Raw genomic sequence first — 236,262 nt, 5'->3', positions numbered from 1 at the left:
ATAGGGTAGACTAACACTTGTGTAAATGACTGCTGGATTGTCACCATCTTGTAGTGCCGGGACTGGGGTAGTAGCTGAATGGTGTCATAGGTCCTGCACTGCAGGCATGCTCCTGGAGCTGGGGCTAGAAAAGGATGCTCTTCCTTCAAGATACAGACTGAGCAACAAATGATGCCCAGGAGATATGAGCCTGGAAGATGAAAAAAGGGCCTACATGTCTGCAAGAGACCAGGAGTTGCAGTAGAGCCCTTGGGGCTGACACAGTCTAGCTAGGAGGAGTGGCAGAGGCAGGCAGAGACCTTTCAATCCACATCCCACCTGTAGGGTTGCTCCAGCTGTGGACCTGAACTCAGCTGGAGACAGCAGAAAAAAGATATTGCGATCCCGCCTGTGGTTGACTGTACCTGCAAATTCACCTCTTCTGTCTCCTAGGGGGCTTGCCCACCATCTTTACTGCTGGTGCCTGAAAAATCTCAGTGTGGGTGAATTCGCTCCGCACACACCAACTCCTTATTTACTGGGAAAACAGCCTTGGAATCCAAAAAGGATGAAAACTCATTATATAGCCTGGCTGTGAAAGAGGGTGATGGCAACGTCACAGGCTGAGAAAGAACAGGACATACATACCTTGGTAATACTTTTAGGGCTCTGAACAGTGCCATACAAACCAAACCAAACCAAAAAAATTTAAAAAAATCCAGCAGTGGAAATTCCCCTTACTTGGCTACAACTAAACAGCCCTGACCCAGGAACAAACCTCCTCCACTCACTTCTCTCCCTCTCCCTCCCTCTTGGAAGTGGGGATCCTGCAGCAGAGGGAGGAAATAAGAAAGAGGAGGAGAAGGGGACTTTGGGGACTTGGGTCAGGTGGGCTGTGTGGGGACGTAGGATGGGGAAGGGAGACAGGGCCCTCTTGGGTGAGTAGGGACATTGGGATGGAGCTCTAGGTGGTGGGGAACTCAGGGGCAAGGCAAGACCCTGCTTCCTCCACCTGCTGCCAATGTGGCTAGCCTCCTCCTCTCAAAGCCCTGGTTGCCAAGCTGCCCTAAGACCTCTGCCTGGTTTTAGTATCTGTGCCTTCGCTACCACCCTCCACCCCCGCTTCCCCTAATCCCTTCCCTCCTGTTCTCACATACCTCATTTTCTCCTTCCCTCTATAATCTGCACCAAGATCCTCTCTCTCTCAGGGTGCCTCCTGCTCTGAGACCTGCTAACACTCCCACGAAGGCTCCAGTCCACCCCCTGTTCCTGGGACACTCTCTCTTCGGCCAAGTACTCTTCCTTGTTAACCCCAACATGCAGCCGAGGGGCAATTATTCCTAGTTCTCTGCTTCCCCTTCACACTGACCTGCTCCTCCACTGCCCACACCATTGCCCCCGTGACCTGCCTGAACTGCTGCCAGAGCTGCTTGTCCCAAGCACTTTTGTCCCCCAAAAGGTCCCTGCCTCTTCCAAAATTCTCTGCCTGCCCAAGCATTCTGTCCACTCCTGTGTTTCTTCTCTCTTCACTTTAATGGTTGCCAAATCTGTCTTTCCCTAGTTGACCAAACCCTCCCATCTGCTGTATATGCCTCTTTCCCATCTGTGCAAGACTCCTGCTTACTCTTCCTCTTTTCTTCTGTTCTGCTTTTGTCTTCTCTTACTTAATTTATTACTTTGTATTTCTCCATGTTCCTGTTAGGCAAAGAAATTTTTCACACATAGTGTACATTTCTGCAGTTGGTGTCCTTTTCATTGCCATCTCTCCCTCTGAATTGTAATGGTCCCCTTTTTTTGTTTGCTTTGTTTGTGTACCCAGGTATCCCACATTGAACTATAAGTTCAGTCCTAATTACACCTTCTTTGCTATCACCTTTTCTATCACTCCCACTACTCAATGCTCATCTTTTCCTGTAAACGATCAGAAATTACTGTCTCTATAGGCATGATTTGTGGTATCACTTTCCTTTCCCCACTCTTCTTTTTGGAAAAAATGCAGAATGACTGTAACAGGCCCTTCCTGTTTTCTTTGAAGATCATCATCTCCCTGTCTTGGACTCTGACTTACATGACCATTTCCCATAAAACTGAGTTCAGTTTTCCCATTTCAACTACCCATGCCCAGGCCTCCTGGATGGGTCATTCAACAGCCTCAGTCACTGTGCTTGTTTAGACTCTGGCAACACCCAGTCCCGTCCTGTTAAGACATTAACCCAGATGGCAAATCCTTACCTATGGCACTACTAAAAAAAGATAACAATCCAAGGAATTTCAGGGTGCAACACATGCAACAGGAGAGTAGAGTGGATGCAGATGGCTCATCAGGATATGCACTGCTGTTAGCAAGGTAGCACACATAAAAGGTGGGATACTAGATAAGAAAAAATGGGTACTAGTTTTATATAGCTGATTACCAAAGGAGAAGTTGCCAGGGCAGTCATGCCATAAATGTGAAGTAAGGCTATCAAGTCAACAAGCCCAGGACCAATGGAGAAAAAGTGAACAAGGTGGGCTGTGTATTTGGGAGGTGATGATGTTTCTAAAGAGGAAGTACCTAGGAGAGAAAAAAGGGGGGAAAAGGAATATAAAGTGAAGCAAATCATGTGACCAGGGTTGTTTGGGGGATCCCTGTGTAGCAGCCCTTTGCCTGATCAACACAGCATACAAGTGGACAGTAAATCTATTTTTCCTCTGACCATTTGGAGCGATCTGTCCATAAAGCGGGCAGAGCCAGCCCTTCTTCCTCTACCCATCATTGTTCTTGGGACTGTCCAGTAGGGACAGGAAAAAAGAAAAATAAAAGCCTCACAGCAGTGCCTAACAAGCATTTAGGGGAGGCAGAAATCCTGAGGAACCAAGTGATTCTGTGGAAAACTGATACAAAAATAGGACAGGGCTGACTTCAAGCCAGCGAAAATATGAAGGAACTGGAAGGAGCCTCCAAGGAGTGTTCCCCTAGCATGGCCCCTTCCCAAGACATCGTGGGAGTCAGTAGGTACTGTTCGATGCTGCTCTGCCAATGGACAGGAAATGACAAGGGAGCAAAGTGGGCCCTACAATCTCCCAGTTGCCTTCCTGGCAAGTTTCTTCCTCTGGCTATTTGGGCTGGACTGAAGGAGCTTTGGGAGGAAGGTCCTCTAATCTGGTCGAGCTTCAGATAGGGAGGTTATAAATAAAAACTGAAGGCTGTAACCCAATGCGCTCAGTGTGCACATGAACCAGGCTCTCCTGCCTCTAAATGGACATATGTCAAGGGTCTCTTCTACAGTTTATATCATCAGATGGCCATGAAATTAGATCTAAATAGAAACAGGCCCACCAAGAGTCCTCTACTTCTGATGATAGGAAGTCTTGCCACCTTGTACCTGCATGGGGTAGGTAAGTAAGGAAATTAAGCGTGTGAAATGTGAATACAAACAGATGTTTCTGGGCTGTGGTTTCAAATCAGATCGATGTTGTTCAGCTGCATATGAGAGGGGATGAGGAAGCTGGCAAAGCAGAGGGTTGAAAAACAGTTTCTGTGTGGCAAGCTTCCTTAAGATACGAGTGTACAGTAGAAGTCAGTGAGATCTTCACCTCTTGGAGCAAACATTAGAGAACGCAATAAGTGGCTAGTCTGTGCTGGGTGGGCAATCTGATGCTTCCTCAGTTCTGCTGACTGTAGAAATGTGCTCTCTGTGCTTGGTGACATCCATAGGAAACATTTTCTAGTGCCAGAAAGGAACCTTTGCTATGTGTAAGCAAAGGTGGGGTGTGAGTAGCTGGCAGATGGCCAGGAGGCTTCCTCCCATCTCCTCACCACAGCCGCTGTGTGGGTCTTAGTTGCCCAGATGGCCTGGAGGCAACTGGGAAATTTCCTGCAAATTTTTGCAGCTTCAGCCTGCCAAAAAGAAGGTCCTGAAGAGCATAGTACAGGAGGCAGCTAACAGGCAATCTGGTAACTAGCACCTCAGAGAGCAAGTGATTTTTCCGCAAAGAAAAGCACTTAAAAGGAGTGAGAAGTAGACCCCTTAAAAGGAGGAGGACTGTAAGCACACGAGATGGCCCCAAATGGATTCTGACTTTGTTAGGGTGCTATTATAAAAGATAAATAGCATACTTAAAATCTATAGATGAAGGAGATATAGTTTGTATGATGAACAGGGGTAGGGATCCTCTGAAGCATTGATAAATCATAAAGGTTTGATGTGTGTGGCTTATTTGGCCCTTTGTGGTTATCTGCCAGTACTGTGCAAATAGGACTGAAAGACTACGCTGCTTCTAGTGGGTGCAGAAGAGATCAGTTTCCTGGGCTTTCACAGAGCCTCTGCAATGGGCACATGGAAAACTGAAAGGAGCCCTCATCCAGAGAGAAATTAGGACACAGGACAAATGAGTGTCCGTTGTCACTCAGTTGCAAGCTCTCCTGGAAGCCTGGACACATGCCTTCTTTCCTGACTCATGTATATTAGTGTACGCTCAACTAACATGCTCCAGTTTGGAGACAGAGCAACCACTTGTGAATCTGCCTTCCTTATTTCTCTGACTTTTTGCCTCCAAAACAGGAAAAAAATACAAAACTGCAGAGCTGTAGTTTGGAATTGTAAGGCTTGTTACTGGGGACTGTTGACAATATACAGAGCCTAAGGTTTATTCCAAGGTTTTTTTTTCCTTTTTGAGGTAAACAATGACCTAGATTTTTCTTTTGTAGCTGCAGGACAATAACAGACTTTTAAAACAGGTACTACTGAGAACCATGTGAGACTCCATGGATCCATCTCATGATCTGTACTGTCTCTGTGCAAGGTAAGCATACCTGTAGACTCACATGTGATAGCTGGCTAATTTTAATCTTATCCTATAGGTTAGTTTTCTACCAAGCTCAAATAACTCCATCAAGGTGTTTGTATCAACCCACAGTTAAATCCAAGACATGCAATAGATGAATAAGTAATTTTTAAAGAATGCTTGGATTTCTTTTGTTAATGTGGTTTGTTTCAGTTTAAGGGTAGCAGCCCTGGAATGTGGCTTACCTTTGGCATTGAAAGAGGCTTCTTTCCTGAGAAAAGTCTAAAACTTGTGACTTCTTGCGTTGTACAGTTTGCCACACTGTGGGCTTATTCCCACAATCTCTCTTGTATTGATAAGCAATGTAGTTGATACTGTCTCGATGGCCAGGCCCAGTGACATTTGGAAGTAGACTGATATGTATCAGCTTTTGCTTGTTGACCTGGTTTTCCTTTCATGTGCAGTTCACAGCTTAAAGGCGGTGGTGAGGAGAAGGGTGCCTTCAGGGTACTACAGGTAACCGACCCCTGGTGCTGGCTCCTCACACACAGACAAAGCATTCTGATCTTCCCTTTATCTGTTCCAACTTCCTGCTCCCTGCAGGGAGCGGAAAGGTGGTTTGGCATGCATTGACCATTTTTTTTGAGGGATGGGAAACAAAGATGAGAAGACACGTGGTTGCAGTCTCTCTACTTTCTCAGCTTGCAAACTTGGAGAAGCCTTGTAAAGGTAGGAAGCACAGATTCACACTAGGATCAGTCATGCAGGAAATAACATGTAGGGCAGGGATATGGAAGAGATGGTGGTATATAAAGACTTGTCTGGAGAGGTCAGAGGAGGACTTAGAAACTGGCACAGTCAGACAAGCTTTTGCTCAGAGACAGGACAGAATGGCAATTAGACGCTGGGGTTGCTAGGATCACCTCCTGTCCAGCTTCTTTCTTCTGGAGATGGTGATCGGCCAGACTGGCCAGGGCCGGCAGGAGGTTGTTGAAGAGATCTAGTGATGTGGTGAGGCTGTGGATGGGCTGGTGTCTATGTGTGGGAAGCTGTGGATATCAAAAGCAGAGATCTGGGCAGCCCGTAAGTAACTGCAGTGTAGACTTATCCCACTTATATGTCCCAGTAAACTGGGAATAACATCAACCTCTTCTCTGAGCAGGAAGACATCCCAGGCTTGGAGGTTGGTCTGAATCAGATTTCTGGCTCCCCTTGCACCTTCATGGTATAGATCTAAGCATTAGCTCTCGGTGGCTGGGGCTGAATACATTACAAGCTGCCATCTTCCCGGACAGTGTTGTATGAAAGCTCCAGTCTTCCCCACTACAAGAGAAAGGGTTTTCCTTCTGAGGTATCTGAAGGTGATGGTCTCACTTCCAGACTGAAGTGAGTAAATGAGTGTGGGAAAGGGAAGGAAGGCAAATGCAGATACGTAGGCTAGATGTCCATTTATATGCTTGTACTATATGAATCTGTACGGCCCAGTATGCAGACTCATCCTTATGCTAAGCAGTGCTGCTTACTCACCTGTGTATGAAGTTCCTTTGCTACCACTGTCTCCCTAATAAATTGGAAAAAACGTGAACTCAGAAGGTGCACTTTTTCTGCAGGGCCACTGAGTGTCACCATCGCTCCGTGGCTTGCTCTGCAAGATGCCGTTTCTCCAGCAAAACTCCTTTGCTAAAATGGGTTGGAATGGAAAAAAATGTCGTTGGAATGGAAAAAAATATCATTGGAATGAAAATGGGCTTCATTTTGCTGAGAAGCCCAGAGCTTCACCTAAAACGTGAGCAAGCGATGCTGCCTGTGAAATGAATTCTGGCTTATATTTAGGCATAGTGCTTGACATGTTTCCAGCCAGACTCTGTAAGCCAGTCTCACAAGTTGTAGCATGAGCCTCAGTGACAACAATTATGGGATGGAACAAGTGCTTCACCAGGACACACTAAAAAGGCCGGGATTTCACCCTTTGGTGAGCAGAATGAGAAGAATCTGGTGAGCAGATGAGGGATTGAGATTTACAAAAATAATGAAGGTGGTGGATAAAGTGAATGGAAAACTGTTCTTCAGCAAATCTTTCCATGGCAGATTGGGGGCATGTGATAAAACTAGTTGGTAAACAATTTAAAACAAACAAACAAAAAAAGTACGCTGTAAGAACCTACTGCTACAGGAGTTATAGGGGACAATAATATCAGCAGGTTCAAAAAGCTCATAGACAAACTAATGGAAAACCAGCCTACACCAAAAGGAGTAAGTTGTGATGTATCTTCTACCATCCCTACTACCATGCTTGGATGTGGGAGTAGAACAAGGGGAATGGACTGTAGATACCGGCCAGGTGCAGCTGCTCTCCCTGAAAAGTATTAAGGGCAGCTGAATCTGGTGGACTGAAACAGAGGTTTCCTTCCTTCCTGGAGACAAGCGGGAGCTTCTTAACTTCATTTTCACACCCCACCAGTAGCAGGGCGGTGTGCAAGCTCACAACAGACACGCATGCACAGGTTAACGCTGACTGGAGACAGTGCTTCAAAAACACCTGTATAAACACAGACGGCATGAGCAGCTTGATCCTGTTCCTAAGGGCTAGTGCTCAGAGAAATGCGCCTCCGCAGGGATCTTGGGTTTCTGGCCCCCCAAACCTTTCGTCCCACCTGCTGGCTAGACTGACCTAAATTACTGGATCACACACACATGCACACAACAGAGCGCACAATCACACAGGAAATACTTCAAATAATTTATTACGAATATAGTACAGACTGTGGTGATCAGGGGCAAAACTTGTCCAGACAAACATACTGCTGATCGCATTTGACCAGCCTAGTTTATTCCTCTCTTCTCTCCATTTCCCCACGCTTGTTTGTCTCTGGTTCACCTTGATCCCTCCATTTCCCTGCCTGTGCTGCTTACCCCAAACTTACCAGCGCAGTCTTGTAAATCCTCAAGTTCTCTTTATCGATTCCAACATCCCTCCCCGCCCCCGAAGCACCCCCCCAGTAAGTCCTAAAGCCTCTTTATTGCAGTAGTTCCCCTTCGTTTGCATAGATTCCAGAGAGTTTCCTCCCTTGAATCGACTTCAGTGGGTTTTGCAACAGGGACAAATGGCTTAGTCCTTGTTCCAGTCGTTGAGGGTTTTAGGGGTGGTTGATTCACAGGGATTACGTTGGCTGGGTTCCCTGCCTTGTCATTGTTCCCCTGATCACTATCTGACCTTTTATTTTGAATAGCCTTAAATATCTCCTAGAGCTTTTTTTTTTTTTTTTTTTTTAAGAGAATCAGCCAGTTTTCCATCTGAATTAAAAAAGAACCCCCAGCATTTAGAGCAGGTGTGTTTGGTAACAGCCCAAACGCCCTCCTGTACAGTGTGTTTGCTGCTTTTCAGGCAGCAGTAAATGCTGTTCTGCGATTCTAAGTCACTGGGACTGGATCTCTTGTGAACTGATAGCCCAGCACATTCATTATGTGCTGGACATCATTATGAATGACTATCAATTCACATGCTGGAGCCTGTCCAAAGAAGGCCAACAAAGCTGGTGAAGGGTCTAGAGAACGGGTCATACCAGGAGTGGCTGAGGGAGCTGGGGGTTGTTTAGCCCGGAGAAGAGGAGGCTGAGGGGAGACCTTATCACTCCCTACAACTACCTGAAAGGAGGTTGTAGCCAGGTGGGGGTTGGTCTCTTCTCCCAAGTAGCAAGCGATAGGACAAGAGGAAATGGCCTCAAGCTGCACCAGGGGAGGTTTAGATTGGGTATTAGGAAAAACTTCTTCACCGAAAGGGTAGTCAGGCCCTGGAACAGGCTGCCCAGGGAAGTGGTTGTGTCCCCATCCCTGGAGGTATTTCAAAGATAGATAGATGTGGTGCTTAGGGACATGGTTTAGTGGTGGACTTGCAGTGCTAGGTTAATGGTTGGACTTGATGATCTTAAAGGTCTTTTCCAACCTAAACCATTCTATGATTCTATTACTGAGCCAGATGCAATGTTCTTGCAACACGAAGTTCAAACACGTCATTTGCAGGAGCATTTATGATGCTCATAGCCTCAGCGGTGCTTGAGCTTCTGCACCTTGTACATGTAGATGGAGCATGCTCTTTCTTGCAGCTTCATTTCTGGCAAAAGACAAACACAGCATACACTGTAAGTCCCAGTAAACTTATAGCCATATCAGACCATTTAAGTCATTGCTCTCAACTGCTTTTCTGCCTGTTAGCTGAAGGCACTGATATCAGACTTATTAAACAGAACACAAAAGAAAAATTAGAAGAAAAAGAAGAAAATCAGGGCTGAAAATTACATAAGTGCAGGGAGTGGGAATAGCAGCAACACCACCACATTGCTGCTGCCAGAGACTGTTCATGATTTAGTAAGGACAAGGCGGTGATGGTGTCATCTAGGCACCTCTGTATCTTCTTCTAGCCGAGACAGAACTCTGTCTCAGGACTTTCAGGGCCTAAATGGATACTAATTAAAGGTTGGACTTGATGATCTTAAAGGTCTTTTCCAACCTAAACGATTCTATGATTCGTTTCTGCTTGTCTTTTGCTTCTTCCCACCTGCCCTCGGTGCACAAGCCGTCATCCTTAAAGGAAACTCACCAGCTCTCATCGAGATGAGCCACTGGTCTGACCCGACAGGGCATTTGTCGTTTCCTTAGAAACAGTCACGATGACTACAACACTATTGTTAAAAATGGGTAAGTTTAACCTGATTGACCACTCTTTCCCTAAGCCAGGCAACAGACAGAAGAACCGAGGCTCTTTGAGAGTAACGAAGGGAAGCGAGGCCCACGTGCCTGCACAGCGCAGCTTCTCTTCTAAAACTTGCCAGCGAGCTCTGGCACTGTGGTTTCTTTGCCCTGTTTCTGTAGGTTTCCCCTGTGCACCTCTACACGTGCTCTGCATGCCCTGGACAGAAGACCGCCCCAGCACCGTTATTACTGCTGTGGCCTGTTTGTTCATCAAAGCTTGTTCCAGGTACCAAGACAAACATTTTACATTCTGCATAAAACTACTAATGTTTAACAAGGTTAACCAGTCTCCGGAAGGACCGACGGCAAAGGCTGTCCCAGCACAGAGGACATCTGTTCCGAATGGCCGGGAGTACAGCCAGGCTGGGACGCTTATCAAGACCTCGATGCCTCGGTCCCCTTCCCCTGCAGGCCCGGCAGGAGGCCCCGACCGCGGTACGGAGCCCCCCTCCCCGGTAGGGCCAGGCGGCTCAGCGGGGCGGGGCGGGCCCCAGGCGAGGCCCCGGCCCCGGCCCCGGCCCCGGCCCCGGCCCCGGCCCCGGCCTGAACCCGCGCCCCGCCAGGCCCCGGCTGCCGTCACCAGGGCAACGGCAAGCGGCACCCGGGGAAGGGCGTCACGTGCCCGGAAGCGCCTCGAGGGAGGAAGTGACGGAGCGGCGGGGAGCCCCAGAGGCCAAGATTTAAAAAAAAAAAAAAAAGAAAAAAAGAAAAAAAAAGGAAAAAAAGCGGGGGGGGAACCGGCCGGGGCGCGGCGCGCGCGTGTGGGCCGCGCCGCCGCCGCCCCGCCCCGCCCCGCCTCGCCCCGCGCGGCCGCGCCAGGTGCCCCCGGGGCTGCCCTGCCTTGCCCTGCCCTGCCAGGCCGCGGCCGGGCCGGGCCCGCCGGCAGCCGCCGCGAGGTAACGCCCCCGGCCCCGCCCTCCCCCAACAACGGGGCCCCCGGGCACCGCCCCGCCCCGCCCCGCCCCGCCCGGCCGGGGCCCGGCCTGGCTGCCCGCGCGCGGGGGGCGTGTCAGGCGGCGGCGGCGGCCCGGGGGCTCCGGTAGCGCCGGCAGCGCGGGTCCCTCGGGCGGGCGCGGGGGCTCCCGGCGGGGCGGGGGGCGGCGCCGCCGCCGCGGGAGCGGAGCGGAGCAGAGCGGTGCCGCGGCGGCTGCAGGTGAGGCCGGGCCCGGGGCGCGGGCGGCCGCGGCGGGGAGAGTTCCCCGGGGCCGGGGCGGGCTGGAAGTTGACAGCGGCGGCGGAGCAGCCATTGTCTGCCCGGCCCGGCCCCGGGAGCAGCGGCCGGGAACGACTGCCCCCGTCGCAGCCCCGCTCCCGCCTCCCCGGGCAGCCGCCGCCGCCGCCGCTCCCCCCGCCGGTGGCCGGGCGTGAAACACGCGCCTTTCTTTGGCTGCCCGCGGCGGGCATCCTGCGGCGGTCCCCGCCTCCCGCCGCGGCGGGGCTGCGTGCACGGCACAGCCGTGCGGCAGGGCGGGCAGGGCGCCCGCACGCTCCCCGTCGGCTGAACTTCGCTGCCGGAGTTGCCGGCGGGCCCGGGGGGGGGCTGCCCCGCCTGGCGGGGGTTCCCCGGGGGCCCGGCCCGGCGGGCGAGGCGGGCGGCGGGGCGGGGAGCAGGTGCTGCGAGGGTCCTGCGGTGCGGGAGAGCCGCGCCTGCGGCCGCTGCCCCAGCATCCCGGGGCAGAGCGAAGGTGTCCCGGCGGCTTCACGCCTCTGCTCGCCTGGCTGGGAGGCTGCGTTGGGGAAGAGCTACAGTCTCGGAGCGGGGAGTGCGCTGGGGTCCTGGCTGCTAGTTCGCCTCCCCAAAAGCTGTGGGCAAGCCTGTGCAAATCTTACTTGCTCGCTAACTTAGCTTCTCACGGATGAAGCGACAAAACCAGTTGTAAGGTTGGAAAATGTTGTACGGGCAGCAGCCACGTGCTGGGGGAATGGATGGGGTGAGCCGGTGAAACTTTCCTACCTCCTACCTGATGTGCTCATTGACTAGGGTAGGTGTTTGGCCTGCCCCTTCTGCTCTTGCACTTGAGAAAGGTCAGGAACTTGTAGGTGGGCCACCTGTGGTGTCCCTGGAGTGTGCTGAGATCAGCAGTGTGGGTCGGGCTCTGGACGGGCCCAAGTTCTCATGCTTGTACTGCTCCGTGAGCTAGTTTTCTCTCTTCTTCCCTTCCTTTCTGCTGTGCTGTCATTCCTGCCATGGCGTTAATAGGCCTTTGTATCCTTCCATGCCTGCCTTTTAGGGGTGCAGTTCTAGCTGTTGTTCAAAGATTAATTTCCGGTAATTAATTTTCCACATTGTTACTCTGTTCCACCCCCCCCTTTTTTTTTTTTCCTTGGGAACTACCGATCATGTTTGCAAGGGGAGCTGGTTAACTCAATCTTTTGGAAAACCCATGGTTTAATCATTTTTAGTGGGTTATCCATCTCATGGAGCAGCTAGCTGAGTCAAGTGATCTGATAGCCCAGTGATCACTAGATTTTTGTAAGAGGAGGGTGTTGGAAGATGTGCTTGGAGGAGGGGAATGGGTGTAGCTGTGCTATTTTGTGTGGGAATAGCCTGTGTTTGGATCCGATTACGCTAATGTGGACCTGCAACTTTAGATGAACTTGGGAAATATTGTGCCTTTTCACTTTTGTGTTTGGAAAGGGTTTTGCTGGATAACCCTGTTTGCTGTGAGTGACCTAAAATTCTTACCACCTTTCTGCAAAGGGAGAGTATGCTTCCCTATCCGTGCCCCCAAAAGGCCTTATGCCTACACAGAGACCAAAATTTTTTGATGCCTCCCATCCGAGAGGTGTTTCAGTAGGATTCTGTTTGTGCTAGGACCTGATTTTAAGATCCAGATCAATGCAAAACTCTCAAAAGTGCTGGAAATCTTAAGAATCAGTGGTGCTGTTTACTGAGGAAATGCAGACTGGTGGAGCAGATTACCAAGTCAGAAGCCAGGTTTCTCCTTCTGGTGCAGCTGTTGAGGGTAAGGGTACATGCTACAGCTAAGCTGAACCTTAGTTACCTTCTTTTCTCTCTCACTGGCACTTGTGGCATCACAAGTGAGCTAATTCAACTTGCTGTTCTGGCAGAAAATGATGTTTAGGGTAGCTTTTCTGCAAAGTTAACAAGTTGATCTAGTAGGCGCCAGAAGCGAGGTAAATGCTGGGAGGAACCTGCACGGGGAGGTTAAGGATGGGCAAGGGAACAGAAATTGTCTCCTAATGGTAGCTGAGCTACTAGATAACTTGGTGTAATGTGTGTAGCTTTACTCCGACTTGCATTTTAATCCCATTCAAAGTACTTCATTTATCTACCACAGTTTCTTTTTTTTCAGAAAGTCTCTATTCGCTCACTTCTCAATTTATTTATTTTCAGGCTTCATTTACTTTTTGTGGTGCTGCCTCCTGGGAAAGATCTTTAAGGCAATTGTCTTCTCCAGAGCTTTTATATTCTGGATAGGCTTATTGACCAACTGTTTCTAGCTGTAATAGAATTGTGCCTGAAGACGCTAGTGTCCAGTTAGGAGGGGGTGTGTCTCAGTTGAGGAGAAGATGACTGCAGGGCAGAATTACCTATGGCCACTGCTGAAGCAGTGCGGGAAGCCAGTGTTGCATTAGCAGGGAGATGCCTGGGCAGGACTTGAGGGCAGAGGTAAAGATGCGGGGGTAAGACAGGACTGGAGCAGCAGCTATCTGCTTGTCAATGATAGAATTTTCCAGATTTTGAGGAGCAGGTTTGGAGCAGCAGTTCGCTGATGTAGTCAGCCATCCTCTGCAGGATGTTGCCCTACTTTAAAGTCATCTGCTGCCCTTAACACCATTCCAGAATTTAAAAAGTTGTCTGGTCACGGCTATTGTTGCACCTTCTTTTCTGCTGCGCTGGTCTATTTGTTTACTCACCTGGACAAAGTTATGTTTGGTGAAGGCTGTGAAGCTTAAAATCTCTGGATTCAAAAAGGTCTAGATACAGGGACTGTGTGGGTGCTGTGGGATCCTGGAAGCCTAGGGGTCTCATTTAGCGGTCTCTCAGATACCTTGCAGGGGAGCCAGCTGGTGTTTTGGAAACAAACAGGCTGTCAGTGATACTGAGACTATCAGAAGGTTTTTTTTAATCTTACATGGAATGATATCCTTCTAAAAAGTCAGGTTTTTTTCAGCAGAATTCTGACTCTAACCCCTTCTACTGTTACTCCCTGTGTAGGCCATGTTTCTTGCTGCAGGAAACTCCCTGATCATCCCAATGTGTTACTCTTCTGCTAAGTACTCTCTTCAGTCTCGCTTCTCTTCTTCTTGGCTGATGAAAGCCTTCTCCAGTCCTTTCTCAGTCTTGCGGTTCACTGCAACTCATCTTTCTGCTGCTGGAAGATCTCTCTGGCTCTGTATGACCTCTTTAGCAGCTTTCCCCTCCCAAGTGTTGCCAGTGAACCCTTCATCTACTCTGCTTCTGGCTCTGTTCCTCCTGAAAGCAACTGACTACCACAGATACCAGCTTCCAGCCTAATATTCAAGTTACAATCTGGCAGGAACAAGAAGGAGCTGGAAAGTCCATGTGATCAGAGAAAGAAAGAAAGAAACAGTCGAGGGCTGGAGGCTAAACGGGGAGAAGGAGGGACCGAGTTGGTATATCTGCAGTAGGGCAGCGGAGTTGTGGGGTAATTACACCTCTTGCAGGACTGGAGGAAGAGAGGATCAGAAGTTGCCAAAGTGCAGTGGGAGACTGGAAGGACAGTGCGATTCGCCTCAGTTCACTAGCCTCTCTTGAAGGAGAGGTGATCAGGTCTGTAACCAAAGGATTGCCTGAATGAGCTGCAGCTGCTCCTTCACTCTGCTGCCTTTTTAAGAGTTCAGGATGCTGTAGCTCCTAACTGTAGTATGGCAATAAAAATATGAGAATATGTGCATAACATTTCTGACTGTGGTAATGAAAGACTTAAACCGCGAGTATAATTCCTGGGTTATTTCAGAACCCCGGCATCCCTGGTCCCCTGTGATGTAGCAAAGCTGTGCAAGGAGCCTGGTACTGGGATACTCCAGTAAAAAAGCTGTGTAATGCAGTGAAATACGGTTTGGTTCTTTCTCAAGCCTGACTTAGTTTCCAATTCTCTCGATGTAGATCTGGAGTCGGTCTCAGCCTGAGCTCCTGGGATCCTGTCACCATGGAGACTGAAAGTGAGCAGAACTCCAGCTCCACCAGCGGGAGCTCCAGTTCTGGAGGAAGCACCCGTCCTCAGATATCGCAGATGTCTCTCTATGAGCGACAGGCAGTACAGGTGAGACATGGTTATGTTCTGGGGTGGCATGTGCATCCGTGGAAGGTGGTGGTGAGCCCTTCTGTGTTCCTCCGAGTTGTGTGTCAAGGTGGGAGCATGCTTGAAGCAGACTGTTGGTGTTTTCAGATTTAGAAATTCTTGTGCTAGGCCCGATGTTTAGTTCCTGTAGCCTGATACTATGCTTCATGTTTTATCGGTTACTCCTCCAGTGTCCAGCCTCTTAGATTTAATCTGTACTGTGATCCAATACATTGATTTTTAGCCTGCTGTTCTAGAGCAAGTCATTCAGTTTATCATCCCAGTTCCTCCATATAGCGTATATCCTCCATGCACATACTATACTGTAACACTTGTCTGCCTGCTTGAGCACGCACATCCCCAAATTCCTGGAGTTTATTGAAGTCTTGCAAGTGTGCTTCCCGCTGTCCTGGAATACACCTGTGATTCAGTCTGTTACCAAATTTGTAGCTGTACTATGTATTTTGATGTGCTAATCTAGTGACTTTGCTTTTTTCGTGGGGTCTAGGGCTGGTCTTATGGCTGTTATTTATTTCTTCATTGCTCTCTCTAATCACATTTCAAGGGCACGCTATTTTTGACAATTGGGTTTTCCTCTTTCTCTAGGCCCTGCAGGCACTCCAGAGACAGCCCAATGCAGCCCAGTACTTTCATCAATTTATGCTCCAGCAGCAGCTTAACAGTGCCCAGCTCCACAGCCTGGCTGCTGTCCAGCAGGTGAGTTCGCAATGGGCAGAAGGAGAGGAATTGGGTCGTTCTCTGGGGAAGATGCAGAAATTCTCTCTTTGTACAGTGACTTGTGCACCGAGGTCATCCTGATCCATGATGAAACAATGAGTCCCTAAACACATTGTTTAAAGCTAATACAAACAGCTAGTAAACTGGAAGCCTGATGCAAAGATTCATTTGGTTTTCAGGTACAGAGCAGGGGAAGGTAAAATTTGGCATCCCCATAAGGGAATTTGCACTTCAGAGGCCTATGACTAGCCCCTGCACCTTCTTTAAATAAAAGATGGGTGGTTAAATCAGCAGTGGATGCAGTAGTGTTTAAAAAATGAATTAAAGTGAACCATGGATTGTTACTTCTCTGAGAATAAACATGATCTTGTGTGCATGAAATTTCAGGTGGTATCCTCTGAATTTTCTGTCGTGAAACTTACTAGCCGATGTTTTCTTTACCAGTTACTAGTAAGAGGGATCTGGGGTAGATCTTGTCCAGCCAGGAGAGTGTTTCTTTAGTTGAAATAGGTTTATACAAATTGAGATATTTGATGATGCATAACTGTTGAGTGATTTTTTTTTTTTTTCTTTAGCAACTTTGCTTACCTACCAGACTTTATCATCAGTTGAAGATGGATTGTGTGTGATGTGAATACAGTTCTGTCTGTGTAACAATATCTCCATCAGTAGCTCTGCTCCTTGGCTGTTAGTCCAAAATCTCTACCTGCAGTTTTATAGCATAGAGGGAATAGAATACTCTCACCAGTTTCGCACAAATCTTAGTTATAAAACTAAGCTCTAACTGAACTAAAGCTCTAAACTAAACTCGTACAGTAGAATTCCCATGGGATCATGGAGGGGAGGGAGGCGGGAAATCTAACAATATTTGCATTCCTCCATGAACCATATGTGCTGTAATCTGAAATTGGTTACTTGGAGTGCTATCATTGCATTGTTACTAAACTGTCTAACTAGCCCAGCAAATTGCTAATATTGCAGGGAACATCTGCGTATTAACAGTGGATTGTAACATCAGGATGAGGGTTGCAGTGTGTAGACTGGCAAGGTGGGGCAACAGTAGGGTATGTACCCATGGGTGGAAGGACTGGAGGTCATGCAGCGTAAGGGTCTGTTGTCTGCTGCCTTGGGTAGTGTATAGGACTGAAAGGGTTGGGGAAGAGGAGACATCTTGCTGAGTTGCTGCACCTGATTTGTAGGGCACGGCAGATATTTGTAGTGGTTAGATTGTGCTCCTGTTCTCAGGAATGGGAGAAGATGATGATGGGACTAGGTGTCCTGACAAAGCCAAATATTTGGGCTGGATTGAAAAGTTTGTTCCAGGTACTCATTTCCCTGTCAATCTCTCTTGCAGGCTACAATTGCAGCCAGTAGACAGGCCAGCTCCCCCAACACCAGCACCCCGCAACAGACCACCACCACCCAGGCCTCTGTAAGTAACTGCTCCCTCACACACATAGCAAAGCCTCCCTCCCACCCCCTGCCTTGTTCTTTCTCTTTGTCTTTTAGGAAGGCAGTCAGCCAGGCAAACACAGCTTCTAAGAATGCTGGGAATCCCAAGATGCAGACAACTTTGAGGATTTGGGGTGCTATCATTATTGGTGGGGGTTGAGGAGACTAGAGAAGGAGTGGGAGAGGCCTCTTAGCTGGAAAGGTAGACACTGATCTCTCTTTGTTGAGGCTTTGCGGATATGTTGTCACGGATTAGAAAAGGATCAGGACTTCTAAGGAGAAGGAGTCATGAGCAGCTTGAAAGGGAATGCTCTTTTTTTCTTGGGCAGAGAAGTAGTTTGTTGAATGAGAGGAAGTCTGGTTTTGTAGTGAGTATTGAGGAACTGGGATTTGTTCAGAGAGTAGATGGATTGGTAGGGTAGAGATTATTTTGTGGGTGTTTTTCCTTTGCTTGAGAGGCTGGAGAAAATGATGTATTTCTTTTGGATCTCTTATTGCAGTTTCATGCTAACAGTGATACTCAGGCTCAGTATACAAATGAGGTTAGCAGCCAGGGCTTTGGCTACTTTAGATTGCATAGCGTCTAAGACAAGCCCTCTAAGACAGGAACTGTTTTCTTCTTGGTTCCCTGTGGGATACAGGAAGAAAACTGTAAAACGTCTGTTCTGGCTGTACCCCAGTAAGTGAATTTGTACTTATTTCTTTGCTTCCGTCTCTTCATATATGATTTGGGGCTTTTCTCTGTTTTAAGATCAACCTAGCCACCACATCAGCTGCTCAGCTGATCAGTCGGTCACAGAGCGTGAGTTCCCCCAGCGCCACAACCCTGACGCAGTCTGTGCTCCTTGGGAATACCACCTCACCACCTCTCAACCAGTCACAAGCCCAGATGTATCTCCGGGTAAGAGATGTGTACGCAAAATGTGTCCTGACCATGAACCCCACTTCCTAGCCACTTCAGTGTTTCGCTGCTTGGGATTACCAACACTTCTGGACTAATTCTAGCTTTAAGGATGATGCACTATATTTTAAATTCAGATGGGGAAGCTCTTGTCCCTGAAACCACAAGTTTGACTCTGGGCTCAGCTTTTGAGGGTAATGAGCTTTGTAATGTGTGGCTCAGGTGAGATCATTAAGAACTATGTTTGTCTCTGCTCTGCATAGATGTTAAAGATCCCATGGCACTTCTCACTAGAGTATAAATGTGAAATATATGCCCTAGACTTTGAACATAGCTCACAGAAATAAAGCTACTCTTCTGGTTCAATGCTGGAACAGATATATGGTAAATTACTCTCTTCTACCACTGCTGAGCTCAGGGACATAAGTCAGAATTCAAGTAAGCGTAGAAACATAAATCAACATGAACAAATATGTCATCCTTTTAATCGCTTTGAAGTGCTGCTAAATAGAAAACATTAGGCTTGGCTATATAGTCAGTCTGGGGTTTGGCTACCTACCTGACAAATATTTTCTGTGTCTCAGTTGACTTTAGATGCAGATTGTAATCCCCTTCTTGTCAAGCAACCCTGGTCTTGGATGTATGTCTTTTATCACTGTTTCTCAGGCAGTTCCAGATATACATCTGAAAATTCAATGATACCCCAGTCTTTTAGCCAGCCTTGGACAGGCTGTGGGAGTTGGCCTAGGCCCATGTTTGATAGAAGAGTGCTTGTTTCCATAAGGAAACTGTTCCCAGTTTCCTGCTCCTGAGGGTTATGTTCAGTGTTACAGTGCAGGGAGGGTTGGGGGTTTTGCAATGTGTGACATTGCAGCCCAGTGTTGCTTTGTAATCTGTTTGCTTGTGGTTCGCTGTCTGTCTTCTCTCTTCCCCTCCGTTCCTTTCATTCCACATCACCTGACCCTCCCTCAACAGCCACAGCTGGGGAACCTGTTGCAGGTAAACCGGACCTTGGGCCGCAATGTGCCTCTTGCCTCCCAACTCATCCTGATGCCCAACGGGGCTGTGGCCGCTGTTCAGCAGGAGGTACCGCCCACTCAGTCTCCTGGGGTCCATGCAGACACGGACCAGGTCAGTGACACCCCCTCCCAGAGTCCTCCCTTTCCCCTGCTCTCCGTCACCCCACACTCTGGTCTTTGTCTCCAGCCATCCCTGTGTAGTAGATTAGCTCTGTTTTATCCCCAACCTGTGTCCCTGTGCAGGCAGGAGATTCTGCTCTCTTGCTGCCATTTTTTTTGCTTTTTACCTCCAGAGATGGGATTCATTTCTGCTTCAGATTTCTGGGGTGAGCCACAGGCTGGACCAATTTTGGACAGTTTTTCAATTGTCCTTGTGTGAAAAGAATTGTTGAGTTCTATGTCCAGTTTTCAGTCACTCTGCAATGAAGAGTCTTTGCCAGCAGTAGTATTCCTTCACCCAGTTGGTTTGTTGTTCTAAAGATGCCAAAGACTAAAGAGGCCACAAGGTCTTAGCTCCTGCATTCATCTCTAAGTAATTCTCCAGGTCAGGGAGCTGCCATGGCTTCCCATTTTCCTTGTCCTATCCCAGTCATTCTTGGGATTTCCAGTTACTTCATATTTTTCTTGTCTGGAGCATTTTCTTTGAAGGAAGGTCAGCCATGATCAAACTTGAAGGTAACACTGCATTTGGAGGATGAGTAAATACAGAGGATGGCAGCACCAAAATGCAGAGGAACTGGAGAAACTGGAAGAGCTGCAGGCTACAAGTAGATCTGTGGGCCTGCTGAGTGGAAAGCCCTGCACAGGGAGAGGAGGCAGGTGGCACAGAAATTGAAAAGGAATGACTGGTCTTTAAAGGGGTATCTCAGCGGTTTTAGAGCCATGATAAACTGGGTCCTACCAATGCAAAGGCACGGCAGGCAGGTCTGAAGGCTGTCCCATGCCTCAGAGAATGGCGGTGTCCTCACATGCTGTTCAGAAAGTGCCACGAGATCTTTAACTTCCATCAGAGATGGGGCAGGAGGGAGTTGAGGATACTGTGTTTCCTGGGGAGGGCCACGCCTGAGCTTTGCCCTGCAGCGTTAGCCAGCTCCCCACATGAGACATGAAGCATCGATTTAGCCTGCATTCCAGTAGAAGGTGTTGCTGATGCGTTCTCTGCCAAACTTCCAGCAAGTAACATACGTAAAGCAAACAGATTCTGTTTCGTGTATGTGTTTCTAGGTGCAGAACTTGGCTGTGAGGAGCCAGCAGGCCTCGGCCACTAATGCCCAGCTCCAAGGCTCTGCTCAGAAGGCAGCTCTGCCAGGAAGCTCCCAGGCTTCAGGCTTACCGCAGGCCACCAGCACGGGCCAGACCTTGGCAGTGGCTCAGGCCTCCTCTGGCAGCGCAGGCCAGTCCCTCAACTTGAGCCAGGGAGCAGCAGGCAGCAATGGTGTCTCCGGGGCTGTGGTGGCAAGTGGTGGGAGCCAGACTTCAACGGGATTGAGCCAGACCTCCTCAGCAGGTGCCGCTGGCAGCTGCCAAAGGAAAGGCACGGGGGTGGTTCAGCCATTACCAGTAGCAGCTGCCCAGGCTGTGACTGTCAGCCAGGGAAGCCAGACAGAGACAGAGAATGCAGCCACAAAGAAGGGCGAAACGGACAGCGGTGGGCAGCAAACGGTGGGCATGAACCTGACCAGGACTGCTACACCAGCACCCAGCCAGACGTTGATAAGCTCAGGTAAGTGCAGACCTGTTCCTTCTCTTTGAGCCCACTGGGCTTTCACGAGAGTGCCATTTGAAAGCCCAGTGGTGAGAGGTTTTCCAACATGCCTCGCAGCTTCTGGGCTCCCGGAGGCTTGTCTCGCGGAGTTATCCCTCTCTATTAGCAAGAGAAGTTGATTTAGTCCCTCATGTCCTCTGCCAGTAAGCTGTCAGTCATTTTGGAGCTTAATGACTCGAACCAGTGCCTGCCTGCCTTTTTTTGTTATTGTTGTTCCCAACTGTACTGTGGCTAACTTTTGTGCTCTCTTTTCCCACTGTTTGTATAGCCACGTATACACAGATCCAGCCACACTCACTGATCCAGCAGCAGCAGCAGATCCACCTGCAGAAGCAGGTGGTGATCCAGCAGCAGATCGCCATTCATCACCAGCAGCAGTTCCAGCACCGCCAGTCCCAGCTCCTCCACACAGCCACCCATCTTCAGCTGGCCCAACAGCAGCAGCAGCAGCAAGCACCATCTCTGACCCAACAGCAGCAGCAAGCTCAACCTCCACAGCAGCAGGCTCCACCTCAAAACCAGCAGCAGGCTCAGACCCTTGTGGTACAACCTATGCTGCAGTCCCAGCCACAGCCTGTGCAGCTCCAGCAGGACAGTCCTTGCCAGCCAGCCACCAAGTCGCCTGTTCCAATTCAGTCAAAATCTCTGGTCACCCCCATCAAGCCACCTCAGCTTGGGCCTGCCAAAATGTCAGCAACACAGCAGCCTCCACCACACATCCCAGTGCAGGTGGTGGGCACTCGGCAGCAGGGCTCAGGCCAAGCCCAAGCACTTGGTTTGGCTCAGATTGCTGCAGCAGTGCCGACATCCCGGGGAATGCCAGCCGTGGTCCAGACTGTTTCCCAAGCCCATGCTGCTTCCCCGTCATCGTCTTCAGCTCCAGCATCCTCACAGGAAGCTCCTCCTCTCACCACAGGGGTCAATTTGGCACAAGTTCAAGGCACAGCCCACATGGTGAAGAGCCCAGCCTCCTCTCCAGTTGTGGCTCAGATGCCAGCAGCATTCTACATGCAGTCTGTCCAGTTGCCAGTAAGTGATACCATTGAGAAGGAGAATAGCATATGGATTCTCTTTGTTCATTCCTAGGACACCAATCGCAGTCCAGGCCCAGGTCAGTGGGATGGGATGGGTAAGGGGTTTGGGTAAAGGGATGTGGAGACTTTTTCCTCTCAAAAACACTAATTCCAATCCAAACCTTGGGGTTACTGACTACAAGCATTTCTCTTCCACACTATCATTCAAAGGCTTGCTTGAAGTAAATAGATGAGACTTAGACCCTGCCCCAAACGGGCTAGGTGTCCACATCCCATACTAAATATCACATTTAACAATGTGGTGGGTTGACCTTGGCTGGCTGCCAGGTGACCACCAAGCTGCTCTATCACTCCTTTACAACAGGACAGGTGGAGAAAAATACAATGAAAAGCTCGTGGGTCGAGATGAGGACAGGAAGATCACTTACCAATTACCGTCATGGGCAAAACAAGCTCAATTTAGGGAAATTAATTTAATTTATTGCCAATTAATCAGAGTAGGATAATGAGAAATAAGAACAAATCTAAAAAACACCTCCCCCCCCCCTTCTTCAGGGGCTCGGCTTCGCTCCTGATTCTTCTACCTCCTCCCGCTGAGTGCTGTAGAAGGATGGGGAAAGGGGATTGTGGTCAGTCCATAACGTTTTGTCTCTGCCACTCCTTCCTTCTCATGCTTTTCCCTTGCTGCAGCGTGGGACCCCTCCCATGGGATACAGCCTTCATTAACTTCTCCAGCGTGGGTTCTTCCTGCAGGCTGCAGTTCTTCACAATCTGCTCCAGCATGGGTCTCTTCCATGCGATGCAGTGCTTCAGGAACAGACTGCTCCAGCGTGGGTCCCCCGTGGGGTCACAAGTCCTGCCAGCAAGCCTGCTCCAGCATGAGTTTCTCTCTCTATGGGGCCACAGGTCCTGCCAGGAGCCTGCACCAGTGTGGGCTTCCCACAGGGTCGCAGCCTCCTTCGGGCGTCCCTCTTCTCTGGTGTGGGGTCGTCCACGGGCTGCAGTTGGATATCTGCTCTACCGTTAACCTCCATGGGCCACAGGGGGACAGCCTGCCTCACCATGGTCTTCACCACAGGCTGCAGGGGAATCTCTGCTCTGGTGCTTGGAGCACCTCCTCCTCCTCCTTCTTCACTGACTTTGGTGTTTGCAGGGCTGTTTCTGTCACATATTCTCACTCCTCTCTTCCGGCTGCTGTTGCATAATATTTTTTTACCCTTTCTTAAATGTTATCCCAGAGGTGCTACCAGCATCGCTGATGGGCTCAGTTTTGGCCAGTGGTGGGTCCATCTTGGAGCCAGCTGGAACTGGCTCTACTGGGCATGGGGGCAGCTTCTGGTGTCTTCTCACCCCTGCAGCGCCTGTTCCCGTCCCCACCCGCCCCCCCCCCCCCCCCCCCCCAAAAAAAAAAAAAAACTTGCCACATAAACTGAATACAAACAATAACTGGCCTCTTTGTTGTCTCTCTCAGGAGACAGATGAGAGCTGAGTGGGCCATGAAAACTGAACTCCCCTCTCCTCACTAGGTGTGGATACCTCCAGGTCAGAGAGCCCTTGGTGTGCGGTACCAGCCACTGACTCTAGGCCTCAGAGAATCCCCTAGCAACAGGCTATGCAGAGGAAAACAAAGATGCCTCATGTTCCACAGGCCTTGTCCATGCTGTTCTGAATTGTCCAGTTAGGGCCTGCCTAACTCCCTGGGACAACAGCACTTTGCCAGCTCAGATATCCTTAGCCAGTTGCTGAGACTGTTTCTAAACTCTGGCTGCTTCTTCAGGGAGGTGTCACAGGATTTGTCTGCTTGCTAGAGTGGGGGGACAATTCTGCTCTCATCCAACATGTTTCCCCTACTGTGTTGACTCTCCTTCATTGAAGCTGATCTGATCTAGCCAAAAGCCTGTTTGGAAACTGCTGGGTGACTGCCATTCCATTTCTTTCTTCCTGGAATAATCTCTTGAGGTTCACACAGTGTCTTGGTATTACATCAATGGCCCAATTCATGTTTATATGTGGAGTTTTGCTCCCTGCTAGGCAAATGCTCCTAAGTAGAGTTATGTACTGTGAGGAAGCTAGAGGCATTTCCAGGAGAAGGAACCAGGCTGCAGATAAAGTATGATGGAGCAGGATGCATCTTCCTTTTGCCTTCAGTCTGTCTTGTTCTTTGCTTTGGGGCTCCTCTCTCTGCTTATGTGTTCCTCTTTATTCATGCAGGGCAAGTCTCAGACCTTAGCGGTTAAGCGCAAGGCAGAGTCAGAGGAGGAGAAGGAGGAGTCGCCCAGTGTCACTGCACTCCTGCCTGCCAGGTCCTCTCCTGTGACAGACAGCCCCAAAAACATGGAAGAGAAGAGTGGCCTTGGAGGTGAGGTACAAAGGAGAGCTCTGCTTGTGCGTGCTAATGATCTGATCTTGTATTCCGTTTGAAGTAGATGGAGCAAAGGTAACTGACTCTTGTGCTGTTAACTTTCCAGATAAATCTGATCCTGCTGCCATTGCAACCCCAAATACCACCTCCAGTGAAGGACCATCGGTCACCCCCACCTCTGCTCCCACCCCAAACCTGGCAATGGTGTCACGTCAGATGGGAGACTCCAAACCCCCACAAGCCATCGTCAAGCCCCAGATTCTCACACACATCATTGAGGGCTTTGTCATCCAGGAAGGAGCAGAGCCCTTTCCAGTAAGAATTCTCTGCTGTGGGGGAAGGTGTAGCGCTCTCTTGGGAGGGTGGTGGGCTTCCATCTTTAGACAGGAGTTTCTTTCCCCATGTTCCAAGTCAGCATTTTTAGCCTGAGACACAGACGGTGACGAGGAAGGGAAAGGAGGGAGGTGTCATGCATGAAGCAAGGCATTAAGTGGTGGCATTAAAGAGAATGGGTTGGAAGGAGTAAAACAAGTGTGATGGGAACTGTTTTCTCCAGTAGTCCCCAGAGCAATAATTTATGCAGGAATTGTAAGAAGGTTCTTCTCTCTGATTTTTAGTGCCCTGCATTTTGAACAAGCAGCAAGTGAAATTAAAGCAAATAAGGGGAAATGCAGTTACATGGAATTGCAGGATATTTGAGGCAGATAGTACTTGGTGATCTTTGAATGAACCACCAAGCCTGTCAGGAAGGAGTAATAACTTCGTTCAGCATCTCTCCTTCCCTAGTAGGCAGAGGGATTCTTCTGAGCTGTAAAAAGGTATGAGTGGCATATACCTTGCAGAGGGTGGTGGCCACAGAGAATCCTTTACTGACAGGCCCAACTCTTTCTCTTCCTGTCCAGGTGGGTTGTTCTCAGCTGCTGAAAGAATCTGAGAAACCACTGCAGGGAGAGGCTCCTTCTGGCCAGAGTGAAAACCTATCCAGCAATTCTCCAGGAGGGGACAGTGCTTCTATGGGTGAGTTTCAGCAGCCTAGCTAGTGTTACTGAAAGTTTCTGCTCTCTGATACTGTATTACTAACTTTATACGTTATGGCCTTGTATCCCTTCCTCCCTTCTTGCTACCTCCTTAGAGACTCGAGCCTTTTCTTGAGTGCCAGAATACAATACTTTTTTTTGTTGTTAATATGATCTAACACAGCCTGTGTCAGTAGTAAGCAGGAGAATCTGAACTGTACCTGTCTCTAATGACTCTGAAGGCTGTGTGGACACAGCAGAGAGTGCAGTGATGGAGGTTTCCCCCACAGCCTTGTAGGATATGAGGGATATGCTATTTTTTGCGTATTCAGTGAAATGGTACTGACAAGAAGAAATAAACTGCTCTGTTCAATATCCCAGGGTCCTAATTAGTGGAGCTTCTGCCTCTCTTTCCCCAGCTTCTTCCCCAAGCTAACTACTTAGTAGATTCAGTAGAGAATAGTGCTTGCAATCTGTTTGCTCAGAAGAAGGGCAGTGGAATGGGGGATCATGGTGTGTGATCTGCTTCAGTTCAGATCATCAACTGGTGTGTATCTCTGTATCTCACTAGAGCTTGATAAGAAGGCAAACTTGCTGAAGTGTGAATACTGTGGGAAGTATGCCCCAGCAACCCAGTTCCGTGGCTCCAAGAGATTTTGTTCCATGACCTGTGCTAAAAGGTAATAGCAAGACATAATCTTCCTTTTCTCTGGCTGTACCTTCTCTGGAACTGGGCATGTGCCCCTTCTCCAGGTAGCGTACAACGCTTCAGTACATCTGATCCTCCCTGCATGGGATGCACTGGTCATAGAGATCCTTTAGGACTCTAAATGATTTGTGAATGCTTCTAGGTCTGGAGAGGTAGATGGGGTGCTGAGTGTAAACAGGATTTCTGACTTGCTCAGCAAATGAAATGAGAAGGGGGAAGTTCTTGGGCTCCAAAGAACCTATTTGACTCAAATGTACATTTCACTGACAAAACGAATGCATATCGGTAGCTGTCTGCTGCATTGGTACTAGACAAAGACATGCGGGAGCACTGGGGAAAAAACCTGGGGAGAAGTTAGACTAGTCATTGCTGCCTCCTATTGATAGCAGAGTGCTTGTTATAGGTCTTTTGTCACTTGGGGGAATGACTTAATTGACCCTTCAGGTGTTAGATCAAGATTCTGGTGTCCAAATATTGCTTGTGTCAGAAGTCTGGACTGGTTCCTTCCACGGGGAAGTCTTAGAAGGAGAAGGAACAGAACTTGATGGTAAAGAGGAGTTTTATCTCCATCTAGAGCAAGGAGAAGCAGTAGGTTTAGATAGTTGCTGTTTCCTAACTGCTGCTCTGCTTTTACTCATTTGAGGTACAATGTCAGCTGCAGCCATCAGTTTCGGCTGCAGAGAAAGAAGATGAAGGAATTCCAGGAAGCTAACTACGCTCGTGTGCGCCGACGGGGACCACGGCGCAGCAGCTCTGAAATTGCTCGAACAAAGATCCAGGGCAAGCGCCACAGGGTAAGGACATAGTCCTGTCTGCCTCTGTCAAGGCAGATCTCTGTGTAAAAGTTGTCACTGCTGGATGTACCACTTTCTTTCTCACAGTGGATGTAGTCATACAGGATGGGCCAAGTGCACATTGACACAATTGTTACGCAAGGCACAGTGAGCTGTTCTAATTGCTCGTCGACTGCAAAAAGCGCATTCACATTTGTACTTGTTCTGTTCACTCCTGCGTGTGTCTCAGACGTGTCAGTGAGCGAGATCAGCTGACAGCCTTGGTAGAAAACAATCCACTTTCCTGTTTGATTAGCATTCTTCCACGTGAATGATTTGAATCAGATTACAGAAGAATCAAATGAGCTTTCAGAGCTGATGTGAGGAAGAGGAATGGACTGGGGGAGGATGGGGAGAAGGGAGAGGAAGGGAGGCGAGAGTAAAGCCTCCCCTTTCTGGCATCAGGGAGCTCTTGTGTCAGCTGCCCCTGGACCAACAGCCTGAGACAGTTGTCCCAGACTGTTGGGGCAACTTCTGCTGTTCTCAGTGTCTTGTTTTGCACCTAGTTATTGTGAATTTCTTACAGAACACCTTTTTTCTTTCTTTCCTATGGGCTTGTAGGGCCAGGAAGACTCAAGTCGAGGCTCTGATAACTCCAGCTATGACGAAGCTTTGTCCCCTACCTCTCCAGGACCCCTGTCAGTAAGGGCCAGTCATGGAGAGAGGGACCTGGCAAACTCTAGTATGGCCCCACCTACCCCAGATCTACACGGCATCAACCCAGTCTTCCTGTCCACCAATCCCAGTCGTTGGAGTGTGGAGGAAGTGTACGAGTTCATTGCATCGCTGCAAGGTGAAGTTAAGATCCTCTCCTGTAGTCCTGTGATCCAGTAGGCTAGGGAATTTTCTTGGCTCTCCTGGAAAGAAAGCGGTGTCTGTGGTGCCTAGTGCTTTTATTGTACTTTTGTACCTGTTTCTGATTTGGAGTAGGTCATACAGATGGATGAGTTGTACTCCTCAGGCAGCCTATGGAGTGGAGTGGGGAGAGGGGTTAGTTAGATTCCTAGCTTGCTTTCTGTACCTGCCAGGGGTCCAAAGAGTGGGAACAAGGGAGTGCCCAGGGCACATCTGTTTCTCAGTGCTGTTTTTTTGGTTTCACAGGGTGCCAGGAGATTGCTGAGGAGTTTCGGTCACAGGAAATTGATGGCCAGGCCCTGTTGCTTTTGAAGGAGGAACACCTCATGAGTGCCATGAACATCAAGCTGGGACCAGCTCTCAAGATCTGTGCCAAGATCAATGTCCTGAAGGAGACCTAACAGCTCTGAAGCCAGAGGTCTCACTTTTGCTCTGACCCCAGGGCAGCTGCCAGCTTTGGAGCATCCTGCTGGGACAGGGAAGAATGGGACAGTCCCCTGTGGTCTTGCATTCAAGAAGAATGAGAAGGAATTTAACTGATTGAAACTGCCACGCACAAGCCCGTGTCTTGGTCTCTTAATGGTGCTACAAGGGGGAGGAAAACTCCCACCTGGGGCCTTGAAACATCTTTCCTTCCTCCTGATTTTGAATATGCCTCTCCCATATACTACATAAAGACAGGAAGGGGACCTCGTTCTGTCTCAGCAGGCTTCTGAAAGGGAACCACCCTCACCCCTTTTTGCTACAGCAGGTCTGCTAAGTTTTGAATCTCGCTGTGCCAGAATTTGAGGCATAGGAAGAGCCGGCCCCGCACGGACATTGGGAGCGGCTGTGCTTGGGGCATTTAGGAAGGGGAACTAGTAAATTCCAAGTGACAGAGGTGGACAAACAAGAATTTGAGCAAAACGGGCTGCTGTTGTTCCACTCTTAAAAAAAATACCTAGGCTGTTCATGAACTGGGTTTATTAGCCATTCCAGCATGCATACCAAACTTGAAGGCCTGTGGCAATAGGAGCTGCCTTAGCTTTACTCTCTCCTGTAGAGATGCAGAGTGAAGACAAAGTGTTGCGGCAGCTATTTGCTCCTCTCTGAACCAGAGAAGGATTTACCCTGAGTACTTATGGCAAAGTGACGGGAAAATCGAAGGGAAGGGGGATTGTTTTGCATTAGGGAATCCTGCAGCACTAGGTTTGTCTCCCCATTGTGCTAGGGCATAATTTACAGATCCAAAGCAGCCTCCAGAAGTGCCAAGGCTCTTCATAAAATGGGCTGGGGTTTTGGTTTTTTTTTTTGTTCTCTTATCAGTTTGTGTTATTTTTGTGTCTGTCTTCATTATCCTCAGGAGAGCTTATGGGACAAAGTTTAAGCTGGCAGGATTGTATTGCCTGCCTCAGGCTCTTTGTTTTTGGTTTTGGATTGGTTTTTTTTTTTTTTTTTGGTGTTGTAAAACAAATATTTCTCTTCCTCAGTTAAAAAAAAAAAACCAAAAACACACCCTCCAACAACTGAATAGTAATCCTTTAATGCTACTTTTCCTTTCTAAGGGGTAGAATTATGTTACAGGCTGAGTCCTTCCCTTTCAGCCCCTCCAGGTTTGTTGTTTTTTTTTTTTAAGGACCAAATGTGGTATTCAGAAGTTTTGTAACCAGATTGCCAAAGGTGAAAACCTGAGCAGAGTTCTCTCCCAGAAGCACCTCTGCTTCAAACAGGCAAAAAAACCTAAAGAAATTACACAAGGCATGAAGAGGTAAGTGCCCCCTAGAGCCAAATGCCTGAGAGCAAGATGATTTTATAAACCATATGTCTCAGCTTTTCTATTTTCAGAAGTTTCACATGAATATTTGAGTGAAACAAACATGACTCTTCTGTGTGGAAAGCACCTACTGTTGCAGGAAAGCTGTAGGGGCAAGGGAGGAGGCCTAATAGTATAGGTAGGAAAACATTAGAGGTCTTTGGAATGGGCTCTTTATTGGCCCGTGTTAGAAAAAGAGGAGGGAAAGTGCTTAGAAGATGGAAGAAATGTGGCGGCAGCTTCCTAGTCTTTACTGTTGAATCTCACTTTAATGACATCCTTGTTCCTGCGAGAGAAGGCCTCCGAGATTTGAATCAAAATAGGCCCAAAGGACGCTGCCCATGCTTGCACCCTGATAACACTGTTTGGTCTGATATAATTTGGGGGCAAGGAAGGGCGGAGGTTAGAATCTCTAACCACAATCAGCAGAGGAAGGCTGCCCTTAAACCATTTTATCCTTAGCAGTCTGGGTGTGATAAAACTCCTGCTTAGCCAGACCCTTGGCAGCGTAGGCAGGCAGCTAGCCTGCCTATGTTACTAGCTACTTCTGAGGACCAGATTTTATTTCAGTCAAACAGAAAGGCTTCACTTCTCCATTTCATGTTCAATGTTCTTAATAAAAAATGCTTGTTCAGGCTTTGCAGGTCTGGCTGCTTTTTAACCGCCACCCCCCACCTGAACAATAACCTAGTGTTTGAGAAGTACAACCTTCATCAAAAAGGTACTTTTGATTTTTATTGCTGCAGAGAAATACAGAGCATGGGAAACTTTTCCCATCTGTAACTAACTGAAACTTTAAAAGCTCAGGTATTAAAGATGTGTATACCCCTCCCTCTTATGCCCTAAGGGCACTGGAGTGATACAAGGTGGCAGCAAAAGACATGTAGTAATAAGAAGAGATCCATGCCTGGCAAAAGAAGTTCAGGCACAAGGCACCACACACCAAGGACCCTTCACCCTTGGATCAGTAAGATGCTCTGGCACCAAAGAAAGCAAGCTCCTGTTACATCAGCACAACGCTTCACCAGGTTTTTTGGTCATTTTATTTTTGAAAGTTGTGTTTTGTACAAAAAAAATTACCATAAACACCACCATGAAAAACAGTAACAGACTTAGTGACTTCCTATTTTTCCCATGTTACGAGAAAGATTGAGACCGTAACAAAAGTCAAAGAAAGCAGGAATTGTTTGCTCACTCTAAACCCAGCAAGAAAGCAGGGCCACCCCTTTTCCCTCAGTGTCACTGTTCAGGCTGCTTTGGTAGTATTAAAAATACAGGAACCATGTTTGTACTCTGCCATTAGCAGTAGCAGCTTGCTTATTCACAATCTCTGCCCTCATGACTGAGGACAGTTCTCTGCCAGTCTAGAAGAGGGCAGAATGGGATTGCTTAGAGTCTAGCCCCTCGCCTAAAAAGCAATTGGGAGTCAAGGTGCCAAGTTCCTGAAGGTTCCAATTAATCTTACAACTCAGCTGTACCTGCTTTTCACCAGGGCCCCAGGAGAAGGTCTCCCTCACTCCCAGCCAGTAGCAGTATGCAAGTACCATCTGCACAGGGCAAGTATCTTGAGACTGGTCTGCACCATGCTTAAGGGGACAGTGATTTATGAAAGCTGACCTTGTAAGCGTGGGACTCCTTTATGCAGTTTTTAATGTGTTAGCATTCTTGTCCTTGGCTCCTATGGTTCCTTTTTTATTTAAAAAAAAATAAAAAAAAATCTGGTAGCTTCACAGGAAAACCCTCTGCTAAACAAGGAACTTTCAGAGAGCATGAAATCACACTGCTGACAGCAACTGAGCTGTGTGGGCAGTCACCTCGCGAAGCTTGTAACAGAACTCAAGTCACAGCTACCTGTCTCATTTTGCCTTGATGTCAGTTTCAGTTAATGTTCCCTTTACTTAGCAGCACATCATTTCCTTTTGCTTCTCAATGACTGAGAAGACTGAAACAATATTTTGACTGAACTGGAAAGTCATGAGACTGTATTTAACTCCTATGGTTTTTTAGCATTGCCCCTCTCCAGGCTGAGAGGATGGCATGCATCCCTTTACATCTGTTGAAGGAAACCGGTGTGTACTCTTCAACATATTGGCATTAGGAAAAGACTGCAGAGGTGCTAATGCCTCTTCCACCCCCACGGAGTCTGGCGTAGAGCACTCTGTGCAGGATATGCTGGCAGAAACAGTGCGTAACAGTGCAGAAGCTAGAAAAGCTGAAAATGCATTCAAAGAAAAATAATTCCAGTGTCTTATAGATCCTGTAAACCCTGGGGGGGGAGGGGAAAAAAAGAAGAGAGAGAGACACAGAAGATCCCTCCTACAGTCTCAGCTGTTTTAACCCACTGCCTCACTTTCCTTCCCCGTTCTGCACCCATCCATGGCCCTTTTTTCCTCTCAGTGATTCAGCTCCCATTCCCACTTTGGTGCTGAATGCTCATATTGCTTTCTTGCTGTCTTCTACTCAACTCTCAGCACTTTCCCCCCCTCCCCCTGCAAGCTCTGCTGCATTTTTGGAAACCTAAACCAGCATTATATTCCTAAGAAGACATGCCTTCAGGGACCAGTGCTGTTCACACCCAGAGGCATCCATGGGAACTGACACACCAGAGACAGCAAAAGCAAATAGTGTAAAGGAAATCAGAAGTGAGAGAAGGAGAACTGGCTGGGAGGCACCTGGCTAATCAAGCGCTGGGGAGATGGGGAGAAAAGAACTCAAGTGTTGAAAGCCTATCACATGGGCAGCAAATGGTCATCCCGTTCTTCCGACTCCTCACCCAGCTGGTCATCACCCACACCGCGGTATGCAGCTGGCGCATTTCGAGGCTTAGATCGGCAGACAAGGTCACAGCCATCCTACAAGCACAGGATATTGCACCGGAATCAGACTGTACGCAATGCAAAGCAAAGCAGCTTCTGTGATTTCTCTTCTGCTAAGGGATTATGCCTATCCCTGTGCTATCTGGGACAGGTCCCCAAAACTCGTCTTGACAAGACAAGCACACATACAAACATTCTACTCGGTCTTGAAAGCTCTGGGCATGCTAATTAACAGTATGCAGCAATATCACGCTGAGACGAGCATGGAGGAGGATAAATGGCACTGCCTACAGTGACCAAGGAAGGGTTTCAGGGAGTTGGACATGAACATTTCACAGTGCCCAGCTTAACATCTCTACCTGGAATGTGTTAACCACGAATAAGCACGTGTTCTAGTTTGTTATGTAGCAATCACAGGACATCGGCAGGGAATCAGACTCAGCAAAGATTTAAAAATAGAGTACTCATGAAATAGATATCCTCTTCTTCTGCCTCAGGGTACACTACCCTGGTGGTAGGTCTACCCAAAAGACGTAGTCCACAAAGACAAGGCAGATGCTATTTTCTCCTGTCCCAACACATGGGCCAGGCTGGGAATATCCAGGGATTTTCACTCACCGCCACCAAATTGCCCAGATCTTGCCAAAAGGCAAAGTGAGGGAACTGCTCCATGCCCTTTGCTCCCACTACAAGGCGCTGGTAGAGGAACCCACCAATGATGTAGACTGCAATCAGTGAAGCAAACCTGGAGGGCAGAATTAAAAATCAGAGCTGAGGAAATCCTATAGACAACCTCTTCCGAGCCAGCTACCTGCCTCAGATCGGTATTGAAGCAAGTAGCTGAGCACCACTGAAGAACAGAGGTATGAACAGAGACGAGAGCAGAAACGGTCCCCAAAATATTGATCTGCTAGTATAAATCTTTCAGCAGCATTACATGAAGTAGTGCCTCTAAGCACAAACACAGAAAATGAGTCAAGGTTCCTGGTCTGAATTTCCAGCTCTGGCAAAGAGCTGTTGTACAATTTTAGGCAGTCACATCTTCCATGTTTCAGTGCACTTCTCTGTAAACTATGAAGGAGGATGTCTACAAGGAATAGAGCAGCTCTGCAGCATCATGCCTTGAGCAAGAGCTTTTGTCCAAAAAGCTCGAGGCATAGTAACATCTCATGGTGGCTGTGGATAGGTGTACCACAATTACCTAGTCTAGTATAGGATTTGCTATGTTTCTAAATGGCACTGGAGATCACGGCCCAAACAGGAACAGCTCTTCCAATGACTCACGTGATCAGTAGAATGGAGCCAACGCTGAGGTGGGAATCCTCAGCTGGACAAGCCACACTGCTGTCCATCTCAAAGAGGTAGAAACAATCCTGCTCCTTTTCCCGCTCTTCTGAAATAATGCTGAATGAACTCTGCAATTTGGGAAAAGTGAAGCCGTGTGAAAATATGCCCAGGCATGCTGAACTTTACCAGAAGACAGTTTTATCACTGTTGGTGCAGTTAGGCAACAGACACTGGAGGACAGAAGAAAACCTTGCTGCCTCCTCAAAGCTGTTCTGCTTATAAACGACCATTTGTCTGGCAGCCTCCTGCTCCTCTCTCCCCTCACGTGTCACTCACCGCTGTAACTCCCCGCTTGCAAGAAATCATTATCACAGCTCTTCTCTTCTCACCACTGCAGTGCCTGCCATATGAATCACCACCTTTATAAATCAGCATGATCCAGTCACCTGCCAAGAGAGAAACAACATAGGCCGCAAATCCAGATCAGAAAGGCGAAGGCAGATACTAACTAAGAAAAGTATTGAGTGGAATCTTACTTCCATTGAAGACCTGGGTTTCATTGATTCTTCCTATCACTGTGGTCTTTCCATTTTGTCTGTCTGTTTGCACCAGGCCACCAAAATCTTGTGAGGTGCTGTTGACCTCCCTGCACACCCTGAAATGGTAGATGTAGTTTTCTGTGTTGCCTTTCTCCACAGTCACGTTAAACCTGCAGCAGGGAGAGGACAGAATAGACAGCCCATAAGATTACACAGAACATGGCTCAGAGCAGCAGACACTCGAGACCTCGAAGCCAGTCACAGCCCATACTAACGGGGGAGCCCATTCTGCAGTCTGCCCCCAAATCTTCCCCTCCCCTTGGGCTGTGGGTGGGCGCTGTGCAGCCCAAGGCCCGCAGCGTGTTTTACTGTACCTCAATGGGCTCAGGGGTTCTAGTTTCTTCAGCAGGGCTCTTTCCATTTGCGACTCGCTGCTCTCATCACCGATCACATCACAGCTCCTCTCTTTCGACGGTTCAGTCCTCACGCCCACAGCAAGGGCCATAAAGACTACCAGCACAGCAGAGGTACGGCAAGGTGATGACATCCTGGACACACACCACAAAGGAAACAGAGGATTAACTGTTTCAGCCCCCTGCAAACTAACCTCAGGGTCACAGAGTCAATGACTGGCCACTTCCTCAGTCCTGACTACAAAAAAGAAGTAAAAAAATCTAGAAACATCTCACAGTTCCCAAAAGACATGAAATCTAAGTCTCATGCATAGTCAAAGACAATTCACTGGGTTGATTTGGGATTCTTTCCTGAATTTTGCCTCAGGACTGCAAAAAGTTTTGCTGCTGCGCACATTAATTAGCATTGATTCAGCCAGAGCAGAGCCCAGCAGGCTGAATGCTGGAGTAAGTTTCAGGCATAAGCCATTGTTCGTTAGTGCATCACACTGAGAAGCCAGTCAGCAGAAAATGATTTACCAGGCCTCTAATCAACCCTCTTTGCAACTCTCATGTGAAGAGCTTGCAGGGAAGAGCCACTGTGATTAGTCAGGCTCTGTTTGTTCAAGTGCCTTAATCTTAATAATTATAATTACGTTATCTTTCTAGTACTACTTTAGCTGAGAATCTGGAAGCGTTTAATAATACTAAACTACAACTTCACAGTTTTCTTCTGTTTACACGGAAGAAGAAGGGAAGGAGGAAACTGAGACATCCTATGTAAGATCCAACCACAGAGGCAGTAATGAAAATAATAAAATCTAGAAGATTTGGCTTTCAGGTTCATGCTAAAATCACACATGAAACATTCAGTGACTGCACCAGCCAACCACAATGGTGCAACAGATTCCCCTCTGCTTCTCCTGTCGCAGATTTCAGGAAAGCTTCAGATGCTGGTGGAAGGCAACCAACAGACTCACGATTAAATCAGTACCTGGCTGCAGCTAGACAGAGAGTCTGCTAGAGGAACAGCCTGTTTTGCTGAACCTAATGATTACCCCTGACCCCTGCAGAGTCCACTGTGACAGCTTACAGCTAGGAAACCAGCTCTCTGACCGCCATGGCGGTCAGATGCAAATATGATGAGGCTAGATACAATGATATCATAGAATCATCGAATCGTTTAGGTTGTAAAAGACCTTTAAGATCACCAAGTCCAACTGTTAACCTAGCACTGCCAAGTCCACCACTAAACCATGTGCCTAAGCACCACATCTACATGTCTTCTGTTCCAGTGCTTGACAACCTTTTCAGTGAAGAAATTTTTCCTAATATCCAACCTAAACCTGCCCTGGTGCAACTTGAGGCCATTTCCTCTTGTCCTGTCGCTTGTTACTTGGGAGAAGAGACTGACCCCAGCTCACTACAGCCTCCTTTCAGGTAGTTGTAGGGAGCAATAAGGTCTCCCCTCAGCCCCCTTTTCTCCAGGCTAAACAACCCCAGTTCCCTCAGCCGCTCCTCATAAGACTTGTGCTCCAGACCCTTCACCAACTTCGTTGCCCTCCTCTGGACACGCTCCAGCACCTCGATGGCCTTCTTGTAGTGAGGGGCCCAAAACTGAACACAGTACTCGAGGTGCGGCCTCACCAATGCCGAGTACAGGGGCACTATCACCTCCCTGGTCCTGCTGGCCACACTATTCCTGATACAAGCCAGGATGCCATTGGCCCTCTTGGCCACCTGAGCACACTGCTGGCTCATGTTCAGGCAGCTGCCAACCAGCACCCCCAGGTCCTTTTCCGCCAGGCAGCTCTCCAGCCACTCCTCCCCCAGCCTGTAGCATTGCATGGGGTTGTTGTGACCCAAGTGCAGGACCCGGCACTGAGCCTTGTTGAACCACATACAGTTGGCCCCGGCCCAGCCGAGGAAATGAGGAAGCCCGTGACGCCAGAGCTCGTGATTCGTCTCTCACAAGACCAAAAGCAGAACCTGTGCTTCACACCAGCCACGTCTTCTCCGGGAAGCTCACCGGCCAACGCTTCACTCACACACAGGCTGAAGTAAAAAGTGATGAGGCGACGCTGTTATTTTCCCCTCGGCCGGTCACCGCTCTGGCGGGCAGCCCCGGAGGCAGGCTGCCGCTGCTGACCACTGCCCAGCGCCGAGACCGAGCCGCCCGCCCGGGGCGGGGCGCGGTTTCACCCCCGCGGCGGCCCCAGGGGCCTCGGTGCCACCCCGCTCCCTCCATCCCCGCCGCCGCAGCGCCGCGGCCCTCACCCTGCCGGCCGGAGCCCGCCCCGCCGCCGCACCCACCTGCGACCGCACGGCCCGGCCTCCCCCCGCCGCGCACGGGCACGGGCACGACCGCCGCTACGGAAGAGCGATCCGCCGCTCACGGGCATCCCATGCTGCGCGCTCGGCGGTGACGGGGCGGCCCGGGGAGCGCAGGCGCGGACGGCACCGGCCTGCACCGGCCTCCTCCGCGATCCCGGCCGGCTCCCCTCGCCCGCCCCGTGAACCGGAAGCAGGAAGGGAGCGGCGGAACTGGCGCTCTCCGCCAATGGGAGCGCGGGAGCCGCCAGGATCACCCCGCCCACTAGTGACCTCTCAGCGAATGAGGAGCGGCGGTGCAAAAGGGCGGCTTCTAAAGCCCGCCCCAGCCTATAACGGGGGCGGCTCCGGAGCCCGCCTCCTTCCTGTTCGCCGCCCAATGGGCGGTGAACAGAGGTGTGAAGATCCCGCCTCCCCTCGCTTCTCGTCCAATGAACGATGAGGAGCCCCGTCGCGCCCGCCGGCTGATGTCTCCCACCCGAGAGCCACTGAGAAGCACGGCTCGAGGCGGGAGCCGCTCGCCCAATGGCGGAGAAGCTCGCCCCTCGCCCCGCCCCTCCGGCCGCGGCCTCAGGCCGGGGTCTGTCCCCGGGGCCGGCGCTCGGCGCGGATTCGTCCGAAAATAACCCGGCCCCAGCGCTTTGTGGCTTTTCCACCTTGCGGCCGAACTCGCACCTCTGGCCCTCACGCGGGTTGGGATCACCTGTAGGGGAAAGGCTTCCCAGCCTCACCGAGCCGCTGCCGGCCTTTCCCCTGGCTGCCTCTGTGGAAGGCAGCGGTCGGCCATCGCTGCCCTTGGCCTTAGCCGTCCCCCCACGTGCCTCCGGAGTGACTTCGTGTTACACAAGCAAGGCAGACCGCTGTTCATAAAACTGCCTTGTGGCCTTGATCCTTCTGATTTTGTCCCTGCCTGACATGCTGTTTTGTTATACTTTGGAATAACGGTGTCTCCTCCAGCTCCCGCAAGTTTTGCCACTGCGGAGGAATTCCACGTCCAGCTGATCATGCACAAGGTTGGTGGACTTGAGCATCTCGAGTATGATTAATAAAGCTATAAATGATTTAAAGGACATTTCTTAAGTCACGGTCCCACTGTGATGGCAAAAGCCACTTTCCAGGGCTCTGTTATTGGAAGGGACGGATGTTCTTTGCCAGAGCTCTGAGGCTTTTACATCTTTTAGTTAAGAAACAAATGCTGGATTTAGCTCTCATAATCCACCTGCTTCTGTCCCGGGAGGGAGCTCTTCAGAGCAACACACATTCTCACAATTACTGCGTCAGTGTAATCGCAGCCTCTTGCATTGGCAACAATTAGAATACCTATGCGCTTTGTGATTAATCACCTCTTCCACTAATGGCTGTTCTTAAGCCATCCTCATCAGGTTAGGAAATGGAAGTTGTTGCACTTCCACTGCTCTCCATTCTGTTGTAAATTTGGCTGTTTTGCGCAGCTGGAGATAGAGCTTGCGACTTCACATTTCTTCTTCTGAATGTAACCTCGGGTTTCCTGTTTGATGGGTGTTGAGCCCTGTCGCTCAACAGCCTGATCGAAACGTCTTGTCGTACGCACTCTTTGGTTTGGCATGGAGGGAAGCAGATCAGAAACTTTGGTGGCTGAAGTGAGTGAGGAAGTCGTTTATACTTCTGTCAAATTCTCTCAGACTCCTCCGCCGAGGGCCAAAGCTGGATGGGAAATGAGAGGTAAGGAAGCTGGATGAAGTACGTCAACAAAAGATTTTATTTCAAGCAAAAGCAAGTTCTAACAAAAACACTCTGAGCTGGCCATTGACTTTGTGTACCAGCTCATGGTGCTGTTGCTTTTGTTCTAAAATTACCATATTTTATTGTGATAAAAGCTGATGGGTCAGGCACCCAGCATTGTTCCCCTCCCTCTCTCTGTCAGACCCCTTTTGGTGTTTACTCCTGGGCGTTCAACGCAGGCATCCTTTTCTCTGAAAGAGGTTTGCAGTTTTAAAGTTGTCTGCTTGTCAGCAATAAGAGATTGTCAGCAATAGTTCTTTGAAGGGCAGGCAAGATGTGAGTACAGATAAATTAGAGGCGTATGCTAATCAGAGATCAGAGACAGAGGAGGCATATGAGATCATCCAGTCTCTCTCCCGTGGGGCTCTGCAGGATTCTTTTGTGATATATTTTTTTCCTGTGTTTTCTCTGTCGTAGTTTTACAGACTTGCCAGTGAGCAAATTTTCAGCTTTTGCCTTGAGACAGTTCTGCAGGGCATTTTACTACCAGGAAGATTTTTCTTAGTGCTTTCCTTAAATTTTCTCTTCCCTTATTTCTGCTCCATTCCCCCTGTTCAGGCCTTGCAAATGTCACACCGAGCAATTTCTCTGGCTGCTTAATTGAGAAATACCACCATAGAAGAGTGAGATTTTGCATTGATGATCATTCTTTGTAAGCGTTTCCTGCCCATGAGCTGATTGCTTTTCCTCTAAATGCCTGTGTGCTTTAGATGAGTTGTGTTGCATTGGCTGCAACACTAATGGTTCACCTTAGCTTTTTTCAGAGCTGTTACAGCAAAGGCGGGCTCTTGCTCTGGGATACAAGATTTCTGTACCCTGATCTGAATAACTGCACACATCTGTGGTTGTTACTGCTGCCTGGTCACTTACTGCACTATGGAAACAAAGCCAACACAGAAACCCCCAAGTTCCTATCTGGTAATCACACTCGATCTGCTTGGAAGGCAGTCTTGCTTTTGCATGTGTTTTCATCAGAAATGATGTTTTCTGTTGCATCAGATAACACAGGGACATCCCTTCATTCCCTGCCATTTGTGTTCACTCCTGCCCTGTTGGTGGTGATTACTCAATGCCCTCTTGAGATGTTTGCATCTTTTTTTTAATATTCCTTCTCTCCAAATTCCTTTATGTACCCTCATCTTTTTCAGCTGAAGTCTGAGGGCCTAAAATAAGGAAGCTGATCTTTGAACACACTTTCTGTGCATATTATTTGATTATTTCCCAGCTCTCTTCTGCGTGCGAGGAGTCCCTAAGGAGCACAGTTTAAGTACCTTTCCTTAGAAGATCTTTATTTTCAACTCTGTCTCCGCCTCCATCACTTTTGAGAGATGTGCTCTCAGGTATTTCATCTCTGTTTTCAAATGCACACTCTTGCTAGCAAGTCATCCCTGTGATGCAATATCACAGGTATATCACAGGTGTATACATCAGTCCGCTGGTCAAACCAACGGGTTTTGGCTCTCATGGACTCCTCGAAAATGAAGAGTTGCCCTGGCTGTCTTCTGTTTGGCTTCCAGAGAGCCTTAGATATGCCACACTACCAAAATGTCAGTCCAGCAGTCACTTAAGACAGTGTTAGCCTGTGTGGCATGCTTGTAGTAACAGCGACAACCAGGTCTGTGCCAAGGTCTGTGCCATAGCCGAGGACAGGATCCTCATTTCTTAAATCCTCCCCCCTGGCCCTAGGTAGTCATGCTGCTCCCATACTGACGTGGGCAGGAGCTGATGGGAACTATCTGGGACAGCTCAATGACATTCTTCAGATTGTCCTAGAAGGCTTGAATTATAAAATGCTAACCGCTTTCGGTTTTTGAACTGAATCTGAACTCCCAAACCTAGAAATATTGGGTCATGTTGCTTGCAGATGAATGCAGCGTATCACAGTCATTTCTCCAGAGCACTGACAGACCTAACTGGGTGTTTTGTATACTAGAAAGTTATAACACTGGATATTTACATTAAATGTCCACGGGTCCACTTCTCCCTTCCCTTGGGGAAACTCCTCCACAGTTCCTCAGACAACTACATGGAAATATTTCTGGATGCTCCATTAAGATTTCCTTCCTCAGTTTCAAACTCATCCCAGGCACTTCTCCTTTCCTCTTCTACAAGAGCTTCACATGTGCTCCAGGAGCTGAGGATCAAGCACAAACTCCTGAACTTGTTTTAAAAAGGAAGAACTGCAGGGACTCCCTTTTGCAAGGAGTAAAAATCCCGATTTATGAAATTTTTTATTTCACTTCCCTGGGTTGATCACTACCGTTCAAGTGAGGCTCAAATTCACCTTGAACACTTCAATATGACTTGCCCTCTTCACTCTCCTTTTTCCTCCCAAAATTATCTAATGGCATACTTTTTCATTTTTAAGAACTGAGGTGAACTCTCAGTTCCTTTTTTCTGCAGTTGGTTTGAAACAACAGAGAAGGTGAACTGCTCTATTCATTGCCAGGAGGCACCAGCTCGGATGCCCGGTTCTCACACTTAAGGATTAACTGTCATCCCAGTCGCCTTGTCCTGGAAGTAGTTTTCCCTAAAATCCAGAACAGTGATGTGGAGGACACAGGAGATAGTTTCTTTGAGAGGCAAGAGAGGAAGGAAAACAGAAGTGCAAATCCTCAGAAATGTGGTCTCAGAACAAAGTTATGTTTCAACAGATATTTATCCTCTTTTACTTAGTTTTCAGTTGTAATCTGTAGAGAAGCAGCTCCACCCTACCCCTTAACCTCGGGCTGACTCCATTCTCTTGAGGCTTAATCTGATGGCAAAACCCATGTCACCAGAGATACACAGGTGACCTCACAAGAGGAACAGAGAGCAGGAAGAGAGAACACCTACCCAGTTCAAGTCCTTCAGTTCTCCCATTGTCCTCTTGCGGGAAGCTGAGGAGTAGGTTGTAACTGAAAAGTCTTCCTGTGTTTTGTAACTGAGAAGAGATGGGTTTTTGTTCTTTAATAATGATTAAAAAAGTAAATAAATGTTGGTATTTTTTAACTACAAGTGGGGCATCTAGAAGATCCTGCAAGCTTCAGGAAACACGATAAAACCTTTGCCTTAGGAAATATCTTTCTGCCAGAAGAATGATGCTTACAACAAAGCTCCCTCATGCTCTTCCCTCGTTACCTTAGAAACTTCTTTTAGACAAAACCGCAGGTCTAAATATACTGCTATAAACCAGAATCTCATCTTAAAACCACTGAGCCTGCAAACCTCTCTAAGATCAAAATAAATTAATTTTTCTAATTTATTGATCTGGTCTACTTTCTGTATTTGGATAAAGCTTCCAATGCTTAAAGGATGCATTCTTGTTTTTAAGTGAAGTCCCTTCCCCTTCTGGTTTACAGCTGGCTTTCTTTGTCCTTCCCGCAATATTCTTGATATGTTGTGTGCATTTGTTTTCAGCCTCCACCAAGAGATCCTAAAAATAAGCTTCCCCTGCTGCTTACAAATATTTTATTCTTTTAGCCATCCCTTTTAATTTCTCTCTGACAAAATTCCTCATTTTCCTGTAGTTTCCCGTTTTGAAATTATTATACCACGGTGCCTTTTGTTGTTGATGTTGTTGCTGGTGGGTTTTGGCTCTGTTGAATCTCAGTGTGTTTGTGTTCACTGCAGCAGAGAAGATTCTGGACGGAGCCGTGGTGAGTCGGGTGGCCTGAGCACGGCGCAGGGCAGTCACGAGCTGCTTCACTTTCTGTGTTTCCTGGTTCGTTGCTCTGCAAGGTGCCTGTTGGTGGTGTCTAAGCGTTCAGTCTCAGCATCATGCCCTAACATGGCATTTGCTTAATTTAATGCGAGTAATTGATGCCTGTCATTGTCACCGTGCTTCCTTCATGGTTGCTCTGGTTCTTTTTGCTGGTTCGTGAGTGCTGTCACCATCCCTGTCTGGCATATAATTCCAACCCGATGCATTTAGTTGTATTTGCCTGGTCTGCTGGGTTGCTGTTCTGTTACCTCTCGATGCAGTTATTTAACCTAATTCGATGGTAATTTTACTTGAGCAGAGAACAGCCCCCTCTGCCTTCCTTGTGTATTTTGTATCCTATTGCTACGACACCCTACTCACATTCCTTCTTCTACCAAGTTTTCGATGTACTTGCTGTGGTAGTGTCTTTGGTTAAAGCTAGCCTTCCCCTCCCTCCATCTTACTCCTTAGACTCCTAGCCTTTTTAGGGAGGGCAGATATGTTTCTTTGGGTTTGTGACATGACCGAGAGAGAATCCCCTCAGATTTCACGAGCTCCACCAGGGACTTTGCTGCTGGATTTCGGTAGAAGACTCTGGAGCACCACAAGAGCAGAATGTGTACATAAGCTTAAGGGAGAAGCACAGGGAAATCCTGGGCTCCTCAACATCGGTAACCATTAGCTGCACATGTAGTGCTTCTTAGAAAGTCCTATTGTCTGTGCAGCTGTCATGAGATTAATAAAACAAACAAACCAACCCCCCCTGGAGCTCATCCGTGGCAGTAAGTGTCATCCTCTCCATAACCTGGGGGAGAGGAGATTTTAGTGCTGAGATTTCAAACAGCTTATGGAAAGTAAATGCCTCTCAGCTCCAGGAGATGACAACGGGAAAGCAAGGTGTAGCCTGGAGGCTAACAGGCCTGTGCATGAGCAGATCTCTATCTACATGGCAGTCCTGCCCCACGCTTTGAAAGGAAGCTGTGCTGGGCTACAGTGGAGGCTGCCCCAGAGAGTTACCCTCTGCCACTGGCAGCAAGTGAACAGTGCATGGTGGTGGTGAAAGTGTGGAGGGGCATCCCAAGGTCTTCAAGGCTGGCCCTCCCATCCTGCCACCCCACCATTGGAGAGGCAGATGAGAGCATAGGACTGACTTGGGAGTGTCCCAGGAAGATGAAATGTGACCGTGCGTCTAAGTCTGTGTCCTGGTTTCAGCTGGGACAGTTAATTTTCTTCCTAGTAGCTGGTATAGTGCTGCGGTTTGGATTTACTATGAGAATAATGTTGATAGCACACGGATGTTTTAGTTGTTGCTAAGTAGTGCTTACACTGGTCAAGGACTTTTCAGCTTCCCATGCTCAGCCAGGTGCACAAGAAGCTGGGAGGGGGCACAACCAGGACAGCTGACCCAGACTGGCCAAAGGGCTATTCCATACCATATGGCATCATGCCCAGTATATAAACTGGGGGGAGTGGGCCAGGGGACAGTGATTGCTGCTCAGGAACGGGCTGGGTGTCAGCTGGTGAGTGGTGAGCAGTTGCATCACTTGTTTTTCCTGGGTTTTGTTCCTCTCGTTGTTGTTGTTTTCCTTTTCACCACAATTTTTTATTATTATTATTATTATTATTATTATTATTATTATTATTATTATTATTATTATTATTATTATTATTATTATTATTATTATTATTATATTTTATTTCAATTATTCAACTGTTCTTATTTCAACCCACAAGTTTTCTTACTTTTGCACTTCCGATTCTCTCCCCCATCTCAGCGCAGGGCGGGGAGGGTGAGCGAGCAGCTGTGTGGTGCTTGATTGCCAGCTGGGGTTAAACCACGACAACAGGGTGCTGAGGTTAAACCTGTTGCTGTTGCTGAGAGAGCCTTGGGTTTCATTTTGCCTTTAACTGGACCATGGTGGCTGTAGCAGCGCAGCTCTGTGTTTCCACCCAGAGCTTCAGTGCTGAGGCAGGAGCGGGTTTGCTGGGAGGCTCCAGCCAGTGCGAGGTGGCACATGGTGCCTGGGGGGCTCTGGCTGACCTGGGACAGATGCTTCTTCTCTTGGGGTCAGCCACTGCAGGGGCTGGACCAGCCGGCTCTGTGGCGCCGCAGGGGCAGAGCTGTGGCTGACTTGGAAACAGATACACCTCCTGGGAAGCTCAGGCAGGGACTGATGGCTCTGGGCTGGGCTGAAATGGGGCCCTGGGCTGAAGGGCAGAAGTGTGGGGAGGCCCTGGGGAGGCTGGGCAGGGACAGTGATGGCAGCAATGTGCAGAGTGTAGACAGACAGGGATGCTCTAAATAGTTCAGTTCCTCATGGAAATGCCCAGGACACAAGCAAACCATGTAAAACCACCATCAGTTTTCACGTGGCTCCTGTTCACTATGGTTTCTTTTCTCTTTTACAGCTCCGTGTCTGTGGCCAGCAGTTTTGCTGGGCTTGACTATAGGCTTTGGGATACTGAGCATCTCCCTAGCAACTGCTTTGATTTGGAAGATGAGTAAGTGCACAAAGGGGTGCTGAGGATGAGCAACCAACAGCAAAGGACCGGAGACTTGTCTAAGCACAGGAGCTCAGACCCTGAACTCCATTATATGGGGTTAAACCAGAAGCTGTTCTAGGTTTCTACCACCCTTAAGTACTCAGTGCCTATCCAGAATATTTTGAAGAATATATTCCTTGTGCAGACCCCAGGCAACCCATTTCAGATCCTGTGGCAAAGAGCAGTGAAACATATTGAAAGGTTTTTGTAGACTTGTTTGCTGTAATTATAGTGGTAAACTGTAGAGCAAATATGCGAAGTCTATAACACTTTTGCATGCATGCAGAAGGTGCTATACCATGTGGAAAAGCCTACTTATAAAGTAGTTTTGGAAAAACTGCTTAAAATCTGTTCACCTGATGTGTGACATTATCACACCGTACCCACAGAATGATGTAATTTTTTCCCTTGCTTTTTGCACACCCAGAGTGTTGACTGCTTTCAGATGACCAGTTTTGGTTCTCAGGTATCTGAGTAGTTCAGAGGAAACCCAGGGCAGGGGGGGGAGTTGTCCCAGCATCAGAGTGCATGTGACTCTTGTACGAAGATTTGGAAATTGCACAGAGGATCCGAAGTTCAGTGTTCATGCATTGTTATTTTTAGATGCTTACCCTGACTTGTGTTTTCTGCATTACAACTGTCCAGAAGAGTTGCTTTTCAGCAGGTCCTTGCTGACAAGTGTCTTTCTGTTGGTTAATGGTAGAAAACAGCTGGTATTTTGATTCCTTTACAGGTGACTCCCACCCACTCTGCCCTGAGCAGTGGATAGCCTACAGAGGGAGCTGCTACTCTTTCTCCAAGCAGAAGAAGGACTGGCATTCCAGCCAGGAATCCTGCAGGGCACAGGGAGCTCATCTCCTGGTGATGAGCGACACCAGCGAAATGGTAATGGTTTTCTTATTCTTTGAGGATCTTCCATTTCCTTGCAGATACCTCAGTGATTGACATCTAAGGAGTGCTGTCACTCTAGCAGTATTTTGACTTTGAAGGAGAGGAAGGATTTATGACTGCGACGTTATAGTGCACTTCCAATTTCAGCATGCACCTTACCAGTTCCCAGCAGGCAAAGAAGCAAAGGGGAGAAGGGAGAGGTGAGGGTCACTGTCAGCTACTCAGAATCATCCTAGGAAGGATGTTAGGAGACAGTCTTCTCCACTGCCCCTCTCCACCTCCCCTCCTAGCCCCAACAAGGCTGATATGAATGATTACAGGAAAAGACTGTGGCACTGTGCAGTCTCTGTACTCATTGCCTACAAACCAATACATCCTCACTCTTCAGAAATGCTTCCTTTGCAAAAGCAGTGCCTCTCCTCCCTGCAACCACTCCAGCTCCTCCTGCTCAGTGACCCTTGCCACTCCCTGTGTTCATGCATGGATATTTCTTTCTCAGTCTGTTTTCAATGCTTACTTCCTCTCTCTGCCCAAAACCCTCAGTTGTGCTGGTGCAATCAGAAGCCATCTGTCCCACTGCTCATTTTTCTAGTATGTGCTCACTGGGGGCAGGGGCATGTATGACCACTAAAGAAATGGGTAGAGCTGATCACTAAGGAGGTGAGGCATGTCTGCACAAGTAGAGCAGAAGTACTTGATCTGGTTTTGTACAAGCCAGTGCTTATTAGCTCAGGTCCAATGAACGTGGACAGCTTCCAGTCCCTGGACAGAAGTTGCATTGTATGATGTTCTGTGAGGGCTTACAAAGCCAGGTCTCTGCTTGACTGGGAGTATGTACCAGGCTCTCACACTTTCTTAGGCAAATCCTGATTCCTTGAGAAATACTTGTCTTCCCCAGATTACCAATTTCTCTGAGTGAAGAAAGCCTTCCTGGTCTGGCTGCTTTCTTACTACTGTCTCTGCTACTAGAGTGTTATCCATTATCCTTGCTCAAGTCTGAGCAGTAAGCAAGCCCCACATAAGCAAGACTCTCCTAGCTATCCATGCCCTATGCTGCAAAGGCCGTGACTGTTCACCCTCCCTTTGCCAGGGAAGCACAGTCACCTCCAAACCACCAGCAACACTCAAGCATTACTCAAGCTACTCCTATTCCGACCACTTTACCAAGCCAGCTTTGTTAATGCTTCTGTGTGAAGATGTCTGCTCTGAAGCTTTTTTTTATAGCAGCAGGAGATAAGGATGGGGCCCAGCCATACCACTGAAAGGTTGCTGTTGTTGGATTTCATTGGAAATGTGGACAAGACAAACTTCTCTCTCTCTTGTCTTTGTCTTTTTTTTTGGGGGGGGGCAGGCATATTTTACTTCAGGGCTGAGTTTCTGTTGCAGGCTTCACCTTTTAACAGTAAACAGTAGTTAAAGGTTAGGCAAAAGGAAATGAACATTGAAAACACGTAGGAGGAAAGTTTGTACAAAATTTAATGAGCTTTGGTCCTGGGCTCTTTACACAGATCTGTTGGTGCCTGCACCTCCTGCCCTGACCTGATTTTACCTTTAATTGTTAATACTTTGTATTAGCTTGCTAGCTAGCTGTATGGTACAGCATTAATATTAATACTAGTAGCATACGTTCCGACATAAAGCTCTGTGTAGGAAACTCCAGGAGACTGGGCTGCAGTTAGTTCACATACATTGCCCTGAGAAATGTCCTTTGAAGAATCTGCCCAGGATCCTTGAAAGCATGCTTACTTCCTTGTGAGTGTACACATAGCTGTTTTTCCAGGCATGATCTGCAGGGCTGATCTTTCTGATTAGAAAGTGTGGAGAAGCAGTATTGTTAGCCACTTAAGGAACAGTCAGGCGAGGGGATGTGTCTTGCACTCTGTTCTCTTTACTTATCCTTACCCCCATTTTCAGGCTGGCTGCCATTAGTCACTTTGTAATTCATCACCATTTCTAGGACCTGTTCAAGACTATTCAAACAGGATGTTTCTGGATTGGACTGAGGAACAGCACAGACTCTGGCTGGATCTGGGAAGATGGCTCTATACTCAATGGCACCAAGTGAGTTTCATTCTGTTTTAAAAACAACAGTACTAATTCAGATTGCCTGGTGTTCCACAACACCCAGAGTTCCTGCACCAGATCTCAGGAGCTTTCTTGGGCAGATTTTCTTCTTACTGTCACCTGTATGGCACTGAACTCAAAAGGGTCTACTTTTTACTGCCCTACACCTTGTAAAGGCATGTACCTGTGAAAAGTAGGGCTAATGTTAGTATCTCTCTACTTCCCTCCAGCTGCTCAGACCAAGGATTATTTACCTGCAGTGCCCACACAGTTGCTCAGTCAGAAAAGCATATGCTCCATCTTGGCTTTACTGGGTTTAGCCACCTTGCACCCATTCTGCCAAGTGCTGGTGTCACTGGGTGTGAGGACCCAGCCCTTTGCTGCTTCGCTGGTGGCAACCCAAGTTAGAACCTTAATTTTGCTCAGTATTTATTTGGAAAAAACTCAGCATTCTGCATAGGGAAAACATTATGATTTGGCCAGTGACTTTGCCTGGCCCTTTCCTTTTTATGGCAGTTAACACAATGAGTTAGTCTCTAACACTTCTCCAGCAAGGAAACTTGCCCAAGATCTTGCTGTTGGTAGGTCAGTACTCTAAGCACTTGACTTAGTTCCCTTCTTAAATCCAGCTTTCTGTTCTTACAAACTCTTTGGAGGCAATCATCTTTCCATGAAAGTCTTAGCACGCTGTTCTCACGCTGGTGGATATCACTGCAGGGGATTGTGTCTATGTTTGGTTCTGATTTGGATTCCACAATGGCAAAATTACTTAGATGTGTAATCTCCTGGTAGATAGGTATTTTGGTGTACGTTTTGTTTTCTAACAGCTGCCCTTTGGAGGCTGGGTTCTTTCACTTCCTCTGGGCTCCACCCTTCAAAATCAGATGTTTTTTCTTTCTTGCCTCCAGGAGACAATCTCTCAGCATTTTCTCTCAGTTTCACTTTTGTTCCGTGTCTCTTGCAGGGTCCTCTCTAACAGCCCTGTACAACACTGTGTTGTCCTGATGCATGGACAATTTCAGGCCTCCAGCTGTGAATTTACCGCTCCATGGATCTGTGAGAAATCTCTTAGATAAATCCCATGTGCATTTTCATCTCATAACCACCTCGTCAGCGGTACAAGTGGATCATTGTCCTGCAAACCAAAGCTCTATACAAGAACAACAACTGGCCTTTTCTACACCCTCACAAAGGTGTTTTGCAAGGACAGGTTTGTTGCCCATAAGGGTGAGTTATCCTCAGCAGCAGATCCATTTTCAGCCTGCCTCTGTTGGGTTACTGCTGTTTGTGACCAGATGAGACCTGGGACACATTCACTGCCCTAGTCTTTCCTTACTTGTCCTATAAGGGCAAACAAAAGTTTTGTCACAACAGATGCTGGGTCTTCAGATCTCTGAGGGTGAGCTGGTCATTTTCCTCCATTCCTGAGCATCAGATTTTGTTTCCATTCTCTGCATCTCCATTGTCTGGTGCCAGCAGGACCAGGAAAACGAAGTCTGCTGTTCACTGCCAGAAACATATAAACAGACTCCTCCCAGTGGCAGCCTCTCCTTTTGCATCCCAGTGCTGTGAGTGGAAGAGGGTGAAATGAGACTACAACTTCTGTAAATCCAGCAGTGAAAATAAACCTCCAGTACTGCAGTGGACCAAAAGTGTGTACCCATGTCATTACTTCTCTCTGTTGGAAGGAACAGCTGCACGCCATGTTTCATAGGTCAGCTTCAACCAAACTAGTCAAGAGGCTGGACTTGCGGAGTCAAAAGAATACAGTTAATTGTGTGTTATTATAGAATCAATCAGGAATGCGTTTCCCTCTCCACCTCTGCAGTTTCATACTGCAGAGAGAGGAAGCAGTGGACAAACCCTTACTACAAGCTTTCAGTTCAAATAGAGCAGAGAGAGGCTAAGAGTGGGAACGGCATAAAGCCACAGTGAACATTAAGGGTGGGACAGTAAGTTGCATTTCCACACACCTGGAAAACTCTTTTTTCCACCGAGTGATTTTGTTCCAACAAAGGAAGAGAAATTTTATTAATTTCCAGTTTATTCTATTTATCGTAATATATTTGTATCGTATTCCAATTTACTATTATCAGCAGGTTAGTGGTAGATGTTCTGAGGTGTGTGTTTGTTCTGGGAGAGACAGGCTGGAGAAATGGGCTGACAGGAGCCTTGTGAAGGAGAAGGTCAAAGTCCTGCACCTGGGGAGGAACAACCCCATGCACCAGTACATGCTGGGGGTCACCCAGCTGGAAAGAAGCTTTGCAGAAAAGCACCCAAGGGTCATGGTGAACACCAAGTTGAACGTGAGCCAGCAATGTGCCCTTGCTGCAAAAGAGGTGAATGGGATCCTGGGCTGCATTAGACAGACCATTGCCAGCAGGTCGAGGGAGGTGATCCTTCCCCTCTGCTCAGCACTGGTGAGGCCACGCCTGGAGTGCTGTGTCCAGTGCTGGGCTCCCCAGTACAAAAGAGATATGGAGATACTGGGGAGTCCAATGAAGGGCCACAAAGGTGATGAAAGGACTGGAGCATTTCACATACGAGGAAAGGCTGAGACAGCTGGGATGGTTTATCCTAGAGAAGAGGAGGCTGAGGGGAGATCTTATTAATGTATCCATAATGTATATGTATATATGAAAGTAAAGAACTAGGCAGCATGGTGCATGGCAGGGAAGGGCTAGGGAGAAACTAATTGATCCAAACACCGGAGTTTTCATCTGAAAATGCTAGATCAGGGGTTCATGAGGAGGATTACAAATAAGTTGGAAGTGATTGTTACTGGGATTGATACTGCTGTGCCACATGTACATAAGCGCTACAAACACCTGTGAAATCACAGAGAAAACAGAAACAAGATCTTGTTTCCAAAAAGAAAATTGCTGTTTCCCCCAGCAATTTTCTTTTCAAATAATTGAAATTGTCCTTGCATCACCTGGTTTAAAGAATGCAGTCTTGACCAATCCAGTTGCAACGAAACAGCAAATTCCTCACTCTGCCATTTACAGAATGCCTTCAACTGCATATCCCTGGTATGTGAGGCTTGACATTCATTGAGGATATAGCACATGAAGGAATCGGGGCAGATGAAGACAAAAATACAGACCTTAGCGTACCCAGCTAAGTAGATGTCTGCTGAGCCTCACATAGAGTTCACCGAGCTGAGGGGCTTAAGGTGGGAACGTTGCCAGCAAGGGTAGGTCTGCTTTTCAATAACCATGTGTTGTGGTTTACCTCCAGCAGGCAGCTAAGCACCACATCGTGCCAGTAACAGTCAGACCTGGGGAAACTGCAAGAAAACCACAGTATTTTAAGCAGCGTACCAGGGCCTAAAAACCTTGAGTTTTCATCTCAGGTTGTCTGGGTTACTTTGGGTGAGTCATTTTGTCTGTGGCAGAGTCCATTCAATATTAAAAGAAGATGCTCTCCCTGACTCCCAGAAAGTTGCCAGGCCCTATGAAATAATGCTGGAGATTTTGCCTGCTTTGTCAAAATGGTGGTAGCATCTACAGAAGGAAACCCAGCATTTGCTTTACCAGAGAACCGTAGTGAAGAAACAGCTTCTCGTGTTACCATGATGCATGTAGGTGAGGTGAGCACGTCTCTGAGCTTGCCTCGTTTACCTTGTGAATAGTGCAACAGCTTTGCTTCCCCTAGGATTTTACAATGCAGTGCATGCTCGACTATTTTACTGATGAGCTCTTCAAACATGGCCTCTCAATCTCATCCCAAAGAGATGCTCAGGAAATGTAAAATAAATAAATACATTAGGTTGCCTCAAAAGTTGACTGATTTTTGAAGGGAAAGGATTTTCAGCTGCGGATTTTACCTTTAATGATGCACGTGGCTCCTCTGTGGGTTCAAGTTTTCACAATACTAAAGGGATCTGAAGCAAGTATATTAATTTCCATGAAAAGCAGTTGAACAAATATCTTTGGCAGAGCTTTTAATCTTCTGTCTAGAGCATGTTGATATAGTTGATTGATATATACTAGTTTTCTTGGAAGTAAGTTCTTCTTGGATGAACTCTGTAAGCAGCGATGAATGAATGCGGGAGGAGCACAGCTAGCAGATCGAGGTAAGTTACAATCCTCATTCTCCATGGCATTTCTGAGGCTGCACTTGGACTGTGTCTGGTCTGCTGACCCCTGGTTCAAGAGGAACACAGAGAAACTGGAGACGGTCCAATGGAGGACTACCAAACTGGTCAGAGAGTATGGAGCATATGACCCACAGGGAGTGAGAGGGGGAGCTGTGCTTGTTTAGTCTGACCTGGAGGAGGTTGGAGTGATTAAATAGGTGCCTACAAATACTTGAAAGACAGTTACAAGGATGTTGGAACATGACCTTTCTTGGTAGGGGCAGAAGATATAACATGGGGCAATGGCGGCAACCGCAGCTTGGGGAGTTCAGATTGGACATGGGGAAAGACTTCTTCACCAGAGATTAGTGCAACACTGGAACAGATCACTGGAGAAATGGTAGGTTCCTCATCCTTGGAAGTTGTCAAGATTTGACTTGACAAAGTCACAGCTGACCTGATCTAGCGTTGGCAGCAGTCCTGATTTAAGTGAAAGGATGGACTAGGTAACTTCTAGAGCTCCCTTCCAACCAGCACTTCTGTGATGCTATCAATGAATGCAGCAGGCTTCTTGGTTCAGATACAAGATACTTAATGCTCTTTTTGCACAACTGGGGCACCTCTCCCTTTGAGCTATGCCAGTGACAGAACTTCAGATTCACTGAGAGAAATCCAGGAAAGATATCCCTAAAACACACTCTCCTCATGGATAGGCCAACACCTTGCAGGAGTTTTCTTGAGAAGCTTAGAGGTAACCACTTAAAATCTAGTCAAAAAACTCTAGAAAGCCTGTTGGCCGCCTCAGTTGTACTCACAGCAGGTGGAAATCGCAGGAGAGAGAGGGAAAACTCATTGCCAGTGCCTTGTTTGTGCCACCACCTACAAGCCAAATCACATGGGCCATGTAGAGACCCTTGAAATTAGGCTGCTGGGGCCCAAGTTGCTATTGGGAATGGGATGGAGGCCAAGCAGCTCGGGGACAGATTTTAAAAGTCAGTTTGATATCTGTGCGTGTTCATTGGTACCTACTGAGATTCTCAAGCCTTTAAAATCTTGCCCCCTTTCAACTGACTGAAAACATTTCTCTTCAGTTTTTGGCTACACAGCACATTTTTGACCAAGGTCCTAATGATCGGGAGCTGGCTTGTCAGCGGTGTAAGCTGTTTGGCTGTTTGCCAAAAGAGTAGCCCTAGCTTCCTCTGCTGTGTGCAGTTCTGCACCTCTTTCCTGTAAGGTTTGTGTTCAATCAGTCCGGCTCCCGACCTGTTCGAACCAATATGCAAAGTGTCATCTTCAAACAGGCTTTGACCACCCCAGGTGCAAGTCCTCTTCTCTGCGGGTGAGGCAGATCTTCCTGGGTTACGTGTCTTTTGGGCAGGTAGAGCAACCTTTAGGCATCAGATGGAGAAGGCAGGGCACAAGCCTGTGCTGTGTTTCTTTTGTGCAGTCCCCAAGGAAACTGGACGTGCACTACTATCCTCTCATTTCCCATTCAGGTCACTGCAGGGCAGAATGAGGTCTGTAATGAAGGTTTATTGTCTCATTGCACTTGGATTTCTTAACTCCAAAGCTCCTGAGCTCACTAAACTTCTGATGATGATAGTAAGAGAGGGGAAGGACAGACAGAATCATTTTATCCTGCACCCTTTTTAACCTGAAAATTATGCTTTACATCCTCTAACACAGATTTCCATTCTTTGGAGTTTGGGTTAGGACTGTAAGCAAGACAGATGTTCTACTGCCACTTGCAAGGGTAATAATTACCAGAGCTATTGATCCTCCTGCTGCAGACCAAGATAACGACAGAACAGACAATGGTCAAAAAGAAATTCCCCCCTCTGATACAACATCACCCATCGTGGATTTTCACATAATGAAACCAAGAAGGACTCCATTGAACAGCAATAATTTGATCTAGATGTGCCAATAACTTGACCTGGAACAAGAACCAGCACAGGCAAACAAGACCCAGGCCACGTCTGTTCTGCTGTGTGAGTGCAGCTGCTGCCCGGGGGAACTGGTTAATGTGTTACATGCTGTTAACGGGTTGAACTTTTGGCAGCTTCCTGTCATGTCACTGTCCCTGTTTCTGTCAGGGTGAAGGTCAGATTATCTTAGATGGCTTGATTGTCCAGGCACTCTCTGGTCCCTTTTCCTGGCATTAGCCCTGGTGGGACCAGGAATGGAGAGCACAAGAGAGCAGGGTGGGTGGAGGGGGAAGGTTTTCAGTGTTTGCATTCCCGTTTGCATTCAGCGTTTTTAGATGCTGCCCATAAGTGGGGGTTAGGTACACCCACGCTTGTTTCCCAAACCCTAGCTCAATCTTCTGCTCCCAGTTTGAAGGAAATCAAACGGCTTCTGCTCCTCCAGCAGCCTCTGTGACCAGTGCTGTGGCCAGGTCCATACAGGGAGCCCTGCCAGAAACGAAGGCCGCCACCTTCTCCTCTGCTGTTAGCCCTTCTTTTCTTTAGCTACCACCTTTCCTCCGTTGCCTGCTGCCCTGCCCCAAAAGAGAGACAGCTCTGGCCTGCCGGGCACCCTCCCCTCCCTCTCCCTGCCAGCGCCTGGCCTCCTGCCCGGACTCAGAGCTGCTGGTTCCAGCTCCTCCTTACTGCCTCTCCCCGTTTCTGGGTGGGCCCTGGCCCCCAGCCCTTATCTCCTCCAGCCCCTGGGCTGTTTGTAGAGGAGAGTATAAAGGGTTGACTCGGAGAGCGGAGAGGCAGTACAAGCAGCACTGGACCAGGCTAGCTGGCTGCTTGACTCATCACGTCCTGCTCTGCACCATGGGGAAGGACAGGCTGCTCATCAAACCAAACATCTTCCTCCTTCTCCTCTTCTTCCTTCCTGGAGACACCTCACCTGCCACAGAGCCGTAAGCTACGCAGGGGGGTCTCTGGGCAGGTGGGAGACCTGGGTTGTCTTCCTATGTCTCTTGCTTTGTCTCTTATCTTCTGCCTACTTTCTTTTACACAGGAATAAAGACACCAGGGCTGGGTGAAGTGTCTTCTACAAATAGCAACTCTAGTGCTTCAGGGGGACCCAAAACAGTCTGTGAAACTGAGATGTCAGTAAAACTTAAGGGGGGGGGGGGGGGGGAAAGGAAAAAAAAAGATGGAAAGGCCTATGAGAATACCTTTTGCTGCTTCAGAGAATTGACAGCATTTCAACAAAATTTGCTGCACAAAATTGGTTCTTTACCAATTTGCCTTTTAAAGCGAACTTTTTATAACTGTTTACACACTCAGTTTTTCTTAAGAGAGAGACTTTTTGAAAAGACAATGAAAGGTTTCATTCTGGGTTGACTACCCTACTCCCAGGTTGAAAGGCCCAGGAGATTCGAGTGGTTTTTTGACTGATAATGAGGAAAACACGAACAAATAACAGATGTGGCATGACCAGAAATGGCTTTATTTTTTAATTCACATTTTTCAGCTCAGCCAATGGAATGAAAATTCCCTTCTCATCCAGGCTTATGTGGCACTGTAAGGCTGTGACTGTTAAGGTCTGTGAGGGTATATTATGCTGCATCCCTCCTTCACCCCCTTTTGCCCTGTTTGTATGTGAAGGGAGTGTGTGTTGTGTGCATGTGTGTATGGGTATGGCAGGAGCAGCACATGAGGGGTCCTGACATCCCGGAGGCTTTCATCTTTGGCTTTTTGGCAATGTCTTTTCCTCCTCAGCAAAGCAAGGCTGTGCTGCAGTGCTTTCATCAAATGCGGGGTAAGCAGATAGCAGGGTTGGGATCTGAGGGGCCAGGGCTTTCTCCTTGCAGACCAACTGATGGACATAAACGTGTCAGAGCCTCCCCTGCCACTAAAGGCAATGCCCTACCTTACTGCTGAGGTTTCAAGGGCTCTCTTCCCAGCTGCCACTGTTCTGGGAATGCCTGGTCAGAGGCCAGTCCTTGCCCACCCAAAAGGGAGCACTGTTGCTATTAGGCGGATCAGGTTTGATTCCCAGATGCAGTGCTGGGCACCGGGACACCACCGGCATGTTGCTCCACTGGGAGGGAGGCTGCGTAGTGCCGGGCAGGGAACCCCTGCTCAGGCTGAGCCAGAGGGGCTTGCTTCCCTGAAAAACTGAAATTTGCTCCAGTGTTTTTTTGCTTAAGATCTGGCACCACGCTGTGGCAGTTTTGGGTCTCTGCGAGGAATGAGAGTAGTGCTACAGACGGTTTGCAGCATGTAGTCAATGGTGTTTATTCATTAGGTACCAGTACTTGTGTGGCTCCTGAATCCTACTAACAGTGTCTAGCAAAGGTGACAATCGATTTTTCCCCACTGGCATTATTCGGGGTCCCAGGAGGAAGTGCTGCTGTTGTGCCAGAACCTGGAAAAACATATCCCTTCCAGACGTTTGGATTGAGGATTTCCTGTGGTATTTTACTTTTGAGACCGGCCTCTCTGCTTTCCCCTGCTGTTACAGACATGCTGAAAATCTTGTTACACTCCTAGAAAACACATCTTTCTCTCTGTACAGTGAGGGCTGTAGTCATCAGATTGGTTTATTTGCTCCTGTTACCTGTTCCTGCTCCTCTGACCTGTCCTTCTTCCCTGTTCCTAGGCAGTATATGGTGCTACTGCCCTTTCTCATACACACCGATTCTCCTGAGAAGGTCTGTGTTCAGCTGACCCACCTGAATGAGTCTGTGACGCTGAGTGCCACACTCGAGTACCAAGGGGAAAACAGGAGCTTGATTGATGATGTGGTGTCGGAGAAGGACGTGTTCACCTGCATCCCTTTCTCTGTGAGTATCTCATCCTTGTGGGCTGATCCCAACAGGGATAAACTCTAAGGGCACTGAGTAGTAATGAACAGAGTAACACTGTGTAGGTATTCACTTCCCTCTTGGCCAAAGGTATGTTCATGTCCATCCTCAACACCCTCTCACTGCTGAGATCTCCTTCGCATGCTACCTGAATGAGAAATGCTGAATCCTGGAAAGCCAGCCCCTCTCTAGGACAGGAGGAGGAGAGTCCAGGAGAAAGAAGAGGTTTTAGTATTGACGCTCCTGATGGCTCTTTGGTGAACAGCTTCTTTGAATGGCTCTCCACATCATCCTTCAACAGCCACAGATTGTCACTTAAGTGCCTTCAAATTGGGGTAGAGCTTTTAGACCTCAGATACTTTTTGCCTTCTGGATATAGTACACTGAATTAATGTGAGAACACAGAGCTGTGATTGCCTCTGTCTGAAAAAGAGAATGAAGCAGGAAATTCATAGCTTAATGTAACTGGTAGCCCCAAGGAAGGTTGGTCATCTGGCTCAGAGCACAGATTACGTCTTTGGCCTGAAGGCTGAAGAACTGGCCTTCAGGATACTGAACATGTTGGCATCTGTGTCTGGGTTTGTCAGATATAGGCTGAAGATGAAATGTTTTCATTTGGAGAGAGATGTATAGAGATTTGGCATGTCTGGTTTGGAAAGGGAAATGTTCTGCAAGAACTAGGGACATTATCTGAAAGGGAAGGGAGATTATTCCACAGAAAGGTTTTGGTCAGGGCAGTAAGAATTTCTTAAAATTGGGTGGTAGAGCTGGGAGTCCCTTTGCTGCACAATACTTGCACAATCACTGCACAGCAGTAGGAACGAGTAGGAATATGGGAAAAGTAAAGATCAGTGTCTTGTTCCTGATTATAGTTGCCCTCATCTCTGTGTTGGGTCCATCAGGATTCTATTAGATCTCTTATTTCATGAAGGCCAGTTCAGTTCAGGAAGCCTTTAAAGGTAACATACTTACCTTCTTACTCTCCAGCTTCCAAAATCAAATAGCCAGTTGCCAGTCACATTTATCACTGTGACAGTGAAGGGGGAGACACTGCATTTCAGGAGCCGCAAGTCGGTGCTGGTCAAGAATTCTGAGAGCTTGGTCTTCGTCCAGACAGACAAACCCGTCTATAAGCCTGGACAGACAGGTACTGGGGAAGGGGTGGAGACTTGCGTTTGGAGCAAAAATATGTACTAAAACTGTTGGACTGTGCTAGCCAGTTGTCGACTGCTTTCAGTGGGGGCCAGAAGAGCAATCTCAGGGCTGAGGCTTATATTTTTAATGCTCCATATGGGAACAATTTGGGGAACCTTAAGATACATGCACGTATCTGGGGCATCTGTACACACTCCCTCTGTCACTGAGGGCTCTGTTGTTGTGGTTCATGCATTTAGGGTCTGCATTAAAATCAGAGAAAGACTGGATATTTGTCCTATAGAGAACAGGGCCAAAATTCAGACGAAAAGTCATGAAATAGCTTTCAAAGTGGCAGCTGATTTTGCTCAATGAAGAAAGAGAGAACTATATAAGCCATTTATTTCTTCTGGGCCATTGATCTCCTAAATTTGGCCTGGACAGGAACTAACGTCCTAAAACAGACACTGAATTCTCTGTCCATCCAGAGCCAACACAAACTTGCAGCCAAGTGAAGTAATTTGCTTGCATTCATCCTTCCTAAGAAGTCAGTCTAGTTATAACAAAATTAGAAGACCCATGTAAATTCCAATGTGAAAATGTATTCTTGCAAAGTAGACAAAGGCAACTTAAATTTAATTTTGGTCCCGATTAATGAGATTCTGATGCCCATGTTCAGTAAGATGTTCACACTGCTGTGGATTTCCTCTTAACATCCTCTTATTCATGTAATTTGTTACATGGGTAACTTTCTCGCATGACAGCTTTCTAGTGAATGGAATTTCTTTAGAAGAGAACAACTCTGTTCTCTGTTGTACCATTTGTTTTTGCAACTGATGTTTTCTGGTTGGTGGCTGCACTGTGGAACCTCACTCTCTGCCTTTCTCCATCAGTCCTGTTCAGAATCGTTTCTCTGGATAAAGACTTCCGTCCCTTGGACGAGGTGGTAAGTGATACTTACTTTTCACTAGTTATTTGGCCTTAAGTCATCTATATGGGGAAAGGGAGGAAAGAAGTGTCTTTTGGGGAGAGCTCTCAGTACACTGAGATAGTTGTGCAATTCCTGCATTACCTCAGATCTTGTTAACAGGATCTGTTCTTCAAATTTCTGCATAAGGCTGCTTTCTGCATTCTTGGAAAGGTTTGACAAACTGCAAATGAACAGTGCTGGTATAAACACCTCAGCAGTGAGCAAATCTTCATTATTACAGTGTACGCCTGCTCTTATTAGTACTGCAGATCATAGAAAGGTAGTCATTTCAGCTGACTTTTCTGCCTGAGACAAAGGATTGCCCCCCCTCTAGATGTATCTCAAAATGCTCTGTTGCTCCATACCGGGGACTTTCTTCCTTGTCCCATTGGGTGATCGGCTTGTCCCCTGAAGTGTGGTCATAGCCCTGGTCATTTGACCATGTTACTTGTGCTCTGTCTAAATGCTCATTCTAAATATGCTGTTTCCTTTCTTCTCTTTCTAGTTTCCGCTGGTCTATATCGAGGTATGTACAAACATTCAATTCATGTTCACACCTATCACACCTCAACCTGGGCAGCATAACTACCCATTGCCTCAAGATGATTCTTGTCTATTTTATTTATTAAGCAGCTCCATAACATTGATTTGAATATACAGAGCTTTAACTCATATGGTGGAAACCATGTACTCTGGGCCCAGGTTACAACTCCTTCTATTGTGCAGCCCTGGGCTCCCCACACAACTCTGCTAGTGCCCCTTGCTCCTACCTTGCAGCCTCCTGAAACACTGGGGCTGGGCCTCCCCTCACTGCTTTTCCTAGTGCTTTTTAGTTCTCGTTGCAGACTCCCACTGTTCTCACAATCTCCCCGTGGTCTCATTATCTGTAGGACCCAAAGAAAAACCGTCTGTACCAGTGGACAAAGGCAGAGTTAAAGGGGGGGTTAATCCAGCTGTTCTTCAACCTCACCTCTGAACCTATGCAAGGGACCTACACAGTGGTGGCACAGAAGGCCTCTGGCAAGACAATTCAGCATCCTTTCTCTGTGGAGGAGTATGGTAACTGTCGCTGCAGTTTCAAGTTCCTAACAGCTAGTCCCATGGGACGTGAAAGCTTAATTGAACCGGGTGGTAGATCTGACTAGGAGGTCCAGCATGGCTGCAAAAATGTCTCTGTGTCCTCTCCCTCCCAAGCATCATCCCTTTCTCAGGAGTGAAGACTGAAGGACTTGAGCAACCTGTCTCCACTCCTCCCTAAGCCCCAGGCCACGCAGTGCAGCCTTTCTGGCTGCCCACCTCAGCAAGGCTCCCATCAGGAGCAGCAAGTGTGCTTGGATCAGTCTGTGCTGGCAACTACAAGTCTCATCTCCTTTCAGAGGAGATTTAAGGCTGCAGCCTCATCTCCAGCTGGCTACACACCAGTCAAGAGTCATGCTATGAGTCTGGGTCTCCCCTGCCTGAGGCCCAAAGTCCTGACCTTTTGGTGTAGGCTGGGGCTCTCTGTAAATTCAGATCTTGCCTGTCCTCCCCCACAAGCTAAGCCTATAGCTCGCAGTATACCTTAGTGCCTTAACCTCCCTCTGGTACGCTCGCCCCTATGCCAGTTCCATCTGCTTGGCTAGAAAATGGTATCCCAATACACACCCATGCATGGTCACAACCAGCATAGCTTCCCACCCCAGCAAGCCAGCTGCAATCCTTGTTACATGGTCTGACATGGTCTGGCTCATGCAGCAGAGATGAGTTCTGGAAGATGAGTCTGGAAGTCCTTTGACCTCTTTCAATTGCAAGACTGTTCCTGTGCCCTGAATCCCTCCTAGTTCTGCCCAGATGGTCACTGTCCACTTCCCCTCCTGCAGCTGGGTTTGGATGTGGTGTCACCCTGTGCTAAGTCATCAGGGAAGCTATGGGGTCTTCCTCTTTTGCAAACTGGAAAGACCTAGATGCTTTGGAAATGCAGAGACCAGGCTGCAGTCCCAGCTCTGTATGTTTGTGGGAGACCTCTATTGACTTAGCTCTCTATTTTACTGTAATCTACTGCTGTGGGACCGATAACCCATGTGTTACCTAAGAAGCTGCTGTATTTTAATACTTGGTGTAGTAATCCTGTCTTCTTACCTGGCACAGTGGTTGGCTGAGTGCCTGTGGTTTTCACTGACTTCAGTGAGATGTGCAGGTGACAGAAGCCTCTAAAATCTGACCATTTAGATGCAAAAGGCTTTCGGGACATTTGTAAGAATAGCCTTTGAGCAGCCTTCATGTCTCATTCTTATGTTACTCCCCACCACATCGACTGTTTTCCTTTGGTTCTGCTGCAGTGCTGCCAAAATTCGAAGTAACAGTGAAAATGCCTAAGGTGATCACCATTCTTGATGAGAAGCTGAAGGTGACAGTTTGTGGTCTGTGAGTGTCATTCTTTCAAGTCCTTCTTGATTTCAGGTTTTTCTTCAGCTGCTGCTGAAAGTCCAGTTGGGAGACTGAGATATGATACTTCATTACATTTCTCAATCCTTTTGGGGTCCCAGGACCAAACAGAGTACATTTACCATTAGACAAAAGGCAACAATTATTGCTTAGGGCACTTTGTATGTTCATGTTAATGAACGTATTGTTCTTCTGTTTTTTGGGAGGGTTTTTTTTACATATTTTTTGAGTCATAGAGGATTTAAGACCAGCTGCAGTGCTAGGGAAGAGGTCTTCAGTTTAGTTTACCTGGGAATGATGTTTTAACTGTGGCTTCTGCTTGTCATTGCTGAGAGGAAACTGTAAGTGATGCAGCTGTCCTCTTTCCTTTGGGCTACCTCATTCGATTCTGCATGGCATGTTCCATGCATCCTGCAGGGAGAGCCACAACTTGGGCTGAAGAACAAGCCAAAAGACCCCGAGCACAGGCATAGACAAACCAGGTCCATCAGTATTGGGCGGTGGGGTAGATACGTGCAACATGTTCTCCAAGGGGAGGGGTACTCTCAACTAAATCAGCATTAGGGTAAATGATTTCTGCAGACTTGTGTGTTATTCCCAGGGATGCAATCAGGACTATAAGATTCAGTGCTCCTGCCCCTGTTGCCAAGCTTCATCCTAAAACATTACCAAATTTCTTTCTGCTTTTTATTTCCTGTGTGACTCTGCTGTATCCTGGAGGCAGCTCTAGGGAAGAGTCCTGGCTCCACTGGGGGTGAGCTAGTCATTTTTCTCCATCCCTCTTACATTCCTAATGGCTCTGTTTTTCTTTCAATCCTCCCTGCTGGTAGATACACATTTGGGAAGCCTGTTCCTGGCCTCGTGAGCTTCCGTGTCTGCCGGAAGTTTGAACATGTATCCACCGCCTGCTATGGTGAAGAGGCTAAGGCAGTGTGTGACGAGTTCTCTGGACAGGTGAGTCATGATTACTCTTGTGGGTAGAGTGATAGGAGAAAGTGTGATTTATTGAGCATGCCTTGTAGGCACAGGCTTGCTCTGATGGAGTATGTACAAGCATGCCTGTGAAGAGGGGAGAGACTCCACGTATTTTAAGGAAGCCTGAAGAAGGAGAGAAGATTAAGTGCAAGATGAAATGTGAAAGGTGAAAATAAGGGGGAAGGTCTGTGCACTAAGATGTGTGTAAACGCACTGAGGAACCTGACCCATAAGTCTATGGGTCCTGATAAGATGCATCCCAGAGTCCTGAGGGAATTGGCTGATGTAGTTGCCAAGCCGCTCGCCATGATATTTGAAAAGTCATGGCAGTCAGGCAAAGTCCCTGGGGACTGGAAAAAGGGAAATATTGCACCCATTTTTAAAAAGACTAAAAAGGAGGACCCTGGGAACTACCGACTTGTCAGCCTCACCTCTGTGCTTGGGAAGATCATGGAGCAGATCCTCCTAGAAGCTATGCTAAGGCACATGGAGGACAGGGAGGTGATTTGAGACAGCCAGCATGGCTTCACCAAGGGCAAGTCCTGCCTGACCAACCTAGTGGCCTTCTATGATGGAGTGACTGCATCAGTGGATGAGGGAAGAGCTACGGATGTCATCTATTTAGACTTCTGTAAGGCCTTTGACATGGTCCCCCACAATATCCTTCTCTCTAAGTTGGAAAGATATGGATTTGATGGGCGGACTGTTTGGTGGATAGCAAACTGGCTGGATGGTGGCATCCAGAGGGTAGTGGTCAATGGCTCGATGTCCAGATGGAGATCAGTGATGAGCGGTCTTCCTCAGGGGTCCGTACTGGGGCCAGTGCTGTTTAATATCTTCATCAATGACATAGACAGCAGGATCGAGTGCACCCTCAGCAAGTTTGCAGCTGACACCAAGCTGAGTGGTGGAGTCGACACACCTGAGGGATGGGATGCCATCCAGAGGGACCTGGACAAGCTTGAGAAGTGGGCCTGTGTGAATGTCATGAGGTTCAACAAGGCCAAGTGCAAGGTCCTGCACATGGGTCAGGGCAATCCCCAGTATCAGTATAGGCTGGGGGATGAAGGGATTGAGAGCCTCCCTGCCGAGAAGGACTTGGGGGTACTGATAGACGAGAAGCTGGACATGAGCCAGCAATGTGCTCTTGCAGCCCAGAAAGGCAGCCATATCCTGGGCTGCCTCAAAAGAAATGTGGCCAGCAGGCTGAGGGAGGTGATTCTGCCCCTCTACTCTGCTCTGGTGAGACCCCACCTGGAGTACTGCGTCCAGCTCTGGGGTCCTCAGCCCAGGAAGGACATGGACCTGTTGGAGAGGGTCCAGAGAAGGGCCACAAAAATGATCAGAGGGATGGGACACCTCTGCTATGAGGAAAGGCTGAGAGAGTTGGGGTTGTTCAGCCTGGAGAAGAGAAGGCTGCGGGGAGACCTTATTGCAGCCTTTCAGTACTTAAAGGGGACCTATAAGAAAGATGAGGACAGACTTTTTAGCAGGGCCGGTAGCGATAGGACAAGGGGTAATGGTTTTAAACTAAAAGAGGGTAGATTCAGACTAGATATAAGGAAGACATTTTTTACAATGAGGGTAGTGAAACACTGGAACAGGTTGCCCAGAGAGCTGGTAGATGCCCCATCCTTGGAAACATTCAAGGTCAGGCTGGATGGGGCTCTGAGCAACCTGATCGAGTTGTAGATGTCCCTGCCAATTGCAGGGGGGATGGACTAGATGACCTTTAAAGGTCCCTTCCATCCCAAAGCATTCTATGATTCTATGAAAGGAATATGGATTTAGCAGCAGTGGTTAAGACAGACAGAAAAAAAATATCAATTTTTTCACTCTTCAGACTGGCAAGTCTACATGGACAGGGCAGGTGCAACAGTGCTAGCTTAATTGACAGAAGCTGGGGTAATAGCAATTGTGGAACTATGCCAGGACAAGAAAGCAAGAAGAAGACATGCTTATGGTCCTTGGGGTCTGCTACAGTATGATCCCCACAACTGCCTCTGGCACTGCTGTTACCCATGCTAAAAGAAAGTATGAACACTGCAGGGCTACCCTCTGTTCCAGGCATCTCTTCCCTTGTCTGTGGAGACCTGCCTTGTACATGAAGATGCTGAAGAGAGGTGGCAAGCTTTGGAAATACTTTTCCAGATGTCATCTTCTTTCTACATATACACAGGCTTTGGTTTATGTGTCACTCATACGGCTTGTGCATTTTAAGTCAGCAGGTATATTCTAATGTGCCTGATGCCTGGCAAACAATTCCTGTGTGGCATACACTTGAATAATTCCCTATGCTTCTGTATCAAGTGTTTGGAATTTCAAACTTCACACATACATACACAAAAGTCTTCTAGGTTGCAAACTCGTTGCTCTGATGTTGCTGCAAGCACTTCAAAATGCTCCTTGCCAAGTTATTTACGTGCTTTTCCAGTTTTGATAAAAACAACAGAAGGAATGATCAGTGAGGTTATGGGCTTCTCTTCCAGTTCAGAACAACGCACAGCGATGGATTCATTAAGTTGGATAAACATTATATAAATGAGACTACAATGGTCTTGTTTGTTTTCCTCCAACAGACAGACAACTATGGCTGCATTTCTGAAACGGTAAAGACCAAGTTATTCCAGCTCAAGAGAAGTGGATATCAGAATAAGCTCCACGTGGAAGCTAAAATTAAAGAGGAGGAGACAGGTATGAATCATCTGGATCAAAGAGCCATGTAATAAGCCCAGGAGAGACCAGCAGAGGGGCCTGCCAAGTAGGAATGAGGGAGAAAAGCAGACTCTTGCTTTTCTGAAATCCTAAAATTTTCCTGCCTGGAGGCCAGGTGCATCAATAAAATTGCTTGTCCAGCCAAAGGAGGGTTGTCCTGGAGTAAAAGTAATTCTGGTCAGGCAGAGGCAAATGAATTCTTTGTGCTTCTTCCTACAGGAGTGGAGTTGACTGGATCAAGCTTCTCTGAGATCACACCCACCATTAGCAAAATCAGTTTTGAGCATTCAGACTCCTACTACAAACCTGGACTCCCCTTCTTTGGGCAGGTAGGGAAACCACGAGAACGGAATGCCATGAGTGCCAAGTGATCGTGCTACTGAAGCTCCTGGACAGAAAAATGTCTTGCTCTGCAAAGATGCTGGACCTCAGTGCTGCTAATCCCTGTGGGTCTCCTCTCCTCTGCAGGCTCTCAAACGAGGGAACAGCAGCTGAGAGCACAGCCCCCATTCTGCTTACCCCTCTGTCCTTGCAATTCTGCTTCTCCAGTCAAGTAAAATTCTGTTTTTCCAGTCTCCTGTTTAATAGGAGGCCTAAGGGGGGTGAGTGCATGTCACGTCCACTCCTCTGACCCAGAGGTGGAGATAAGAAAGGGCCAAAGAAACAAGATTCAAAAAGTTTGCAGCTCTCCCTGAAAGAGGTAGATGATGCACATGTAAAGTGCAGTAGCAGCTTCCTTGTCTGACATGAGCCCAACATCCTTAGCTTGGTAGTCTACCAGTCTGTTCAGGTGACAGGCATTCCTCTCCTTCTATAATGTGCTGGTTTTGCTCCTCCAGGTGAAACTAGTGGATGGGGCTGGTGCTCCAATCGCCAATGAAACTGTGAGGATTTCTTTAGAAGGAGGCCAGGAAACCAACTACACAACAAATGAAGAGGGCAAGGCACGGTTTGCCCTGAACACTTCCACGGTGTACTTCAATTCTGTTGGAATTAGGGTGAGTCCTGCAGGCAGAGGAGGTGATGAAGTGACCCATGGGGCTGGAAGAGAAGTACGTCTGAAGTTTCTACTATATACGCAAAAGCAGTTAGCTTCTTGTTCCTGGTTGTTTGTGCCAATCTTGACATCAGTGTGGTGGAAACAGCCGTACAACAAACCAGGTTGCCATGTCACAATTGCACTTAGATTGTAAGTATTTGATTTCTGCTTGGCAATAGCAATATAGGGTTAGAAGGAACATCAAGAGATCATAATAGCCCATTCTGCTCCAAGGCATCACCAGCCCTACCTAGACAAATCTGTTTCAAGGATGTGTCTGACTCCCATGGTGGGGTGCTGCTAGTGCTTCGCTGTCTTTTCAATTAAATGATTTCCCAAGTATCTCATCTAAATATCCTTTGTGGTCAGTTAAGGGAATCTGCAGCTCTCAGGGTTTAATTTAGCATTCCGAGTTTCTAAGCTGTCCTCCTAATTTTTTTTTAATTTTTTTTCTTTTTCCTGACATAAAGAGAAAAAGGGTATGAACCATTCACAGAAATTCTCTCCCTGGTGTGTAATTTGTTTATCTGGGAAAAATAAGTGCTGCTGAGCATCCTTTTGTTAGTGGAAAATGCAATATGTGTGTAATATGCACATTTTGTAATATCTCATCCTGGAATAGGGCACATTTGTCTAGAATTATATTTGCTCTTCTTCCTACAATTCTCTTGTCAGAGATTAAAACCATTAAAAATTATCCAGAAGCTACAACTAGGTGCTTGAAGTTTTTGGAATTTTACAGGGTAAAGTAAAGGCAAGAATTCCCAAGTATAGTGAGAAAGATAAGGAAATAAGGCACATGAAATGCTGAAGTAGCACCCATCTAAATGTAAAATATCTTCCACTTGCTCTCATTTTTAAGAAGACCCGGACTCTCTCAGCTCCTAAACTTCTAAACAATTTAGGTTTTGAATTCTCAGGTGGAGACTTTTCCTCCTTTTCCATAGCATCCTTAGCTTGAGCTTGACACTAGTAATCTCTGAACTGAACAGCACTATCCCTTCTCCGGCACCAATAATGAGAAGAAAAATGAAAACCAGGTTCTCTTCTCTTTAAGCTAACAGGATATTAGAGAGGGCAAGATATTAGGGTAAAGAGCCCTTGAGGTGATTCTGATAGTAAACAAACAACTGATATGATTCAGCTTGTTTGAGACAAACTCCAGCTTCTCTGGGAGTGAGACCATTCCCAACGATTTGCTAAGGATACCACCACCCTGTCTTGCATCTTCCAAACTCAGGGGGTTTTTTAATAGACTACCTTGTTGTTTAAATACAAAAAATACCAAACTTTTAATACTAGGTCATGAATTTGGCTCCAGTTCAGCCACCTGTGTTTGAGGATCTATGTGTGTATTTTCTCCTTTTTCAGGCAATTCATAAAGCACAGCCCTACTGCTATGAGCGCTCCTGGGTTTTTCCACGTTATGACAAAGGCCATCTCCAACTAAAGCGCTTTTACTCTCCTAGTAATAGCTTCCTCAAAATTGAGCCCAAGTCTGAGACACTTAGCTGTGGCTCCTCCACAGAGGTCCGCGTGCACTATATCCTTACTCCAAAGGCCATAGGAGAACAGAAGAAAATCGTCTTTTACTACCTGGTAAGTTTGCACCTGCCATACAGTGAGGTTGTCAACTGGTAGTTGTAGCGGGGCTGGAGATGGAAATTGTGGTTTGTAGCAGCAGGCTTTAAACATTTTCCCATCATCCTTCATATGTTCTTTTCCCACAAAAAGGAGGGTCTGTCTTAGGAGCAGAATAGTAAGGATATCCTAGTGCCCCCTGGGTGAGCACTGGGATTCTGCTACAGGGAGGCACAGAGCAGCTGAGCAGGGTTGCAAGCAGCAGACATACCGCTCAGTTGCTCTCCTCTCAGGTTCCCCCTCTTTAAGGCTTGGCTCATGCATAACCTCAACCACAGCAAGGTTTCTCCTTCCATTCAGGTAATGGCCAAGGGAATCATTAAGCAAGCGGGCACCCACATTCTGGATTTGGACCAGGAAAGCGGTGAGTTTCTGTCCCCTGCCAAATTGTCACTGTCTTGGGAGGCTAGGCAACTGTGGCAGACATACATTATGTGCTTCCATATAAATGCAGGGATCCACATCTCCATGTCCTCTGAGCTATGGGAAAAGTTTGAGCTTTCTTTTCTCTACCTTTATTTAGGCTTTGCACAGATTTGCTCTAATTCCCTGTGCCAGCTGTCTTTCTTCTGATACTGCATTTCTGGGGCTCCAGTGCTCCTAGGGGACACAGACTGATGGTCTGTTTTTAGAAGCTGAACCAAAATTCCCCATGATTATGCACTAGAAAACAGGACTTGAAACAGGCCTTTTCAGTCAGACAGCGAGACTTATGCATCTCTGTGAGCACCAATTCATCCCACTTGGAGGCCTGGAGTTTCATCATGGCTCAGATGAAGTTCAGCATGAAGTCAAACCTAGAATTTTGGCTGCTCCAAGAGCAGGTTTCCTGTACCTTAACTTTTTGCTCATGTTTTGTTTGCTAGCCAATGGAGTCTTCTTGCTACAGCTGCCTATACAAGCTGATGTTGCTCCAGTGGCCGAAGTGCTTGTCTACACCACTGCCCCCAGCAGGGAGGTGATTGCTGATTCAACCAAGTTCAATGTAGAAAAGTGTTTCAGCAATAAGGTAAGTGTCCACTTCTTGCAGGAGCAGCCATCAGACTGCAGCGTGGCCAAGCTCATTTATTTAGATTTAGCCTGGCTAAGCTCATTTATTTAGGTTTACTAACACTGGACAAGACACCTATCAATTGTTCTAGCTAGCTTCACTGCTTACTGGTTTGTGCTAGCTTGGAGGAGATCAGCTGTTGGAAAAAAAGGTGCTAGCAGGGACTACACTGATAAGACCCTTCTTAGCAACTAGTCGCAGCCACTGATTTCACAGATAGTCCTGGGTAAGAAAAAGGGAGGACGCAAGTCTTATGTCATACTGCAACCCATGTATTTCACTCCATTTCCTACAAACTCATTCCAGCTTGTGTGATCACAGAGCAAAAATAAAACACATGTGGCCCCAGTCCAGTGGGCGAAGATAATACTTGTCAGATCTTTCAACTCCTGTACGTCTTATCCTGTCATTTTAATTTCTGTTGTATGTAAATGGAGATAAACCTTGCCTGAACCTCCTGAGCAATGCACAGCAGTGCTTCAGTAGCAACAGTGAGACTGAAAGAGTTCAGAAAAATAAAGCATTCTTTCTGTGAGCATGTGGACCATTGCTCTCTTATAGCCCCACATATTTCTTATGCAGAAGAGCAAATTGATGTATAAGCAGCCCTAAGAAAAGAACAACCTCAAAAATTCCTGTCAGGACTTCACAATAGTAGACAGGACACTGATAAAGGCAGTCCCTTGTCCTGCTAAAACCCAAGCTAAATGAGTTCTTGAGACTGGTGTCACTGCGAGCTTGGTCATCTGAATTTTGTTCATATATTAAAGGTCATACTATGCACTGCATTAAAGTCTGGGTGCAAGCCAAGTGTGAAGTGATTTACATGCTTAGATACTGCTTTCCTCTCTGAAAGCATCCTGAATTCAAAGCTGTTGTCAGACCGGATAGGACAGACTTTGGGCTATTTCTATGTTCGACAGATTTTCTAGTAGCAAGCTTGCTACAGCCCTTGTTCTGCCATTTCCTAAAGAATATTGTTTTTGCAGTCTCAAGATTATGAGTCCACCCTGGGAGAGGTGGGGGGGGGTCAGCAGAAGGCATGCTGAGGTCTGGTTGGGACATGAGGGAGACTGGCAGCTGATGACGCTTTCATCAGGCAACATGTTTACTCTGAGGATGCTTTGATCATTGCATGTTGGGGGAGGGTTTGTACTGATGAGGAGAGGGAAGATTTATGCAAGTCAGCCATCTTATTACAAAATCATGTGAGATGGTGATGACAGCAACTTCTGCTGGCTAGAACTTCCAGGGCAGATGTTGGTAGGGGCTTGTTAGAGTTGTGAGTTAGGTTTTGGGGAAGGCACATAAATCTGGCAGGCCTCAGCCAACAGACTAGTTTTTCAGAATCATTACTAGCCAGTAGATATTGCAATATTGCTCCGGGGCATCACTGCTTCTCGTGTTACCAAATAATCTGCTAAGCAAGGTCTTTGCAAGCCTGTTTTCTCTCCACATACAATATCTGGGTGCAGTACAGAGGCTGGACCTGGTTCAAGACCACACCCAGCTGCCCGAACAGATTTAGCCACTATGTGGGATTATCTCATCACATTCACAGTGGCCATAAAACCCAAAACTGCCTTAAAAGTTTTATGAGCAATTGTGATGCTGGAACTTGCCCAGAACCGTTACTGCTGATTCCTCTGGCACTGCAGGAAGCAAACCCAGCTCTGCAGTAGCACAGAGGGAGTGTGTGTGTTTGTGCATGTGTATGTGGGCTTTGTAAGGTTGGAACTGATGCACTCAACTGAAGGGAAATGCACTCAACTCTGCCTGCAAGGGTAGAGCATCTGTGACGTAGCTTTTCCTGTGGCTACAGGTGGACTTGAGCTTCTCTCCTTCTGAAGCCCTGCCTTCTTCTGATGCTCACTTGCTGTTCAGAGCCTCCCCGAACTCCCTCTGCGCTGTCCGTGCTGTGGACAAGAGCGTTCTCCTCATGAAGCCCGAAGCTGACCTGTCACCCAGCTCTGTAAGTGCTTAGCCTGTGGAGCAACTCGGAGCCTGGTCAGAGCAAGTGCAGCCCAGTGCTGGGGTGGAAACAGTGAACAGTCCCTCCTGTCAGTGCTGACACAGGAAAGCTGCTGTGTGCTGTTTCTCATCTTCCTTCAGTGGGCAAAAAGATGAGAACTGGGCAGCAGCTGTTTCTTAGGGGTTTTGTGTGACTGTAGGGATGGCAATTAGGAAGCTCTTTTAAGGTGACTGGTTCTCATGGCCAGAGCCAAACACTGTTTTGAGTTTGATGATGATTTTTCAGTTATTCTCTCCAGCCATGGATTAATTTTCTTGGAGTAGTGTCTGGAAGCGTCAGAGAGTTTATTCCCCTCATGACAAGCAGCAAACAACAATCCTTGAGTAAGGACAAAGGACTGCAGATGGTCTGCCCAGTGTCATTTTTTTATATATCTGAGAGCCATAATAACCAGAGTAACATGCTGTCCATAACAAAAGAGGCACTACCTCCAAATTTGGATCTCTTTTTTGTCTCCCAAATTCCCATTGCTCCTGCCACAGGGAGGACCATGGCAATGTGAATGTGTGTGCAGGTGATGTGACTGTTATGGTGCTTGCATCCAGCTCCCTCAGTTGTGTTTTGTGACAGTGAACACTGAAAATGCCAAACACCCTGGCTCTTTCTGCCTAGGTGTATAGCTTGCTGCCAGTGAAGGAATTGCATGACTATCACTATGGTGCAGAAATGACTTTGGAGGAGCCCCTGGAGAATTGCATCCCCGTGAAGAAGATAGTTGTGGATGGGATCACCTATTCTCCAGTAGTGGAGACGAACGAAGAGGATGCTTACAGCATCCTAAAGGTATAGCCCTCTTGCATAGTTAGGGAGTGGAGTGAGAGAAGGACTGAGAATGTTTAAGCCTTCTGTGGCATGATGCAACATAACAAGGGAAGAGTTTGTGAATCTGAATGACCTGACACTAATTTTTATCCAGAGTTCAGTAAGAGTCAAAACTTCACCCATCTTGCCAGCTTTTCTCCCAACTTGGTGGAAAAGGGATCAGTCGCAAAGTTTTCTTCTTAGAGGAAAAGCTTTGAGGTTGACTTGAAATGAGGTTCTAACAGGAGGTAAATAATCCTGTGCCATTACAGTTACCCCAAATAAAGTCCTCGAGCTGCATCATAGCCACAGACATTTCCTTCCAAAGAGAAAACTCTATATCTACTCCCTGGCTCATCCTGACCCCTAGGCTGGAATTGGACTGGAACCAGTGCCCTAGAGACAGAGGGAATCTATACTTTGCCCTCTCTGAGCCACCCAGGCACCCAGACCCAGGGTTGGGGGGTTCACCTCAAGGTCCAATCCACAGACAGTAACAGCTTCTCCTTTTGAGGCAGTAAAATACCAATGTCAGGTCTGCTGTGTAAACTTCAACAGGACTCAGTAACAAAAAAACCATGTTGGATTTCTCTCCCCCATAGGAAATGGGATTAAAGGTTTTCACAAATACCAAGGTGAGAAAACCTTGGTATTGCAACACTGAGATTTACGTGCCTCCAGCAGCCCACCTTGCATCAAGTTCAGCCATGCCTGGAGCATCTGTGCATGCAATGAGGACAAGTGGTAAAGGAACTGGGTCTTGTTATTACCGCTGTTCTGAACAGAGATCCTGTCTGTATTTTGCGGTGAATACTCAAACAAGAGCTGGGGTTGTGGATTGAACCCTTGGAAGTAGTACTGATGTAGTGGGTTCACAGATGTCAGCTTCTGCATGAGCGTGGGGCATATCTCTCTTGCTGGGTTGTGAAGGTCTACAGACAAGCTTTGATAACTCCACATTAGAAGTCAACAGAACCACGTAGTTTTCAAAGACTCTGGCAGAGCAGAGGATATTATTCTGCTGCTAAATTCTCTGTTCACTAAGCTTTTGCACTAGACTTCTTTTCCTAGATATCACTTAAGGGTTTTCCAATACCATCTTCAGTCTGCCCTCATTGACTCACTTGGTTTTATGCATGGTCAAAACCAGATGAAGTGGATGAGAAAATTTTCAGTGACCAGTTGGTAGACTTTGGAGGCTTAGAATGGTAAGATGTGAGTGGCACAAGTCCAGTCTGAAATGAACCCACCCTATTTCTAGGGGCTATCTCAACTCTTACACTGCAGCTGTTTGGGAGACAGAAGTGGCCATGTCATCATCCTTAGTCTGATATTAAGGGAAATACCTGGAAAATCTAGGTTATTCTAGCTGGATAACTAATTCAGAGAGTTTTCCCTTGGTACGAGAACCTGTGCTTTTGTACATATCCAGTTTTAAGATAATTTCAACTTCTGACACAGGTTGCTAAGATGCATGATAGATGCTTTTTAATTTTTTTAAACTGAAATAGGCAGCAGTAAGAAGACTCAAATACCGTGATAGACAATACAAGCAAGCCACTGTCACTTTTGCTAGGAGCTATGTGATACAGCTCTGATAGCATCTTTCATTCCTGCCCTGAGACCTTCTCAGACTTTGGAGGTGCCTGTTGCACAGATAGTATGGACACTTGCTAGCTACAGATTTTTATCTAAATGTAGAAATTAATTTAGCCAAAGTAAAAATGACAAAACTAGAATTTAGTTCAGAACTTTTCTTCTGTATCTGTTTGGGTGGATTTCTCTTTTCTTTTGTCAAAGCCAAGCAAACCAATTGTCCCATCCTGCCCCCCCACCCCGCTTCTTTGTTTCCCAGCTGTTCAAAACCAAGTCAAACAAATGCTTATTTTTTACCAAATTTCATCCCAAACTCAGAATATTTTCTTGGGAATAATTTTTACATGTGAAAATTTTGTTTTAGTCAAAAAGTCTATTTTTTCTATTTTTATTCTCCCAAATTCCAGCTGCATGTTTTAGTTTGACCATCTCCAGCCTAGTTCTTTAGGGGGCTGTAGATTTGGCAAGGAGGTGGTTTTCTGAGTCATAATGACCCTACAAAAACCACTGCAACAGAGGGATGTTCCATTGCTAGCTGACCTGATAGGATAGAGAAGGATGTCATGTTAATACTGGGCCTGAAAGGGAAAAGGCTGCTTGCGCAGAAGGCCATAAATAGCTCTCATCCTTGTTTTAACCTTGTAATGTGTTGCCCCATAAACTTAGAGGTTTGATGGAGATGAGCGGGAAACACTGGAAGGCTAGCTCTTGCTAATAATTCCTGACCCTGAAACTTCACTGCTGTTGGTACCAGTGCTCACTACAGCCACAGCAAACATCTGCTGCCAGCAAGGCTTCTGATTGTCACGTAGATTGCTGCTTTCTCAGACCAAAACATGATGCTGATGTAGGTCTTGCTTGTTTGGAATTATCATCAGTTGATATCTTTTCCATCTGATCACATTCAGGCTTTGAGGAAAATAGACTTTATGCCATGTTAAGCACTCCTGAAGAGCTGACAGAGACAGTCCGAAAGTATTTCCCAGAAACTTGGATTTGGAGTTTAGTATCTATAAGGTGAGCGCACCTTGGGTTAGTTCCTTCCTTTTTAATAAAACTGGTTTTATAAGGTTAAAACATGAATCCCCACATGTTTGCCAAGCCTTTTCAATGCCAAAAAGTCCTTCATTGTTTGCAGAGATCACTTGGCAATCCTCTGAGATGGAACTATCTTCAGCTGTGGTTAGGTTTGTCAAAGGAGTGGTTGTGGGTCTGGAAGAAGATGTGAGGTGGCCCTACAGTAACAAACATACTGTGCCCCATCATTCACACAGGCAGTACTGCTCAGTAGGCTGAAAGGGGTACAGATGGTCACCAAAATGCCATAAAAAATCACCCCTCTGTCCTTGCTCTCTGTGCTTCACCAGCTCTGAGGGAAATGCTGATCTAGACGTGACCATCCCTGACACCATCACCGAGTGGAAAGCCAATGCGTTCTGTACTTCGGCAGACACGGGCTTTGGCCTGTCCCCAACAGTGTCCCTCAGAGCCTTCCAGCCCTTCTTTGTAGAGCTCACACTGCCCTACTCTGTGGTGCGTGGTGAGTCCTTCACACTGAAAGCCACTGTTTTCAACTACCTGACGGCCTGCATCAGGGTAAGGAAGGTTTAAATCCTTCTCTCTACTTGTTTACCTTCATGTGCACCTCTTACCTTCACCTAGCTTTCTTATCTCTGAGTAGCCCTAGACTCTTCACCCCTGAAATTCTTGTTATGTCTCCTATATACTCCAAATGCAGAACCCACAACTCCAGCTCCCTACTCCTTTGCTACTGAAGAAATAGCTGTTGCTATGGCTTCCTAGCTCCCTGTCTCTCATGATAACCCTTCCTTGATTACACCTCTCTCTACAACTGGCAGGTCAGTGTGACTCTGGCTCAGTCTGCTCATTTCCTGGCTACTCTGGTGGAAAAGGAGGAAGAATCTCATTGTCTCTGCGAGAACGGGAGGAAAACCGTGGCTTGGCTGGTGACTCCCAAATCTCTAGGTAAACATCTCAGGGTGCAAACTGCAGGGAGGGTTTCTCTGTGCTGTTCTCCCCATTCAGTATTGGGTGTTAGAACAACACAGTTTCCTGGGAAGCACTGCAGCTGAGTGTTTGTCTCATCTGGGGTTATTTGGAAGGCAAAGGCTGGCGGACTCAGGGTGTCCAAGGCTCTGTCTGGCACCACATGCAGTACCATCAAGCCTTACTGCCCTTGGACAACAACTTCTGAAGCCAGAGACATCGCTGGCCAGCAGGGATGCTCTGTCAGCTCCATCCCTCCCAGAGATCAGATGACTGCCCCATGGGATCTTCATACTTTGTTTTCACTGTTACATGCTGTGGTAGCAGCTGTGGTGTGCATGCTGGGTAGCAGTGTGCTGAACAGCAGTGGGGCTGGTGAGTCCCTCCACTGTGGTGTCCTATGTTCTGGAAAAGAGTCACCAAAATAGAGTCACCTTTCAATGGCAGTGCAGCTCATCTGCTCCAGGATGGATTCTGGTATAGATAGCTATGTTCCTGTGGGAAAGAAGCAGGGCCCAGGTGTCATGGGAAATCCCCACCCACAGGCCTGTAGGTTGAAACTCCTGGAAGTGGCAGTGACTCTCATTACCTGACACTGCCCAGTGGGGCTGGCTGACCCCTGTTTCCTCCAGGGCAAGTGGAGTTCTCCGTGAGCACTGAGGCCCTGCAGAACCAGCAGCCCTGCGGGAATGCCATCGTGGAGACCCCTGAGAAAGGGCGGAAGGACACGGTCATCAGACAGCTGCTGGTGGAGGTATGTGGGCTGTGGGAAGGGGAGGACTGAGCTTTCCCACAGGCTAGAGCATACGCTGTGGTGCAATTTGACAGGATGCTAGATAACCCTTCCTTGATTACACCTCTCTCTACAACTGGCAGGTCAGTGTGACTCTGGCTCAGTCTGCTCATTTCCTGGCTACTCTGGTGGAAAAGGAGGAATCTTTCCCATGAAAGGTTGGACCAGATGATCTTTTGAGGTCCCTTCTAACCTGGGCTGGTCTATGATTCTATGATTCTATGACATCACTACGCAGCATAGCAATATGATGGTCTTACATCATCTTTATACTTTGGCAGGGCTGCATAAAGACTGCAGCTTAATAATGATGTGCAATGTGTCTCCCAGTACTCTGAACTTTCCCTGTCCCCTACTGTAGCAGGATTCCTACTCCAATCCATCCTTCCCTTTATCTCCTACCTGTCACCTCCTATTTCAATACATCCTCTTTACAGCCTCTCTCCTCCTTTTGAGACACCCCCAGTAAGTTTTACAGTCAGCACATGCTGCCTCTCTGCTAGTTGAGTGGCCAAGCAAACTGCCTCTTAAGCTGAGTGTTATGCAGTTCTGGTTTGCTACCATAGTCTGGCACCAGGATGAAGGTGGGGGATTCAGAAGGACCTACAGGAATTCAATGCCTGTAGAGAAGTCCCCTCAAAACTCCAGATATTGTAAAAGTCTATGAAAACGTGTTAAAATTTTACAGCTTATCCATTTCCTGTGGCAAGAAAATTCGCTGATGCAATGTGGTACAGAAGGAAATATTATGTAGCAATATTGCATACCCTTTATAGGAAAATGCTAGTTTATTACACTGAGTGTGGTAATCTGGCAGGTAGATTCTATGTTCTTAGCTATTCTCTGTATCATAAAACCCCCTAATGTTTGCCTACTGTGTTGTATGGTATCAGTAGTGTCACCAGATATTACAGTGTACAATATCTTCCCTTTCTATTATCAACAGACACAATTTTTTTTCCCTAAAGCATCTGCAGCGTTATGATAAATAGCACTGCAGACATCTCTTCAGGACAGCCCTCTAGAGCAACTGTGAGCTTTTGCTAACGAAAGCACTTGCTGTAATGCTGCAGTCCTCTTGTTACAAGGATGTTAAGTGTCTCTCTCTGTGTATAATAGTTGTGATAGTCCTGCAGTGTGTCCCTTTCCTTTTCCTGTCCTTCCTCCACGTACAACAACAATCACTTAGGATCATGTTTCTTTTACTTGCTTAAATTATTATTTCAGAGTTCTGTATTTCAGGGAGTGTTTGTGACTGTCTCTCCTCCAATTTACTCACTTTTCACATATCTCTCTGTCCTTGTTGAGGACTCCTCTGTCTGTATCATAGAATCATAGAATGTCCTGAGTTGGAAGGGACCCTCCTTGGATCATCGAGTCCAACTCCTGTCCCTGCATAGGACAACCCCAAAATTCACATCATATGTCTGAGGGTGTTGTCCAAATGCTTCTTGAATATTGTCAGGCTTGGTGCCGTGACTACCTCCCTGGGGAGCTTGTTCCAGTGCTCCACCACCCTCTGGGTGAAGAACCTTTTCCTAATGTCCAACCTAAACCTCCCCTGGCACATATTCCTGCCATTCCCTTGGGTGCTATCATTGATCGCCAGGGAGAAGAGATCAGCACCTGCCCCTCCTCCTTCCCTTGTGAGGAAGCTGTAGCCCGCAATGAGGTCTCCCCTCAGTCTCCTTTTCTCCAGGCTGAACAGACCAAGTGACTTCAGCCGCTCCTCGTACGGCTTCCCCTCTAAACCCTTCACCATCTTTGTGGCTCTCCTCTGGACACTCTCTAGTAGCTTCGTGTCCTTTTTGTACTGTGGTGCCCAAAACTGCACACAGTGCTCAAGATGAGGCCGCACCAATGCAGAGTAGAGCGGGACAATCACCTCCCTCAACCGGCTGGCAATACAGTGCTTGATGCACCCCAGGACACAGTTGGCCCTTCCTGTCTCACTAACTTCTCACCTCTCTTGTTTTCCTTCAATCCCACCCAAGCCTGAAGGAGTTGAGAAGGAAACAGCCCAGAACTCTGTGCTCTGTGTAAAAGGTAAAGCCCTCTCTCCCCACCATCTCCATTTGTTCCTGTGTGGTTTGATGGGTGGGATGTGCCTGGAGGACGAAGATAGTGCTGCCTCTATCATATTCCAGATAGGCTGATATTTTTAGGCAATCAAAACATACCCCAGCAGTTGGGAGCCTGAGACGTAGGACAGAAGAAAGCCCTAGAGAATGGACCATCCTGCCTAAGCATCAGGGTATGACCTAGGACAGATTTAGCATGACTGTTTGCATCCCTGTTCTCTTGTGTGCTGGCATTGGAGTTACAAGCACTGTCTCCTGTTTTCTAGCATGCCCAGGAAAAAGCTGTAGAGACGCGCTCTACAGTGCCTAACAGTGGCTGGGGGTGGTTTCATGCAGAGATTGCCTTATAGCCAGGGAAAAACGACGTGACTGAAGTCAGGGCATTCCTAATAGGAAGTGTTCCTGTTGTTTCACTGAGGCCCGCTCCCCTTCTGTTAGCCATTTATTGGGACTGCACTGAAGCTGTTTGGGTCTTGTTTCTCTCTCAGGAGTGCCTGTGAAAGAGAAGTTTTCCCTGTTGCTACCCTCAAATGTGGTACAAGACTCAGGCAGAGCATATTTCTCAGTGCTGGGTGAGTGAGAAGCCTGGGAGAAGAACCATGTGCTGTTTCTGCCCCTCTGTGTTGGCCTCCTACCTCACAGCTTTTTCTCCTGGTTTCCAGCACACCTCACTCCTGTCTTTCATCCCTTCTGTCTCAAGCACTTTCCCTTCCAGTTGTGCTCTTCCTTTTCACCTTTCTGCATGTCCTTTTGTTCAGGGTTCTCTGCCAGTGCCTTAATCTTTCTCTCATTTCCCTCTTTTCCTTTTCTCTGCTGTTCTGTGTTTCATTCCAGGATCTTTATCAATCCAGACTTTCTTTTGCTCTTCTCTCTCATCTCCTGCTTCTCTCGTTCAGTAGCTCCCTCTGATTCTGATAGCCAGCCCTGAGTGTTGTTAGTATCCCTCTGATATCTCCTGCTCCCCAGGTGACATCATGGGCACTGCCATGCAGAACCTGCAACAGCTCCTCCAGATGCCGTTCGGCTGTGGGGAGCAGAACATGGTCCTGTTTGCCCCCAACATCTACGTCCTGGACTATCTGAACAAGACAGGGCAGTTGAGTGAGGAGGTCAAATCCAAGGCCATCGGATACTTAGTGAGCGGTGAGCTGGGACATGGCTTTTGCTTCTGCACTGGCTTTTTTCCAGATCCTGCCTGGGGTGGTTCTGTCAAATGTTGGCTAGATGTGGAAAGAGAGCTTCTCTCATGCACAGGTGGTCTCTGCTGTATGCCTGATAAGTCCCTTCACTGCTTTTTCCTTTATTATTTTCTGTTGTGTAAGCATTAGGGTACCTGATCATTGCACCCACTTTTCTCTGCTCCCTAACTGGGCTTCAATGCAGTGCAGAGTTGTCAGGTGACCTGCTACAGTGACTTGTCCATTGTCATTAATATGTCCTGCCTTCCTTCTGAAGAAAGGCAGGTGTCACTTCTCCTCATGCAGTACAAGCAGTGCATGGAGGTGGGGATGTACCAGTACTTCTTATTGACTAGGATAGGACTGACCTACTCCTCTCTCCTTTGCCTTTGCTGATGCAGATGTTTTTCTGTTCCCCCATCCCTCAGCAGACTTTCTCTGGCATCTGATCTTGCTTAAACTCTCCGTTGCAGGTTATCAGAGGCAGCTGAACTACAAGCACCCAGATGGCTCTTACAGTACCTTTGGACCACGTTATGGCCAACCGGGGAACACCTGGTGAGATTTCAATGTCACCTATGCCTCCCCTATATGCTCCTCTTTCTCACCTACACATTTAAATATATGCTGCATGACAGTAAATAGGAAATGCTGTTGTAGACCAGAAGGCTTTCCAGAGTTGGTGTGGTCCCTGTGCTGCCTCCTACTTAATGAAATAGGCTGCATCAGCCAGTTACGTAGCTGAAGCACCTCCTCCCACCAGCAGCTCTGAGGACCATGACAGGCAAGAAGGAAATGGAGATAAATTGGGGAAGAAGGGAGCAGGGATTTCACATCATCTGCTGAGAAGGCTGCTGGGAAAGGTGTTTCCACATAAGTGGAAAGGATGGTAATCCAAGAGCAGTGCTGTATGGTTTTTTTTCAAGAGTGTTTGTGTCTTACTAAGCAAAGACAGCATGGCGGAGCTTGTGTGTTGCCAGTGTGACTTACTGCAAAGTTTTGAGTTGCTCCAGCATATCATTGCCATGCATTTTCAACTTTAGGTAGGGGTAAGAATGGATGATTTCATCACCTTTGGTTTGCTTTGAGTTTCTGAAACAATACTTGGCTCTTGACAGCATGTTGGCTTCTCACCACATGCCTGCTCCTTCTCCATAACTGCTTGTAACAGCTCTAGCAAAAACTCTTTTAACATGTTCTTTACTTTAAAACTCTGGGGAGTTCTGAGAAACCCATGAGGCATGGATTTCTAGTGCAAGAGTCCTGCCAGCAGACCATGAGCTAGCAGGGATTTAATTATTCTTCCCTTTCATTTTGAGTATTACTGTTATGCAGATGTTGAGCTAATTGGCATGCAATTTCCTACTTTTTCCAAAAAGATTTTTTTAAGATACAGATCAACAATCACTGTCCTTCAAACTGCAGCCTCAAAACAAAGGGATCACAGGGTTTTATGAGCCAAAAGAGGGACAAGAAATCAAGGTGGAAAGCATTTTTTTGACAGATTTTCTAAGGTGAAGGTATAATATACATGTGGTCTGACTAATTGGCTCACAGTTCCCCAGGCCTTCTTGCCTTTCTGCAGACGCATGATGTATACATGGGCCTTGTCACCCGAGATGGACAACAGGCCTGCTCAGGCCCTTTGACTGCTCTTTCCCCTTTCAGGCTTACAGCCTTTGTCCTCAAGTCCTTTGCCCAGGCTCGGCCTTACATCTTCATAGATGAGAAGCACCTCCAGGATGCTTTGGTCTGGCTGTCCTACAAACAGAAGGAGAACGGCTGTTTCCGCAGTTCTGGGACACTCCTGAACAATGCTATGAAGGTAACATGTCTGCCTGGTTGTTTTTTTGTGAGGCTAGAACTTGACCATAGGTCAGACAGGTCCAGTTTAGCTTCTTGAACATACCGGCAGATGGGAAATTCCCATGTCAATGGCAAGAACTAGGGATCCAGAGGCCATTCCCTATGATCGCCACAAAAGGAAGGAGAATGAAGGCTAAACTGTGCTTTATAAGTGGTATTGATTCCTCTACATCAGCTGCAAGGGGGAGGAGGCAAGCTAATGCAGGGCAAAGTATTCCCACTAGAGTGGGAGAAAAGACTGAAGATAGGAAGCTAGGTGGGGTCAGCATCTACCTTTGTGTTTCCCTGCAGGGTGGAGTGGACAACGAGGTCTCGCTGACGGCCTACATCACTATCGCATTGCTGGAGATTCCTCTGCCTGTAACTGTATGTGGCTGCACCCCAACTTGAGTCAGTTACATTGTGTCAGTCTATGATGACACAGTACTGCCCAGAATTTGCTCCAGATTGGAAAAAGGATGTGGTTGTTGAGCCCTGTGATATAAGAACTATGTGCTGTCAGTTTTGGCATTTCTGGAACACATTGTACCCTACTTGTTCCTAGATCTCATTCTGGCAGACCCCTCCTCAAAGTTCAGTGGAATGATGTGTCATTAGAAAGGCAAAAACCTCATTTCTCCCCAGCCTTCTAATCACTGGTTATCTCTCCCCAGCACTCAGTGGTGCGTAACGCTCTATTCTGCCTGGAGACAGCAGCAGAGAAAGAAAACCACGTGTACACCAAGGCACTGATGGCGTACGCCTTCGCCCTGGCAGGGAAGGAGGACAAGCGGAAGGCATTGCTTGGCTCCCTTGGAAAGGAAGCCGTGAGAAAGGGTGAGCGCTCCTGGTGGGACATCTCTTTCTTCCAGCCCACTGGCCTTGCATCTTCCCTTGATAAAGTGGCTTGTATTGGTGGGGCAATGGCTGCAGGAAATGGCTTCTGTGGGTGGGGAAAGGTGGAGGGAGAGGAAAAACTGGTGCAAAGGGGTTGCGTTGTTGAGAACTCCCTCTCACTGCCCAGTCCTACTTCTCCGCTCCCAGGGAGTTCATCAGGAAGCACCGGGCACCATCCCCATCCGTGCTGAACTAAAGGGTAGCTCTGCTAGCGTCTCTCCTCAGGCCGCTCCTCTTGCCACACCAGGCACTGCTTAGCAAAGACTTAGCAATGTTTATGGCCGCTCCTTCCTTCCAGTGCACGTGCTCAACATTCAAGAAAGCTGACCTTGCACAGCACAAGGGACAATAAATCAGAGAAGAGCTGCGTGTGCTGAGAGAGAAAACGAGCATACAGGTCATTTCGGAGGCCATAGCATAAGCTCTGAGTCTTCCAGGAAATCACGTAACGACTTGGAAGCATTCTGGTCAAGTCAGGCCGGACAGTGGGCTTGCCCACGCATTGGGGAGCAGGGCTGTGAAGGAAATATCCCCAGCACCTTTTGCCTTTTCCACCTGCAGGTGACTCTCAAGCCCTGCTCACAGTCGTTGGGGCATTTTGCCTCACAGAGCTTGTCACTGCCCAACCCTGGCATCTCTACCCAACAAGGCAAGTAGTGCCAGCCTGGTGCTCGGCTGGTGCTCGAGCCCAGTAATGCCTCCATGCATCTGGAGTCTAGGACAAAGTGGTATCCAGGCCCAAGGACTGAGCCTCGGCAGCCCCAGAGGAGATGCAGCAACAAAGAGTTGTCTGACCCTTCCCATTTCACCCTGCATGACAGATGCGTCCTGGAGGCTCTGTCCTCCCAACTGGACCAGCAGCAGATCAAGAACTGCCTTTCAGTGACTACTAATAATTGCTTGTTGTCTTGTCTCCACGCTCCCTGCCTCCTGTGAAGATGGGTCCGTTCATTGGCAGCGGCCTGGGAAAGAGCCAGAGGTTGATCTCCCGTACTATCGCTACCGAGCTCCCTCTGCTGAAGTGGAGATGACGGCCTACGTGCTCCTTGCTCACCTCACCACGCAGCCGGCACCTTCCCAGGAGGAGCTGTCATTTGCGTCTCTTATTGCAAAGTGGATCAGCGGTCAGCAGAATCCCAACGGAGGCTTCTCCTCCACCCAGGTGAGCTGCTTCCCTCCCGTGACCTCACCCATCCACGTCAGAAGATGGGAAGTGTCAGAGACCCCGGTGGGAGCACAGTAGGGTTCACCAGGGCAGGGGCTGTACCCCTGCAGTATATCCCTGCAGTACCTACCACGGTTGCCAAGTGCCCAAGAGGCTGGAGGCTAGTATGTCAGGTAGTGCCTCTGGGAATGACTGATATTGTGGTTAATGACCTGGTTTTCTTCACACAGTGGGGCAGAACGGTAGGGACACAAGGGACGTGTGTCTGTGCCACTGGAGAGGGCTCCCACTGCAATTTGTTTGTGCGTATGAAGTTGCTGCTTCACCCTGTGGCAAGCGAGTGCAGGCTGCGCGGAGCTCCGTGCCAGGGAGCTCAGGGAACATGCAACTGCTGTGCAGAGGACACAGGAAGGGAATGGAAACGTGCAAAAGCTGCTCTTTCCCTCTCCCCTTTGCACTTAAAACTGGAGAAAGTGGAGAATGGAGGGGAGGATGCCTGGCGACAGCAAAGGGCAGGCTGGGGGCGGGGGCAGGCTGTGCAAAGGCCGACTGTATTCCCCTGGGTGCCGGCACCCATCTCTTTCAGGACACAGTGGTGGCTCTCCAAGCCCTGTCCCTGTACGGAGCTGCCACCTATGCCAAGAGCGGAGCAGCTTCTAAAGTGAGCCTGCGATCTGGAGGGGACTTCCAGCAAGACTTCCAAGTGGATCCCACAAACCGGCTGCTGCTCCAGCGCGTGCCCCTGCCCCAGGTGCCAGGGGAGTACAGCACAGAGGTGTCTGGCGAAGGATGCGTCTACCTGCAGGTGAGGGTGATGGGGCCAGGACGCATCCTGGGAGGAGAGCCCCTGGCCAGGTGGGAGCCAGGGAGAGGGCAGAAGGGACAGGGGAGAGGGGAGGAGTGGGAGGGAAGGCTCTGGGAGCGGGAAGAGGAGAAGCAGAGTAGAGGTGTGTGGAGGAGAAAGAGTGGGAGGGAAGGAGGGAAGGATCCGCAACGTGGACGAGCTGAGAGAATGGGAGTGGTGGGGAGGCAGGACGGGGACAGGATGGTCTCTCTCACGTGCTCAGCACACACGCACCCGTGCTCACACAGAACTGCTGGCTCTCCCCTAGACAAGCCTGAGGTACAACGTGCAGCCCACGCAGGAGGATGCACCCTTCATGCTCCATGTCTACACGATCCCAGAGACATGTGAGGACTCCAAGGCTCACAAGGTCTTTGACGTAGGCGTAAATGTCAGGTGAGCCTGCGTTTGGGTCTGAGCCTTCCTGAGAAGCCACGGGAGCTGGAGGAGGTCTGGCGGTCCAGGGTGAGCCAGTCTGGAAGCCCTGGAGGGGCAGGGCATGCCTGGAAAAGTGGGTAGGAAGCAGCTGCGCTGGGACGAGAGGCTGTGGAGGAAGGACATGTCCTGCAGTGGTGAAGCCGTGTGGGCAGCCCAGGGCTGGGCTAGCGAGAAGCTGCATAGGTGACTGGGAGGCCCTGGCATAGCTGGAGAAGAAAGTGCTGGACTGCCAGTACGTGGTGGGGTGCCAAGTGTTATGGAAAAAGGTGGAAGTGCCCCCAGCTTTGACTTGAGGTGCGCTGAATCCTTGTTGTTTGGTTCCTTAGTTACACTGGGGAGCGCAATGGCTCCAACATGGTGATTGTTGATGTGAAGATGCTGTCAGGATTCATCCCCGTGAAGTCCTCCGTGAGGAAGGTAGGAGCCTGTTCTTCAAACAAGCTACATCCAGCTTCTTATCTTTAAGACACCTTCCAAGCTTCTGTAGCAAGTGAAGGAATGTATTTTCATTGAGTTGTTTCATCACTGTGCTTGGACAACTGCTTAGTCTCCACTGGAGCCAGGTTGTATTTCATCAGCCGGGCTGGCAAAGGGAAGGCCTGGGGACCATGGTATCATGCACACCAAGGAGGCAGTTCCATGCTGCAGACTTGGTTCCCCGAGTACCCCAGTGTTTCATCCACCGTACCTCCCATCCATAGGGCTGTGTAAGGGGCACAGGGAGACCACCCTCAACGCAGTAACATCTTGGTCTTCTTTCTTCAGCTGGAAAGCCGCCCTGTTATTGAGCGAACAGAGTTGAGTACCAACCATGTGCTGGTGTATCTGGAAAAGGTGAGCATCCGTCTGCGGTGATGATGGGTCAGAAACGCAGGCATTAGGACATATGGCCACATAGGGCAAAAGATCTGGGACTCAAAACCACCACGGCTCTGAGAAGAACAGGACTGAATCCCATACTGACTTTTGCCGACCTTTCAGACTTACTCGGACTTCCCTCCCAGCCCCCAGCAGGGTTTCCCTGCGCCCCACTCCCAGATCGGGCCCCGGCCTCCCCACCAGCCAGAGCCTCCCCCAGCGTCGGGAAAGGCCCCAGGGTTTCCCCTTGCCCCTCGGCCAGGCCCGCAGCCCCGCACCCACCAGGGCCCGGGCACGGGTGGCGGGGGAGAGCGAGGGAGCCTGCGGGCAGCGCCGAGGCACGGCGGAGCCCGGGGCAGCACCGGGCCGCCCCTCAGCCTCCACCGCTTCCCTTCCCCAGCTGAGCAGCCAGACCCTCAGCTTCTCCTTCACGGTGGAGCGGGACGTCCCGGTGCAGGGCCTGAAGCCCGCTCAGGTCAAGGTCTACGACTACTACGAGACAGGTGAGTGCGGGGCTGGGGGGCCGGGGGAGCGAGGGCGGGCGGCGGGAGGCGGCACGGCCGCGGGAGCTGCGGGGAGCCGCGGCTGCCCCTGGCCTGGGCCGCCGCCCGCCCCCGCGCCGCCTGAGCTCCCTGAGCGCAGCGGGGCCGGGGGCGCCGGAGGGAGGCCGCCACCCTGCCCTCCTCCCCCCGCGCCTGCCCGGGCAGGCCGCAGGGGACAACGCGGGGAGCTCTGGGCAGAGGGGAGGGCGCGGCGCTCCCCGCACGGCTGCCCCTCACGCCGCAGCTGCTCTGCAGCCGCCCTCCCCTGAGCGAGACGGCGGAGGAGGCCACCGCCCCGGCCGGCCCTGCCTCCCCGGGGAAGCCCCGGCTTCCCGGCAGCTCTGACGCTCCCTCGGCCTCTGCTGCCCCGGCTGCGGCGCCGGGCTGGCAGCGCCGCAGCCATCCCCCGCCCCAGGGGCGGGCAGAGGGTGCCCGAGCAGCCCCCGGGCACGCGGGGGTGGGGACGGGCTGGGGCCGCCGGTGCCCGGCGGCTCCGCCTCGCCGCTGCGGCCTCTGGACGGGGCCGGGACGGCGGCTGCCTGCCACCCAACTGGGATCTCTGGGGGAGAGGCGGCGATGGCGGCAGCGGGCTGCTGTGCGGCCTGGCAGAAGTGTCTCTCTGGCACCCGTCCCTCTGCCAGGAGGGCTGGGGGCTCTGACAGCCCGCTCGCTCCCTTCCCTTCTCTTTTCCAGATGAGTTTGCCACACAGGAGTACAGCGCTCCCTGCACCGCAGGTAGGGTGCACAGGAACAACTGAGATGTTCCAGCATGGGCTATTGCAGGTTGTCCTGAATGAGAGTCTTTGCAGACCTGGGTTTCCCCAGCCCGGGCACACTCTCAGCATTTATCTTCATTGTGCCTATTGCAGTCTCTAGGCTTTCCTCAGTACAGAGAGGAAAAGCAATGCTGCCACCCCGTGTCCTGTGTAAAACCAGATACAGCTTTCATTTTGGTTCCCTGAGTATGGCAATGCCAGTGTTACTGCCTTCATTCACACAGATGCGTTTGTCTTTTCCTTTGTGTGTGTGTCACATTGTACAAATAAGATTGAAATCTCCCTTGGGACTGACCACAACACTCAGCCTTTGCGTCTCTGCCCTTTTCAGGGCCTCATTTGCCATGCTGCAGACACGGAAGGGTACTGAGGAATTGTCTCCCAAATGTCTTGGTGAAATTTTGACATTATTCACGTGTCTTTGGTGGGGACATTTCAGACTCTGCCCTGGGTTATTTTTTCCCTTCCTCTGGGAAATCCAGATGCTGAGAGAGAATGTGTACTGGGGTAATTCATGTATCTCCAGGATATCTCTTCATCCTCTCCCCTCTCTGTAGCATGGATAACTTGAACGTGTCCAGCCATTCCCATTCTGTTATCTGTCTGCAACTGGGCGTTTTTAGGTGCAGCAGTTTCCCAGATTTTAACAGGGCTTGAACTCACATAGCCACCAGAACACAGAGAAGGTGTCCAGGGCTCTGGACACCGCTTCACCAGGATACTTATCTCACTCTCCTTTTCCCACCTCCAGCCAAGGCTGAACAGGGAAATGCTTGAAGAGCACATCTTGTCTGAGCCTTACTGGATCAACTCGTGTATCTCTGCCCCTAGAAGATCTTCTCGTTGAGGGGGCCTATTGAAATGGTAGAGGACACTTCAACACCAAAAAGGAAGTAACACTATAAATAAATTGTCTTGATACTCATCAGATGCCTCTGGCCTTATTTTTTGTTACTGCATCTTGTCTCTCCTCCCATATATAGCTCAGACTGTGTAATGGCCCAAGATTTAAATCCAGAGCCATCCACGGCAAGGCGGTGTTTGGCAGCTCCTCAGGAATACCACGAGGCAAATGGCTTTTGGCAGTGGGGAGGTTCGCCTCCATACGTGCCAGTTCTCCAGAAGGAGAAGAAATCCTATGTGATCCATTATGTACTGGAAGCTTGGCTCCCTGCCTCTAAGTGTGTGTTTTCTGCAAGATAATCCTTGGACATAAACCTGTGATCACATATCACCTTTGATCCTACCGTGAAATCACTGCTATGAGGGGGGAGGACGGTGTGAACCTGTCCATTCACAGGCAGGCCAGACAGAAGTGAAGGGAAAACCTGTGGACTTTCCCATTCTGGCAGTGAAGACGTTGTCTGCTTGTTTCCTAACGGTTGAAGTGAAATTAGAGAGGGATTGGGAACTTAACAGTGTTATTAGTAGGAATTTAAACCAAGAACCACCTTATGAGCCAAACCCTTGCGTTTTTCATGAGAACTTTATCCTCTTCCCCTCAGTGGAGGCCTGTAGGTCTGTTTGGGGTTTTTTGAGTAATTCTAATACAGGGTTTTTTTCTCCCTCACAACTAGGCTTACAGTGCTCCAGCAGAATTCAGAGGGAAGGCCCTGGATTCCCATCTGATAGCCTGGGTTAAACTTTTTGCATGTCGATTTTCCAAATGATCACATTCTCTCTAGTCCAGGTCTCTCCCAGGGATGCAGAGGCAATCAGCCTTAGTTCAGTAGCCCATATGACCCTCTGTGTATTGTATTTACGTGGTTCTGTGTGCAGAGGTGCCTTTCACCCTGCCAACATAAGCTTAAGCAAACACACCTTTCAGAGTCCCTCACGCAGCTTCTTTCATTTATACAGACCCAGGTTGTCAAAAATGTAAGTCATCGATGCAGCAAAGAACTTCTACTTGTTTCAGTGATGCTGAAGCTCTGCGTTGTCATCATCCACATGGGTGTCTCAAGACCCTCTTTCCCCTTCCTGAGCTAGAATTCCTCACTGTGTGAGGAAAGCAGTTTGCTCTGGCCTCTTTTATAGCTGTCCCCCTGCTACGGGGTCATGACTGACCGTACTGGAGAGACCCAGTCCCAGCTGAGACCATTAGTTAAGGGCAAGTAGGTTCAAAAGGACCAGGTCTGCAAACTTGTGCATACAGACACAGGTCTGCAAATACAGACCCTCCTTTACAGCTGGCTGTAGATGGATGGCAACAGCTCCTTAATTTTAATTTTCTTTTTGGTGAGTACTCTGCCGTGATTATGGTTTTGAATCTTTTCTGCTTCAAATGAAACAAAGTGACCATCATGATAATTTAATTTAGAAGTCTGTAAAATCTCTGGAGTATGTTCCATTCACAAAAATTTGGATAATGGCTTTCTATCATGGAAAGAGTTAACACTATGTTTTGCTGCCACTCGGTTTTAAATTAGACAACACGTAACTGCTGCCCATGGGCAGCCACATCACTTGTCATTTGTGGCCCATATCTGTAAAGCAGTTTAACATCTCTCTGCTTGACTAGGCTGTGAATCGCCAAAGTTACATACTTGCAGGTCCTCCATGGCATAGCACGTAGGAAACTTTAGCAAGGCTACCTTAAGGAAGTACAGGAATGTCTGAACATAGAATTTCTGTCCCCATGGAGCAAGGACTGCATGCTTCAAAGGCAAATCACAATGGTCTAAAATCAAAACAATTTCACACAGCAACCAACAACTATGTTGCTTTGGGATAGTAATTGCCTCATGGTAGGAAATTAGATGGTTTTACTGTTTCTAAATCAAAACAAAATGCAATTAGTATTCATGCTTGATTAGAAATTTTGCTCAGCTTTCACTGAAGCCAGTTAATTCCATAGACTTGTCTGAATATGAGGTGTCAAAAAGGTCTTGAGTGAGTAAACACCAAACACCACAGGAGACAAAGTGACATAATATTAGTATCTAGCAAAATAGATGAAGAACTTTATTTGTTCTCAATAACACTGTTTGGATAGGGACACTAAAAAAAATGGGATGGAACAACTAGCTGTGCGTACTTTGGATACACAATAAGCCATGATACCTAACAGTAAATTTCATGAGAATAAACAGTCACATAAGATCTTTCTGCCATTCAAAAGTTAAAACCAGAAATTAATGGCACGAAACCAAGAAAAGGGGAGCGTTCTGGGAGATATTTAAGAGGATTATGGACAGATTCACCAAAGCAACTCTATGATTTAAATAAATGTGCCATTTAAACTAGACTTAGGTAAGTAGGTTACTGGCAAATGCCATTAGCTTCTCCTTGGGAATCTCCCAGAAGCAGCAGGCACAAGATATGGAAGTTTCCACAAGAAGGCCCAAGCTTCAACTGGAGAACAGGCCACTGTAAGTTAGCAGCTGAAGGCATAATGCATGCACACATCCCTGCTGCCCCCCCATGCACACTCTAATCTTACAGAAGGGCAGACTGTGTATCTCCTCCAACTCTTCTACACAGAAGAAACAGTCCTGGAAGGGGTGTCTACGGGGCACATCGCAGAGGCTGAATTTCATGTAACATTAGCTGATTATCCAAGCTGCCTACCGGTGGGAGACACGGATAGGCACCTGCAGAGACCAGTTCAATCAAGCTTATGGTTTCTAAGCCAGGGGAGAGAAATTGTTCTCAGAAAGTACCTGTCCTTCTCTGTTGATCTCAGGTGACAAGTTCAGAGTACATAAAACTGAGAGGGCTACATTAGAAAGGCTGACCCCAACTTAAATCATTCCGTCCTCACTTGTCAGCCTTATTGCCCTGCACAGAGGCATGGCTGGATGGGATGCTCTTCAACTTAAGAAGCCAGGGAGATTAAAGCTGTGACTGGAGGCTGAGCAGGAAGAAACAGAATTGGGAATACACTGTTCCAAAATTATTGGTGAGTACAGCTAATTTATTTGTAACGTTCATTTCCCATTCCTTGCAGACACTATTCATCTGTCACTCCATCCTCTCCATAGATGGTGGTGGTGGTAGTGAGGCGGGTGGGTTCCAGCAACTGGGAGTATTCTTCATGCATTGCCCTGGTCTACTTCCTCTGCAAGGATGAAAGAAGATGGGAGGGTACAGGAGTTAGAGAGGTATGCCAGTTCCCCCTCTCAGGCTGAGAGACAGAGAGAGCAAGATGTGGGTTTGGGAAGCCAGGTTGTGTGTGAAGCACAGTACAGGAGAGTGAATTGCTGTTTGACCAGGGTTAAGGGTCATCCATAGCACTCAGCACTCATGCCACCTTCAAAGCAATGTGAGGTTGAGAGAAGGCTGAGACTCTTTCTGACCCACTGGGAGAGATAAGCAGAATGGAATTTGTCACAACTGGGATGGACACAGGAGCACAGTGCAAACAGGCAGCAAGGATGTTCACTGCAGCAATGAGACATGCTCTTAAACTGTATTTATTTCTCTGCAGAGAGTGGAAGGAATGTGCTGCACCAGTGGACAGCACTGTTCAGAGCAGGGAAGGCAGACTTCTGCTTTGCAACTGAGATCTGCCTTTTACTCAGTGCAGAGCACCTTTGAACACCTAGACCAGAAGATGGACCTCTTAACTAGCAATTTCCCATCATCTTTTCCAAGGAGGATAAAATTGCTGTCTTTTAGTGCACATGAGGAAGAGCAGCCTAAAATCTAAAGCCTCCCCCCTAGTCTCACACTGGACAGCCAGACCACACCAACATAACCTTTGGAAATGTTTTACTGTCCACTCCGTGTCTGTCTTAGGACTTATGCACCTTTTTTCCATGAAGGGAGGCTGTAGGCCCAGAATCAGCATAACACAGATGCACCTACGGACGCAGCCCAGGTTAGCAAGCAGTATGGAGTAAAAGCGTGGGAGCTTGGGCTCTCTTCCAAGACACCAGATATGAACACAAAAGGAGATATAAATTTCATCATTTACCACCAGCAAGAGACATAGTTTTTGCCTTCCCCAAGCCCAAATCACTTTTTCTCTGGTCTCAGATGCCACAGTCAGGCTCTGTGAAAAACCACTTCCCAGGGTCTCAGTGCTTTCCAGAAGCCTCCATATTCCAAATACCTGAAACTGGGCAACTGATGGGAAGCCAGACCTGCCAGTCTTCACACTGGAAGACTCCATATAGGACAGGGGAAGTATTGCTGCTGAGGGCCTTTCACAGAAGCTCCTATATTACCTGTGCTCCTAAGCCAAACACCTGTGCCCTTGCGCTGCAGAGAATCCCCCAAAGATCATAGCCTCTCTGTCCTGCTGGCTCAGACTCCAAACCAAGACTGAGGGCTGGCTGTCAAGGATCATGAGGAATACCTGCCTCCTGAGAGACCCCCCCTCCTGCTTGAGGAGCAGGGTGGCTGAGCAGGAAGCAGCTACCAAAGGCAAACTTGCCACCTCTCGGGATCCAAGGAGAATGGCATTGCTTAAAGGCATGCTGCAATGTGCCAGCACCACTGTGGGCTTTACCACATGCAGTTGCTAAGTAGGCTAGAGTGCCATATTGGAGAACTATGACCCCCCCCAGACGAGTGATGTGGCTGTGTGTGCAGGTGGGGGTCTACCACCAGGGCAGTTTTCTGTCACCATACAAGAGAGGCAAGCCCAAGTTCCTATAAGAGCAAAACACTTACCTCTTCAATAACAAGGGTTGGGAGGGATTCCTCTGTAATGCAGACTTCCTATTGCAGGTATGGCTCCATGCTCAGAGTAGGAAGCATGACATTACAGCTTTAGTGAAAAGGTATGCCGGGTTTGGGCAGGAGGTTCTGGAGCATAACATGAAATCACGGTAGGTCAGACCATGACATGCTGCTTTACGGGATATCTTTTGGTGGCCTTGATTTGCTCTATTGCTCTAGACAGAGTGCTTCTGGGTAAGTGTGTGCCGGGTGGTTTGAAAGAGCCAAGTCCCCTCAGCATGATACCACAGCTACCCTAGCTGGAGCTCTCAGGAAGGACCAGAAGATACTTCAAATCTGAGACAACAAGAATGATGTAAGAAACTTGACCTCAAAGAAGAAGTCCAAGGGGCAGTAGAAGAACAATAGGGACACAACCTTCATTAAAGCCAGAAGACCCTGACTATGGAAACCACTCTGAGAATTCAGCGATGGTGTATTTTGAAGGAGTCAACAATGTTGTGCCTCCCATGCTCTCAGTTTTGCATAAAAACCCTGTGCCTGTGAGTTGGGCCAATCTCATCCAAATTATCCATTGAGCAGAAAGAGACAAGCACTAGCTGGAAGACCAAATATACAATGAAGAAAATGTAGAGAACTGTGAAGAAGGGAAGGGCTCTCGGTACCCTACCTGCGGTGCAGGGAGCGCTGTACTCCTGTGTGGCAAACTCATCTGGAAAAGAGAAGGGAAGGGAGCGAGCGGGCTGTCAGAGCCCCCAGCCCTCCTGGCAGAGGGACGGGTGCCAGAGAGACACTTCTGCCAGGCCGCACAGCAGCCCGCTGCCGCCATCGCCGCCTCTCCCCCAGAGATCCCAGTTGGGTGGCAGGCAGCCGCCGTCCCGGCCCCGTCCAGAGGCCGCAGCGGCGAGGCGGAGCCGCCGGGCACCGGCGGCCCCAGCCCGTCCCCACCCCCGCGTGCCCGGGGGCTGCTCGGGCACCCTCTGCCCGCCCCTGGGGCGGGGGATGGCTGCGGCGCTGCCAGCCCGGCGCCGCAGCCGGGGCAGCAGAGGCCGAGGGAGCGTCAGAGCTGCCGGGAAGCCGGGGCTTCCCCGGGGAGGCAGGGCCGGCCGGGGCGGTGGCCTCCTCCGCCGTCTCGCTCAGGGGAGGGCGGCTGCAGAGCAGCTGCGGCGTGAGGGGCAGCCGTGCGGGGAGCGCCGCGCCCTCCCCTCTGCCCAGAGCTCCCCGCGTTGTCCCCTGCGGCCTGCCCGGGCAGGCGCGGGGGAGGAGGGCAGGGTGGCGGCCTCCCTCCGGCGCCCCCGGCCCCGCTGCGCTCAGGGAGCTCAGGCGGCGCGGGGGCGGGCGGCGGCCCAGGCCAGGGGCAGCCGCGGCTCCCCGCAGCTCCCGCGGCCGTGCCGCCTCCCGCCGCCCGCCCTCGCTCCCCCGGCCCCCCAGCCCCGCACTCACCTGTCTCGTAGTAGTCGTAGACCTTGACCTGAGCGGGCTTCAGGCCCTGCACCGGGACGTCCCGCTCCACCGTGAAGGAGAAGCTGAGGGTCTGGCTGCTCAGCTGGGGAAGGGAAGCGGTGGAGGCTGAGGGGCGGCCCGGTGCTGCCCCGGGCTCCGCCGTGCCTCGGCGCTGCCCGCAGGCTCCCTCGCTCTCCCCCGCCACCCGTGCCCGGGCCCTGGTGGGTGCGGGGCTGCGGGCCTGGCCGAGGGGCAAGGGGAAACCCTGGGGCCTTTCCCGACGCTGGGGGAGGCTCTGGCTGGTGGGGAGGCCGGGGCCCGATCTGGGAGTGGGGCGCAGGGAAACCCTGCTGGGGGCTGGGAGGGAAGTCCGAGTAAGTCTGAAAGGTCGGCAAAAGTCAGTATGGGATTCAGTCCTGTTCTTCTCAGAGCCGTGGTGGTTTTGAGTCCCAGATCTTTTGCCCTATGTGGCCATATGTCCTAATGCCTGCGTTTCTGACCCATCATCACCGCAGACGGATGCTCACCTTTTCCAGATACACCAGCACATGGTTGGTACTCAACTCTGTTCGCTCAATAACAGGGCGGCTTTCCAGCTGAAGAAAGAAGACCAAGATGTTACTGCGTTGAGGGTGGTCTCCCTGTGCCCCTTACACAGCCCTATGGATGGGAGGTACGGTGGATGAAACACTGGGGTACTCGGGGAACCAAGTCTGCAGCATGGAACTGCCTCCTTGGTGTGCATGATACCATGGTCCCCAGGCCTTCCCTTTGCCAGCCCGGCTGATGAAATACAACCTGGCTCCAGTGGAGACTAAGCAGTTGTCCAAGCACAGTGATGAAACAACTCAATGAAAATACATTCCTTCACTTGCTACAGAAGCTTGGAAGGTGTCTTAAAGATAAGAAGCTGGATGTAGCTTGTTTGAAGAACAGGCTCCTACCTTCCTCACGGAGGACTTCACGGGGATGAATCCTGACAGCATCTTCACATCAACAATCACCATGTTGGAGCCATTGCGCTCCCCAGTGTAACTAAGGAACCAAACAACAAGGATTCAGCGCACCTCAAGTCAAAGCTGGGGGCACTTCCACCTTTTTCCATAACACTTGGCACCCCACCACGTACTGGCAGTCCAGCACTTTCTTCTCCAGCTATGCCAGGGCCTCCCAGTCACCTATGCAGCTTCTCGCTAGCCCAGCCCTGGGCTGCCCACACGGCTCCACCACTGCAGGGCATGTCCTTCCTCCACAGCCTCTCATCCCAGCGCAGCTGCTTCCTACCCACTTTTCCAGGCATGCCCTGCCCCTCCAGGGCTTCCAGACTGGCTCACCCTGGACCGCCAGACCTCCTCCAGCTCCCGTGGCTTCTCAGGAAGGCTCAGACCCAAACGCAGGCTCACCTGACATTTACGCCTACGTCAAAGACCTTGTGAGCCTTGGAGTCCTCACATGTCTCTGGGATCGTGTAGACATGGAGCATGAAGGGTGCATCCTCCTGCGTGGGCTGCACGTTGTACCTCAGGCTTGTCTAGGGGAGAGCCAGCAGTTCTGTGTGAGCACGGGTGCGTGTGTGCTGAGCACGTGAGAGAGACCATCCTGTCCCCGTCCTGCCTCCCCACCACTCCCATTCTCTCAGCTCGTCCACGTTGCGGATCCTTCCCTCCTTCCCTCCCACTCTTTCTCCTCCACACACCTCTACTCTGCTTCTCCTCTTCCCGCTCCCAGAGCCTTCCCTCCCACTCCTCCCCTCTCCCCTGTCCCTTCTGCCCTCTCCCTGGCTCCCACCTGGCCAGGGGCTCTCCTCCCAGGATGCGTCCTGGCCCCATCACCCTCACCTGCAGGTAGACGCATCCTTCGCCAGACACCTCTGTGCTGTACTCCCCTGGCACCTGGGGCAGGGGCACGCGCTGGAGCAGCAGCCGGTTTGTGGGATCCACTTGGAAGTCTTGCTGGAAGTCCCCTCCAGATCGCAGGCTCACTTTAGAAGCTGCTCCGCTCTTGGCATAGGTGGCAGCTCCGTACAGGGACAGGGCTTGGAGAGCCACCACTGTGTCCTGAAAGAGATGGGTGCCGGCACCCAGGGGAATACAGTCGGCCTTTGCACAGCCTGCCCCCGCCCCCAGCCTGCCCTTTGCTGTCGCCAGGCATCCTCCCCTCCATTCTCCACTTTCTCCAGTTTTAAGTGCAAAGGGGAGAGGGAAAGAGCAGCTTTTGCACGTTTCCATTCCCTTCCTGTGTCCTCTGCACAGCAGTTGCATGTTCCCTGAGCTCCCTGGCACGGAGCTCCGCGCAGCCTGCACTCGCTTGCCACAGGGTGAAGCAGCAACTTCATACGCACAAACAAATTGCAGTGGGAGCCCTCTCCAGTGGCACAGACACACGTCCCTTGTGTCCCTACCGTTCTGCCCCACTGTGTGAAGAAAACCAGGTCATTAACCACAATATCAGTCATTCCCAGAGGCACTACCTGACATACTAGCCTCCAGCCTCTTGGGCACTTGGCAACCGTGGTAGGTACTGCAGGGATATACTGCAGGGGTACAGCCCCTGCCCTGGTGAACCCTACTGTGCTCCCACCGGGGTCTCTGACACTTCCCATCTTCTGACGTGGATGGGTGAGGTCACGGGAGGGAAGCAGCTCACCTGGGTGGAGGAGAAGCCTCCGTTGGGGTTCTGCTGACCGCTGATCCACTTTGCAATAAGAGACGCAAATGACAGCTCCTCCTGGGAAGGTGCCGGCTGCGTGGTGAGGTGAGCAAGGAGCACGTAGGCCGTCATCTCCACTTCAGCAGAGGGAGCTCGGTAGCGATAGTACGGGAGATCAACCTCTGGCTCTTTCCCAGGCCGCTGCCAATGAACGGACCCATCTTCACAGGAGGCAGGGAGCGTGGAGACAAGACAACAAGCAATTATTAGTAGTCACTGAAAGGCAGTTCTTGATCTGCTGCTGGTCCAGTTGGGAGGACAGAGCCTCCAGGACGCATCTGTCATGCAGGGTGAAATGGGAAGGGTCAGACAACTCTTTGTTGCTGCATCTCCTCTGGGGCTGCCGAGGCTCAGTCCTTGGGCCTGGATACCACTTTGTCCTAGACTCCAGATGCATGGAGGCATTACTGGGCTCGAGCACCAGCCGAGCACCAGGCTGGCACTACTTGCCTTGTTGGGTAGAGATGCCAGGGTTGGGCAGTGACAAGCTCTGTGAGGCAAAATGCCCCAACGACTGTGAGCAGGGCTTGAGAGTCACCTGCAGGTGGAAAAGGCAAAAGGTGCTGGGGATATTTCCTTCACAGCCCTGCTCCCCAATGCGTGGGCAAGCCCACTGTCCGGCCTGACTTGACCAGAATGCTTCCAAGTCGTTACATGATTTCCTGGAAGACTCAGAGCTTATGCTATGGCCTCCGAAATGACCTGTATGCTCGTTTTCTCTCTCAGCACACGCAGCTCTTCTCTGATTTATTGTCCCTTGTGCTGTGCAAGGTCAGCTTTCTTGAATGTTGAGCACGTGCACTGGAAGGAAGGAGCGGCCATAAACATTGCTAAGTCTTTGCTAAGCAGTGCCTGGTGTGGCAAGAGGAGCGGCCTGAGGAGAGACGCTAGCAGAGCTACCCTTTAGTTCAGCACGGATGGGGATGGTGCCCGGTGCTTCCTGATGAACTCCCTGGGAGCGGAGAAGTAGGACTGGGCAGTGAGAGGGAGTTCTCAACAACGCAACCCCTTTGCACCAGTTTTTCCTCTCCCTCCACCTTTCCCCACCCACAGAAGCCATTTCCTGCAGCCATTGCCCCACCAATACAAGCCACTTTATCAAGGGAAGATGCAAGGCCAGTGGGCTGGAAGAAAGAGACGTCCCACCAGGAGCGCTCACCCTTTCTCACGGCTTCCTTTCCAAGGGAGCCAAGCAATGCCTTCCGCTTGTCCTCCTTCCCTGCCAGGGCGAAGGCGTACGCCATCAGTGCCTTGGTGTACACGTGGTTTTCTTTCTCTGCTGCTGTCTCCAGGCAGAATAGAGCGTTACGCACCACTGAGTGCTGGAAGGAGAGAGAGACTGAGAGACTGGAGCAGCCCGAGCTCACACTGAGGTCCATCTTAGAACAACAGGAATTGACATTCCCACTCCCCTCTCTGACAAAGATTGTACCACTGTGTATCCCTTCCCCTCCAGGTCCAATACCCCCTTGAACGAAAGGGCAGGCAAAGGCTGTTCCTCATCTTGCACCTGCTTTTCTTTAATACATCTTGTTGCAATGTTTTTTCCCAGTTTGATTTAAAGACTGTGAAATAGGGCTCCAACCCTTCTGCCTTGAGAAGAATTACTAGCCTGATTGTGTCCTTTCCTTTTTATTGTTTAGCTCCCCTTTTCCAGGGCCTTCTGAAAAATTTCATTTTGCTGGATCTTGATAACATAGCTTCTAGTTTGGAGGCAAATTCTATCTCTGCATGAGAAAGAATATTTTTTTTTCTGTTTTCTGGAGTATTTTTTGTGACATGTTTACTTCCACAATGCATGTCTTTTTTAAGGTCAAATCTCAAGTGTGGTTTAAGAGCACAATTGCTAGAGCAAAGCAAAATGTAGCTACTTTACATAGTGTTAAGTAACAGACACTGCGACCCCATGACCTTTCAGCAAGATGCATGACTATTCCTCATTTGTGATGGAAAAACTGGTATAAAATTGAAACAATAACACTGCAGGGCGGCATGCCATGATGTGAAGCCTAACAGCACATTTACAGCTTAATCAATGGTCTAGAAGGACAAGACTTATTTTTCAGTGGCTTTGTACTTTGCCTTCACTGGGTGTGTACTGGAAGATGAAGTCTTTTGTGGTCACTTTTGGAGACCCAATTCAGCTGCTTTTGAGAAAGCAGAGAATAAAAATAAAATTGGTTGGGTCCATGCCTCACCTAAGGTTTCCTATGCTTACTACTGTTTGTAAGGTAAGTGTTGGGGAGGAGTTCAGTCTAATGAGAGGACGTGGCAGTAGATACACATGCTGAGGACAGTACTAATAAGTTTTTACTGAGGGGTCTAATATGGCTTATTTTACTTACGGAAATACTCTGTATCTTGCCAATAGCATTAAATACCTAAGCAGTGTGCTATGCTCAGGAGTTCATGCAGCTTAACTTGAAATGCACCCATATCCCAACGAGATTCTGACAAACTCCTTCACATTCAGTGGCACTTTTACGCTCAGACAGGGAGATGAAAAACATCCTTGTTATCCAACAGAGTTCTGCCTGAGAACTTGCCTTCTAAACACAGCACATACCAAAGAAAGAATACTCTTCTGGTGAAGTTAATGTTGTCCATGTCACCCTACTGACAAAATAATTCCTTTTGCTGGTTCTCACTATACAGGAAAAAACTTTCAACACAAAATAGTCCCTACTACGTTCGGAGCAGAGGGATTATAGCAGCCTGGCAACCATCCTGGCTCAGCAGTCCTTCTGCTGCAATTCACACCCCAATTTTACCTGCACCAGAGGTTTGTCTCACAGTAAGGGGATCACAGACTCAGGGATCAGAATGACCAAACCCACATTGCTTCTACATAGGCCTCAGGCTTTTCACAGTTTATGGTATTCCCTATAGGTATACCTTATTCCCCAAGCATTAAGGATGGGGATTTCCCATAAAACAATCTAGAAGAGGCAGAGAAAATTAGAATGAATCCCTGAGGGTGCCCTTTTTTTACAAACCTGTGCTGTTGTGTCAACACAATAGGCCCAGACAAATGGTTCAGCAGGAATGTACTATTCCAACAAACAAAAGGAGATTTTTGTGGGTGTAGAAACCCTATTTGGCTCATTTCAGAGATTTAAATATTATTTAACTCACTGTTAATCCAAGATGTACTCTTTTAAAGGAGCAAAAGCTTGATCCTCCACAAAAGAACTCAGAAAAAGATTAAGTGAAATGTGTATATGGGAGACAGGATTGGACAGGGGAGAAAAATGGAGGAAAAGTGTTATTCCAGTCTAGGCTTGAACAGAAAGAATATTCAGACAGGATTTCTTCTTTCAAAAGGTAAAGGGACCTGATAATCTGGGGGGCCACTAGTAGGGCAGGTTAGTACCATCTGTGGCTCAGGTTGGGGTGCAGACACATACGGTTACAGGCAGAGGAATCTCCAGCAATGCAATAGTGATGTAGGCTGTCAGCGTGATTTCGTCATCCACTCCACCCTGCAGGGAACCACAAAAGTAGATGTTGATCCCACACAGCACCACTGGCTTCTCCCTGTGCTACATATCTACATCCTGCAGGGACAAATTCTTCCTAGCCTCCTTCTCATGGTAAGTCCTTCAGAAGCTGTGGTTGGCTTCTTCCTGCTTCTGTGATAGCTCACATATTTAACTCCCCCTCCTCCTCAACCCCCAAGGACTGAAATAGCCTGTTCATCCCAGAGTGACTTCTGGACAAGTCCCAGCCTTACAGAGCCCATGTGGAGCCAACCAGGCAGACACATTACCTTCATGGCATTGTTCAGGAGTGTCCCAGAACTGCGGAAACAGCCGTTCTCCTTCTGCTTTTGAGTGAGCCAGACCAAAGCATCCTGGATGTGCTTCTCATCTATGAAGATGTAAGGCCGAGCCTGGGCAAAGGACTTGAGGACAAAGGCTGTGAGCCTGAAAGTGACAGAGGGAACTGAGACATCCTGAGCAGGCCCTGTATCCATCATAGGTCATAGGGCCCCTGTGGGCATCACTGTTTTGGAGGAACACAATAGAGGCTACAGGACTTGATCACAGGAGGCTGGTTAGAAACTGTGACTAGCTTAGCGACTCGGTGAGATAGGGACCAATGGTAAATGGAGCCTGCCAGTCATAGCCCTGAGGGGTGTGGGTAGGTGAGCAATGGCACTCTGGGGATTCATCAGCATCTTCTGCTAACAAGAACCAGCTAGGGCATCCTGCAGGTCACCCTCACTTGAGCTGAAGAACGGTGTCAGGGGAGGTAAGTAGCTATCAGTGCAGCATTGCAAACCTAAAAGGAATCTCCCTGAGCATCCTTCCCTGCTCCGTTATCCCACATGATTATCCTAAGATGCCATGATTATCATTTCATCTCCACCTCCATGTCAACCTCCACAATGACCAAGCATAAGAGAACACTGAGGAAAGGGAGGGCATGAAAAGCAGAAACGAAAAGCCAGTCGTACTGAAGTCTTACCAGGTATTCCCAACTTGCCCATAACGGGGCCCAAAGGTGCTATAAGAACCATCCCAGTGTTTGTAGTTCAATTGCCTCTGATACCCTGAAACAGAGAGTGGAAGAATATTTTAGTTGTCACAGTACTTTTTGAGGAGCCATGCAAAGGAAATGTAGCAGACATGGGACACAGTGCCCCCCTTCTTAGGGCAGAAGTGTGAGCTACGCTGCTCAGTGTTACAACGGTAGTTCAGGCAAACCCACAGCTCTGAGTACCTCCATCCTTGTGCTCTTCCTCTCTCCTAAAACACCTGGAAACTGGCTATCTGCGGTCATTGCCACTCTCTGCCCTAGACTTGATGAGGAGAGGTAAATGTATCCCAGACTTGAGAGAAATGGGAAAATGGTTCCCAGAGGAGAACTGAATATAAAGGTGAGCCCCACACAGGATAGGGGTGCAGAAAAGAGGATAATTTTAATTGGAGGAAGTGCAGTTTTTCTGCGAAATAACTGAGTAAAAACGGTCCCCTGTTAGTCAGCAGATACCCACCATGTCCATATGTACCAGTGTTATGTCTGCCAACATGTCCTAGCTAGTGTGTTAAAAATCTGGCCTAGTCGAAGGTGAGTGACACTTTCTAAATCTTAATCCTAAGGATGGTCCAAGATCTACATAAGCAGCTGCCACGATTAATGGTTGCAGCCTGATTTATGTATTTCATATATCCCTTTTCTTATGGAGAGAACTCTGAGTTATTGCCAGTCCTGGACTTTTTCTATGTTCCGGTTTGGATGCTGTCCTCTCTCACCCTGCACCTCCACCTGAGTGCAGGATTCTTTCTCTTATAGATATTGTATTATATACACCTGACCTACCACATGTTCCCTTAATGCACCAGGACAACCTCCCCCAGATCATACACGCCAGTGGCCAATAGTGTCCTTATCCAGTTGCCAAGGGAAGGAATGAAGAGAGAAGCAAAAGCTGTGTCCCAGCTCACCGCTCACTAAGTATCCGATGGCCTTGGATTTGACCTCCTCACTCAGCTGCCCTGTCTTGTTCAGATAGTCCAGGACGTAGATGTTGGGGGCAAACAGGACCATGTTCTGCTCCCCACAGCCGAATGGCATCTGGAGGAGCTGGTGCAAGTTCTGCATGGCAGTGCCCATGATGTCGCCTGAGGAACAGGACAATTTCCAGTGTAAATTAGCACAGGTCAGGACTTGCCAGTAGACTGAGCACAGCCTAAAGAAACATGGCAGTGTTTCAAAATAGCATGTGATGCTTTAAGAATGCTTCACTTACCTAGCACTGAGAAATACGCTCTGGCTGAGCCATCCACCACAGTCTCTGGGAGAACCAGGGAGAATGGCACTGACATTGACTTTTCTGGGATAAAAACCAGATCAATTTGGTTACAATTCCAGATATATCTACACGCATGGGTAGCAGCTAAGAGGGTGAGACACCATCCGCTGCACAGGGATTTGCTGCCTTCAACAAATCCATTCATCTGTAATTTTGTTGTGGAAGCTTCCCATCCTGCAAATTTTCTGTTGGGCCTGCAATACCCTCATGCACAGACTGTCACGGACTTCTGCATGGCACTATCAGCTGGCCTTGACTGACAAATACACTTCCAGCCTATTTTTCTAGCCTCTTCTGCTTTGGTGGGCAGACTTGGCTTACTGCGGAGTCCGGTTTGTGATTTTACACCCATTGCATGAAAGATGTTAGAGATAACCCTATTAAATCCCAGATATTCTCTCCCTACAGGGACCTGGCCAGCCTCAGTTCCTAAAAGATATGCTTCAGCCTCTGTGATTGCAGGGACTATTACAGACTCAGCTCTTCTCCTTTAGGAAGAATTAGTTTCACTACCAGCTGGAGATACATCTAGTTTGTTCAATTTTATCAGATCCCTACACCTTTCTTCTCAGAGCAGAGCATTCACAAGTCTTGTCTTCTCCCTTTGTCTTCAGTCTCTACCTTGGCAAAGAAAGTCTTAGAAAGAAAAAGGCTCTTACCAGATGCACAGAGCACAGAGTTGTAGGTAGTTTCCACCTCAGTCCCTTCCGGCTTGGGGAAAAAAGCAAGGAAAAAAAGCAAAAAATGAGAAACAACAACAACAAGAAAAAAGAAAAGGAAGAAATATCAAGAGGGAAACTAAAAGGGACTCTAAGAAAATTAAATACTTATAAATTCTCCTGTGGTAATAACTTCATTATACTGAAACGTCTTTAGAAATTGCTTACCAAGCTTTTTCTTCCATGGGCTAAACTGAGGATAAATGAAGACTATAACATACTGCCTAATTACAAACATGAAATTTAATACATGTTCTTTCCTTTCTTATTACTGAGAGAGGACCTGCAGCTTCACAGGTTACGATGCAGATAGCATGCAAGATGATGTTACCAACAGTGCTAAGAGAGCCACAGGGCTCTGTCTTCCAAGGTGCTGCCCACCGAGTGCCTGGGACACCGGTAGGATATGTATGCAAGAGCTTTGACAGGTGGCAACTAGAGCACTCCAATGCACCCACAAGTGACATGTTACAACACCCCAAATTTAAATACATGCCACAGTCAACTGGTGATTGTATCTCTCTGTTTCAAAAACTTCTAGCCTAAGACTAGGGGAAAAAAAAGAAAGAAGAAAAAGCTTTTAGAATAAACTATGACAAATCTAAATGCTTCTGTTTCAAAAGGCACCTTCTTGTTTGTTTCAGTATGTCATTCTGAAATGCAACTAAATGAGAAAGCCATTGTTTTGTTTGATTTTGAACAATTCAACAGGAAATTAAAACATAGAAACTGTAACTATTTGAAAGATTTTCCTTTCCCGATGAGAAATTCCTGGGTGAAAAAACATCCTGTTTCCCAACTAGCTCTCAGCAAGGCTTGTTTTCCCGAGGGGCAAGAGGACACCGCAGGGGCTCTGGCACACTCCCTTCTCGCTCCCCGGAATGCACTGCCTGCTGCAGGGGTTATTGGTATCCATGTGTTTGGGACAATGCAGCTCCACCCCAAGCAAGTTACACTGTATCCACCCCTGCTAATTAATTGTTCAGCCTTGGATGCTAATCTCTGATTCTATCCAGTCAGGGCTTGCTGTAGATTAATTACCTCATTACAATAACAGGATAAGACCAGTAATCTCTCAGACATCCTGACAGAAGTATTTTTAATGCTTATTCAGTTATTTTCACTCCCCCACCATCTGGGAGAAAAGACTTTACAGTTCTGATCTTCCAGTATCTTCAAAAAACAAAATAAACACTCTTTTTCCTGAAGGCATATATGAAATTAGGAAGTTTGCCTGAAATGTTAAACAGTTATTTGTGCCCTGATACACGAAATGCACTATGCAACCAAATTAATTTGTAAATAAGTGAAATTAAAAAAAAAAAAAAAAAGACTAACAGATAGGATTGTCATTCCAGCATTACATTCAGGTTAGCAAAATATTTTCTGAAGTTACATATTGCAAGAATCCTAGCTCTGCCTTACTGAAAATTTGAATGTCTGCAATGTAAGGGGGACTTGCAATGTTATATATTACTCCTGACTTAATTTTGTTAAGTATGATTATTCCTTCTGTCATGCATAGGATCGACAATATTATGACATTATATAGATTTCACTATACAACAAGCTAGTACTCTTTGTTTGCTATTAATATCACAGGGAGTCTTATCCTGTGGATTAATTTTATGACTGGCTATTTATCATGGGAAAAGCTGTGGTTTTATCATTGCAAAACACTGCTTAAGAAAAAAAATGTACAAAAGAATGCAAAAATAAAAAGTTAGTTCATACTGTTTTGAACATTCTTAAAGTGTAATAAAAAACATTCAAAACAATGATGGTAGTTTTGTTTGGAAATATTTGTAGATTGTGGTGACTGTTCCATATTCCAAAGTACTGCCCATGTGCTGGAGGAGACACATAAGGTTTCTGGCAAGTCTTCCATTTACAACCTATCCCTGTGATTTATTACAGGTAAAACCAAGGAGTTCTCGTTTATCTCCCAGATGATGTGTCTGGGACAAACCTGTCATTATTGCCTGCCTTATTATTTCTGTCCCACTACGTAATGTAATACCCTGCTTTTACTATGAGATGGCAACATTATGAGTTATGGTCTCTATTGGCCTATGTGAGATTTATCAATGCTTCTTTTATAAAAGCATGCAGAGTAAGAGTCACCCAAGCCATTATTGCTGCGATCATGGCTAAAACAGAAAACCTTTATCATACAGCAACTGTTGCTGTGGAGCATGAAATTATTATTACTTTTCTGTGCCACTGAACTCAGCAGCCACATACCTCCACCAGCAGCTGTCTGATGACCGTGTCCTTCTGCCCTTTCTCAGGGGTCTCCACGATGGCGTTCCCGCAGGGCTGCTGGTTCTGCAGGGCCTCAGTGCTCACGGAGAACTCCACTTGCCCTGGAGGAAACAGGGGTCAGCCAGCCCCACTGGGCAGTGTCAGGGAAATGTGGGTTCGTGTTTGTGCTGGGCACTCTCTGGTGCATTACAAAGAAGCTTTTCCAAGAGGAGAACTAAACTCAAGGCAGTGTTTTATCTTGATCCAGCTGCAACCTTCCAGGCTACCTCCTTCGTGATGGCCACCCGAGCAGGTGTTAGTCCATCAGCAAGAAAAGTAGTGGAGGGGCAGGTCTTGTAAATCAAACAGTCTTGTTCTGGGAGGCTTCAGAGAAAGCAAGCTTTGATTAAAATATTTCAGACCCACCTACATTAAGCTAAGACATTCTCAGCTCCACAACAGGAATGTCTGAGTGCTTTGTATGCATTAAGGGAATCTGTGATTTCTATTCAAATGTTAAGACAACAATGGCCCATAACACTTAAATTGTTTGTTTAGGACCTGGAAACTGCATCCCAGTGTAGTCTTTCAACCTCAGGGTTGGACTTCTCACTTCTGGCATAGACAAGATCCTTCCAGACAGCTTTGGAGTCATCTAGCTCCTCACACCAAAGATCTGATGTCATCCACAGATATCTGATCCCGGTATTTTCTTGTTGTCCAGCCTCTTACCTAGAGATCTTGGTGTTACTGTCCAAGCCACAGTTTTCCTTTCATTCATGCAGACGCAGTAGGATTCTTCCTGCTCCTCTACTGGTGTAGCGAGGAAATGAGTAGATTCAGCCAGAGACACGCTGACCTGCCGGTTGTACAGAGAGGTGTCATGAAGGTTGGAATTGCAGAGCAGCTGGGGTTACTGGAGACTGTGCAGTACATGGAAATGGGTAGTGGAGCTGGTTATACTGTGGGACTGAGAACCTTATGCATATTGCAGAGCAAGAACTGGGTAATAATTAAAGACCCCCCTCATGATTAGTTAGGTGAAGAAGTAAAACACTAGCAGTGGGAAAGCTAGTAAGGGAAGAAGGGAGAGTGGAATAAGGAACCTGAAATAGCAAAAATAGCAAACAAAAAAATAGCAAACAAAACAGGAAAGACGAAGATAAGTGAGAGTCCTGGATCAGTGCCCCTCCTTGTTTCAGTTTCATTCCTTTTAGAATAAAAATCTGTATTTATAAAAAACTGAGCAAAGGTGATTGATTGAGATTTTGTTCCCAAATTCTCTCTTGTCTTTTTTGTTGGTGAAAGAGTGCAGATAAGAATAGTGAAGCTATATAGCTCTGCTCAGTGTCTTAGGAGCAGATGCAATAAATCACAGGAAGTCTGTATATTCCAGCAAACCTGGCGTGATACTTTGTGAGACGAGACTAAAGGCTGAACACAGGTATCCACCCTGGTGAACCTGGAGTTTCCATGTGGGTATGCAATGATGCTGTGGTCTATGGATAACCCAAGTTTCATATTTCTATAGGACAATGACATAAATCTGTGATGACAAGGCCGGGGCCCTCTGCAGCAGAGCTTTGGGTTCTGAATCAAACACAGCTTTCAAAACTTTGTCAGAAAAACATATTCCCCCTTTATTAAATACACCAAGAATTCCTACATGCGTACACCTATATGAAATTATAGTCAGAGATCAGTCATCTGGCTTGGGAAACCATGTTATAAGTGGCCCATTGTAGCCTTCCCTAAGCTGTCAGACTGAGCAAGGTTGTGAATGCCTCTTACCCTGATGCAGGCGTTCAGGTAGTTGAAAACAGTGGCCTTCAGCGTGAAGGACTCACCACGCACCACAGAGTAGGGCAGGGTGAGCTCTACAAAGAAGGGCTGGAAGGCTCTGAGGGACACTGTCGGGGACAGGCCAAAGCCCGTGTCTGCCGAAGTGCAGAACGCATTGGCCTTCCACTCGGTGATGGTGTCAGGGATGGTCACGTCTAGATCAGCATTTCCCTCAGAGCTGGTGAAGCACAGAGAACAAGATTTCAGTTATATTCCAGTGATCATCTATGTTTTTCTTAGCCTACTGAACAACACCTGCTGACAGCAAACTGCTGACTGGCTGGGATATGGGCACTGGCTTTTGCATGTTCTTCTGAAGCATCCTATGCTTAGTGACCTTGAAAAATCCCTCTGTCTACTAGAAATACCCCTCTCACTGAAATACTGATATTTCCATTGAGGCTTAAATATCTTCCGAGGTTTTGCCCCAGTGACCACACTCTACGTTCCCATAAACACTTACTTCACTGAAACTATGTCCCAGATCCATGTCTCAGGGAAGTACTTCCGGACGGTCTCCACAGGATTGCCAGCAACCGTATGTTCCGTTATTTCATAATCCAGATCTTCAAGCAGATTCAATGCAGTGACTAGCAAATTTGTTCAAGGACAGGAAGAAAGGAAAAGATGTGTCAAATGCCATTCTAAATCAGGAGGACACTTTCTTTCCAGGTAGTGGTTATTCTTAGCTAAAATTTTAAAATTGAAAGAACAGTTTTTTTGAGGCTGCAGAGAAGTGATGTGACCTACCCAGCCTCTTATATATAGAGCTGGGAACAGAACCAAATTTCTCAGCCCCCAGTGGTAAAATATCTACCCAGAGAATTGTACCACCTTCTCTTATCTTGGCCCACTTTTGCCCTAGTTGTTCCTCTAGTTATTGCTAGAATGTGACTACCTAGCAGTAAAGACTCCTTTTTTTAGGTTTCCGTAGCTGGACTCAGATCTGATGGAAAAAAGCCACTGCTTTGTGCCGGCACAGTCGATCCAATGTAAGCAGAGTGTCCTAGTGCCTACAGGATCCCTCCTGTAGGGGCTGGCATGGGAATCATTGAGCACACAGAGTTCTAGCCAGGCACATCTGTCTAGCTGGGGTTAAGCAGGCAGAGGTGTATCATTTTCGTATTTCTGGACTGAGGCCAGAAGGGAGTAATCCTGAATTAGGTCAGTATTATCTGGCAGGCGAATCTGGTATGCCTGGTGTAATTAATATTCAAAGAAGTAGAGGGAAGGAAAGAAGCAGGGTGGTAAATTTTAGGTGGTTTTGTGGGAGGTAAAATGAAGCCCGTATTCTTACTAGAACTACTGTAACTCCTTTCCATCATGTGTACTGGGTAATGCTGGCAGATTTCAGGCTTATGGATCTTGCTGCTAGTGAAGACTTTTAAGCCCAATTCCTAGTAAACAAAGAGAAAGAAGAGAAAAAATATGCAAACACAGTTTTGAAAATAGACTCTTTTTAGTATGTCAAGAATATGACAGGTACTGATGTCTGATATCGATCAGAATAACAAAGGCTTGTATATAAGTGCCAGATAGACTGGTTTAACCCAGATGTTGAGGCTTTATCAAGTTATACTCATCCTAAGGCTAAATCTTGGCATGATCAGATGGAAAGCTGAGGCCACAGGTCTACCCTGGGGACATCTACCTGGGTGAAAATGACATGTGTGAAAAGCATTAGATTGAGGGTACCCAATAAGTCTTGTGCAGGACTCTCTAGATAGGTATAGGTGTGTTTGTGGGTTATCAAAGTAACTGGCACTTTTTAAGACCTCTCTACACCAGATAGAGAGAGAACATGCATGACTGAGGAAGAGTTTCTAATATTATGGTACCAGGGGTCACTTATCAGGATGGTTTCCTTACTTGAGCCCATTCACAGGTATCTCTACTAGCAATAAGGAGACCCTTCAAAGTTTGAATGGTTCAGAGAAGCACTCGGGCACTAATGATGGGCTCCGTAGATGCAGGGCCTGGGTCTGATTATTGTCTTGCATACAAAAGTTAGCAAGCTCAAAGCAAAGTTCACCAAAAAACCCTTCATGACAGGGGAGAAGAGGAGAGGAGACTGTCTTCCAAGAAGGAATAGCAAATAAAAACAAAAGGCTGGAGCTTACTTTGAGAATGTCATAGGCATCACCTTCACCATCAGGAGAAACGGGTATGTAGACAAATCCATTTACTAATATGTTGTCCAGTGACACACAAGGGTTTACATTGTCTTCTTCCAGGTAGTAGTCCCTGAAGTTATAACCCCGGATTTCCTTCAGTGGGAGAAGATCATACACCTGGGGAAATGCAAACAACCAGGGAAAAGTGTGGCAGGTCAGCACTTACAGACGCTACTTAACACTCCTTTGATAAAAGCCAGCTTCTAAAAAACAAGTGTAGTGAATGCAGCTATAAAAATACATGGCCTCATGTCCATAGTGGTGTTAATTGTAGTTGAAGGATTGGTTCATTCTTGTACTGGCTCATTACTAGAAATAACCAAGACTTACAGAGCTGGGAGAGAGTTCATCTTCAGGCTTCATGAGGAGAACGCTCTTGTCCACAGCACGGAGGGCACACAGGGACCTTGGTGAGGTATGGAGTTGCAGGCGTGTGTTGGAGGCAGGAAGACCTTCCTTGGGTACAAAACTCAGTCTGACCTGCAACCCCAAAAAGGAAGTTAAAGCAGCCACTTTTCCAGATGCTGTTACATGCTATTATATTGAAGCATCTAGCCTTGTGAACTGAGCTCTGCTAGTGCCTTGCAGCTCTTCTAATATATATTCAGCTTTGACCAATGTAATTAATAAAGACCAGTGATTCTCTTTCTTATTGTGTCTTGCTCCACTTTTTATAGTTATGGTTTTGTAACTTATTCTGGAGTTTCAGTCACTAATCCTCAGTCAATATCTGGTCAGACCATTTCATTAACCCATTGTGAATTCTGCCTCTGTTCTGGAACTGATAACTGAACTGAACTGGCCTTAAGACAAACATGGGTTGCATAAACCCTGGCTTATACTCACTTTATTGGGGAGGCAATTTTCAACCTGGAAATCTGCTGAACTGGCCATGACTTCCCCACTGGGTGAAGTGGTATACACAAGCATCCGTGCCAGGGGAGCAATTGCCGCCTCAACAGGGAAGGTCAACTGAAATGTCCCATAAGCTAACAGAGAGAAAAAAGGCTAAGCAACATACAAGAAGTACCAGTATATGCATTTGCCTTCTCCAGATAAAATAGTCAAGTTCACTCATGCTGAACATCTTTTGCTAGCAGGGGCAGGAATACTGATACATGACTAAGTCTATGGCTGTTGCTGAAGACACCTGCATTCAAACAGTGATCATGTAATAGGCAAATAAGATGAGTTTGGTGAGCCTCAACATGCCTTCTAGATTCTCCTCAGTTAACATTTCTTGATGTTCCCAACCCCTTTCTTCCTCAAACTCCAAGATCTTCTGCAGTCTACTAAAACAGACAAGGGAAAAAACATAGAAATAAGGGACTGTTGTAATGGGTGGCAGCAGTCAAGGTTGCAGAGTGGTTGAAAGAATAACTTTGCAAAGTTACTGCTAAGCAAGCATTTAGCTGGAACACCAAGCTATAGCTCCAACCACAGTGGAAAATGCCCTTCTATGTTGAAAGACTCTTCCTAACTGGCCTGAGCTTCATGTCACAATCTGGACAAAGGTGATAGAACATCTCTTGTTTTGAACCAGGGTGTTAGTTCAGTCACTACTACTAGTGAGGATGCAGAACTTTCTATGAACATGCAGCCCGCAAGATCTTTTATTTCCATATGCTGTTTATACCCACTGCAGTGCAACTCCTTCTCATAGACTTCCAAAATGTCTCCCTGGTCTTATTGTTGAAAGACTTTTAAAGATGTACCATAGCCAGCCTCAGTTACTGAAATGTGTAATCCTTGGACATTTATATGAATAAAATCAAATGTATTGCTTAGAATATAGGTATGTCTGTGTTTGCATGCTTATAAGGGAGAAATAATACCCAAAAAATGAAGGGAAGTGAGAGAGAGAAAGAAAAGGAGACACCTTCTTCTTCTTGCTCACTGTACATGTGAGTCTTACAACACTGGTAAGCATCCAAATTTGAATACGGTAGAGCGGGTAGCAGAAAGTGTTGGTTTGAGGAAAAAAATGGCCAAAACATTATGCATATTTTTTGTTGAATTTTCTAAAATTTTCTGGTCAAAAAAATAGCACCTGACAGAACGTGGAGAAAACAAAACTAACCCAAGCCACTTTGTTTTAAAAGATTTAATTTTGAAAATGCATTTCAATTCAAAAATTAAATATTTGAACTGAAATAATTTCTCTACATGCCCCCACCCCCAAATTATCAGAGGTGCTAAAAATGCATAGTTCTGCTCACCATCTCCAGGATTCACAGTCAGATCATGGGTGTCTGCTAATATAATGCCTCCCTTGGCCATCACCTGTGTGACAGAGAAACTTTCTTGTAATTGTTGCTACCGGTGTTGAAGGAGAATGAACATTCACTGGGTTAACTGTAGAATGTGAGTATGAATAGCACTGCCAACTGTGAGCAAAACCAAGATACTAAGCAAGTGCCAGACTGGAATTTACTGTGTCTTTGGAGACAGAAATTTTCACTCCTAGGAGGGCCAATGTTTCCTCACTGGTTAGACCTGGCTTCCCTTTGTACATATTATATATATATAGATCAGGTTCAAATGCACTTTGCCTCTGAGTGCACATGGGTTGAGGGGTCATGTGCACATTTCTAACAATTTGGAACACACTGATGATCGAAAGTTCTCCTCACTCCACTCTCAGTTGTATTGTGAGACAGTCTGGAGAAAAATTTAATCAGGATTAGTTTCGTAACTCACACAGAGTTGGAACAGAAGAGCACAGGCTGTAAAAAAGGAGAGCTTGAATAAGGTACCTGAAGTCAGGCAGCATGCAATAGCCTGAATGCTAGCTGTAATTTCCTCATTTCTAGAAAAAGTTTCCTTTTTGACAACCGAAAGCACCTACTATGCAATTACTTTCCATGTAGGATATCTATTCCATAGCACCATATTTTAATTTCAAGATGTGGAATCCACACCTATAAAAATGTAAGTTCCCTCACTGTTTGGTTACCTGCTGTATGTATATACTTAAGACCAGCTTTTCCAGGCTACTGGGATAAACAGGAATCTTGTGCTTCAATTTATTGTTAGCAGTCTTGAAAATAATCACATGGACATCTCAACCACAGGTTTCTATTCTCTTTTTTGTAATCTCAGTCTAAGTCCCCCCGATGTTCTGTACAATCCATCAGAACAGGAGTGTTTGTTCCACTGATTTCTTCTAGCTTTCCAAGGCTACTCTCATCTCTTCTGCTAGTGTCATGAAATGGCAAAACCCGAATAACAAATTTAGGAGGAAAGAAGTTCTATTTCAATATTCATCTGATTCTTCCTGTTCTCCCAAGTGAAACTGATAGATCATTGTTCAGTCACAGTTGAATTAGTGTCTCCTCTCTGCCCCCCAGAATGAATCAATTCACAGTTCTCGATGCCAGCATGTTATAGTCTGTTCCAGTTACTGTGGTATCCCAAGCTTCCCATCATTGCCTGATACGCAACCTAAGCTCTAAGCTTATTGGGCTTTTCTGGTGCTGTAGTTAGAGGTGTTGCTTTAGTTTCAGGGGTCAAAGGACAAAACTGAGTAGGAGACTGCTTTCTTCCTCATCTTTCATCTGCTTGTTGAAGGATGCTGGTTTCTGAGCTGTGACCATATATGAACCAGAATTTGGAATGGGGGAAACTGGCAGTGGAGTACTATGAAATGAGAGTTTTGGATGGCTGCACCCAAGACAATGCTCTCTCCATCAACATTTTGCCTCTCTTCTGTTCTTAATAAAACATGTACACCCTATGTCTGCACACAGAAGACAACATGGGAAACATTACAGAAATGTGTTTAAATCCCACTGCCACAGGCCACGCTTTCAGTTTCAGACTCTCTCTATCATTACTGACTAAGGACTGACCATATAGCAGTGCTGTGGTTGCTCATCATGGAAGGTAGCTATATGTGCCACAGTGCTCTCTCTGGCCATAGGTCAAAGTAACCACAAATAATTCTTACCAAATAGTAAATGACAATTTTCTTCTGCTCTCCTATGGCCTCTGGTGTGAAGATATAGTGCACCTGGATCTCTGTGGGGGAGCCACAACTCAATGTCTCAGGCTTTGGTTCAATTTTGAGGAAACTCTTACTGGGAGAGTAAAACCGACTTATTCTACGCATGGCATTCTCATATGATGGTGTGATCCAGTCGCTGTCATAACAGTTCAGTTCAGGTTTATGATCAGCCTGATAAAGAAGAATAAAAAGTTCACAGCTGACCAAAACCAGGTAACAAGTCACATGAAAGTCCACAGAAAAACTCTGGGTATGTTCTATATTTCCCACTCTTAGAAGAAGGTAGAGAACAGGAGACACAGAGAAGAGAGATGACCTGCCAAGAAACTTGCTTTATCTTCCGATTGGCAGAAAGACTGATAACCCATGGATAGATATTTCCCCTGCTGATCAGAAAGACAGAAGCTTACCCCAGTCCCTCTGCCCTGTCTCTGCCACTCACTTGGATTTCCAGGGAGGCTTGTGTGAAGGTGGTAGTGTCTATGGAAAACCAGGATTGTCCCTGCTCATCTGTAGTGTAATTCCCTTTGTATCTGTCGCCATCCACAGAAATCATGATGGTTTCATTGGCGATTGGAGCATCAGTGCCATCTACCAGCTTCACCTAACAGAGCAAAACAAAACTTCAGGTTTTAGACTAGAAACAGAAAACAATTCCCAAGCCTTAAAGCCTCTTCCCCCTTTTCCTCCTTGCAAGGCAGAATGTTTCTTACTGAGAAGAACAAAAGACGTGAATGTGGAAATCTGTGGGGTGAGTCTTGAGTTGTCTGAGGAAGCACCTGAGAAAATTCTCAGCAAAACAATCTGATTGGGCCAGAGAAATTATCTGTTAGAACTCCAAGTTCCTCAGCAGGTTTTAATTCCCCTGGCCAGCTTCATATGGGATCTCCACCACATACCATCTGCCTCTTGGTTCAGAAACTCTAAGTTCAGGCTTGTGCCTCGCCCCAGTCCTTGACTAAAGCTACATTGAAGGTAGAACTACACCCGGCTCTTTCTCCTGCTGTTCCCATCTGGTTAACTGGACTTCCTTGGTTGAGCTGAGTCCTGACTCATCACTTTACATTGTCTGGTGATCACTGGACTGTTGGTGGAACCTGTTACTCTCACCATCCCTGCTCTGCTCAGTCTGGTTGGGTACTGTGGGACTGTGCCCTTGTTGATGAGGTCACTACGCCTACCTGTGTTGTGGTCACCCTTTGCACCTGGATAACGTTCCCTTGTGGAATAGCCCACACTTGCTTCTCCCTGGTGTTATGTGGTCTCATGTGTCAGAGCAACAGGCCTTCTGTTCTTTACTGGGCTGACTGCCAGAAGGTTCAGGGCCACGTGTCTGTTAGAGTGCCCCAACTGACAGTAATTTGTCTGCCTGTGCAAAGCCAGAGGAAGGTGGACCGTGTCATCTGCACACTGATATTCCATCTGATGGGATTGTGCACTTGTGAGTTTGCTATGCCATTCATTGTCCAGGGTCTCAGAAGTTCCCTACCCTCCCAAAGAGTGGGATCCCTGGTCTGTACTGAGAGTCCAGCAGGTCAAAGCTGATTTTGCTCATGATGGATGTGATTCCACAGGAGCCTGTTCCAGTCATCTCTATTCCTGAGAAAGAGCACAGTAAAGAGAGATTATTAATGAATGGTAGCATTTCTAGACATGTCACTTCACTTTCCTCATCTTTGCCAGGCCCTCCTATTATGGCCTGCCATCACTTTGCCCTCTCCATGTGATACATACCTGTGCCATCTTCTGTGATCTTGCCTCGTACCTCAATGCTCATCTCATATCCCCTGCGCTGGAGCTGAAATATCTTCGTCCTTACTACACTAGAAACACACCCACGAGCGTCTGCCTAAGCAGGGAATTGGAGAGAAAATTGGAATGCTGTGAACAAATTTGGTGCCTTGTGGGACAGGAATAGACACCCCAAACCCAACATGCTTCTGTCACAAAATCCCAGCCTATGTTCTAGGGTTGTCTGCAAGACCAGAACTTGTTTACAGGCTGTTTCCTAGTGTTTCATCCACACATTTTCTGTGTTCTGTGAGGTACTTGACACTCAGTTCTCCAAGGCACTCACTGATTTCCTTGTTAACTCCCTCCTACGTTAGTTTTGTTTTCCTTCCTGTTTCTTCTGTTGTCTTCACTCTTTTCCTTGTTGCCCTTTCTCCTTTCTCCTGTGTTTGACCCGTATGCAATACTGCCTTCTTGTTTTCTCCTCAACTTCTTTGCTCTTTGCTCCCTGCCAGTCCCCCCACCAGTTACAAAATTATTTCACAGATTCTTTTCTCAGTTTGGGGATCAATAGCAGGGACCTCACAGATGCTAACTGGAGATTCGTCACAAGTTTCAATGCGGTCAGGATTTCACCTGCGGGGTTTTCTTCATCAGTTCTGTTTCCAGTTTAATGACCTACCTCTTAAGAATGCCTTCATCTTCGAAGATCTGTTTTTTCCTGGACAGACTGCTATCTCTGATGTCCTACTATCTCTGATGTCCTACTATCTCCGATGTCCTACTATCTCCCAACAGTCACAGATTTGGCCTCCTTTAGACAACGTATTGTCCATTACCCATAAGAAAGACATTTTAATATTGGGACTCACCTGCCTAGTGAATTCTTCACACACAGCTTCTGCTTCTTTTCCATAACAATTTGAAGCAGAATGGGAAAATTTCCGGCACACTTGGACATTCACCAAACCAGGAACAGGTTTCCCATAGGTGTACCTATAATCACGAAATGTTAAACAATATATTAGATGAAGAGAAAATCAGTGAGAGAATCACACTCAGACACATCTCCTAAAAGACCTCTGTGGATGACTTCCTAATATTTCTTCTTAAAGGCTGACTAATCTGATATTTTAATGATTCTAGTGATCATGTTTCCATCATTTCATGGTGAGATTCTTCCATCATCCATTAGAATCCGTTCTAGGTGGGAGGCCTCTGCAGGAATGCAGTAAAAGATTGTCTGCAGAAAATTATTTCAGCAGGGCGTATCCTTGTATCACAAACTCCTGAGGGTTCAGTGAAGAAGTAGAAATGGAACCAGGGGCTCAGGAGGACCAATTTATGAGTTAAAAATGAGAATGCTGGGTTTGCAACACCTGTTTAAGTGATGTCTGATCTGACATCTCTGAGTATTTGAGGGTTCAAGACTGGCAGAGAAGCTCTAACTGAAGAAATGTAAAGACAGAAGAGAAAATGTACAATAAACTGGGAGGAGAGAGCTGCAGATTGGTTTCACATAATCTTTTAAGGAACATAGCAAAGACCCTTCACTTTGACTGTTCAGGCCAAGTAGCAGGCTCAGGTTTGATAGGGTGGAACAAGCCTGCACTAGATGTCTGGGAAAAGTATGAAAAGCCTTCCCCAGCTCTTCTTTCAGTTCTCAGTGGAAAGGAGGAGTGAAGGATGAGCAAGAGAGATTTACTCCAGCTCTGTGACTCACAGACCGCAGACAGACACTGGAAGCTCCATGTCCTTAATGGTGATCATCTTGGGCAGCTTCACCAGGACCTCGTACTTGGGCAGCACTAGATGGGAGAGAGAAAGTCTGATATGAGAAGAGTGATGGAGAGCTGTGTACTACACAGCAACCCAAACATAGAGCCAGGATCATCATAACAGGAACGTTCACCTCTCTATGGTCTGCAGTACAGCTCTGCTACCCCTTCCCTAGGTTTTCTCAGCCTTCACCACTGTTTTGGGTTTAAAGGGAATTTAAGGAGGGTTGTAGCCCTTGTCCTCCCTCATTTGCAGCACATGCTCATGTGATCCCATTGACACCACACAGGTGTGTAGATCCCCTACATATGCCCGTTCAGAAGGACACACTGGCCCTGCGTGTTGTGTTCCATATTTCATAATACATAATTTGCAGCTAAGACTTGGAGTATCACATTCACCACCTGTGTTATTTACCATGTTGAAACGGATCAAATCACTGATTGTTTCTTACTGGTCTGGAGATCCCAAGCTGCTGTTAGGCTCACTAATATGTAGCGTGTGAAAATGTCCTGCATGTCTAGACAGTTCTAGGGAATCTAGACACGGACTCTCAGGTCTATATTTTTAATTGGATGAGACAGCAATAATGCCTCATATAAAGGGTGGCAAGCAAAAGGCATATTTTTCTTCTGAGTATTAAGTTACGTCCCTCTTCCCATATTGCATCCTGCAGCCCTCAAGCCCAGGACTGGACTGAAGCATGTAATGGCCTCCTTCCAGGTGGTGCACCTGAGTTTTTTTCACGGTGCAAGGAAATAAGAGCAGGGAGGGTGCACACCCAGACCCAGGAACTGGAAAGCAACACTGGATTATGCAGTTTAGACATAAATTTTCCCCTAGGATGGGAGGCGAAGCTCAGTGTTTCAACCCCAGGGCACATTTCCTCAAAAGGTTGTAAGAGAATTAGCAACAGGGGAGATTCATGGGAATAAGACTAAAGAACAAATAAAAGAAAAATTACTTTAGTGTGAGGCTAAGAAAGGGACACACATCTTTGATTTTGGGGGGCGTTCAGAATGATCTTTGTGGGAGGAGGCACAGCCCAGCTGTCACCATGGCAGGCCAAAGCCTATAACCTGCTTTGTGTTCAGATTATTTGCCATGTTCATACTAGCCACCATGCCTGACTTTGAACCAAATAAGACAGCTCCCATGGACTCCAGTGTCAATCTTCTTTGGGTCTGCACCTTGCATGTTCCAGAAATAGCAGGTTCTGAGCAACTCACTGGGTCATTTGGGCTTCATGTACAACTGGGGGGAGCCCGGGAGTGCAGAGCACAGGCCAAGCAGCCTCCTCAAATGCACACAGCCTAGCCAGAGTCTGCATCTACAAACACCTGAGAAGCTTTATTACAGAGCTGGGGGTTAGAGTGCTCCCTGGGGCAGCACATTTGTCCTTACTCAGTCTCTACTACCAGACTGTTTGCATCTGCTTGTAGCATTTGTGGAGTGTTCTTCTACAAACTGAAGCTTTCTACCAAACATATTTTCTAAGCTCTTGCAGAAACAAGGAAGAAGAGGAAAAAGAGAGAGGACTACAAGTGGAGAAATGGAACTGATGCAGATGATGAGAGAGCAAAACAGGGTTACCAAAATATTGTCATCTCTTACTCTGTATCTAGTGCTACTTGCAACAAGCTGGTGGACCAAAAAGCGACTAAAACAAAGTCAGCTAAAACTGGTGCCACAGGAAACCTGTCAGACTCTGTACTCCCAAGAGCCCTACGAGCAAATACAAGCTCAGGCAGGTTGCAGAGATGCCATAAAGTGAGCAACCACCTCTGATACTCAGCACCTTCTTGGTCAGCCCCTCCGAACCCCATTGCCTATGTATGCAGTCCCTCCATTCTCCATGCCATTCCCAAGAAATCCCAAATCGAGAGGTCACAGTAAAAGGCATTGCTGTCAGCCCCACTTGCAGCCCATACCTCCTCTCCTTACCATATTCCTCCACGCTGAAGGGGTGCTCCACATGGGATGAGAAGCTCTTCTGCACAACTATTTTGTAGGAGCCTTGCATGGGGTCTGAGGTGAGGGGGAAGGAGAGTTGCGTAAAGCCGGTCTCTAGTTCAACCTCTTGCCATTGGTACACACGATTCCTCTGGGGATCCTGTAGGTGAGGATAACTCAAGGTCACAAGACAGTACAGGATGCTCCCAGGGACAGAGCAGTGGAGTTCCCAGTATATATACATCCTGGCTGGGAAATGCCTAGATGTAATTATTCAATAACTGTGAGGATCTGTGAGCCCTTACCTGTCAAATCTGCATAACTAGAATGCAAGAAAACTTTTTAACCATGGAGGACCTGTGTTGTCTCCCCCTCAGCTCTACCTGCATGTTTACGAAGTATGGGGCCAGGAAGCTGGGAAAGACAGACTGGCAAGGTAACAGGACAAAGAGATGGATAGCAGGAGTAAGTGGAGCACAGGGAGAAAGAAGGGAAGTTGCAGTCTCCTTCACTTGCTATACAGCCTGCTAAAAGTTTTTTTTCCATGCCTGTCTGAGTACCAGTGCATAATCTGCTGAGGAATGAGACACCTGATCTATCTATGGGACTGAGAAATACACATGTGTAAGAGTCCAAAGCTTGTGGTGGGGTGGGGGAGTGGGGACAGGAACAGAGGAAAGTATATCCCACATATGTGCATCCAGCTGAGAGCTCTCCCTTCTTGCCTCTTGCTCCTAATGCTGGAGCTGAAATCTCATCACTACTACTACAGCTGAGTGTGGCTTATTATGAACTGTCAATAGGCTGTGCTCCAAATTCATCAGCTCAGCCCCAAAGTTCTTGTAGAAGTCATTGAACCAACACAGTGGTGCTGCATAGTTTGATGCACCCTTTCCAGGCTCCTCAGCAGGGTAGTTAATGTTTACAGTCTTTCATTTTCTGCCTGCTCTTTGCATTGTACCTTGGCTGTCACCAGAAGTCTATTTACTCTAGATAGGTATGTGACTCAAGGTATGTGTCTGTGTGCATTTACTTCACTGGGATTTTATCTTAGGGCTTAGGGAAAAGGGGATGTGAATGACATCCTTCACTTGGAGGTCATCGGTCAGGGGGCAGAAGAGGGGGCCTTCTTCCCAAGAAGCACCCTGGAAGGAAGGCACAGTCAGTAAAACACATCCCATGGCTCTGACCAAATCCTCTTCATCATCACGTTTCAAACCCTGCTGAAAAGCTCACCACTTATTGTGAGGGACACCACTGGGCTTCATTGGAAAAGGAATTCAAGGAAATGTTTACAGCTGGACTTGTGATCTTGTTGCCATTTCTGTGATGTATTTATAGGGAAGGCCTGAAAGTCAGTTTGGTTTTCCTCAGAAAGTTTTTTTTTAAATGACAGAAACAATAGGTCAGGGTAATAGTTCAGAAACAATAGGCTCATACTAACTTCTGCCTTTGTGGCTGACTACAATCAATTAGTGACATTAAGGGTGTGTGGACTGATGAACATTTATTTCCTTAGCACTGCTGACTTTAAGCTGTCACCTTTCTTCACTCCTGCCACCTTTCCGTTGGGCCAGTCCAAATTTTGTGCAAGCATGTGGTAAACTGCACTGGCAGATCTGATCTGGCCAAAAAAATAGCCTATTTTCTGCCAGATGAGTTTCCCACTCTACAAGACTGCCTCATAGACATCTGTGAAAGCCAAACAAAGGGCAGTGCTGGACTGAGAAGGAGCATTGAGGAAGAGAGAGGTGATGGTGGGGATGAAGGGCGAGGCCTGCAAAAGCTGGCTTAAAGAGCATGGACAAACACCATGCCTCACAGGCTGGAGCTGAAAACAGAGGATGGCCTTCCTAGTGATTTAAAATTGAAGCCTTTTATGGTACTGACACAAAAAAAAGATTATGAAACTATTCAGCTTGTTAGGGAATGGCATACGGGATTTCTGGAGGCAGTGGACAGGATTTATTTCTTCTTGCTCCTTTCATGAAATTGCTGTACTCAGTCAAGTATCATATCATTGAAAGGGAAGGGACCTGTTCTACAACCCAACAGAAGGTAGTTCTGAGATGCTCTCATCCACCTGTTATCCCACACCACACACTCTCTTACTCTTCTTTCTCCAAATATTCACAGACTGTCAGTGGCTCACCAGCTCTGCAGTTGGTTGCTGAGGGGAAGAGAGAGTGACAGCACTCTGACAGGAGGGTAGAAAAGAGGAGCATAGCCTGTTTCTGGCCCACCTTATGCCTTCCCTGTTTTGACAACACTCCCAGCTCTAGAGAGAGACAGTGCAGAGTGGAGATAGCAACCCCAAGCAGCAAGGAGCAATGACAGGACTGACTACATAGGACCCATAATCATGCAAACCAACTTAAGATTTGTGCACACTAATTTCAGCACTGGTTGTGCTGCTATCGTTACTTCAGGATCCATTGCTGGGTCCTTCCCATCAGATGTCCCAGATAATAATTGTAAATTTTGGTTTCTCAGCTGAAAAAGTGAGTACTTGAATCATTGACAGAAACATCCTTCCTATTAACTTTTGTCTGTCACTGAAGTTCAACCGTTAAAAAAAAACAGACAAAAAGGGCATGCTTGGGAAGATAGGGGACATCTACTTACACAGTTTTGTTTCTTTAGGCTTGCTGGTTTGTTTAACACAGTTCTGTGGTTTCAACCACACTTGGCAGACAGAAAATCTTAGTTCTGCTTGGGAAGAGGAATAAGGCATTCTGATATGACCTCTAGGCAAGTGTAATTCTGTTCACAGCATGGCTTGCACTGATTAACTGTTTTGTTCCTACAGCACATTCCCCATTCAAAGAACCATTGTTGGAACTTATTTTGATGCCCAACTAGTCAGCCTTCCTTTACACAAGGGAAAAAGGTCATGCGCCTTTGTTTTTTCCCTTGCACCTCAGCCTGAAAACACCACTGTTGGACACTACTACCTCTGTGCCTGCACATTCTGCTGAAATAATAGACATGTAGTTATCCACTCACCTGAACATATACAAATGGAAACTGTGGGGAAAGAACAAACGAAAATCAGCGTTAGAAATATTAGTCACATATGGATGGAAGCAATTTCCAGATTTGGACTGAAGGGCAGAAGAACAACCTTCTGAGAAGTCCTTTGGGTTCTTCCTTTTCTATACTTGCTCTATTGCATTAGTTCTTGATGGTTAAGGGAATCTCTTCTATAATATTTTAGAGCCCCAACTTTTTGTCTTACCACAGTATGAAAATGTGATGAAGTAAGAGTTTTCAAAGAACTTGTCTGCATGAGGAACTGATTGGACTTACACCCCTGACCAGTTCCTTAAAACCAAGTCCTTCTCTTGCTGCTCTCTCTGCCTCTAAGCATGTGGTTACCCATGTGGTTGCCAGAAACATCTGCACATCTATCACTTCCAATGGAAACTTGTTCCACCCATTTTTTCAGTAATGAGATCCCTGCCTGCATGCTTAGCCATATACATTCCTTTGCAAATCTGGTTTTAAACACCTATATCCCTTTGAAAAAGGGGTTACGTTTCTCAGTCAATAGAGACAAGTGGACTGTGTCCCAGGACAGGATATGGAATGGGTTAAGGATGTTGTGAGTAAGAAAGGATCATATGCTTTAAAGGCTGTCTTCAGTGGTTCTGGATAATGACAGCAATGGTGTTAATTGGGAATTAAGCCTCCTGGTTAACAACAAAGAATTATGGCTCTACCTTCTCATTCAGTGGGTAGAAGTCTTTGTCCAGAGAGATGATCCGAAACAGAACTGAAAGGTGTAACAGAAAATAAGGAAATTCCACTGTTAAATTTGTAGCCATTACCAGGAAATGTCAGTGTTTCAATAATTTATAACTCAGATTCATTCCATGGATCAACAGGCTCTGAACTGAGATCTCTAAGTTATGGAAGCAATTACTTCAGGCTCTTTGTCTTGCAGATGGTGAGAGGCAGATAAATTTAGAAGGATAATCAGGTCTTGGCTGAACTGAATTGTCCCTTGGGAGTGCCTGTCCTGCTTTGTTGATTCAGGTGGAGCCAAGGGAGACTATACTTTGAAGTCATCCAGATTTGTGCCTCTAGTTGAGCAGAATGAATCTGAGTCTCTGCCTACATCTGGCTGAGATGCTGTGCCTGCAGGATGGAGAATAGGAATGATGAAGGTACTACATGCCCTAGATCTCAGCTGATAGAAATAAGATTTACTGAGTGCTGTAACTTCCCCATGAAGAAGTCTGAAAACTTTAATAAAAGTATGGGACCTCTGGGGAATGAAGCCCATAAGATTTTCTGCTATCAGAGTCAACACTAACCCAATTCCCCGTACCTGTCTGTCCGGGCTTGTAGATGGGTTTGTCTGTCTGGACGAAGACCAAGCTCTCAGAATTCTTGACCAGCACTGACTTGCGGCTCCTGAACTGCAGTGTCGCCCCCTTCACCATCACAGTGAGAAATGCCACTGATGTGCTATTGGATTTTGGAAGCTAAGGAAAATGAAGAGGATAACTGCTTTACTGATTCACCCCATTACACTAAGCCTTTGAAGGATGGAGTATTAGCTAGGTCTGAAAGTTCCCTAAAGGGACACCAAAGACTTAGTGCTGGAAGCAAGAGAAAAACATGATTTTCTGATATGAACTCAGAGGGCTTGTCTCCTCTGTCTCAAGAAAATCTTCTTTTTCCTTCAGGAATTGTTGCAACGATAGATATTCTCCATTCCCTTGAATTTTCTCCATGCTGCTTCTTTCTCTCCTTCCAATACTGGAAGCCTTTCCCCTTCCTTCATTTATACACTTTCCTTAGAGAAATACTGAATCTGATCTTGTTCCATCCTATGATTTATCAAAATGGAAATCAACACAGATTCATTATTCAGGGGGTGGGACCAGTTGCTTACATTACTCACCAACCAGCCTTCTGCATGAAATAATCACGAATAAGCTCCAGAAGGAGACAAATGACCTCATGGACCTCACTGTCTTTAACCATTCCCGAGTCTCTACAGTTCTCGTTCCATTTTGCTATTTTTCCTCTGAGGCTTATATAGATCAAACAAACATGGGATATGTTCTGTCAGTTCTAGGATGAAGGATCCCAAAAGATTTCTCTAAGCCCTGCATGCACAGAAATATCATGTGGGACATGGAATTCGATAACAGTGGAAAATTATTCCTCATAAGGCTACCACACTCAATTTTCCACATCAAATTCATTTTTTGTTTGGCTTAGCTTAGAAGTCTCTGATTGCAACATGTCTTATTTCTCATTTCTGGACTGTTTAGATCTACTATGCCACATCAGTAAACACGAGGGATCAGCCCACAAGGATGAGATACTCACAGAGAAAGGGATGCAGGTGAACACGTCCTTCTCCGACACCACATCATCAATCAAGCTCCTGTTTTCCCCTTGATACTCGAGTGTGGCACTCAGCGTCACAGACTCATTCAGGTGGGTCAGCTGAACACAGACCTTCTCAGGAGAATCGGTGTGTATGAGAAAGGGGAGTAGCACCATATACTGCCTAGGAAGAGAGGGAAGCAAGAATCAGAAGGATCAGAAATGTGAAACAGTTCTAAGGAAACAGTATTAAGTGGAAGGAAATTAAGAAATCAGCATGCCTAATCCGTTACTACCCCTGTGAACTGCAGTGCATATACACATGAGCATTCATTTTATTTTGGGTTTATACATATTAAACTGCCTAACTAATTAGCTGAAAAGCAGGAAAATGCTTGCAGTGGAAGGAACAATTTCTATACTAACAGAGAGTCCTTTACAAAGGATGTTTTGTTTGGCTTCACAGCAGGGAATAAGGACGGTGTGAAAGGTTCCAGGCTGTTAACTGATTTTTGTATATCCCACAATCTCCTATTGAGACTCAAAGGCATTTGCTAAAAAGGTTGAGCATTCAGCAGTTTTAGGGTTGAAAAAACCACCCACTTGTCTGGCTGCTCCTGTCTTTGCCTATCCAGGTTTCCAAATCCTTCTCATGCTGAGCAAAAATGTGAGTGCTTGCAGTTTGGAACCTTATTAAGATGAGCACACAAAGGATTTCAGAGAGTAGTGGTTTATTGCAACACAAGTGTACTTGCATCTTCAAAGAGCTTTTGACAAAGGTCCCTCACAAAAGACCCTTAAAATAAGCTGCCATCCAATAAAAGGGATCATTTTACTAATTTTTTACTAATAAATCAGATTATTAATTCTGACCTGGAAAGGGTAGGAACTAGTGAAAATCTCTGGAGTTTGTCTTGGGACCCCTGTTGTTCAATACACTTCCAAATGATCTGGGAAGTACAATTTTCTGATAATTGTCCAGGGTAAGAAAACACCTAAAAGTGACTTACATATTTGTGGAAAACTTTTGTCATATGGTGGGACTGTATAGCAAAAATGGCAAATGAACTGTTCATAAAAAGAAAATATTCAATAGTGGAAGAAAAAATTACCCCAAAGGTATATACGTTATCGTGTATATGCTGTATCACTAAGTGAGCTATTACTCCTCAGACATGAGCATTGTTGATCACTATTGGAAAATTCTCATTCAGTGATAAGTAACAAATGGACTGTAGAAAGTGTTCAGAAAGGAACAGAGGACAAATAAAAACACATCGTTTTGCCATTGTATAATTGCAAGGTACTTCCACATCTCACATATGGCGTGCCAGTTTGCTCTCATTTAAAAAACAGATTTAGTAGAAAAGATTCAGTGAAAGATGGCAGAGATGATCTGAAGTCTGGAATGATTTCCATAGGAGGACATAGATTAGGACTCTTCAGCCTGGAAAAAGGCATGACAGAAAGCTATAAAGTCATGATGTGCACGAAAGAAAGTACAGTTTGTTCGTCACCTGTGATGATGTATGTACTAAACAAGACCAGGTGAAAATATTAAACAGCTGGCTTAGAAAAAGTAGAAGGAAGCAGAGACTTTGTCACTAATGTACAAAATTAAATGGAGGAACTTAATACTATCAGATGCTGTAAAGCCCAAATGTTCAATTCTGGTAGGGACAGCTTGTGGCTCTTGAGCCTTCTGGTGCTCTCAAGCAATCCAAGAAGGGCGCATACACCCAGGCTACATCAGGCGATAGACAGCAGCCAACTGTCCTTCCCTGGGTGAGGAACAAAAGGAGCCAGCAGGTGCCACTGAGTTGGATAATTAGGGCCTTACCTGCATGTCCAGACAAGTGCAGGCCCTTAAAAGAAGCTGTCACTCCCCATGGGCCAGTAACTCTCCCAAGCATATGGTATCTGCCCTATGGCACCAGCTACATAAAATTTGGTGTGAGGCTCATAAGAGCAAGCAGATCAGCTGCTCCTGACATGAAGGTTATAAAAAGTGTCCTGGGTAAATTCATTGCCCAGAAATGGCTAGAAAACATAGCAGCACAGGTGTAATCTCTGCCACAATAAGACCTTGAACTTCTAATAGAAGCTCCATAAGGCTATAGCAGATGGCAAACTCATTTCCACAGTACCTGCCTTGCTCCTCTACTCTGTCGCTCAGCACCTACGAGTGGCCACCAGCACAGACAGAATACAGAGCTAATGTAGTCCCCTGGTCTAATGCTGGACCATTTTTATGGACCTGGTATTCCTTTTTCCCTGTGCACATTCAAGCTATCCAGATGCAGCAGCAGGAGGTTCTGGTGGCAATTCAGTCTGCAGGGTATATTAACCACTGTATGCATAAGAGGAAAGCTGTGGTCAGGACTGCTCATACCACTTTTCCATGGGCCCTCCACTGGGGAAGGCTAATGTGCACCTTGCCAGATGGTGCCAGCCCTGGAGAGAGAGATAGCTGGGCCCATCCAGGGCTACATTATGGCCTGGGCTCTGAGCTTTTGGGAGGTCCTAAAGCTACTGTGGAGGCAGTGGGACCCAGGCAGTACCTCCATGTCCCTCACCACCAGGCAACGGGATAAAATATGGCAAGGAGCCAGATGGCAACTCTGGTCAGTGCACACTGCTGCAGAAGCAGTGAAAGGAGGGAACTCCAGCCACCCAGGGAGTGACTTACAGCTTGTGACTATCTACTTGCTCCAGCACTCCCCTTCCTCCACAGCCTTTGCACCACAGATTCACCCTGTGCCTGCTTCCCCTAATCTCATCGCCCCTGCCCCCTGTCACTGGCATTGACAATCTGACTGTAATGTCCAGTCTACTGAAGGGACAGCGTGACCTAGTTCATGGGGAATTTGGCCTCATTCCTCTTCCTGTTCACTGTTCTGCTGAAATCTTGGCCAACACGCAGAACTTCCCCCTACACCGGCTTCCCTGCCTTTGAAACAAGGGTATGAAATACGCTGTTTATAAACCTCCCTTTAGCTGTTTTGGGATGTGTTGGTGAAAAGAGCTAGATCAATTAAAGTACTATGAGGGCTTTAAATAACTTGGGTCACAAAGTCCATATGTAGACGTTCCAGGGCAAAAACATCTGGGCTGCCAAAAGAGACCTCAGCAGCCTCCCTGCATGCAACGAACTGTTCTGAAAACAGAGGCAGTGACTCCGGCAGAAGCAGGCAACAAGGAGGGTTAGGAGATCCTAGAGAAAGTGGCTGAAGCAAAAATGATGAATTTGTCTATATATAGAAGGTAATATTCTAGCTTAAGATGGACTAAAGCCTGTGTATTGACTCTCAGCTACTTCCTGGAACAAACACCCAACCAAAGAAGGCAGTGAATTTCATCAACTCCATCGGTCCAGATCCACACCTTCATGACCTTGCATTTCTGACTGTATGCAGTATATTCCCAAGCATGTACACTGCATTGTAAAGTAGCTGGCATGCAGAACTACGTATCAGAATAGGAGAACGATACCTCCCATTGAATTCTTCCAGAACAGATCCAGAGCAAGAAAAAAAATCTTGCTGTCAGTATCTTGCTGTCAGTATCTTACAGTATCATAACATTGTTGGCTGCAAGGGATCTCTGGATGTCTCAAGCCCAACTTCTCTCCTGGAGCAGGACTGTTGCAAAGAACTCCATAGATGGAGTTTCCACCATCTCTCTGGGTCACCTGTTCCAGTGCTGCACTAACTTGGTGAATAAGTTTTTTTCTAATATATAGTCTGAACCTTAATTGTGTCTCCTGTGCAGCGAGCCACATTTGAAAGAGAAATAGCAGCAAGTGCTGCTGCTCAAAGAAGCTGCTCCCTGCTTGTGCTGGGCATAGGAAGCCAGCCTTGGTCGGAAGCTTCATTTTGTCTTCAGTTCAAGGGCGGCTTCTCTTCTGTGTTATACACAGCATCTGATCTACCCTTCAGCACTTAGAACAGAACCACTACCCTCACACCTACCCAGCAATTCACTGCTCAGACTCCCCTGCCTCCCTGCTCCTCAACTGTTCACTGGGCTCCTATCTTCATTCTGTGGATCCCAACTACACCCCTCTCTCCCCCACCTCTCTTCCCTTCTCTTCCTCCTTCTCCCCTCCCAAAATGGGGCTCAGGTCAGGGATAAAGAGCAGCATGTTGCTCACAGGAGGAAAGGCCTGAGCAGTACAGATTCATTCCCTTTCCCCCTGATCTTGGGCAGGGATGAATTAAGATTACGTAATTACTTAATTACATCAGATTACTGTAGGGGGACCAGAGAGCTCAGCCTGACCCCAAAGCAGACTTGGCTGGCTGACCTGCCCCAGAACCACCCAAACAGGGCAGATGAATGGAAGGTTGATGGTACAGTGTGAGTCAAAGGTCCTTTAGTCTGAGCCAGCCACCAGTTCACCTCTGACCACACAGTAAGCAGCAGCTGTAGCACTGCACCTTCTGCTACAGCTGCTAGCACTACTGTGGTGCTTGTGGGCGTGAAATCTCTGTAGCAAGCATTACGAGAGACTCGCGGTGGTAAGAACTGCACTTCTGCCTGCACAGCAAGGGGCACAGCATGTGACAACAGCCAGGGTCTGAAGAGGGAGACTGCTCCCGTCCAGACTAGAGGATCCGGAGCAATCCTCTCTGTTAGGTGAGGCTGGGGTGGGGATGCCAGCCTCCAGTCTGCCCATGCCATCCCAGGCTGCCCCTCTCTTCAGGGCCCTCAGCAGAGTGGGCACTGCAGCCATGCTGCTGGTCTGCAGAGCCCTGGGGTGGATGCCCCAGGGGAGGGTGCCAGCGCCAGGCTCCACGCTGGAGGAAGAGAATCTAGGTCACAGATCCTCTTTGGGAACAAGTACATCTGACGCTGCCAAGGGAAACAAACTGGCTTGAAAGAAACAGGAGAAAAGGGAGCAAACCGGCTTGAAAGCAACAGGAGAATGGGGAAAAATAACACAGTGATTGAAACAAGGATATTACAGGAAAGGTAAGTACATGGATTCTGGCATCAAGCCGACAAAACCCCAGGCACCTGAAGGCAGAGCTATTGGGGGGGTCCCAGGGCTGGACAACCCGGGGGTCGCAGGGTGGGAGTGGGGAGTACTGGTAGAGCTGTGCAGGAAGCTCAGGACTTGGCTAGTAGTGGGATGCAGGGCAGGAGTGGAAGAAACTGGCACAGCTGTTTGACAGAAAGGAAGAAAACTGAAGGAAAAAAGGAACACTAAGATCTCCCTCCCCCCCTCCATATGTGCAGCTTACGGTTCTGTGGTGGGAGAGGTATTTCCAGGAAGGAAAAAGAGGAGAAGGAGAAAGATGTTTGGTTTGCTGGGCAGCCTGTCCTTCCCCATGGTGCAGAGCAGGTCGTGGTGAGTCAAGCAGACACCCAGTCTGGTCCAGTGCTGCTGTTTTCCTGCACCTTGTGATTCCCCTCCACTCTCTGCTGGGTCAGCCTCTTTATAACTGCTCTCTGTAAACAGCCCAGGGGCTGGAGGAGATAAGGGCTGGGGGCCAGGGACCATCCGGAAACGGGGAGAGGCAGTAAGGAGGAGCTGGAACAGAGGGACAGCATTTGGCCAGAGACTTTCCAAGTGGGGGAAGGGTATTTATCGGATACTGCTTATATTAGAAATCTTTGAATGATTCATACCCTGCTTTCTTTAACCCATCAGAAATCCACAGTGTCGGGGAAATGAACTATGTTCAAGACAGGGTAATATTCCCTGTGGGCAGCATCCAATCACAGCACTCTGATATGGGTGCTGTGATCTTTTGAAGCCAAAAGCCGGGTTTATAGTTACTTTAAGAAAAAAAGAAAACCCACAGACAGAAACATTGCTCATATTATTATGTTAACAGAATACTGCAGTAGTTTGCTGACACAGTTGGTGACAGAGCTACTATGGGTTAGACTATTAATGTGAGGAATATAACCCAAAATGAGGTGGGGTATGGGTCTAGATATGGAAATAAGTTCTGTTTCCACTGTGAACATGCACAAATATTACACAGTACCATTGGGAGACATCCTTGCCTACCCAGCATGGTGATCATCTTAGTCATTCAGTGTTACCTGGAGCACAGATGTTCCAGGTGTTCCAGGTGGCTCCTCCTTCCCTTTGCCAGATTCAGATCTGTGCTGCTGTGAGTCATGTTTGTAACAAAAGTCACTCAGAAATAGTGCTGCTCATTTCACTTGGTCTTCTGCAAACCTCTGGTTGTAGCAGCTTATCCAAAAGTTGAATGTAGTAAGAAAAAAAGTTTACTAAATTCCAGCAGGTCTTTCAACAGAAATATTCAGTCCAAACTACAAGCACTCCCTGAGAAGCCTAACTAGGTGGGGTGTTTGCACCAGTCCACGGAAAACTGCAAAATCACAGCTGTAGCGCTGTCAGCATGCCCTGCAGTCCCTGTGCAGTGAAATGATTTGGTAACACTCTTTATAGAGATTCATGATCCCTATGAAGATTTTTGTTGTGTATGAATAACCCAGCAGAGAAAATACTTAAGCACAAACCACCTTGAATGTGTTTATGTGAAGCCACATTAATAGCAAAGGTTCTCTGTTCTGTGCAAGGGAGTGTATTAGATCACAACAGCACAGGCAGCCCTATTTGCTCTTTGCCTGAAGATTAAGCTTTGAAAAAGAGTGAATGTTAGGACTGAATGTTAGTTATACAGTGTATCTTGACTCTGATGTAGTAGCCAGAAAACTGCAGGGAAGAGCAGTGCAAAGGACCAGGAGAAATGTCTGGGGATGAAAGGAAATTTAAGAATGGTGTTCAAAAATCAGGCACAGTTTCTTGTGGAATAAAGTTTAACACCTTTTATAAAGCACAAAAGTTAGGAAAACAGTCAGGAGGCAGCCAGTGTCTGTTGGGGGAAGTGTTATATAAATGTCATATGGAGAAGGAATGAACACATGCTCACGCAAACCAAAAGATTTAGCAGATTATCAGTTAGAGATGGAAATACTGATAAAAAAGTGGTTGTGTAACTACCAAGTAATAAAAACCATCTAGATCTTTCTCCAGAAATGCCCCTTATTATCTGTCCTCTCACTCATCTTCGTCTTCTCCAGTAAATAACTCGTGCAAAAATGCAGTTTTCAAAGCAATAGTGTCCTGGGCATTTGCTGGAAAACATGACTCATCCCAAGTTGCCTGTTGTCATTCAGGCTGCTGTAAACTGAAACTAAAAAGAAATCCAAATGGACATATGCGAAGTATGTGTTGAGGACAAGCATGTAAAACTAAAATTCATAGATCTACAGGGCCATCAAAACCAGCGATTCAATGGAGATCCTATTCACTATCATCTTCTTCCTTCTACTAATCAATTTACCATCCACAAGGTATAAAGTACCTGCTTCTCAGTCCCCCAGGAACCACTTACCAGCTCTCTGGCACCCTAATGCCCAGTTTGCTCCACAAGCACTAACCGCCCTTTAGCTCAAGCAGTTGGTGATTCAGCTGATTCCTCTCTCACAAAGCTCAGAACAAGTGGTCTGAATTTGTACTTAGCTTGAAAGCTTTTGGGTGCTTTTTCAGACCTGAAGGAGAGATTGTGTGTCTGAAAGACTGGCTACTTCTTCCAACAAGGCTAGCTGGTCTAATGAAAAAGGCATGCAACATCTTTGCCATACGCGGTGATGGCTTCAGTGAACTGGCAGTCGTGATTTTAACCAGAAGAAAGATATTTCCTCTTACGATAATACTTCATACACCTGGCAGATCAAGAGACAATCTGTACGTATCTAATATCTTCAGTGACTAGTCCCCATATTAAGCTGGTACAAAACCTAAGTGAATCATTGTACCTAACTGTTGATCACAAAGAATTTAAATTAGGCCACATCACAGTAAATGGTTGATATAGCAAAAATGCCTAAATCTAATTTCTTATAATCCTCTAAGCAGAGTGGATTTCTGTATTAAATTATAGCAATTAATTTTGGTTCATCCTGCTTGAAAATGAATGATTACATGTTTACTCTTACTTTTAAAGGTAGCACATCTTTTGGCTGTTCCATAGAAGGCTTTTGAAACTTATTTATTTCCAATGCTAAATTAAAACTATAACATTATTCTATAATTTTATTTTGTTCCAAAGAATGCTTGGGAAAATTAGCTTAATTCTAGATAATTCTCAGAGAAGTTACAGAGATATACTGCTAAGTTACATGTGCTGATGCATTGCATTTCCTTTCCAGGTATTATCGTATTGAAATGGAGCAAGACACCACATCAGTAAGAAATGGATGCCATGGGGAGCACTTCTACTTTACCTCAATGTATCGTTATGACTATTTTTTTATTTTCTGGAGCATTTCATTCTCCACAACATAGAAAGACATATAAAATCATAGAATCATAGAATCATAGAATCATAGAATCATAGAATGGTTTGGGTTGGAAGGGACCTTAAAGATCATCTAGTTCCACCCCGCCTGCCATGGGCAGGGACACCTTCCACTAGACCAGGTTGCTCAAAGCCCCATCCAACCTGGCCTCGAACACTTCCAGAGATGGGGCATCCACAGCTTCTCTGGGCAACCTGTTCCAGTGCCTCACCACCCTCATAGTAAATAACGTCTTCCTTATATCTAATCTAAATCTACCCTCTTTCGGTTTGTAGCCATTACCCCTTGTCCTATCACTATGTGCCCTTGTAAAAGGTCCCTCTCCATCTTTCTTGTAGGCCCCCTTCAGGTACTGGAAGGCTGCTATAAGGTCTCACCGGAGCCTTCTCTTCTCCAGGCTGAACAACCCCAACTATCTCAGCCTGTCCTTATAGAAGTTCTCCAGCCCCCTGATCATCTTCATGGCCTTTCTCTGGACTCGCTCAAACAGGTCTATGTCCTTCTTATGTTGGGGGAAAATGCATATAGACTTTGTGTTTAGCTTTAGCTTTAGCTGTGATGTTATTGCCTGGGCTCCTTCTTTTATCACGTGAGGTACAAGCATCTCATGAAGGTCCTTCTACTGGCCCCGAGGTTGATGGTCAAGGCAGGTGGAATGAAGCTGGAGCCAGACTCTTCTCAGAGGTGCACAGTGGCAGGAGCAGAGGCAATGCATCAAGCTGCATACAGAGAAATACTGATGGAAGGAAAAAATGCTCTCCCTGAGGGTGATGCAACAACAGAACAGGTGCCCAGAGGTACCATGGGATAGCCAGCCCCAGACACCATCCAAACTTCATGGCACAAGGCCATGAGCAAGAGCGCCTGTAGAGAAAAAGACCATACTTACATGGCATAGGCATTTAAAAGATTTTTCCCATTTAGATTTGATGTTCATTTAGCTACAAAAAAGTGAAACCCAAATCACTGCCCCTCTCTGAATGGCTTTGCTAGAAGAAGGCAGCAGAGGGCTGTGCCAATGCCACATGCTGAATGGACCATGCCATACTTGCCCAGTGCAACACCTGCTTGCTGCGGTGGCTGTGTAAGGGGGCTCGCTCCTCCAGCTGTGCTTGGGGAGCGAGCTGGCCTTGCACTGCGGGGACCTTGGACCCACAGCTGGCTGGCTGAGCTGAAGTAGGAGGGAAGGGCTTTATGCTTGGCTCATTACTGACTTGCTGGGTAACACTGGGCAAGTCCAGGCCTCTCTCTGTGCCACACTTAAGCCAGATGTCATTTGGTGCTCAAGACACGGGTCTTTCCCCAGTGCAGAGCAGAGCTGGGATTCAGCTGATACGTGTTTGTCCAGATTTTTGAGATGGAGGATGCTACAGGAAAGCAAGACAAGAAGTCCTAATGGAGTATGAAGCAAGGAAATCAGATATTCTCATGTTTAACCCTTTCCCCTGCACCTCTGCTTTGTTCTGTTGCACCTTGTTAGGCAGGGCAGAGCTGGTCATGTTTGGCCCTTCAGGTCAGGGAAAGGGGTATGAGCCATGGTGCCGTAATGTAGCTGAAGAACATGCTATTTATCAGGACCCTTTTGAACACAGTGTCCTGCTACAGAGCCTGCCCTGGCTGCATTATACCACTGCACTTCCCTCCTGTTTTGGGATACTCTGCACTGGACGCAAGTGCTTGGAAGGGAATGGGACAAGAGCTTGCCTAAACAGGCAGGGGCTGTGAGGAGAGAGCCAGCTGTGCATCCCACGCTCAGCACACAGGACTTCCGAGGTGAGCTTTACCATGGCACAGACCTCGGGTCACTGAATAAGTGTGGACACACCTTGCCTTGACAGGAGGGACAGCAAGGGCAATCAGTGGGGCCTAGAGCTAGTCACTTCCAGTAAAGTGAAGTAGAAAACATGTGGCATGGTTATGCAATTGCGTCCGGTAATAACCCAGCCTTCACCTCCCTGTGGGTACTGAGCCAAAAGGCTGAAAAAAATGTGCAAGGTTAGCAGTTTAGTAGCATGCACGCAGAGCCCTGTCCATACACAGTATGGTGATTTTTATTCCCTCCACCTCTGCCCGCCTTGTTCATATTTACCCTCCCTTCATTCTCAGACAAGATCTTTTAAATCTCCCAGCTGTCACGTTATATACACAGTGTGACAACATGGGGTCCAGGAGCCCTGCTGAAATCATGTTCTTAAGGGAGGTCCTTGTTTGCCCAGCAGGAACACCGGTGTGTCAGGAAGGGGGAGCAGAGGACTCCAGGGCAGGATCAAAAGGCATCAGGAGACCGGTGTGTTGAGTTTGCAAAAGGATCAGAAAGGGGAAGAGTGAGAAGTTTCCTTGAAGGAGGCTTGTAGGTCCTGTATTCAATGTCACACATTGCTTTTAGGATTTTTTTGACCCTCAAAAGGAGACCCTTTAGGAGGTCGAGCAGAAAGAAGCCGTCTCTTGCTGTTGAGCTACAGGACTAGCTGACACAATGTTGTTTGTCCATGTCAAAAATCTTTTAGAAAACTTTTCATTGTAACTCCGAATAAAAAATTAAAATGTACATGACTGATGTTCCTCAGGAAGCTCTTCCCTCATGCTACACATTTCACAGCCAGTGGTACCAGAGATGCACCATGTTTCTATGATGTCACCTGTCTGATGAATCAGGTGGTGAGGGTCATTTGACTGCACATATGGCCCTACCTCCCTAACTGCCCAGCAGGTAGGTGACAAATGAACTCAACAAAGAAATGACCAGAGGGCAAGGCTGAGTTGTTTCCTCAGAGCATTTTGACACATCATCATTTCTTGACTGAAGGTTCCTCTGGCACATATCTGGTCTTCTCTCATCAGTGAATTGGTTGGTCATCACTCACACTTCATATTTGACAGAGGGAGGGTGGTAAGGAGAAGACCTGAACATCAACAAGTGGGTAACAAGATCTGGAAAATGAAAGAAGTCATACAACTGAGGTCTTGCTGTGCCATTGTTTAGCAGCTTGGCAGTATTACCTGTGACACTGCAGGGATCACAGAGGATTTGAGCCAAAAGATGGAGCAACCAAATTCCCTGGACCAAGGACTCCTTTATCTAACGAGAGTGCTGGGTAAGCAATTGAGGGGCCTAAGCAAGAGAATGCTGCTCTATTGGAGCTCATCTTTCCAGGGAGATCCATTTGTTTTCCCTCTAGATTTTGCAACCTGCCGCCCACATTATGGATGAGACTCATCATCTACAGCAGAAAAGCTTATGTTCAGTTTCCAGAACACGTGTGGTCGTTACAAGTCCTCTTCTTAACTAGGCCATGACATCAGCCTTTAGCAGATCCTCCAGTGTGAACTCCACATGAACAGCAAAGCAATTCCCATGACACAAATAAACTCTACAAAGAAGGCTTTAACACAAAGGGAAGTATGCTTAATAGAGCATTTTAGTCAAAGACGTTATACTCTTCGTTATCTCTTTTTTACTCATAAGAACCTGCATTTCAGAATAGCTTTTAAAGTACTTCTAACAGAGCCATGCGCAGAACCATAGGAGATCCAAAAGCTGCAGAGCAGCCATGAGGGCACTGGCAGACTGCCATAGTGAAGTTCTGAATTTCCCATTTCTCATAGTGTTGCTGACTCAGTCCAAGGACCTGCACAACAGTTGCAGTGGATACTTATATCTGTCTCTGTTTTCCGGTAGCTTTTTTAAACTGAGATGTGGAATACCAAGCACAGTAAACCAGCGTCTGTGCCTTTGAGGAGGCAGCAGTATGGTAGCTCGGACCACCTCTTGGGCCAGTGAGCCTGATTTTCTCACATTTGTGGAAACAGTTTGCTTAGCCTGTATGACTTGCCAAAACTAAAGTAGTTCTGACCTTCTGAGATGTAGGACACTCCCTGAGTCTCTGGGACTGAATGATATAATGCCTCAGGATTATTGGATTACAGAGGAAGAAATGACATTCAGTCTAGTGGGTGTCCCTGTCTTGCTTAGTCAAAAATCAATAAACTTGCTTCAGTTTCAGGTGTGTGCCACAAAACATATAGCTGAAAAAAGACACCCAGGTTCCAGAAATCTGGGAGGTGTTGGAATACATTTTAAGGAATATTGCTGTTCCCTGTGGGAGCAGGAGCCAGGGAGTACATGGCCTACATGTAAAAATCTGGAGGAAGAGTATAAGCATGGGATATCTATTAGATCTCACTACAACCAGCAATTAACTGTTTGAGTCACAGGATAAAATCAGGTAATAAACATTACATTTTCAGCATGCAGAGGAAGTGTCTGCAGTGGGAAATATGCTCTTGATGTTTTAATACTTCAGGTTTGGCCTAAAAGGAAAAGAAGGCTCCAAAAGAATGATAAAAATGCAGCTTTTTTTTTTTTTTTTTTTTTTTCCCAGGACCTTGTTTCTTCCCAGAAAACGATGTTTGGCTGAATGGAATAACATTTGGCCAGACCTGAGGGGGATTTTTATGAGTTCCATGTGGGAGGCTGAAGCCGTGGCTTAAGTGGCCTCAGATCCCCCAGAAAGATGCACATCCTGTATCCACATCCACTCAGCCTGCTCTCCTTTTCAACGTTTTTGCTGTAACTATTGATTTCTCTTGCTTTAGTCCAGTCTGATGCTGATGTAAATAGAGTCAGTTGCTACAGTTCGGGGTGTGTCAGGAAAGCAAAATTCACAGCCTTTCTTGCTTCCCTCCTACTGCCAGTGAAGTTTTAATTTTGGAACTTGGCGTTGAAATCTGCACTCTACCCAAAGCAATTTCATTCCCCACAAATTCCTCATCTGTGAAACTTAAGGAAATGGCTTTTCATGACATCAGTATCATGCATATCCTGGATGGCCAGCCCTGTGCAATTCTAAAACTCACATGGCTGATAGATCCTGTGAGTATTTGGCTACCCTGCTGCCTGCGGAGACTCAGACATCTGGTTTGTTGAGGATCCTGCCCTGGATAACTCAGAAGCACAAATCCCACTGACTCAAATTATTTAGTACCTTTTGCAAAAAAAATTGATTTGGGAAGAGGGATATTCTGTGTTGACATGATGATTAATTTTCACTGAAAAAAAATGCAAGTCCACACACAACTTTAGCAAATTTCCTGATGAAATAGATCCTTTCAAAGCACATACTAGTCCACAGCACTTGAACAGTTCTCATCTTTGCTTAAATTCTTGTTCACGCCCTTGCATGGCAGGTCCTTTTTTTACCCCCCAGTCCTACATGACAGATCCATCCGTCTCTCCCTGCTCCTGCATGGCGGATGGTTAGCCCCCAGTACAGCCCAGCGACCCCTGCCCTGAGACACACTAGAAATGAGCCGGTGTGGGGCTGGGTCTCACCGGCTGTGACCTGCGGCAGCCCCGGCCCTGGCCCTGCTCCCACTGCCTCACCCAGACGTGACCATGGGAGCCTGGCGGGGATGGGTGAGGGCTGCCAGTGTGGTTGTTGCTCCTGGGTAAGAGGAGCCACGTCCGTGTTTCTTCCCTGAGCCCTCCCGGTGCTACTCTACTCCCTCGTCTCCAGCCATGCCTGGCTGTCCCTTTGTCCCCTCTGCCAGGGTGCCAGTAGTGCCTGGATCACACTCTTCCCACCCATCCACTGACTCTGGCATGCTGCAGCCCAAGAGCATTTCTGTTTGCAGAAACCACCATGACTCCAAGCGTAATGAAGTGAGGGATGATGAGAGGTGCAGTAAAATGGGGATGCTTGTTGCTTGTGGCTGGGACAGGTCAACATGATCCAGGCTCTTTTGAACAAACTGGTCAGTCTGGTGGACTGGAGGGCCTGGCAGGGGGAGATCCAGGCTGTGGGACTGGACAGTCACCAGCCCCTTTCTTCACCCTCTCCCCTACTAAGCATGATGCAGAGTCACTGCACGATGTCCATACATAAACCCCTACTTCTATGCCACAGGTGCAGAGGCAGCACCCTGTCAGGGCTGGGGAAAGGTGTGGGGCTGTTCAGCAGACATGGGCAAGCGGTCCTGTGCTCTGGAGGTGGGAGGCTGGGAGTGACTGAGCATGCTGCGTATTACAGTAGTTGCCAGCGGTTATCAGCTGTAGCTGGGAGAGGAGGCTGCGTGATGCAGGCAGGACAGATACGTTTCTTCCTCCCCCAGCCAGCAACCATAACATGTGGATTGTCATTAAAGTGTCTGTTCCGTGACACTTTAAAAAAACAATGCCCAATGTAAAAGGAAGGTTTATTGATGGAAAGGTATACGTGATGATACAGATCTGGAGAGAAGTGCCGTGAAAGGAAACAGAGAATCAGACACCAGCTCAAACGATGTCACAGACTCCCCCTGTGATCAGTAAGGTGAAATGGCTTTTTCCAGGACTTAATGACAGAAGAAAACAGGGTGACTGACCACTTGTTCAACATTTCTGATGGTCCTGCGGGGAAAATCCAAAAGGAAATAGCCTCAATGAGAACAAACCAAGAGCTGGAGGATATAAAATACAGTGTCAGGATACTGGGTAGTCAGCCCCTTCTGTGCAAAACAGACAAGAGCTGGCAGCAAGCTGTGCTCGTACCCCTTGGGAACTGCTCAGTAGGTAACAGCCAGCATAACTGCTGTGCTGAGCAGGACACAGGCCTGGACCTTCCTGCAGCAAGACAGCAGCATACCTCTGACTAGCCAACACACCACCCCCATGATTTGTGTCACCTCAAGTGTTCTCCTCAGATAATGTGTTAGCTGGCCAGCAAGGGGTTTCTGTAAGTCCATGTGAAGCACCCTGCCTCTGCCCATGAAGCACAAGCTTCAGAGAGGAGGCTTTCAAGGACAGATGTAGGTAGATTATTCCTGGCTAAGTGTTGATGTTTTTGAGGAAACTCTGAAGGTATTTACTAGTCTCTCCATTATTCTCTGTCTTTCATCCTAGAGGCTGAGCTCTTCCTATGAACAACAAAGTGGTCTCCACTTAAGAGTCCACTGAGCATGTGCCATGGGTCGGGATGTGGCCACTGTCTCTGGCTGCTCCCTGAGAAGCCTGGTGGAGACTGAAGACTCCATTTCTGTAAGAATAGTTATTGCTCTACTCACCCTGCCAATCCCTCTGCTCATGCTGCTTTATACTTCACCTTCTCACTTGCTTGTTTTTTTTTCCTGGCTTTCGCTTACCTTTTCTAATCATTAGTCCATTTCGGCAACAGCTTCTTTGCAAGGTGACACATACTGAGCAACAGCATACTCCTCTGGAAAAGAAGGAAAGAAACGTTCCCGTTAGCCTGGAGACCACTTCCTATGCCTTTCCCTGGCAGTGGATATACCCTACGCACACTTAAGCTGGAGATCCTTGAAAACTCCATTGTTCTGTCACATGCATTTTCGTAACTTTTCAGTCATGCCCACTTGTCACCTTGGGCTTGAGACCAAGTTCACTAAAGTGAAATGAGTCTCTCCCCTGGCACTAGATCGAGATCCTGATTGACAGAGTTCAGTGAAGTGTTGGTTCCAGGAGGGCTGGTTCTGGGCCTCCCTTAACGCATGCAGTGTTTCTGCAATGTCTGTCCCTCCCCCAAACTTATTACTGGTTAAAATCAAAGACCGACCTGTTTCATAGTAATCATAGATCTGCACAGGAGCTGGCTTGGGATGCGTCACTACAAAGTCCTGCTCCACTGAGAAAGTGATTTCTTTCATTTTCTTCTGTGAGATCTGGGAATGGAGGGACAGGGATCACATAAATCTTTTTATTTGTATAACACCATCTGGAGCAGACCAAGGGAGAAGCTGATCTATTGTATATTCCAAATCCCACTGATGCCACACATACAGATGTGGGACATCCATTATCTGCCTGCCAAACTGGGATCTGAAATATGTTTGGTCCAAAGTGAAACTGAAGTGAAGAACTGTAGGTTTTGTATCCTGCTTGTATTACCTGATACTGTAGTTATTAAGTATCCTATTGCCAGAGTGGGAAAAAGTGTCCCAAAGGACTGAGCTTAGTTCCCCAGGATCTTCCAACGGTAAGGACAATAATGTCTGGCATTCCAACCCCTCTCATTTCAGACATGAACATTTTGTGCCACCAAGAAACTGGGAATCAATGTACATCACTGGGATATTGGCTTCTGTTGTTAGTTCTGCAGGGCCTCAAGCAAATGTACTTTTACTATGTAAATTCTGATCCGGAGATCAGATTACAGGTTGGATTTGGGAATAAACTAATGTAAGAGAAGGAATGGATATCTTTCCAGAGGAGATGTTGGATGTCCTGTTGGAAGGACTGAGGTTTACGAGAAGCCTATCAAAGGGACATACACAGAAAGGAACCTCTTTTCTGGTGTTTATATGCTATTGACTGAAAGGAGATAGAATTTTGATTAGTTTCTATGTGCTTTTTTTTTATTAACTTATTTCTAGTCGCTAGTAGGGCAGGCATCAGCTTGAAGCTATTCATGAGGTTGGGATGTTACATGCAGTTCGAGGAGTAAGCAGCTTAGTGATTACAGGGGAAAACTGATGGGGAAGGAAACTTTTTAGAGTGTATCCACTCTGTAGGTGCATCTATAACATGCTGTTTTCATCCTTTTTGCAAATCAGATAGACAGTGATCAGAACTTACATTTTCCAGATAAAGGAGAACATGGTTTTTCTTGTTTTCTACTTGCATCACTGTGTGGCCATCAATGAGCTTTAAAACAAGGAAATGGAGGTAAACTGATATATTCCTAAACCATTAAAAAGAAAGTGCTACCTCAGACCCCACCACTGCATGGCTGTGGGATTCATTCTGTTCTTAGCCAGGTATCAATGGCCAGCAGCTGATTTTTAGAGCCCAAATGTTGCTGAATAGATGGAGGGGAGTGAGCAAAAACTGCCAATTGACTTAGTGGGGGGGGGTATGAACACTTCTCAAGTGCATGAGAGGCACTGCAGTTCATTTGGGAAATAGTGCCTGCCTCCAGTGTTGTATAGGTTTCAGAACTAGTCTGGCAGATTTCCCACCCTTTCCCTGCCTGGGCAGTGCCAGCTCCCAGTTGCAGCTGCCAGCTGGTCAGGCTCTAGCTGGAACCCTTCCTAGCTTTTAATGTGGGAAGGTCTGTGTGCTTGTAGCTCCCGGTAGGGCATTCCCTCCACCCAGTAATGAAGATGGTGCAGCTGTGCAAACGCCATGATCTGTGGGTGAATGATGCTTAACCAGGCCTCCGTTTCCATCATGACCGGTCTTCTCCTCTGTCCCTGGGGCAACTTATTTAATCTTGCTCCTATAGTTTACCTTATCCAGGGAAGACTTAACAGGAACAAAGCCAGAGAGCATCTTCACATCAATAATGACCATGTTGGAGCTGCTGCGCTTCCCTGTGTAACTGAAACAACAGAGACCCCCGTCAACCTGGACCGTGCCTGGGGAAGCAAACCTCAGCTCTCCGCTCCTGGCCTCATACGGCGCAGGAAGACTGCAGTGAATCACATGTGCTTGCTGACTGGCTCAGATGGCAGATACTGGGGAGGACCCTATTGTGAAGGGGTCAACTATGTGCTAACACCATCAGTTACTGGGTGTATCACAAGGTCTTTTGGGATATTGTGTGTTACGGGCCAATATCATCAACACATTCATTAGCTCACGGTTCTTGACTTTAAAAGCCGAACTGAATACACACAGCACTCTTCTCTGTGTGTCTTGTCATCTGTGCAGCTGGTTTGTTGATGGCACATTACCTGCTTATGAGGACAATATCAAATTCTGCTGGTCGATCCAGTGGGCAGGAAGCATTTGATGTCTGTACTGAGAGTGAAAATCCAAAGGCCCCCTCCGGAAGGTGAATGCTGTATCTCAGTGCTGTCTGGAAGAGGAAAACACCCTTTTGTTCAAGCATGCCAAGGGTTTTTCTTGGCATTCCAAAAAACAAGTGTCTGGCTTAGTGAAGTTTCCTAGCAATGTTGCTCTTGGTTTTATGTGGAAGATCCTTACTTACATCAATGACGGACACATCAGACTTTTGCTCTTTAACAATAAAGGTGCTTGTACCCAGAGTCACTTCCCAGAGAGAAACCAGTTGCTGATCAGAAAGGACTCTTTTTTCCCATGCTGTGACTCCACAGGAGTCAGTATGTGGGATGGGGAAAAGAGTGTCTAAACAGTTTAGGGAAATCAAATAATTAAGAAAAATAAAGAGAAGTCCGATGGAGAATCATCAAAAACATGACTGTATTGTATGCAGAATGTGAGACACAATGAAGAGGAGAGCAGACACTTACTTGCATAAGTACGCATCCACTGCCATTCACTGTTAAGCTGTATTTCCCAGGGACCTCAGGAAGGGGAGTCTGTTGTAGCAGGAGCCTGTTCTGGTTGCTGACAATAAATACCTTCTCAAAAGGCTTTTTGGAAGTGATCTTGACTACATTTTGTGTAACGGAATTGTAGGTGGCCTCACCATAAGCAGCAAGGGCTTGAAGAGCAATGACTGTGTCCTGAAGGAAAAGAAAATAATAAAAGATAATTAGCTACACAGCCTGACTGATGCAGAGGAGGTCAAAGTCATGGTTTCAATACGAAGCACAGTCACTTCATCCTGGGTAAAGAAACCCTGAATTTGCATATAATTCCAGGGTTCCCATGTATAAGGAACCATTTCCTTCTGGCATATATGTTTTATGGTAGAAGGAATCTCTCTACTCATATGAAGGTTTCAGAACAAAAAATCCGAGCACTAGAGCACACTTCTAAACTTTTTCATAGTGATGAAGCATGTGTTTTCTAGGGAACTACAGAGAAATTCTTGATCATATAACAGCTGGAACTTGGTGTTTTCTAGGCTCATCCCCGACACAAATATCTGTATTTGTTGCTCATCAAATTACTCTTGTATGGTTTTAACCTTTCTATCGTTAAGAAGAAAAGGGAAAAAAAAGTATTTTGGTCTCTCTAAGAGAAAGGCTTGGTCTCTGTGTGTTTGAGACAGCAAATACAAGAGAGAAATAAGACTAGGTAGTCAATGCCCCACTGGAACCCTGAACCAGTGCCCCAATTCCTAGGACTTGCTGGGGAGTGGAAGGGAGTTTTGGCACCTGGGTGGAAGAGAAACCTCCATAGGGATTCTGCTGCCTGATGATCCACTGCACAATCCCTGAGGCCTTTGTGAGATCCTCTTGATTCCGGTTGGGTTTGTAGAGCAATGCCAACAGCACGTAACTGGTGATCTCAACTTCAGCTGAAGGGGCATGGTCAAGGAAGGAGGGAGATTTTTCTGATGGAGACCTCTCCTCCTGCTCCCAGTGCTGTGAGCCATCTGAATAAACAAAGAGAGGGTGAGGAGCAACCAGAATGGATTACGGGTGTCACTGCTGTATGCTGCCTCAGAGACATACTGTGTCCTGGCCTTTTTCTCACAAGTACTCTCTACAGAGCAACAGATGTGCTGTACATTAACTCTACAGATTATCTGTGGAGGTTGGTTCATGTGCCTATCCTCTCAATATTGTCAAGGTTAGACCATGTACCATCGGTAAGATCTGTTCCCTCTTCCCACTTCCCAAATTCCCCAAATGGCTGAAACTCACCAACTTCCTTTGCAGATTTCTGTAACTCTCTAAGGAATGATTCACATTTTTCTGCCTTGCCAGCTAAGCAGAAAGCATAGGCCATGAGTGCTTGAGTGTGAATGTCACTGATATTCTTCTCAGATGCAGTCTCCAGACAAAAAAAGGCATTTCGGACTACAGGGTACTTTAAGAAAAAAAAAAACAAAAGCAAAACCAAAAACATATGGGTCTAATTCAGGACAGTAGTCTTCACCTGGCCAAACATTAATTTTCTTTAAACCTTTTCTTCATTCTGTCACTATCACAGCAATGAAAATGGGACTTCAGTTTGTATAGTGACTTCAGGAGAGAGGATACAGAATACTTTGAAGAGGGGTTTCAGAGGAAACATCAGACAAATCATGTAGCTTTTCAGTGTATTCTTGAACACGTTGGTGTATAAACAGAAGACTGTTCTGTTTCTTTCACAGCTAATTCCTTCTGCTTACCTCCATGATAATAATTCACTCTGCTCTTCTATAGTCAAGAGTCTGTTATCTTGAACAAATCCAACCTAGTAGTCTCTATCCTCAGTGAGTCTGGTGTAATTTTGATTTAATTCTGTGGAGCTGTAGTAGGTTTACACCAAGTAAAAAATGTTCACAGTTTGACTCTGTGTCCTTGCTAATGCACTAATCAGGAAGGTTCTCAGAAAGGGTATGACAAATTGGAGGCAGAGAAACTCATATATTGAAATCTAACATCTCCGCTGTAGTCTCCTTTGTACTAGCCACTTTTTTAAAAGGACAGATTGGCTTTTCACTCTGATGGACCTTTTTGGTTTTTTCTCCAATATAGCTTTTAGTTCCATTTGTATACTTTATGGATTTACCTGCAATAACTTACTTTCTTGACTGAGTCATGTTTGAACCTAAGCCATAGTGGGTGGGTTACTACCTTTCAAGTTTTTTTATTGGAAACTAAAAGGTATCACTAAATGTCTTGGGTGTCTCAAATAGAAGATCTAATCCCACTGAAGTCTGTACAATTTCTACTTGAACACTGCTGGTTTAAGAGGTAGAGAAGAGAAGGCTCTGGGGAGACCTTATTGCACCCTTTCAGTACTTAAAGGGACCTATAAGAAAGATGGGGACAAATATTTTAGCAGGGCCTGTTGTGATAGGACAAGAAGTAATGGTTTTAAACTAAAAGAGGGTAGATTTAGAGTAGATATAAGGAAGAAATTTTTTACAATGAGGGTGGTGAAACACTGAAACAGGTTGCCCAGAGGGGTGGTAGCTGCCCCAACCCTGGAAACATTCAAGGTCAGGTTGGACGAGGCTCTGAGCAACCTGATCAAGTTGAAGGTGTCCCTGCTCACTGCAGGGAGGGGCTGGACTAGATGACCTTTAAAGATCGCTTCCAACTCAAACTATTCTATGATTCTTTGTTTCTATGGGGAACTTCTCTATCACACCAATTAGTGCAGATACAGAACAGAGTCATATTCCCTGGGAGCTCTCTCTCCCTCTTTCTCTCTCTCCTTACTACCTAGACAATTTGTAGCAGATGCTGGAGCCAGGTCAACAACTGGGGACCAATTTCAGCTGAATACCAGCAGTGGAAGGTCTCCTTACCGAGCCAGAGTGTCCAGCTTCTAGCATGGCAATGGTGATGTAGGCAGAAAGCGACAACTCGTCATCTACTGCTCCCTGAAAAGGACATGGAGAGAGGAATTTTCAGTGAACGGCATGAGTGAGAAGCCTTTGAATATGAATTGCCATATCCCAGCTGGGAAATTGTGGCCAGCTTTGGAGGCAGTCCACAAGGAAGGAGAGCATACACATAGTAGGGATGGCTCTTAATTCAAGAGAAGTCCACTGCTATCACCTCAAAAAACATCACTCCCTCAAGCTTACAGTCCTGTAACCCTATCTCAGGTGCTCATAAGATGTAAAATACAGTGTGGGGAAGCTGACGGAGCTGAAAATAGTCTTTGTAAGGTGTGGAGAGTTAGCCCTTGGCAGAGAACAGGCATTTGGAGTAAAGTACAGGTTTTGACAGTAATGGGCTAGCATGCTCTTAATGATAAGAGTGTAAATTTGATCAAGAAGTAATTCTCTACCACCTTCAAGGCATTGTTGAAGAGTGTCCCAACACTTCGGAAGCAGCCATCTGGCTTCTGTTTGCTTGCCAGCCACATCAAGGTTTGAGCCTGGACGTTGTCATCAATATAGATGAAATGACTAGCTTGTGCAAATGATTTGTACACAAAGGCAGTAAGCCTGCAAGGGAAAAATGAAGAAGTTGTGAGATGAGCCTTGGAAGTAAAAAAAGTCAGCCCTTCCATTCACTCTAGGCATAAGGATGAAGAATTACAGCCAACATGTTGGTGGTTTGCTTTGCCTTCATGTGCTCCTCCAGGAGAGGGTAATTAAAGGAATAGTATCTAGATGGGATGCAGGAAGGGTGTCCAGCACACTCTGGGGCTGATCCTGGCTACAGAGCACTGCAGTGCATTGTGTTTCATGGGAGACAGCAGGAGTGGGAATCAAAAAGTCAGCTGGGTCTTTAGGGATCACCTTGTCTCTGCGCAATCCACCTGGCAGGGAGTGGAGAAACCATTTTTCTAAGTACTTACAGAGTCCCAGTCCTAGTCAGCTCTGTACATCTGATTTTGCTAGTAAAGATGCCTTTTACTTGCATCATGTGAATTCAATGCAAATTAATCTCTGAGCCATTTCTGCTCCCAGTCACTCACCAGGTGTTGCCTTCTCTATCTCTGGTGCCAAAGATGCTGTAGGACCCATCAGGATGTTTGTATGACAGCTGCTTCTGGTAGCCTGCAAAAACATGGAAGAGGAAGCGTTCCCTAATTTAAAAAACAAACCCTGCTCTGTTTACTATCAATCAGATGTATCTATCTGAAACTACAGTGGAAAAGCATGGAAAAACAATATATATCTACAAAGCAGTGGGGGAGCCCTGAGGGAGCTTAGACAGAAGCATGGAACAATTTGCCCTGCAGAAACACCGAGTCACACAACAGGCAGAGCTGTATCAGCTCTATGGTCGAACTAAGCTAACAGGATTAGGATACATGCTGTGCCTGGGTAGAAGAGGGAAAGGGACTGAAAGCCAGAACCTCAAAGGAAACATGACAGTTGAGTCTCAGCAAAATAGGATAAGGAAAGAAAAAGACAAAGCAAAGACAGCAAATGTCTTGATTGGAGCAGTCCCTTGGGTCACTGAGCTGCGCTACAGCAGCAGTGCTGTACTGCTAGGATAGCCATGCTGATGCTTCTGCTTACTGGGCCTCAATGGGAATTTCAGCATAAATTGTAAGGGAAGAGCAAAACTCTCACCGCTCACTAAGTAGCCAATGGCCTTGGCTTTGACCTCCTCACTCAACTGCCCTGTCTTGTTCAGATAGTCCAGGACGTAGATGTTGGGGGCAAACAGGACCATGTTCTGCTCCCCACAGCCGAATGGCATCTGGAGGAGCTGGTGCAAGTTCTGCATGGCAGTGCCCATGATGTCGCCTGGGGAAGAGGAGATGCCAGTGGGATTAGCACAACTCATGACCACCAAAATAAACAGTAATTTCCATTCAGTAGGCAGAATCAGGGAAAGCCTAGCTGGGGTTGCAAGCCTGTCTTGTACCACAGAGATTTCCAACAAGCACAAAGCTCTCGGTGCTGACTGAGTGATTTGTTCTGTTCTGCTTTGCAGTCAACAAAGAAATCCCTTCCCTGCCTCTCCTTACTTAGTTAAAATTGCCCGCACCAGAAACACTACCTATTTTAGTGCCACTTCAAGCAGATACTTCTTATTAGAAATGAAAAGAAGAACTTCTAGGAAACTTCTGTTTCCAGAGGAGGGAAGGGGAACAGTCCAGAGATGTTGCAGTGAACTGTATATTGCAGAATTAACTAATGCTGAAAAGGGACACTGGTTATGCAGATGTATCATAGACCACTTCTAAATTGCTATTTTAGGAAAGAGAGCGCAGACCCAGCAAGGGATTTCTGGAATGAGCTGAAATCACCAACATTACAAAGCAAAGATTTTCTGACTAGTAGTCATGTAACCAAGTCCAGGTCCTTTCCAGGAAAAGACTGAAAAGATTGCACTAGTGTGGAAGGTGAGTGAGTGGAAAAAAGTCTTACTGGCATGAGTCTGGCTGAGGTCATAACTCAGAACTGTGCTACTTCAGAGCAAAACATTGAAATGCAATAAATTTAAACAGAAAAGTGAAGAAGGATGTAACCAATATTTAGAAACTTAATTTCTCTGATGCAGCAAAGAGCATTGCTGGACAAGATGAGAATCAGTGTCTTTGCTTAAAAGTTTCCTGCACAAAGACTGGAAACTCACATCTTCAATCGTGACAAAGCTTTCATTTTATATATTTACATTTTCTTTCTTTTTATGTTTTATTAATATTATATTTACCAACAACAGAAAAGGAAGCTCTGGCTGATCCTTCCACCAAATTTTTAGGTAGATCTAGAGCAACATCTTGAATAACCTCGTCATCTGTGGAGAAAAATATTAAGCGTGTTGTGGTCATTTGTATAGGATCATAGCAGTGAAATGCTCCTGGTAGAAATTGCACAGTGCAAAATTGCACGCCAGAGATAGCAATAGACAAAAACTCACAGCTGTCTCCAAGAACACCAAGAGAGAAAAGGGCACAGCAAAACCAAAATTGTCAAATGGTGCAGTAACTGTCATTGTTCAACAGAAATCCGTTGAACAGAGTAAGGCTGGTGCTCCCAGGCTCTAGTATCTGTGAACCCAGGAGATTTCTTCAGTGAGATACTGGGAAAAGATGGTTGGTGAGAGTCAGGCCTGCTTTTGTGCCTCTTTTAGGCAGAGCTTCCAGGAAACTTTGGAACTGTTTGCAGTTAGGACTGAGATGGTGTGGAACGTTACATTCCCTCTCCCATTCCCACCAGAAGTGGAAAGCTTCAAGCTACAGTTATCCTTGGAATAGAGGACAGCAGTCAAACATGAGCGTATGAAATGCAGAATAGATTTTGCACAAAAAGGTCATCTCCCTTTGATAGCTCCATAGGAGCCTTCCTTCAGCATCTGACCACTTTTGACTGCAGCACAGACACTGCCTAAATGATGTGCACCAGATCACATGAGAAATGTGTTGCAGGGAATTGAACTGTAAGCACTCACACTAGCTGCCATTTGGGCACCTCTGAGGAAAAGGGGAGGGACAGCATCAACGAGCACTGCAGGAAAGAGTGCAAACTCCAACATTCCTTTCAGTTCCTCTCAGGACAGGAGTATATAAGACCCTTACCTTTCGTACAGATTAGGGAGTTTTGGGTCTTTTCCCTTCTGATGCCTTCGGGCTGCATGGCAATGGGAAGAAGAGACACATGCAGTGGATGAGAACAAAGCATGCAGAAGAAATGCAGTGACAGAAGAGCCACCTCCCACCCCATCCTCCTGAATCATAAGACAGCTGGATTGAAGCAACAGTTTACAGGTTCACACTTCATGTGGCTTCTACTAAAAGGCAGTTCCCATCAGATGGAGTCCCTCATTTCCAGATTCTCCTCTGCGTGAGGGAGATGTGCTCTTACCAACACCCACTGATCCTCATGGAAGAGGACATCAGATGGGAGTGGTCTTGGTCTTAGACTGAACAGCCAGACCCTGTCCCAGCCAGATGAAGGTGGAGCCAAACCAGGCGTTCATTAGGGAACCTGAAAAACTTTTACTTGCTTTTGGTACTTCTGCTGTGTTTTTCTTTCCTCGTGGAAGGGGTTACAGGGCAAACAGTAAGAGCTGTCAGCAGTACCTCAACCAACAGTGTTCTGATCTGGGTGTCCCTGTAGTCAATAGTGATGTTCCTAGATGCTTTATCTCCGCAGGCTCCATCATCCTTGGTCTCTGCAGTAATGCTGAATACTATATTACCTTAAATAGTAGTAGAAAAATATAAAAAAAATGGACCCCTATCATGCAGAATGATGGCAAAGGTAAGAAATTTCAACTGATAATGAACATCTACAGATATTAAGTAGTGCAACATAATGAATGGTCAGTCACTCTAGGTGAGACATACAGGAAGAGAACTGATCTCTGAAAATGGGAATGATAAACACGCTGCAGTTATGCAGGAGCTCTTTAGCCCAGACAGCTGGAAATATCAGTGGTAGACCAAGTTCTCCAGGCTAGAAGAAGATTAGGTTTTTCAGGTGAGGTATAAATTGATTAGTATCAATCTCAGGACAGAAAAACAGGTAGATTCAAAGGCACTTACCAATTTCTTTGGGGAAAATATTCCAGATATAGGTCTGTCTTTGTTTGGCACATACACATCCATCATCCTCTGAGGAGATGAGTTTGGCCTGATAATCAAGGGAGTCTGACAGCGAAATATTAATCTGAGAACAGAGAGGGGAGTGTGATGGGATGAAGATTTTGTACCATAGGCAAGTGGTGCTTTCTTGTTAGAGGGGGGTGAGATAGTCCCTGTTTATGTCCAGTGTTAACAGTGTAGAGCAGATTTAAGGCCTGGGATAGTGGTTTTAGATGAATCATCCATCAGATGTAACCTTAACAGTAACCTTAACTTTTGCTTCTCATGACACTCTCCGTTGAGATGTTAAACATCCTATGCATACATCTGATTCCTGATCAGGATATTTAGTTATGTTCAGTTGACCTGGTGCTAATGGCTTTGAACTAACTTGTAAAGGAAACCACTGATCAGTGTTTGTTCTTCTATTGTTGTAGGAATACTTGAAAAACAAGGTTAAGAGATGAAAGCCTCAATAACGGAGATCTTTTTTTCTAGGATGTTTAAAACCCTAGGCCTTATTGTTTTGTTAGGTCAAACTATTAACAGAGTTTGGAAAAAAACATTCCTAAATTGTATCTTGATTTTCCCTTCTTTGGTGGTGATCTTCTTGTGAGACTGGAGAGCTGCTATTCAGCATTCAAATCAAGCAGAAGAAATCTAGACTCTACACCTGCTTCTTTTTTCAGGATTCCTAGATACAACATAAGAAACAAGAGGCCAAACAGAAGATCCCTATTTTTCTTTCTTCAAGTATCCTTTAAACCCTGTGTAAGCTCCCTCCATGCAGAGGTCCAGTGCACCTGTGGTCTAGAGGCATTTTGCCTGGGAAGTACTGAATATTGGGAGTACAGTCCCCCAGTTTCTGGGAGCAATAGAGCCTCTAGCTGGACAGATACTCTGTAGGGCAAGTACTGGACTTTTGTGCTCCCTGTTTTGGTACTTCTGGGAACTGTTGCCCCAGAGAAGAAGGGTTTATCTGCTCTCCACTTCTTGCTCTTCCTGCTTTCGTCTGTTTGGCAAGCACAAGCCCTTCACTTCTTCACAGTTTCACATATATCCCTAAAGAAAAGACCCCACTAAAACCATCGATGGCTTGCATGACTGTGGATGATGAATGATACTCTGCAAAGCACTTGTTTCCTTCCCCTATGGATCTCTAGAGACAGTTGCTTATGCACCCATCCTAGTCACAGTTTAGACAGATCTTCCTCTGCTTTGTAGTGGCTTAGGAGGACAAATCCAGTCAGGATAATCTGTCATCAGATAGAATGAGCAGTACATCAGTCCAGAGCAGGGACAGATCCAGTCACCTATACCAATCATTTTGTTGCTTTTTTTTTTTTTTTTCCAGACTACAAAGGCTGCAGCTTCTTTGGAGATAGGGTAAGTGTGGGCAGAAGTACACACCTTAATGCAGTGGTCAAGGTAGTTGAAGACATTGCCTCTAAGCAGGAAATCTTCTCCTCGGATGATAGAGTATGGCAAGGTCAAGTCCACAAAGAAAGGCTGGAAGACTGTCAGGGTGGCAGGCACAGACATACCAAATCCAACCAACTCTTCCACACAGAAGGCACTGGCCTTCCATTCAGTGATGGTGTCAGGGATGGTGTATGAGATGCTGGCTTTTCCAGTAGAGCTGATGGGAATGGATAGAGGATGAGTTTAGAAAGGGTAAGTTTCATATATATCTTGCTTCTCAGTAGAGGCAACAGGTTTTGAAAATCAGCACTACCCGTATTCTGTCTGCAGTATACCACATCCAAGTCCCCCCAGAACTTATCACCTAAATCTTCTAAGTAAAGTCCATTTGAAAGTTCTTCTGCCCATCATTTCCCTGAGTTTGGAAAGAAAACTCAGAATTCTCGTTTTACAGACCCATATTTTAAATAGAGGTGTCCTTCTTCTTAAGAAGGGAATACCACTCATGGTACACACGTTGTGAGAATAGATTTCTTTGGGGACAGGGTAATTTTATCATGGAAAAGAGAAGGGCAGGTGGTCAGGTGATGATTGAAAAAGCTAGGACTTCCAGGCCAAAAGGTAAGAAGAACTGGCAAGGAATTGCCACCTTGCAGGACATCAGGGGACATATTGAGTAACTCTTAAAAGCAAGGTAAAGAGAGGGAAGAAGCAGTACTCACTTAATTAGCACTATATCCCAAATCCAAGTTTCAGGGAAGAATTCCCGAATAGTCTCAAGAATGAGTCTCTTCCCACGTTCCTCTCTAGCAACTTCAGCTGGTAAGAGATAATGGGAATTTAGTCAAACCTGGTGCATATAATGAAGACTCCCAGAAAGGACAGGTTTTAATATGCATGGGCCAGTATGAACAATGATTAGTGTTTGCTCATTGAGTGGCTGAGGGAGCTGGGGTTGTTTAGTCTGGAGGAGAGGAGGCTGAGGGGAGACCTTATCGCTCTCTGCAACTACCTGAAAGGAGGTTGTAGTGAGGTGGGGGTCAGTTTCTTCTCCCTAGTAACAAGCGATAGGACAAGAGAAAACAGCCTCAAGCTGCGCCAGGGGAAGTTTAGATTGTATATTAGGAAAAACTTCTTCACTGAAAGAATAGGCAGGCACTGGAACAGGCTTCCCAGGGAAGTGGTTGCGTCCCCATCCCTGGAGGTATTTAAAAGATGTGTAGACGTGGTGCTTGAGGACATGGTTTAGTGGTGGACTTGGCAGTGCGAGGTTAACGGTTGGACTCAATGATCTTAAAGGTCTTTTCCAACCTTAACGATTCTATGATTCATTTCTTTCTAACTGAGGCTATAGGTAATGCCGCACAAATATTAATTTATGTCACTAATATATCTCTGAGTTAGGTATAACCTAATACCACAGAGAAAGAAAACATTACTTGAAGTGCTTTGGTCTCCAGATATGAGCATGAGACCTAGGGCTAGAACTCAAGTCACTTGGCTCTTAGATCTGTTTGCTGTCCACACTGTCGCACTGTCTTTTCAAACAAGCTCTGGTTAGAAGGGAATCAGTGTCAACAGTGTTAATTTTGTGTGACACTCTACTGATTGACAACACTTCCCAGCATGAAACTGGACATGAATCAGAAGTGTAGGCCTAAAAGGCTTTTTTGGGCATTGGCCATTATCCTAACCCATCTCATTCTGTGCCAGACCAATATCCAATATCGATACCAATGTGATTCATGAGTATTGTCCATGTCACATGAATACCACTTCATTTAAGGAGAAAAATAAAATCTCTCTCCTGTCCCCTATATTACCTGATGATTTGACATGGTGTGTAGAAGCCATGAATCCTGCATTCAAGAAATATGGTGGAGGTCTTACAGTCTCACTAGTACACACAACTGGTTGCCGAACCTTTGAGTTAGTAAAAAATTTCATGCCCATATCCTGTAAAAAACACATTTTGGTGTTAGTGATAACCACACTGTAGTTGAGGTCTATTCCATTCCTCCCTCTTTCCCATTACTGCCTTTCCACCACAGAGATGCCCAGAGACATATATGCAGAGAATTGTGGGAGCTTTGTGCATGCTGGAAAATCACAGCATGCACCAGAGTCAATTGAGAATAGATGTCCATGAGGAGGGTTTATTGTTTATGAGTTTTACTAACAAACAGCATCATCAGAAATATCTAAAGCTACATAAGTGGAAACTCACTTCAACAGATTGAAGTAACATACAGGACATTTACCCTAAGGAACTGATACACATCTGGGCCTAATCCAGACATTACAGGTGTGTAATACAAGCCTTTGTGAAAGATGTTGTCAGATGAGACACAGGGGTCTTGGGGGTCATCTTCTAGATTGAGCCCATCGAAGATGTAGCCTTGCAATTCTTGCAGGGGATGCAGGCTGTATATCTGTGAGGGGGAAGGAAACACGAAACCTGTGTGTGTGTAAAGATCAATTCTGACTACACTGTCATGTGCTGCAAATTGCCAGAGCTGAGATGTTTGCCTGTTTGTTTGAAATAATTCTCTGTTTCCTGGATTGAAAACTGGCTGAACGGCTGGATCCAGAGGGTGGTGATCAGTGGCACAAAGTCTAGTTGGAGGCCAGTAACTAGTGGTGTACCCCAGGGGTCAATATCGGTCCAATCCTGTTCAACATCTTCATTAATGATCTGGATGATGGGGAAGAGTGTACCCTCAGCAAGTGTGCTGATGACACAAAACTGGGAGGAATGGCTGACAGGCCAGAGGGTCATGCTGCCAGAGACCAGTCACTGGTTAAACCAAATCCCACATGAAAGAGGATTTCCAACTGTTAAGAAACAAAAGTTGTGTATTGTTGTATATTATAGATGGTTTATGACCAGCACATGTAAAAAGTGGTAGAAGTCTAACACAGTCTAACAGTCTCAAGTGGAGAGACACTGTAACGGAGGTGGAGGAGGAGGAAGCAGTGCTGCAGTGGAAGGAGACAATGCGTTTGCTTGGGCAGCTTACCGTTTCTGCAGACAGCTCTGTCTCGGACTTCAGGAGCAGCACGCTCTGATCCACTGCCCACACAGCACAGAAGGAGTTGGCAGCAGCTTCAATGACTAAACTGACATTGGAAGCTGAGGGCATCTGCTTTTCAGAGAATTGCAACTGGACCTGAAATTTATCAAACAGATGTTGGTATGGCTAATCCCTACTGCTCAGGGCTGCTCTGGATGTGTGTGTGAATGGAGGGCAAGAAGGAGAGTAGAAGACTCTTCTGCTAAAACACAGATAGTCTGCCTGGAGAAGGATGTCTGGTCTCCCCTACCTCTGTTGTCCAGGCCTCTGCTATAATGGGGGCTTAGGCAGTAAGCACATTTAGACTCCTGTGATAGCTTAAATGAAGCCTACCTCAAGTGATTTCAAATAAAGTGTGATTCTGTTGCTGCTATTATCAAATCAAATCTTTCTATAACACAGACTGCATGTAATAAGCACTACAGTAAGCAAATCATATTTTTGCATGGCTCACCTTAGGAAATATAGAACAGATTCTGTTTTGAATGTATGCAAAGCAAAATCTATTTCACACTTGTGTTAGAGAAGAGGGAAAAAGTAGGAGGTGAAGACTACATCAGGTAAATGGATATGTTTTACTTAACCTTATTTGTTTTGTCTTCTCCTAATGTTCACAGTTTTTAGCTGAAACTTTGAAAAATCAGAAGAACTGAAGATTAGAAAAATCTTAAAGGTGAAATCTGATTTCAAAATCACAAATCAAAATGTTTCAGTGGAAAAAACATGGAAGGAAAACTTAAACCCCAGATTGTTATTTTTGCTTTCTCTTCTATATGTATTTAGTTCTGGTATACCCAAATTGCATTTTTCAACAAAAAGGTGCAAAAAATTAGATTAAATACTGAAGTGAGATAAGACTAAAGTGTGTTCACAGTCTAAACTAAATAAGACACTAATAAGGTGCAAGAGAGGCAGGAACCATCTGGGGGTAGTGTGGGCTTCCTGAAAAGTAGTTTTTAATGTTAAAAGAGGATTTACCTTTTGACGATAATGCCAGGAGGTGGTGGTAGAGGAGAGATGTAAGGAAAAAGAGGAAAAAGGAGAATGAAGAGACTAATGCTGAAAGAACTGGATGGAAACAAGAAATAAAACTGGAAATCTGTTGTGAATGTATGCACAAAGAATTTGTATTTATCTGACAGCAGGTAAGACTTGCTGTATCTTAGTGCCTCTCACCTTGTTTTTGAAACACTTCTCAACTGGAAATCGGACACTGTCTGCCACCAGTTCCTTGGCAGGGTGTAAGGTATATACCAGCAACCGAAGGGCTGGAGCCATTTTCTCATTGACCACAAGTGGGATGGTGAAAGTGCCGTTTTGGTCTGTTAGAACAGAGAAAGGGACCAGTAAGGAGAGAAGCGTAAAATTCTGCTGTAGCAGTAGCCATCTTCAGCTGGCATATAGCTGTACCAGTCAGTGGAGCAACCTGTACTTAGACGATAAACTGAAAAATCCTGGATTTGCCAGGAGGTGACATGCCTGGTTTTAGATCCAGATGCTCTCAGATTTATTGTGGGTTTGAACATGTGGCCAGATTCAGATAGCCCGCTAAGCCAGATACTCTGCATTCCCTACATTATCCTTTGGGAAGATCTTTACAGGACACTACTTCTTGACTTATATCAAATGAACTAGTTGCTGGACTAAATCTGACTTTATAGTGATCTTAGTGGTAGTGCTAGTATCATGCACACATGCATGGATGGAGAGAGATATAGCCTTCCCAATAGCTGCTGTATACATCCAGGAAGTCTTGCCTTGGTCCTCAGTTCAAATCATCCCTCTTTTTTTTTTTTTTTTTTTTTTAACACAGAAACATGGTTTGGCAACTTAACTTACCAGCTTGGATATTAACTTTAATTTCCCCTGTAAGGACAATCTTGCCTTTTGCCATGCCCTGTGCAGAGAAGAGCAATACATTTATGGGTCGGTAGAGGCTGGAGAGAGAAAGCGGCATTCAAGTTCAATGTACATCGACAGGACAATCAAGGCATGTACATTGAGATGGCTTCAGATGCTTAAACATCAGCCTTAGGGCACTGCTGCTGCTACTGCTGGGGCTCTTGTCACTGGCCAGGAAGCAGAAGGAAAAGGAAGGGAAGGGGGAGGCAGAGAATACCATAAAGAGTTTCTTGGAGGGAAGGGACAAGTACCCTGGCATGAGACATTATGAAGGTGGTTCCTTACTATGAAATAGAGTAACATGGCCAGAGATGAGGGTGCTTTTTCCTGAGAAAGTAGTTTTGCCAAACCACCTCAGTGCTATTTCTGTCTTTGGGTTGTTGGCCATTGTGCTGGCTGGTAATCCAAAAGCTGGAAGACCACTCACTGCCATATTTACTGTGGATGGATTGCCAGATAGCTGCCCGGTCAAGCCCCTTCAGCAAACCATGCAACAACCCCACACTCACTACATAGTAGAAGGTCACGGTGTCGATGCCTTTGTATCCTTCTGTGTTCAAGACATGGTGCACAGTGATCATCCTCTTCTGCCCACAGCTCAGATCTTTCCACAAAGGCTCAATCCTCACAAAACTGCTAGTCCAGGAGTAGAAGCGCTGGATGGAGAGAGATGCATCTGGGTAGGAAGGCTCTATCCAACCTTCAGAGTGGCACTGGTCACTGGTTTTATAAGTTGCCTGATCAAGACAGGGAGTGAGGAAGAAAAGGAAAACAAACATGTCACTAGGGAAATCATTATCACATACTGACATCAGAATGATTAGTTGTCACAATGCATATATTTAAGAATTGCATCTAAAGCCAAACTGGTAAGGAAAAAGCAGCACAATGGTCTTGCAGTCTTGCAGCAAGCCATTGTATTGAAACAACTCAGGCGTTTTCCTCGGTTCTTTTATAGCAATTTTTGAGAGCTCTAGAACATGAAATAAGCCAGAGAAAGCACATTTTTATTACCAGAATTCAAACCTCATCCCATCTTTATCAGAGTTCAGTTTGAGAGCAGCCATCTCTGTGTCTCTATTCAGCCTTGTCTTGTACTCACTTTCAGACTGATCTCAGGATCAAACATTTCAGATGTGTCAATGCTAAACTCTGCAACACCATTATCATCAGTGGTAAAGTTGTCTGTGTTCTTGTTGTTGACAAATAGCTGAATAACCTCATTGGAAATAGGAGAGTTGTCTTTGTCTACCAGCTTGATCTGTAGAAGAGAATGCAAGATGTGTTCAGCATGTCATCTTTCTGTATGTAGATACTAATATTTTGCCCTCCTTTGCTCTCTACACAAGCAGAATTGCTTTTTCTTCTCCCTTCAAAGGAATACTTAAGAACTGAAATGTCTCTCTTCACTTTCTGGCAGCTATCTCAGCTATCTTATGAAGTTTGGAACAGGAGCTTCCTCAGCATCTGCTGCATCATTGATAAAGTCCTTTTATGGAGCAAGAACTTCTTATGTCTCATCTCTTTCCTGGCCAGTCCCTTCCGACTACACATTTCCAGTTTAAAGATATACTTCCTTTCCTCAAATTTTTCCTTTTTTAGTCTTGAGAGTCTGCTGCTGATACTTTCAGTGTCTGAAGGCCTTTTCTCCAGATCATTGTTTTGAACACTTTTCTGATTCTGTCCCCACTGTCTCTGCTGTTTATGTGTTAAACAAACAAATAAAAAATAACAGACCCCATTAGGTAAATTCTAGGTTGCTAGAACTGAGCATTCTTTTTTTTTTTTTTTTTTTTTTTTTCCCCGAAAAAGACGTCAGAAGTAATAGCATATTAAATACAAGCTTAAGAGACTGACTATCCTCATTGTCCAGAAACAGCATGGAGACAAACGACCTCTGAAACAAAAATAACAATAAAGAATAAAGTATCCAGGTGGATGTTGACTTCAGTGGAACTGAATGCAACATATGGCCGCAACATATGGCCGCAACAGATGTTTCATAGTGCAGGGAAGGACCGTGAATGACGTGATGGCACCAGGACAGGGACTGGGGTCAGTGGCTTCCAGACAATAGTTCCCCTGATATGACCCTCAAAGTTTTTGGGTTTTTTTTGCACAAAAATGAAGAAGCTGCCATCAACAGCAGCTTTGTCTCTGAGATGTGACATCCTAGCCTCCTACCACATGTCTTTCAGCATGTTTAACCTCTAGTGTGTGTGAGAATGTGTGTGTTTGAGGAATTCATTGTGGCACGTTACCCCAGGGAGCCTGGTGACCCCCATTCTTCAGTAATGGGTGGAAAGGTGCACAGCAGTCTGAAGAACAGAGCAGGAGTGGGGACCAAGGGAGAAAGTTATATAGACATCTTCCAGAGGGGAAAAAAAACCTTGAAAGATAATCTCTTCTCTCCTTCCAGTGCTACAGGTAAGATGTCCCCTTATCCTTTCCTCACTGAGAAAAGCTGAACTGAAGGAAAGAGAGAGATTTATCCTTACCCTTTAAACCACTGACAGAGTTATGTGGGATTTGTCATGAAACAAAAAATAATGAAAAAACTTTTCAAGACAGAAACTTTTGTTATTTCCTTGATTTTTTTCTTAAAGTCTTTTCACTCTTTCTTCCCTCATCCCCCAGTGTTTTTATTCATCTCTGGCTGGCATATGATGGTCAATTCTGAAGGCAGAGGCAGTGATTTATATCAAGCTTAAAATGCAAGTGATAAAAATGCTAGTTAATGGATCGTTTTAATTCAGAGTATTTCTGACAGAATCAAACTCAGAATAAACTGATACTCTTCAGTATTCAGAATTACCAGTAGGGCACTGTATGTAAAGAAAGAATCTTGGGGAGAACACCCCCTGCCCCAAACAGTCCCCCAAATATTGCCATCACTGTTGTCATGGGATCACCTGTCAGTCATCTTCAATACAAGCTGTCTATGGCCTTGCTTACCTGTCCAAAGTAAGGAATTCCTCTTCTGTAGTGGCGATCCATGTTCTCAAACTGTATACTGCTCATCACCCGAGTTATGGAAATAGACTGAGTAGCTGTAAATTGCAGGCCTGTAAGACATGTCCAGAGTCAAGAGAAGATATACATTGTCTTGCATATAGCTTCATCAGAGTTAGTGTTTGCCTGGAGAAGGTCACTGTGCTTATAAAAATGGATCTTCTTCTTCAGGAAGACATCCTTGTGCTCAGCAGGTAGAGGCCAAATATCTCCTACTCTCTTTTTTGACCACACCACTGTTGATGTTTCTGCCTGTCTAGAAGGGATTACCTGTTCCTTTCTCTGTGACAATGGCTTTCACGTCAAGATTCCTCATGTAACCAATGCGATTTAGCTCAAAGATCTCGGAGCTGAAAACCTGGGAGAGACAGCCCTCTGTCTCCAGCTGGAAAGGGAAGAAAACAAATCCTGTTACCAAGGATCACAACTTTCAAAGGATGCTGGCAATACATGGCACCCTTCTTTAGTGAGTGAAGTGTTTTCCCACTACTTTTAACATGATTTATACAGGACTGATGGAGACATCACTCTCTACATTTTTCAGATGGGAAACCGAGTCATGAAGAAGGAACATGTCAGTCCTTTTTCAGGCCTGTAGGAAACTAAGAAAAGAAATGAGGTGCCCTGAGTTCCTAGCTAGTGATCTAAGCAAATAGAGGAGTAGTGTGAAGTGAAGCATCAAGGAGAGAAAGAAAAGTGTGATGAGCAAAGGGAGAGAAGCAAGAACACAGGACAAGCACAAAGAGGAATAATAATTATGTATCATACATCTTTGGTAAATGATTGACAAACTGGGTTTTTCTTGCACCTCCCATAAGAATCAAAATCCCTGCACACACTGAGCTGGACTTTCCCTTCAACAGGCTGGCCATACGTGTACCTAGGGGAAGAGGAAATAGGTCCATGAGCTGATACTTGAAAAATTGACTTAAGCTAACATATGCAGGAATAGACCCAGGACAAGCAGTGAGCTGGGAAGCCAGAGAATGGAATAGTTTCACAAGTTTTTTCCTCACTGTTACAAAAAGATAATACGACTCAGAACTTGGAATATTAATGAGTTCTATTTCACTCCTAAACCCATGAACTAAAACCACACCTTAAACATAAAAATAAATATCTCTTATAAGCATGATGGATAGACATGGCTACCGACCAAATTATGACTGTTGTTTCCACTGTTCAGCTTAGGCTGGAGTTCTAGACTCACTGAAATCAAAGCAAATCTCCTCATATCTTCAAGGGAATCAGGATTTCAACCCTGGATTCTAAATTATGAGATCTTGGTAGTAGAGTAAGCAAGGTCCTTCTGAAGGATTAAGCTTGAAGGGGGAGTTAAAGACAGCTGGAACCTTAAAGACCCCTGCTAGAATTTAACGGTGCTCTGCTGTATGAAGATCTCCCTCTGAAGTGGGTTATTGGGAGTGGGTACATCCTACTTCAGTAGGGTACCTCTCAAAAGATTTATTCAACCCACCAAACAACAGCTGGAAGAGAATACTCACACAATAAAATGAGATGAGCACACAAGTAAATGAAAGCTCCAACTACCGAGTCAACCCTGACCAACCTCTTCTGAGGCCCTATTAATTTTGGTCTCTTCTCTAAGCCCTGTCTCTTTCCCCAGTCCTTGGGAAGTTCTTACTCTTCAGCATATTTCCTAACCACTCTGCACCTCATACTTACACTCCACAGACTTCCACTGTGAACTCTGAATCCAGGACTGTAAGGCTTTCTGGTGCAGTGACTGTGACGTCGAATTTTGGCAACACTAGGACAAAGAATAAAAAGGAAAAAAACAATACTGGCACATTATCAAGTGGCAGGCCCTCCTGAGATGAAAGAGAAAATGTCACAGATGGAATGGGATCTCAGAACTGGTGTGCCAAAATGGTCAAGAAGTGGCCTGACCTGTGAAGGCTCACTAAAGTACTTCTACAAAGCTTTGAAGAGAAGTTAGGACTTCTGAGGTGAATCCTGTGATGCCTAGATATCTTGCAGAGCTTTGGCCAAGAAAGTTCATGGACATGGCTGGGAGAAGGTTAGTTTGTCACAGTGAAATTTGCAACCAACTTATTGATTTGTTATGCAGATTATTTTCCTGGCTGAATCTATGCAAAATGGTTAATTTATTTTCTTTGGCTTTTTACTGTTCTTTTTTTTCCCTCTCCAGTTCTTAATGACAACTAATTGAAGTTGCATTTGCTGGGAAGCTGTTTGAAGTTTTAGCAATCAAAATGGTTGATTGATAGGGGCTCATCTCTAATAACGTTTTCTACTCTGAATAAAAACAACAGGTGGCATTTACCATATTCCTCCACAAGGAATGAGTGATTTGTTTTATCTCCTGACTTCTTTGCTACGATAATTTTGTAATTCCCCAGGATAGGCTCTTCAGTTAGCGGGAATTCAATCTGGATAATGTTCATCTCTGATGTCACATTTTGCCACTGAAAGATCCTGTTGCCCTGTGGATCCTGAAGAAAAAAGGGATAAGGAACCACAGTTTGTTTACCTTGGAAATCTTTTGCTACTAGCACACAAAACCAGAAACAAAGAAGAAAATAGGGCAAGTTACTTTAACTCATTGGGGAAGTTGCTTAATGCATGTGCATTGAGATAAATTATGCCTTAGTACTCTGATTATTAATGTTGCTAGATTCTCATCTGTTGATCTCAGATTTAGGCATCCTCTGTCAGCCTAGGTGTTAGTCTCAATCATCAGGGGAAGCTGCACGGTACTGCTCTTCCCTGCTCTTTAGTATATGTTGCTCTAGTTCTGTGTCAAGAGAAGAGAGAGAAAGAAAACCCCTTCTTTTCGTGCTTCCCCTTCAGCCGAGCTTATCCCACACAAATCTTGGTCTTTAGCAACCCCAGCTTTTTTCAGCTGCTGGAAGAAGGAAGGAAGCATTTCTTCTGTATTCCCTGAGGTGTCTAAAACTAAAGACTAAAGAAAACTCATTCACACCATTTCCTTGAACTGTTTAAAGCACTGACTGCAGAAAAACACATGTAGAGCTCCAAATATGGATGCTTCACTGCAAACAAAATAAAGTCACCTGACTTCATGGTATAACATGAAAACTTGAAAGAATGCTGTCTAGACATGAACTGTGATTACTATTTTAAAAACCACCACAAAATGCCATGGAATTGCTAATGTGGCTAGTAATTGTGTCCATAGCCTATATTTGTAGAACTTTTGACTACTGGGATGAATATAGGTATGCTTTCCATGGTAGCAAAGCTTGAACAGCATCCTGGGATTTTATGAAGTTTCTGTTAATTTCTGCCACTGTACTCAGGAGCAGGATTTAGCTGCGTGTGGACACATACAAACTGATGTAAGCACATGTGCCCTAGATGTCATTTCTATATGCATAAAACAGGAAAAAGAGAAAAAAAATCTCTTACCTGAATTGCAATCAAGGGGTACTGAAAGAGGAAAATACAAAGTGGGAAGAGATTAGGTGGCTGAACAAACACAAATTAATTTTCCCCAGGACTGTGAGAAATGTTTAACCAATAATCAGTATAATAACAGCCATCAGAGATCCTAATCTCTTATTTTGATCAGTTTAATAGCACTTTTACTTCAAGAAGAAGATTACATAAAGGGAAGAGATGAAATTAGAATGTTGGGGCAGTTTCTGATCATACTGGATTTAGCGCAATCTCAGAGCAGCTGTGTAAGATATAGAGATGCATGTAAACCATGATTTGGGCTTCTTATATCCTCACTCTGCTTATTAGCACCTGCTCTTTTGGTAACACTGTGCTGTCTTCTGCATTACAACCACATGACAGGAGGCCAGTAAGGACCCTTCTATATCTTGGCTTATATACTATGAGCATGAAGACAGCTTGCTGGTAATGAAAAGGGTGCCTCTGATGAGATAAACAATTGTGGTAACAATTTTCATTTTCATTTCCCCATTTCTAAAATGAGTAAAGTACTAGGTGGATGACTTGCCAGTTTTTGCAAGCAACAATTGCTGAACAGTAATAGTGGGAGACTGAACAGTGGCCTGTCTGGTCAGAGCTAAAATAATGACTGCAGCAACAAAGTGAAGGGTTTTTTGAGCCTCTTTCTCAGCAATAGCAGGAGGTAGTGTGTCAGGAATCCAACCTGCTACACACTTGCGCTCTTCCTTGTGACTCTAACATAAGGGTGGATTATAGCATGTGGTTAGGAAATTATGTTAATTCTTTGGCATTTAGTCTCTACAATATCTCACTTTATCCACAGTAACTGTTTATTTAAAATCTGAGAAGAGGTTGTCTCCCAGCAATTTTAAATACAGGGGAATATTACTGGTCACTCACCATCTCCTGAACAGGTTTAAAATTGAAATCCAGGGCAACAACACGAAACATCACTGGAAAGACAAGGAACAGGGTGTTAACATTAACTGTAGTTTATTTGGCTGAGCATGATGTTTTGCATTCATTAGTACTCCCAGTTTCACTGGGTCTTCTAACAGTCCCACTTGCACAGGATGCAGGTAATAAAATGCATCTGAAGGTAAAGGAATTCTACACAGACTTTGCTGAGGGGACTTTTCCCCAGCATTGTGTTCTCACACTCTTTCATGAAAGTTTGCTTAACCTCAGAGAAAGGGGATGACCAGATGAATAAGAACTGCTATGCAGTTCAGGCAGTCTCAAGTGACAACCATAACTCTTTCAGTGGCTGTCTGCAAGAGGTAGGCAATTTTGTTCCTCTTCATTTCCCCATCCCTAAAGCAGGGTTTGTTGCTTTGAAGATGTGAAAGTTACAAATATTAATGGAACTAAGTGAAGTTCCAGTTTTTCCTAATGCAGTGTAATTCTTGTTAGTTCAGTTTGTTCTCATCTTGTACATGTTTTTGCCTTACTTTCTTTTTTCTTTACAAGAGAAAAACTGAAAGAAGAACAATGAATTACTGTACAAGGAAAAACAAAAATGTTTCAAAAATGTCCTTACAAAGCATTACCTTTACATCATTTAATTTAGTCTACTGCTTCCCCACCTCAAAATCAAGCAATCTGACAAATAATCAAGCCATGTTTGTGGGACACCTTAGTGGCACCAAATTCTGATTGGTAAGCTTCCCTTCATGCTATGTATATATGTAGATAGAACTCAGCCCTAATTAAAGTACAGCTGATCCAGTCTAACTGCTATGTTATTTGGCTGACCTCTGGAAAGAAATATTCTTGTAGTGTTTCCTACAGTGTTCTAGCTGTGTGCTAGAAGCCTTAATGCCTAGAAGTGAATTAAGGAATAGATCTGGATAAGTGGTTCTTTGCATACATGGAGCTCTGTTTGATGGCCAGATGAGAAGTACAGATAGGGGAATAGCGTAAGTGTAGGAAAAACAACAACATGAAAGTATAAAGTCCAAAACCATCAGAACCCAGAGGGTAAATAGGATGATTTTGTCTTTAAAAGTTTACAATTAATTTTAAACTAATGGATTGACTCTTGGTCTTTAGACTGTCTTTGATGGTGACGAGCATCACAAACAGAAGACTGTGGGAGCATTGTTTCATGCCAGGCACGTAAGTAGTGATCTAATCACCTCTTTCCACTATCTTGGCCTGTCACCGGTAATGAAACAGCAGCAGTAAAAGCTCCCCTTTTCTTTCAGCTGGGAGGAGGGGACAAAGAAAATAATAGAGACCACGGAATGACAGTCTCCTGCCATCCTGAAGATGACTCTTGGAGCTCCACAGCAAATACTTGTAATGGTTTTAATAGAAACTCTGAAGAAACTGCCTAGACTGTAGCTCAGTCTGAAAAGCACCTGGCAGAGAAATTCTATCTGAAGAAATTGCTTCCTAAGGGATGCACTAAACTAAACTAAATAGATATTCACCACTCTGTCCTGGTTTGTAGATGGGCTTGTCTGTCTGCACGAAGACAATGCTCTCCGTGTTCCAGATCATCACCGACCGACGCTCTTCTAGGCTGATTGTGATGCCCTTGGCAGAGAAGGAAATGAAAGCCAGTGGGGCAGAACTGACAGAAGGAATCTGTGAGGAAACAGAAAAACAACGGGAGGTTGCCAGTCAGGAAGTCATTTGCTCCAGAACCTGTTGAACAGCTATACCTGGTGGCCTGGGCTTCTACAAAGAGACACCTGTCTCACTTCCATCACCTTCATTACCTTCCATCACCTTTCTTGGACCTCTCTTATGTCTATTAAAAATGCCTATTTGTCTGTTACTATATATCTCTCCTCTGCTTCTTTTTTCCTTCAACAAGTCTTACTTCTTCCATTGCTTGTTCCTCTCCTGTGCTCTCTGCTCTAATTTTCTTGTCCCTCCTTACATTTCTTTTCCATTGGGACATAAATTAAAATTAATTTACCGTGAAGTTGAAGCACTGTAGACCATTGCTTGCTGTCATGGTTTTCTCAAAAATAGTCGTGTTAACAGCACCATGTTCTAGGATGACTCTGACAGATATTGTCTCGTTGAAGTTAAGGAACTGCAGGCACACCTGACCTGGAGAGTCAGTTTGGAGGACAGCAGGCACCATCAGGACATACTGCCTATGAGATCCAAACATCAAAGTGATCACATCACAGAGAAAGGAGAAACAGCTTCAACAGGACAAAACAAAGTATTGTTATTATTCAGTACCTGCTGATTAGTTTACATTAAACATAGGACACTCTGCCAATGCCCCTCACTCCTGCCCCACAGCTCCCAACTAGCCCAGCCCTGGGTTCCCCACATAGCTCTACTAGCACCCCCAACTCTTGCACTTTTGCCCTTTATCTGAGTCCTGGACCCACCTGCTTTAGCAAAGCACACTGCTGTTGCTGCTACTGTCTTTTCTGAACACACAGGTCAACTTCTATGGAAGTTCTGCAATAGGCAGAAGATCTGCTCTGTATTAAATGAGAGCCATTCACTTGCCATCCACAGTCCAGTTTAACTTAGTTCTCCAGATAGAAAAGATGAGTCATGGCAGTATTTAATATTTAAAGTAAAAGTAGTGGCACTAATTAGCACTGTCTTTAAAGCCTTATCGTGAATACTATTAGTAATAATACAGTAGTTCTTACGGCTCAGGTTCCTTTGCAGCTGTTACATGCAGGAGAAGAATAGCCAAAAGAAACTTCAGCCACATTTTTGTCACTGGGAGACAGAAGAAAGAGATAAGCTCTCTTCCCAAGAAACAATTCATTGCCTGCTAGTTTAACAACTCCGCAATGAATTCCTCACCCAGCGCTCCACAGGAAAGGATTCAGCCCTTCAACTCCTCCCTAGTTCCTTCCCTAGATGTTAGTGCCTTTATAATTGCAGCAAGGGGTGGAGATCCCAGTCTATCCTACTGCTTGCAAGAACCTCCCCTAAGCCTACTGCAACCTAAACCAACCCACTGTCTTCAGACTGTAACACTTTACTGCAGTTCTCTGAATGTCTGTGCAAAATGTCCTTAGTTGTCTTGTTTTCAAGGTGAGGGGCTTTGCTTTTTACACTGATGGCTGGCACAGCACAGAAAAGCATAAAATGACCTAAACCAGAATAAGCCTGACAAATCAGATTAACATTTGAGGGTTTTCCCCATCATTCTTGGAATTTACCATCTGGATTCACAGTCTGGGTGAAGTAGACTAACTTTCAATAATTTGACACCTGATTCTGGTTAAAATAATATACTGACCTCTCTTTTCTCTTGCTTCATAGATATTTTTAATATTGATGAGATGGAATAATAAAGAAGCCAGAGACAGAAAGAGATCTAAAAAGTCTTAATTATTTCTACCTTGGCATTATTTCTACCTTTGCATGAGCACTTTGCAGCGGTGTTGAAGTCTGATTCATTTCACCTTGAAATTAGCCAGTTGATGCGTCCATATAAATTAATTAGTGCCCCAGGTTTATAGTTTTTACACCTGTGTGGAAGCTAATTGGCTTTTTTAGGGGGAAAAAATCTGCTTTCAGTCAAAGACCTTATTTTAGGATAAAGAAGGATTACCTCCTTCTTTTGCTCTCTTGTGCTCTCAAAAATAAAAGCACTCTGTTCTGCTCCCCAGAAGAAAAGCAAAGCTGGAAAGCAGTTGTTTGATAACTGTAATTAATTTCTTTCCATTCATATTGATACTGGGTCTGGCTGGGATGAAGTTAGGAAGTCAGCTTTCTTCAGAGTAGCCTGTATGTGCTGTGCTTTGCATTTGTGGCTAGAACAGTGTTCATAACACACCAGTGTTCTGGCTATTGCTGAACAGTGCTTGCACAGTGTCAAAGTTTTCTGTCTCCCCAACCTCCCATCCAAAAGCCAGCAGTCTGGGGGTGGGCAAGAGACTGGGAGGGGACACAGCCAGGACAGCTGACCCAAACTGACCAAAGGGATATCCCATACCCTATGACGTCATGCTCAGCAATAAAAGGTGGGGTAAAGGAGGAGGAGGGGGGACATTCATGGTTACAGCGTTTGTCTTCCGAAGCAACCGCTACACAAACTGAGGCCCTACTTCTCAGTAAGTGGCTGGACATCTGCCTGCCAATGGGAAGTAGTGAATAAATTCCTCTTTTTGCTTCTCTTTCATATGCACCTTTTGCCTTCCTTATTAAACTGTCTTTATCTCAACCCACGAGTCTTTTTGCCTTCCTTCTATCCTCCCATCCCCTGGAAAAGGGCAGTGAGTGAAAGGTAGGGTAGGCGCTTGGCTGCTGGCTGGGGTCAACTCACCATTGTATGTTATCAACATGGTTAAATTTTGTAGACCTGAAGCCAGAGAGATATGGCTTCAAAGGCATAGTACCTGCATGGGAGCATGCTTTTCTCTACTCTCCTGATAGGCTGTGTGACTGTCTCTTCTTGTTTCTTGCTAGTGTGTGATGGAGGGAATGGTAGCGCCTGCCACACAGAGCAGCTTTGAAACTTTCTTCACTTACGTCTTCAAATTCTCAGAGAAGTATCAAACCATATGAAACTTGAACAGGGCAGCAGTGGGTGGTCCCCCAGAGGTCTCTCCGTGGCATGCTGTTGTTGCTTAGACCACAGACAACAGTCTGATGTTCCGCTCTGAAAGCCCAGCTCCCTGTCATTTCTATTAAAAAGGATCTCTACCAGCTTCTACAGTTCAGGAGCTTCACTAGGGATCAGGCTTGATTTTCTCTGCGATGGGATACCCACACCAGGAGCTGTCAGGCACTAAAATTCACTGACAAAGGGTTGAACTCGAGTTGACATTGTAAAAATAGTAGATGATCAGTATTGCACATTCTTGCTCTTCCTGGCTTTCTCAGGTAGTTATGAATTTATTGCAACATAATAAAGTATTCATCCCAACCAAGCCAATTTGATGATCATCACAGTCCACATCCTTATGCAGCAAGAAGTTTTCTGAGGCTACTTTTGAAAGTTTAACCAAAAGATCAAGTAGGTTAGGTGACATTCAGAGTTTGTATAGATAGAGGAGGGTAGCTGTGTATAACTTACTGTTTTAATGAGCAGGTTTTTTGGCCCAAATATAGATTGGATTGTAGCTTTGGTTAGAAAGTCCACACTTGTATCTCCAAGAACTGGCACTACTCATGATGTGTTCTGTGCATATATGCCTTCTGAATGGTAACTAAATGCAGGACAAAAATGGTCTATGCATCCTACATCCAAATAACTCACTGCACTAATTTAAACTCTTCACTAACCAGAATGGAGAAGGTGCACCTAGTAACAAAATAAGCATACGAGAAATGCAATTATCTGGAATAGAGAAGTTATTGGACTAGTATGCTTGCAATCAAACAAATACCCTGGATGAAAAAGAAAGTCACTACACCTTATCACAATGAAGGAAACTGGAGGTCAGCCCATCTTCTTGCCTGTAACATATAATCATTCGTCTTTCACAGGAAAATCAGAAAACATTCCACTTCCATACAACAAAAGGGTTGTTTTCAGGACAGATACTTACAAAACCATTGACATTTGGTTTTTCTGTTTTTTGGGTTTTTTTGTTTGTTTGTGTTTTTTTTTCTGACTGCATCTCCTTGCTCTCCAAATCCTACCCATGTCGTTTACCTCATCTGTGTATGTGCAAGAAGCGTGTGGAGATTGCTCTATAGGGAAACTAGAGATGCTACTTCTTCACCAGGTCAAGACACTGTATTTGGGGGTCTATATATATATATATATATATATATATATATATATATATTCTTCTCATAGAAGAATTAATTCAGATGACTGGCACCTAAGTTAACCTAAACCTCCTCCCCACACATGCTCACACAGAAGATGTATAAGATGCTCTCCTTAGTCCGCTGTCATTGAGATTTCTTGGAGATAGGTCTCAAGGCTGCTGTGCTTTGTAACAACATCATGATTCCTTACCAGGAGATTTTGGAAGAACTCGTTGATCTTTCTGGCATATATGAGGAACTGTGAAGTACTGTTGGAGAAATATCTGTACACAGATGTATTCTCTTGCATTCTTGACTCAAAATGAGTTGTTTTCTAGCCTAACTTTGAATGTCACCTAAGCAATAACTTCAGACTTCAGCTAGTCTTATTTAGTAGTAGCACCACATTCATCTAGATCTGTGTGTTTGTAGATGGAGGGCAATGAGAGGGAGCCTTGGTAACAGTAGAATAAGCTGATTGATTTAGTTAACTTTGTGAAGAAACCACCCACCAGCTGGGTATAGACAGCTTTCTATCACTTAAACAGCCCTGCTGCAGGCATAGTTAGACTGCAAAATTGTGCCTTTATGGTTGTGGTTTTGTTTATTTGAGGCACTGGATATGTTCTATCCGTAAAAGCTTATCTTTATGAATAAAAGCTCTCTTGTGATGATAGACTATACTAATACTACTCAACTGCAAAATTTTCTTCATAAAGAACTGGTCACAGTGACTTCTGTGTCAAGGAATGACCTGACCTCAAATTTCACTCACTAGTATTGCAAAAAGAGCCCTATTTCTTTCCTGTGGGAGTCATAAAATGGCTCTAGGAAAACTCCAATAGCCTCTGGAGCTCCATGTTTTCTCCTGTTTTTTCAGTATTTGTAGCTGCTCACACTTCATTTCATTATGGTACTCCTTCTTACTCTTACAGTTTATTGTCATTACCCAGCCATTCTTTGTGCTTGACTGGAGCAGTGGAGGAGAGGAGAGTGGTAATTCTGTGGGAGTTTGCATAGCCTAGCAGAGCAACTCTGAACTAGCTAGCTGAGCACTGCAGTAAGTAGTGGCATGACCTCTGGCAAAGCCCATTTGAGGAGTTCCATGATTGATTGCCTTGCTAGCAGCACCCCAGCTGGCAGTCTGAAGCCAACTTGGATATGTCTGTGAGAGCTGTAGCCATATCTTTGTGGTGTAGACACTGACACCTTTCTTGTAAATGGGTTAATTGCTACATTCAAAGGAGGATCAATGCAAAGAAACTCAGTCATTACAGCTACAAAAATTAATTGAAAAGCACTGAAGCGATCTGTGACTTTGACTATGACTGCTTCCTATAAAACCTTCTGTAAGCAGATTAGACTGTAACAATTTGTTTAGGCATAGTAAAGGTCGAAATGCTTGGTTTGGCCCAGGTGGTTGGGGAACAATGCTGAAACATGGTAACTACAGGTAAAGTCCTGCTTGGTCAATAGGGTCTCCAGTCAAGCATGCAAGATTTCTTTCATTGTTCTAGGACATGTGGGCGCTGGCAAAGTTCTCTAGCAGCTCTGCAAGCTAAGAGGATGGTGAGCTCTTTAAAGAAAATAACTGTATCCCTAGAGGAATAGTCACAGCCTGCAGTGATTTTGATGAGTGATAGAATTTCTTTCAACAAAATGGGGGGGATGGGGGAGGTCCTGCAATTTGTTTCAGTAGTCTATGATGTTTTCACTCCTGGAGAAGGCAGTAGTGTAAAAGATGGCATGCAAAGGTCAGCCAGTTGCAAGGATTCTATTATGCCAGGAACTCCTGTGAGTGTGGATGGGTCATCCAGAAACTATTTTCAAAACCAGAGACCTTTATCCTCCTATACAAAGAGTCTGAGGTCTGAGCAGGAATATCGCTGTATGAGCAAAAGTATTAAGATTGTCTTTGCTGTGTAGTTTTGGTGGCAAATGTGCCAGTCAAAGATGAGTGAAGCTGGAATCTGGCTACTGTCACTGCATCCGCATAAGCCTGGGAGCAGATACTGATGTACTAATGAAATTATCTTGCCTAGGTGTACGCCATTTACCTGGCAGAGCTCGGGCTAAGCTACAAATGCAGTGGTACAATTAGGCTATCAAGTTGGTCTGCACTTCTTTTGGGAGTGCTTTGCTGTTTTACTGTCCTTGTATGGACAGGACCAAGGGCATTCAACCCTCCTTTCTGCTTGGTCTTGATAGGCAGCAGCAAGGGTTGGGTTCAAATGTAAACAGGTCACTAATAAAACACCTGAACAAGCCCCACAAAAAATCTCTGATACTTAGTAAGTTCATTCTTCATACTTGCAAACATAAATAAAATTTTTGTTGGGGGGAAAAGAAAATACTTAACAAGAGGTATCAAGAGGGGAACATTTGACATGTAATTCAAAAAATATAGCTAGTTAAGCCCTCTCCTCTGGTGAGACATCTAGGCTGGCTGCATGCTCTCTCCCTAAACCTCCCATGCTAGCAATCAGCTTGTGGCTGGTACTGAGAAATCATCTTGTCTACCAAAAGCTGACACAAGCTGCACGTGATGTTGCCATGTATTTGCTCTCCTGGCTACCAGAAAGGTACTTGAGGCTAAAACAGCCATCTCTAGCATGCTGAAAACTGCCAAACCCATTCTCTGACCTTTCAGCCTCTGAGGAAAATCCTAATCCTTTGTTCCTATTTCACAGCTACGCACAACTCTCCTCTTTTCCGAGCTGTAACTTCTGCACTCTGTAGGTGGAAGCATTTGCTTTAAGTTTGGATGACAACTTGTGCCAGTCACATGTAGAAAGAAGTAGCTGTCTGAGGCTTTCATATTGCAAAGGCTTTTCTTTGCTTTATGGAAAGCCTGCTTTTTAATTTCATTCTGTAGAAATGCCTCACAAATACATTATAACAACAGATTTATAAGTGTTCGAGATTCCCTTAGTCCCTCTTATTCTCCTCTCCTTCCCTCCACTAGTTTGCAGTGGAGTAGCCTTCCCTGGCTGATTGCCGTTCTTCTCTGAAGTGATTTGAGAGGGGGGTCATCCAGGAGTTTTGCTTCCCCTTGGGATCTCAGCCATCAGACTGTTCAGTCAGCCCCTACAAGGGCTTTACTGGCGTATTTGTACCCCTCAAGTCCTTTCATGGAGTTGCAGGCACTATTGCCACAACACATCTGAACCATCTCTCTGAACAGCAGCTGGGCTGTCTGTGAGAAGGGAACTGTGGAGGAGTAACGTCTTTACATGCTTCTTTGGATACGGCTGCATGAATGCAGCTTCATGGTATGGACCTGGACCAAATGAAATACCATTTTGCCAGGCTTTCCACTTCATTTCTCAGACATATTTTTTTGGGAAATGCTGTATGGCTGTTCCAGCGGTTGTGAGAAGGGAAGTGTGGATCTTGGTGTAGTCACTTGAAGGTTGTAAAATGTTTTCAGAACCAAGAGTTCATAGAAGATGAATCTGAGAAATGAGACTCACATCTTTAAGAGCAGGCGCTACCTCTTCTAATTTCTTTCAAGTCTGTCCTCTGTGTAGTCATGATATTGCTAGGGCTCAAATGTGAAAAAGAGCATGAGTCTCTCGCAACTGATTGATAACAAGTGTTGGAGGCTACAGTCTCTTTGTGAGTACGAGGGCATCACTTTGAGCTTTTTGCCATTGACCAACATCTAGCTTCTAAATCCATTTTTTTGTTGTTGCAAAGGCTTTTTCTTTCCACCATGACATACCAGAAATTGAACTTGTTCCAGACACATTATGGGAGGCATGCAAATGCTATTCAGAGCCTGCAGCTTTCTCTCCCTTTATCTGTTATTATTATCTACTTGGCAGCACAACAATACTCTTGTGTTACCTGGTATATTAATTGTGCTATTTTAAGGATTCCCCCCCAGGGAGAGCCTGTTTGTGCCTTCCACCCCTGACCTTATGCCTGAAAAGTCTTTTGGATGAATTCCCCACATATAAAGGCTATTTCTGCTTCATCTCCAGTGATAATACATTGAACTACTGAGCACTGTATTGAACAAGCTGGAGGTTGTGTCCTTGATGAAGAGCTGTTATTCTTTATTATCTTCTATTATCTTTCTAAACAGTTGAGGCTTCCGAGTTGGCTCAGGGCAAACAAGCTGGCCTGAGACAAACGGGGAGTCAGAGAAAGTCCTTCTTGCATAGTTTTCCCTTTTAAAGAACTAGGTGTTTTTTAAGGCTACTGCCTCATAAACGACCAGTGCTAGGCAAAACTGTCTGCTGGAAAGCACTGGGTGGAGATGAGGGAGTGACTGGCGTGTCATGTCCATGTCTAATGTCACCCCTAGTTGCTAGCCCGAGGGAAGCACAAGTGCTTTGCTATTACGCAAAGCAGTAGCAGAGCCCTGACTGTTCACACCTCTGAGGAAAGCCCCCCAGAGTCTCTCCTGTCATGTTCCCATGGACTGCAGCAGATAGATCCCATAGGAACGGCTGGAAGAAGTGGAAGCAGATGGGTGACCTTTTCTCACACTGCAAGTTAAAGGGGAGATTGATTCATGGTAGTTTTAAGGTTCTTGAGCATCTTTCTAACTATAGCAATCAGACTAAGAAAACATGACTCAGCTGACTTCTTTATAAGACAGCATGTCAATTGGGAACAAAACTTGATGGGACATTTTGCTGTGACAGCAGAGCCATGGGTCCTACCAGTCCTGCATAGGGGCTCAGCAGACTCCCAATCCTGCCAAAATCCAGGGAGGTGGAAAGGAAGATTCACACTGGCTTTGATAGGATCCAGACTCTAGAAATGGATGGGCACAGCAACACCGAAGCCCGTAAGAGGCGGCTCCCTGGAGCTGTGCTGAGTAGACAGAGTCCGTGTGATCTGCACTCCGGCTGCATTGGCAGCTGCACCCCAGGAGCTGCTCTGAGTTCAGAATGTTCTAACATTGCTTCATTAGAGATACACTGAGGATAAAAAAGTAAAGTCACGGTGAATATTCTTGCTTTATCTGGCAAAAACAAAATGCAGGAGCAGCTAGGCACTGTAGGATCCTTCATATGTGTTCTCTTTATAGCCTCCAGCATGCAAGGCCTCAGCCTCAACATAACGCTTTGCTGGCTTCCTGGACACTTTGCTGGCTTCTTGTTTCTTCTGGCTCCCCTTTGCTCTGACTTTCAGTCATTCTTTTTTCTTGCAGTATATACCAACAGACTTGTAGCTCTTTAAGCTGTTTTGTGAGCCCTCCACTGACACTGGCAGGACTTTATATTCCTGGAAGAGACGGAAAAGGTCTGGGTAACCCCATCAAACCATAAAAAGTCTAGAATTAGTTTGAAAAGAATTATTTAGCAAGCCTGCTAGTCATAAATTGTGTCTAAGACTGACTACAAATCATGAAGCATGTTTTCAGAAATGCACCTAATATCAGAACAGAGTGATCAGCTTGTTATTGAAATGGTTGAAAAGGCTGAAATTTTTCTGAATACCTTTGGCAATTCTTTCCATCACTTTATGTAGGGGCTGGCCTCTTCTGATAATCAAAGGTAAAATCACATACATCCAAGAAACAAGCAAGAATCTACCCCAGAACATTTTATTTAGTTTCAGTGCTCTGTGTCTTCTTCCTAAGTTTTACCTAATCTTCCTGGGCTACATAAATATGAAAGCTAGGGGCATGTATAGTTTCACTATTCCCACTGTTTACAGGATCACTTCTCAGATCGTGCTAGTCCGTGTCATCGCTGTTTGTTTGAGGTAAAAACAGTAGGAGCGTAACTCGAACAATGTTAAGTCACTGAATCCCCTCCAAGCATTCACATTCAACCCAACCAAGTGTCAACAAGAATGAAAAAAATCGTGAGACAACAATGAAAAAAGTAATGATAGATGACTAAGGGGAGCAATAAAGGTTAACGGAAAGAAAAACTGCAACTTAATTGCTGGAGACAAGTTGCAGAAATCAAGAAGAGTGAAACAGAACAAGAAATGCTTCATGTGTTTGCTCTGGGACAGGCTATTGAGTAGGGCAAATTTCTTTGCCATGAGTTCAGCAGAGCCTCCGGCACTCATCAAGAGCTTCCACAAGGTGCTGAAGGTTTCATACTGCTGGTCACTGAGTTGGAGGCATTTCATGAAGTCTTACCTGGCAACCAGATGTTGCTGCTAAAAGGATCAGCCTATCATTTAGGATTTTAAACAGACAGACCATTTCTTGGACTTGTTTTTATAGGAAAATATACATACACAGAAGACTAGTGCCTGTGTTCAAGCCAAAGAACAATATGTGTAAACAGTAAAATATACTGTGTAACAGTAAATATATTGTGTTTGGCACCTAATAAAATACTTGGCATTTTTGGAGATGGGAGATGACCCTTACCATTTTGTCTGATTGATTCACATGATCCTAAAAACTCAGTATGTGAAGTTCCTGTCAATTGTTGCATCTTTTCATCTGGAATTTTAACAAGAAAATCCTGTGGCTCAGGTTTCTGTGTATTTATTGCAGTCTCAAAGAGTGGTGAGGATTACTGCTCCTTCCCAGTGCTTTAGGTGTGGAACAAATATCTTCACAGGTGTTGTTGCAGGACACAGTGCAAAGAACATGGAAATGAGCCTTTTTATCGACTGGCTGAGATAGGACACAAAAGCTGCATCCTCTGCTTGTGGAAAAGGATGACATTAACATGGCTTCTACTGACTTGTCTGAAATATCAAGACTGAGAACCCTACTGCACTCCCAAATTGATCTCTCAGGCTTATGTGGCTTTTCTAGACATTTCTTCTGTACCTGCTCTGCATCTTTTATCTGTTCTTTACTTCACCACTTCAATTAAGATTTTCATCATTTCTTTCCACAGGAAGGAGTTCCCCTTTGGCAAGGCAATGCTAAGGGTTGGATGGCTCAGCTGTGTGAAGAGTTGAAACACATAAGGAAAGAAATTGTAGCGTACAACTGACTGAACAATAGCAAGGTGTCATGCTTGTTACTGCACGTAATAGGTTTCTGCTGTAGTCTGCTGTGCAACATCTCGTTTTTTTGCATCATTTAAAAATCAAGACTTTCTTACGGAGCTCATAAATCAATTCTAAGTAAAATTTCTTAGGTAGCGACATGTAAGGGGGAAGAACATGAAACAGCATAGCATGGAAGTAGCCAAATTTCCCAAATTTACTGCATGAGTTAGAGAAATATATACAGATAATATCACAGTGAACCCAGGCTAAACAGCCTCAAAGCTCTCTTTTTACCTCTGGCAAACAAATAAAATTAAAATCTCAATGCAGTAAGAGTGTGGGACATACATAGTTCAACTTGTCTGACTTGCATTGAGGTTAAGCAAATTCCTGAGTTCCTGCATCAGCAACTTTTCATGATGCAAGCGCCATGAGAAAAAATTTGGGTCACTAGTTGTGCTGGAGGTAAAAGAGTTACAGAAGTAAAAGAGTTACAGAGGTAAAAGAAGCCAATAAAATGCAGGTTTTGCTAGATACTGCTGGCATTGTCACAGCCACTCCCTCTCAGCCTAGTGTTTTGGAAATCTGTAGCAAAATTTAAATGCTGTGCTTTTGAAAGAATCCACATTTCATATCAGTTTCCATCTGACCAGGCTTGCAGTTGGTCATTCACTGGAATGGCATTAAACAAAGGCTTTTGTTTAACAGCAGGCTGAGTGTACACAGCTGAAGAAGGTGGATTGAACTAGCCTGACTGACCCCTCTTGAAGCTCACACAGTCTTTTCTGCTGACAGGGATGGGAGAGCAAGGGGGAGTCTGGGGTCACTGTAAAGCAGCTTGGCACCTTAACATCTTCAAAATCATAGCTGATTCCTCAGTGAGTGTTCTTCTGTAGCAAAAGTCACCCACAGGTCTCATGTAAACATGAAAACATTGCTTTCAGTGTGACTTTTTGGGTCAAGCATTTTACTCAGGGATTGCTTCTGATGGGAACAGAAACTCTGGGGATAGAACCTCTGGGTTTTGAGCAGAACTAGAAGAGGTGAAAACCACTCACCTCACTACATCCTTTTCTCAAAATGTCATTCTTTTTTCAAAAGGTAGAAACTCTCATCAATTGCACTGCAAGGAATTCCACCAGAATTGTCAGGGAAGAAACTACTCCTGTCCCTCAATAAAGCAAAACTTAAATTCAACCCAAAGAAAGCAGAGAGCTCTGTTCCCATATTTCTGTCCATCCTAAGGGGAGTACCCAAAAATATTGATGATGTGGCATGTTCTCATAAATATTATTTTATACAGTGCCCCTTCGGGCTCGCCTGCATGCACAGTGCTACCACATGAAAAGCTGCTACATGCTTTCAAATGCGAGGTGGTGTATTTAGAAAGCTGAGAGAGATGTCAGAGCATGGGCTCAGGTTCTCGAGGGTGTTAAGGCACTTAGCTCACATCAGCCAGGATCTAAATTCCCAGAGGGCCTTAGGGTCCTACGCCCAATTCTTCAGCTGTTTAGAGCAACTGTCCAGCTGCTTCCCAAGGTGTTCTAGGTCCTGGTGTTGCTGAATTGCTGAAGTCTGCTTTTTTGCCTGGATCTCAGTGCTGCTCTCCAGCTGAACACCCTCCTGCTAGCTGATCTGCAGAAACTCTTCCCCTGTCTCAGGTCTTCTCCAAATGCACATGAAAGGCACCCAGGAAGAGACTTCTGGGGGTTGTTATGTATGCTTGTGCCTCCACTGGGCTAGCTGCCCAATAGTAAGAGTGTTTGTCTGTGATAGAAATTATTTGTGAAGTCCCCTGTCTTTTTGGACAGAAGACCCGAGTCTGGGTGTCTTGACACAAGAGTCAGAGTAGCTGGTGGTGAAGCAGGCTATGGACACGTCTATTTAGGCCAGTTAAGCTGCAGATTTCAGCTTGTTCATGTCTTCCCCACCCAGTTTTGGGCAGAAGGATTTGGATTTGTCTGCATCTGTTGATGCATGACCAAGCAGAGACAGCTAGGACATGCCCAGAGCTGTTCTTTGGCCTCGGTGTATGAAACCATCTTCACAGAGAAGATTGTGGAAATGGCTGAAATTTGAGACCCAGCAGATACCAGGACCTTGTGGGGAGAGATGTTTAATTGTTTGGTAGACTGGGTTATTTTTACATGCTTCACGTCTTCAGAGCACAGCTCAAATTGTATACAACTTCATAGGACATGTGCGGAAATAGAAATGGATTTCCAAGGAGAAGAAAAGGAGGGACTTTCAGATGACTAGAAATGCCACATTTCACACTATTTCTCCTTCTAGATAGTACCTGGTATTCGGGAACCAAGGCTGTCACAGATTAGGTAGGACGCGCTGCCATTACCACCTTTGTGATCTGAGCAGAGACCAGAGCTCTCCAGCTTTGTTAAGTTGGGTCAGGACATTGTCTTTAGGTCCATAAACACAAGCAGGCAAATTATAGCAATGGAAAGCTAGACTTACCCTGTTGCTGGGATTTTGGATGGAGAGAGGGAGAGACCTAAGACTTGTTACAAGAAGTCAAACTCGAGACCACAGTTGTGACCCTAAGCAGGAGGCACTGAGCACACACAGAGGCAGGGCTGTTCTGTAAGAAGGTAAGTAGGGGTAGGAGGTGGAGTGCTGACACCTTGCCTGCTCAGCTTTCTGCAAAAGCTCCCAAGATTTGCAGCATGGCTCTCTGATGTAGCTGAGCTGTGTCCATGCCTTACTGAAAGGGACAGTGCATTTTTTCCTGCCTGCTTGCTACTGCTTCTCTGACCCCATGGTAAGCTTGTTCAAGCAGATAGAAGGAAGAAACATAATTTTTCCCCCTAAATCTTGTCAGTTTTGAGTTGGGTCCCTATCTCTGACCTGCTCTCTGTGAGGTCAAGTTGAGCACCACTCTAAGGGTCAGGAGAGCATGGATGGGAGCAAAGTCAGAAAAAGGTGAACAGGACCAAGACAACACCTACCTGTTAGGCTGGCTTAACTGCAACGTGATTTGGAGTCCCAGAGGACTGGGGTCCCATCTGTAGCTTCTCTAAAAAAAGCTTCTCTTTATGAAGTTGCAGCTTCCTGCCTTTGGCTTTTATCCATGAAGGTGCCTGAGCAGAGGATGGTTCACAAGGACTGTCTGACACAAGATCAGTGACTGTTTTTCCATCCCCATAATCCTTTCACCAACAGAGGTGGCAAGGTTTGTAATGAAGGGTATTGTATTTGACTAAATCAAAGACAGTCGTAATAACCCAACTTATATTGGAGCACAGGAACCTTACTGCATGTCTGAACTTGCAGAAAACTGAGCAACAAGCAAAGAAAGACCTGTACTGGGAGTAACAGACTGATGAGTAGGCTCCTTGTCTGTAGGTATGTGTACATATGCATATGTTAATGTGTGCCTGAGAGGAGAAAACCCCCTGCAGAAAAATATTGTTTCACACAATGTGGCTGGAAGTTCAGCATAGATAGTCCCTAGCATTGAGCTTTTGTTGGTCAGGGACAAGTGGCATATTATTGTCCTGGATGCAGCAAGAAAGGTGATGTCAGTAAGCCTTTGCTGACTTTTAGGCTTTAGGTTCTGGGATCTTATCTCAGTGGAAATACCTGGTGCTAAATCACTTTACAGTTTTTTTTAAAAGCATGTAAAAATTGGTGAAAGACAGAAAGAAGAAAGGAAGTTGGTTTGGGGATGATAGGTTATATTTTTACAGCTTTCATGTAAAATGTCCTTCATTTCTTTCTCTCCTACCCCTTGAATCTTTCCTTAGAGAACCTCCTGGATGACGGTGTTTTACAGTGCAATGAAGGACCTATGCATGACTGCTTTTGGCTGCAAGGAGAACTAACATTTAGTAAATTGTTTGGAACTACAACAGTAAGTGCAGTGCAGACCTGATGGACAGGTCAGCCTGGAGGTCTGGATGTCTTCTGTTGCCTAAGTCATGCATCTTGATACACTGCTCACAGTTGTACCTCATCTTACAGAGCTTGCATCCCTCAGACCAGTGCTGAGGTCCGGGGAAGACAGTGGAGATTCTTCCTTTGCAACTGTCTCCTGCTTTGAGTTGCAGGTTTCTACTGGGTGGTTCTGCTTAGAACAGGAGGTTTCATAGAATCATAGAATTGTTTAGGTTTGAAAAGACCTTTAAGATCATCAAGTCCAACCGTAACCCAGCACTCCCAAGTCCACCACTTAAACCATGTCCCTAAGCACCACATCTACCTGTCTTCTAAATACCTCCAGGGATGGCGACTCAACCACTTCCCTGGGCAGCCTGTTCCAGGGCCTGACTAACCTTTTGGTGAAGAAGTTTTTCCTAATATCCAACCTAAATCTCCCCTGGTGCAACTTGAGGCCATTTCCTCTTGTCCTATTGCTTGTTACTTGGGAGAAGAGACTGATCCTCTGCTTCGCTATGACCTCCTTTCAGGTAGTTGTAGAGAGCGATAAGGTGTCCCCTGAGCCTTCTTGTCTCCAGACTAAACAACCCCAGCTCCCTCAGCCACTTCTCATAAGACTTGTTCTCTAGACCCTTCACCAGCTTTGTTGCCCTTCTTTGGACACGCTCCAGCACCTCGATGTCCTTCTTGTAGTGAGGGGCCCAAAACTGAACACAGTATTCGAGGTGAACCTCATACAATTGGCCTCAGCCGATCAATCCAGCCTGTCCAGATCCCTCTGTAGAGCCTTCCTACCCTCAAGCAGGTCAACACTCCTGCCCAACTTGGTGTCATCTGCAAACTTACTGAGGGTGCACTGAAGCCCCTCATCCAGATCATCAATGAAGATATTGAACAGAACTGGCCCCAGTTCTGAGCCCTGGGGAACATCACTTGTGACCAGCCGCCAACTGGATTTAACTCCATTCACCACAACTCTTTGGGCCCGGCCATCCAGCCAGCTTTTTACCCAGCACAGCATACACCCATCCAAGCCATGAGCAGCCAGTTTCTCCAGGAGAATGCTGTGGGAAACGGTGTCAAAGGCTTTACTGAAGTCCAGCTAAACAACATCCACAGCCTTTCCCCCATCCACCAGGCAGGTCACCTTGTCATAGAAAGAGATCAAGTTAGTCAAGCAGGACCTGCCTTTCATAAACCCATGCTGACCGGGCCTGATCCCTTCATTCATTTGATGTCCTCCACAAGTCCCTTCCAAACTGACATTTATGTGCTTCTACAGCTTCCAAATTTCTTTTGCATCTTCATGGGATTACACTGAGCCTATGGGTCTGTCATGGCTGCCCCTTAGCACAAAGGTTCCCGCACTGCTCAGTGCAGTACAATTAGTTTCACTTGAGCCATATCTGGGCAAGCCTGACACCCTACTGAACAGTGCTCTCAGGGTGTACAAAGGGCTGCTTTTCTCCTACCACCTCCTGTGCTATTGTGTGGTCTGCCTCACAGCAGGCACATTGCTGTTGAGTAAGGTGTTTGCAGGAATCAAAATCTGCTCTGAGAAGCCCATTTTCATGATAATAAGCTAGTGTCTTCCAAGACTGTAACTAGGACTATGTCTAACACCCTGACTGAAGAAACAGCAGCTCAGTGGTATCATTCAATTGGCAGATGTTTGCTCAGATTGTTCTGGATATGTGGTTGGTTTCTGTGTCCTTCTACCAGTGTGATCTGGTCAGGATGAAGGTCATGTCAGGTCACTGCAGACTCTGAGGGACAGTAGCCACAGTGTGTGGCTGTCTGCTGTACCTGTTCACCAAATGCAGAAAGCACGACAGGAAATTTCTTGTTCTTTGCCACACCATCATAAGCTCCTTGTGGCTCTCTTCATTTTTCACTCCCTCCAAATTTTCTCATTTTGCTCCCTCCAAGGGCTCAATTGGATCCACCATTCCGTCCTAACCCCTTTTTGAAGAGTTCATGTGCTACAACTGTCTAGTTTCTCCCACTGTTAGGCTTTGGGTAGAAAGCTTCCGTCACGGAGGCCAGGGACCTTATCCTGTCTGTGCCACAAGATGTCACTGATGTCAGGATGTCATTGTCATTGATCGACCTGTCCAAGGTATGAATTTTTTAGCTTATGAAATACCTTACAGCACCCAGTTCTAGATACAGTAAGGAGTGGAGACTGGGACAAATAGCATTGCCAATCAGAAGGTTTTATTACAAAGAGCAGTAAAATATGAGATATTAATCTGAAGAAAAACTTTCTTTCACAGTAGAGGCAAAAACTGCATAAAAGTTACCTTCCTGTGACTAGAATTCTGACATCTGTAAATGATTCTGTTCAATCACTGAAAAAGGTGAGGATCAAAGTAATTTCTTCAGGATCTTCCTTCAGGATAAATAGAAAGACCAAAACAAATAAAACCTACAGAAGCAGCAGCAGCAGCAGATTATTCTCCTAATCTTGGCTTTCTTAAGAGGAATCTGTGGTCAAGAATATATGTTTCAGGAGTTTACCTATATACAAAGCTCCCACTGGAATATATGTCACGAGTTTCCAAAAAGATGGATGGTCAGGGTTAACAATTGCACAGTATCTCCCTTGTTAAGAAAAGAACTTTATCTGAAGTTTCTGATCCACACCGACCCCAAGATCTTATGAAGTGTGGGCCAGAATGGGTCATTCTGATCTACTGCAATTTGGGATTTGCTTATGCCTCATTCTTCTACGTGCTTTTCATTGCCCTCCCAGAAACAACCAAGTCTCTTATCCGCTTCTTCCTCTACAAATGCTTGCCTGATACCTTCTGAACCATTACCTCTTCTGGCACATATCTGATTTCAGTTGGAAGGTGGGGAGCAGGGTGTTTTGTATTCTGCAAGGGCATATTCATCTGGAAAGAAGAAAGGAAGATGACATTTGCATGAGAGTGAGAAATCATTCTGACCCCAGTCCATGTGCACCTGTGATTAACACATTATGAACCAGACAACAATTGATAAATTTTGTGGTAGTCTTCCAGCTATCAAAGCACTCAGTTGCAGGGGTGCACAGTCAGAGCCCAATGCAATCTTCTGGCTGTGTTTTTCTGTGACCGTGCACGATGTGGATCAGGTGGCAGAACATGTACTCCAGTCATGTTCTGGATACTCCAGTCAATTCTCTGGATACTGCTGCTCATCTGCTAGGATGCAGTTCCTGAAGTTTGTGCCAAGCTTGAGAAAAGCATGGGGGAACCTGAGCCACATTTTTGATAACATAAATTCCACAACTGGGTAATGTCTGATGCAATTTTAGTTCCTTGAAGCCAGATTGAGAAAGGTGTTCAGGCACTTAATTTTCTAGTTAGATGCTTAAACTTCTGTTGAGTTCAGTGAGATTGTCATTCCTGCTTAAGTATTTAAATTCTACTAAGGAACAGTTCGTTGACTGCAGCCTGCTATGGCAATATAAAGCAAAAATATGAGATAAGCCAGATCAGGGAAGTCAGGAACACTACTGCCTTTGAGTTATTGATTTTAACCATCGTGTTCCAACTGTAGAAAGAAAGTGGAGCCACTCTTCTTTCTGTATGTAGTTTTTAAGAAAGCAGCTCCTGAAGTATAACTTTCTAATCTGCTTGATGTTGAAATGAAGCAAGAAATGAAAAGACAGGAGGGCAGAAACTGTCTATGCTTCTGCAAACCCTTTGCAGTCTAGTAATCAAAAGGAGCACAATTGCTAGTTTGCTCTCCATTTGTCTCTCCTGAGAAACAAAGGCAGCAAATGCAGAAAAATGAAGAGAAGCTTGCATAGAGAGAGTAAGGGAAAATCCACTGTCTGCACCTTGCAAATGCTGAGATCAATACTTTGATTTTACAGGTTTTGCTCCAGCCTACTGAGGTCACCTACCTGTTTCGTAGTAATCGTACATATGTACTGGCACTGCTTTGATATCTGAGACAGCCAGGCTTTGCTCCACGCTGAAGGAGAAGCTGATTTCCTTCTGGGAGACCTGGAAATGGCAAGGCAAGAAAATGCATCAGACTTTTTCTTTTCATAGCTACTCCTGAGACTAAGGTTGAACAGATGCATTTCTGGGTCAGACTGTGTGACAAAGTGCCATTCTACAATTCTCTCGATTGTAAACTTGATGTCAAATGAGATAATTGTTTAAAAGCTGTTGCTAAATATGTTTTGTTGCTAAAATTGTGTGCTCTTTTCTTTCTTCCTCTTCATATTTCCATGTCCAGTTACCCCAGCCATTCCCTGGTTACTGCAGCTTTCAGCACATTGGCATTCATCCTCTCACTGAAAGCTGCCATTAGTTTCTTTTCTTGCCTTTTCCCAGTGAAAATCACCTTCAGCATCCCTATGAATCTTCTCCCCACTTTTCTCTCTTTAAACACACTGAACTCAAGATCCCCATCCTCCCCTGTGGTTCTGTTCCTCATTCCACACTCTTGCAGCCAAATGTCCCAAACTTTCCTCCTTGCTAATCTTTCTCAGCTTCAAGCTTTCTACTGCATGCCTGGGACTGTGCCCCTGCTCTCTTCTCCCTTTGTCCTTGTTTTTGTCTTGCTGATCTCTTTATAACAATGGAGCCATGGACGGGGCTCTGGAGAACTTTCTGCATCACTAGTGCTGTGCTGAGTAAACTTTTCACATCTCAACATCAGAGCTGCTCTGTGAATTAAGAATACTGACTCCAATCTTCCTTATCAGATCCTTGGAGACCAACTCATAAAAATTAGTGTTTGAGAGTAGATATTATTACTGTTTATTTTTGCTTTCTCTCTCCTTTTTCCTTCTTGGTATTTTAAGATCCCTTGTGTTTTGATTTTCATCTTTCTCCTTGCTCATTCCTTTTATTAATGACATTGATGTGGGAGGGCTATTCTTTTCATACAGAAAACTCTCTAAAAGGGAGGGGATGATACCGACACACTCTCAGATCAACTGATGAGAAGCATCACTTAGAGGCTGAAGAATATTATGTAGACTGGGAACTTTTGCAATGTGGAATGCAACTTAGCTAGCTATGTTTGTGAAATACAGCATTCTTCACAAAAAGTAATAACAAATACATATGTCTTCACTGTAGACTACCACTACTGTGTATACATAGTTGATGTTGGACTGAATGAAGTCCCTTTATGTCTTTAAGACATATGTATTGCTAATCTGCTGTTAATGAGATTGTTCTTTTATCTGTTTTAAACTTCCCATTTAATAAAACCAGAAAGAAACCTCTCAAGCTTACCTTCTGAAGGTAGAAGAGGATGTGGTTGTTCTTGATGTCTACATGATCCACAACAGAATTCTGGTACTGAAGCTTTAAATAAGGCAAATGTTAGCAATGTTAACATAGGAGACTTGCCAAGGAGACTTACAAATAACTATTTGATAGCAAAATATGTTTAAAGCGTCTGCCATGCTCCTGTTATGCCACCCTGACCTCTCGTGGCCAAGATAAGAAATTCAAGTTGACTATTTTCATAAGACCAGTGCACACCAATCACAATGGAAAATAATTTTACTAGTCAGCTTTGCTGTGTGTGACTTTTATCATTAAGAGTACTCTTATTTCAATAAAAATTCACAATTACACGACCATTTCTGCAGCTCAAGTTGACTCACTTTCTAGTGCATTGTACATTTTAAAAACCAAAGCTTTAAAAAGGTTTTAGAAAAACACGAGTAAAATTATTTTACTATAAAAATGCACAAAAAAAATTCCAAATGTTAAAAAACAGCTATTTTTTCCCATACATATAAAGAAGAGTACATATAAGGTACATATAAAGTACATATAAGTACATAAAGTATATGTAGAGGACATATAAAGAGGAGTAGGATGCCAAACAGTGTAACATCTCAATGGAAAAATCTTCCAAAGAAAAATTATGAATTTCATACAGTTCTAGTCAAAAAAAGAAATTCAGACCTGAATGCTGAATGGTTATAAACCCACCTAGCTATGAGCAGACTCTACAACAAATTGCATCCTTCCTTTTATCTATTTGAAGATTAAGGCTCATGGCTTGAAGGTAATGCATCTGTTGCAGAACCTGAATTGCACTAGGAACTGAAATGAAGTGCTTATCAATGCTCTCCCCAGAATTGTCATCATTGTGACCAAATTTTTGGATAACAAAGGAAGAGCAATGCCCACTTTTTCTTTGTTAAACTGTGCTGTAGAGGAAGGAATAACCTTGTCAAAGGGATAACATTGCAAAATGCCCATTTGAGCAATTTATGGCAGAAGTATTTCTTGCATAGAATCTGTTAGGTTGTGTAATTAAAGGCTCATCCACACAAACACAAAGGAGCACAGAGTAAACAGGTTAGTAGTGGTCAGTACATTTATCTGGCCATGCCCTGTCACCATAGTCTCTCCTCTCCTCTTATTAAACCCTGTTCCTGATTATTTTCCTGGGTGAGGAGCTCTCTGTTCCATGTGCATGTGTGAATATGGAATGCAAGACACCAAAGAGGGGACCACGGATCACAGGGACCATGCATCTGGGGTGCCAGCATCTTGAGAGACCAGACTTCAGGCCTGCTGTGTATGTCAGTGCATGGTCGCTAGTGACTATAAAGCTGGACTAGCTGGTGAGTAAGTTAATTGGCTTGGCAGCCACCTACTGAAGCAAGCATAAGTCTGGGTCAAATATTGAAGATACCAGAGGATCTGAATTGGCTACAGGAGGGACCAGGAGGTCCAAGCCTGTTACTGGAGAGACCTAAGGTCTTGGGGACAGATACTGGTCAGGCCGTTGGGCTGGACCAGCTAGCAGAGACTCATTTGCGTGTTTGTGTGTGTGTATGTGTCTGCATGAGGCAACTGGAAGACCAGGGGATCCAAGCCCAGCTGCTGCAGAGACTGCACATCTAAGGCTGGTTACTGCAGGTACCCACCATGCATGTGTGTGGGTGCTGGGGGGCTCAGTTCCATCCACTGGAGCGGGGCTTTGGCCTCGAGGACACATAATGTCCAGGTGCCAGCGACTGGGTGGAACAAGGATCCAGGGGCAGCTACTGGGCAGACTGAGTGTCTGAAGTCAGCTACCAGAGGGATCCACGTTGTGTATTTGCATGTATATATGTGCATGTGTATACATACATACATGTATTTTTTTATGTTTTCCACAAATGGGCTTTCAGTCTCATCAGCCAGAAAGGGGAACAGGATAAGGCCATTTGTGCTATCTGTGTTTGTGTATGTGCTGTCTTTTCTGTCTTTGTTGATCTGTGTGGCCAGCCGGGTATATATGTATATATGTATAATGTGCATACCTGGCTATTGGGAATACACACTCAGCCTTGCTGTTGGCTGGACCTGGGGATATGAAGCTGCAGCAATTTCACCTCTGTTGGACTACTGGATTTGGCAGCTGCTAACAGATTTGTCTTCAACAGATGAACATCTACAAGTCTGAGACACACAGTATGTGACAGAAGGCTACGCCCAGGGACTTTGCAGAATTCCCATTTGCTAATCAGAGACTATTTTTATCAACTTTCTATGTTTTCAAGGTTTACCATTCACTTTGCTCCCATTCTTTACCTTTTTCAGGGAAGATCTTACAGGAATAAAACCTGACAGCATCTTCACATCAATAATAGCCATGTTGGAGACTTTGCGGTTTCCTGTGTAACTAAAATGAGAAAAGTTTTGTTAGTCTGGTCTGCAAGTGGAGAGACCGGTGAATGACATTTTCAGCTCCCAATGATCCTGTTTGTCTTCCTGCAGCTGCACAGTAGCAGTTAAATGCCTGTACTTAAATCCTTCCCTGGATGCTTTACCAAACTGTGAATGCAAGGAGGTAGGTCAATAAGAAAAAGTTACCTGGCAGAGACGACAAGGTCAAACTTTGGTGGGAAGTCGCTTGTGCAGGATACATTGGCCGGCCGTACGGAGAGAGAAAATCCTGCAACTTTCTTTGGCAAATGGACATTGTATCTCAGGGTGGTCTAAAAGAGATGGGAAGTGTGAGATGGTCACAGACTTAGAGGCTTTTGTGGCTTTGGCATGAGGTATGGAGGGGAATAAGGTATGGAGGGGAATGAGGTATGGGGGACTTAGTTCTCAGAGGGGTGATGCTGAGTTTCCAGTTTGCTTACCTGCAGATAGACACATCCAGTGCCATTCACTTCCACACTGTAATTCCCTGGAATAGTGGGTAAGGAAGCCTGCTGCAGTAAGAAGCGATTCTTGTCATTCACATGGAAAGTCTTACTGGGGGACTCCATGAAGTTGACTTTGACTGTGTTAAGAATTTTTTTAGAGAAGGTGAGGTATCCATACTGGGCTAAAGCTTGGAGAGCAACAACGGTGTCCTGAAAAGAACAACATGATCTCTAATTAGATAGATACCCAGCTGTAAGATGGTGCATGATATTAGCACAACTCCTATTTCCCTGATGCTTTGTCAGTGCTCATAAATGGAGGGGGACTTTGCAAAGAGCTAAGCAGACGAGATACAAGTTCTGGGGCAACAGATTTGAATTATACCAGAAAATCTGGGATAATGCTGTGTCAACAGTGACTGCTGTCTACTGCTAACTTGAAACTCAGGTAAATTCCCATTTCCAAAAACTAAAATATGTACGAAGTGGCCTATGAAGAGCATGATGTGCCCTGACAAGGAGACTTATGCGAGCACCATTTATCAAATATTATTCAAATGAATATGCAGTCAGGAAGATGTCATACTATCAAGATCCAGCTTGCAGGCTGGACTGCCCCCAGAAGCTTTCTTTTTACCACACCCATTTGTCACCTGGCTGGAGGAGAAACCGCCATACGGATTCTGTTGTTTGACAAGCCAGTGCACAATGCGAGAAATGTAAGATAAGTCTTCTGGAGTGAGTTTGGCTTTGTTGAGCAAAGCCAGGAGTGCATAGCTGGTCATTTCAATCTCAGCAGAAGGGGCACGGGAGTAGAAGACAGGGAAATGTTCTGCTGGTGGCTTATTTTCTCTCTGCCAATGAACTGAACCACCTGAAAACAGAAAAGTGGGGTGCAAAAAGGATGGAAAAATTACTTGCTGGTTAATTCACTACAGTATCATGTGGGAGATAGGCATACAATTCCCTCCTGCCTTTACCCAGAAGTTTTTTCAGCCATCAGTGTCCTGAACTGGATAAGTTTTAGTTCCAGGATGGAAAAGAAAACAGGAAGGGCTGAAAAGGGAATTAATAAAAGGGGGCTGTGTAAGTCAAAGAGGGGTTGAAGTGAAGGCAGTGCAACAGAAGGATGCTAAGGCAGTCACGGACTGGAGCATGTGACATAGTCAAGGGAACTGGATTTGTTCAGTGTGTAGAAGAGGAGGCTAATGGGGAAACTAGGTACAATCTTCCACTATCTTGGACTGAGACTTCCAGAGGTCTCTCTGCACCTGCATTATTTCATAATTCTAAGAATATCAGGCCACAGCTCAATCTTTCGTGAAGCCAAAAGAGACAAACAGAGAAGTTCATAGAGACAAATTCAGTAGCATAGCAGTCATGAAATGGGAGGGGAGCAGCATGAATGAGAAAACTGTACATCAGAATAGCTTACATCATACCACAGGCCATTCTATTAGCTGTATTGCCTGTATCATGGCCATATTGCACTTACCATCTCTGGTAGCTGCCTTGTCCAGCTCTTCAAGGAAGAATTGATGTCTTTCCTCTTTGTCAGCTAAGCCATAAGCATAGGCAAAGAGGGCCTGGTTATACAGGTTGTGGACCCCGTTGCCAAATGCAGTCTCCAAACAGTTCATGCCACTCTGAATGACAGGATGCTAGTAATGCAAAACATAGTGGTGTTGTCAGGTACTTGGATTTGTGTCTCAGCTTCTCTTTAAATACTTCCATCACTGCTTAAGCTGCCATCAGTGACCCTTCATGCTAAAAATATACATGATCCATGGCATGTTTAGGGGCCTACAGTGTGTATCCTGTAAAAAATGCCCTTCTAGTGGTGCTGCCTTCTTTCTGCATTTAGAGGCAGCATGGCTGGACTAACAAAGCACTGGTTCTTTTCCTGACTTGTGAGATGACCTTATGCAGGTGAATCTTTTGTCCCTTTGTTGCTTTACCTCTAAAATGTGGATCATTTTTACAGAACTACATAAAGTGTATTGAAACCTCATGTGAAGCAGGATCTCTCAGATGGTTATTATTATTCATTTGCTAGCTATAGCTATCAAGATAACTCTTCAGTCCTTTTAGCCTTGCAGACTATCTCTGTGAGCTCTACTTCAGCTCAGAGATCACCAGCACACTACTAACCATGTCCTGTCTATGCGGCTTCACTTATAGATGTGGCACCAAGTTTTGGAGCTTCTTATGAAGATACTGGGAACTAAATTCGTGTTGCTGAAGAATGGTTTGATTCTGCACAATGTTTTTATCCTGCCGGTCTCAGGTACTTAAATGGTGCCCCATATCACAGTATCTCAGGGACCTGCAAAACTCAGCATGCCTAGAACATATTTGTCAGATTGGGAACAATTCTCATCTTCCCCATTTTACAAAGAACAAAAAATCAGCAAAAAAACAGGGTCTCAAGGATATGCAGGAAGTGTATTACAGAGAACAGAACTTGATTCTCATTTTCTCATGCCTAGCAAGTATTCCAACCGGCAGCTCATCGTTTCCTTCCATGAGTCCCCATCCTTGAAGGTATTTAAAAGATGTGTAGATGTAGTGTTTAGGGACATGATTTAGTGGTGGACTTGGGAGTGCTAGGTTAACGATTGGCCTTTTCCAACCTAAATGATTCTATGATTCTATTCTATTAACAATGACATAGAGAAATGGAAACACAGCTTGGATCTAAATGCACAGACAGAGTTTGTAGGACTGAAGATTTGGATAGCTTGGACTTTGGACTGGGCAAATTCAGAGAAAATTACAAACTGGGCTCTGGATGAAGTGGGCAAATTCAGTCTGGACTTTGCACCTACATAGACTACCATTGTTTAACACAACTGGATTCCTCAGGGATTTTTCAAATTAATCCATAGAAACTGGATACATAGCTGATCTGTAACACTCATCAAATACTTATGGTAACTGCAGGGTTCTGGAAACGGATTTCCTCAGTTGACCCTACTGTCCTACAATCAGTATTTGCCACATTGTTAAAGAATACGGATGTGAGGACTATAACTTGTGCACTGTTTGACAAATGGCTGACTGGACTAATAGAGCATAACAGCATCAAATACCTACCGCAGCAGAGTGTCCAGCCTCCAGCAACGCTGCCACAACATAGGCTGTGAGTGAGTATTCACCTTCTTCTCCACCCTGAAGTAAACACAATCAAAGAACAGGTCAGTACAGATGTCCCAGAAAGAAGCAAAATATGAATTAATTCATAGTTCAGATACCAGTTAGATTTGAGATCAGAAGTAATTTCTGTCTCCCTGTGTGCACAGGAACAAGAAAGATCAAGTTCACTCAGGATAAAGCCAAAATTATTTCATGAATTTTCTTAGCTTTTGCACACATGCAATAAAGCACATTACAGCCTGTGGCTGAACACAGAATGCAGTGGTGGAAAATAAAACCTGAGACTTCTGACTAAGAAAGTTCTACTTGTTTCTACCTCATCATCAATAGCAGACATAAGAATCATTCCCTGCTTGTATATGAGAGACACGAGAGAACAGTACTAGGAAGAGTAAGGGTGTAGTGATAGGCTTGTGTCTGGCAGAAATGATCCAAATCAATCCCAATGCCAGGACTGGAATTTTGGGACTATACTTGTCTCAGTTACCTTCAAAGCATTGTTGAAATGTGACCCAGCATTTTCAAAGCAGCCATCTGACTTCTGCTTGCTTGCCAGCCAGATCAAAGTTTGAGACTGGACATTGTCGTCGATGTAGATGTAGCGTCTGGCTTGTGCAAATGACTTGTACACAAAGGCAGTGAGCCTGCAGGTAAACCAGAAACAGAAAGCAGGTAAGATATGAACAAGACCACGAAGGTTTACCAGTGACTGGATATGCATAGAAAATGACATAAACCGAACACCATAATGTCCGAGGTAAAAGAAACAAGGGTTTTGTAAGTTTTAAATAAATAAGACAGTTAAAATCCTGGTATTAAAAACTGACATGAGGTTTCTCCATTTTTGTGCTGAAACCATTATTTCAGAGCAGGGCTAAAGTATAGACACAGCTTGATGACTGATGACAGTAATTTCTAATCTTAATTAATAGAATTATGAAATAAACTAGGTGGGAAGGGACCTCTGGAAGTCTCCAGTCCAACCACCTGCTTAAACTAGGGCCACCTTCAAAGCTCAGTCAGGTTGCCCAGTCTCTTGTCTGATCATGGTGTGAAAATCCCCAGGGATAGAGATATCCATATCCTCTCTGGGCATTTGTCTCAGTGCTGCAGCCTTCTCCTGGGGAAGATTTTTCTTTCCTTCTACCCAGTTGGAGTTTTTACTGTTGCAACTTGAGTAAGGACAAACTCTTGTCTTTACTCTGTGCACTCCTGACAAGAGTCTGACTCTGGCTTTTCTACAGTCCCCATCTAGGTAGTGGAAAGCTTTGCCTAGGTTTCCCATTAGGCTCCTCTTCTACAGGCCAAACAAACACAGTTCATTTAGCCTACCCTTGAACATTATGTACTCCAGCCCCCAAACATCTTATCATCCTTCAGTTTATTAATCTCTCCTTTACTAGGGGACGGAAAATTAATTGAGCTATATCCATATAGTTTATTAAAAATAAGAATCACTTAATACTTTGATCATTTTTCAAAGCCTAAAGATCCTGTGCTAGGGAAAAAGAAAGTGTCATCACTTACCATACACTCCCTTCACTATCTCGTGTCCCAAAGGAGCTGTAGGATCCATCCCGGTGTTTGTATGATAGCTGGTTTTGGTACCCTGAAAACACAATAAAGAAAACATATTTTCTAATACAAAAAAGGACTAGTTCTGCTGTTCATTCAACTGAAGCAGTAAGACTTTTGGATTTAAAATTAATTAATGTATGTCTAGTGAATAATGTTAGCCACTATGAATTATAGCTGCTTTTGCTCCTGGAAGTACGACGTGCTTCTTTGGGGTGCTGTCATTGCCTGCTCCTATGCAATAAACGTGGTGCTAGAATTCAAAGATCAGTGTTCACCATGTAGAGCCTTAGAGTTCAATGCACACAATCACAATATTAGACGGAAAAATCTGAAAGCCTCTCACCTGTGGATAAATATCCAGTACCCTTGACTCTAATCTCTTCAGTCAGTTGCCCAGTCTTATTCAGATAATCCAGGGCATAGATGTTGGGTGTGAACAATGCCATGTTCTGTTCTCCGCAGCCATAAGGCATATGGAGGAGGTTCTCCATGTTCCTCAGGGCTGTACCCAAAATGTCTCCTGAAGAATGAAAGAGATAAGAAGTCAGCTCAATTCAAACATGTTTTTATTACACAGCACTATACATTGCTTTATATTACCTTATTATGAACTGAAGGGCAATGACAAATATAGACAGTAACCAAAGACACAGCTTAGAAGAAATGCTGAAATGCCCCCATTTTTTATTTTTTATTTTGATGCTGGACACCTGGGAGAAACTGAGAATTTGAGAAAAAACTGAGCACCAATACTGGCTAGCATGGGTTCTGAGAAAGAGCTATGAACCCTTAGAAGGGTTAGACTTCCCTGCCCTTTACAACCTGCTTCCTGTTTTGTGCGTACATGTGAGAATGCTATGTGGGGTATGATGCTGATGGGCTACAGAGGCTGTGTTGCACAGTATCAGCACACCTCACACTGACCCAGGCATGCAAAACAACTGGGTTTAGAAAGCAGTCTGAGTTCAGAACCTGAAAAATTTTTCACTGAAGAGAACTGTCAGTCTTAATAATGACTTTAAGATTAGTAGAGTTGATTGGGACCTGAAAGTCTTATTCTATGGGAACTTACAGACTGACAAATGTTTTTCATTATGCAAAAGCATAAGTTTGAAATTATGCAGTCAGCAAAATTCTGAAGTCTTCTTTCCAAGAAATTAAAATAATTTTTTTCAAAGAAAGAAGTCTGCCTTATCTTACTTTTCAGCTGAATTAACTGTTTTACTATACAGAACAGGATATGCTATTGCAGTATAATGTGAAATGCAATATAAGTTGAAATAGTTTGCTATTTTGTCCTTTTTTGATACGAGAGAATTCGGAGCAACTTTTGTCTTTCACTGCCATTTTGCAAAGTAGTAAATGTTTCTTCCAAAATCAAGATTATTTTCTGAACTTTACATTAGTTTTGCAGATGTATACATGATGACACTTGGTGCAGCACAAGAGAAATGCCATTTACTTTTGTTTTTAGTCTAAGTACTAAACTTACCAATGACAGAAAAATAAGCTCTGGCCGATCCCTGCACTAGGTTTCTTGGCAGTATGAGAGACACTGGTTCAGAAATTGTTATGCCTGATGAGAAAATGTTACAACAACAATTGTTAAGATAATCTTTTTTCCAGAAGTCTTCACTTTGTAAGCATTACTATAGTGACTGCTATGATCTGCAGTCTGGGTAAAGAAAATACTGCAGAGACTTGCCCAATGAGTCAAAGGTATCTCTGAAAATCCTGAATTGTAGCCCTGCACCTTGGCACCCTCTTTCCTCCCCTGGAAGGGTCTCTTGTTTTGTAAGGCAAAACCTACAAGAGAGTGGGGCAGTTCCACTGACTGCCTGGAATGAATGAATGAATTCACCTTACCTTTCGTACAGATGAGGGAGCTCTGAGTCAATTCCTTTTTAATACCTTCAGGCTGTTTGATTGCAAGAAAATGGTCAGGAAGTGGAAGAAAAGTGTAGAACATCACCATGAAACCGTGACAATTTAACAGAGTAAAACAGTGTGTGGATGTGGCTATCCAGACAGTGCACCCGTTGTACCCAGTCCTACCCTATCTCCACTAGAAGATCTCTTGGTCCATGGCTCCCTCTCTCTTCTACCCAATACCCTGTCCAGAGCACATTCCTTCTTAGAAAGTAATTATAAAATAGACATTTCGAGCCTGTGAGAGGGACTCTGTCCAACTAATCCTATGTGACTGCTATTTTATGATGCTCAAGATAAATCCTTTTCCTTTTATATCTGCCCTTCACCCACCTCCCCAGTAATACAGTCACAGGCTAAAGGCACTTATAGGTAAGGTATGGAATCTCCTCCCTTCTGGCTACATCTCTACTGACATCCATGAGGTGTCAGGGCATGTATGCTTGTGGTCCCTGGAAGGAGACAGTGGCAGAAGGACGGTGGATGCCACTGATTGCTGTGATTTACACTCTCATTTTCATGTGGAGAAACCTACTGTACACAGCTCCATCTGTGTCAGCTGTCTTGCCTCCTCACACTAGCTAACTGCTTCTAACCCACAACTGTAGGAATTGCAGTTTCCATAAAGCAGAAAGCACATGCAGATTTCCTACCGTACCTCGACAAGTAGGGTTTGAATCAGGGTGTCCCTGCGAATTGTCTCCTCTTCTGGGAATGTGCTGTTTCCAGTACCTCTGGTATTCAGTTTGGCCTCAGCTGTAATCGTGAATTTCACCTCACCTGGAAAGCCACCCACCAGCCCAAGAAAAGAAAGTTATCTTCAATGCCTACAGTTACCCCTGGTTTTCACTGCCTCTTCTAGGCTGATGGACTAGTGAGAAATATATTCTCTCTGAAGGCAGCTCAGTAGAAACAAATTTCATGAAGGCTCCACATCTGCCCGCTAGTGGCAAGGAGTGGTTGCCTGGGGCCCTAGCATGAGGAACAAAATAGAGGTGATGCTAGCCAAAAAACTGTCTGTACTCACTACCAGTTTCCACCTCTTCTTAGCCTTGTGCTGAGTTTTCTCTAGCCTAGGACAGTGTTGCAATAGTTATAGCTCTGCCGCCTCTTTCCTTCAGATGGAATTTGTTAACTGAGGAGCAGCCTCAGTGCTGCTGCAGCACTGAGGAGCAACACTGAAGTGAGCAGCTTTGCAGGTGTTGCTCACTTCACCCCTGCAATCATTGCAAACTAGAAACCCAAAGGAGTATTTTACTTGGAACAAAATGCATTATTATCAGGGTTACCAGGGAGAGACAGCAGTTTTCTTTTTTTCAGTATTATTTCACTGCATATCCAGTTTTCATCTCACTATAACTTTGCATCTTTCTCAGTGAGTCAGGAAATCATTCATACTGACTACAGGGTTTTAGAAACAACCTTTTAAAGAAAAGGTCCATCTGTGGTTCATTTTGAGAAGATTGTTCACTAATTAAAAGTTTTTTGTGCTTCAACTTTTGGGGCACTTACACATGCAAGCTGTTGTAACTGCTTTTATTAAAAGACAATGTTGACTTGAAGGCAATGTGAATTACACAGCTCTAAAATTGGGGAGGAGCAATGTCCTCTGTGCCTGTTGAGAATCCAGTCCAAAATTATTAGCAAATTTTATTCTTATTGAATACAGTTGGTTAGGTGCAAAACTGTCAGCTGAAAGATCATAGGAACATGAAATCCTGTCAGTATTTCATACATAATGTGGCAAGTGAAGAGTTCTTCCTAAAACGGACAGGAAATAGACTACCAAAATCAGAAGAGAGAAAACACCGGAACAATTCATTGCTCATTCAGTGCATCTAAGGGAACTTTAGCAGAGGTTCAATACTAAATTTGTGGAGCAATTAATACAGCTGTCCAGAAGTGTCTGCCTGTGGATTATTGATGGTGCATTAAAGGGTGGGATTGACAGAGGTAGAAAGATCAAACAGGGATATATCAAGGTGATGAAGAGACAAACTTACCGAGTTTGTGGGGGCTAACAGCCCAAATATAGGTTTTTCTTTCATTGGCACACACCCTTGCTGTGTTGCCCTCTGGTGAAAGAATTTCTGCCTTGTAGTCACTCGACTTTGCCAGTATGGCACTGACCTGAGACAAAGAAAGAAGGAGCAAGATTACAAATGAAGTAGGCTGCCCCTAAAGTCAGGCTGCAGGGCAAGGAAGACTTGCTGGAGAAGCTAATTGTCATCTGAATATGTGGGATGGTACCAGGACAGAAGGATGGGGCAGTCACAAACCTGTCTGTTTTCTGCCCACTGTTAGTGTCTGGTTTTGACAGAAGTATAGCAAGGTGTCTATGCTCATTTGTCAAGTCTTCTTATGAGTTACTGCTGCATACAACATATCCAGTACATATTGTGTTTTTCATAGCACAGTACCCATACCCTCTGCTCAAGTTCCTCCTTCAGGAGCAAAAAGAAGAACTAAATTATGTAGGGATAGAAGCAAGTTCTTATCTTCTGTGGACCAGTCACAGTGATCACCAGCCACATTTTCCTAATGTTATGACACAGGGGCAGGTCCAGGGAGAGAGGGTGAGAGAGTAATGTGTCAGGCTAAAGCATAAGTTAAACACTTATTTCTTCATTTCTAATGCATTTTGCAGGAGAATGCTGGGATTGCTGGGAAACAGACAAGCCATATAGGAAGTAAAAGGGAACTTGATATACCTGGATGCATTTGTTGAGGTAGTTGAAGACGTTTGCTATTAAATTAAATTTTTCCCCTCGAATGACAGAGTATGGCAAGGTGAGATCCACAAAGAATGGTTGGAATGCTGTCAGTGAAACAGGTGAGGAGATGCCAAACCCAGCATCATCCTGCACGCAGAAAGCGCTGGCTTTCCATTCTGTGATGGTGTCAGGAATGGTGTAAAAGGCATTGACCTCTCCCCTGGAACTGAGGAAAATAAGAAAAACAGAATGAGAAATGATCTTGGGCATTTTCAAGACAAATTATAGGACAGGCTCCCTGCTTGAGTTAGTACTTCTGTTTTCATCTCACTTTCTGCAAGATACCTCTCCATATTTAAAGAAATGTATTAAAGTTGGAAGTAAAGATGAAGCTGCTGGTGAACTACATGTTAAAAAAACACTTGGAAGAATACTCAGCTTTTTAAATTTAGAAATACCATTTGTTTAAATACCATAATGCCCAAACATACATATTAGAACCAATAAATTTGGATTAATGTTCTAGAACAGCCCCTGGATGCATAGTTAAGATGGAGATATTCTCATTGCAGATGCTATGATAGCCTGGAAAGAAAAACAAAATAACCTGAGTTTTCTGCTGCTGAATTACAAAATATAGTGAAAAATAACAAATTTTACTCCTGCTCTGTCCTAAACAAATGCTTTTATTTTACTGTTAACCCTTATTCTTTCTACCCATCAGAAGGATAGGGGGCAGAACACAGAGCAGATGTCATTCACAGTTCAAGTAGGTTTGACACTGTGTACAAGGTCGGGAACGCAACAGTCATTGAGCAAGATGAGAAAAGGAGACTTGCGCCTACAAAGCAGAGATATGTTCCATGGCTTCTTCCCAGAATTCATTTCAGCAACATGTATCAACTCAAAAATCCACATGAGAGGTAAGAAGTGAAGATAAAAATACTCACTCAGTATGAACCAGATCCCAAATCCAGGTCTCAGGGAAGAATTTCCGAACAGTGTTAACACCAACCCCAGCAAGAATCCTTGATTCATCTAGAAGATTGTGTACGGTTAAAGTATAATATTAGAGAGGTCAGGCCAGAAGAACCTGAACTGCTGTCAGACATGCTTAACACCATAAATGAACAGTAAGTATTCCATCTGAGCATTTTTCCATTCTTTTTCACATAGAAAAGGAAAATTCTAACAGATACAGGGTACAAGAAGAAACAGTTTCTTATCTATTTCCTTTTCCCTTGGGAAAATGCTAGAAAATTTAGGTATTTCACAAGACATTTCACTTTATTTCATATTGAAAGGTCTCATCATCTAGTTAGAAAGGCATGTTCCCCGTCCTCTACCACTACCTCTCTTTGATTTGCAAATGGGCAACAGTAGCCAGTATTGTCACCGAAGCTTATAAAGCTTTACAAACCTCCCTGACAACTCAGTCATTTTTACCCTGTTCAGTAGTTCAAACTGGAGCTGAATATCCAGCCCATTGGAAAACTGCTTTTGTTCGTATAGTCAAACTACAAGTCTGATATGAGGAACCAAGGCCTCTTTCCAGTTTTGCCATTGACTTAATCGTGATGTCCAACAACTCTTTTAGCATGGAGGTATCTCAGATTTCCTAGCCATATCATGGAAACAACAATACTTTCTTATTTTGCTGGACTTCAAATCATAGAATCACAGAATCCTTGAAAAAATCTAGGTTGGGAGAAACATCTGGTGTTCTCTAGTCCAATCTCCTTGAAGTAGGACTAACTTCAAAGTTAGATCGTGTTACTCAAGGGTCTTGTCCAGCTCAGTTTTGAAAACCTGCAGCAACAGAGATTCCAAAACCTCCTGGAGAACCTCTTCCAGCGTAGCACAGCTCTCATGGAGAAGAACTTTTCCTAGTGTTAGAATAGTAATTTCCGTTGTGGCAACCTGTGACTTTTGCTGAGCAATCTGACTTGGAGAAAGATAATCATAACTCTTGCTGATCTATAAAGTAAGTGCTTTGGAGACTATGTGCTAAGTATGCTAAGTGCTGTGTGAATTCTTAACATTGGAAATTGTCATTATTTTTCTGCATTGGCATTTCCTTTTAAATATTTAATTGAATTGTGATTTGATGAAAGGTTCTGACCTGAAAAACCCTGAAAAACTAATATCGGTTTATGAAAGAAGTAACATTCCAGTATTCCCCGTCTTCTCTATATGCATCCGGTGCCTAAGTGAGAGAGAACTGACTCTACTGCAAGGACTGTCAGAAAGAGATTACTAGAGGCAAACTGGGACACATAGACCTATTCCCCAAAAAAACTTGAACGTGCTGGCTGTTATTTTATACAGGCAACAGTTTTGAAGACCAGGCAGACTGGAACTGGAACTTTACCTTTGCCATAGCCACTGGCATGGGCGACACCATGGTCAAAATAGGCAGGGTAATCTTCCATATCTGATTTTTCTTCATTGCACAGAACTGGCTTCCGAAGCACAGAGTTGGTGAAAACCTTCAGGCCCATATCCTGAATGTGAAAGAATCAATCATGTCACTCAGGGCACACACTAGCTACCAGTGCATGCCACTTCTCCCACCTCGGTTATTGTACCTCATCTCTCTCCTCCCTCCTCACAGCCCACCCTTTCAACCCTGAATGTCACAACTCTTCCTCTTTTTGTCTTTTTTATGGAGCAGTGACATCTGGTATTCTATGAAGAGCAGTAATGATAAGGTTTATGTTAGGTCTTAAGCCATGGGGCCAGCAGGGAGTGGAGGCACGTGTATCAGAAAACAAGTGGCTTGCATCACGGTCTCAGATCTTTACTATGAATGCCTGAGGTCATGAGCCAAGGCCATGGTCCTGCTTAGGAAATGTCTACTGAAGCATGGGCAAGGTCCCAGCGAATATATCTTATAGTAATTCTCAGTCTTTCTGAGTAAGAGGTGGGGATGACAAGGCAGAAACTGGGTGATCAGAGACTTCAGGCAATTCCAGGCATCAGCTGCCTTCTCTTAGCAGTAAGAACCACCACCTGAGAAAATTTAATGCTAATGCACATGAATTCTTCTGGAATACCTCCCACTTAAAGAACAACACAGAGCACATACTCTGAAAATCCTGTAGACATCGCCATCACGACTGACATTCACAGATTCATAGTACAAGCCATCAAAAAAGGTGGTTTTGATTGGGGTACACCCCTCTGGCTTGTCATCTTCCAGGTTGAGCCCATTGTAGTAATAGCCATATAAATCGCTCACACGAAGTTGGTGGTACACCTAGGAGGTGAGAACAACTAGTGTAAACACAAGAAAGGTCCCAAGCAGGTGCAAAATCACATATATTCAGAGCTTATGGTGGCCCCTGAGCAATCCTGTAGACTGTGGTGGGTTTGCCTAGTGATGCCTACCTAGAGATGAATAAGGAATTTGTCTGGTGATACATAAGAAGGACTGGACTCTACCCCCCTCCTTCTGAGCTGCAATGGTTTTGTGGGGTATACTTGAGCAAAAAGCACACTTATACTCCTGAGTTATGCAGAGAGGAGACTGGAGTCCAACAAGATGCTAGCTGCCATCTACAGCTTTTGTTCTGGGCCCAAGGCCTATTTGAGTCATAAAATGCAATTTTGACATCATCACTCCCCAGGGAGGAACTATGCTTTCAAGGATTTACATCAGCCATATTCTTAGGACATGTCTTACACTGCCATGTGTTCCAAAAGCAAATATTCCACTATCAATTTCTGTCTTTGAAGTGTACAACTGCCATAGACCTTTCTTAATCACTGAGATGTCTGTTTCCAAGGGAAAAATAAAACATAGCCAGCAGCAGAGAGATCACAGGTGGAAACTGGAATGTCATTCTGGATGTCACTAGGTCAAAAGAACACAGGACTTGGGATGTGGCTTACGGTCTCAGCAGATAACTCTCGCTCAGGCTGAAGAAGAAGGACACTCTGATCTACAGCTCTCAGAGCACAGTAGGAGTTGGCAGCAGCTTCGAGGCGGAGACTGACTTTAGAGCCAGGGAGACCCTGCTTCTCAGAGAACTCGAGCTGGAGCTGGAAATTAATAAATCCAAGACAACCACACAAAAATTAGGAGAATCAACTTGGCACCTAGGTCTAAATCTCACCTTTCACCAGCACACAGTCTATTTTCTGTGGGGCAAATCTTCTACTGCTAAATGGCCCTTCTGAATCCCTCTTCTGTAAAAATCCACAGCCTCTATAATCCCCTAGTCACTTCCCTCTCCCCACTCCACTGAGAATTTAGTCTGAGTCTGAGCATACATGTCAATTACAGGGACAGCTACTCATGTTCCCAGGCACATCTGTACCTTTACCATTCCTAAAGGCCATCCCTAGTGCTCTTGATGAAGTCATTCCCTAACTGTTCTTTCAGCAAAGAGCCAGCTGATATAGCCCTTGATAAGAAAGCAAATGTTTTCACCTTGTTTTTGAAGCATACATCGCTGTGTATCCAAGAGCTGTCAGCCACTATCTCCCCATGAGGATGCATCGTGTAGAGCAACAGCCTGGTGCTGGGGGCAAGCTTCTCAGTGACAGTCAGTGTAATGCAGAATGTACCTCTGGGAGCTGTAGAAGTAACATGAAACAGGGGAGGAGAAGCCAACAAAAGAGATTAGACAAACCTCAGCTTTGATGGAAGGACCACATATTTATCCATAACCTACCAGCACCCTGAAAAACAGGGAAGTTGGATATTGGAAGATTGATATCTCAGCAGCTGAGGAACAGCTCTGATCAGCAAGAAAACAGATACAAACTGGAGGATGCTGAGAGCAGGGTGTTTTGCAGAGAGGTGTCTGAGATGACAAGAAGTTGGACAGGGAAATCTGAGCATGATTGCTACGAGAAGAGCACAACATTGCCTTTGGGTCTCAAACCTAGAACCTCCTACATCAGAGGAGATAGGCCAATTTCTTAACACTAGGAAATATGAAGTTCTTATCTTCATGGATGACAACCACTAGAGCAGGGACAGGAAATTAAGCTTTCACATAAGTTTTGGTGAGTCACACACTATTACACACCTTAGCATTAGCCCCCAATAATATGGAAAACCCACACGGCTTCAAGCTGATTTCATGAAGGGAAAATCATGTCACATAGCTGCCTTTTGATGAATGGGATGCCTCTCCCTAAACCATAGGGGAACCTACACTGTGCAGCCATAGTGCATGAATATCCAGAGAAAGACCAAAGATGGCAAATACTAAACAACAAGTCCTATATGTAGAGTGAGGCTTACTTAAGCCACCTACCGAAGACTGGAAATGGACCAGGTTCTGCAAGAAAAGGTATTTTTAACAATGCAAGAATGAAGTTTAGTTTGTTGTGATTGGTAGGATCATTGTCATTTGTGGGTATTTGGAGACTTCTGAAATTGCAGTGAATTCCCAGCAGTTAACTGCTAAATATCCCTGTCAAATAGGACACCTATTATTTCAAACTTCAAAAAGTTTTAGTCTTCTAATCGGTGAAGACTTGGATGTCACAGAATTACTGTAAAACTGCAAATACTGCTTGGCAAGAAATAAAACAGAAAATCATTACATTTCTTGGTGTTTGATCACAACAAAGTTTTCATCTTTCAACAAACAAGATCAATTTGATTATGATATGGGGGACTGGCTAGATGCTGCAGCAAAAGCAAATGATACTGTGAGTGATGACAGGTCATGGGGTTTAAGAACTAGTACCTGATTTAGCTGCAGTTCTTTGCTCTCATCCCTTCTTACAAAACTTACTAATGCTCTGGTGCTCAGAATGATGATCTGAAGTACAAGTAAGTAATGTGGCCTAGAACTTACCACCAGAGATGCTGACTTGCTTCTGGCCACTGAGAATAATTTTTCCTTTTGTCATCACCTGGGCAAAGAAAAAAACTCATGAGACAGGATCAAAAGTATCTCCTCCTTTCCCCCATGAAATCATTGATTTTGAGTATGTTCTGAGAGGCTTCAAAGGCCATCAAGTCAAGCTGTGATTTGTAACCACTGTCTGGCCTGGATATTTCTGTCTTATATGGTGTTCAAAAGAAGGTGAAAGAAAAGAGACGTTTTGGGAGTCAAGGTAGCACTTACCACATAGTAGAAGTTTGTGTGACTGGCATTCCTGTACCCCTTTCTGTTCAGGACATAGTGAATGTTGATTGTTCTCTCCTGGCCACAGCTGAGCTTCTCCTTCACTGGCTCGATTTTCACAAAGCTGTTGGTCCGTGAGTAGAAACGCCGGACAAAGAATAAGGCTTGGGGCTCATTATCATTCCTCCAGATGAAGAAGTCTTCACAGTCATCTGGTGCCTGCCTGACCTATGAAGCAGAAGAGTCATACATGGGGAATTCACAAAGTGGAATATAAAAAAATGGCAGGCAGGTGAGAGGCAAAGGCATCTTCCCTCTAAAATACTCTGTTGGGAAGCTGATTTTTTGGGGCTGTTTAAGCCAAGAGCAAGAGCTGATGTGAAAAATTTGTGCTTCACCAGTCCGGAATGGGGGGACTTCTGGACACCTTAACGTATCTAGACACCTATGGCACATTGTGGTAGGGAGGTTATTTCAGATACTTGCAGGATTGGGACAGGTTGTATAAAGTGCTAGGACTTATTGTGAGTTAGAATGGTATTGTTCTCAAACAGGCTTCTTTTTCTCAGCTCTTCCCACCACACCAGAGAAAAGGCACAATAACACGAGAAGACAATTTGATGGTATCAGGCATGAGTGTCTGTCAGCAGAAATGCAGGGAAGCAGGCAGCAGCAGGGAGAGAGGATGGTGTGCATCCAGGCTGGGTGGGGAAGGCAGGGCAGTCTGTGAGGTAGGTCCTCTATCACACAGAATAAAGAGAAGGAAGATGGCTGCAGAAAGGGCTTCTGAGCAGAGGGAAAAGTAGGGAGGTGCTGAAGATCACTGCAGCCCAAACACTCTTGGGGTGCAGTCTACCACTCCTCAGGCACTGGTGCTTTCTCATACTAGTTTCGCAAATGTTGCATGTGTTGGTGGACTGACTGCCTACTTTCTTCATCTGAAACAATCCTGCCAGCAACCACCAATTGCTTCTAATCCCTCTCTTCGATGAAGAATTTTTTCAGGAACTAGACTGAAGCCTTTATTTACTTACCCGCAACTTAAGACTGGGATCAAAGAAGTTGGATGTGTCGATGGAAAAAGCAGCAGTGCCATTCTTGTCAGTGGTATAGTTGGCCAGATATTTTTCATTGAGCTCCAGCAGAACAGTCCTATCAGCAATGGGCTTGCCATCTACATTCGTCACAGCGATCTGAACACAAAGAATACCCAGGGGATTCAGAAAAAAACCCCAAAAGAACAGGAAATTCTCTACTCACCAGAGGATGCTCACTTAAGCACTGAGGACAACTGCAGGGAGTAGAAATCAAGAGTGAAATGTATTTAAGAGGCAAATGCTCCTCAAGATTTTGAAGGAGCAGGAGTTCCATGACTGGCAAAGGCAGGCAATTACCATCAGTGCGAGGACAAACTACATGTCATAGAGGGAAAAGGCGTTGTTTATATACATGATCTCATATAAAAGATTCTTTTAATGAAAAGTCCTCTGTGTGTCTTCAGTGATCATTAGTTCAGTGCACCACCACATAAGTTAAGAACTACTGAGTGAGAGATGATGGCTTAAATTCTTAGCTCATGCTCTCCCTTCCCAAGCAAATAGAAACAGAGGGACTCCAGAGCACATACTCCTTGAAGGGCACTGATTAACAAACCTAAAGCAATCGATGACTTCATGACCACAGGTAACCTGTGGAGCTCAGTAGCACCTCTCAGCTCCTGGGCATCTGTGCATACCTTCTGTCCCCATTGCATACCAGGATGATGCGGTATGGCTCATCCTCCTTTCTGTGCCTGGGTTTATCCTACATGTGCAGGCTAGTAAGAATTTGGAATGTGCTCCAACACCTTTAAGTAAAAATCCCTGGGACTGCGTGATGCAATGCAGGGTGAATTCTACCTTCATTTTAGGCACAGCTGTTGCTGAAGTAGTTTCTTGCAGACTCTTCTTCCCCACTGATATGACCTTTCAGGCATTCTCTAATTATGGCAGAAGAGAGACCATACCACTCCAGGTATAATATGATTTTTCTCTAGGAGCATCTAATGTAATGAGAGAACTATGCAGCAGTCACTGTTATGCAACATGATCATGGGAAGTTGTCAGCACAGAGTTAAGGGACATCCATAAATGGGGCAACACAGAGATCATCATGCTGAACCTCAGGGAGTTTTGATCAAGTGTATCCACTCAGATACTCACCTCACCGTAATAAGGAATTCCCCTCTTGTAATAGGGATCCATGTTCTTGAACATCACTCTGTCCTTTTCTTGGTTGACTGCAACATAGTCATAGCCTTTCATCTGGATGCCTGTGAGACACACCCAGTACAAAGGGGAGGAAACAGAAATCATACATGGGCAGAAAACTGTTTCTTTTGAAAAGCCATATGGAGCAGTGATGCTCTGGAGGGAGAGGTACATGAAGAAAATGGTGATTGTTGGTTGTTTACTGCACAGATTGGGATCCAGGAGATTCCTTTCAGAAAGTACCACCTATTAGCTTTAATCAGCTACTCCCAGCCTCCACTTGGTGTTACCTGTCCCATTTTCAGTGACGATGCTTTCTATGTTGAGGCTAGTATACATCCTGGCATAGCTGCGGTAGAGCTGGAATGTTTTGATGGAGATGACAGTGTTGAGGCAGCCGTCCTTCCCCAGCTGAAAAAGAAGCACAAAGGGGAAAGCCCATTTTTCTCAGGGTTTGGAAAATTGCCCCTGAATCTGTGTTAGTGGGTCTCTGAAGAGCTTCATGCCTCTGCTCACATCTTCGGCTCCTACTTTCTACTCACTTCCCTCCTACCTTACACTTCTCACTCCTTGGTTCCATTCCCGGCTCATTGTTTCAATATTATCTACCCTTGCACCTGGAAACCTCTCTTCTCATTCCCCCTAGTCCTCTCTATGCTCACGTCTCTTCTCAAACCCATCTTGCATGATGCCTGAGCTCTATGACGAGAGCACTTTGAGTCTGATCTAGTGGAGAAATTAATCATTAGTTTAACATTAAGTCTCCTCAAAGGCTCCCAGTACAGATCTGCTGATTACACTTGGTAAGAACACAACTCCAGTGTTTTACGAATTATCACAAATTTATAGTTTCATAAGCTTCCCTCCCTCTTACTGACTCTTTCTGAGGGAAAAAACAAAGTCTCCTAATAAGTTCATTGGTAAAAACTACCTTCATGGTCTTTCAGTGTTGCCTGTGAGATAGCGAGAAAAAACATGCCTCTGTGATTGTTTCTCTGGTGTTCCCCAGGAAATGAATGAGGCCACCAAACACCGTGCTACATGTTGGGTAGTAAAGCTGACAAGGAAGAAAGGTCTTGCCATGTATCATACCAGTCCAGAGACAGCTTTGCAGGTTTCTTTCTGCTTTTGTTCACATCGTAGACTATAAAAGTGCTGCTGACACACATTGATTTGGGCATTCCCTTGCACCGGTTGGCCATAAGTGTACCTAGGAGAGGAACAGACGCAAGAACCCAGTCATGTGGACTTAGCACGAAACCTGCAAAGAATGCAGAGCAATGCAGACTCTCAACCCCTCAGGAGTGCCCAGAGCACAGACAGAAGAGCAGCTGGGAAATAGAACCAGTTAGCCCTAGCAGAATTCTCTTCAACTATTTTTAGGCTGTTTCTGGGATCTTGTTAAAAAAGCCTGCTTTACCATTGTCTTGGTGTAGTCATTCTTTAAGGTCTGAAGCAGGAAAGTGGTGCTGGCCTCAGGGTTGGAATATCATTCCCTGCTGCTTGCTTTTTTCTCATTAGTGCCTTATGCAAAGCAGGATGTATTGCAGAAAGATCCCTATCGACCCCTTTGGCTCATGCCACCCTGCCCTTCGGCAGTGTCACAACCAGCAATCTTTATGATAGGCTCTCCTTCTCTACTATTTCTCTCCTTTTCTGTAATAATAAAAAACAACAGCTAGCAAGTAGTTCTAGACTCTCCCAGTTCTAATTCTGCTATGTAGTGGGGGAGAGTTATCATATTTCATGTCATGGAAGTCATAGCTAAAGGAATTCCTTTAACCCATACTCTGAATTAGCAGCAGGGTCCCTGCTTCCCAGCAAGGCACATTATCCTCTATCCCATGTTTCTTGTGCACAAATGTGTTGTTCTCAGATCTGATACTTACGAAGCACAAACGTTCACCCTGACTTCTTCATCAAAGAAAGAGATCCTCTTTGGCACGCTGGTTGTCACTTCAAATTTCGGCAGCACTGGAAATGCAATGTGAATATGTCTGCTGAGCAGCTGCATGCCATAGGCAGGTGTGTGTGCGGAAGACAGTAAAAAAACAGTTGGAAAAGGCATTTTCACCAACAAGGGAGAGGAAATGGGTCAAAGAAAAGTCTACCTAGGAGCTGGCTGTAGGATATTGTTGGAGAAAAAATAACCTTTAGTGGTAAGATGAATAACTTCTTTAAAATGCAGTAATAATCATGTTAATAATTATAACAGCCACAGTAAGAACTGTGATAAATCACTTTAATTAGTTGTAGATTTTCTTCAAGAGAAAGGTGGGAGTAATGCTGATGTCTCAAATTAGTTAAGCCCTGGAGAACAGAAGTTATTATGCAATCCAGCTCCATTGAAGGAGAAAAGTAACAGATTAAGTGAAATAGTAAAATCAAACAGGTCACTGTCACTCCCTCTTTTCGGCTTATCTTCTGGCCCAGGTCACCAGCAATAATGACAACATAGCTGGAAAAGGCCTTTTTCTCATGCACCTGTACACAGGAGACTGGAAGGTATGAAAGACCTCTGGAGGGTAAGCAGGAATGGTGCTTTATTTCCCTTACAAAAAAAATGGACAACTGGGAGTTGTCCAAGCCTTCTCTGGGGACTACTAAGGAAAACCTGCCACTAAAAGATGAGAAAAGTTGTAAAATCAAAACAAATTTAGCAACTCCCTTGATATGGTCTATTCCAGAGAGTAAGCAGATCACTATGAGGGCTTTGGCATCTCCACGACCCATTGTTTTCCATCCTGTGCTTCCACTGGCTATCCAGCCTCCTCTAGTAACAATCTGGTACCTGTTATTTAATCTGTCTGATATACAATATCTTCAGATTTCTACTGCATATTTTAGCCTAGTGCTCTTCATACAGTACTCTTCATCCTCTACAAAACAGGATAGGCCTGACTCAATCATTTTGCCTCTGAACAGATGAAGGGTGTAAGGCCTGAGTGATAGGATGTGGATCCGAAAGTCACACAGTGACTTTGTGCCAAGCCCAGAAAATAATTAGACTCCTAATTTAATTCCTGAAAAATGCTGCCTTTCTCAGCATTTCTTTTTTCGTTTCTTGCCTTCTCTTTCTCCACCCAGCTCTCTCCATGTCTTTCTTTCTCAGGCATGAAGTGGAGAATTCAAAGCACTTAAACTCTGCACTAGCTGTTCCTATCTGACTTAGGCCATCAGCCTCATTGCTGGTACAGGGCAGTTCACAGCCTTTTCTTACCATATTCCTGCACCGTGAAGAACTGGTACTCTTTTTGACCTGATGACTTCTCCACAGTGATGTGGTAGGACCCCAGAATAGGCTCTGGGATTAGTGGAAAGGAGAGCTGGACAATTCCATGCTTAGATGCTACCTCCAACCACTGGAAGATCTTATTTTGGTCCGGATCCTGGAGATTGGGAGAAAGAGATGTACCAAAACCTTTATCACCCTGTTTCTTGTCTTCTTGCCTTCTTTTAAGTTTTGTATCCTGGCATATTGGGTAAGTACATCATGGTGTGAATGTGAGTTTGGGCTGATGACATGTACTGTTTGTTTTTTTTTTTTTTCCAGATTTTTCCAGATCTGTTTGTGCATTAAACAAGCCCAAGTTTATGTTTAACTGGAGATTAGCTACACTGCCAGATCATCTCAATCATCCAGGAATAATACATGACTGGGCCTCAGTTTGCTTATCTGTATCTCTTCTAGCATAAGTCTTTCTAACTCAACTCCTCCTTCTGTAAAATGAGAATATTATGCTGGACTCCCTTAGAAAGTGCTTTGAGATCTAGTGATGTGAAAATGCAGTAGAAGACTGATTCATTGTTAGACTGTCCCCCAGCAGAACATGATATTTCAGAAAGTTACTATTCTTACGCCTATATGAGAATAAGGCTATTTCACCAGCCAATTTACTGTAGTCCTGCTAAAGTAAGACTATATTGAACACTCTTGTTTGAATCCTAACAAAAGACAGAGCAACAACCCCATGCCATCTCCGACTAACATCTCCAGTTCTGATTTCTTCTCCTCTGGTGTTCGGTAATGGGTACTGCCACTGTTCAACCTCAAGTCCATTTAGACAGTGTGCTTTGGGTGAGTCTCCCTCAGCTATTGACACTATTGGGAATGATGAAGTATACATAGTCTTTCCAAAGCAACTTGTGCTTTAATGACTTGTTGCATCTCTTACCTCAATGATGATTCGGGGATACTGGAAGAGGAAAAAAAGAGAAAAAAAAGAAAAAAAATATCAAAACATCAAGAAATTAACTTGAAAAATACTAGAACATAAAGAAGGCTGTGAATAGCTTTCTCTGGATACAGAAGACTGGGCCAAGGAAACAATTTGAAACTCATGTATGTAATTAAAAAGATAATTTTAAGGGGATAACCTGTTTGTGAATTTATCTTTTCTTCAAAAAAACATCCAGTCTTTTTCAACATATCTGGGGCAGGTGAAGTGACTACAAAACCTGAGTGCTGTGAGAGATTTCCAGGAGTGCTTTCAGACCCTTTGCCTTGTATAAAGGCAGGGAGGGGATGGAATGTGAAGTTAAGTAATTACAGCAGTTCTTCAAAAACATCAGGAGGCCTATCCCAGGCTCTTTTTATTCAATTTCTAAGTGAAAGAGTCTCAAAGAACAGGTAGCCCAAGAGGGTGCTTGAAAAATGTTGACTATCATTCATACGTACTGTCTCCTGAACAGGTCTGAACTGGCTGTCCAAACTGACCACACGAAACATCACTGAAAAAGACGTAGAACAAAAAAGGATCATTCACTTCGCCATTGGCAAGGCACTTTCAACATACAACTGAAACAAGTTTTGCCCAGGTTTTTAGGGAGAACTAAAGAGTCCCCAGAGAACTAGAAAGGATTTGATTATCTTAGCAGTGAAAAATAAAGTTTATTTTATAAACTTGTCAGCTGAAATATCTTAAATTATAACCCACTGGGACTATAGTAACATGTAAAGTAAATACAAATAATTTTCACTGCCTTTATTTCTTCTTGAAAGACTCAGTTCTTTGGAGTGTTTCCTAAAAAAACTGTTTATACAAACCAATTCAATGAAAAAAATTGAAGAGAAGGAAGAATTTGTCTTTATTCTAAGTGTAAACCCTGTGCAGCACTGAAGTATAATTATACTAAAGAGATAACTAACTATACCACAACTAGTAATGTCATTTAAATATTGTGATGGAATCAGTGCTGTGTATTAAATTAGCAGTTAAGTAGATAGAGCTGTTGACAGGGAGTGACATGCTTACTTTATTTTTATATGAGTTTTATTAATTCCAAGCTTAAACTATTATTTTCTGTATTTTTAAGGGCACTTTATGTGACTGACCTCAGTAAACCTGGCAGAACTCAAGATCTTGTAAATACAATTAACTCAGTAAAAACACATGAACTCTACTCATTTGTTGCAATTTTGTAAATTGGTTCTATTTTTCACTGACTTTTGATGAGCCCAACCTCAGATGACAATTATACACTATCTGAAGGATTGCTCATGCCCGTCGCGGTCCATGGTCTTTTCCTCCACAAGAAGAAGTCCTTGTCATTCTAGACCCACCCTTGCACTCAGTTTCCCAGTTTACTAGCTGACTTAAACTCCTCAGCACCTTTTTGCCCTGGTTTGTAGGTGGGTTTGTCTGTCTGGATGAAGACAGTATTATCGACATTCTGAATCGCCACTGATCTTCTCTCAGCTAAGTTGACCGTGGTGCCTTTGGCAGAGAAGGAAATGAATGCCAGAGGGTCAGAAGTAGCAGGAGGAACCTGGAGAGAAACAAAAACCCAGAGGAAAAGGAGTAAATGAGATATGTTGAGGTCCCCTGACGCCCAGGGATCTTGAGTAAGATACTGACTGTCAAGTGAGTCATAAATAGCTTATGCAAAGTCATGAGAAGCCCCATCTTTGCCAGTGAGATAGTCTCTGGGAATTTTTGCTGTGGAAGTCTCATAATCTGTCACCAGGTATTCAGGTTTTAAGCTATGCCCTGTCCTATGCATTTCCTCATCTCATGTAGCTACCTGCCTATATGCAGGTTGGCCCAGCCATATAGCTCAATTCTGAGGTGTTTTCTCCTGCTGCATTCTGAAAGACCTAACCCTGGGACTTGTTTATCGTATCTGTCCAGATCTTGCAGAGTCACAGGAAAGGGAATGAGCATGTCCCAGCTGGGTTCTCCAGCTTGACAATTATGACAGTCCCGTAGGGCGCATGCACCTGTGATGACAATCAACACCTTTTTTCTATTCATTCTGTGAATGGAGACGGAAAGTCTTTCTCCAGCTTCCCCCTACAATCCATATTTCTTTCCTTTTCCTGTCTACATTGTCAGGCTTTCCAGCAGTTTATCTTTCTTTGTCCTATTCTGTGCCCACACTCTTCATCTTGTTGACCTCACTGACAAGGAGAGTTGTACTCAGAAGTATTTCCAGCTTCTACACCCTCTTCAGTAATCTCAAAAGAGAAAATACCTTGAACTCGCAGCACTTGAAGAAATCATTCTTTGTCACGGATTCCTCAAAGAGAGTCTTCCGGATACTGCCATATTCCAGGACAATGCTCAGGGACAGAGGCTCACTGAGTCTGTGGAGCTGCACACAAGCAGTCTGTGGAGAGTCGCTCCGCACTACCGTTGGGACCAGCAGCACATACTGACTGTAAGAAGGCAAGACCAAATCAGAGTGTTCAGTCATGAAGGAAAGTCAGAGCAAACAGGAGAGGAAAATACCACAGAAATGCTATATGTGCGAAGGAAGACATGGTCCAAAGCTTGTTCAAACCAGTGGAAGGATTTCCATTTCTTTCAAAGTATTTTGAATAATATGCTGAGACAATTTTTTTGTCCCTCACAGTTCTTTCTGAGCTGAAAGACTGGCATCATTCTATGCAGTCTCCTACCGAGCATGATACTGCATCTTTCCATTCCAGGTATTTACACAACTCCAATTACTAAAGCGTCTAAACACCTGACAAGCATAGCTGCATTTATCCTCCCATGACCTATATGTATACTTAAACCTCTGGAACCTCCCAGAAGGAGGAGTGATATTTAGCTTCTTTTTGAGATCAAGGACAAAAATACTAGTTAATTGTTGCAACAAATTTTAAATTTCTTTTTCTGTGGATATTTCTCCCTCCAGATAAGAACTGACATATCATAAATCAATCAGCATAATGCACAAGAAATGATCCTGCTTTTCCATTTTGCAGCATATTCCAGGGAACACTCAATCTAACCTGCATACTCTATTCTGTTTCCATGCCTCTCCCTGTGTTGCTTCCTTTGCTTCTTTCTTCCATTGGGCTTTTTTAGTTATACTACTCTCTATAATTAGGGCAGCCTTCCTTCCCCAGATTCTTCCTCTGAAAAACGTTCCTTCAGATTTGCTATATTTGGCTGAGGTTCTGTTGCTGGCCTCCCGTTCTCTGCTGCTCAGATTGGTCTTTTTAACTAATGTATGACAGAATTGATGAGCTGGTTCTGCAGCGCAACATGAATTGTACAATCTTTTCTTGGTAATCTGATCCTTTCCCTTTTTTTCTCCCACAGCTTTGCTTGTTCATATTGTCTTTATTGTTATTTTCACTTGCCCAGTTCAGACTGCACGATATTCAAAGACCAAAAGTAAAATGATTAAAACCAACACTATCTGAGAAAGCTAAACCCCCTGACTTTCACATTGTTTTCCTTTAGAACTTTTGAGAAGGGGATTTAAGTTCTAATGTTGGTGTATTTTTGAAAATTGTGGCTGAAATCTTCTGTTTGGATAAAGCCATGGACATTGACAGTGCTGTATAAGCCGTAAGAGCACAGCAGGTATAATACTAATACTAATACTGACACTAACACTAATACTAATACTAGGATTGCCACTCAGCATAGTCTCTAGTACCAGCCATTATCTGGCCTGTAGCACCTCCTCATACACCATGCTCTCTCTATGCTGCTGATGCCTATAAATCCTGGTCATTAGTATTACTTGTTAGCCTAGTCTTGAATCTCCTCCCCACTTTACCCAGCACTTCATCTACTCCACTTCTGGGTTTCTGTCATTCAAATCAGATTTCATAGCAGTTTTATGATGGAGAGCATCATTCCAAATCATCCTTCAATGTCATCTACTTCCATTTCAGACACATTTCAGAACCCAGGTCTCAAACATTCAGTTTATTATATAGCAATGTCACAGAATAAATTAGCTGGTGAGAAATATAATAAAATAGTTTATCATAAAAACACAGAATCTATGATTTCTTACGGTTCAGAAGACACTGTGGCAATCCAGTTCAGGGAGAGAATACTCAGAAGAATCCTTGACCACATCTCTGTCCATGAAGAAGAAAGAAGAGAGACTGATCTCAAGTGGACAGCCTATCTTCTGGCTTTTAAACTGGCCTGAGATGGTGCTCCTCCTCCACGGCTTCAATCATATTCTAGCAAAAGATATCTACATAAAATTTGCATAGGTTCATCTTCCTCTCTCCTGTCTGTTCTCACACTCCTTGAACTCTCAAACAATAGCTTAGGAAAGCTCTCGTATTTCACATACCTTTGTGAGGTATTGCAAGCCAAACTGGTTCCTGCCCATCTGAATGTTTTATTGATGCTTACCTCTCTCATTATGGTGTAATTGGCTGAGGGTTCCTTAATGTTTCAACCTGTCAGTATTTTCCCCTGCTTAAGTATTTCCTTGTTCTGTGAAGATCTTCAGTAGATACATCTCACAAAACAGAAGCGATCATAACACAGTGCTATTATATGCCTGCATAGGGGCCTGGCCAGTAATAATACAGCATCAGACTATATCTGCATTCAGTATGGCACAGAATGAAACTCCTAATTGTAATCTGGATTTCTTACTGCACACAGTAACATTCAGCAAAGTTGGCTAGTTGTCTACCATTTTTTGCCAGTGGTCAGGACAAGCATATCTCTAGGGAAAGGAATCTTACAGTGCTGCTTCATTTGTTCACTCATCTGTCTGTCAGTCTGCTTTTGACCTCCATCCCTGCTCCCCCCATCAAATAACTTGTAAGCCTGCTGGTGAATTTGAAGTAAATGTGACTGAGAAGAAGTTTCAGAATAATCAAGATATAGAATCGTAAAATAATTTTGGTAGAAAGGGACCTCCTGATATTAGGTGGTCTAATCTCTCCTTTTAACCAGGGCTAGCTTCAAAGCTTGTCCAGTCATGTTTTGAATATCTCCAAGGATGGAGAGTCCACATCATCTCTGGACATCTGCTCCCATGCTTAACCAACCATGTGATTTTTTTTTCGTTGAATCAGAATTTCCCATACTATAACTTGTGTCCATTGCATCTTGTCTTTTCACTGTGCACCCCTGAGAAGAACCTGCCTCTGTCTTCTCTATAATCCCACTTTACATAGTGGAAGACTGCAGTTATGTCCCCTCTTAGCTTTTATTTCTCCAGGCTGAATAAATGAGACTGTCTCAGTTTCTTTCTGTAGGTTTGTTCCAGCCACTGACCATCCCAGTGACCTTCCACTGGACTCCCTCCAGTCTGTCAATGTCTTTTTTGTACTGGGCAGCCAAATCTGGACACAGAACTTGATCTGTGGTCTCACAACTGCTGAATAGAGGGGAAGAATCAATTTCCTTGATGTGTTAGCTACACTTTTGGTAATATAGCCTGAACACAGGAAACTAAATAATCTATAGTAGTGGGGGACTACATTCACACTCACACACAGGAAAAGAAAAAAACCCACCCAAACAAAATAAGGTAGCAAATCAACATGTGTGTAACTGCAACCTAGGGGAAGTAACAAGCAATTTCCCTTCCTCTTCCTCAGCAAAACAGGTGATAAATGGGAAGAGGAAGGTGAGTATACTGTAGGGGTGATTAGGGACGTGAAAGAGAGCTAGGGGCACTGAAAAAGGTGTTAGGCAATGCAGAGTGGGCCTGAAGTTATTTCAGTAGTAAGGGGTAGGAGAAGAAAATGAGGACTATTATAGTGATGTGGTACAAATGGATGTGGAACTGTCAAAAGCCAGATTCTATCAATTTCACTTCTCATGATACAATGCATTCTTGCTAATGGTTCAGCCGTATAAGGATTATTCTTTCCATCAGCACAGGTGATACCATAAACTACCCATGCCTAACTAGCTTACCTACCTATCTTTCCCAGAAGCTTTCTGATGACCAAGCTAGGACACAAGGAAAACTGCCCCGGGTGCTGCTGGAGCTACTGTCTATTCCCACTGAGTTACTAGTGAGAAATATTGCACAAAGCTTCCCAGAATGACCTGACATTAAAGTGACAGTGCTGTGTGGCAGGTGGGTGGTATGCAAACAGGGCAGTCACATTGTGAAGAAAGCTGCTACATTAGTTGTAATAAGGGCAGAAGACAGCTAAGAACACGTCGCAGACATGTTTGTATTTGCAGCTTTGAAATGCCCCAGACCCCATGTCTTACTTCAAACAGGTACTAAGTAACAGACAAAAAAGTATTAAGGAAGGAGAAGGAAATAACCAATCAATTCCAGGGCCCTGGTGCAAATTGCTCCAGAAGCTCATCCTTTATTTAAGTGCAGCATGCTTTTAGCATGAATGTAAGAGGGCTTTCTTGTTGATACACAGACATGGAAAATAAAAAGATAAAGCACTTGAAAAACTGAAATCTTAGGAGACATTATGTTCAGATCAATTAAAGAGCACATGTTTCTCTGGAAACAAGCTATTGAATTCATTACCTTAGTAAAATTACTGGTCCCAGAGGACCTCTTTGTATTGCAGCAATGTTGTGATAAAAAATGATCTGAGCTTAGATCTTTATGCACATCACTACTATGTCAGGGATAATTCTTAAGAAGACCAGAGTGCACTGGGGAAATTATTCCAGTTGTCTCTGGTAGGAGGGAAGAAGAAGAAGTTTTGGGTTGTATGATTAAGAAGCTAGGAGCAGGAGGAGATTAATCATCTGAAAGCATGAAGATCAAGATTTAACATTGGGGAGATAATGAACCTTACACTAAGCAGCTGTTACAAGACAGACACACAGAAGGTACCTTGATACTGGATGTCATATAAATGAATTTGTTGACCCTAGACTGTCACTGCTTTGTATTGACATAAGGAAAGATGTAATTGGAGATCATAGTTTAGCTAGAAAATTGATGAAATGAGGAACAGTGCCAAATGCACTTCAAAACCAAAACAATGTAAATACAGACTTAAGTATCGCATGTATACCTAGTTTTCAAAGCAGAGTCATGTTGCATGCTCTTTGGACAGCAGAGAATCAAGATGTCTTCAACTCAGTCCCAGCTCCACGAAGTTACTGCATTTGCTCTCTCTTATGAAGAAATTTTATATACACATATATTTTTGTTTCTCTATTCTTTCTCTAGATGAGTCAGAGGGATGATTGTTGCATTTGCATTGGAAACACATGTTTTTCACAACTTAGTTTTCTTTCAAATAAAGCTGAATTTGACAATCCATTTTATCACATCAGATGCACCCATCCTCTTCTTCTCTTTTACACTGGGCACACATACACAGCAGGGCAATATAAAGTTTTTTCCAGCTAACACTGATCCCACTCACTTTCTGGACCAGTTAAATTCAGTGTTTTGCTTGTACACTGCACTCACAACAGAGAATTCTATGAGGTTGTGACTAGCCCATCTCCAATACCCCAGCTAGCTTGCATACAGCATCTCAGATGTCCCTACACTGTCCCATAATGCCCAGTATAGCTGTATGTGCAGAATCTAGACACTAGATGTAGTACAAATTAGAAAATAAAAATATCAAAGAATGTCCATTTGCCATGCAGAACACTGCATAGTCTGAAAGTGGAGTTGAGACATTCAAATTCTCAGTCAATACGGATCTAAGTCATGCCTGTTTTACTTTATGACAGAGAAATAGCAGGAAGTTCAGTGGAAATATGAGCAGCTTTCAGCAGTGAAGCCTTGGATTTTCCAGAAGAATGAGTAATACATAATTACTTGTTTCTCTTCTATGGCTCCACTTTACAGTTGCATAACACTTAAGGACTGAGAGTACTTTCTAAGTCATAACTTCACCTGAGATGAAGTACAAACAACCCAACCCACACTACAATACCTGTTTTCCTGTCCAGTTTCTTTCTCTAAAACAGGTATATGTGGAGCCAGAGCCTCAGCTTCCATTTCACTTATGCAAATACCCTCATCAACAGTCCCGGGCTATTTGCTAGCCTGTGATCTTCTCAGGAAATTCTATTGTCATCTGAGAAATGCTTCCCCACAACACATTTATCAAACCCACTCCGACAAAACATAGTTTTAAAAAGCCAACATATCTCTGAATAGCATTGTATATGTCTCAAAGTCTGGATACTTTGCATGAATTCATCTACACAGCCTTCCACTCCTCCAAGGCATATCCCCATCTACAAGCTTTTAGGTTTGCAAGTGATGGTATTTCTCAGAATATTTGCTGACAACAGGCAGCTCTTAGTGCAGTTGGTAGAGTATGCTGTATCATTTCATGTTGAGTGGATGGAACATTTTTCTGATATTGCTCATTTTCAGTAATAATAAAGATCACGTAATATTATACATTGTAACATTGTTATATTGGGAAGAGTAAACAGCACACTGTTCAGTCCCTGCAAGATCTTTGATACAGGTAGACTGATAGTAAACTAACTAGTATGCTGTCAACATCATCTTTCTGGAACATATTTTAGCCCTGCCTATGAAAAATGAAGTATTACAACCTCATATGGCATGAAACACTTGAAATACCATCCATTTTTCTTGATCTATAAAGTGTAACGTATATTGACATCCTTGAAATGACCCTGCTGTGTCTAAATGATGAAAATAGGAGGACATAAACATAGCAAGGCAGGTCAAAAAAGAGTCTAAAAAGACTAGCAAAGGCAATCAAAACTAATAATCTTTCTTCAAAAACAAGAGGAATAGGAAACCTGCCAGAGAATCCACAGGGATACATAATGAGAAGAATAGAAGATGAGATCAAGAAGAGTGCAGGAGCAGTACAAACAATAACTATTATTCCCTATTGGTTTAGTATCTAATAAGTATTAAATATTACTGTATTTAAACCATTTGATATCAAAATTTAATTTCTCAAAAAATAAAGTACCCAACAATCTATGGGCAATGTAATTCTGATGCAGTAATTATATTGCTGCCATTCTGAATTAGCTAAAAATCTTGAACCAATGTTATATTGATTTAACTTAAGATTTAGTTATTACCGACCTTTGCCTTAAGGGACCATGAACATGTGTTTCACTTGATCACAAGGGATGAAAACATGTGTCAGGGAGCCTTTTAAAGGGTAAAAATAATTTTTCCTTCAGTAGAAAAGTTCTTCTGTCTTCATTATTTCCCTTGTTCCCTTATTCATATCGTTCTGCTACTTTAGGTGAAGAGAGGCAGACTGATGCACAGGGCTTTAAAAAAGACAAACAGTAATTGCATTAAACTAAAGAAACAGATTTGAGAGCTTCCTTTTTGAAATGTCAGCATCTCAAGTTTTGGATTCTATTTCAAAGAAAATTAATCAGAATCAGTTCCCTCCAGATTCAGATTGTAAATAACCTCCCACTCCCTATGGTTACAGGAGTTCAATCGGGTTTCATATCTAGTTTTTTTAAAAAAAGAGAACAATACACCAGCCCCTACACTAGCCCACTCAGCAATCTCCCATTTCATGGGATCGCCTTGCTTTCACCCTCTTGGAAACATCCAAACTCTATAAGTCAAAGGAGTATTTTGAAATCACAGGAAAGCCAGGCTTAAGACGTAAAAACATTGCTGCTTTTTCTGCTCTGGGATGATCCTTGCCAATAGCGATATGCTCCATTTCAAGGTATGCTCAGGTTGAAGTTATAGTTGGTCCATGAGCCTGGAAAGACTCCCGCTGCTCACTCTATAGCATCAGCTAGGATCATTGGAACAGACACCTAAAAGCAACAGCTCCCCAGTTGCATGGTCCAATGAACCACTACCAAACAATCATAAAGACAAGTGGACTACCACGTGTAGGTAACCAGGCATCTTGATCATGAAACTTCTAATTGAATACACTACAAAGACTAGATGTTCTCATGGATAAGCTGAGAACTAGTTAATACGGTGTTATGGGCTGCCAGTGATTCAGGAGAATCAGTAGTTTAAAGACATAAGAGATAATATATAAAGTGATGTCATCCCTCTTTGTATTTTAAGACCTGGTTTTCCCAGTCTTTTGAGTAATGAGTATTTTCCCAGTATATGAGTAATGGCTCCAACATATGCCTTGCAACTCCAAGATTTCCATTTTGTACAAGACATTTTTGAGGTGTGTTATTTCATCTAAATAAAGGCTTACAGGCTGCTTATGGGCTGTTGTTTCCTGATGGTATGAAACAACTGCAGTAGCTACATGCACCTGCTGTGGTACCCACTGCAATTTTGCAAGGGACAGCACTCAGTGAACTAATCTGTAAGCAACAGGAAGCTGCAGAAGCCTTCAAGAGTGATTCTTTAGGCAGCAAAAACAAGGCATTTGCATCCCTCTCCATTCTGCCTGAAGAGCCAGTAATTCTTGAAGCGACCAGGGACAAAAGACTCTGCAGCTCAAATCACTTAGTATGTCCATGTCACTTTTTCCAATCAGTAGGATCACCCTGCAGCTCATGTCCTTGAAGAATTTGCATTTTCCAGAAGAGACACCTTAGATGCTACAAAACCCTGAGGGTTTTACAACCTTTCCACCCCTGTATACCTTTATGCAACACCACTGCCACAGGTACAGCTCACATGGTCATCCCCTGCCCCTTCAGCTAACACCTCACGTCTGGGTATTATCTGCACTATCAGATCACTTGGCTCCCATGACCTGGTTCCTAGTTTGTCCACCTTACATGGATGTCAGTTCACCACAGGGAACTATTTTGGAATGAACCAACCCGTTCCTTCCAGGAAGAAACCTAGGTACAGTTCTGGAGGTAATTCTTGGCACGGAGCACTACTGATAGTCATGATGGGTTGGACCAGAGTACAGTAGGTCACCTTCTTGCTTTGCTTTGTCAGTAGGCTTTGCACTTGCAATTACCCCCACATGCCTCCATTGTGCATCTCAGGACATGCAACACAACCTTGTGGACTGCAGCAAAGCCCTCTTGTTACTTCTGCATTTACAGAGAAGACCTGGGCTTAATACTGTGCAATTCAGCCACTCCAATCTGTTCTAGAGCCCTAAGTTGGTGGACACAGGACATTTAGCATCACGTGGTCTGATCAGAGATCCCTCCCTAAAGAGGATGCATTTAGTAATAAAGTTACTGTCTCTGTTATCTCCTCTCAACTGTCCTTTGGTTACAGCAGGAAATATGGGAGCACGATGTGTGACATTCAGGAAGGTTCATACTGAGTAATTTGAGCTCTGCAGGTCTGCTTGTGGGGTGGTCACCAACAGCAACTAACCAACAATGACCTCAGTGGGAAATGCTTAGATAAGATATGCAAGCTCTGAAGTGTAATATAGGTCATCCTAATTTTGTTGTCTAAAAGAAAAAAATCAGCCTATAGACTGGGAAAGTGAAACACAGTGCAGTCAAGGGTCTGGATCTTGACCAAAATGTGTCAAATATGAAGTGTAAAGCAGATTCCCATTTCCATGCTTTAATTTCCAGAGTATTCTTTCTCAGTCAGTCTGTAGTTGCGACCTGATGTTAGAGGAGCACTGGGCTGCACCACAGCTGATTCATGACAGCAGCAAGAACTTGATGAGTAGCTTCCTTCACTTGGTAACAACAGCAGCTCAACGCTGAGACTCATTTGATGTTGGAAGCTACATGTTTTCACTTTTACAAGAACAAGAAGCTACTTTCTGCCAGTGAGATCTGGAACCAAAGGTCAGAATTGGATCAAAAGTGAATTTTAAGTCCCAAAGTTAATTTTGGAACTTTATCTATCTTTGCATAGCACATTCAAGCCATGGAGAGCATTGTCTATCTGTTTTACCTGACCTGATAATATTTTGGTTTGCAAGAGCCCAGCTGCTGATGGGATCCACTTTGTACATATCCATATCCATATATATTTCACATTAGTGGACCTCTATCCTGCTCAGTCAGGGAGGAAAAAAGGAGGGAGGCTGTAGATGCCATTTGTGTCCATGGGAGTGCTCTGTGTGTCTGTGTAGATCTGTGTGGTGGCCATGTATGTATGTACATCTGTGGTGTGTATGTGCATTTTTGTGCGTGTGCCTACTGGGAATAACATGCTCAACCTCAGTACTGGTTGCACCTGGGGGCAAGGAGCTGCAGCAATTTCACCTCTGTTGGGCTGCCAGATTCTGCTGTCCCTAAGAATCTTTTGCAATGTGTCCATTAAATAGTACATTTAAAGATTCAAGCACAAGCAGAGGGCTCTGTCTACTGTCTGATTAGGGAAGACATGAGAGGATGTCGAAGACATGAACAGAGCTTAAAAGCATGTTACATTATTTGAAAACTACTTGTGTGTAAATTCATAATTCAGGTCCTTTCCTAAGAGGAAAAGAAGATGAGCAGAAGCACCAGTGTCCCAGTCTCTCTCTAGTCACCAGTGTAAATCTTAGGAATTTATTAGCACTCCTAGCTGCTGAGTTGCTAAAAATAAGGCCACAATGTAAAAAAAAGATTCCTTAAATTAGCAAAGAAATGCTTTGAAATATAATTTGTATTCAGCGTTCCTAGAGAACCCTCACATGTAACTGCATAACTGAACATAGGGAGGCCTTATGCTGAAAGCCATGTCTCTGGAGGCAGCTTACCACTAAGTAGGAGCTTTACTTTTTTGTAGCTGAGAAACACATTTGCAGCAATAGCTAGAATAAGAGAATAAGTCTAGGTGTGGCCCAAGTCTGCATTTTATTGTATGCGTCTTTATTTTTAGTAGAAGTGCTTTTAATTATATAAACAAGACCCAAACTCTTCACTTCGTTAGATTAGTAATTGCTCTAATTTTCAGGGTGCCTGAATCTGATAGGAACAAATCATCTCTCTCTCAGCAGTGAATACAGTTCAATCAGTGCTGAAAGCAAACGGTTTGGGCCACTGACAACTGAAGGAAAATCTGAAGATCCCTAGAACTGGGCTGTGTCACCTTCCAGTGTACAACCAGTCTGCTTGGGGACTGGTGCTGCTGTGGAAAAGGAGACTGCTAATTCAGAGTCCCCCTGACAAGAGTCAGACAGTAAAATGACATCCTGAAACTGAAGGAATAAACCTTGTCACCACAGTGACACTGGCCACTATGTGATTTCCCCATGCCAGTGTGAAAGCCGGATGTGTATTCATTATAATCCTGGCTTACACTGTTGCGTTGCAGCCTTCTGACCCTTGTTCAGGCTGCATAGGAGGAAATAAATATAGCAGTTCCTGATGGAACACAAGAATGAGTCCTGCCACATAACTCAGGACTCTCCTGCACAGAGGAGAACGAGGCCCTCCAACCACAGTCCAAAGCAGAGCTGGTACGGCGATGATGCTGCAGCTGTAGGATCTTCCCCTGGGTCTCTTGGACAACAGTGCCAAACCACCCTCACAAGATGTGCAGGAATAGCATCATTATAAACAATGATTACAGTTTTCATACTCTGGGGATGATTACCCAGTAATTAAGGACCAATAACACACAGCTCTCCAAATGACGTCCCCGGCCATCATGGGACTGCCAGGAATTGGGAGTGTCTGCCATAGGTGTGGCATGAGGTGCACGGACAAGCAATCAGGAAGCAAAGGGAAATTAAATGCAAAGCTGTCACTGGATAGGTGTTCCTGCACCAGTTAGAGCAGGGCAAATACTGATAAATGCTGAAGGCAATGGCTGATAAGGAGACAGATGGGGAAGCGTGCTGAGGAGAGCAAGAAGTGGGACTAGCGTCACATTCGTGGGGATGACCGTAGGCGCATCTCCTGTCAGCAGGCTGGAGTGGGCAGCGGGCAACTGATGCCTCAGGGAGACCAGGAGCCACCTGAAGACATCCTCAGCAAGACCATGACATCTCCAGCCTCCCTACCCTGTGCCTATGGGGAGGCTGGTTTTCCAGGCAGCAGGCAAAGCTGAAGAGCTTCGAGGCCAGAAGAGGGGAGAAGCACATGTTTTACCATAGCAGTACATGGAGTCAGTAGTCTCTGTAATTTATCTACTTCTCTGTTACCTATTGCCCCTGAAGGGAGCTGTTGGGCTCCAGGGAGCTGCCAGACTTGACGGGCTAGCTCCTGGTGGCTGAGGAGAGCTGAGGGGACAGAGCCCCATGGAGGTCCTGGGGGAGGGCCAGGTGGGCAGAATCCCCGGTGGGGGCCGTGGGCCAGCTGCCATGACTGCTACTGCGGGGAAGTGCCCAGGGGGACCACCAAAAATTTGAGAACACTGGATTTTGCAAGGTGACTTGGCGCGGCCAGGTCACTGAATAGAGCCAAGGAGAGGGTTTGCAAGCCAAGGAGAGGGTGGGGACTAGCTGGTGGAGTGGAAGTTCAGATATATTTCCCTGTTGTGAAATCTAAAGTTGCTCTTGTGCCTCTGCTAACCAAACCAGCATGAAAACCCAGAGGTGCTGTTAACAAAGGTAACAAATGTAAAATGCACCTTTCTGGCATCAGTGGGCAAGCAGCATATCATGCCCAACATGAAAATGCTCTGCAAAATCATAGTATGAGAAGCTGAGCCAAGGAGTAAGATTTGGTTTAACCTATGCTAGGGAGGGAGCTAGGAAGCATGTCAGTGAAAGAGAGTAGGTCTAAGCACACCAATAGCACACCAAGCAACTAAGCACACCAAAATTTCCAAAGCTGTGAGTGGGGTAGGAAGCATTACGGCTCACATGATTTACGCATTTTTATCACTAGTTGATGCACTTTCTCTTAAATGTCTCTAGCAGCATATTCAGGCTCTCACAAGACATCCCAGATGTCAGCTACTCTCAGGCAAATGCAGCCCATCATTAATTCATATTCCAGTGCTAAACTCTGCTGGCAGGTTAAAAACATGTCATTATTAGAATAAACAAAACTGATGTGTAAGCTTGTCTGTACTGCAGTCTACCGAAATTGAAATCGTAGTTGAGTCAGACAATTAATGTTTCCATGTGTACATTTCTTCCTGAAGCCTCGCTCTGTATTGTTGGGCCTGCTTAAAAGGACATTTGCTCCTTTCTGGGGCAGGACGGTTCCTCTGCTTTCACTTTTCACAGGTGAGGATTGCTCCCAGCAAATGTGGTTTTTTCAGGCTGATGCCAACTTGGAATTTACATGATGGATTTTGTTGTGGTGCTTTTTTTATTAAACCTTCTTGCATAGTCCTTGAATGTTAGTTTTTGTCTTTTGGAGGTGTTGTCCCTCTTCTCTTGTTAGTTAGGACTTAAGACAGTGGTGTGTCTCAGAGGAGATGGAATAATGTAGCAACTTTTGCTCAGTCTGATTTGAAATTTCAGTTAATGTTGAACTTGCAGCTTGTCATGATCTATTCTATAGTGTTCCTCTATGCTGCTGAATTGCTGTGGGATGCACTTCTCGGGAGGAGTAAGCAGTGAAATTAACTATATCACTATCATAGAATCATAGAATGCTTTGAGATGGAAGGGACCTTTAAAGGTCATCTGGTCCATCCCCCCTGCAATTGGCAGGAACATCTTCAATGAGATCAGGTTGCTCAGAGCCCCATCTAGCCTGTTCTTTAATGTTTCCAAGGATGGGGCATCTACCACCTCCCTGGGCAACCCATTCCAGTGTTTCACCACCCTCATCGTGAAAAATTTTTCCTTATATCTAGTCTAAATCTACCCTCCTTTAGTTTAAAACATTACCCCTTGTCCTGTCGCAGCAGGCCTTGCTAAAAAGTCTGTCCCTGTCTTTCTTGTAGGCCCCCTTTAAGTATTGAAAGGCTGCAATAAGGTCTCCCCGCAGCCTTCTCTTCTCCAGGCTGAACAACCCCAGCTCTCTCAGCATTTCCTCATAGCAGAGGTGTCCCATCCCTCTGATCATTTTTGTGGCCCTCCTCTGGACCCGCTCCAACAGGTCCATGTCCTTCCTGTGCTGAGGACCCCAGAGCTGGATGCAGTGCTCCAGGTGGGGTCTCACCAGAGCAGAGTAGAGGGGCAGAATCACCTCCCTCAACCTGCTGGCCATGCTTCTTTTGATGCAGCCCTCATAATATGCTTTTAGTCCCGTGAAAGGGCAAATGTAATAACCAGGCCAATTAGTTTCTCTGAAGATTTACGGCACAGCTTTTCTTACTTACAGCACTTTGAGGGAAGATGGAAAATTCTCTTTCCAACTCACCAGCTCTCTGCAGTTGCTAAAACATGGTCTTAACTTCGGCGTTTCAGCCAGCTTGGATTCTGATGTGCTTTCTTAAGGCTGATTCAAAGCGTGTTTTGGGTAAAAGCTGCATCTGTAATCTGTTTCACATGCAGCAAAAAAGATGTTGCAAAGATGGCTTCCAAGGGACTTAATGATACTGAGTTGTATTCTGGAGACTGATCTCTTCATCCTGCTGGAGAAGGAGAACTTGCATGTCGGTTAACTGAGCTCTGATGTTTATATACCAAGTCACTGTATCTGTTTTCAACACATGTGGCATTGGTTGAGCTCTTCACTTGCAGCTTCAGACATGCTAGGCTTTGAATAGGACCACATAAAAGTAATGGCCTTTTCAGCTGGTGTCTCTCTAAAATGGAATTGAAAGGTAGGAGAAACATGGGAAGTTGTTTCTGCTAAGTTTGTACTCAGAAAAATAAGCTGTATCAGACAGTTCTTAATGCACTGCATTACTGCCAGACTGTAGCATTGTCCTCTGAGAGCCAAAAGCAAATGTCAGCAGGGCAATCTCCAAGTAGCACAGGGGTGGCCCAGTTCTGAGCCCAATGCGTCTTAGTAGGTTCAGGAGTTGCCTGGTAGGTGCTTCCCTGAGCAGAAAAGAAGACCAATCCTCAGCATTAAAACTTTACAGACTGAAAATCACTCTTTTTATCTAATGATGATGCTTGAGTGGTAAAGTTCACTGGGATGCATTTTGTTCTGTTTTTTCATGCAGAGCTCTGGTGCATGATGAGGGCTCTTCAACATTACAGAAGTAAAAAATAATTAACATTTTATTTTCCTTCTGCCACCCTTTCATGTAACCATGTCTCTACTTGTTATTTTCTCATGCTGTAGGACTTTGTGGTCTGCTGGCCATATTGTTAAAGTTTTCTCTTGGATAAAAAGTTGGATGAAAAAGCAAGCAACATTTTTTGGTGTTTTATGTTTATGCAGATACATAAAGATCTGTGAACTAGACAGTAACTGCAACAGGGGTATGGGCCACATGCTGAGTACTGTGATCTTGGTGGGAAGGAGGTATACTTTTCAAACACCCAGCTCACTGATCTGGTGTTGGGTTTGCAATTCTCTCTCCTGTTTTAAATTTCGATTAAAATAGCCCGTTTTATAAAACTGTTAGTGTTCCATGAATAAGTGAAAGAGATCTCCTCTGTATGCTATCTAATTCTGCTGATTGTAGATCTGCTCTATACGTTTCAACACCTGTGGCACTGATGGGCTTGTTTTTTTCTGCATTTGGCATCCTTGATTATCTGCTTTGAAATGCGCAACAGTGATCATCTGAGTTGCCTTTGTCGCTGTCTTAAAGCACTAGCATCCAACAAGGAAGACTGTTCCACTGTTCTGCTGCTTGTCCTTTGGGAGGATCCAGATTGAAGATGCTTACTGTCCAGAGCTTGTAGTCTGAGCTGCACTTGTGTTTACATGGCAGGAGAAGTGTAGTTGTGAATATGTGATTCTTCAGTACAGCTGAAGTCAGCTCCTGGCTCTGAATGAGCATGACCTGCAGGGGATAAGATGTGGGTCCAGTAGGAGTTTAGTCATTTCATGTGCCTTTAGTCCTTCTGAAAACATGCACTGTATTAAATTACATTTTGAAAATGGCAATCTCCTTTTTTCTTTGAAAGAGGGAGGCAGCATTGGCAACTGAGTCGCACCTTTCCCATAAGTTTGTGGAAACTGTAGTGCTGTAGGTAAACCACCTGCAGCAGGCCAGCAGCTGCACATCCTCACCTCCCTTCTTGCTGTAGCAGCAGTTTTCCTGCTGCAAATTGCTCTTAACTCATTGGAAGTGGGACTTGACTGTTGGGGGACATTGACAGAGTCTTTGAGTTTGAATAACTGCTGAGATCCAGGAAATGGAATAACGATGTCTGTACCAGGCTCATACATGTGATACTTCTTGTGCTAGTATATTTTGATCCTAGAGATATTACCTCCTCTCTGAGTGACTGATGGAACTGAGTCACAACATGATTTGAAGTTGGGAGCTAAGATTTAAGAAAAAATTCCATTTCAGTTGGCTTTTAGTTTTTCAAGCTTCATGACCATAGGCTACTCTTCTGAAGGCATTCTGCAGTTAAACTCATCTTGTTCAGGCAGGAATCAAAGTGTCAGATGCAGGCTGGTATCTCTGTAAGCCTTGTTGGTCTGCCATGCTCATTAGCAACACTTACCCAGTACATCCTAACTTTTTGTGCATTCAAACACTGTTCTGAAAATAGCTAGTTTTAAGTAAAACCACCTATTCATGCATGGAAGTGAAGAAGGGAGCAGAAATTGAGGCTCAAGACCTTTGTGTTTCCCTGGAGCTTCTCTGTACCACATGAGATTAACTAGCAGACCAGTGTTTTTTACAAAATTTCAGCGTAAGAAGTTTCAGATATCCCCTTGTCCAATAGCACAAATTGGCATCAGTTTCTGAAAGAAAGGCAAAATCTAACTGGACAAGGAAGGACATAACAAGGTTGAGGAGATGAGGGACTATTTGTCTGTTACAACTAGAAACATGAGCTAAGACACCTCTTTTTCCTTTGCTCATCCTTCAGGATGAAAAGATTATTCTGAAGACAGAGACTGCTTGTTTTTATCCCAGGGCCAAGCCGCTGTCAGAACAATAATGGGACTTGCAGAAACAGCGTGTGCCAGGCACTTTTTGAGATCAGACCAACTGGAGTTGTTGTCTTGCTGCTAAGTGAACGGAAAAGTTCATTAATACTGACTTTGGTCTACTATTATTGACCCTCTCCCTTCCTCCATTGCCCGTAAGACAAAAGGAAAATATTTTCCAACTTTTCCAAGCTCTGGGTATTCTTTCTATTTGAAAATCAGACCATTCATTTAAAGAGAAAAATAAGCATATATATGGCAATAATCTAGCAACTTTTTCAGTTTTAAGATTCTGGCAGACTTTTTACAAGGAAATTTGTAAGTGACATGGATTTCTTTGAAACTGGAGTTGGGCTTCTCAATAATTTCAGTATTGCAGAAACTGCTGTCCTTGTTGTCTAGCTTTCTGAATGTAACTATAAAAATCTTGGCAGGGGACATGCATGTTCTGCCCCCATCTGAAACAGCTGTTCTCAGGAAGTGTTGAGGCAGAGCTGGGCTTGTCCTGCCTGGATTGCTCCAGGCCTTTCTTGGTAGTCAGACACTGAGTACTGCCAATGATGTAGGCTGGGTTTGCAGTCTGAGCTGGACTGGAAGGAGTAAAAGTATCAGGGGCACTTGGGTGCCACAAACAAATTGGATGGACATGTCTCGTAGTATTACTAGGGGCTGAGTAATTTGAAAAGGTGACCAAGTTACCTTGCCCCTGAATTTTGGAGGCTGATTCTGGGCTTTGATGCTGCTCTTTTCATTTTCAGCTGAAAAAAAGAGACATATTTTTGCAGGCTAGTTCAGCTCAAAAAAAGCCAAATCTTTGCAAGTAGGAATGTGCATGTATGTGTGTGATAGTGCATGTTTTACATCAACTGGAATTAGCTGGAATCATGGTTTTAAATAAAATGAAATAAAAAACAGTGGAGGTTAAATGCTAACAGGTTTTAACCTTGTTTTCAGGGGTGGAAAAAGCTCATTTGAACTTGATGCAAAATTCCCTTTCTGTTGGAAGCATTCAAGTCTCAGTGTGTCTGTGTAAGTATGACATAGGCATGTGCTCTCTAATGATCTTTTCAGTTTTAATGGAGAGAGTGAAAACCTCCAAAAGATTAGTGATCTTTCTTATTTCAGTCCCCAAATGTTGTGTGCTTTCTGGGATCTGCAATAAGATTGTGCTGATTACAATTCAGAATTTTCTGTAAGACGATTCTGCGTATACACCAGGCACAGATGTGTTCAATATTGAAATGGAAGGCAAAGACTTACAGAGAGCAGGTAGCTCTGGAAGGGAGGAAAAAGACACTAGCCCAAAGGGAATGATGCTTTGTTATTCCTTGAGTATTCTGGCTATTTTTCTTGAAAACCTGAATCTATACTTCCAAATGTGCACCCATCTTTGTTCAGTGATTTGCTTTTTTGTGGCTGCTTGTTTCAGTTATGTTTGCCTAGCCAAATGTTTGCTGTGCCCCAGACATCAATTTTACTCTTCTATGTCAGCATGTGCTTTTGCATATGCCCTGCAGTTACCCAGATTGAGCAATCTGGCATAGAAAGAAGTCTTGTAGGCTAGTTCACCAGTACAGCACCCAGTTTGCTTTGTAGCTTTCTAAATGTTTGCGGTGGCACACAAGGGGCGGTGGCAACTGCTTTTAGTGGCTTAAACTGGTCATGGAATGGCAGTCTTTGGGTGTGAGTCCCCAGTGGAAATTTGGTTGTTAAGTACCTCTTTATATGTTTGTCCACTTTCCAACTCAGTGGGGAGATTTTTCAATGCAGGTGACTTAATAGCACCTGTTTTAAAGAAGAAATCTGTTAAACGCAACAAACAGTTCCAGGTGACTTGATGTTTTGGTGGGATGATATCATGATCTCATTGCAGGATCCACATTTTGCCTACTGAACTATAAGCCACAATCATCTGCACAGCTCTATGTGGGAGGAGGGCAACATGCAGTCTGAGACCATGTTTTCTCTCATACAGAAGAAAATATAGAAAGTAACAATGAAATGCACAATATTATCTGGTGTCCTTCCCTTTCTTCCCCTACAGCTGGAACAGACCAGGGAATTTATTTACCTACAGTTTGCAATACTTCGCAGTGCCTTTAAGGATGGATCTTGCACTATTTTCATACAGAAGATGATTGCATAGTCAATTAAACCTTTGCTTTTGGGTGATTTTTCCTGTTATTTACATTTGGTTTTCCTTGAATTCATATCTTTCTGAACCTTTCTGGTGCATGGAATTTTGGGCACCAAGGCACAGAGGCATGAAAGAGGAAATAGGTAAAATGAAGGGAGCCAAGATGGAAGGAGTAAGTTATTCTCAGTTCTCTTCCAGAGAGAATCCATTTTAATTTATAAATGTGCATAATGGCGAGTAGCTTTTTAAAATTAAAGCCTTTGTAGTGGTGTAGGATAAAATGGAAAAATCAAAGAAAACAGGAGAAACTTATGGGGTAGAACTCGTGCTTTAAATTTTTATGCTTTGTTCCTAGTTTCCTAGATGTGAAAAAAAAATGCTGTGTTATCTACAATGGTGTTTGTAGGAAGGCTCAATGTGAATCCTTCTGGAAGGGGAAGGTGATTTTTATTTTAAGCAAAATTGATTTCACTCATGCTCCTTCTGCCATGGATTTCACCTACTCATTCTCGCATATTCACAAATGCCAAGACATGTGTGTCCAAGTAAGCTGGGAAGGAATAATAGTGCCACAGGGGAGAGGTGTCAACAGCTGCTGAGTCCTCATCATGTCTCTAGAGGTTCTCCTTGATTGGCAATCATTATTAATCATTACTAACTGATTTTTGGTTGTACCTTTTGCATCTTCCATGAGTAGAGATTTACCGAGATAATTTGCCTGATTATCCTCTCTTGCCCCTTGCAAGTCTGAGGAAAACTTGCTGAGTCTCAGTGTTCTTTATTTTCCTACTTAAGTATTTTATGGCTTCAAGCCTGTTTTTCAGCTCTTTGTCACTTTGTCTTTATGGCTTTAAATTGCTGCTGTTCTTGTTCTCTGGTTATTTGAATGACAACCTTCTGCACCAGTTAAGGGATGCCATGCCTTTATCTCTTGTTCTGCTCTTTATTCAGATGCCTCTTCATACATATTTCCATTCAGATGCCATTCATTCCAAACTCAAGATTTCTGTTACAATGATCGGCAGTGTAATACAGTATTTGCCTCAGAAAAATACATACGGCACACATGGATAGCTTTTCATTGCTTTGGATGACAACTGTAGAAAGGTCCTGTGTAGAGGACCTGCGAGCAAATGTGCAACATACTTGAAAAGTAGTGTTTACTAGAAAAAACACTTTTTGTGACTTAGCAATTAAACCAGCAGGATTTTATACTTAAAAACACATCCTATACTTAGCAATTCTTAATTATTTTAAAATTACACTATGGTATAGTATAATAATATAGTAAGTTTAGGATACTAAAGTTTGTTACTAGAATGTCATCAAACAGAAACTGAAAGCAGTATGAAATCTCATGTGCTGACTTTTAAACCAATGCACATTACTCCATAGCTAATCAGTGCAAAATTCTTATTTAGATAAGACCAAGAATGTATGAAAGATGAAACAGAAATTGAATTTTTAAGATAAGCATTTTCTTTTTCCCTGTATCCTTATTATAACTGCCTGTAGCACAGACATCAGTAAAGTTTGCTCTTGTAGGACAGCGAGACAACCAGGAATCTCCTAAAGGAAAGGAAGGGACCCTGGATAGTCTCAGTGTTGACCTGCTGCCACCTTCTGGTCATAGAATCATAGACTCATAGAATCTATTTAAGTTGGAAAAGACCCTTAAGTTGATCGAGTTCAACTGTTAACCCAGCACTGCCAAGTCCACCACTAAACCATGTCCCTAAGCACCACATCTACCTGTCTTCTAGATACCTCCAGGGATGGTGACTCAACCACTTCCCTGGGCAGCCTGTTCCAGGGCCTGACTACCCTTTTGGTGAAGAAGTTTTTCCTAATGTCCAACCTAAACCTGCCCTGGTGCAATTTGAGGCCATTTCCTCTCATCTTCTTGTTGTGCCACGAACAGGTAAGGGCGCTTTGCAAGCATGAACTGTGACAAGGTTTGCTCCTCAAAACCATCGCTGTGGGTGCTGTCATCCTGTTCATATTTCAGAACACCCTTAATGCTCTTCCCCTCGTGAGGTGTCTAGAAGAATGACTAGTAAAATGGGAAGCCTTAACCTTTGTGCCCCAGATTTGAAGGGATTTCACTCTCCCAGACTGGGTGGTTGCGTCCCAGCTTCCTTATATGGAGAAGCAGCACTGTCTCCCTATTGTGCTTTCTGCCTACTTGGAAGAAGCTACTTTTTGACGAACAAGTGAATTCAGTTCCACAAGAGCTGGGGCAAAAGCTAAGTTGCAGACCCTTATCTTCCCAGCAACTAGAAATTTGTGATACCCATAATAGACAGGTGACCTCTATGAACAGAACAACTCAAGAACAGAATTTTAATTTCTGTTGTGGGTTCATAAAAGTATCTGTATATGAAGTCTCCTACAATACTGAGTATTTTACCCAAGCTGTTTGAATCATATGACATTGGGAATATTGGCTCTTAACTTTAAAGGCAGATTTCTAGTTTCCAGTATGCTAAATAAATCTAGGAAAACTGAATCCAATGGATTTGTAAGATACTGCCACACAAGCATTTGCTCTGTTAAGAAGTTCCTGCTGTTTGAGAGAAGATCATGGATATCAAGAGCCTCAATTCATGGAATACATGTAAGGAACAATGCCACAAAAGTAGCAGTGTTCATAGATATTAATTTGGATCTATGACTGCTTACACAGACTGAGGCATTAAAAACCAGATTATATCAATAGTAAGAACTCTGGGGAAATTGGAAAGCAACAAGAATTTACTATTAATACCAGAAACCAAATACAAAATTGAGTGCATTCCTGTTAGTGGTACAGGCATTTGAAAATACTCTATTTCTGAAATTACTTCATGCACGGAGGATATTCATCTTTCCACCATCCCAGAGAGTGGTTCCAAAATGCCACAACTATTCTCAGAACACTAGGAAAGGCACAGCTCTGGGTCCATGATATATTGCTCTTATACAAAGCATGATTTATCTTCTCTGCACCTCTGCTAGAGCTAACATGGAAAAAAAGGAAAGCAAGTCCAGCTGCCACCTTTTGACAGGCACAGCCTCTGCATCTCATCAGACTGCCACGTACACTTACAAAGATGTCCCTGAATCCAGAAGTGTGAGAACAAACAGTGGAAAATTTGAAAAGACATGGGAGGAAGATGGAGCCAAGGGGAAGACCTGGCTTTACTATTTGAGTTGAAGTGTGAAACCCACTTTGGGCAACGTGAGGAGGGAGTGGACTTCCAAAGTACCTAAATGATATGTTGTAATGAATTTTTAGTAAAAAAAAAAAAAGTAGAAAAAGAAAAAAATTACTCTTCTGTCATCTGAAAAACACCATCTGAAAAACTACCTATATTGCTACAAAAAAGCCCAGAAGGCTGAATGTGCAGAAATGGAAAATAAAGGTCTCTAACACATTTATCTTGACGGAAGGCACTTGAAGAGACCTCAGGATACAAATTCAGGCAAAGCACATTGCCTGCATTGCCTCTGGGGTGAAGTACAGGAGGCACAGTGCCGCAGACAGGAATATTCTGTAGTCCTTGAGATGTTCTCAAGGCACTTCTCTGCAGCCTTGCCCAGACACACCTGCTCCAGGCAGTCACACCCCAGGTACCTGTGTCTTTGTTAAACACAGCAGGCATTGGGGATGGTTTGGGATTCCTTCTGCCTTGGTCACTCTCCATCCTGCCCTGCCCAACAGGGGAGGAGAGGGAAGGGAAAGGGAAGGGGCATTGGAAGAGGAAGGCACAAGAAAAAGTGGGCTTTCGTTGGAGGGAAGAGCTGAGAGAACTGGGGCTGTTCAGCCCAGAGAAGAGAAGGCTCAGGGCGGGGTGCCCAGAGAGGCTGAGGAGTCTCCACCTGCAGAGCTACTCAAAACCCAACATGACCAAGGTCTGGGCAGCCTGATCTAGCTGAACCTGCTTCGGCAGAGCAGGATGGAGAGTGACCCACGCAGAAGGAATACCAAACCATCGCCAATGCCTGCTGTGGTTAACAAAGACACAGGTACCTGGGGTGTGACTGACTGGGACAGTCACAGGCAGAGATGATCCTGAAGGGCTCCTTGCGACTTCAGCAGTTCTGTGGTTCTGGGATACCGTGACATGGGGAAAGGCAAAGGCAAGGAGAACCTATCCCCAAGAGTGGCAATGTAAGTTTGGGTCGGAGGGGAGAGGCAAGCACTGAAGGGAGACCTGTCGCAGGGCAGGGCCAGGGAGGAGAATGCAGAGGAGAGGAGAGGAGAGCCTTGTAGTGGCTCCCCCATGCCAAGCGCTGGGAAATCCTCCGCCATGGAAAACAGGAGCAGAGCTGGGGGGCAGAGCTGCTCCCTGAGCTCACCTGCAAAGAGCGGAGCCAGCGGGGATGATGTCACAAGCAAGGAGGTGAGGTCACAGAGGAAGTCCTTCCCTATTGGTCCCTGCCACCCAAGGGCCCGAGCCTGTGCAGGAGAGGGCCTGAGCCGGAGCCCTTCTTCCGAGGGGCTCGGTCAAAGCGGGGTCTGTCCCGGCTGCCCTGCCACAGACAAGACTTGGCCAGGCCGGCAAGGACAAGCGCAGGCAGCCCAAGCCCAGAGACAGGCACCACCAGCGAGGGCCAGCAAGGAAAGCAAGGACAGGCGGGCAAGGCGGGCAGGGCACGGGAAGGCGCAGCGTGGAGATATCTGCGGGAGCAAGCTGCGAGCAGCATGTCTGGAGCAGAGGAGGTCTGCACAATGCCTGAGCAGGAGAGAGAGCCTGAAGCGACATGTTCTGGGGGCCCCTCCGGAGGCAGCGAAGGAAGGGCCAAGAAGAGCCGCTCCTCCCGGTCCTCCCGGGCCGGGCTGCTCTTCCCTGTGAGCCGCGTGGACAGGCAGCTGCGCAGAGGCCGCTTCGCTGAGCGCTTTGGAGCCAGGGCCCCCGTCTACCTGGCTGCGGTGCTGCAGTGGGTGACGCACAAGACCACGGACATGGCTGGCAAGATTTCCAAGAAGAGCAAGCAGAAGCGCATTTCTCCATCGCACTTGCAGATGGCGGTGCAAAAGAGCTCTGTGCTCAAGCAGCTCCTGCGAGGCGGCGTGCCCAGGCGCCGCGGGAGGGCTGTCCCCCAAAGCCAGCGCGTGGCCTCACCCTCCAAAAAGAAGATGGGCAAGAGTAAGAAGAGAGGCCCCACGCCAAGGGCTGCACCTGCCCGTACCACTGCTGCTGCCAAGTGAGAAGAAGGTAGAAGCTCTTGCCCCACACCAGCAAGGCAAGGCA

The 236,262-nt window shown here is 45.4% G+C and overlaps 8 protein-coding genes and 1 long non-coding RNA gene across 17 annotated transcripts; 5 read left to right on the top strand and 4 right to left on the bottom strand.

The window, feature by feature from the left end:
• The first annotated feature begins 10,303 nt into the window (after positions 1–10,303).
• Positions 10,304–30,214, top strand: PHC1 (polyhomeotic homolog 1). 8 transcript variants are annotated; one of them, XR_015707128.1, is made up of 17 exons: positions 10,472–10,648; positions 14,591–14,747; positions 15,372–15,482; positions 16,858–16,935; positions 17,707–17,856; positions 18,832–18,987; positions 20,100–20,598; positions 20,909–21,669; positions 23,886–24,033; positions 24,143–24,351; positions 24,939–25,053; positions 25,624–25,732; positions 26,405–26,555; positions 27,156–27,387; positions 27,696–29,196; positions 29,877–29,962; positions 30,089–30,214. XR_015707128.1 is itself a non-coding variant. In XM_087768306.1 (15 exons), exons 2-15 carry the CDS (start codon positions 14,634–14,636, stop codon positions 27,848–27,850), a joined length of 2,988 nt encoding a protein of 995 aa, XP_087624432.1. In that variant the 5' UTR covers positions 10,304–10,391; positions 14,591–14,633; the 3' UTR covers positions 27,851–29,881. The 8 variants fall into 8 exon arrangements, 5 of the variants coding, with proteins under 5 accessions (XP_087624432.1, XP_087624433.1, XP_087624430.1 ...); XR_015707126.1 differs by having other exon boundaries at positions 29,877–30,130; XR_015707127.1 differs by lacking the exon at positions 30,089–30,214 and having other exon boundaries at positions 27,696–28,200; positions 29,065–29,881.
• A 51-nt stretch (positions 30,215–30,265) lies between these two features.
• Positions 30,266–36,820, bottom strand: M6PR (mannose-6-phosphate receptor, cation dependent). Its single transcript, XM_087768309.1, has 7 exons — positions 36,589–36,820; positions 34,258–34,431; positions 33,881–34,053; positions 33,681–33,790; positions 33,342–33,472; positions 32,676–32,802; positions 30,266–32,093 (listed from the first exon to the last, which is right to left on the bottom strand). Exons 1-7 carry the CDS (start codon positions 36,675–36,677, stop codon positions 31,971–31,973), a joined length of 927 nt encoding a protein of 308 aa, XP_087624435.1. The 5' UTR covers positions 36,678–36,820; the 3' UTR covers positions 30,266–31,970.
• A 1,182-nt stretch (positions 36,821–38,002) lies between these two features.
• Positions 38,003–49,194, top strand: KLRG1 (killer cell lectin like receptor G1). Its single transcript, XM_009467240.2, has 5 exons — positions 38,003–38,307; positions 44,459–44,551; positions 45,327–45,478; positions 47,442–47,545; positions 48,513–49,194. Exons 1-5 carry the CDS (start codon positions 38,190–38,192, stop codon positions 48,622–48,624), a joined length of 579 nt encoding a protein of 192 aa, XP_009465515.1. The 5' UTR covers positions 38,003–38,189; the 3' UTR covers positions 48,625–49,194.
• Positions 49,195–54,344: 5,150 nt separating this feature from the next.
• On the top strand, positions 54,345–87,091 carry A2M (alpha-2-macroglobulin). The gene is made up of 36 exons (XM_087768303.1): positions 54,345–54,501; positions 56,193–56,376; positions 57,385–57,544; positions 58,425–58,477; positions 59,007–59,027; positions 59,392–59,560; positions 60,820–60,904; positions 61,756–61,879; positions 64,480–64,594; positions 64,835–64,944; positions 65,455–65,613; positions 67,026–67,253; positions 67,596–67,659; positions 68,162–68,304; positions 70,169–70,318; positions 70,991–71,161; positions 71,782–71,923; positions 73,684–73,792; positions 74,143–74,371; positions 74,635–74,761; positions 75,415–75,536; positions 77,570–77,621; positions 78,145–78,228; positions 78,623–78,799; positions 79,308–79,392; positions 80,503–80,659; positions 80,992–81,066; positions 81,354–81,516; positions 82,515–82,738; positions 83,328–83,546; positions 83,854–83,981; positions 84,350–84,440; positions 84,789–84,857; positions 85,282–85,384; positions 86,117–86,158; positions 86,951–87,091. Exons 1-36 carry the CDS (start codon positions 54,413–54,415, stop codon positions 86,974–86,976), a joined length of 4,449 nt encoding a protein of 1,482 aa, XP_087624429.1. The 5' UTR covers positions 54,345–54,412; the 3' UTR covers positions 86,977–87,091.
• A 2,038-nt stretch (positions 87,092–89,129) lies between these two features.
• On the bottom strand, positions 89,130–129,130 carry LOC104014589 (alpha-2-macroglobulin-like). The gene is made up of 36 exons (XM_087764956.1): positions 128,838–129,130; positions 123,592–123,775; positions 122,579–122,735; positions 121,968–122,020; positions 121,252–121,272; positions 118,237–118,405; positions 116,237–116,321; positions 115,386–115,509; positions 114,517–114,631; positions 114,272–114,381; positions 113,225–113,386; positions 112,726–112,953; positions 110,996–111,059; positions 109,623–109,765; positions 109,107–109,256; positions 108,723–108,893; positions 107,900–107,999; positions 107,066–107,192; positions 106,552–106,780; positions 105,493–105,619; positions 104,761–104,882; positions 102,457–102,508; positions 101,735–101,818; positions 101,430–101,606; positions 100,450–100,534; positions 99,749–99,905; positions 99,387–99,461; positions 97,139–97,301; positions 95,917–96,140; positions 95,109–95,327; positions 94,674–94,801; positions 94,215–94,305; positions 93,798–93,866; positions 93,271–93,373; positions 92,498–92,539; positions 89,130–90,259 (listed from the first exon to the last, which is right to left on the bottom strand). Exons 1-36 carry the CDS (start codon positions 129,095–129,097, stop codon positions 90,234–90,236), a joined length of 4,596 nt encoding a protein of 1,531 aa, XP_087621082.1. The 5' UTR covers positions 129,098–129,130; the 3' UTR covers positions 89,130–90,233.
• On the top strand, positions 128,144–134,448 carry LOC148054735 (uncharacterized). 2 transcript variants are annotated; one of them, XR_015706385.1, is made up of 4 exons: positions 128,144–128,565; positions 131,788–131,868; positions 132,276–132,427; positions 133,530–134,448. It is a non-coding gene; the product is annotated as an uncharacterized LOC148054735 (long non-coding RNA). The 2 variants fall into 2 exon arrangements; XR_015706384.1 differs by having other exon boundaries at positions 132,276–134,448.
• Positions 134,449–137,937: 3,489 nt separating this feature from the next.
• On the bottom strand, positions 137,938–166,365 carry LOC104014590 (ovostatin-like). The gene is made up of 36 exons (XM_009467252.2): positions 166,209–166,365; positions 165,506–165,689; positions 165,012–165,168; positions 163,477–163,529; positions 162,565–162,585; positions 161,459–161,627; positions 160,837–160,921; positions 159,919–160,030; positions 159,421–159,535; positions 159,094–159,203; positions 157,241–157,399; positions 156,648–156,875; positions 156,076–156,133; positions 155,413–155,558; positions 154,183–154,332; positions 153,424–153,594; positions 152,986–153,118; positions 151,885–151,981; positions 151,151–151,379; positions 149,702–149,825; positions 149,237–149,355; positions 148,733–148,784; positions 147,868–147,951; positions 146,778–146,954; positions 146,174–146,255; positions 145,541–145,697; positions 145,050–145,124; positions 143,452–143,617; positions 142,960–143,180; positions 142,147–142,362; positions 141,607–141,731; positions 141,161–141,251; positions 140,507–140,575; positions 139,488–139,593; positions 139,057–139,130; positions 137,938–138,325 (listed from the first exon to the last, which is right to left on the bottom strand). The coding sequence occupies exons 1-35, from the start codon at positions 166,328–166,330 to the stop codon at positions 139,069–139,071; spliced, it is 4,425 nt and encodes a 1,474-aa protein (XP_009465527.2). The 5' UTR covers positions 166,331–166,365; the 3' UTR covers positions 137,938–138,325; positions 139,057–139,068.
• A 15,955-nt stretch (positions 166,366–182,320) lies between these two features.
• Positions 182,321–214,275, bottom strand: LOC104014592 (ovostatin). Its single transcript, XM_009467253.2, has 35 exons — positions 214,193–214,275; positions 212,405–212,588; positions 211,543–211,699; positions 210,609–210,661; positions 210,106–210,126; positions 209,151–209,319; positions 207,820–207,904; positions 207,023–207,140; positions 206,221–206,341; positions 205,883–205,992; positions 204,716–204,874; positions 203,682–203,909; positions 203,409–203,466; positions 202,025–202,170; positions 201,484–201,633; positions 200,678–200,848; positions 199,961–200,093; positions 198,540–198,627; positions 197,587–197,815; positions 196,879–197,005; positions 195,534–195,655; positions 194,813–194,864; positions 194,439–194,522; positions 193,290–193,466; positions 192,896–192,977; positions 191,856–192,012; positions 191,309–191,383; positions 189,708–189,873; positions 188,866–189,086; positions 188,207–188,422; positions 187,932–188,056; positions 187,650–187,740; positions 185,343–185,414; positions 183,992–184,094; positions 182,321–182,993 (listed from the first exon to the last, which is right to left on the bottom strand). The coding sequence occupies exons 1-35, from the start codon at positions 214,255–214,257 to the stop codon at positions 182,941–182,943; spliced, it is 4,368 nt and encodes a 1,455-aa protein (XP_009465528.2). The 5' UTR covers positions 214,258–214,275; the 3' UTR covers positions 182,321–182,940.
• Positions 214,276–235,712: 21,437 nt separating this feature from the next.
• On the top strand, positions 235,713–236,219 carry LOC148054734 (histone H2A-like). Its single transcript, XM_087766023.1, has one exon. The coding sequence runs from the start codon at positions 235,713–235,715 to the stop codon at positions 236,217–236,219; it is 507 nt and encodes a 168-aa protein (XP_087622149.1).
• The last annotated feature ends 43 nt before the right edge of the window (positions 236,220–236,262 follow it).

This window comes from Nipponia nippon, unplaced genomic scaffold, assembly GCF_047370975.1.
Source record: "Nipponia nippon isolate SJK-2023a ecotype South Korea unplaced genomic scaffold, ASM4737097v1 scaffold_3, whole genome shotgun sequence".
Lineage (NCBI taxonomy): Eukaryota > Metazoa > Chordata > Aves > Pelecaniformes > Threskiornithidae > Nipponia > Nipponia nippon.
This window is presented reverse-complemented; position numbering and strand designations above follow the sequence as displayed.

Coding starts and splice junctions, on each gene's coding strand:
- PHC1 (XM_087768306.1), top strand. CDS start 14,634: ATGGAGACTGAAAGTGAGCAGAACTCCAGCTCCACCAGCGGGAGCTCC. Junction 14,748..15,371: donor ATGAGCGACAGGCAGTACAG/GTGAGACATGGT, acceptor CTCTTTCTCTAG/GCCCTGCAGGCACTCCAGAG. Junction 25,054..25,623: donor AGGGGACAGTGCTTCTATGG/GTGAGTTTCAGC, acceptor GTATCTCACTAG/AGCTTGATAAGAAGGCAAAC.
- M6PR (XM_087768309.1), bottom strand. CDS start 36,677: ATGCCCGTGAGCGGCGGATCGCTCTTCCGTAGCGGCGGTCGTGCCCGT. Junction 34,054..34,257: donor GAACCCCTGAGCCCATTGAG/GTACAGTAAAAC, acceptor TCCCTGCTGCAG/GTTTAACGTGACTGTGGAGA. Junction 33,791..33,880: donor AACCCAGGTCTTCAATGGAA/GTAAGATTCCAC, acceptor CTCTCTTGGCAG/GTGACTGGATCATGCTGATT.
- KLRG1 (XM_009467240.2), top strand. CDS start 38,190: ATGGAGGGAAGCAGATCAGAAACTTTGGTGGCTGAAGTGAGTGAGGAA. Junction 44,552..45,326: donor TGCTTTGATTTGGAAGATGA/GTAAGTGCACAA, acceptor ATTCCTTTACAG/GTGACTCCCACCCACTCTGC. Junction 45,479..47,441: donor TGAGCGACACCAGCGAAATG/GTAATGGTTTTC, acceptor CACCATTTCTAG/GACCTGTTCAAGACTATTCA.
- A2M (XM_087768303.1), top strand. CDS start 54,413: ATGGGGAAGGACAGGCTGCTCATCAAACCAAACATCTTCCTCCTTCTC. Junction 81,517..82,514: donor AAAGGAAGCCGTGAGAAAGG/GTGAGCGCTCCT, acceptor CCTCCTGTGAAG/ATGGGTCCGTTCATTGGCAG. Junction 82,739..83,327: donor GAGGCTTCTCCTCCACCCAG/GTGAGCTGCTTC, acceptor CATCTCTTTCAG/GACACAGTGGTGGCTCTCCA.
- LOC104014589 (XM_087764956.1), bottom strand. CDS start 129,097: ATGGTCCCTGGCCCCCAGCCCTTATCTCCTCCAGCCCCTGGGCTGTTT. Junction 112,954..113,224: donor AAGCCTCCCTGGAAATCCAA/GTGAGTGGCAGA, acceptor CTTCTTTATCAG/GCTGATCATAAACCTGAACT. Junction 99,906..100,449: donor GGGCAAGTTGGGAATACCTG/GTAAGACTTCAG, acceptor TGTCACTTTCAG/GCTCACAGCCTTTGTCCTCA.
- LOC104014590 (XM_009467252.2), bottom strand. CDS start 166,330: ATGAATTGTTTCTTGGGAAGAGAGCTTATCTCTTTCTTCTGTCTCCCA. Junction 154,333..155,412: donor AGAAGTGTTTCAAAAACAAG/GTGAGAGGCACT, acceptor GATAAATTTCAG/GTCCAGTTGCAATTCTCTGA. Junction 139,594..140,506: donor TTCTCCTTTATCTGGAAAAT/GTAAGTTCTGAT, acceptor CTCCATTCCCAG/ATCTCACAGAAGAAAATGAA.
- LOC104014592 (XM_009467253.2), bottom strand. CDS start 214,257: ATGTGGTCAAGGATTCTTCTGAGTATTCTCTCCCTGAACTGGATTGCC. Junction 188,057..188,206: donor CTGGATGTGTCTATCTGCAG/GTAAGCAAACTG, acceptor CATCTCTTTTAG/ACCACCCTGAGATACAATGT. Junction 187,741..187,931: donor GACCTTGTCGTCTCTGCCAG/GTAACTTTTTCT, acceptor TTCTCATTTTAG/TTACACAGGAAACCGCAAAG.
- LOC148054734 (XM_087766023.1), top strand. CDS start 235,713: ATGTCTGGAGCAGAGGAGGTCTGCACAATGCCTGAGCAGGAGAGAGAG.